Source organism: Pinus tabuliformis, chromosome 1_2 (assembly GCF_031772625.1).
Source record: "Pinus tabuliformis cultivar Carrire ecotype Pingquan chromosome 1_2, CPIR1, whole genome shotgun sequence".
NCBI classification, from domain to species: Eukaryota; Viridiplantae; Streptophyta; class Pinopsida; order Pinales; family Pinaceae; genus Pinus; species Pinus tabuliformis.
In genome coordinates, this window is record NC_142298.1 from 1,187,302,223 (window position 1) to 1,187,590,580 (window position 288,358).

Here is a 288,358-nt window from a genome sequence, read left to right on the forward strand (position 1 = left end):
CCCCCTCAAAGAGGATAATGTTTAAATTATTGATCTATATTTTCTTCTATTTGTGAGCTGGTTACATATCTCAAAGCTTTGGATTCTAGGATTTCACTTTTTCAAACAAGTCATCATGGAATTTTCACCATAAATTTCCTTCTATGAGGCTTCAAAAGCTAAAATTACAGCCATGTAGATTGGAGATATTGAATAATTTCCTATACTAATTTCAGATATTGGTTTGCTATGTTTTTGGAGATATGATCTAAGGAAGTTAGGGTTTTTGCAGGCTCAATAATACCATCTCAAACAGGTGACCTAGGGAAAATTGTCATAACTTTCACTCTGAGCATTAGATTTGAATTTCATAAAATGTGACTGAGAGTGCATGGATTGTAGGGTTTCTGGTATAATTTTCAAGGTTGAAGCTTGAAACAATGACATGTGGCACTTTGTATAGGTTAGATCTACAAAACTAGTCTATATTCAAGCCATCATGGGATATTAGGCATAAATATTGCTTGAAGAATTTAATTTTGGTATGGCTTGTGGTGTTGGAAAGAAGAATTGGAGGGTTACCATAGGACATAATTATGGACCTTGGAGATATAAAATTACAAGGTTATAACCATTTCAAGGTCGAGCTCCTAAAATTAAGAAAAAGGTGTGTATTTTTTAAAAATTTGCATAACTTTTGTTTGAAAAATCAGTTTGAAGTGATTCCAAGGGGACATTGAAGCATAGATATCGGTATTGAGTTCTAAAATGCCTCCAAAACAAAATAAATATACACCCATTAAGCCCTCATAAATATCTACTATGATGCAAGAAGAGGAAGAAATGCAGCATGATATATCAAAATTAGGAGACCAAATGCAACAAATTTAGCTCTCACAAAAAGTAACAAAAAATGAATTGGAAGGCATGATGGATTTTAAGATAATGGTATAAAAGGGGACATGGGAGTTTTGAATGCTGGTTTAAAAGAAGACATGGAAGCAATGATGAAAGTCAACATAGAAGGGTTGAAGGAAGGTTTGACAAATTTGTTAGAAGAAAGGCTTCCTAGTGGTGACAAGGTAATTCATCAAAATATTGATGAAGACAAAATGAATATGAATTATGGTTATAGAGACTCCAATGTTGGGTTTAAGAACCACCACATTACAAATATCTATATAAGGAAGTTTGATGGCAAGGATCTAGTAACATGGATACTACATATGGAGCAATATTTTGATCTCCATGATGTGGAACATACACAAAAGGTATGCATTGTATCTTTATATTTAGAACCCGGTCAATTTGTATGGTATTGATGGCTTCTTTCTCGTAAACTAGTTGTCACTCGGTCAATTTTTACGGAGGAAATGATAGCACAATATGAAGATACAAAGAGCAACAGCTTCTTTAGCAAATTGATAAATATCAAACAAAAGGGTTCAATGGTGGAGCACATTGAGGACTTCCAAAAATTGAATATTAGGGTAATTTATATTCCAAAGGAGCATAGGATTGATGTCTTCATAGGGACTTTAAACGATAACATACAATATGGGGTTTGTCTTTGGGGACCTGATTCATTGGAGAAGGATTTCAGGGTGGAAAAAAAGTTGAAAGCAAAATTATGGCAACAAGGAAGTCTACCACTCACAACTATAAAAATGGAAGTGTTGTTACTTCTAGCCTTCTACAACCTACAAGGTTGAAACAACACAAATTGGAGGAAAAAGGAGAAAAATGGCTTTGTTACCGTTGTGATAGAAAATACACTAAAGGTTGTAAGTGTGCTGAGAAGAAATTATTCTACATAGATTGTGAAGAGGAGGAAGAAAAGGAACAAGAAACATAAAAAGAGGAGGATATACACAAGGAACCAACCCCTTGACATATTTTGTAAAAATGAGTGTCGAAATTGGATTCCCAAAAGATTTTGTGATATATATGAATAGTGGTAGGGTCCTGAATGGTCCATTTCCAACCCATAGTTGGGAAACTAGTGGTGAAACAGACTACATCCATGATGTAGGCACTCATAAAAAATGGTGGGACTGTCATAGAGGTAACATATCTATTTTGTCTTTATTCCCGGATTTTTAAGGCGAGGTTATTAGAAAAGATAGTGCCGCAATCCATTACAAAAGAATTCACAGCTCCATCTATTAAGGGAACCCATTCAACATAAAATTTGGTAGTGTCAACATACCCAAACAATCTACACATCATGGCAGCAATATAAGAATAGGGAGCAGTGAGAGGTGCTATAGGACACATACCTGATTTCTCTTTTTTGTGCTTGTTTGAATTAGACCTTGTAGGTTTTAATCCCATACAGAAATTACCTGTATACAAATTCTAAAACACAAAAAATAAACAATGCGAGAGCATAACACATAAAACACATATACACAGATTTTTCCGTGGATCCCAAAACCAGGACTACCAGCTTGATTTTTCATTATATTCCTTTCAATGTTACAATACATATTTATACATGCCGAAGCATACAATACCATGGAACGAAAAACCATCGCGTCCAAAACCATGGACCGAAAAACCATAGCGTCCAAAACCATGTGCGAAAATCATGCACAAAACCATAGGTGGGTCTGCCCAACCTAACATAGGGTCCAAAACCAACATAGAGTGGGGTTACGGGTACCCCTCAAACCCCCTGTGACCTCCCCCCCTCTAACCCCTGATTAACTACGTGGGCTAGTTGTGGAAAGAATATAACACAACCCAACATTCTCCCACTTGTTGTTTTCTTTCCATAGGGGGCCACAAGAGAGCTTAGTCATTTATCCAACCCTACAATGCCCATTGTTTCTCTACACCAAAAGAACTTCTCAGAGCTCACAGATTTTGTCAATGCATCTGTAGTATTCTTCAAAGTGTCCACCTTTATCAACAACATCTTTTTGTCTTCTATCATATCCCTCACAAAGTGATACTTAACATCAATGTGCTTTGTTTTTGAATGATATGCAGGGTTCTTTTCCAAGAAAATTGCACTTTGGCTATCACAATCTATCATTATAGCTTCCTGTACTAACCCAATACTTGAGCACAATCTTTGTAACCAAACTGCTTCCTTGCTTGCATGAGTGGCTGCCATGTATTCTGCCTATGTAGTTGATAGTGCCACTACAGATTGTTTCTTACTCATCCAACTTACTGCACCTCCAAATAGGTTAAACACATACCCACTTGTAGATCTTCTCTGATCCAGATCTCTAGCCCAGTCTGCATCAACAAAGCCACGAATATCTAACACTCTGTCCAATCCCAGTCTTCCTTAGTAGCACAAACCATAATCACTAGTGTACGCAAATACCTAAAAACCCGCTTCACTATTGTCCAATGCTCCTTCCCTGGTTTTGACATAAACCTGCTCAATACTCCCACTGCATGTGCAATGTCTGGTCTAGTACAGACCATTACATACATCAGGCTACCGACTGCACTTGCATATGGAACACGGGACATGTCCTCTTCCTCTTCTTGTGTCTTGGGACACTGTTCAGCAGATAACCTCACACCTACAGGAATAGGAACCTTCACCAGTTTACTATCCTGCATATTAAACCTCTACAATATTGTCTCGACATACTTCCTCTGGTTTAACCAGAGCTTCCTCTTTGTTCGATATTTTTTAATTTCCATGCCCAAAATATAGTTTGCAGCACCAAGATCTTTCATGTCAAATTTGGAGGACAAATGGGTCTTCAAATCCTGGATAATTTCTTTGTCATTTCCAACCAACAACATATCATCCACATACAAGACCAGATAAATAACACGGTCACCAATTAATTTAAAATATACATAGTGATCTTCTTTGCTTCTGGTGAAGCCAAGTCCTTGTATAAATGTATCAAATTTATGATACCACATCCTTGGTGATTGTTTTAACCCATACAGAGACTTCTTTAACTTGCATACTAGTTCTTTCTTACCCTTCACCACAAAGCCTTCATGTTGCTTCATGTAGATCTCTTCTTCCAGATCCCCATGAAGAAATGTTGTCTTCACGTCCATCTGTTCTACCTCAAAATCAAAAGCAACAACAACAAATAAAAGTAATCTAATAGAAGTTACCTTGGCAACAGGAGAAAAAATATCACCAAAATCAATTCCCGGCACCTGGGAATAACCTTTTGCTACCAACCAAGCTTTGTATTTCTCCACATTTGCTTCTGCATTTGTCTTCTTTTTGAACACCCATTTACTGCCAATGGGTTTCCTTCCAGTCAGCAACTCCACTAGATCCCAAGCCTCTTTTTTGTGCAAAGATTCCATTTCATCAACCATGGCCTCTTTCCAAAGTTTTCCATCCTTTGAATCCACTACTTCCTTCACAGTTCTGGGATCATCATCAGTAACAGACAAAGCAAAATTTGAACAGAAAGCAGATGGACTATACCTTTCTGGCTACCTTCTTTCTCGAACTGATCTTATCATAGCCGGAGTTTGTGGCTCTTCATCTTCTGATTCCTCCTCTGTTGTAGAATTTGATTCTTCCTCCTTTAGCTCAAACTCTATCTTCTCAGGTTCCTTTGGTTGGACTTCATGTTTAATAACATATTTCACCTCTCTGAACACCACATCTCAACTGTACACAACCTTCCTTGTTACTGAGTTCCAAAGCTTATAACCCTTTAAACCATCCTTATACCCAATAAAGATGCACTTTTCAGATTTACTATCCAACTTGGTTCTTTTCTCCTTTGGAACATGTACATATGCATCACATCCAAATACCCTCAAATGTGAAAGAGAGGGTTTCTTACCAGTCCATATCTCTTGTGGAGTCTTATCCTCCAATGTTGATGAAGGTGATCTATTGACCAGGTAACATGCTGTCTCCATGGCCTCTGCCCAGAATTCATGTCCTAACCCGACACCACTAAGCATGCATCTTTCCCTTTCTATCAACATCTTGTTCATTCTTTCTGCAACTCCATTTTGCTGAGGTGTATATGGAGTAGTCATCTGTCGTGCTATACCACACTTCTTACAGAATTCTTCAAATTCCTTATTGTAAAACTCTCCACCATTATCTTTCCTCAACACCTTTATCTTCTTCTCTGTCTGGTTTTCGACCAGAGTCTTAAATTCTTTAAACTTGTCAAAGACTTTAGATTTATTCTTAAGGAAATATATCCATGTATTCCTTGAGAAGTCATCTATAAATGATACATAGTACACAGACTTACCCAGCGATGGAACCTTCACAGGTCCAAACACATCACTGTGCACAAGCTCTAATATATGTTTCGCCCTATTTCCACCAGAGGGGAAACTCACCTGATTTTGCTTCTCGTATACACAAATTTTCACACAAATCAAAATCCAGAGAGCTATTACTCATACCTTCTACCATACCTTTACCATGAAGTATTCAAAGGCCCTTCTCTCCAATATGTCCAAGCCTTTGATGCCACAACATGGTCTTCTCTCCAGAGACCACTAGATTTTCTGCTCCACTTTCAGGAACCACGGAACTGTTGCACCCATCAACAACAGTGCTACCTTCCAGCTTTTATAGAGTTCCAATCCAAACTCCCCACATCAATACCAGTGCTCCCTAAACCATCTTGTAGGTATCCTTCTCGAACACTGTTTTCACACCTGCATCATCGAGCTTGCTAATAGTAATCAGATTTCTGGGTAATGCAGGAATATGTAGAACACTGGGAAGTGTTCTAGCCCTTCCACCTTGCAGCTTCAACTTTACTTTTCCGCAACCAATGATTCTTGCCTTCCTGTCATCCCCCAAGAAGACAACACCGCCACCATATTTCTCATACTCGCAGAACCACTCTCTATGGGGAGTGAAGTGAAAGGATGCACCTGAGTCAATCAACCATGCCTCGTGATCTACATTTGTACTTGAAGAAGCCAAGTACACATCCCCACCTTCATCTGAGGTGGTTTTCACCTCTGCAGAAGGAGCATCATCAGATCCCTTTCCTTTATCAAGAGCTTTAGATTTACAGTCCCTTTTGTAGTGCCCTTCCTTTCCGCATTTCTAGCACACCACCTGTACAGGTTTTCTTGGAGATTTGGATCTCCCACTCGATGACATATTTTTGTTTCTGTTCTGGGATCGTCCTTGTATAGAAAAGGCATCACCATTCTGGCTCTCCATATTTTTCCGTCTCATCTCCTCCGTCAGCAAGGCTCAGACTATTTCATCAAACTATAAGGCAGTTGCATTGCTACCTATTGCAATAACTAGACTATCCCATGAATCTGGTAGAGAACACAACAAATTGATGCACTTATCTTCATATGAAATTTTAATATCAACAGATGCTAACTGACTTACCACAGTATTAAATGCATTTAGATGCTCTATCATTGAGTCTCCATCTTTCATCCTCAGGTTATACAGCTTTTTCCGTAAGAACAACTTATTCACTAGAGACTTAGATTGGTACAAAATCCCTAACTTGTCCCGCAAAAACTTCGCGATAGCTTCCCCTGATACATTCAACAATACTGAATCTGAGACACACACTCGTATTGTGCTCTTTTCCTTCTGATCCAACTTCTTCCATTCTTCATCGGACACTCTTGTTGGTTTAGTACCCAGATCTACCGTGATCCACTGATCTTTATCCACCAACAGATCCTCCATCTTGAGTTTCCACAACTCAAAACTTTAACCATTAAATTTCTTGATCTCTATCTTTCCACTTCTCGCCATCTTCTTTCAATGCTAGAATCGATCTCGCAGATCTCCCACTGAACAGGGTCTACCACAGGTTTTAGTGAAACCCCTCAGCAACAAAGGCATCCCCTTGAAGCCAAAACAGCTCTGATACCAAATGTAGGTTTTAACCCCGTACAGAAATTACCTATATACGAATTCTAAAACACAGAAAATAAACAATGCGAGAGCATAACACATAAAACACATATACAAAGAGATTTTCCCCTAGATCCCAAAACTGGGACTACCAGCTTGATTTTTCATTATATTCCTTTCAATGTTAAATTACATATTTATACATGTCGAAGCATCCAATACCATGGACTGAAAAACTATCGCATCCAAAACCATGTGCGAAAATCATGCACAAAATCATAGGTGGGTCTGCCCAACCTAACATAGGGTCCAAAACCAAAATTTTCTAGGGTGCTTCCCCGGACCCCATAGAGTGGGGTTACGGGTACCCCTCAAACCCCCTGTGACCTCTCCCCCTCTAACCCCCAGTTAACTACGTGGGCTAGTCGTGGAAAGAATATAACACAACCCAACAGACCTCCATTTCCTAATTAGGTCTAATGGTTCCTCATTTCTGCTGCGAAATGCTCGAGGAAGGCTTTATCATATACCTTTTGTGGGTCTGGTATATGATACATTCTCTTAAGGTCTTCTGGTGTGAAGAACCAATCACTATTTGTCTTGAAGTCTTGAATGCCCTGTCTGCAATGTTAATATTGTCTATTATCCATTTTACCATATCGGTGTATGGAAAAATCTTAGGTCTAGCAACAATTCTGTGCAGGAACAAGCTTGCAGCCTCAAAGTGGGAAGCTTCAGAAGAAGTGGTAGCATCTATTGTGGCTTTTCTTTGAATTATGCTTGGACCCTCTATTTCGAGCAGATGGTACATAGTTTCCCATGAGGAAGTCCCGATTTCAATAGTGCATGTTGTATATGAGAATAATGGAGGCATTTCTGTTACATCAGACGTAGAAGATTGCATGGCTTCACTAGACTTCTTTCCTTTCTTAGGTTTAGTCATTTTGCTACACAATTCTTTCTAGGGAGAAGTCCTAGAATACATAGAAAATAGGAGTTAAACGAACAAGCATACAAACACATAAAGCTTTTGAAATGATGGAAAGGGAGGTTTTAATGCAATCAATCTGAACAGATCACCAAATCTCCTTGGGCCTTGAAACCATAAATATCATTAGAACCCATTAATTAACTGAAATCATGGCTTCGCGTGGTTTATTTATTATTCATTAATATATTGCATCGCAAATCTTCTTCGGATGGTAAACAAAATTCATTCTTTAAGTATCACGCTGATATGCAATGGTGATATCATTGTATCAGCGTGTTGAGCATGGGAGATGTGCAATTGCGATACTCGGATTATCGCAACGTCGCAATCGGTGATTTCAGGAGATAACAGAAAATCGATATGGTCGAAGCTTTAAGCGATTGTGGCTTTTAGGAAGTGACATGGCACTTGTAGCGGGCCCATAGGTTTATATTCAAGCGAAGCTTTTGTTTATGCTTTATGATTTCCTTGGGCGATTTTCTTTAATGAATAACTTTATCGCAATCAGAACTGTTTGGAATGTTACAAGTAGAGCTTATTGGCATATTCTTTTGATACAACCAGATGCAATGTGTTTTTAATGGTATAGTTTATTGTTTTGTCGAGTCCAATGACTTATCGCATTTCGCAAGGAGTCCTTTTCAATATATTTCTTGTTTGTCGTGGGATTGCGATGCGGGGAGCTTCCGCCGTAAGGAATTCTCATTAATACTTTATATTTTATAAAGAATGAATATGCTTGGGTTCTCTGGGGCCTATCCTTTATCGCAATTGCAAGTCTCGACTCGGTAGGTGAACTATTATACTCTCGAGATTTTGCGATATGCGATATTGTCAGATTTTCCTTTAAAGTGGCCTTGTTTCAGTCATTCAAGCTTTAATAAGCTTTTATTCAAAAGGAAAATCAAATTTATTCTCAAGAAAATCCTTGAATTAAACTATATCCTTTTTTTTTTTAATTTTTTAAGGGTCCCTATTTATTTGTACAATAATCACCGAATTTATTTATGTAAAATAAATGGGGGGTTGTTGCACATCACAACACTTACCGAGGAAGTCTAATGAATTACACATTGGGGATTTCCCTATGCATCTAGATTTTGTAATGGAAATTTAAATCTATCTACTTAGAAAAATAGAAGCAAGTATACAAGGACTCATTGAAGCTTGAAAGTGCCTTCAGTAGAAAAATTCAAAAATTGATCATGAATGCTCTCTGCCATAAATTGACTGTCATTGAAAATGAGTGACAGTTTATCACCTGCTAAAAACACTGATAAAAATGCTAGAATTTCCTCGTCAACCCACTGATCACTAGGGTAACCTACTAGACATGAAACCATATAGATGACTTGCCTAGACATTTCTAGAAATATTGAAGAAGAGTAAGCTGGATTGGTTCTTGGTAATTCAGAGTTCTCAGGTAAAAATGATTCAAATATCTTGGCTCTTTGAAGGAATGTGAATTTTTGATAGATCTCCTGTAGAATTTTCACCTATAGATCAACCTGATATATGCAATGTCCTAAAGCATAATACTTGATCTACTTCTACCATAAACTTTGTGGAAGCTTAATCGAACAGATATGAGCATCATCAAGCATGAACAAATATAACTAAGAATGAGAAGTAATCAACCATAACACAGAAGATATATCACTAGGGAAAGCACCAGCCTAAAACCCCAACTCTGTATTATCATACAAGTGGAAATCTTATTCAAGTTACAAAAAGAATTAGCTCTCAAGCTATCCCGATCTCTCTGCACTCAAACAATACAGCTCACAAACTCAATAGACATAGAATATATATCTTCCTCAAGCCCTCCAAGTCTCCTATTTCCTTGCACAACTTTGATTGGGGTCCAATGATATCACATGTGTGAATTGGCCTCATCACACTTACTGTAACCTTAGGTCCAAATGCGTAATCCATAAGGAATAGTATTCCTTCTGCATGCAAGGAATATTCACCAAGGAATATCCTAGCAACTGATAGTACATTGTCCCTCCATATGATCTTAATTGGGTCTTTGACTAAACTGGCATGCATGAGTTATCCATGAGTGAATACTCAGTTATATGAATTACAGTGGTTACATGCATGCAAGTATTAACTAACTGAACTCTCATTAATTTAACAAACTGTTAAATTAATCTAACTAGACTTGACTAAGTTAAACTAAGTCAACTAATTACAACTCATCCTTATCTCTTTAACTGAAGGTTAAATTCCTCAATTAATGGAGAAACTGTTGCATGTCCTCACATAGACTTCAAGTTTGATTTTCCTTAACTAATTAACTCAAGATGAATTAATTAATCAATTTCCAAACTGTTGTTGATATCAGATTCGAATTTCACTACCTATGTTTAGTCCAGGGACTGACTAAAATAAGAAGGGATCCCCAAATGCTATTTTTAGAAAAGCTATTTTTAGCACTTTCACTTTTCACCCATTGTAGCTAAGATCTCCAATGGCTGAACTGTTATTTATAGCCCAACTATTTATAGCAGTGCTATTTTTAGCATCTTCTATTTTTAGCATTTCTTGTTGCACACTTTTCAACATTTCCATCAGAGAATCTACAGAAAAAGGATGCAGAGGGGTTGTAGGCTTAACTTAGAGAATTTGACATATTGACTCAGGGGTGACAGTAAACAAGACTTCATTATTTTGGGCAATTACGACCCTCTGACTGTGTAGATACCATAAATGACACCAAGTGACAAATTCTAGGAAGATATGGGTCTAAGGAAAGACAAATCAGGTCAGGAAGGAGTCCCATATGTTGAATTAATTATTATCATCTAAAAAATTTTAATTTTCCCAGTTGTGGAGTTCATAAATATTGAACTCACACTAGGTATCAAAAATTTTGTATTGGTTGTCAACCAGGGGAAATTCATCTAAATTCATTATAGGGGGCAACATTGGGCTTTCTACCACTAATTTGGACTTTCCTTTACATGATGACATATTTAATTATGAATTTGTAAACAAGTGTATCAAATTACTGAGAACTGGTGATTGTTGGTGTAGAAAATGCTTGTTAGCTGATAGAATCCAGATCATACCAATGTTGCCGCAAGAAAATGGGAGAAAGGGATTTTGAAGGGCAGCAAAATGTTTTATATGGGATTTAAGGAATTAACCATTTTGGCGAGTCTAGTTAATGCACTTGAATGTTGGCGAGAAGCAATTATTCGTTATAACGGTTAATTTGTTGGTGGGGGAATTTATTAATGTAACAGTAATATGGTATGGGCGAATGAGACAATGGCAAGTGGCAAGGTGTGAGGAGGTATGAAAGCAGTGACGGGAGTGGAGCAGGTGAGAGAGAAGTTTTCAGTGGGGGGGGGGGGGGATGGTTGTGGAGGGGCCATGTAGCCACGAACAGGATTCACAAAACGACTTTTCGACCCCCCTGGTTAAATGTCGATAGCTCATCCCCCACCATTGAATCGGGCGAGGATGATCTCACAATTGAATTCTCGCTCAGGTTTTATCGCAAGCCGACAAAATGTTAAGTCAGTTCACTTTATTAACAATATATTGATTAATCAACATAATAAGATTTCAACAATAATACGAATATAATTGCGGTGACATTTAAACAAGTGTGCCTATACTTTGGGATTTTATTTTTTATTTTTCTCATTAATATATATATATATATATATATATATATATATATATATAATCCCTTTTTCTTTCTTTATTTTTCTTTCCTTTTATTTTTCTTTTTCTTATTTCAATTAATTTTTGTATTTTCTTTTCTATACTTCTTAATTTTTTCTATTTTTCAACATAAAGGAAATGGGAAACATAATATGGTGAAAATAAATTACAACATACCCATTGGGTGATGTTTGGGGGCCTTGTACCCTTTTTTCTTGCGGGTTTTCGATAGGTTTTTTTAAGACCACATTTGTAATGTTGTTTTCCCACATGTGAGCTCGTATGGCGCACCCTTTGGGGTTCTTTGGCAGGTTTGTGTGCCTTATTTCTTGATTTTTCTCAATTTTGTGGCTTAGGGTTTGTTTTCCCTATGATTTTTATTTACTTGCCTATATGTAAAACATTTTTCCATGCCTCAAATGGCGAATGCTTTCTGAAACGCACTTGTGCATATGCAAAATTTAATTTTCATCTTTAATGAATAAAATTATGTGTCGTTTTTCTAGGAATATATATACATATATATAATTTTATTATTTTTGAATGTAACATTACATGACAACATATCTCTCAATGTGAGCTATATCATGTCTCTCGGCGCACAAAAACATAATTTGAATTTTTCTTAACATTTCCCCTAAATTAAGTTTTCCTAATATTTTTGTTTCCCCCCACCCTCATATACCAATTTAGGTGTTTTCTAATATTTCCCACCAAACCCAACATCTTAAGCTTTTTCTAATATTTCCTCCCACCCTCATATAAAACTTAAAAGTATGTAAGGGTAGGGAAAAAATTAGAGAAATCTTAAGTTTTATATGAGAGAGGGAGTGGAGGGAAATATTAGATAAAACTTAGCCAATTCATGTTTTTTCTAATATTTCCACCTACCCCACCAACTTGAGTTTTTTCTAATATTTCTTTCCACCCTCACCCTCACCCTCACCCTCTTATATAACTTAAAAGTATACAAGGATTGGGTAACTATTAGAGAAAACTTAAGTGTTATATTAGGGTGGGAGTGGAGTGAAATATTAGAGAAAACTTGACTTTTGTTTTCTCTTTAAGGTTTTTTTAATATTTCCCCTATATGGGGCTTGGGGTGGATGAAAATATTAGAGAAAAGTTTAACTTTTTTCTCCTTAAGGTTTGTTTAATATTTCCCCAATATGGGGGTGGGGATGGATGAAAATATTAGAGAAAACTTAAGAGGAGGAATAGAAAAAACTTGGCTTTTCTTTTATTTTTAAAGTTTCTTTAATATTTCCCCCATATGAGGGTGGAGGTGGATGAAAATATTAGAGAAAACTTAAGGGGGATGTAGGGGAGAATTAAAGAAAACAGGGGGGTAAAAAGTTTTCTCTAATATTTCCCCTCAGCCCCAACCTTATAGGTGGGGGTAAGTGGAATAAGTTTTCTTCCCTTTTAGAGAAAACTTATTTTAGAGAATATTTGGTTTATATGAGGTGGGGGTGGCCAATATTATAGAAAACTTAATTTTGTGAGGGTGGGTAGAAATATGAAAGAAAACCTAATTTAAAATTAAGTTTTCCCTCATTAAAAAACTTTAATTAAGTTTCCAGTAATATCCCCCCAACCCATCCTCATATAAATTAAGTTTTCTCTAAAATTGGAGAAAACTTATTTGCCCCCATGTCCACTTACATAGATGGCATCCCCACTTATGAGGGTGGCAGTGAGAGTGGGGTAGGGGGGAATATGTTTTCTCTAATATTTCCCCACCCCAATTTATGTAAATAAGTTTTCTCTTATATTCCCCCATACCCATCCACCCACTTACACACCCATGAGAAACAAATTCTCTAATATTAGGGTGCCTATATATATGATGGAGAGGGTGAAAGTGGGGTGGAATGGCAAAAATTAAGTTTTATCTAATATTAGAGTATACATACATACATACATACATACATATATATATAATTTATTTTTCCAATGCTTTTTCCAACCTTGTGATTTTTTTGTCCACTATGAGACATACAAATTATCAACAAGTTGTGCAGCATTTATGTCAATGAGCACTCTTCCCATCATTGTTTTCATATGCTAATATAAATTGGTCATATGCATATAGAATGAGGAACAATCGTTGGTAGAGCTACCCATATAAGGGATTGATATTGAGCATAGAAGAAATTACACATCTCCCCCATATTAGACTATGGAATTAACCTTGTAATAGAGATTTTGTGTTAATACTATGACTCAATATGATGTCTTATCAATATCACATGTCAAAAAAACTATTAGCTCATTTTATATGACATTGGTTCATATAACCCCTTTTTAAATATATCAATTTAATTAAAAATGAAAAAAACGTAATTATTTTTAACATAATTTTCAAATAATATTAAAAGTATTTTAAAATATTTTATTGAAATTAAATCTCTATACTCAATAATTATTGAGAATTTGAATTAAATAAAAATACTGAGGATATATATATAATAAAATAAAAATACTGAGGATATCTATATATATATATATATATATAAAACACTTCTTTTTTCCACCCTTATCACAATTTACAATTTACCTGCGTATTTAGGATATTTTGCAGAGTGTGATTTTGGCTGGCGCACGGCATCGAAAAGACATAAATCCATTTGGTTACGCACATGGGTGTCCATTTTTTGCAACTCTTTTTCGAATTCTGCTAGCTCTTCCATGCCCGGAGTGCTTAAGAAAAACCTGCGTTAGGAAATATCATTTAAAAGCCTACATAAAAGGGCTCCAAGTCCACATAAATCCACGTTAAACAAGAAATCTGAATTTATTTGAACAGGATCTGTTTTAATTTATCCCACGATATAGACGACATAGGAATTCAGCATCTATTTACACACCCCCTTAATGATATTAGAGTGTGTTGAGTGAGTACCCACCCAGCAAATTTTGAAGCATCAATTTGAGTACAGCAAGCCAAGGAGGCTTCAACTATCAGCGTTGTTGCTTCCCTGATTGAAACCTTCATCGCTTCCCTCAATCCAGGCCGTTTTTGAAGTTGTTGAACATGCTCGGAAAATGTATTAATCTCGTTCAAAAGGGACCAACATGCCTCTTTATTAGTAGAGATTGATTCGTATCTTTCCAAAACATTTGCCTGTACAAGAAAACTGAGAGGATGCCCAATGGAAATCTTCCTCAAGCCTCGAATACCACCTTTCTATATACCAACAATAACAACAATAAATAAAAGTAAGAGCATTTCACGTTTAAATAAAAAAAAATAACAATTAGTGAATCAGGGAGTACATTAAACACTTACAACAGCATTAGTTCCTTCAGAGAGAAACTCCTTTAATTTGAAGAAGCGTTTTGAATCTGGTAGGAAATATTTAGGCCCCCTTGGCTTTAATGGCTCATTTCCCTAAAACAAAAAGAAAATAAAACTCATTTTTTTATTTTTGTAATATAAAAATGGGAAAAGCCAGAAATTATATCTACCGAAAGCTGGTTTATACTCATTGCATATAAACCTTTTCTTATTAAACAACGAAAAAATTTAAACCGGGCCCAATCTACATAATTGGTATTGTTACCATATAAGATTGACAAAAACAGGACAGGTTTCCTATTGGATTATTTGTAATTTAGCATCCTATTATTTAGCAATGGACATGCTTTAAGGAAAGGTTGTGTGGGAACTTTCGTTAACGTGCAATCTCAATATAAACATCAACCGTGGTTTTTTTGTTTTTTAATTAGAAAGACCCTTGGTTGTTCGATACATTTTTCGTTTTCACTTTATTTAGAAAAAGGAAACTAAAAGATATGGGAAATAGAGATGGACCTTTCTGAAATTTAAAAGCTGTGATACGTAGTTGCTAAGTTCACTGAGATTCACATCTACTGTTTCAATCTCAACTGCAGCAGCAGCTTCGCGTACGGACATGATAAGATAACTGAGATTCACATTTGCTCTTTCTGCCGCAGGAATTTCCTTGGTCTCGTTAGGATCACTGCGATCCACATCTGTTTCAATCTCAGTAGTAGTAGGAGCAGCAGCAGCAGGAGGAGCTTGTTCGCGTATGTTCTCGGCAGGTAAGGTCCCGGTCGAAGAGGCTCCTAATTCGGAATGCTTGGATTCTATTTCGACAATGCTGCCTTTGCCTCGTTCCGCTCTCTTAAGTTGAAGAGAACCCTGAACAATTTTTTGCGTGCCAACAAAGAGAATTTTATTGTTCACACACAACCAAAAGTTCACACACATATAATTAAAAAGATATTTAAGTAAATCATAAATAAAAGGAGTAGCAAGATTTAAATAGATTCGGCACGAAAAAATCTAACGCACTAGAATTATGTAGATTAAACAATTTAAATTCAAATTTTTAAAAATATTTGTGAATCTTAAAAATAGTGGTGAAAAAGACCAATTCGACTATAAATTAGACATTTCAACCTTAATTTAAAAAAACACAATTTTATATCAACTTTTGTAAAAATAAACTAAATAAAAATAAAAAATAAATATTGAGTAATATATTTCAATATCCACTTTATATCTATTAACTTCATATATATATATATATATGAGAACAATATTATTTGTAAATAAAATAATATTTTAATGTTTACTTTAAGTAAAATAATGTTATCTCAACTTTATATATATATATAGACAATTTAATTATTTTATCCTCTTTAATATAGAGGAAATATGACATTTATTTAATTTTTATTAATTAACCTTTAAAAAAAATTAAGTATTGAAATTACTAGTTATATTAAACTAAATATTTCAATATCATATATATATTGACATATTATTTTATTCATAAGTGCTTTGTAATTCACAATCACTGGAAAATATGTAATTATTTTAATATTTACTATGTAAATGTTCTGATATTTAATATTTAGAAAGAGAAATCTTAATTCATATATATATATATATATATAATTTATATGCTTTTATACAAATAAAAACATGTATTCAAAGATATGCTAATAACAAAAAAATCAATCATTTGAAAACGAATAATATATATAATAAAAGAATTTAATGATTAAAACACTTTTATTAGTGTTGCTTAAAATGAAAGAGAAATATTTTTTCCCATGTTTAAAATGGATTTGATATATGGCACACAATTAGATAATAAACTAGCGTAGATCTATTTTAATTCTAAATCTATCAATGATCCAAAAAAACCAAAAAACCAAATCTTTTAAAAGTACAATTTTTATTTTAAATTTTACATTTTGTAAAAACCTTATACCTCAAAAAATTTAATCCATCTCAATTAATAACTCCAAAATAAAAATAAATAACAATAATAATACATTAAAATATCACTCAAATTAAATATACCATATTATTATAAAAAACATTACTCGAAATGAAATGAAATTTTATTTAATTATATTGTAAACTGTTAAATTAAATAGGAAGTAAATTCAAATATATTTTTAAATTAATATTTCATTATTAATATCCAACAAAATATCTAGAAAGGGTGAGCCTCTATAGTAGTTTATTTGAAGTGATCAAATTTGATTTCTATATGATGATACAGTTTCACCTCTCAATTTTAAAATTGCATTCATAGAGATTTAACATGTAAACATTTTTTTTTTTAAATGTCATCATTATAAGTGATTAGGATATAGGTTTACGTGATTAGGATATAGGTTTATGTTTATGTTTGGTCGGAGAGTACATAGGAAGCTTTCAATTGGATTACTCTCAGTAATAGAGATGTTCTCCGAAAGGGTTATCTATCTAACAAGCTTTGTTGATACACAATTTCATTATAAATATTTACATCGATTTTTTTAAGCTTAATTTCATTTTTACTTTATTAAAAAATAAAAATAAAAATGATTATTTTTTTATTTTTAATCACAAGAATAATGATACAAATTGATCAATAATACACCAGTTTGATATGGTAAAATTGCGATAAAGATTGTATAGGGTAAAACGATGATAATTTGTCAAACTAAAAGGATTTGTATTATTAGGAGTATCTTTACATTTAGGCAGGCTTACACCACATCTTTATCATCTCTCAGGATTAATAGATTTAGAATAAATTATTACAATAATTTTGGTAAATAGTAGTTGGTTTGTAAACCAATATCTTTAACATAGATGTAGTAGGAGTTATTTAGGTAAAATAATTTTTGCATTTTATTTTAATTAATATTTTGTCACATTCTAATGATCCTATTATGACAAGAATTTTCCTGATACTTTTCGAAAGCTTTTTCATCACCTCTTTTGTAAAGAAAAAGGAATCAAACATCACCATGTCTTTTTTTAGCATTAGTTTTGTAAATATGTTCGTATAGTTTTTTGAGTGTACATCTTGTTAGGGTCCTATAATAATGGGATTCATAATTTTGAATTGGCTATGGTTAGTCTTGTAATATTGTACATACTTTTGCTTTCTACAAAATGTTTTCCCATATTAAAATAAAAAAATGTAAAGAGGGTATGTCTTAAAAGAATAATCAAAGGACAAAAGGACAAAAAAAAAAGTGAAAAATATGAACCCCAAAAAGAGATAAAAATAGATCATGAAAGTGTGCAAATTCAAATACTACTCTTTTTACTTTACTTTGCAAAATAACATTGTGTGCAGCTTGTCAAAAATGCCACAATCCATGATGGTCAAATAGTTTAATCTTGACTCATTCATGCTTTCAATTTCATGTTGATAGATAGAGACTAAAGATCTAGCCAAACTATTTAATCTTGACAGTAGTTAGGTATAGAATAATAATGAGCTCATCAGTTTAATCTGAGCCATTGAAAGTTATAAGGTTAGAATTAGATAGTTTGTTTATCAAAGAAAAATAAATAAAGGGTCAGCAAGCTCAAATGCATCCAATGAATGAAGAGAAAATGCTAGGGTAGGTAGAAGAAGTTTTCAAATGCACAAGGTTGCCAAGTCAAAAGCACATTCAGCATGCTTAATCCTATGTAAAAAGAGAAAGGACATTCACTAAAGCTTATTTACTAATTTCCCCTCATTTCACTAGACCCTCACATATTTATTTGCTAATTTCCCCTCATTATCCCTTCATTACTTGTAAAAAACCCTTTCCCTTCATTTTGACCTTTTATCCCTTTGTTTCACACATTTCCCTAGACCTTACCCTTCAAAAATCATTCTCCCTTCCCAAAATCCTTTTCTCTAGTGTGAAACACATTCCCATCACAAACAATACATTCCCCCCTTATTAATTTCCCCTTTTCCCCTTAAAACCCACTAAACCCTTTTATCCTAAGTTATTTCCTAAACTATACCCCCCCCCCTCCATTATGAAATTAAAGCCCCCCACATTATAAATTCCTCGACACCCTTTTAACTCACCAAACCTTAGTGTATAGTTAAAACCTCCACCATATAAACCCATGGTCCCCAACTTTATTAACCCACTGCTTATATTTAAAAATCCCATGATTACTTTTTGATTAATCACATTTCATTTGTAATTAAACGTCAAGCCCCGCCAATCACATCACAACTCCGTCTATGCAACTTCACAGCACGATATCCCTCCGATCTCCCACCTCCAGAACCAATGGCACACAGCCATATCGCAGATTCATCGTCTCTGATAGTTAACGGTTCGAGAGCACGCGAGATTCACGGTTTTGGTCGAGCACTGTTTGGCTACGTGGCGACACCAGGTTATATCGCGTGCTCGCGAAAAGTATGCCCTCCATCCAAAAGCGGTGCGATATGGCCTAAAACCACCTCCCTGCCTAAACCAAAACTACCCACTGTTCATTCACCAATTCTCGTGCCAAAATCTAACCGTTGTTGGTTAAAAGGCCGAAAAAGCCCCATTTTGCTCTTTTCGCTCATTTTCATTGCAAACCTTTGTTAACCAATTCTGACAGCCTAAACCTTTGCACGACCAATTTAACCACCTTTTTCCATCCGAAGACGTTGCAAACACCAAATTGAAGTAGCAAATTGACAATTGAAGCCTCAGAAGCCTCTGCTGCCACCACAGAACCCTGTATGCACACCAAGTCGTCAATTTCCAGGTATTCTTGAAAGAACCAGAATGGCCCTGTAATTTGAGTTATACACAGTAATTATCAAAGGCTAATTAATTGAATTAATTAAAAAACTTTCCTAAACTGAAGAAAAAACTTATTGTGCATCCAAACCCTTTTTCTATAGATTGAAATTACCCTCCTCATTTTTCAAACCTTCAAACCTTACTCCTAAAGCCACAAAAAGAGTAATTCCATTGAACAAACCAAATTATGGCTTCCCAAACCTCTATGGATGTAAGACCTCTGCAAACCCCTCACCTGGATATTGACCACCTCCCATTAGCCGACAAAGAATTTCAAATTAAAGATATTGCTTCCCCTAGACACCTACTGAAACTCTACTGCTGGAGTAAAGACAAGTTTTTGAACCAAAATGACAACATTCACCTATGGGAGTCAAATTTTCCCAAGTACATGTTCCCACAGGTACACCCATTCCCAAAAATCATTCACTTCTGCCAAGCTCTCTATGTCCCCAGTCAAAGAGCTACAGTCACCCTTGACCAACAAGTTTTATTCACTATTACTGCAGAATCAATAAATCAAATGCTGCAAATCCAGCCAGACCCAAATGAGACCCAACTTTCCTTTGAAGGTTTACATGAACTCTACACCAAGCGAGACCTTCCCAAGAAAGCTCAAATCTTTCAAACTTTCATCATTGAAGAGTCTCATACTCCAACAGGTAGTCCTTCATATGTTGCCACCATTTTCTCTGAGAGAGGCAGACAAATTGTAACCATGCTCTCTTGCATTCTAGGGTACACCATTGATGAACATGTGGATGAGGTTGTTCTTGCCTTACTATCTTTTGCCCAGGCAAGCCTCCAACTAGAGTTTACAACTTTACTCAGTTCTTGGTAGATAGAATCCATGAACAGTTTATTAGATTTCCAAATGAGAGAGTCTTCAAATATTCATCAGTATTATTTCATATGTTCTTATACTTCCAGTCAGATAAATTTCCAGTCAGCATCCAAAAGTTAGACACCAACGGCCATCCAAGATCTGCCATCTACTGGACACCATTGATCCAAAGATATTCCATTGTTTTTAGTTATAAAGACTTCATTGATTCATTTGTTCATCTAGTTATAAACATGCTAACCAATAGCTATCAGCCCAGAATCAATGAAGAGAGTTTTACATTTGGCTAAGAACAGTAGAGTGGGAGACTGGTATCTATACCAGGACCACACATAAATCAAGATATATGGATGTCAACTAACTCCCTACAAGCTACCCAAATACCTCCCCATGAAGATATTTGCATTAGAGCATTTCAAGAAAATTATAAACTATGATGAGGTTAATTTCCTGTCAGCTAGGAAGAAAACCTAGTTTAAAATAAAAAACCAATTGGGCCCTTTTATTTGTAATAATAGGGTAGCTGAACAAGAGGCAAACAAAATCTTACAACATATGAACTTCAAGAGAAGTTTCATGTGGGAGTATGACCCTAATGGAATCATAAATAAACTAAGGCTCAAATTCAAGCTAAGTCATTTCATACATGATCGCAGGTCAGACATTGAAAGATATGCCAATGAGTCAGAATGGCTGGAGAACACTTTAATAGATGTAGAGAATACTTTAATTGATGTGGAGAGGCAGATTGATACTAGTTCCTTTCTGTAGGATCCACCCCTACAAGAACAGATGACTATTACTCCCATCCTACAGACTCCAGCCAATGAGGACAGAAATGTGAAAAGAACCAAGGAAGAAGGTTCTAGATCTGGGATGGACACTACATATGATAGGTTTGAGATCAGTTACAGGAAGAGGCCCAAACTTAATCCTGTAACTGAGCAAGAAGACACCATTTAGACAGTGGAAATCATAGACATTGACACAATGGTTGGAAGGAGTAAAGGCCCAGCAGTTTCAGAGGAAACTCACCAGCCTTCTACTTCAAACACTCAACTTATTGAAAAAAAACTTAGCATTAAAGTCTCTTCACCCAGCAAGCCTGTGGATAATGAGAAATATATCAAAGATAAGTACAAGGAAATCAAGTTGAGGAATGAGGCATTTAAGGCTGAAACGTATGTCCACTACTTCAAACAAACATGTGCAAATCAAAATAGATTAATTTCAGCCTTTGACATTAAAATAGGTAAAATGAAAATGACATCCATGCAGTCTACAGTCCAGCAGCCCAGATCATCGGCAGACTATAGGAAAATAGATTTTGAAGTTTTGGCTAGGGATGTTCATCCGATTGGCCAAATTGAGTTCCATAAGCAGGTGGGTGAGATGATTTATTCCACTGTGACTAACAAAGCAATGACTATGCACAAACTTCAAAGATCACTAGATAACATCACATCACAGTATAAGCTAGAAAAGACATCCTCACAGGCCAAGGATAATAGAATCAAGACACTGGAAGGCTTGGTGATTGAGCTTGGGTATAATCCCAATGATGTCAAAGCTGCAGAAAAACTGATAAAAGAGAAAAATGAGGATATTGCTGCTTTGAAGAAGCAACTTAGGCTGCCTCGTTCAGAACATCCACAGACCAAGGAGGTCTTAGAAAGCCAAACCCAATAAGAGGAGATGATGGACCTCATTCTCCAACTAAATGATCAATTGAAAGAAATGGAGAAAGAATTGGACAGTTTAATACAGTTGAAGCAAAGCCAGCCTTGAGATAGCCACTGCCACATCCATTCCCATAGTGACTACAGTAGTTCCATCAACCTTGGCAGCTTCATTGGTGCCCATAGCTCCACTAGCCACATCACTCCCAACTGCAACAACATCTACATCAGCAACATGTTCAACAACAACAGAAGCTCAGCCAAGTAATGAGGCTAGTAAACTGGTCAAAGCCATGGAAGACATGTCCATTCAAACCAAATAAATAAATAGACTCAAAGAACAGATAAGGATTCTAGAGGATGAAAAGAGATTGACCCAAATTATGCACAAAAATGAAGTACAAAAATCAACCAGGTTGACTGCGAGGATAAAGAATTTGGAAAAAGAGTTAACATTGATGGAGCCACTTGCCCAAGCTAAAGAACAACTATGGGCCAATATCATTGACTCTATGAATGATATTTGGCCATCTATACAAGTCATCTTTGAACAAAATGATTTAGTCAAAGAGGCTACTGAAGCAATTCAGAGAGTTAAGGCCAAACTTGGAGACATGCCAGAAGAAGCCACCAGAATAATCCAATTCCTTAACTCTAAAAATCAATATGAATTGCAGGAGCTGGACATAGCTGACAGAACTGGCACTATATTAGAGGTGAAGAAAGTGCTCACCAAGAGGAACTTAATGATGAACCTTGAGGACAAATTCCAAACCATGGAGCTGGCTATAGGCAAGTTCATGGTTAAGTTTGATGCTTTAAGGAAGAAAGGTCTGCCAAATCCCTTGGTAATAAATGACATATTAATGCCAGAAGAAGACTATAACAGGAAAATCAAAGAGGTGGAAAGAGATCAAGCCAATAATTCTTCTATGAAAGGGATGCCTACAGGAAAGGTTCTGTATGAGACATTTGAGAGCCTATTTTACCTCCAGCATGAGGTAAAACACCTTTTTGTGAACAAGCCCACCTTTGAAAAATATACAGAAGCATATGAAGTCTACAAAAGAATGGTAAATATTAAATTACCAGGTGCATAGACCTGGGAAAAATTAAATGACTTACTGTGAAATTGCAAGGTAAAAGTGAATATAGAGCAGCAAAAGAAAAGCAACGGATCAGCCTAGTGAAAGAGTATTAGATGAAAGAGTATCAGTTAAAAGACAAAGTAAAAAGAACATTCAGCGTGGAAGACCAACAACAAAGGAGAAAAAACAACAAAAGATCAAGGCATAAGACAACATAGCTTAATAAACAGGGACAAATTGCAGAAGTTACATATTTGTCTCTATCTTCTTGCATGAAGATATTTCTTTTTCCTAGAATAATTCCCAAAATAGTTTGGGATATTTTGTAATAAGTTTTTGTATAAATACTTCATAATTCAAAGTATACGGGGTGTATTGCTTGACATTTCTATAGTTGTATTGATCTGTAACCTGAGGGTTCATTGTACCAATTTTTCAAGTCAGCAGATTGGACTGAGTAATAAAGAAATTGCATTACACGATTCATGTGTTGGGCCACTTTAGTGAAGTATTTTCTTTTGTCAAATTGTTATTTTCTTAAGTGTTTCACAAACTTGCATGTTACCTAAATTGAATGAATTAACTGGAATATTATTACAGAATTTGTTTAAGTACACCCTGTCTTGAACAGTTAATCATTTTAATGTTTTCTTCTGATATCCATAGTAGGGAATCCTTCATTTCTCCCTAGTTTCGATTGACCTCTGCCATTTCACTCATTATCCGGTTTAAGGAACCCTTGATTTCTCCTTGACCCCGATTGAAAACCATTTCAAAATCCAGCCTAAAAGATCTGAATTTACGCAGCCACCTTGCCCTATAAACACTATCTTTAGAACTTGATCCAGTCATGTTTTCTTGACACTTGACCCCATAACCCAATGGTAAAAGACATTCCTCTGTCCATCTAAGTCAGTGATTCCCCACCAAATCAAAACCAAAACTCAACCAAAGCTTAAATAACTAGCCTAAAATCAATTAACTAAACAAAGTTAAATCATAAAGATAGAGCCCTCTCTGAGCATTAGGAAGGCTAGATCCTGATCTCAAAAGTAGGTTTGTGGTTACCTCTATCATTTCTTTCATACCAACTCTAGGGAAATTTTAGAGTGATAACATAGTGGCGACCATACTGGGGAATCAAACCTCAGTTTAATAAAACTTTTAGGAAATCTTAAATCTCATCTTTTGCACCTTAAGATCATTTTAGAGTTGTTAAAAAGTTTCATTAAAAAGTAAAAAATTAAAATTCTGGCTCCCAAAAGAACACACTATACCAGGGAAATCCAGATGCAAACCCTACTACAATAGTTGACGTTTCTGACAGAATTTTAAGAAAACCAAAAAAGGTAGAAACTCAAGGAAGTAGTAGTCAGTTAATTAAGGCAAATTCACTCCCTAAGGAGTTATCAAGTTTAGAGGATATTCAGTTTGATTTATAATTTGAACTTTCATTGTTTAGAACCAAATCTGAAAATTCAATTCATGATACTATAATAGACCCCAATTTTATTCAATTTATGGAGTCAAAAAAGGTGCCTATACATCCTTATTTAGATCAACATGTTTTGGGTGCTTTTGATAAACTATAAGCTTTAACCTCAACCTTGATAAGGCATATGGACGAGGCCTATCTTCAATAATCAGTCGAATTAGCTACCTTAACTGCTGCTACCCCTGAAATTTCTACAGAGTCTTCAGAAATTGTAAATAAAGCGTCATTTACTACCACCTCACCTATAATATCCACCACACTTCATTTCCCTAAACCATTCATACCTCAGCTTCCTCTCCAACCAAACATCTCAAGTTCATCTAGTTCATCTATAGCCATCTCAAGTCCTTCTTCAAGCACCACTACTTTGACCCTAGTCAAACCAAAATCTCAGCCATGGCAGACAGATATGCACCTTTGGTCTTACCAGCTCAACTACATGCCATGCCCCAAGACTATCAAAGTAAAATATTTTGGTTTGATGCTTCTGGTCAATATACAACCCAACAACATGTGAATAAAATGACCGACTACTTTGAATTATACGAGATTGATGAGTTTGATGTGAAAATGAGGTTATTTGCCCAAACACTGACACAGGATGTTAAAAAATGGTTCAAAGGTTTACCTACTAATCATATTTTTGATTTAGCTGCTTTCCATAGATTGTTTATTGATAGATGGGAAAGAAAGAAAAACCCTTTACAAATATTGTCTAAATATGACAACATTAGAAGAGATCCTAATGAATCTGTTCAGGACTATTGTACTAGGTTCAAGTGTATCTATAATGCAATCCTTGTGAATATTAAACCTCCACTGGACTTAGCACTAATCAAATTTCCTGATGGTTTTGACACTGATATGTCTTACCAATTAAGAGAAAGAAACCCTCAAACATTGGAACAGATGCAAAGTAATGTTGTTAGTGTAGAAGCAAATTTATTAGCTAAGAAATCTACGATGAGAATTGAGAAAAGAGTTACCATTAAAGAGGAACCATCCACTTCAGATGGTAAAATAGATAGTTTAGCTAAGAGTGTAGAAAGGATAATGGATAGATTAGAAAATATGGAAAGGAAATCTCAGTGGGAAAATCAACAAGCACCCCCAGTTAGAAACTCCAACTTCAGGAAAAATCCTAATACTGGAAAAACAAGAGATGCTATACCAGATCAACAGATTAGACCACCTTTCCAGGAAAATTATGTTGAAGGTTCACAAAACCATGAAGAAGAAGAGGAAACCCAAATAAACCTATTAGGGATTAAAAATAAAGACGTTGTTTTTCTTACTCAGGAAGAACATGAATTGTACATGTTACAACAATTTCAATTAGAATCTGGAGAGTCCTTTGACTACAAACAAGGCTATGAATCTTCTATCTATGAAGTTCACAAGTAGTATAGCCTTAGAAGCAAAAAGAATACTGAAATTCCCACTAAGAAATCAATCCAAACCCAAACTAAAAAAATAACAGAAGCTACTGTGGCCAAAGTTCTACAAATTCTCCCAAGAGGAACTCAGGAGACTTCTAGCCCAAAAATTGTAGATATAACTTCAACTGAAACTCAAACTTCAACGATTACTCAAACTATTCCAAATAAGAGAATTCAAAACAAACCTGCTGGTACACAAACTGAATTTCCAAGTGCTGATAAAGAAGATAAAACTACTTAGACCACAATTTCTAAGGAAGATCTCATACAATCAAGAAAAACTCAATTGCCATTCAACATTAAGACTAAGATAACCAAGTTGAAAATATCAGTTCCTTTGACAAAACTAGTGAAAAATGAATCATCCAAGGCATAAATCACTGAAACACTAAACATAGGTGAAGGAGAAGATGATGTAAACCTTAATGATGATCAACCTGAGTTATTATTTGGTCCAAAAGTAAATGGCACCCATCAACAAGGGGGTATCCCTCCACTCTACATTTGCTTAAATGTTCATGATAAAATCTTACATAATGCTATGCTAGATTCAGGGGCATCCCATAACCTAATGCCTAAAGCAACCATGGAAAGCTTAAATTTAGATATCACCAAACCCTATAAGGACCTCTTTTCCTTTGATTCTAGCCAAGTCAAATGCCTTGTCCTAATTAAATATTTGTGTGTAACTCTAGTCCAATGCCCAACAAAGAGTATTGTTATGGACATAGTAGTTGCTGATATCCCACCCAAGTATGGAATGCTATTATCTCACTCATGGGGAGAAAAATTGCAGGGATCTCTACAGTTAGACATGTCATATGTCACCATCTCTGTGTTTGGTCAGCAAAGAAAGCATTACAAAGAAACATTGATGAAATACATGGTAAGTAGTTCAGGAAAACCACATAATTACCCAATTTACTCCATGCATCTGATATGGACTCTTTTATTTTGTATAATTCAGACAATGGAAAAAATGAGATCACAGCTATAGCACCTGATAGTGAAAACATATTTCATGGGTCTCTATGGAATTTAGATTTTGATGGCTCTCTAAATAGATTAGGAGAAGGTGCAGGAGTTTGATTCACAACATGGAAAATAATCATTCTGAAGGTCATACCTTTAGATTAAACTTTAAATGCACAAACAACATGACAGAATATAAACCTTTGATTTTAGGACTACAAATTGTAAGAAAACTTGGAGCCAAGAGAGTTTCTATCATGGGAGACTCAGAATTGATTATAAAACAAATTAAAGGAGAATACTCCGTGAATAATCCCAGACTTAGCCAATACAGGGAAACTGTGCTAGATCTGACTAAGGACCTTCTTGAAACTGATTTTGCTACTATTCCTAGGAAACAAAACATGCAAGCTCACAGTTTGGCTACTTTTGCTAGCACTTGCAAATTACCCTTTCAGCCCAACCACCAGTACACTGTAGAAGTAAGACACATACCCGTTATACCTGATAATCTGAAATATTGGTAGATTTTTTCACAAGATTCTCAAATATATGATTTCATGAATGCTAAAGGAGAATTTAAAAACTGTAACATAGATACTGATAGTACAGTAGATAACATCATAAATAGTTAGATAGATATAAATGCTTTAGATATAGATAAACCCACTAAATTCACTAAAGTAGAAATAGATAACTTAGAAAAAGTAGAAATAGAAGAAATAATAAATTAGGATTATGAGATTTTAAACCTTAAAAATAACTTTTTGCCTAAAGGATTAGTCCCGTTAGAAGATTTGTTTGATTCAAGTGATGTAGCCAGAAAACAAAAAATGGAGCCTTTAAGAGCAAACATAGAAGAATGTAACATAGGAATAGAAGAAAAACCTAAACTTATCAAAATATCCAAAGCATTACCTCCAGATGAAAAGTTGAAATACAGAAGCCTGTTCAAATATTTTCAAGACGTCTTTGCTTGGAGTTATGAAGACCTTAAGTCTTATGATACTAGCATTATTCAACATAAGATACCCATCAAAGAAGATCAAAAGCCCTTTAAACAAAAGCTTAGGAGAATTAATCCAATTCTTATTCCATTAATTGAAAAAGAAGTGAAAAGGATGTATGATGCACAAATCATAGCACCAATTAGATATTCAGATTGGGTCTCTAATTTGGTCACTACTAGAAAGAAAACAGGAGAAATCAGACTCTGGGTTGATTTCAGAAACTTGAACAAAGTATCACTGAAAGATAACTATCCCCTCCCTAAAATGGACCACTTTCTCCAGAGGGTAGTAGGCTCATCCGGAATTTCATTGTTTGATGGATTCTCTGGATACAACCAAATCTTGGTTCAACTAGGGGATCAAGAAAAGATTACATTTACCACTCCCTGGGGTATTTTCATGTATTTAAAGATTCCTTTTGGATTGGTGAATGCTGGAGAAACATTCCAAAGAGAAATTGACATAGCCTTTACAAAAGAAATCCATGACTTTCTAGTGGTTTACCAAGATGACATCACAATATTTTTTAAATCAGATAATGAACATCTAGATCACTTAAGAAGAGTTTTTACTAAATGGAGAAAATTTGGTATTTCCTTAAATCCCAAAAGGACACTCTTTGGTCTAAAAGAAGGTAAACTCTTGGGACACATAATATCAAAATGTGGAATGAGAATAGACCCAGCTAGAATAGAGGAAATCCTAAACATCACTCATCCTAGAAACATCAAAGAATTACAATCATTCTTAGGCAAAATAAATTTTCTTAGGAGATTCATTTCTAACTTGGCAGAATTAATTAGAGAATTAAATAACATGTTAAAGAAAGATTCAGCACTTAAGTGGACAGTAGATGCTAAACAATCTTTTGAGGCAATCAAAGAAGCCTTTACTAAAACACCAGTCCTCATAAGTCCTAATTTCAAAAAAGATTTTATAATATTTCTTTTGCTTCAGAACATACTATTGCAGCAGTCTTGTTGCAAAAGAATGATCAAGGTTATGAGTAGCCTATTGCATTTTTTAGCAAATCTTTGAGATATGCTACACTAAAGTACAACATAATGGAAAAACAAGCACTTGCTTTAGTGAAAGCTATTAAAGATTTCAGTGTGTACATCTTGTACTCACACATCATTGCTTATGTTCCAAATTCAGTAGTAAAGGACATTTTGACACAAAATGGGCCTGAAGGAAAGAGATGCAAATGGATTGCCACCATTTTGGAATATAACATAGAAATAAATCCTATAAAACTTATCAAAGGCCAAGGTTTAGCTAAAATAATAGCTGAATCGAACTTTCAGGCTTTAGATATAAATTTAATTGGTGCTCTAGATCATTAGGAAGAGATGGCAACTCCATAGATTAGTGAACCTTTCATAGATTCACCTTGGTATGCAGATATCATATTTGTTTTACTAAACCTACAAGCTCCTCCTGGTTTATCTAGAACTAAAGCTATATTTTTGAAAATGAAATCAATGAAATATTGTATCATAGACAATGCTTTATTTTAGAAAGATAATGGTGGCATTTTATTGAATTGTTTATTAAAAGATGAAGCTGACAAAGTTATGCAAGAATTTCATGCAAGATATTGTGGAGGACACCTATACTGGAAAACAACTGCTGATAAGATTTTAAGGGCGGGTTTTTACTGGCCCACCCTTTTTTCATATGTCAAGAAATATGTGACCTCCTGTCACAAGTGCCAAATATTTGAAGGCAAAAGGAAGCTCTTACCATTACCTCTCAAACCCATCTCCACAGAAATTCCTTTTCAACAATGGGGTTTGGACTTCATTGGGGAAATTCACCCATCCTCCTCAGCCCAGCATAAAGGGATTTTCACAACCACTGATTACTTTACTAAATGGATAAAAGCCATCCCTTCTAGACAAGTCATAGACTATGTCATCATTTCATTCCTTGAGAACAACATCCTTTCTAGGTTTGGATGCCCACAAAAACTCATTACTAATAATGCAGCTGCTTTCAAATCCAAGAAAATGGTAGACTTTTGTAACAGATATCACATTACCCTTGGCCATTCCACTACCTATTACCCTCAAGGTAATGGACTTGCAGAATCCTCAAACAAAAGCCTTGTTAATATCATCAAGAAACTGCTAGAAGACAACAAGAATACCTGGAACAAAAAGTTGGTTAATGCCTTATGGGCAGACAGATTAACTACCAAAAATCCATTGGTACATCTCCTTATCAGCTAGTATATGGAATGGATGATGTTTTTCCATCCTCTTTAGGAGTACCAGTGATGAAAATGTTTCAAGAGTTGCAAGTAGAACCAAATGATATCCAAAGGAGGATAAATTATACAATACATTTGCAGCAAACTAGAGAAGAAGTTTATGTCAAATCACAAGTGATCCAGGATAAAATCAAAAAGATTTTTGACAAGAAAACCAAAGCTGATGATTTTTACATAGGTGATAAAGTACTCAAATGGGATTCTAGAAGAGAAGAGAATGGTAAACATGGTAAATTTGATTTCATATGGCAAGGCCCTTATATCATTTATGGTTACAGAGGTAATAATGCATTTTTCTTGAGACAGTTAGATGGAACAGATCTACTAGGAGCACCAGTCAATGGTAGAATGTTGAAGCATTACTTATCCATAGATTAGCAATAGTTCATTTTACTTTTTTTCATTGTATATAACATTGCAAAGTTTAGATTGGATTGGATGGTAACCTTTTGAGGTTGAAGCCCGAAGAGAAGGCCCTGAGCTTTGAAAGGTGTACCATCATATGTATGAATAAAGAAGATCACATAGGAGCAGTTACAAGGCAACCACAGTCAGAGTTTCAAAGGCTACTGATCTTAAAGTTCTTGACATTTCACCAGGAAATGCCATCCCCATGTGGAGCCATTGTTAGGGTCCTATAATAATAGCATTCATAATTTTGAATTAGCTATGGTTAGTCTTGTAATATTGTACATATTTTTCTTTCTGCAAAATGTTTTCCCATATTAAAATTAAAAAATGTAAAGAGGGTATGTCCTAAAAGAATAATCAAAGGACAAAAAAGAAAGAAAAAGTGAAAAAAAGTGAAAAATATGAACCCCAAAAAGAGATAAGAATAGATCATGAAAGTGTGCAAATTCAAATACTACTCCTTTTACTTTACTTTGAAAAATAATATTGTGTGTAGCTTGTCAAAAATGCCACAATCCATGATGGTCAAATAGTTTAATCTTGACTCGTTCATGCTTTAAATTTCATGTTGATAGATAGAGAATAAAGATCTAGCCAAACTATTTAATCTTGGCAAATCAATAGTTAGGTAGAGAATAATAATGAGCTCATTAGCTTAATCTGAGCCATTGGAGGTTATAAGGTTAGAATTAGATAGTTTGCTTATCAAAGAAAAAGAAATAAAGGGTCCCAATGAATGAAGACAAAATTTTAGGGTAAATAAAGGGTAGGTAGAAGAAATTTTGCAAATGCACAAGGTTGCCAAGTCAAAAGCACATTCATCATGCTTAATCCTATGTTTCATGTGCAGGGGGAAATGTGAAAGAGAAAAGACATTCACTAAATCTTATTTACTAATTTCCCCTCACTTCACTAGACCTCCACATACTTATTTGCTAATTTCCCCTCATTATCCCTTCATTACTTGTAAAAAACCCTTTCCCTTAATTTTAACCTTTTATACCTTTGTTTCACACATTTCCCTAGACTTTACCCTTCAAAAATCATTCCCCATTCCCAAAACCCTTTTCCCTAGTGTGAAACACATTCCCATCACAAACAATACATTCCCTCCTTATTAATTTCCCCTTTTTCCCTTAAAACCCACAAAACCCTTGTTATCCTAAGTAATTACCTAAAATATACCACCCATTATGAAATTAAGGTCTCCCACATTATAAATTCCCCGACACCCTTTTAACTCACCAAACCTTGGTGTATAGTTAAAACCTCCGCCATATAAACCCATGGTCCCCACCTTTATTAACCCACTGCTTATATTTAAAAATCCCGTGATTACTTTTTGATTAATCGCATTTCATTTCTAATTAAACCCCGGGCCCCGCCAATCACATCCCAACTCTGCCCGTGCAACTTCACCGTGCGATATCCCTCCAATCTCCCACATCCAGATCCAACGACACACAGCCGTATCACGCAGATTCATCGTCCGACAATTAACGGTCTGAGAGCACGCGAGATTCGTGGTTTTGGCCGAGCAGTGTTGGCTACGTGGTGGTACCAGGTTATATTGCGTGCTCGCGAAAAATACCGCCCTCCATCCAAAAGCGGTGCAATATGGCCTAAAACCACCTCCCCACCTAAACCAAAACTTCGCACTGTTCATTCACCAATTCTCACGCCATAATCTAACCATTGTTGGTTAAAAGGCCGAAAAAGCCCCATTTTGCTCTTTTCTCTCATTTTCGTTGCAAACCTCTGTTAGCCAATTCTGACACCTTCAACCTCTGCATGACCAATTTAACCACCTTTTGCCACCCGAAGACGTTGCAGACACCAAAATGAAGCAATAAATTGACAATTGAAGCCTCAGAAGCCTCTGTTGCCACCATAGAACCCTGTCTGCGCACCAAGCCGTTAATTTCTAGATATTCTTGAAAGAACCAGAATGGCCCTGTAATTTGAGTTATACACATTAATTATCAAAGGTTAATTAATTGAATTAATTAAAAAGCCTTCCTAAATTGAAGAAAAAACTTATTGTGCATCCAAACCCTTTTTCTATAGATTGAAATTACCCTCCCCACTTTTCAAACCTTCTAACCTTACTCCTAAAGCCACATAAAGAGTAATTCCATTGAACAAACCAATTTATGGCTTCCCAAACTTCTCTGGATGTAAGACCTCTACAAATCCCTCACCTAGATATTGACCACCTCCCATTAGCCGACAGATAATTTCAAATTAAAGATATTGCTTCCCCTAGCCACCTACTGAAACTCCACTGCTGGAGTAAAGACATGTTTTTGAACCAGAATGACGACATTCACCTATGGGAGTCAAATTTGCCCAAGTTCTTGTTCCCATAGGTACACCTATTCCTAGAAATCATTCACTTCTTCCAAGCTTGCTATGTCCCTAGTCGAAAAGCCATAGTCACCCCTAACCAACAGGTTTTATTCACTATTACTACAGAATCAATAAATCAAATGCTGCAAATCCAGGCAGGCCCAAATGAGACCCCACTTTCCATTGAAGGCTTACTTTAACTCTACACCAAGCTAGACCTTCCCAAGAAAGCTGAGATCTTTCAAAATTTCATCATTGAAGAGTCTCATACTCCAACAGATAGTCCTCCATATGCTACCACCATTTTCTCTAAGAGAGGCAGACAAATTATAACCATGCTCTCTTGCATTCTAGGGTACACCACTGATGAATATGTGGATGAGGTTTTTCTTAATTTCCTTTATATCTTTTGCCCAATCAAGCCTCCAGCTATAGTTTACAACTTTTCTGAGTTCTTGGTAGACAAAATCCATGAACAATTTATCAGATTGCCAAAAGAGAGAGTCTTCAAATATTCATCAGTGTTCTTTCATATGTTATTATACTTTCAGTCAGATAAATTTCCAATCAGCATCCAAAAGTTAGACACCAAGGGCCATCCAAGATCTGTCATCTATTGGAAACCATTGATCCAAAGATATTCCACTGTTTTTAGTTATAAAGAGTTCATTGATTCATTTGTTCATCTAGTTATAAACATGCTAACCAGTAGCTATCAGCCCAGAATCAATGAGGACATTAATAGTTTTACATTTGGCTAAGAACAATAGAGTGGGAGACTAGTATCTATACCAGGACCACACAGAAATTAGGATGTATGGATGCCAACTAACTCCCTACAAGCTGCCAAAATACCTCCCCATGAGGATATTTGCATTAGAGTATTTCAGTAAAATTATAAACTCTGATGAGGTTAATTTCCTGTCAGCTAGGAAGAAGACCCAGTTTAAATAAAAAACCAATTGGCCCCTTTTATTTGTAATAATAGGGAAGCTAGACAAGAGGCAGAAAAAATATTACAACATATTAACTTCAAGAGTAATTTCATGTGGCAGTATGACCCTAATGGAGTCATAAATAAACTAAGGCTCAAATTCAAGCTAAGTCCTTTCATACATGATCCCAGGCCGACATTGAAAGATATGCCAATCAGTCAGAATGGTTGGAGAACACTTTAATAGATGTGGAGAATACTTTAATTGATGTGGAGAAGCAGATTGATACTATTTCCTTTCTGCAGGTTCCACCCCTACAGGAACAGATGACTATTACTCCCATCCTACAGACTCCAACCAATGAGGACAGAAATATGAAAAGAACCAGGGAAGAATGTTCTAGTGTTATATACCTAGGGGGGATAATATGGGGTACCAAGGGAGGTACCTAAGGTAATAATGTAATAATGGGATGGGCCATAGTAATAAATAAGGTGGTTAACCCATATCATGTAAGGGACCATAAGTAGTTAGTAATAATGTAATGGGCCCATGGTATTAGTTGATGGTATGAGGGAACCATGGTAATGACCCATGGTATTGTATGTATGAGGTCTATATAGAGGCTAGAGACTCCATGTGAAGAAATTGTCAAGGATTATTGTATGAACAGACATATGGCTTGTGAAGTGCTCTCCTTCCTTAAGGAGTGAATGTATGGTGTTGCCCTATCTTAAGGGTTTGATATTAATAAAGTGAATCCTTTCTATCTATACTCAGATCTTGTTATTCTTGGGTTTATTTCTATTCTCATAGTATTTCCAGGTTAGATCTATAACAAGTGGTATCAGAGCTATAACAAGTGGTATCATAGCACTTTCTTGGGCACAAAAGTGGAGAATTTTTTTTTTAATTTTTTGCAGGATTTTGGCGGCGGCGAGTTTGTAGATCAGATCTCTATGTTTTTGTGCAAGATCTGAAAAATATAATTACATATCTGGATTCTATGTGAAAAATACCCGATTTCAAAAAAAAATCGGCTGAATCAGAGTCCGGATGAAGGAGATATCGCTGATTTAAAAATCAGTGGGGTTGCAGACAATTTTTCGTGGCAGTGAATTTGCGGCACAGATCTGGACATCTTGGTGAAATATCTGAAAAATATAATTGTAGATCTGGATTCTGTGTGAAAAATAACTCAATTTCAAAAAAAAAATCAGTCGAATCGGAGTCCGGATGAGGGAGATATCGCTGATTTAAAATCAGCGCTTTTTTGCAGAAATTTTGGTGACGCTGGGAGAGTTGCAGCGCAGATCTGAAATTCTATTGCCTGTATCAAGATTTCTATCACATGGGCAGATGCAGAATGATTGTTCCATTTCCGAAAACAGGTCATAATACGAATTCTGAGCAATATTGACTAAACTGTGACAATTTCAAATTTTCGCCAAGTAAGTGAAATTTTTCCAAACCTTCATGGCTTCTAGCAAGGAATTTTTTACACGGAAAGATAATGGTCCTACTATTGAAGAATACATAAAAGAACAGAAATCATTATGGAAAAACAATTGGAAATGGTTTTTAGTGCAATTCTTTAGAGATGATGCAGCCACATGGTGGGGATTACTTAACCAAAAGAAGTGTTACAACTTGCCTGATGAAGAATTTGAAAAATTCCTTTTAGACCGATGGTCTCATACTAGAAAACAAGATAAGGAGAAACATATGGGGTTATTTCCTACTGGTATATCTTTATTGCAGGTTCATGGATTGATTCAGAAGGAGAAAATCGTTGTGTCTATAAATCCTAGTTGCAAGCAAAATCTTATAAGTGTTAATTTGGAAAAAAGATTGCAAGTTCCAGCAAAACACATTGAAACTGCACAGATTGATAATGAGGATGTTCAAGTTTATAAAGATTTGAAGATTTCTATGGACAAGTATGTATTGCATTCTAATTTTTATGCTTCAGATATGACTAATGTGCATGTTTTGGGATACCCTTGGATGGAAGAGGTGGGTACTATCAATATTAATGTGCAGAAGAAATTCCTGAAGCTCTGGTATAAAAAGAAGAAAATTACATTACAGGATATTTCCATTAATAAACAGGTTGAAGTAGAAGATGTTCCAGGGACTGACATATCAGATGATGAGCCATTGATGGTCAACAACCAAACACAAACATCAAACGAGGTACCAGAAAAACAGGTAGAGTCCAAAGAGGTTGAAGCAGAAAATGTTACATCAGATGAGGACTCAGTGGTTGAGGAAATATTGGAAGATAAGAAACAACAGCAAGCACCACAACATGTACCAAATACCAATCAGAATCCATTAGGTGGTGAATTAAAGAAAGATACACTGTCAGCATATCACCACCCACATCACCCAACAAGAAAACAACCAACAAGATGGCAACAAATTAGCTACAAGGACAACAACCCCTACATGGCATATAGAGAGGGGCGACGATCCACCTACTACACATCAACACAGAAGAGCTGCCATGGTTAACTTCCCTTTCAAGCGAGCGAGGCACCAGCGAGATCGAGGGTTCACCTTTCTCTTGGATTGCTAGATGCACGTGCATGGTACCAGTGGACTACTCTTTTGAGTAGATCTTATTATTTGTGTTCTTCCCATGTTTCGTGGACGAAACATGCTAAGGGGGGTGGAATGTTATATACCTAGGGGGGATAATATGGGGTACCAAGGGAGGTACCCAAGGTAATAATGTAATAATGGGATGGGCCATAGTAATAAATAAGGTGGTTAACCCATATCATGTAAGGGACCACAAGTAGTTAGTAATAATGTAATGGGCCCATGGTATTAGTTGATGGTATGAGGGAACCATGGTAATGGTCCATGGTATTGTATGTATGAGGCCTATATAGAGGCTAGAGACTCCATGTGAAGAAATTGTCAAGGATTATTGTATGAACAGGCATATGGCTTGTGGAGTGCTCTCCTTCCTTAAGGAGTGAATGTATGGTGTTGCCCTACCTTAAGGGTTTGATATTAATAAAGTGAATCCTTTCTATCTATGCTCAGATCTTGTTATTCTTGGGTTTATTTCTATTCTCATAATATTTCCGGGTTAGATCTATAACAAGTGGTATCAGAGCTATAACATCTAGCTTTGGGATGGACACTACAGATGACAGGTTTGAGATAAGTTACAGGAAGAGGCCCAAGCTTAATCCTGTAACTGAGCAAGAAGATACCATTGAGACAGTGGAAATCACTGACACTGACACAATGGTTGGGAGGAGTAAAGGCCCAACAGTTTCAGAGGAAACTCACCATCCTTCTACTTCAAACACTCAACTTATTGAAAAACAACTTAGCATTGAAGTCTCTTCATCCAGCAAGCCTTTGGATAAAGAGAAAGATATAAAAGAGAAGTACAAGGAAATCAAGTTGAGGAATGATGCATTAAAGGTTGAAACTTATGCCCAGTACTTCAAACAAATGATGCAAACTACATTCCAGTAGCCCAAATCATCAACAGACTATAGGAAAACAAATTTTGAAGTTTTGGCTAGGGATGTTCATCCTATTGACCAAATTGAGTTCCATAAGCAGGCAGGTGAGATGATTTATTCCACCATGACTAAAAAAGCAATGACTGTGCACAAACTTCAAAGCTCACTGGATAACATCACAACACAATATAAGCTACAAAAGACATCCTTACAGGCCAAGGATAATAGAATCAAGTCACCCGAAGACTTGTTGATTGAGCTTGTGTATAATCCCAATGATGTCAAAGCTACAGAAAAGCTGGTAAAAAAGAAAAATGGGATATTGCTGCTTTGAAGAAGCAACTGGAGTTGCCTCATTCAGAACATCCATAGACCAAGGAGGTCTTAGAAATCCAAACCCAGCAAGAGGAGATGATGGACCTCATTCTCCAACTAAATGATCAATTGAAAGAAATGGAGAAAGAATTGGAGAGTTTAATATAGTTGACACAAGCTAGCCTTGAGTCAGCCACTGCCACATCCATTCCCACAGTGACTACAGTAATTCCATCAACCTTGGCAGCTTCATTGGCACCCACATCTCCACTAGCTACAACAATCCTAGCTACAACAACATCTACATCAGCAACAGGTTCAACAACAGTAGCAGCTCAGCCAAGTGATGAGGCAAGTAAACTGCTCAAAGCCATGGAGGACATGTCCATTCTTACCACAGAAATAAATAGACTCAAAGAACAGATAAGGATTCTAGAGGATGAAAAGAAATTGGCCCAAATTATGCACAAAAATGAAGTAAAAAATCAACCAAGTTGACTAACAGGATAAAGAATTTGGAAAAAGAGTTAACATTGAAGGGGCCACTTGCCCAAGCCAAAGAACAACTATGGGCCAATATAATTGACTCTGTCAATGATATTTTTCCATCTATATAAGTCATCTTTGAACAAAATGATTTAATCAAAGAGGCTACTGAAGCAATTCAGAGAGTTAAGGCCGAACATGGAGACCTACCAGAAGAAGCCACCAGAATAATCCAATTCCTTAACTCTAAAAATAAATATGAATTGTAGGAGCTAGACATAGCAGACAGAACTGGCACCATATTAGAGGTGAAGAAAGTGCTCACCAAGAGGAACTTAATGATGAACCTTGAGGACAAATGCCAAACCATGGAGCTGGCTATAGGCAGGTTCATGGTTAAGTTTGATGCTTTAAGGCAGAAAGGTTTGCCAAATCCCTTGGTAATAAATGATAGATTAATGCCACAAGAAGAATATAACAGGAAAATCAGAGAGGTGGCAAGAGATCAAGCCAATAATTCTTCTATGAAAGGGATTCCTACAGGAAAGGTTCTGTACCAGACATTTGAGAACCTATTTTACCTCCAGGATGAGGTAAAATACCTTTTTGTGAACAAGCCCACCTTTGAAAAATACACAGAAGCAGATGAAGTCTACAAAAGAATGGTAAATATTAAATTACCAGATGCAGAGACTTGGGGAAAATTAAATGACTTAGTGTGAAATTGCAAGGTAAAAGTGAATACAGAGCAGCAAAAGAAAAGCAATGGATCAGCCTAGTGAAAGAGTATCAGATGAAAGAGTATCAGTTAAAAGACAAAGTAAAAAGAACAGTCAGCATGGAATACCAACAACAAAGGAGAAAAAACAGCAAAAGATCAAAGCATAAGACAACAGAGCCTAATAAATAGGGACATATTGCAGTAGTTACATATCTATCTCTATCTTCTTGCATGAAGATATTTCTTTTTCCTAGAATAATTCCCAAAATAGTTTGGGATATTTTGTAATAAGTTCTTGTATAAATATTTCATAATTCGAAGTATAGGGGGTGGATTACTTGAGGTTTCATTGTACCAACTTTTCAAGTCAGCAAACTAGACTGAGTAATCAAGAAATTGTATTACAGGATTCATGTGTTGGGCCACTTCAGTGAAGTATTTTATTTTGTCAAATTGTTATTTTCTTAAGTGTTTCACAAACTTGCATGTTATCTAAACTGAATGAATTAACTGGAATATTATTATAGAATTTGTTTAAGTACATCCTGTCTTGAACGGTTAATCATTTTAATGTTTTCTTCCGATATCCAGAGTAGGGAATCCTTCACTGCTCCCTATTTTCGATTGAACTATGCCATTTCCCTCATTATCCGGTGTAAGGAACCCTTGATTGCTCCTTGACCCCGATTGAAAACCATTTCAACATCCATCCTAAAAGATCTGAATTTACTCAGCTATCTTGGCCTGTAAACACTATCTTTAGAACTTGATCCAGTCCTGTTTTCTTGACACTTGACCCAATAGCCTAATGGTAAAATACACTCCTCTATCCATCTAAGTCAGTGATTCCACCACCAAATCAAAATAAAAACTCAACCAAAGCTTAAATAACTAGCCTAAAATCAATTAACTACACAAAGTTAAGTCATAAAGAGAGAGCCCTCTCTGAGCATTAGGAAGGATAGATCCTGATCTCAAAAGTAGGTTTGTGGTTACCTCTATCATTTCTTTCATAATAGCTCTAGGGAAATTTTAGAGTGATAACACACCTTTTATAGATCTATTCCACATCCATCAATAATTTTCCTTACAAAATGGTACTTTACATCAATATGTTTAGTCTTGCTATGATAAACAAGATTTGTAGCAAAATGTATAATACTTTGACTATTACAGAATATGTTATGTTGTTTTTCATTCTTACACATCACCTAGAAGACCCTTCAAACAAATTGCCTCTTTGTAGCCATGTGAGACAACAATGTACACTGCCTCTATGGTGGATAAAGAAATTTTTTATTGAAGCTTAGACATTCAACTAATGGATCCCCCAACAATAGTAAAGACATATCCTGAAGTAACTCTTGTCCAAATCACCTGCAGAATCTAAATCAACGTAGCCACACACAATCCTCACAGCCATTATAGGTGATGTAATAATCAATGGTGCCTCTAAGATACCGAAGCACCCATTTCACTACATTTCCAAAGCTCTTTTCTTGTATTTGTCATGTACCGACTAAACAACCCATTGCATGTGGAATATCTAGTCTTGTATATACCATCACATACATCATACTTCCTATTGCATTAGCATAAGGTACACAAGGCATATAATAAATTTATTCATTCATATTGGGATGTAAACCTAAAGGAAGCTTGAAATGGCAAGCCAAAGGGATATTGATAGGTTTCACATTATTCATATTTCATAAGTACTTCTTCAACATACTTCTATTGTGAAAACCTAAGCTTACATTTTTTTCTATTTCTGCATATTTCAATGCCTAAGATTTGCATTATTTCTCTTTAATATTTCATATCAAATGTATTTCTCATATAAACCTTCAACCTATTGATACCATCCATGATTTTCCCCGCAACAAACATATCATCAACACATAACATAAAATAATGAATATGTCATTCAAACTTTTTAAGTACACACAATGATCATACTCACTTCTAATATAGTTATGTCTCATCATGAAGGAATAAACTTTCTTGTACCATTGCTTGGGTGACTACTTTAGACCATACAATGATGTATTTTGCTTGAAAACTAATCTGTTATTGCAATGTTGCACAAACCTTCTAGCCGCTCCATATAAATTTCATCGTCCAAATCTACATGCAATAATATTGTTTTAACATATAATTGCTCTAACTCCAAATCAAGAAAAGAAACCAATGGAAACACAATATGTACAAATACAAGTTTAAAAAATCACAAAACAATTTCATGGAATATATGCCTTCCATCTAAGAATAACATTTCGTGATTATTTTGGCTTTATACCTTTCAATATTACCATCAACCCCTTTCTTAAATTTGTAGACCCATTTACATCCAACAACATTTCTATCTTTCAGAAATTTGACCAGGTCTCATGTTTTATTTGGTCTAAGGCATTTGTTTCTTCTTTCATCATTTCCTTCCATTTGGCATTATTGATATCATCTCTTACTTCCTGATAATAAGACACTACTACACAAAAGGGAAATTTAAGACGAAATCATTATTTCGTCTTAAACACTTAAATTGTCTTTAAAATTTGTCTTAAAAATGTTTCAAATTACCCTCTTTATGCCTACATTTTATTAAGGAGATGTTAATATGTGTTAAATATTTATGTTTGATTTATATTTCATCCAAATACATGGGGAAACATAGACCTCTGTGTGTTTTCATTTTCTCTCGACCATATCCTTGTAAGGAGCGAGGCATTCATCCTTGCCATTCACTAGATTTTCCTATGACTGGGCTCTGCAATAGGTAGCAAGGATTTTTAAATTTTGTGGGTTATTGGTTCCTATGGTGGTCATAATTACCATGCCATAACATGACGAGTTATAACTTGTTTTTCTTTGCCATTACCTGCTGACAACCTGGTCAGGAAAAATGTTGTTCTCGACTATTTTAGGACATAATTTCCTATATCATTTGCAAGAGGAATCTATAAGAAATGAAAAAAGGGCATATGGAATTCACCAAGGTTTTGTATGGAAGAAAGGAATTCGTCCATTCTCTCTTCAAGAGAAGAAATCAATTGAGGTTTTGAATGGAATCAGGGGTTTCTTTATAATAAATCAATTGAGGGTTTCATTCATTCTCCATGAGAAAGCATTCAAGGCTTTCAATCATTCTCTGTGATAAATCAATCAAGGGTTTGTATGGCAACAAGGATTCATCCATTCATTCCTTCTCCATGATAAATTGATAGAGGTTAGGTATGGCAACAGAAGAAGTAATCCTTATGCCATTTTCATGACCTAAAAGGCATTAAATATAAAAAGGATGTGAAAACTGTAAAGGAATTTGTAGATACAGAAGAAAAGGAAGAGACATATGGGTTCCATGTAGGGATACCCAAACAAATACTAGGGAGCTCCATATTCATGGGATCTGAAGGATTTAGATGATAGAATGAGGAGATTGATGATCTCCTCCAAGGAGTCCAAAAACTAGCGTGATGTGCACTCTGAGACATCCACAAGGTTGACTGCAGATGCTTCTTCTTCTACCGAGAATGAAGACCTTCTGGAAAAATAAAAAATATAGGTCGATTAGTTCCTTTGAGAGGCTATTCAACATCATGGGGAGTGCTTATCTAGTGAGTATTCCAATCAACGTCTCTAGGGTTTGGTATTTATTTCCTTATTTGGCATTTTTTGGGTGGGTATTTGAACCCGTTTTGCATCTTTTTCAACATGTTAAGAAAGTAAGATAGTGATCATATGAATCGTTATTAGGTCTGTTCCGATCAATGCTAAGCTAAAGAGGGTAAGGCTTTCCCACCTTGCTTAAATTGAGAACATATTGATGACCGAACTAGTTCCTTAATGCTTAACCCTTACTAGTTTATTCCCTTGATTATGGGGTAGGGTATTACGATTATTGGGATGAAGGTTTAGGTTTGTAATGTGTGTTCTTATTTGTTGTTAAGGTACACCCTGCAAATGCAAAAACTTATATTTCTTTGCCCAGTTATACACCCTTATAGCTTGTTTCTTCATAGCCCGTGGTAAATTCCTCTATGCCATGGTGAGGCATAGTTAGTGGGATGGGATCTAACTGTTGAATGTAGTTTCTTCTATTTGGGATATTTGGTTCACCTATTAATTTTTCTTAGGGCTACATTATTATTTTCTCTGATAATTACATTTCTTTGTTTCCACATTAAATTCACCCCATAACATCATAAAATTATTCAAATTTACATCATTATTAGGCAACATATGCAACTATGTGGAAAGAACAATATTATCATCAACAATGCAACGAAACATAAAGGAACAATAGAAGAAAAGCATTCACACAGAGACACCAGGATTGGTCAGAGACCAGGGCAAAACACAATATGGGTAAAACCCTTTCAAATTCTTCTTCTTATTAGATTATCATTAAATGATTCCGCAAAACAGAGTACAATGATCCATATCTTCATCCGTACAATTATCCAGCAAAAACCAACTCAACATTATCCATGAGATGAACTCAATGATGTTAATACTCAAGACATTGCATCAAAAGCCTTAAATCAACACCCATAGCCTATGGTCAACTGTCAAACTCTATGGTCAATGAGTGATAACTTCGGTCAGCAGAAAAATGAAAATTTAGGTCCCAATTATAGGGATGAAGTGGGTATGCGAGTGACTGGGAGCTTTTAGTCACTCCCTTGAGCTTGCAATCTAGCATCCAATCAAATTTGTCCTTTGGTAAGCCTGTGACTAAGAAACAAAATCCTAGAAAAACACGCATGAGCTTCAAACCTTGCAATTTCACCTTCGAGCGAACCCATTTCTCTGTAGACCTGCCTCAGACTTGCATGAGCCAAAAAAAAGAAAGAGAATAGAAGAATGATCCATGATGATGTCCAAATGAGGTGGAGGTCACTTGTATTTATAGCCTTCCAAGGGTGTCCAATTTTCTTTAGTTCCGACCTGATCAAATATACACATGTGGGCTTATAGAAAAAAAATACACTTTCCCTTGTCTAAATTTGATTATCTTAAGGTTGATTTTGGTCCTCTCGAGAAGAAGAATTAGATGCAATCATCATCTCAATAAAATGAGTTGTTCAAAGTGGAATTTGGCCCTAGTCTCCAATTTTAACACTCCCTCTCAACTAGGGATAATTCCACCTGGATCATGTCATGTGTATCTTGTAATAAAATCATATCCAATCTCAAGTATCTAATCATCATGTATCGTCATTTTAAATCTCGTTTAATCTCTTTCTTATTCCTGCATATCTCTTGATTGTCTCTACCCATATGCTGAACATTCTCAAATATAAAAGAATAAGAATTTGAAATTGGAGGGGAGTGTATGCTAACACCCTTTATTCATCGATGAGCCACTGCTACCCCCCGGAATCACTACCATTGGGGAGCCCAATGCTACCACCTAGGAAATATTAGCGGGGAGTTGAATCTATGACCGACATCAACATCAGACAGCCTAGCTTAATCTAGAATAACTTCAGGGAGCACATTTCAACCTAAAATCACATCAGGGAGCTCAATCTCAACCCAGAATCTCATGGGGGAGATAAAAATCTACAACCCAATATCGAGAAATAGGTGATATAGGGGAGCACATCTCAACCCATCCTATTTCCTACCGATATTCCTAATAATGACCCTCAAGAGTCATGTGGTAGAACGCCAGCATCATAATCTAAGCTTGGGCTAGATACCCAACTTACCAAAAGTTAAGGATCACATGCCCCAAGCTTCCTCAACCCATTGACAAGATGGGGAGGGAAAATCCCAACAAGCCCAGCTTGTGGGTATCATGCCAATTGGGGTATACTCTAAAAAGACCAAGATAGGGAAGCAACATCTCCAACACTATGGGTAAAAAATATCGGAGAAACATCTACGACCCTACTGTCCAAAGATCCCTCAACCCCAGGAGCCCTCCATCTCAATTCCACACATTGGGAGCTCAAACACGCAGGAAGAATTGGATCAATGTCATTGATTAGGGATGCTCTTTGTAGATATGCAACATATCATTGTGCTCATATCTGGTAATCATCATGTCTCAATGGAAGAAATCTCTTGTTCATACATCACATAAAATCAAATATTATATTAGAAAAAAATATACACATCACAAAAATAATACCATATTCATCCTCCCTCTCAAGGAAGAAGGAACCACATTGAGCCTAAGCTTGTCTCGTAAAGCAACATTATCTCATTATATGAAGGTATCTTAGTCCTAACTATATATGAGATTCTTTTACAATAAATTACCACTCTTTTCATGACAATGTATCCATGTCATATCCAAAACATACTCAAACATCTCTCCAAAGAGATTCTTCATCCTGCCTCACAACTAGCCATGCTAGCAACATTGTAGTCAACCTTGGTCATGCTTAAAGTTATGAGCTTCTTCTTCAAAATATCATGGAAGATATCATACTAAGGAAACACCCAAATATGCTTATCTCATTGACAATGATCCCAAATACTATTATTACATCCATGCAGTCACATATCAAAGGAAGAATTTCTCAAACCAAAAATATATCATGCCATGCAAATGTCTAGAAGTGAGCTCGATGACATCTCAATGCGTATGAATCAACTCAATTATGAATTCACTGAGCTTCTATGCACAACAGATATATATATATATATATATATATATATCTATATTCGAATGAGAGTTCAAACGGAATATCAATGCTTCAATCAACTGTCAATTGCCAAGTCAAGTTCAACAATATGTTTTCATAACTTCTTGAAATTTGATTGAAGTGTCCAAGGATTTGCATTTCCACTTTCTTTAATAGCTTCAGTATATAGATTTTCTTTTCCCAACTTTAGGATGTAATACATCATGCCATAATTCTTCCTTTGAACTTTAGAAGCCATCTCCCTCTGACTTTGATTATTAGAGGCTCATTTCCTGTCAAGAATCAACCATCAGTATATAAAACCAAAATCAAAGCCATACCTTGGACCACATTTTAAGTAGATTTTTGGATCAACACATCATCCTAGTTTCACGAGGAAACTGTCAATGAAGACATATAAGGATCGAGGATCTTGCTTCATACTATGATTTCTGCAAATATAACACTTGACCAAAGCAACATGCTTAGCCTTACACAAATCAATATTGTGCAATCAAGTCAACTATGTCAACTTATCAAAGTTTAGATGCCAGATCAAAACTAATATGAAACTCATCAATATCACTTTAACAAATTCTTTGGACCAGGTGCTGATATCCAAATATTATGTTACAACAATGTTTCATTTACCAAGCACTATCCAATGAAACTTTATCAAACCATACTCATTATAAAATCCCTAGTCAAAATTACATGTAATAAAGTTAATAAAGGAAAATTAATAACCAAGTTCATGGGACCCGTATTCCAATCTTAATGTTGGGAAAAAACATAGTGATGGGGATCACTTGTGATTAATTAATGGCTATGAAATTGGAAAAGGCAATGGAAAAGGCTTTGGAAAGGCATGAGGCATTTATTAGCATTGTATTTATGAAAATAATGGAAAATAGGAGAAACGGGAGGTGAAAGGTCAAGGGTTGCATGTGAGGAGGAAAATAAAGGAAAGTAATGGAATATGAAGAAAATAGATGCCTCATTAATAAAAATTCTTATGAGAATCAGTTCACAATCAGTTTTAGCTTGGAGATCTCATTTTATTCTCTCTCTCTCTCTCTCTCTCTCTCTCTCTCTCTCATACTCTTGGAGAACTCTTGCAGGAGTGTGGTATACTTTGGATTGGAGTAAGAAGAGAAAGAAGAGAAAGAGAGCGCAAGAGGACATCGGGATCAACAACTATAGTGTGTTTTCCTTGCAGGTACCGAGTTGCATATATTATTTCCTTGCCAGTTTTGGTATGCATGGAACATGCATGTGATTTCTTGGTTATGAGTTGTCATTAGCGTGGAGGATTGCCCAGATTGATAGTGGTTTTTCTAGCCTTAACATTTCCTAGATATCCATGGTGTCATGGGTTTCTTTCCTTTTATTTTCTGGTTGGTTTTCATGTTCCTTATGGTTGTGGTATTAGTTACTAGTTCTTGTAGCCTTAGTTGGACAAATGCTCTAGAAGCCTTGTAACAACTTGGGTTGAGTTACTAGTCCTGGAATCCTTGGTTGGAAAAAATATTTGGAGCCCTTGGGGCGTTGACTTACTAGTCCTAGAATCCTTGATTAGACAAATGATTTGGATCCCTGCAACAGCTCTAGGTTGAGTTACTAGTTCTGGAGGCCTTGGTTGGAACAAACACTCCAGAGCCCTGGACACCTTGGGTAGAGACCGATCTAGTGATGGTTAGTGAGGTCGAACCGTGAAGTAGAATCATTGATTGAGGGTTTAGGTGGTTTGACCTCAGGAAGCCCTGGTTTTGTTTTGTTTGATTTTTGTCATGAGATCCCACATTCATGCTTGGAATATGGCGCGGGGTGATTGGCTGAAAGTGAGATTTGGTTCAGCCAAATCTATGGTGAGGTGGTACGTAGAATTCCCTGACTTGGTTAGATTTGCATATGTTAATAAAAGCTTGTTTTCCTTTGGTATTTTATGATTAAATTTTCTTGTCATTATATGGCCTTAATGGTTATTTCATCCGTGATATATATTTGGTTATTTTCTAGTTATGAGCATGTTTTATGATAGTCATTATGTATGGCTCTGCTCATGTTTTGATTAGTATATGAGACAATAATGAATGAATGACCTAATATATAACAATGCAACCATTATGAAGATATATCAGTCCTCCTTGACGATTCTGAGATATGTATGAGATCCCTATGTTTATAGCTATTGTTATGACCTCTAGACTACATGTTTATGATATGTTTAACGGAATGCTTATCATGGATATTGGGGGTCAGGTCAATTCCTTGTTCACGTGTTTGCATTAGTAACCTTGTTTCAATGTTATTTATCATTTCCAAAAGTTTCATGAATGTTTGGGTAGTGGCCTGAGTCCTAGCCCTGAAAAAGAGGCTCAGAATCTAGGGTCGTTGGCACATAATTGCCTAAAAAAGGCTACAATCACATGGTTTTCTTATTTTCGGAGTGAATGTAGGGTCCCAATCGTATGCATGCCTCGTCATGGGAGCGACTAAGGCTCTAGGGCAGCGAAAAAACAAGTTCTCTCGGGGCTTGGACACTTAAAGGGGTTGGTTGGTTCCTAAAGGTTCTATAACTTCTAAGGAAGGTCAGGTTGGTCTTGTCATGATGGTTCCACTTCCTTAACTATATATGGGGAGTTGAATCATATCATATTAACTCTTTGTCACATGTTTACCCTGGTAGACCGATTAGCTTTGGTAAATGTGGGAGGAGGATGTTACAAAGTGGTATTAGAGCATGATTTTATTCTCTTTGGGTGATGTTTGGTTTCCATTCTCCTTGGATGAATGTGTTGTCATATATACATCTTGGTTGAGTATGTGTCCTTATGCATGTGGTCTATGTGCTTGTTGTGTATGCATGGTGGTTTTCATGGTTGTCGTTGTGATTTCGTGCAAAAGTTGATGGTGCTATTGTTGGGATGTGTTAATCATGAATGCATGTTGGTGTTTGTATGTATTGTGTATGCATGTGTGTCGTACATATGTTGTTATGCATGCATTGTGTCTAGTTAGTGTTGTAGTTGTGGCATCATACATGGTAACTAGATAATGATTGAGATGATGTCTATATATTGTGATGATTATGATTATACATATATTGTGCTAATCTGGTTGGTCTTGCAGACAATATATCCTCCCCTGAACTATATTGAGGCACATTTGTTTGTTTATGATTTGGTTAAGCTAACAGGATATACCTTGCAGGAAGAGAAGAACAAAGATGACTAGAAAGATGGTAGACTACAAATCATGAGATTCTCCCTATGGATCAGATGAGCAGCATGGTGATGAGTAATCCACTCACATAGTAGACACGCTGAGAAAATTGAAGGCAGAGATAAGAAGTTGCAAAGAAGATAATGACTGAATCATTCAATCACAAGAGAGACTTGTTAGGGCATAGGAGAAACAAGCAGAAGTTAATGTAGTTATCCTTCATAGCTTGTTAGACTTGCATGGATAGGGACCACCTAAAATTAGTCATAGATATGATGATAGGACTAATGGAGCATATGGTAGCAGGTCACATGGTGGGCACAGGTTGGATAGAGATGACACGGTTAGAGTTGGAAGATTCTTGGATATACCTGATAGATGAGGAATTGGACATGGGCTTCACTCTAGTTTTGGTTCATACTGGTATCATGGTCATCGTCGTTATCATCCTTACAGGAGGAGTAGCAGGGGATATTTTTCCAGTGATTTCAAGAAAGAAAGCCACCTACATTTGATGGGGAAACGAAGAATTCATAGGATGCAGAAGCATGGTTTCTTGGGATGAATAAGTTCTTCGGATTGCATGACTACTAAGTGAACATGAAGTTGAGAATAGATACGTTCAATATTAAAGGTAAAGAAGACATCTAGTGGGAATATGTAAAGACTGTCAGAGGTATTCACGAAGAGGAGTTGGCTTGGAGTGAGTTAGAGAGACTTTTTAGGAATAACTATATATCTGAGAGATACTATGATGACAAGTTAAAAGAATTCTATGAGTTGAAGATGGGATCTATGACTGATGAAGAGTACACTAGAATTTTTTTGGAGTTATTGAGATATGTGCCTTACCTCAAGGAGGAGAAGGCCAAGATTCAGAGATTCATCAGTGGGTTGCTGGTAACATTCAAGGATAGGATCGGGTTTGATGAGCCTAGATCATTAGAGGAAACCATCACAAAGTTGAAGCATTTCTATAATCAACAGAGCAGAGATCTAAGGCTAAGAAATATTGGAAAGGTAATGATATGAATAGAATAAAATGCGATAATAAGTGAAAAAAACCTTAGGACACATGTAACAAAGACAATGCAACAGTGCATGAGAATTTCAATGCATCTGATAGAGGACGGGGATTTTGGTCTGAAGATGAAACAAGGGTGATGGTAGGAAGCCATTGCAATGTTGGACTTGTGAAGGAGTGCATCGTAGGAGAGATTATCCACAGCAACAGGGTGGGAAACAATATATCTATAGTTTTAAGGAGGCACAAGCAGTGGGGGATGTTTTACAGAGTATTCCTCGGATTTATGCAGCATTGGATAACAGACATGCATATCACCAAGCATCTATCGTTGAGATGGATGGTAAGCTTTGTGATCAAGTTGTTTCTATTTTTATTAACCCTGGATCTAATTATAGTTATGTTAATCCTAACCTGGTGGATAAGTGTGGTTTTAATAAATTAGTGCATGCAAATTCTTGGTTAGTGTAGCTGGCTACATGTACTAAGAAAAGAGTTCTTCATTGGGTAAGAGCTTGTGCATTTTAGTTGAATGGTATGCCTACATCAGCACATTTGAATGTACTTCCATTGGGATCATACAATATGTTGTTGGGTATAGATTGACTATATATTCCTAGGACAAAAGTGGATTGTTATGAAACAGATATTGAGTGATTGGATGACAATGGAGAATAGAGAATTGTGCAGGGTAAGAAGGCAACATCAGTTAATATGGTGACAACTATGGAGGCAAAGCATAGTCGTCAAAAATGGTGTGTGTTATTTGCAGTACATATTTCCAATGAAAAAGGTGAGGAAGTTGAGGATGTGGATAACTTGTGAAGGTATCCAGTTCTACAACAGTTTCAGGATATATTTCCTGTAGAGATTTCATAGTTGCTGCTTCAAAGGGAAGTGGAATTTTCTATGGAGTTGGTACCAGGGAGCAGCACTAGCATCAAAGGAACCATACAGAATGAGCACACCGAAGTTAGTGGAATTGAAGTTCCAGTTGAAGGAAATACTTGACAAGGGATACATTAGGCCAAGTGTGACACCTTCGGGTGCACCTGTGTTGTTTATGAAGAAGACGGATGCTACTATCAAGTTATGCATTGATTACAGGTGGTTGAATAAGGTGATCATCAACAACAAGTATCTATTGCCGATTATTAATGAATTGTTTTATCAATTGATGGGAGCATAAGTGTTTTGGAAGATTGAATTGAGATCAAGATAACATCAGGTATGCATTAAGGAGGAGGACATCTACAAAACTACTTTCTAGACCAGGTATGGGCACTATGAGTTTTTCGTAGTTCCTTTTGGTTTGACTAATTTCCCAGCCACTTTTATGTGCTTGATGAATAATGTGTTGCGTCATTTTCTAAACAAGTTTGTTATTGTATTCATTGATGATATATTGGTATATTCCAGGAATGATGAAGAACATGTCAAACACTTAGCAACAGTATTGAGATTGTTAAGGGAGAATCTGTTGTATGTTAATCTTAGTAAATGTAGTTTCTTTCAAGGAGAGGTACATTACTTGGGACATGTGGTTTCCAAGGAAGGCATAGCAGTGGATCCAGAAAAGATAAGGGCTATCATGGAGTGGGAAACTCCTAGGAATGTGGATAAGGTAGGATCATTCATGGGCTTAGAAGGTTATTACAAGAGGTACATCAGGAACTTCTCACATATTTCTTATCCTATTACATCGTTACTAAGGAAAGGTAAGAAATTTGAATGGACAGACGAATGCCAAACTAGTTTTGAGTAGTTGAAGCAGTTGTTGACAAATACTCCAGTTCTAAAGATTGCAGATATGGACAAAGAGTTTGTGGTATGTACAGATGCTTGCAAGAGAGAAGTTGGTGGAGTCCTTATGCAAGAATGGCAGGTGGTATTTGATGAATCAAGGAAACTGAATGATCACAAGAAGAATTATTCGACGCATGAACTTGAGTTGGAAACTATAATCCATGCATTGAAGATGTGGAGGCACTATCTTCTTGGCAGAAGGTTCATCTTGATGAGTTATCACAGTGGATTGAGTTATCTATTTGACCAACCGAATTTGAATGTTGGACAAGCTAGATGGTTGGCCATTATCAATGAGCTCAACTTTGAGATTAGAGACATTAAAGGTAAAGAGAACAGGGTTGCAGATGCTCTTAGTAGGAGGATACAGGTGAATAATATAGCAATTATGAGCTCCTATGGGACAAATTTACATGATCAGATCTTGCAGGAAGGACAACAGGATGACAGATATAGGGAGATTATGCATAAGTTACAACAGGGTATAGGTGATCAGGATGTGGACTATCATCTCATAGCAAATGGCCTGGTCATATTTAGGGACAAGATGTATGTGCTAGATGATAGTGAGCTCAAGAATCTTATCTTGAGGGAATTTCATGGTAAGCCATAATCAAGTCACCTAGGGTATCAGAAGATGTTGACAACAATGAATAAGTTCTACTATTGGTTGAATTTGAAGAGGGAAGTGGCAGAGTTTGTGGCTAGATGTTTGGATTGTCAGCAGGTGAAAGTAGAGCGTAAGCATCCAGGTGGGTTACTTCAGACTATTCGAATTTAAAGAATGGAAATGGGAGGTCATTTCCATGGATTTCATTACAGGTCTTTTGATGACATCGAGGTAGAATGATTCCATCACGATCATGGTGAACATGTTGACAAAGCTAGTGCATTTTTTTCCAAGGAAGTCTAATTATTCATCTAATGATTTATCATAGGTCTTCATCAGATATGTAGTGGGGTTGCATGGTGTTCCGAGGAATATTGTGTCAGGCAGGCATGCCAAGCTCACTTCTAGGTTTGGAAAGCGTTATTTGCAGGTTTGGGTATAGAGTTGGCCTTCAGTACAAATTATCATCTGCAAATAGATGGACATACAGAGAGGGTCAACATGATTTTGGAGTACATGTTGAGAATGTATGTCATGCATTAGTAGGGAAAGTGGGAACAATATCTTCCATTGGTTTAGTTCTCTTACAACAATAGGTACCAAGAGTCTCTGAGGATGAGTCTGTCTAAGGCACTCTATGGGTGGAGTTGTAATACTCCCATCAGTTGGAGTGATACAGTGAATAGGGTATTGATTGGATCAAACATGTTGGCAGTGATGGAACAAGAAATATAGGAAATAAAGAAGAATCTAAAGGCAACATAGGATAGAAAAAAGAGTTATGCAGATTAGAACAAAATGTTTAAGGAGTTTCAGGTTGGGGAACCGGTATACTTGTGCATCAAGCCCAAGAAGATGTCCTTGAGGATTGGATCATGTGCCAAGTTGGCACCTCAATTGTGTGGGCCTTTCAAGATTCATGAGAGGATTGGACTAGTAGCCTATCAACTTGCACTGCCTCTGACCGTGAAAGTCCATGATGTTTTCCATGTGTCATTGCTTAAAAAGTATGTTAAATATGTTGATCATGTGATTGACATGTTTGTATTGCAGGTGGACCCAAAAGGAGAATTCTAGCTGGAAACTTAGTGAATTTTGTAGAAAAAGGTGTTCATGCTCCGAAACCGAGCAATTTAGCAGGTTAAAGTACAGTGGGAGTACTTTGCGCCCGATGAAGTTACATGGTAGATGGATGATCAAATGTGAGCTACGTATCGTTCTCTATTCACTGGTTGAACGAATACTTTGGCATATGTTTTGGTGTTATGCTTTGATATATATGTATATATGTATATGGATGTAAATACCGCCATGATCTGTGTTATAAATCTCCAATAAGCGGTATGGGTGATATGTGATTATGGTTGCCATGTTGTTATGTTCTCATGTTGGTTGCTTTTCAACAGTATGATCATTGTAAATACTACAATGATCTAAGTTATAAAGATCCATGGGAAATTTGTTTTGCTTTTCAACAGTCTCAGTTGGTTGTAGGTATCATTGAGCACCGAGGATGGTTCCCCCAAAGTGGAGGGTTCTATAACAACCCTGGTCAAAAATCCATGTAGTAAAGTTACTAAATGAAAAATAATAACCAAGATCATAGGACAAATATTACAAGCTGAATGTTGGGAAAACACATAGTGATAGGGATCACTTGTGATTAATTAATGGCTATGGAAAATGGTAAAGGCAATGTGAAAGGATTTGGAAAGGTATGATGCATTTATTTGCATTTTATTTTTGAAAATAATGGAAAATAGGATAAAAGGGAGGTGAAAAGTCACAAGTTGGATGTGAGGAGGAACAAATTAGTGGTCGAACAATGAGATCCATGTGTTCTTCTGGAGAAGATGTTATAGTTGGATTAGCTACCCAACTAATCACCATCATAGGGGGATACAAAACATGATGTTCTTGCAAGTCATGGACAAGTTATATGGGTGTCGATACATGGATATTTATCTTAGTGATGAAGGTTGCTGAGATGATGTTGTTGAGGGCGAAAAAAAATTTAGAGTGGAGGAGGATGTTAGGGCCTCAAGTTGGTGAGCACCTAAGAGATTCGAAAAATCGACAACCTAGATTAAAGGCATGTGGCCACGTCTTAGATGTGAGATGGTTGCCTATGTTCGATTAACGGTGACTCGGGTGGAGCATTCAGTTAAAGGCGACTTGGAGGTGGGTGTTTGGTTAAAGGTGACTCACCTTTGGTTGAAGGCGACTCACCGTCGGTTAAAAGTGACAAGCTGGAATGCACGTTATAGTGGAGATAGCGGGTGAGGAAAAGCAAGTCACCAAGGGAGGGCGTGTCAGGCGACCTGAGTTGGGTGCCCGAGTGGACGAGCACCCAGGTGGGCGAAGTGCCCAAGTTTGTGGATAAGTCAGGTGGGCGAGCTGGCTAGATGAGTTGAGCGTGAAACAGTCACAAATCGTGGGCGAGTTGGCAACTTGGAGGACAGTACATGGCCAGGTCGACCCATGGCCAACCCAAATGACACAACACTTGGAAAAGGAACGTGTATGGTGGATAGGTCGGCTGCAAATTACATAGCCAAGCTGACCCGTATAGAATTTCAAATGGTGCGATGGTTAGAATGTTTTCTAAATGGTGGAAAGCATATAAATACGATGGAGTGAGGAGCTCACAAGGCATCAACGAACAAGACATTTCATAACATAAGAAAAAAACTGAAAAGGGAGAACCGAACCATAAGTGGTAGGAAGGATGAGGCAAAGAACTGAGGCACTAAGGTGTTTGTTGGGGAAGGAAAGTCTAGGGTTTCTAGAGGTCGGGTTGTGCATTGTAGGTCGGATGAGGCTGCAGGCGGAGTGTGAGTTGAAGGGCAGGCACTGAGGGTAACAAGTGTCGAGTAGCTTGGGTTCAAGCCGCTACAGTAGAGCCACTAGAAGGAACCTGAGGCCGCTACAGTAGACCCGAGCCACTACAAGGAACCTGAGGCCGCTACAACAGACCCATAACTGAGTTAACGCGTGTGCAGGCTAGGCACGAGTGACCTGAGGGCTGCTACAGAAGACCTGAGGGTACGTCCTAGGCAAAGTGACATAACAGAGTTTGAGTTTAGGCAGAACATGCAGGGCGTGCATGGTTACTCGGGTAGAGCGTGCAGGTGGGCACGATAGTTCAGTGGAGTGTACGACGGTTGCATGGGTAATTGTGAAACTATGCAGTCCAAGTCTTGGAGATTGCACGAGTTTTTTAAAGTTGTATTTTTGTACAATTGAATTACAATAATAGTTATATTAGGAATATTTATATATTTATGAGTTTCCCCTCCCACATATGATACATGTGTACATTGTTGATGATGTTTTATTTCCTTTACATATGAAAGATTAACTCATGAAAAGATAAATGAATGATTTCTACTGCATGGTAAACACTTTGTTAAAATCTATGAAACCAGATTCGTTCCTCAGCCCTCTCGTGTCCCAAATCAGTAAAATCACACACGATGCGGTGGGACACGTGTCCTCTGGATCATTTATGATCGTGTCCAGATTCTGGGACACGTGTTCCGCTTTTTGGACCTCTCCACAGCCATAAAAGGTTGATTTGGGCCATTCTAACATAACGATTCTCATTTATCTTGTTTTGGGTTTGTTGTGGGTGTGTGAGAACGAAGAGAAAAGGATCTGTGGGTATTTTGGAGGTGATTCAAGAAACATGTATGTGCATTTTGTCTTTATTTTTTTTGCATTTTTACTACAACGGTTTGCATGTGCAATTTTTTTACAAATTTGTGCATTTTTTCTTTATTTGTTTACAACATCCATGGCTCAATTAATGGCAGTAGGGAAGGGGAAAGCAAGGGGAAGAATGTACAACAGTTTGCATGTGCATTTTTTTTGACAAATTTGTGCATTTTTTCTTTATTTGTTTTCATGGCTCAATCAAGGGCAATAGGGAATGGGCAAAGGAAGGGGAAGAATGTGCCCATTGGAGATGCCCCTCCTGTTCCAATTTCATCAAGATCTACAAGTGTTCCCTCTATTGGATGTGAGGTTGCAACAACAGCTTCAAATGTTGAGGGAAGACAACAGCCTCAAGATAACAAATATCCCTTGTGGAAATATGTCGCAAGAGAGCAAGGGCCACGCAACAAGATGAAGGGAGGAGGCAATGTTTCTTAGAAATGCAACTATTGCAACAATCATTTCTCGATCACATAATACCGTGTGAAAGCTCATTTGTTGGCTTTACCAAGTTGTGGAATTGCATCATGTACACAAGTGTCTTTAGCTAAAAAGAAAGAAATGGAAAAAGAGGCCAATGTTGGTATGGCAAAGGTGGCTGCAACATCTAAAAAAACAAGAATGATGATCCCCTTCCATTCTTGAGGAAAAGTAGCAACAAATTTCCATTTGAGAGTTCTGGTGGGGGACAAGAAGCAAAAAGAAAGGCAATGGCACTTGGTCCAATGGACAAGATTTTTCAGGAAAGAGAAACAAGAAAAGCTTGATCTCACCATTGCATTTTTTTCTATCAAAATTTCATATCCTTTAGTGTTGCACGCTCACCTTTATTTATTGAGATGTGTTGAGCTCTAACTTAGGGGGCTCCATCAGGGTATGTGCCTCCTGGGTCAGACAAGCTTAGAACCACATTGTTGACGAAGGGTTAGCATTGTTTCTGATGGATGGATAGATTTAGCATGGCACCCACTCATCAACTTCATGGTGTCTTGCTTGAATGGTCAAGTTTTCTTGAAATCAGTGGACGCACTTGGACAATACAAGGATGCACAATATATGGATGAGTTGTTTATTAAAGTTATTGAATATGTAGGTGTTGATTCTTGTGTGCAAATCATTAAGATAATGCACCTATTTGCAAGACTTCTAGCATGATTGTGGAAGCCAAATATCCACAAGTATTTTGGATACCTTGCATTGTCCAGTATTTGAATTTAGCACTTAAATATATTGCTTTTGATGTGCTTTGGATTGGAAGCATTATTGAGAATGCACGACATATCTGCAACATTGTACAAAATCATACAAATGCCCTCACTATCTACAAGGAGTACGATAATCTATCATTGTTGAAGATTGTGGGTACATGGTTTTCCTCTTAATTCATCATGTTGAAGAGGTTGAGGGGGGTCAAGTCCACTCTTGGGGCCATGTTTATTTCAGATTTTTGGTCTTTTTGGAGAAAGACACATCAAATAGCCTCAAAAAGAGTGAAGGATATAGTGTTAGATGATGCTTGGTGCGAGAGGGTAGATCTACTTATTCAAATTATGGACCTTATCATTTCTTTGCTTCAATTTGTAGAAACAGAGCTTGAACCCATCCTAGGAGAGGTTTATGAGGGATGGGATTCCATGATTGAGTATGTGAGGAGCATTATTTTACAGAGTGAGTGCTCCGAGTATGAGACGTCATCAGAGGCCTTCTTCACCACCATTCAGGATATTCTTGTTAGCAGATGGGACAAGAATTGCACGCCTTTACATTGTTTGGTTCACTCATTGAACCCAAAATACTATAGCCATGAGTGGTTGAATGGTGGAACTTCCCGCAGATTCCCTCCTCACATGGATGGTGAAATTTTAGAGGGGAGGAAAGATGCATTGAGGCAGATTTTTCAAGATATAGCGTCCCTTGATGAGGTGGAGGATGCCTTTGTATAGTTTTCCATTGGAATTGATCGATTTGTAGGATATGACATGATTAGAGACAAAGGGGGTTAAGAAGCCCTATTCTTGATGTGAAACTCATTGGACAACAAGCCCTCCTCTACAACAGCTAGACATGAGGCTCCTCTCTTGGGTGACTTCTTACTCTTGTTGCGAGAGGAATAGGAGCACATATGAGAATTTGTAAGATGTCAAGAAGAGCAGGTTTGAGCAGTCTAGGGCAGAGACAATGTTGTATGAGCACACCATCCTTCGACTTATTTACAGGCAGAGGGATGAGTGGTTGAAGGGAAAGACAAAGGTGTGGGATGTCTTTCCTGATGATATGGATTTAGACAACAGTGTTGAGTTGACATTGGCCAACTCGGATCTTAATGAGTGAGTGCTAGAGTCTGCCACTTTTGATGATGGTGATATTGTAGAGGGGTCATCCTCCACACCAGCAAATGCAGAGATGACATTAAATACAGAGGAGGAGGATGCAATAGAGGAAAGCAGTGGTGAACATGCTGATGAGTACAATGATGCTGATTTTGATGATGAGGATTGATGACTCATGAGCTACTTACTACCTTGAGGCTTGTAGTTGTTTTGTATTTGCTATTTCTATTTTCTATTGACATTGCTACTACCTATGTAACACATTTTGATTTTGATGACTTAATGAGAAAACTATAGTACCTTGTCTTTCTCCTATTAGATCATTGATGCATATGCATTATGTCACAACTGTATTTGTAATATGTATGCATAATGTTACTTTGTAAAACTTACATCTAGATAAAAATCTATGTTTGAATCAATGAATTTGTGTCATGAATGAGAATTTTTGTAAGAAATATCTAATTTTTAATATATATATAATGTGTCCTATTGTATCATGTTCCGCAATGAAATAATAAAACCAAAACAAAAGAAATGAAACTCGAGAAAACAACACATACAATAAGTAAAAATATATCAAACAAATGAAGTGAAACTCACAATAAAGCAACCCAATCTGGATACCTCGTAATCAAACGCAAATGTATACTCTGCCAAATTTGAAATCAATTTAAAACTAAATATGTGCACCCTGCCCATAAGGGTGTTCAGAGGAAGATCAAATATGTTGATCAGCTCTCTTCGTCCATTAGTGAGAATGCAATCAAATTTTGATTGCAAGTGTCTTTCATTATTCTCTTCATTTGATGAACCCGCAAGCGAGTTAAAGTGAATTGAAGGAAAACGTGAGGGTATGCTCTGCGATTTTCTCCAATATTATATATTTTAAGATCTAAACATGACCAGAGTTAACAATATTGTGGAAAAAGAGAACCTGTTTGAAAATGTGGATGCTATAATTACGTGCCCTGTATAGACTGAAAGTGTGGATTGATCGTTTTGTCTTTGAATTTCTCCCAACTCCCCTCCAACCACGTGCTTCCTGTGATGTTCACAATCTGTAGCGTTTTCATCTTTACCATGTTGTCTATCCATTTCCCTTCCATCTTATAGCAATCACGTAGACTCAGAACTTCCAATGAGGTGAGGTAATGGATATCCTCAGGGAGCTTCTTTATCATTTCGCAGAAATCCAGTGATAGAACTCGCAGTGATGAAAGACATTTGAAATCTATACATGATTCTTCGAGAGTCCTGCAACATGATAAATCCAAGAGCTCCAAGAACTTTAGTTGGCTGAAACTTTCTGGACGATTCTTTAGACTGTTACAATCAACCAGGCTTAACTTTCTTAAACTTGTGACTTCTCCAAATCAATCTGGAAGCCTCTTTGGATGTCGACAACCATTCATTTCAAGTTTTGTTATAAAGGACATATTGCAAAACCCATCGGGTAGTTCATTTACTTTAGTGTGAGATAAGTCGAGTGAGTCCAACAACTTGAATTGTCCGATGCTTTCAGGAATACTACTTGGTTCACAACAAAACCTTAAGGCCAGGAAGAGCTTGTAGACTTACACACCAGTTCAAATGGAGTTCTTGCAATGATGTAAGATTTCCACGAGTGCTGCGAAGCGCTTCTAGACTTCCACACTGGCGCAAATGAAGTTCTTGGAGAGAATTCAATGATCCAAAATCTTTTGGCAGCTGGGTCAAACAAGAACAGCTATCCATTCTCAACATTTTTAAAGATCCAAGAGTTGAAATTGATCATGACAATTCCTCTAGATATTCACAATTTGAAAGTAGTAGTTCTTGCAAACCATTTCTGAACTATCGCGGCTCTTTTGGTAATGTTTTCATCTATGCAATCCTTAGTCGTGGTACTACCAAATTGCTTAGTTCCTAGATATAACTAGAAGAGATTTGGAAGGCATGTAAAATATGAAATGGTTTCTTTAAGCCAGTTGATAAGCCAACATAATTATGAAGAAAAACACATAAAAAAATGAACAAATAAAACACATTCATGAACTACCAATCTTCTGAAAGCTAATTTTGAGCACTGACCACCCTAATAATTTTCTACCCTAATTTTACACAAAGAACACAAAATTTGTTGATTTATTTGTCAGCAATTACATGACATAATTAAGCATTATCCCCAACACTCCCCATTAATGCTTAATGAGGTTTTACTATCTTATCTCGTAGTGCCAAAAATTGAGCTTTTGCAATAGCTTTGGTGAAGATATCTACTCCTAAGTATTTATGTGCTTCAATTCAATATCTTTCTTCTGCACCAAATCTCGAATGAAGTGATATTTCATGTCAAAATGGTTTGTCCTGCTGTGATGAACTAGATTCTTTGCTAACTTGATGGCACTTACATTATCACAATAAATCATTGTGGGCTGAATTTGATTTTCTCCAATTTCTTCCAAAAAGTTTATGAGCCAAAGCACTTGTGTACCTACTGAGGTAATTGCAACATAATCCGCTTATGTGGATGAGAGGGCAACAATGGTTTGTTTTTTTAAGCTCCATGTAATCAAACCGAAACGAAAAGAGAAACAATTTCTAGGCATGGACTTACGATTATCAATACTACCTCCCTAATCTGAATCACTAAATCCAACAAGATTGAACTCTTCAAAAGAGTATTAATGAATACCAAAATTTATAGTGCATTTCACATACCTTAAAATCCTCTTGGATGCCTTCATATGTATTTCATATGGATTTGTCATATACCTTGAAACAAATGAAACTAAATATGTAATATCAGGCCTTGTGTGGGTTAGAAATATCAAGCTCCCCACAATACTTCTGTAAGTTTTCTCATCAACTAAATCAGCACCACCATATCTACATAACACATCTCCATGAGCACTTGGAGTAGGGGATTGATTACAATCAATCATATCAAATTTATTTAGCATATCTTCTGCATACCTTGTCTGACAAATGTAAATCTCATCCTTACTTTGATAAACCTCCATTCCTAGAAAATATTTCATGATGCCTAGATCTTTCATCTCAAATTCATTCATCATAGAAACTTTGAATTTATCATTCATCTTAGAACTACTACCCATATACAATAGATCATCAACATACAAACTTATGATTAGAATATCAATACCTTCTTGTTTGTAGTAAGGGGTAGGATCACTCTTACTTCTCTGAAAGCCATTTTCCTGAAAGTATTCATCAATCCTAGCATACCACGCTCTTGGCGCTTGCTTGAGACCATACAAATCCTTCTTCAACTTGTAGACATTATTCTCATTTCCTTCCACTTCAAAACCTTGTGGTTGCTCCACATATACTTCATCTTCTAAGTACCCATTCAAGAAGGCACTTTTCACATCCATATGATGCATGCTCCACTTTTTCTGAGCTGCTAACAAAATCAACATTCTAATGGTCTCTTGTCTTGCTACTGGTGCAAATGTCTCTTCATAATTAATTCCATACTTTTGTGTGAATCCTTTAGCAACTAATCTTGCTTTGTGTCTTTCAACACTCCCATCACTATTAAATTTAGTCTTATAAACCCATTTGGTGCCAATCTTTTTCTTGTCATGTGGAAGCTCTGTCAACATCCAAGTGTCATTCCTTTGAATGGAATCCATCTCCTCTTGCATGGCTTGCATCCAAACTTCATTAGTACATGCATCTTCAAAACAAGATGGTTCAAAATTAGCCTTGGCTAATAAAGCGAAATTGACTATCTCAACTATTGAGCTTTCTTCATGTGCTTGATTTGCACTCCTCTAATAAATATCACTCAATTCTTACCTTCCTTGTAGAACTTGGAGAAGAAGTTGGACTTGAACTTGATATTGAAGAAATTGATGAAGGGTTGCTTGGTGGAGTTAACCCACTAGTTACAAAAACATTAGTTGGCTACTCATGATCAATATCAACAATTATATCAACATTCAAAACAGATTTTGTCTTCTCAACATGGCTTTTTTGATGATCATAAACTCCCCCTTCATAAAAAATTACATCTCTTAAGACAATAAGCTTGTTAGTTAGAGGATTATACAATTTATAAGCCTTGTTTGTCTCACTATACCCAATAACAATACATAACTCACTCCTTGCATCTAACTTTTTTCTATTCTAACCAGGTACATGCACATAAACCAAAAAACCAAAAACTTTGAAATGATTAACATTAGGCCTTTTTCCATCCCAAGCTTCATAAGGAGTCATCTTTTCGAGTGCACTGGTGGGGCTACAGTTGAGGATGTACACTGTTGTAGCAACTGCATCTCCCTAATAATAATTGCTCAATCCCTTAGTTTGTAACATGCATCTTTCCATTTCAACCACAGTACGATTCTTCCTTTCAGCTATGTCATTTTGTTGGGGTGTGTATGTTGTAGTATGTTCCCTCCTAATGCCATTCATATCACAATAACTATGGAAATATTTTGAGCAGAATTCTCCTCAAGGGTCAGTTCGCAAACATTTGATCTTGCACCCTTTCTCATTTTCTATGAGGGCTTTGAACTTCTTGAATGTATCAACGGCCTCACTTTTGGCCTTCAAAAAATATACCCAACAATTTTGTGGGTAATCATCAATAAAAGTGATGAAATATGATGACTTACCCAAAATTTTAGTCTGCATAGGACCACATATGTCTGAATGAACAAGTTGAAGTGGGTGATGAGCCCTCCATGCAGTGCCCTTTGGAAACCTTTCCCTTTCATTCTTTCCTTTAGCACATCCTTCACAAACCTCCTTATGCTCCTCTACCTTGGGCAAACTAGAAACTAATGCATGTGAGGTTAGAAAATTCAAACTGTGAAAATTTAAATGCCCATACTTGAGATGCCATAACCAACTTGAATCCACATAAACCATATTTGCAAGATTGTTGTTATGTTCATCAAACCTCAAGGGAAACATCCTATTTCTTGTCATAGGCACAACAGTGATCACCCTATTTTTCTTATTCTTATCATAGATAGTACATCTTATTTTCAAAGACTACTTTATAATTGTTCTCACATAGTTGCCAAACGCTCAACAAATTATGCTTCAATTGTGGAGTGTAATAAATGTCCTGAATACTCCTTATACCTTCTTTTGTTTGGACCTTCATAGCTCCTTTGGCAGCAACCTCCAATGGTTTATCATCACCAATCTGGATCTTAGATTTGAAACTTCCATCCTTTGTTGAAAGAAACTTTTCATTCCCTGTAATATGGTTAGAGCATCCAAAATCTAGGTACCAAACATCTTTACTAGTATTTTCACCTTTGGCATAAGATAAAAATAAGTGATCTCGAGGATACTCACCACCTTCTTGAGCATAGTTAGTATTTTTACCTTCTTTCAATATGCATTCTCTTTCAAAGTGGCCATACCTGTTACAATAGTAACATTGAACATTTCTCTTATCAAATCTACCTCTACCTCTTCCTCTGAAACTACTTCTTCCTCTTGAGCCACTTCTTCCTCTACCTCTTGAAGAATTTTGGCATTGCCATTTACCTTGACCTTGATTTATTTTGGCACTATTGTTGCTTGCATCTTCATTCTTTGTAATTTGTAATTTAGAGAAAAAAATATTTCTCTACACCTTCAAAAGTGTCCTTCAATCTTTCTTCAGGAGGCATCAAGGATCCAACCAATTGATCAAACTGTAGTTTTGTCAAATCCTTACTTTCTTCCATGATTATGGCAACATGAATCCTTTTGTGTTAAAGATCTCAATACCTTTTTAATTAAAACTTCATTACTTACAGTTTCTGCAAGTGTAGTCATTTTATTGACCAGATCTTTGACTCTCACACTATAGTCACTAACACGCACCTTCAAATTCTCTCGCTTCAATGTCTGAAGCTTGACCACCTTAACTTGATCACTACCTTGGTAAGCTTCTTGTAGAGTCTCCTAGGCATCTTTGGCAGTTTTGCTCTTGATATTCTTGGAAATAAGCTCTTATCAAGAGCTATCTGATTATAAAACAAAGCTTGAGCATTCTTCTTCCTTGCTTCCTTTCTCGTTGTTCTTTCATTGGTTGTAAGGGAATTCCAATCAGGTGGCTCCTCATAACTTGATTCAACAATCTCCCACAAATATTTTCCAATAAAAAAGGTCAGCATCTTAATGCACCAATAATCATAATCATTCCCATCAAATTTTGGAATGGGCATCTGGTTAGAATTCGACATGATTAACTGATACCACTTGTAAAATAAAAAATGGCTTTTAAGTCAGTTGAAACACACTCATTGTGTGAGCTCAAACCTGGTGTAAATCTCATATTGAATTAAACCATTAACTACATTGTTATATAGTAAACTTATTATTAATATGATTATCAATCAACTATCTAATCTGAAACAAATCTACTGACACTACCAATCTTCTCAAAGCTAATACTGAACACTGACCACCCTAGTAATTTACTACCTTAATTAAAAAAAAAACAAAAAAAAAAAAAATCAATCAATCTGCTGACTTATTTTTCAGCAATTACATGACATGATTAGCGGATTTTAATTCAAAATAGATGTGCGTACCTTTCAAGGGCATCTGCAAATTATGCAATTACTGTTATATAAAAATAATATCTCAATTCATTAAAAACTAATAAAACTGCGCATGATATAGATTTATAGATATTCCAAGTAAATTGAGAAGAGAAATAACAGGGACCAGACATTTGAAGGGAACTTGCCTCGCTCAGATTTTCTAAATCTTCCGATTTGCAGATTAAATGGCTCAACTTTAACTTCTTGAACTTTTCTAACTTTGACTTATCAAAAGGAAGATCAGAATCTCTCGCCCTGAATATAACCAGCTCTTCAAATATTTTTTCACATTTTCCCGCCACCTTTGTTGACTTTGCGAGTATAACAACTCTTAAAGATCTGTGCATCAAATCTAGTTTTGATGCCTGTATATTAAGTAAATTGCTGTCATCGCTGGACCATATGCCTTTGATCTTTTCAAGCTGGTCCTACATTATTATTAAATATTATTGAGTCAACCATAAGAATCAAGATGGGCATTTTATATTTTGAAACAAAACTGTATATGATATATTTTTGAGATTAGAATAGAGCTTCCGTACATTATCTTTCTTCAAGAACTTTTCAAAATCACTTGCACGGGTGAATCTGAATCTTTCTCCCTTCTTGTCGAGACCAATTGCCAACATCACATCGTGTACCCTTACAGTCATGCTTTTCACATCTTTCGTGACCAGCGCTCTTTCTTCAAGCATTTTCAGTTCTGCTTCTCCCACAATATTTGAGAGTGTTTCCCAATCCCATCCTTGGAAAAATACACAAATGTCTAAAAATATTTCTTTCAGAGTCTCCTCAAGGTTTTCGTAGGCGAAGATGCAGCACTCCATATCGTTCCCTATTTTACCATTCCAGTTGTTTTGGCTCGCTTCCAACACTGCCCCATAAGCTTGTTGTACATCTTTTTCAGAACTGATGAATCCTGCTACCACCATCATAAGCTTCGGGACTCCTTCACATATATTGACTAAGTCATTCAACTGGTGAGTATGTAGTTGCTGCAGACTATCACCATGCGGTGCTTTCTTGAAAAGATCCAATGCCTTTTCATGGGGAAGGCCTTCAATACGGTAGAATACCGGTTTTACTCCTCTTATTCTCACTGCATCTTTATCCCTTGTAGTCAGAAGCAACCTCAATTTTCTTGCATTCCTCATATTTTTAGGAAGAAGGTGATGAAGTGCATCTCGGCCCTGTTCAACTTTATCTGGAAGCAAGACATTGTCGATATAAATAAAAGCTGCCTCTTTCTCTAACATCTCTTCAATTACCTGTTGTCCTTCCTCGTACCTTCGGATCTCCGGGATTTCCGACTCTTCTCCCATCATCAAGTCTGTCAATATACATCTTTGCAACTCTACTACATCTGGAACCGAAGCTATAGTATCAAACAATCTAACATAAGAATATTTATATCCTTCTGTTTTTTCCTCAAACAGCCGTGCAAACACAGCGTCGGCAAGGGTAGTCTTTCCCATGCCACCAAAGCCATGCACGATTACTGCTACAGCATTTTTGTCAGTTTCCATTTCTAGCCGTTCAATAACATCTTTCAATGGAACTTCGATTCCAACTGTTGTAACAATATTTAAAGGCAAAAAAAATCAAAAACTTTCATAAAGTCCAATACAATAAAATTATTTAAAATAACATTTTTGCACAAATTACCACAATTTACCTGCGTCTTTAGGATATTCTGGATATTGTAGCTCTTGGCCTTTTCGTAGACGCATATCGATCTGGTTAATGACATCGAATTGACATAAACGCATTTCAGCCTGCGTATCCGCTAACTTTTTCTGAAATTTAGCCAGCGCTTCTCCGTTAAACCTGCATTAAGAAATTTCTTTACAAAGCATATTTCATAAAAGGGCTCTATGTCCCACATAAATCACAGACTAAAGAAGTATGTAAATTTATTTGAATTGGACGAGGAGGTTCCCACGATCTAGACGACACTGGAATTCAGAATCCATTTACCCAATGTTAAGAATACTAAAGTGTGTTGAGTGAGTAGTCACCTGGATAATTCTGAAGCGCCAATTTGAGTGCAACAATCGATAGAGGCTTCAACTATCAACATTGTTGCTTCTCTGATTGGAGCCTCCATCCCCTTCTTCAACCAAGGCCGTTGTTGGAGTTGTTGAACATGGTTGGCCAATATATTCATCTGCTTCAATAGGTACAGACAGGCTTCTTTATTCGCAGAGACTGCTTCGTGTCGCTCCAAAATAGATGCCGCTACAAGAAAGCCTGTGGTAACCATGTGTGCCATTCCCATGCCCTTGAGAAAGCCCATAAGGAATGTCTTGCCGTCCACTGTTACAATATCTTTCTGAATACCAACAGAGAAAAGCAAGAGCACTTATGATGATTGAATATAAAGAAGGGTGAATATTGGCAAACATCAAATTCTTTATCTATCCCTTTTATTTCACCATTTCTCTATTTCATAGCAACAAAATTCAAATTCGAATTCGAATCTATCCCTTTTATCTCACAATTTCTCTATTACTTATCTATCTATCCCTTTCTCTATTTCTCCAATCTATCCCACTAGTTACTCTTCGCACAAGGATTGATCCGGAGCAATACTTCATTCATGGGCTATTAAGCCTTTCCACTTAAAAAAATCAATTAATCTTTAATACGTACATTGACTCCTTCAGAGACCACGTCTTTCAATCTCAAAAAGTTTTTGGAAGCGAGACAGGAACCCACAGCCGCCTTTGGCATTGATTGGTTCTTTCCCTTCTTTTTCTCCTGTACCAAAAAGAGAACAAGTGAAAACAAATCCTCTTACATGTTTAATGTAACAACATCATAAAAATATATTTTATAATAAAATAATAAATAGAAATATAATTTATAATAAAATTATTTTTAATTAAATAAAAGTTTATCCTCTCCGTATATTAAAAAGACATATAAGAAATCAAAATGGAAAACTTAAATCATTTTAAATGATTAAAATTTATTTAAAATATTGATATTACTTTACATTTAAATCTTGAGATTATAATAACATATGAAAATCAAAATAACAAAAGATTTTTAAGAAAAATAATATTTATTTTAAATTAATTAATGGTGATTTCAATTCAAATTTTATATATAATTGATAGAAGTTATATTTTTATTTTAGATTTAAAAAATAATTATAATAAATATAAATTTTCTAAGCTAAATTTAAATTCAAATAATAATAAATAGAAATTATCTAAGCCAAACTTAAATTCAAATATCCATCATTGCCATTATAATCCCAACATTAATATGGATGGATGTTATTATAATCTCAACATTAATACTAATAATTTACAAAGTCCGTTGTATTGTTTTTTTAAGTTTTCAAATAATTAGGCAGATAAACCTTTTTTTTGAATCAGTCGATCTCTGATTTTTGTCTACCTTTTTCATCTTTTGATGATGTATGTCCCGTAGTGTGAGAAATACATATGTCCTTATCTTCGGCTGTGAAGCATCCTCCATATTGCTCGATTGTTGTATCCACAGATTTCTACGCCAATAGAACACAAGATGTTCGAATTTTCACCGGATGTTCGACTTTTCGAGGACAAGCACTAAAGACCGCCAGCGGGGAACGCTAAAACCACTAGCTATGAACAGAAAATCGCGTAACAGAAGCTTATCTTCTTCTTTAACAGTGAGTATGGCCCGCCCCAAGTAAATCTCTCTCGAGATAGTTCCACATGGCATGATTTCTATGAACATATGCCGAGACGTCCTTATGGGTTGCCTGCTACAAAATGGCCAGCACGTTCACTAACAGGAGGGAAATTTCAGTTGTGCAAAAGGAAAGAAACAAAAAAATTGTGACAAAAATTCAAGATCTAGAACCCTTATTTTCTTTATGAGCACTCATGGTGTAAGAGCGCTTCATATCGAAATTATGAGATTTATCTTCATCTTCTACTTCTTTTTCTGTTTCTTCAGCCTATTCGACGACCTCCTCGGCTTCCTTGGACAACATGACAGACAATGTCAATTCTTCATGGGGTTTCTTGCCTCCACTGATACCCCATGGTGGCCCTCTCTTCCACATGAAATCTATCAAAGATAGCCTTCCCTCTCGCAAGTAAGTCGACAGGCGACAATTTATTGATTAAGAAAATGGCTTCGTTTGCATTTCGAACAAGGGATGTTGCAATATTTTGCTGATTTTAGTTGTTTGTTTGAGTAATTTGCAGGAGGGGTTTGTCCAAATGTTTCAGCAGCAAGTCGTAATCATTCATGTGTCTAGCAGATGTGAAATGCGTGGAAGACCTCGCCAAGCCGGTGAAAAAGCTCAAGGGCTCCCGTAGCTAGGAACTCATAGTAAAATCGTCATATAATAATCAAACAAGTCGAATGTCAATATTCTCAACAGGCTCAAACGAATCCATGAAAATACCTCGAAAGAATTCCCATAGATCGAAGATGGGGAAGAAAAATGGTCGTTTAATTCCCACAAAACTAGACAACCTATGGTTAGCGCCTCCCAAATAAATAATATACAGTAGACAATACGGAAATTTACAGATCCATACCCTAACATATAGTGTTGAACTTTGTACATAGGGCCCACCCCTCCACAACCACTTTTTGGTCAATTGTAAACTTCTAAAACTCTGACAGGTTTTAAATCGGGGGAAGATTTGAACGGAAAACCTTTTCATTTCCATGGAAGAGGCAAAGCAATGATAAGATAATCTCAGTTAGCTGATTACATAATAGTTTTTTAAGGTGATTCTATTTAACTCATTAAATATTTTTGGGGTCAGAAGGGCTTTCGAGTCTAGTATGGTAGAGATGTTTTAATGTAATGTAATATCCTACAAACATTTTAACTTGTCAAAATAAAATAAAATAAACTAAAATAATTAATAATTATAGTTATAATTATCAATAAAACATTTTGATTGGGTCAAATTACATAAAACTAATAATAATAATAATAATAATTAACTTAGATTTATTTAACTATGGATTTACCAAAAGTATAGAGAAATTAAATCTCTTAATATGAAAACCTTTTATTTTATGAAGAAATTGAAATTAGAAAATAAATTAGTATTATATCATAATATGAATTATTTTAAAAAATAAAATTATATATATATATATATATATATATATATATATATATATATATATCTATATATATATATAATTTTCAAATATATTTAGGCCTATAGGCTTTTCTTTTGAATCAATCGACCTCTGATTTTCGTCTACACTTCCTGTGTCTGTGTGACATCTGTGCATAGATTTTTATGCACACTTCTTCTCTCCACTTGTAGTGCGCACCATATTTACGTCAGAGTCTTTTATGCTAAAGTTCCAAGAGAGTCCGTTTGAATTCTTCATGGAGTTTATGGCACTGAACATGAGTTTTATGGTGCACGACTACATGAGGAAGACTATGTTGATGGCAACGATTGTCAATTCTGGTCTCCTCTGATTTTACTACATATACAAGACATCTCGGGTGCATCTTAAAGAAACTCGTGCGTAGGTTTTGTTGTTGAATTATGGTTGCTTTTCTCAACACCTATCTAAGAAATGATTCTGCAACTTTCAACGACCTTCTCATTCATCCCTCACATGCCCCAGTAAAGCTTGAGTGCACGCAGTCTTTTGTCTTGAAAGTTGAACATAAGTCAGACGAATCTATGTTGCGTCAGATAGTTTAGTTCATCTCTCCTATTCAAGCATGACCATGTTGCCTGCCCATATCCATCACCTGCAATTGTTGTGGGGCTTCTCTATCTCAAAAGACTTGGAATATCATAGTAGATAGCCCTACATTTTTATTTAAATTTGAAACTGGATTTGATTTATTTTCACACATGTCTATTCTTCTATACCTCTATGTTATTTTGTAAACAAGAAAAACATTACATATATTACGAGAGCAAGATTACAAATGGCATCCCTAGGTCTGTAGATTTTAACCCCGTACTTAAATTACCGGCATATGAATTCTAAAACACAGAACATAAACAATAGCGAGAGCATAACACATAAAACAAATATACACATAGATTTTCCTCTAGATCCTAAAACTAGGACTACCATATTGATTTTTCATTATGTTACTTTCAATGTTACAATACATATATATACATGCTAAAGCATCCAATACCATGTACCGAAAACCATCGTGCCCAAAACCATGTGCGAAAACCATGCACAAAAACATAGGTAGGTTTGTCCCACCTAATATAGGGTCCAAAAAAAATTTCCCCGGGGCGTTGCCCCGAACCCCGTAAAGGGGGGCTAACCTCCCCCATCAAACCCCCTGTGATCCCTCGCTACGCAATCGGCGCAACGAAGGGGGGGCTCCGCCCCCTTCTAACCCCCCGATTAACTAGGCTAGCCAGTCATGAAAATAATATAACACAACCCAACATTCTCCCTCTTGTTGTTTTCTTTCCATAGGGAGCCACAAGAGAGCTTAGTCATTTATCTAGCCCTGCAACACCCATTGTTTCTCTACACCAAGAGAACTTCTTAGAGCTCAGATTTTGTCAATGCATCTGCAGTATTCTTCAAAGTGTCCACCTTTACCAGCAACACCATTTTTTCTTCTATCATATCCCTCACAAAGTGATATTGAACATCAATGTGCTTTGTCTTTGAATGGTAAGCAGGAATCTTTGCAACGAAAATTTCACTTTGGCTATCACAATCTATTTTTATAGCTCCCTGTACTAACCCCATACTTGAACACAATCTCTGCACCCAAACTACTTTGTTTCTTGCATGAGTGGTTGCCATGTATTCTACTTCTGTAGTTGATATTGCCACTACAGATTGTTTCTTCCTCATCCAACTGACTGCACCTCCAAATAGGTTAAACACATACCCACTTGTAGATCTTCTCTAATCCAGATCTCCAGCCCTGTCTGAATAAACAAAGCCATGAATATCCAAAACTCTGTCCAATCTTGGTCTTCATTGGTAGCACAAACCATTATCACTAGTGCCACGCAAATACCTGAAGACCCGCTTCACTCCTGTCCAATGCTCCTTCCCTAGTTTTGACATAAACCTGCTCAATACTCCCACTGTTTGTGCAATGTCTGGTCTAGTATGGACCATCACATACATCAGGCTACCAACTACACTTGCATATGGAACACGGGACATGTCCTCTGCCTCTTCTTGTGCCTTGGGACATTGTTCAACAGATAACTTTACACCTACAGGAATAGGAGCCTTCACCGGTTTACTATCCTGCATATTAAACCTCTGCAGTATTTTCTCAACATACTTCCTATGGTTTAACCAGAGCTTCCTCTTTGCCCGATAACTTTTAGTTTCCATGCCCAAAATATAGTTTGTAGCACCAAGATCATTCATGTCAAATTTGGAAGACAATTGGGTCTTCAAATCCTGGATAATTTCTTTGTCATTTCCAACCAACAACATATCATCCACATACAAGACCAGATAAATAACACGGTCACCAATTAATTTAAAATACACACAATGATCTACTTTGCTTCTTGTGAAGCCAAATCCCCGTATAAATGTATCAAATTTCTGATACCACATCCTTGGTGACTATTTTAACCCCTACAGAGACTTATTTAACTTGCATACCATTTATTTCTTACCCTTCACCAAAAAGCCTTCAAGTTGCTTCATGTAGATCTCTTCTTCCAGATCCCCGTAAATAAATGTTTTCTTCACATCCATCTGTTCTACCTCAAAAACAAAAGCAACCACAACAGATAAAAGTAATCTAATAGTAGCTACCTTGGCAACAGGTAAAAAATATCACCAAAATCAATTCCTGTCTCTTGGGAATAACCTTTTTCTACCAACCGAGCTTTGTATTTCTCCACCTTTCCTTTTGCATTTGTCTTCTTCTTGAACACCCATTTGCTGCCAATGGGTTCCTTCCAACCGGCAACTCCCAAGCCTCATTTTTGTGCAAAGATGCCATTTCATCAACCATAGCCTCTTTCCAAAGTTTTCCATACTCTGAATCTAGTGCTTCCTTCATAGTTTTGGGATCATCATCAGTAAAAATAAAGAAAAATTTGAACAGAAAGCAGATGGACTATACCTTTCTAGTTGCCTTATTTCTTGAACTGATCTTCTCACAACTGGAGTTTGTGGCTCTTCATCTTCTGATTCCTCTTCTGCTGTAGAGTCTGATTCATCCTCCTTAAGCTCAAGCTCTATCTTTTCAGGTTCCTTTGGTTGGAATTCATGTTTAATAACACATTTCACCTCTTTGAACACCACATCTCGGCGATACACAACCTTCCTTGTTACTGGGTTCCAAAGCTTATAACCCTTTAAACCATACCTATACCCAATAAAGATGCACTTTTAAGATTTACTATCCAACTCTGTTCTTTTCTCCTTTGGAACATGTACATATGCATCACATCCAAATACCCTCAGATATGAAAGAGTGGGTTTCTTACCAGTCCATACCTCCTGTGGAGTCTTATCCTCCAATTCTAATGAAGGTGATCTGTTGACCAGGCAACATGATGTCTCCACTACCTCTGTCCAGAATTCCTATCCTAACTAGGCACCACTGAACATGCTTCTTGCCCTTTCCATCAACGTCTTATTCATTCTTTCTGCAACTCCATTTTTCCCACATGTGTATGGAGTAGTCTTCTGCCATGCTATACCACACTTCTTACATAATTCTTCAAATTCCTTCTTGCAAAACTCTCCACCATTATCTGTCCTCAGCACCTTTATCTTCTTGTCTATCTGGTTTTCCACCAGAGCCTTAAATTCTTTAACCCTGTCAAATACTTTAGATTTCTTCTTAAGGAAATATATCCATGTATTCCTTGAGAAGTCATCTATAAATGATACATAGTACATAGACTTTCCCAGTGATGGAACCTTCACAGGGCCAAACACATCACTGTGCACAAGCTCTAATATTTGTTTCGCCCACTTACCACCAGAGGGGAAACTCACCCGATTTTTCTTCCCATATACACAATTTTCACAGAAATCAAAACCCAAAGATCTATTAGTCATACATTCTACCATACCTTTACCATGAAGTATTCGAAGGCCCTTCTCTCCAATATGTCCAAGCCTTTGATGCCATAGCATGGTAGTTTCTCCAGAGACCACTAGATTTTTTTGCTCCACTTTCAAGAACCACGGAATTGTTGCACCCATCAACAACAGTTTTACCTTGCATCTTATACAGAGTTCCAATCCGAACTCCCCACATCAATACTAGTGCTCCTTGAACCATCTTGCAGGTATCCTTCTCAAACACTGTTTTTACACCTGCATCATCCAGCTTGCTTACAGAAATAATATTTATGGCCAATGCAGGAATATACAGAACACCAGGAAGTGTTCTAATCCTTCCACCTTGCAAATTAAACTCAAATTTTCCACGACCAATGATTTTAGCCTTCCTTTCATCCCCCAAGAAGACATCACCACCATCATATTTCTCATACTCGCAGAACCACTCTCTATGGGGAGTGAAGTGAAAGGATGCACCTGAGTCAATCAACCATGCCTCATGAACTACATGTGTACTTGAAGAAGCCAAGTACACATCTCCACCTTCATCTGAGATGGTTTTTGCCTCTGCAAAAGGAGCATAATCAGATCCCTTTCCTTTGTCGGGAGCTTTAAATTTACAATCCCTTTTGTAGTGCCCTTCCTTTCCGCATTTGCAGCACACCTTTACAAGTTTTCCTGGAGCTTTAGATCTCCCTCTAGATTTAGATCTCCCACTCAATGACTTATTTTTGTTTATGTTTTGGGACCTTCCTCGTACAAACAAGGCATCACCATTCTGGCTCTCCATATTTTTCCATCTCATATCCTCTATCAATGGGGATGAGCCTATTTCTTCAAACTGCAATGCAGTTGCATTGCTACCTATTGCAATAACCAGACTATCCCACGAATCCGGTAGAGAACACAACAAACTGATGCACTTATCTTCATCTAAAATTTTAATATCAACAGATAATAATTGACTTACCACAGTATTAAATGCGTTCAGATGCTTTGTCACCGAGTCTCCATCTTTCATCCTCAGGTTATATAGCTTTTTCCGTAGGAATAGTTTATTCACCAGAGACTTAGATTGGTACAAAGTCCCTAACTTGTCCCACAAAACCTTTGTCGTAGCATCCCCTGGTACATTCAGTAATATTGAATCTGAGACACACAATCGTATTGTGTTCTTTGCCTTCCGATCCAACTTCTTCCATTCTTCATTGGACACTCTTGTTGGTTTAGTACCCGGATCTACTGTGATCCATTGATCTTTGTCCACCAACAGATCCTCCATCTTGAGTTTCCGCAACTCAAAACTTTGACCATTAAATTTCTCGATCTCTATCTTTCCACTGCTTGCCATCTTCTTTTACCACCAAAATCAATCCCGCAGATCTCCCACTAAACAGGGTCTACCATAGGCCCAAGCAAAACCCCTCAGCAACAAAGGCATTCCCTTGCAGCCAAAATAGCTTTGATACCAAATGTAGGTTTTAACCCCGTACATAAATTACCTACATACGAATTCTAAAACACAGAAAATAAACAATAGCGAGAGCATAACACATAAAACAAATATACACAGAGATTTTCCCCTAGATCCCAAAACCAAGACTACCAAATTGATTTTTCATTATTTTACTTTCAATGTTACAATACATATATATACATGCTGAAGCATCCAATACCATGGACCGAGAAACATCACGCCCAAAACCATGTGCAAAAACCATGCACAAAACCATAGGAAGGGTCGCCCCACCTAATATAGGGTCCAAAAAAAAATCCTTGGCGCGTTGCCCCGAACCCTGTAGAGGGGGGTTAACCTCCCCCATCAAATCGCTTATGACCCACCCGCTGTGTAATCGACACAATGAAGGGGGCCCGCCCCCCCTTTAATCCCTCAGTTAACTAGGCCAAATAGTCATGGAAATAATATAACACAACCCAGCATTCTCCCACTTGTTATTTTCTTTCCATAGGGGGCCACAAGAGAGCTTAGCCATTTATCTAGCCCTACAACACCCATTGTTTCTCTACACCAAGAGAACTTCTCAGAGCTCATAGGTTTTGTCAATGCATATGCAATATTCTTCAAAGTGTCCACCTTTACCAGTAACACCTTTTGTCTTCTATCATATCCCTCACAAAGTGATATTGAACATTAATGTGCTTTATCTTTGAATGGTAAGCAGGATTCTTTGCCAAGAAAATTACACTTTGGATATCACAATCTATTCTTATAGCTCCATGTACTAACCCCATGCTTGAACACAATCTCTGCAACCACACTGTTTCCTTGCTTACATGAGTGGTTGCCATGTATTTTGCCTCTGTAGTTGATAGTGCCACTAGAAATTGTTTCTTACTCATCCAACTGACTGCACCTCCAAATAGGTTAAACACATACCCACTTATAGATATTCTCTGATCCAGATCTCTAGCCCAGGCTACATCAACAAAGCCACGAATATCCAAAACTCTGTCCAATCCTGGTCTTCCTTGGTAGCACAAACTATAATCACTAGTGCCACACAAATACCTGAAGACCCGCTTCACTGTTGTCCAATGCTCCTTCCCTGGTTTTGACATAAACCTGCTCAATACTCCCACTGCATGTGCAATATCTGATCTAGTACATACCATCACATACATCAAGTTACCGATTGCACTTTTATATGGAACACGGGACATGTCCTCTTCCTCTTCTTGTGCCTTGGGACACTGTTTAGCAGATAAATTTACACCCACAGGAATAGGAACCTTCACCGGTTTACTATCTTGCATATTAAACCTTTGTAGTATTGTCTCTACATACTTCCTTAGGTTTAACTAGAGCTTCCTCTTTGCCTGATCTCTTTTAATTTCCATGCCCAAAATATAGTTTGTAGCACCAAGATCTTTCATGTTGAATTTGGAGGACAATTGGGTCTTCTAATCCTGGATAATTTCTTTGTTATTTCCAACCAGCAACATGTCATCCACATACAAGACCAGGTAAATAACATGATCGCCAATTAATTTAAAATACACACAGTGATCTACTTTGCTTTTGGTGAATCCAAATCCCTATATTAATGTATTAAATTTCTGATACCACATCCTTGGTGAATGGTTTAACCCATACAGAGACTTCTTTAACTTGCATACCAGTTTTGTCTTACCCTTCACCGCAAAGCCTTCAGGTTGCTTCATGTAGATCTCTTCTTCTAGATCCATGTGAAGAAATGTTGTCTTCACATCCATCTGTTCTACCTCAAAATCAAAAGCAACAACAACAGATACAAGTAATCTAATAGAATCTACCTTGGCAACAAGAGAAAAAATATCACCAAAATCAATTCCCGACACCTGGGAATAACCTTTTGCTACCAAACAATCTTTGTATTTCTCCACCTTTCCTTCTGCATTTGTCTTCTTCTTGAACACCCATTCTCTGCTCAATAATAACAAAAAAAAGATACAAAACCTCTCTAGTCATAAATACAATCAACATGTCAAGACACTCTCTCCCTACTCAACAATGCATCTGACTATCAACCTGAGCAACAACAATAACTCTGCTCAATACCCAACAACACTCAATTACACTCTTTGCTCATCAATATCATCAAACCCTAGCAGCAGCTTACATCTCACTACATCAAAAATAGTAGTAATACATACACATGACAATAACAATATACTCTCAAGACAATATTGTCATTTGCAACACTTTGTCCTCATACTCACTCAGCCATACAAACACTTTCACCCTTGCACATAACAATTAGATCAGTGTTTCATTGGATCACACTACTTCAAGATGACAATGATCTTTGCTTAGACATATTCAATAGCTATAATCACACTTCCATTTGCACTAAGTGATACATATGCATCCGATCTCAATACACAAGCTATCAATCACACCAACAATCTTTCAAACACACAATTGAGTCAACATTGCCATCACTAATCCAAGGGATAAAACCAATGCTCAAAATTGAAGGTGTCTGACAAAGCTCGAAAACTTTACAACTTAATACAACTCGACAACCTGAATCCAACGCAACTCGTTTCACTCAAATCTGACATCAGATGCTCCCAATATCGTGTTCTAATCGATTTGGGAATCAACAAAAAATTTGAAAAATGGTTTGCAGGGATGCCTAGTCAGCAGTCTGTACATTAACTGGGCCAAGACTTGGCAGGATGAATGGGTCCTTCATCGTCTAATGGTTGGTTGACATTTGGCATCAACTAATTGGTTTAGGTGTGGTTAATTTTCATTGGTTGAATGTTTTTTTTGGTCGCCCAATAAGTGAGTACCACGTGGGCCAACCAGTAGCTGCCACATGGCCTCCTCATGGCTGACCAAAATTTTGTATATAGGCCGAACATCCCCTGGGGAATCGCACACCGAACCTCTCCTAAACCAAGTAAGGCCTACGCCAACTCTGCTACAATGGTACTTGACCTATATATTTGCAAGATTGTATTTAAACTTTAACCATTGGCATGTTTGGGGGTAGGGTCGGGGCTAAGCCCCAGCCCTAGTCATCACGCCCAAGAGAACCAAGGGGCGGGACCATGTGTCAGGGCTTAGCCCCAGCCCTGTGGTAACCTCCCTCCATAAAACGCACTCGACCCATGGTTGAAAATGGTTGGTGGATGAAAAGGGGGCCAACCTAAAAGAGCCAGCCCCAGGCCATATGCAAGTCTATACGACCACTGACAGAAACGCAGGAGGAGCTAGCAGCTAGATGCTTGCAGCGGGGGCCAGCCCCGAGCCATATAGCCACCACGTGACCTCAGTGCCAACATATGGATAGCGTAGTCCTCAGCACGAAGTTTAAGCCCTAAGCCCCAGATTTTATGGAGCATGATATGACTTCATGTCAAGTGATTGGGGGCCTAGTCGATAGGGAATTGGTCCTGGCCCATGGTCTCATGGCCCCGATGTGGCCGTAATTTTCGAAATTGGGGGCTTGATGGTAGATTTATCCATCCTACAATTTCTCCTGCTGAGCGGGAATGTAGGCCAAGTTTGTGCGTCGCTTCCACATTTGGGGCACTCAAGCCAGGTTTGGGGCGAATTGTAGGATCACTAGTCAGAAAATTGGAGAAAAGAGGAAACAAGCATAACTTTCTCAGTTTTTCGCCAAATGAGGTGCAAAAAGAACCAAAATGGGGGTTTTTGACTATTTTGGATCCATTTGAGACATATTTTTATCATTTTGAGCATTGTAACATGATGTAAACACATATTTTGGAACATAATGAAAGAGGCCAAACAATGGAAGTTGAACCAGGAGATGTAGCCCGGGATGGGTGAACTCCTTCATTGTTTGATGTCATGTGTATGCTATTATGGTACTTCTGTCTTATTTATTTTCTACAAAATTGAGATAAAAATCATCTTTTATGTGTTTAGTAAATTTATCCTCTACCTAAAACACATCATTTTCACTTGAAAAATTGTTAAAAATCTTCAAGTTTACATATAATTTTGGTATCAGAGCTCAAGGGTTTTGTGAAGATTTGATTTGTTTTCAAGTGTTTTCTTATGCTTACAATGTTGAAGCTCAAGATAGGAGAGGGAGAATTGGTGGATCCAAGCTCTCATATTGTGTCAACGAGAACATAGAAACCTCAAACTTCAATAGTCATGGCACATGACGAAGAACCTGAAAGGATGTCTGACAATGAGAGAAATTTCAGAAAGGATTTCTTTGAAATGTCTGAGATATGGAAGGTTTTGTATGAGGAGAGGAATTCCATGTTTCAAGGAAAAATCTCAAAACCTCATGAAGGAAAAGGAGACAAACCTCCAAAAGGGAATGGAGTAAATGGTGAGAAGCCACCACCTTCGCCTCCATCCTCACCTTTATCTTCATTCTCATCTTCTTCTACTACTACTACTCTTTCAAAAACACCCCCAAGTTCCCCAAGGGGTCATGGTAAAACTCCTCTGCTTAAGCTTGATATTAAGTTTGAATTTCCAATATACGATGGAGAGGTAAATGCAAAGAGATTGGATAATTGGATTCGTCAGATTGAAGTGTATTGTAGGATACAAAGAATCAAGGATGATGAAACCAAGACTCAACTTGCTTCTCTTAGATTCGAAGGTCGAACACTAATTTGGTGGGAATCCAAAACTCAAGAGGACATCAAGAAACATGGTAAGGTTTTATCCTCTTTAAATGATTTTGTTGTTGCAATAAGAAGGCAATTTCATCCATTAGCATACATGTAGAAAGCTATTATGGATTGGAAAAACTTTAGACAAGCTAAGGGGAAAAATGTGCAATCATATTCTCAAGAATTTAGAAAAAGGGCTTTGATTTTGGGTATATATTTGTCCTCACAAGATACTTTTCTCAAGTACATTGGATGATTGCATGGTTATTTGAGACACACAATTCTCATGTTTAACCCTACAAAACTAGATGAAGTTTGTGTACATGCAACTCATTTAGAAGAAAGAGGGGAGAATGTTCCTCAATAGGGCAGAAAAAATCCATTTAATAATGGTGACAAAGGAAAGGGGAAATTCAAAGGCAAAAGCAAGAAGAATGCTTCAATCAAAAAGGAGGGAGAAAAAATTACATGTAAACATAATTCCAAAGAAGATCATGATGAAGACCACTGTTGGAAACTTCATCCTAAAATGAGACCCAAAAAGTTTAACAACAAAGGCAAACAAAAGACTACTGCAACTACCCAACATGATTTCGGATCTGACTCTTGGGATGAAACAAAGATCACAACCATGGGATTCAAAGGTAAGGACTCTATTGCAAGTACTAGTTCTTCAAGTAATAGCCTTAATGAAACTCAACATGAAAAGGAAAGAATAGAGCTTTTCCACATTACATTCATTTCAAAACATACCAAGATAGATACAATGTTTGATTGTGGTTCACAAGTAAACCTCATTTCTCAAGACACTGTCAAGAAATTGAATTTGGGAACAACTCCTCATCCTAAACCATATCCTTTAGGTTGGATATGTGACAATGCAAAATTGCGTGTGACAAAAAGATGTAGATTAATATTTTCCATCACTGCAAACTTTATAGATGAGGTAGAACTTGATGTCATTCCACTTGATATTTGTGGTATTGTTTTGGGAAGCCCATATCTATATGATAGGAGAGTCATCTTTCATTGCCATGAGAAAAAATATCACTTGTTTAAAAATGGAGTTGAGTACATTGTTAGAGCACATAACAAGAAGTTCAATTTATCACTTGTAAATGCTAGACAAATGAAGAGGTTAGTCAATGCTAGTAAGAACTTTGCACTCTTGATTATCAAACCCAAAGAGAATGTTGAAAATGAAGCTTTCCAAGGATGTGATGCAAAGTTAAAATATGATTTGTATGAGGTTGTTAACACATATGATGAGATGTTTCAAGAGCCCAAAGGATTGCCTCCTAAAAGAAGTATCCTACATGAGATCCAATTGCAGCAAGATTGTCCTCTTCCAAATATTGGCATGTACAGGATGTCAGTTATGGAGAATGCAAAGATTAAAAGAAAAATACAAGATTGCTTGACAAAGGGGTCATCAAACCAAGCACATCGCCATGTGGGTCACCAATTGTGTTAGTACCAAAAAAATATGGCACATGGCGAATGTGTGTATATTTCAGAGCCTTAAACAAGATAACGTTAAAGAATCGTTACCCTTTTCCTCGAATTGATGATTTTCTTGATCAATTGAACGATGTTGTTTATTTCACTAAGTTGGACTTGAGGAGTGGTTATCATCATATTAGGATTGTTGAAGGAGACACATGGAAGACAACTTTCAAAACAAAACAAGGTTTGTTTGAATGGTTGGTTATGCCATTCGGGCTTTGTAATTCTCCTGCAACATTCATGCAGGTTATGAATGATGTTTTAAGACCTTTTCTTGATGATTTTGTGATTGTCTACTCAAATGATATCTTGATATTCAACAAGTCTTGTGAAGATCATGTCATGCATGTGAAACAAATTTTATATTTCTTGAAGAAAGATAAATTGTTTTTAAAGATGTCTAAATGTGAGTTTGGAAAGACCTCATTAGTTTATTTTGGACATATTGTTGGAGGGGGTGAATTGAATATAGATCTATCAAAGGTCAATGTCATTGTTGATTGGCCTAAGCCCACTAATGTAACTGAGGTTTTTCAATGGGGAGGAAAGCAACAAAAAGCTTTTGATGCATTGAAGGATAGAATCAATACAACTCAAGTTCTTTCACTTCCTGATTTAAGACAGGCATTTGAGATATAAACAGATGCAAGTGATTATGCCATGGGAGCGATCTTGAGGCAACATGGTAAGCCCATATGTTTTCATTCTGAAACTTTTAATGGTGCGGTAGTTAACTATCCTATTTGTGAGAAGGAACTGTATGCATTGGTGAAAAGTGTGAAAAAAAGGAGACATTATTTGATGGGAAAGGAAACTATCATTCACACTGATCATCAACCATTGCAATACTTGTAATCACAAACAAATCTATAGCAAGCGAGGCACTTCAGATGGATGGTTTTCTCGTAGTAATTTCACTTGGTGATAAGGCATAAGAAAGGTATTTATAGCAAGGTTTTTGACATGCTTTCTAGACCAATTGTTAGTGCTTCAGTTATTCTTAAGCATAATTCTATCATGCATGAGAGCTATGTTGAACAATATGCTTTATATGGAGACTTTAATGATGTATATGCAACTTTATGTCAAGGAAACAAAGTAGAGGAATTGGATTACCATGTGCATGATAAACTTTTGTATCATCTTGGCAAGCTATGCATTCCATGGGGTGAAAGAGTCAACATCATAAGGGAGACAAGTACTTATCTTATTGTTGGCCATTTCAGTGTAGGCAATACAGTGGCACAATTAAAAATGTATTGTTATTGGCCTAGAATGAATGAAAGTGTATCACAATATGTAAGAGGATGTTCTTGTGCTATAAGTAAGCCTAGCAATAGAAATTTAGGATTGTATACTCCACTTCCAGTTCCTTCCTATCCTTGGGAAGTGTCTCTATGGAATTTGTAGGAAGAGTTCCTATGTATAAAGGAAATCATGATTATCTTTATGTTGTGGTGGATCGTTTCAGCAAGATGTGTATTTTGATCCCTTGTAAGAAGCAGGTTACAACATAATAGATTGCTCAAATGTTCTTTCAAAATGTTTGGGTGCATTTTGGGTTGCCCAAATCCATTATTTCAGTTCGAGATTCTCGATTTGTTGGGAAGTTTTGGTCAAGCTTATGGAGACTCATGGTCACCAATTTGAAAAACATCACAACATTCCATCCACAAACAGATGGTCAAAGAGAAATGGTGAATAGAATAGTGGTACATCTTCTTCATGGTTATTGCAGCAAACATCCCAAGCTTTGGTATGAACACTTACACTACATTCATCATGTTTATAACTGGGTAAAGCATTCATCGAAACAAACATCTCCATTTGAGGCATGTTTCGGTTACTCACCAAAATCTCCTTTAGATTTTATCTTTGGGAAGGATGTTGCTATTGATGGTCATAGTGACATTGACAAGGCCAAGTTGTTCATTGAGAAAGTTCAATTGACGCATCAAATGGTTCAAGAACAGTTGGAAAGGAGCCAAGACAAGTACAAGACAAGACATGATAACCATCGTGTTGACCACAGTTTCCAAGTTGGAGATGAAGTATGGCTTTACATTAGCAAAGAGAGGCATAAAGGAGAAGGTAAAAAGTTGAAACCAATAAGGTATGGTCCTTTCAAGATTGTTGAAAAGATTGGTAACAATACCTTCCATTTGGATTATATGTAAATGTATGTAGTTGTTAATGTTGATAATTTGAGACTATATGAGCCTCCTTTGATTGATGATCAAAGAGAGCATGTTCAGATTCCTTCAAAAGAAGATTTCTCACCAGAATTTCTTGAATAATTGCGACATAATTCCATCATTGACAGAAGGACGAGAACTTCAAAACGAGGGAATGTGGAGTACCTTTGTGTTAATCTCAAAGGCACAAATCCAAGAAAAGCTAAGTGGATTGAGAAGGGAAGGGTGAGGGAATTGTACCCTCATCTATTTGTTGACTGAAAAATGTTCTTTTGGAGTTCCAAAAGCTTCCAATATGGAGTGATCCAAGGGATCAAAAAAATGATCAAAATTGAAAGTGTGTGACAGTTCTCGAAACCTATACAATTGGATAGATCTCAACGACTTGAATCTAACACAACTTGTTTCATTCAAATATGACATCGAATGCTCTTGATAGCTTGTTCTGATCAATTTGGGAAACAACTAAAAATTAAAAAATGATTTGCAGGGATGCCTAGTCAGCAATCCATATGATGACTCGGCCATGACTTGGCAGGATCACTCGGTCCTTCAACAACCAATGGTTGGTTGATATTTGGCATCAGTTGATTGGTTGAGGTGTGGTTAATTTTCATTGGTTGAATGTTTGTTGTGGTGGCCCAATGAGGGAGTGCCATGTGGGCCAACCAGTGGCTTCCACATGGCCTCCTCATGGTTGACCAAAATTTTGTATGGAGGCCGAATAACCCCCATGGAATCGAACACCGAACGTCGCATAGGCCAGGCAATACCTCTGCCAACTCTACTACAATGATACTTGACCTATATAGTAATGCGATTGTAATTAAACTTTAACCATTGGCATGTTTGGGGGTAGGGTTGGGGCTAAGCCCCAGCCTTGGTCACCACGCCAAGAGAACCAAGCAGCGGGACCGTGGGCTAGGGCTTAGCCCCAACCCCATGGTCACCACCCTCCATACAACGTGTTGGACCCATGGCTGAAAATCATCGACAGATGAAAAGAGGGCCAACCCTCGGCCATATGCAAGTCTATACGACCACCGACAAAAGAGCAGGAGGAGCTAGCGGCTAGGAACTTGCAGCAGGGGCTAGCCCCTGGCCATATGGCCACCACGTGACCTCATCGCCAGCAAATGGAGAGCATAGTCCTCAATGTGGAATTTAAGCGTTAAGCCTCGGGTTTTATGGAGCGCGACATGACCGCATGTCAAGTGGTTGGGAGCCCGACCGGTGGAGGCGAGTAGTTAGCCCCGACCCCTGGGCACGTGACCCCCATGTGGCCTAATTTTTCGGAATTGGGGGCTTAATGGCAGAGTTATCCATCCTACAATTTTGCCCATAGAGCGGGAATGTAGGCCAAGTTTTCACGTCGTTTCCACGTTTGGGGTGCTCAAGCTAGGTTTGGGGCGAATTGTAGGATCACTAGTCAGAAAATTGGAGAAAAGAGGAAACAAGCATAACTTTCTTAGGTTTTGGCCAAATGAGGTGCAGAAAGAACCAAAATAGAGGTTTTTTACTGTTCTGGAGCCATTGGAGACATTTTTTTAGCATTTTAAGCATTGTAACTTGATGTAAACACATACTTTTGAGAATAATGAAAGAGGCCCAACATTGAAAGCTGGACCAGGAGATGTAGCCCAAGAGGGGTGAACTCCTTCATCATTTGTTGTCTTGTGTATGTTGTTATGGTACTAATGTATTCTTTATTTTCTACAAAACTGAGATAAAAATCATCTTTTTTTTTTTAGTAAATTGATCCTCTACCCAAAACACATATAATTTTCACTTGCAAAATTGTTAAAAATCTTCATGTTTACACATACATACAATCACACTCTGTTATAGGTGTCTTCATTGACATGCTAATTGCTCAGCTTCCAAACTTAGAACTATTAGCTTGATTTTCTCTATTCCAAGGTTGCCGCACATTAACATACAACGAAGTATACATCCACCGTAACTGCATCAATGCAGAGGGTTACACTTTAGGCTCTAATATGCACTGTGACCAACAAAATTATGTTGACTAGAATTTTAAAAGAAATTCCATCACTGTGGCTTGTATTCAAAAGAAATTTTATATATGCAGCTAGTATTCTAATTATCTTTGCGGCTTGTATTCAAAAGAAGTTTCATCTGTGCGACTGTATTTTAATTATCTCCGTGGCTCGTTTTTAGTGATATAATCTGTGGCTCTAATATAATCTCTGCGGTCCTAGGTAAAGATTGAAATTTGCACTGAAAGCATCTCTGCGACATGAATGAATTTGATATCTCTGTAGCTTTTCGATGAATTTAATCCTTAGGCTTAGGGTAACTTTATTTTTACAAATATTGCATGTAAGTTTTTTTTGTTTTTGTTTGTTAGTTATTTAATTATAAGTACCACCCATATGTCTAAATATCTATATGGTAAAGGGAGGCTAAACAAAATCACCCTAAAAAGTCTTTCTGATCATATTAAATATTAGAAAAAAAAAATATAATAAAAACTAAAATTATCTAAATACTTACCAAGAATAAATTCAAATTATATATAATGTTTATAGAACATAAACTAGAAGTATTCAAAATATATATAGAATAAATTCAAATTATATATAATATTTATAGAACATAAACTAGAAGTATTCAAATATATATATATATATATATATATATATATATATATATATATATACTTTCAATTAACTATGTTCCCTACACATCACGCAAGCAGCCAATAAAAGGAAAGTGGTATAATCTTGTTTTTTAATTTAATAATACAAATTTCAGGTAAGATGGTCAATTTTAGACATTTAAAAGATAACTTTTAATATATAAAAAAAAATTGTAATTGTTTAAAATGTATTTTTAAATACATAAATATTCTTAAAATTCTTAGAACACTTATTTGTACATTATATTGTAAAAATTAAAAAATCTAAAAATAACTTAAAAAAACAAAAACATGTAAAACTTAGATTACACAAAAAGAAGATCCAATCTGGGTCTGTTAAAATAGTTGGTAATGGGAAACAAAAAAAAAAGGTAAAAAAGACTGGAGACAAGAGTATTTAATGAAGTACTTTGTGGTGGCACATTGTAGTAGCCACTTGATGAGAGAGGTGTAAAAATTATTATGCATGCAATGTTTATTGTTTTTGTCAAACACTCATAAATGATAGATAATATATGATAAGTCATAAGATGCTTTCTATTCACAAAGATTTACATAATAATACATTTTCTTATGACCCTTGGTTTTCATATTCTAAGTGGTTTTTTTTTACTTTTCCAACTTTTCACATTCCAAACAATAACTCTTAACCGATTACATGTCTAGCATTCTCCCTCTTATTTTGAAGGGGTATATATGAGTCCAAGAAGAGAGATAAAATATAAAAAATGCATAAAAATGCATAGCAACAATTGGCTAATTGTGCTCTTTGAAATCATGGTTTAAGGTGGGAGAATTTGAGGTCTCAATCAACGGTAGTTTAACGCTGACCACCAACTATGGAACACCTGGTGCAGTTCCTAGAACAATTCCAAATCTTGCTAGGCACTGAAGTCTTTTTCTAGTGGAAGTGCTAATGTTCTAAAAAGGGAGACCATTGTGGTCTCAACCTGGAACACTTATGTAGTTCCTAGAACAATTTCGAATCTGGCTAGAAGGTGAAGTCTTATGCTAGTGGAAGTGCTCCCTAATTCTTGGAAAATGGAGACTATTGGAGTATGCATATAGATATAAAAGGTTCTCACACAATCTTGTTAGTTCTACTTGTTAAAATTGTAAGTACTCCTCATATGTCTAAACATCCATATAGCAAAGGGAGACCAAACAAAATCACCATAGAGATTCTTTATGATCATATTAAATATTTCATAAGCAAAGCGAAGAAAGAGAAAGATAACATAAGCTAGAATTATCTAAATGCTTACCAAGCATAAACTCGAATTATATACAATGTTTATGGAACATAAGCTAGAAATATTCAATCAATATATATATTAACTATGTTCCCTACACATCACACAAGCAGCGCATACAAAAAAAAAACACAGAAAAAAATAGATAATTAATAAAACAATTTTCAAGTAAGATGGTCCATTTTAGTTATTTAAAAGATAATTTTTAATATATAAGAAAAATTGTGAATTTTAATTGTTTAAAATGTATAAATATTCTTAAAATTCTTAGAACACTTATTTGTACATTACATAGTAAAAATTTAAAATTTTAAAAAATCTAAAAATGAATTAAAAAACCAAAAACAAAAACATCTAAAAAGAAGATTCAATTTGAAAAGAAGATCCAATTTGCATCTATTAAAATAGTTGGTAATGGGAAACAAAAAAAGTAAAAAAGACCAAATATGGAGACACTAGTATTTAATGAATTACTTTGTGGTGGCACATTGTAGTGGGCACTTGATGAGAGAGGTGTGAAAACTATTTGTATGCATTGCTCATTGCTTTTGTCAAACACTTGCAAATGATAGACAATGTATGTTAAATCATAAGATGTTTCCTATTTACAAAGATTTACATAAAATACATTGTTTTATGACCCTTGGTTTTCATATTCTAAGTGGTTTCTTGGACTTTTCCAACTTTTCACATTCTACACAATAACCCTTAGCGGATTACATGTCCACCATTCTCCCCCTTAATCTGAAGGGATATATATGAGTCCAGGAAGAGAGATGAAATACAAAAAATGCATAAAAATGCATAGCAGCAATTGGCTAATTATGCTCTCGGAAATGATGGTTTAAGGTGGGAGAATTTGAGGTCTCAATCGGCAGTGGTTTAACACTGACCACCACCTATGGAACACCTGGTGCAGTTCCTAGAACAATTCCAAATCTTGGTAGAAACTGAAGTCTTTTTCTAGTGGAAGTGCTCCCTAATGTTCTAAAAAGGGAGACCATTATGGTCTCAACCTGGAACACTTGATGCAATTCCTAGAACAATTTCGAAGTTGGCTAAAAGGTGAAGTCTTATGCTAGTGGAAGTGATCCCTAATTCTTGGAAAATGGAGACTATTAGAGTATGTAGATAGATATAAAAGGTTCTCACACCATCACACTATTACATCAACTTCGAGGGAAATCATATCTAGAGCTCATCTTATATGCTAGAATTTTCTCATATGGGATTCAAAAGAGTGAAATGTCAATAAAACCTTGGAAGGAGACATTAATAGCACTAGGCTGAGGACACCACATTCTCGTTCTCTCAATTCTGGGTTGACTTCGCCAACAAAATTTATTTGTTCATGATATTTCTTACATAGGGGAATGACACTAGGATTTACACAAGCAATAGAAAAAGCTTTAATGAAGTAGAGGAGTGGCAACGATAACTCAAATCTGTTGGGTTGTGTTATATTCTTTCTATGACTAGTCCACATAGATAAGTGGGGGGTTAGAAGGGGGGCGAAGCCCCCCTTCGTTGCGCTGATTGCATAGCGGGGGGGCTCACAAGGGGTTTGAGGGGTGCAGGTAACCCCACTCTATGTGGTCCAGGGCAGGGCCCTGGAAAATTTTGTTTTTGGACCCTTTATTAGGTTGGGTGGACCTACCTATGGTTTTGTGCATGATTTTTCGCACATGGTTTTGGACGCGATGGTTTTCGGTCCATGGTATTGGATGCTTCGGCATGTATAAATATGTATTGTAACATTGAAAGGAACATAATGAAAAATCAAGCTAGTAGTCCCGGTTTTGGGATCCAGGAGAAAATCTCTGTGTATATGTGTTTTACGTGTTATGCTCTCGCATTGTTTATTTTCTATGTTTTAGAATTCGTATGCAGGTAATTTTAGTACGAGGTTAAAACCTACATTTGGTACTAGAGATGCTTTGGCTTCGAGGGGACACCTTTGTTGCCTAGGGGTTTTGCTCGGCCTGTGGTAGACCCTGTTCAATGGGAGATTTGCGAGATCAATTCTTGGCGGTGAAAGAAGATGGCAAGCGGTGAAAAGATAGAGATCGAGAAATTTAATGGTCAGAGTTTTGAGTTGTGGAAACTCAAGATGAAGGATCTGTTGGTGGATAAAGATCAGTGGATCGCGGTAGATCCGGGTACTAAACCAATGGGAGTGTCCGATGAAGAGCGGAAGAAGTTGGATCGGAAGGCAAAGAGCATAATACGATTGTGTGTCTCAGATTCAGTATTGCTGAATGTATCAGGGGAAGCTACGGCGAAGGATTTGTGGGACAAGTTACGGACTTTGTACCAATCTAAGTCTCTGGTGAATAAACTGTTCCTATGAAAAAAGCTGTATAACATGAGGATGAAAGATGGAGACTCGGTGACAAAGCATCTGAATGCATTTAATACTATCATTAGTCATTTATTGTCTGTTGATATTAAAATATCAGATGAAGATAAGTGCATCAGTTTGTTGTGTTCTCTACTAGATTCGTGGGATAGTCTGGTTATGGCAATAGGTAGCAATGCTACTGCTTTGCAGTTTGATGAAATAGTCTCATCATTGCCGACGGAGGAGATGAGACGGAAAAATATGGAGGGCCAGAATGGTGATGGCTTGTCTATACAAGGACGGTCCTAGAACAGAAACAAAAATAAGTCATCGAGTGGGAGATCTAAATCTCCAAGAAAACCTGTAAAGGTGGTGTGCTGGAAATGCGGAAAGGAAGGGCACTACAAAAGGGACTGTAAATCTAAAGCTCCTGATAAAGGAAAGGGATCTGATGATGCTCCTTCTAGAGAGGCGAAAACCACCTCAGATGAAGGTGGGGATGTGTACTTGGCTTCTTCAAGTACACATGTAGATCATGAGGCATGGTTGATTGACTCAGGTGCATCCTTTCACTTCACTCCCCATAGAGAGTGGTTCTGCAAGTATGAGAAATATGATGGTGGTGATGTCTTCTTGGGGGATGACAGGAAGGCTAGAATCATTGGTCGCGGAAAAGTAAAGTTGAAGTTACAAGATGGAAGGGTTAGAACACTTCTGGGTGTTCTGCACATTCCTGCATTAACCAGAAATCTGATTTCTGTAAGCAAGCTAGATGATGCAGGTGTAAAAGTAGTGATGGAGAAGGATACCTGCAAGATGGTTCAGGGAGCACTAGTATTGATGCAGGGAGTTCAGATTCGAACTCTGTACAAGCTGCAAGGTAGCATTGTTATTGATGGGTGCAATAGTTCCATGGTTCCTGAAAGTGGAGCAGAAAGTCTAGTGGTCTCTGGAGAGAAGACCATGTTGTGGCATCAAAGGCTTGGACATATTGGAGAGAAGGACCTTCGGATACTTCATGGTAAAAGTATGGTAGAAGGTATGAGTAATATCTCTCTGGATTTTGATTTCTGTGAAAATTGTGTATACGGGAAGGAGAATTGGGTGAGTTTCCCCTTTGGTGGTATGAGGGCGAAACAGATATTAGAGCTTGTGCATAGTGATGTGTTTGGACCTGTGAAGGTTCCATCACTTGGTAAGTATGTATACTATGTATCATTTAAAGATGACTTCTCAAGGAATACATGGATATACTTCCTTAAGAAGAAATCTGACGTCTTTGACAGGTTTAAAGAATTTAAGGCTTTGGTGGAAAACCAGACAGAGAAGAAGATAAAGGTACTGAGGACAGATAACGGTGGAGAGTTTTGTGGCAAGGAATTTGAAGAATTGTGTAAGAAGTGTGGTATAGCATGGCAGGAGACTACTCCATATACACCTCAGCAAAATGGAGTTGTAGAAAGAATGAACAAGACGTTGATGGAAAGGGCAAGAAGTATGCTCAGTGGTGTCGATTTAGGACAAGAATTCTAGGCAGGCATGTTACCTGGTTAACAGATCACCTTCATCATCATTGGAAGATAAGAGTCCACAAGAGGTATGGACTGGTAAGAAACTTTCTCTTTCACATCTGAGGGTATTTGGATGTGATGCATATGTACATGTTCCAAAGGAGAAAAGAACCAAGTTGGATAGTAAATCTGCAAAGTGCATCTTTATTGGGTATAAGGATGGTTTAAAGGGTTATAAGCTTTGGAATCTAGTAACAAGGAAGGTTGTGTACAGCTGAGATGTGGTGTTCAGAGAGGTGAAAGATGTTATTAAACATGAAGTCCAACCAAAGGAACCTGAGAAGATAGAGTTTGAGCTTAAGGAGGAAGAATCAGACTCTACAACAGAGGAGGAATTAGAAGATGAAGAGCCACAAACTCCGGGTGTGAGAAGATCAGTTCGAGAAAGAAGGTAGCCAGAAAGGTATAGTCCATCTGCTTCATTATGGATCACAGAAGTCTGAATTCAGAAATAAAAACAAATAAAAAAAAAAATTAAAATGAATTAGGCTAGCAACCAACTAGGAGGGGAGGTCGATTTCAAAATCGGCCTCCCTGCTGAGGTGGCCAGAAAGCATGGACCCTGGGCAGGTGGGGAACTAATCGCAACTCCCCCTAGGGGCCAGGCCCCACAACCACCTAGGTGGGGAGGCCGATTCTGGGAATCAGTCTCCATGCCCAGGACACAGTGCCCCGCCCGCCCAGGGGCCAGGCCCCTTAACCTCTTGGGAGGGGAGGCCGATTCTGGGAATCAACCTCCCTGCCCGCCTCAAGGCAAGGCCACACAACCACCTGGGTGCGGAGGTTGATTTCCAGGTATCGACCTTCCCGCCAAGGTGACTTCATTTTTTTCTTAATTTTAAATTTAATTTAATTTTTTTTTAAATGTATTTTTTGGTAAATGAATTTGTTTTTTAAATTTTAAACTTTATTTATTTTTTATTGTGTTTTTAAGGAGTTCGCAACCCATGGAACGAAGGCTTCTTGCCCTAGTTGGCATTAAGTCAGGTCATAGGTTTGAAACTCAACACGTCGTAACTCGTAGATATGCAAACAAAGACGAGTGGAAACTAAAAGTTGAATCATATAAATAACGGGAAATTGCACCAATTCACATGAAGGTTTCCACTTGAAAGGCATCACAACCACTTTAATAAGTTAGATTGCAGTCTTGGGAACTATTCCAGATAAGTTTGCTTGTTGGGTGGTCATGCAAACCCATGTGGAATGGTTTTTTTTCTTGATTCTAAGCATAGGATTAGTTGTTGGTGCAAAGTCTAGACCGTGAATTTTCTAGGCAAGTGAGGATAAAAATGTGGCTTAAATCATGAGATTATAGCCGTGTAAGATCTTAGGTTGTAAGGAATTATATATGTTTCTAATGAGATTTGTGTATAAGATAGTACCTAATTTTCTAATGAGATTTGTGTATAAGATAGTACCTAATTTTCTTGACCAGTGGTTACAGTATTGCAGTGACTGAAGTTAGTATTGGTCTTTTTTTAATGACAACCTTCAAATTATGTTTTTTCACTCTTTATTTTGATATGGCCTTCATAACTTACTACTTTCTTTTCCTTTCCTTTTATGGTCCTTGTGACTAATATATATCTCATTTTATTTTGGGTGATACAATATCAAAAATTTTGTTTTTGATTGCATTCATTGTGTCGAAGAGTTTTGTTGCATAAACTAAGCTCGGATCTCGACATCCATCAACCTTGTTTTGTGCTCCATGCAAAGAATACTTGTGTTAGAAAGTTGAGGCTAATTAAACCACAAAAAGCCTGAGCTAGCGAGAGAATAGGGGGTAAATGTTATAGACATTTTTGTGCCTCGCAGCATGGAGCATGAAATGTCCATAATCAAAGGGATCCAAAGTCCCTAAACATGTTGTTCTTACCCCTAGAGGAACAAGGTCAGCAAACCACAGCACTTCAAATCAGTTCTCCACCTGAAAACACTCAAAAACAAGCAAATTCTGGATCATGTCAACTGCTACACTGGCTACCTGCACTGAATGTCAACTGCTACACTGGCTACCTGCACTGAATGTCAACTGCTACACTGGCTACCTGCACTGAATGTCAACTCCAACACTAGCTACCTGCACTGAACGTGTTTGGACAAGTGGCAGGCTCATTTCTCAAGGTGTCAATGCCCAGGAAGCTTCCAAAATGACACTTGGATTAGGGAATTCGCCCAGTGATGAGTAAGAGGTTCTTAAACTCCAAGTGGAAGCAAGGATCTCCAAGTGGACTCAAGAACTGAAGTATAACTGAAGAGGGAGAGGACACTAGTCAGCTTGAAGCCAGCCTCAAGCTGACTCATCCTTTCTCCAAATCTCCTATATATAGAGCTCTCTCATGAGGTCTAAGGAGGCTGGAATTTTGTGCAAAGCAAGGAAGTGTTGTTGGTTTACAGATAGAGCTATTGGGTGATTGCTTTTATAGAGGTGAAGAGGAGATTTCTTGCTGCTGGGGAGGTGCTGCTGGATTGGAGCCATTGATGGTTGTAACCTTCTCAGAACCTTTTTACTTCTATCAATAAAGCTTTGAATGTTCTCCTATATACTTGTATTGCATTGGTGTATTGTATTTACTTGTATATCTGATTCACTCTAATCCATGCATCAGTTATGAGTACATGTTTCTTGTAGTTTCCCTCTCTTGTTTGTGCAGGATCTGTGTGTAGCTGGGCCGGCAAAGGGAGCAAGGAGCTGGGAACAAGAGACAAAGAGAGAGGACAGGATCGACAAAAGCGAAAGACACCGGTTGGTCAATCTTTTCTTCCTTCTCCGTACTTTCATAAAGGAAAATAATCAAAGCTTTACTTTCAGTTGTTGCTAAGGGCTGTCACCCTTAGAGTAGGGATAGGGTCATCCAAGTCGGATACTTTTCCCCACAACAAACTGGCGACTCCGCTGGGGAGCCTAGTATCTTGTTGGTATTTGTAGTATCTTTGCTATTCATTTCCTGAACCAAAGAGTACCAAATCGAAAAGCTTTTGACTATATCAAAAGCGAAGTAGAGGGGCTGCTACTCTTGCTCATTTACTGAGCAGATTCATGATTTGAAGAGCTGATCTACAAAAGACTCTTGTACTCTTTGTGATAGCTTTTCATCCTCTTGATCATCCCTTAGCTTGTACTTGACCTATAGCTTTTTATTTCAGCAAAAACAGTGAATTTTTGAGCTTTTTATGACCCGGAAACCCTTGTAAACGCAACTCTCGTGTCCCAGAGCAGGCTGCCCAAAGGCAGTCTGCATTTCAGCGCAGGTACTCCCTTCGGGAACTGCGCTGAAAGTCAGTTTGACAGACCAGAGCCTGCGCTGAACTAGTTAGGCTATGTCTTGCTGAGGTTTCCCACTGAGTCTTGGCCCTGTTTTCACTGTTATTTTGCTACTAATTGCTTGTCATTTGTACTTGCTGTAAACCAACTTTCCTTGACATTATTACGCCTCAGTTGTGTGATGAAACTGTGATTGTTCTTTCAGTATTTCTTGTTTCAATTACAGTTTCCAATTGTGAAAAGCAAACCAGTATAGCTGTGGCCTCTTAGATCCTGAACTGTAAAAGTGTCTTTGTGATCTTAAGAGCTAGTTTTATTACTGTTCATGGCTGTTTGAGTTTGTTTGTTTTTCATGTTATGGTTTGAATTCATACATTTTTAGTGTCGAAACAAGTACCTGTAAGGCGTCTTTTGGTTTTAGACAAAACTTGTTTGTTTACGCTTCAAATTGAATTCGAAAATTATGCGACAGTTTCCTTTTGTTTACATCAACATTAAAGGAAAAGAAAAGAAATACATGCATCTTGCATTTGCATTTTGATAAGTTTGCGTGATTGATCTAGGAGAAAGTGCATTAGTTTGTGCTTTGTGCTCTGTGTGGAAAGATAATGTTTTTCTCTCCCCTCAGTAGTTAGGATTTTCAAAGCTAAAAATATTGTAAAGCTTGCTTATCATTTTAGCTGCATTTAGGAATTTGTACCAATACATCTCGTGGTGATCCTGAAAGACAAACTGCTAAACAAGATCAACTTAAAATATATTGAATGAATCTAAAAACGCTTTGTAACATAACGCTCACAATAGAGGTCTAGGTAGAGACGTGTTCCGGCGTCGTTAAACGTAGTGATTGTCGATCTCTACGAAGGTGGGTGATTCCTCCTGAGGGACGATAACACTAATACGGACTTGTGCTCCCGCGTACCGTTGCGTATATTGGGAGACCCCTATAGGCATTTATCCTTTATCCTTAGGAAGCCGTGTCGGCCGCCCTACTAATCGCGATGCAGTGAACACAGCATTCACGAAGATCGACCACCCGTACCGTAAAATGTATTCTGTGGTTTCGCGAAAGGTTTGGCACACCCTCTGCCTAGATCTCCAGAGCAGTTTGTTTTGGCCTTTTTCAAACTCTATAACTGAAAAAGTCCAACCGAGCATTTGTCACTTCGGGCTCGTTAATACATCGAAGGCGACTAGAGTCATCTTTAGCTTTTTCTCGACTCTTAAAACATGAAAAAGCAAAGTTGTGTCTAAAGCGTCGTTATAAAATTTATTTTAAGCGGAATAATCATCACCCTTCCCTCGTTGATCTTCGAAGTTAGTCCACCACAAGTGGAAGTTCCTATAGAATCGCTAAGAAATCTTTTGGATAGACTAGATATGTCTGAACAACCGTCGACGTCTAGGACTGTGTCGTCCGACACAGCTGCAGCAGAGCCTCCTGCTGCTACTCCAACGATGTTCGCTGGTATACCATCTGTCCCGGCAAATTGTCAACAACAAGCCGGAGTCCAATCAGGGACAACGACATGGTTAGTTCCTATTTCTTCATCCGGATTATCATCTGGTATTTCTTATGTTGAAACTCGCCAAACTGATCCATTTGGAGGTCAATCTGGGCAATCGATCCCCTTGAGTTCCGGATTGATACCATATGGGGGGCAGTATGCCCTTTCATTACCTCCTCCGGGAGGATGCCCATCCGTGAGTTCACAACAAAGTTCAGGTCAAACTGGAATTACGTCCAGCGGTTGGGTACCAATACTGCCTCAACAACCAGGAGTTGTATATTCTATGCAACCAGTCCGCCCTGTGTCGAATGTTGCCACTATACCTGGTATGGTGATTGCGTCGCAAGTACAAGCGCTGCCTACTGTATGTCAACCCCAAGTTTCTCAGGTTGCCATACAACAGCCTCTTGCCTCGACATCTCAATCGCAACCTCAGGTCAGTGCCTCCTTATCTGGAGCGACTCAGGATCAAACAAGTACTGTGACTCCTCATCTTGGTCAATCATCTAGTATTGGGCATCAGCAAATGGTCCAACAACCAGAGCTGGTTAGAACTCGACAACTGCAATTCCAGCAATCATATCAAGGACCTGAGCAACAAGTCTTTGTAAGTAATGGGCAACCATACTATAATGGTTATACCCATCAACCTTGTCAAAGTTGCCAACATTATGCTGGTATGCAAAGACCCACTGCTCAGGCGATTCCGTCTTATCCTGGATATGCTTCGCCTAACCTGAATCAACAGTTGCCCTTTGTAGCAACTCTAGAATTACTAGATCTAAACCGGCTGACGAATGATCCAATTGCTTATGCCCCTTGGTGGCCAGCAATTCCACACAAACTTCCATCAGACATTCCTAAATTTAATGGAAATCCAGGTGAAGACCCATCGAATCACGTGATGACATTCCATCTATGGTGTTCATCAAACACCCTGAATGATGATTCGATAAGACTTCGCCTTTTTCAGAGGACGTTAACGGGTCCAGCGGCAAAATGGTATATTGAATTGCCTAGAGCTTCGTTTGACAACTTCAGTACCTTAGCTACAACCTTTTTAACCCATTTTCAATTACCGATAAGGTATGAAACGGGAACAGAACTCCTTACCAACTTCAAACAGACAACGGCCACTCATATATCTGATCATATACACGAATGGCGACGTCGTCGTAGGATGGTAAAAACATATGTTCCCGATCAGCTATTAGCTGAATGGTTTATAAAGTCATTACTTCCGGCCATAACGGAAGATGTGGCCAAGGGGGGAGTCGTAACAGAAGAGCAAGTTATAGCTCGTGCGCAATATCTAGACTTGGTTTATACTCAGTCTGGCACGCTCTACGACAAAATACCTGACGCCCCTAGACCGGAATTCTCAATTCCTCCTCCTCCTAAATCAAACAATGACTCTCACGCCGGCGATGACGTGATTGGCAAGCACAAAATTTACAGTCAAAATGCAAATGAAAAACTTCTTGCCTCAGAAGTAAATGCCATGTCGACCGACAATGGCAAACAACTGAAGCAACCAGGGGGCAAGAAGAAAAAGACAGGAAGAAAAAGGAAACCCCCGGCAGGGTGTCATATATGCGATGAGGATCATTGGACGAAATATTGTCCACATATAGCTGAAGTTAAGAAACTCTTCAAGAGTTCAAAAACCCCAGCAGTATTGACTGATCCGTTTCCTAATCCAAGTCAAAATCTGGTTGCTAATCAAAATGCTTCCAGATCCCAAGTGCTTATGTTGTCTACCTCGAAGCAACAGAATAATGCTTTGACAAGGAGTAAAGATTATGGGAATCCAAAGCTGTCGAACAACAAGGTTAATGAACGACCTAGTAGTTCAACAACAACTTTGACCGAAGTTGTGCCACCCATCGTTCCTGTGCCAATGATAAAGTCGCCAAAGGGAGTAGTACACAAATCGACATTTAATCCTCGTGCCAAAGGAGCACAGAATTATAATATAGTAAAGGACCTGGCCCAATCGCCGTCCACTATGTCGACACTTGAAGTACCACAAAATCGCCCCTCCCAAGAGCAAGCTTTATTATCAACAATAGGTGGGATTGGCCCAATGGATTCCAATCTTGTGGCCTTTGATCATAAAGGATATGACCCTCAGTTACCAGCTCAACTAGCTTTCCTTATTCAAGTGAAAGCCCTCAACAAAACTGTTCATCGAACAATTATTGATGAGGGGGCATCTACATGTCTTATGTCGATGAGTTGCTGGAAAGATTTAGGCTCACCACCCTTGTCGAAATCGTCAACGACGTTAAAAGCATTTGATGGACGATCATACGCTCCATACGGGATTTTAAGTAACTTGCAAGTTGAACTGGGGGGCAAAACAGTAGGAATTGATGTTGAAGTAATTGATGGAAACCTCGATTACAACATCCTACTAGGAAGGTCCTGGATCTATGCCATGGCCGCGGTTGTGTCGACCTACTTCAGGAAGATTGCATTTCCCTTCCAAGAAGGAATTACAATCGTCGACCAACAAACTTTTCTCCCCAACAGTTCACAAGTTACAGGAAGCATTCCAATGATCCATGGAAGGAATCATTTGCTTCAAAATATCAGAATAGGTCTCCTAAAAGACCCTGCCTTAATGGGTACTTTCGCCCTACCGCCTCCAAGTAATCTGGCGGGAGTGGCAACGGTGGAAACCTACAAAATGAAATCTAATCCAATCTTCTGGTTGGATTCGGAAGATTCCTAAATATTTTGTCGGCTCCGAGGACAGTTCTTATCTCGTGTCAACCTCGTTAAAAAATGAAACAAGGAGTTATGAGGATAGTTCTTTTACTATGTCAACCTCATTAAAAAATGAAACAAATCCCCTTTTCAAAATTCAAAGGTAAACCTTCATTCCAATCACCAAGTTGAATGCAATGAAGCTTGGGGGGCACCCTCCTTTGACATGCGTTATTATGATGCTGGGGGCATGCAAAATCGAGCAGTTTTAGCAATGTTCATTCTCGTTAAAAAATAAACGCAAGAATCGAGCAGTTTTTGTGCAGAAGTTCATGCTCGTTAAAAAATAAACGTAAATTATGAGCAATCTTTCCCTACAGTTCAAGCTCATCCAGAAAAAATGAACCAGTAAATAACCTTTTGAGATCGTAAATTCATCAGCCATAAAAGCCTTGGTTGTGTTTGTGCACCATCACCTCCACTTTTCATTTGGCCGATCATTCACCTCCATTTGTGTGTTTACCTCTTTTGAGAAACAGCTGCGAAGAGTGATTTCACCTAGCCATCCTTGTGACACTGCCATGATTGGAGAATTCCAACCTGTACCTGGAATCTGCTGCTTCCCCTGTTCATCACTCGTTCCTCAAAAGACGAGTCTTCTTTGAGCTCTTTTCACTGACTCGTAAAATATGAAAAGTTTGCCGAGTTTTGGCCTTCCAGCTCGTTAAAGCGACCAGAAAGCTATCCCTCCTCTAGATTTTAATCTTTTTGGACCTGAGGGATTATTGCACAAAAAGATCGAGCGCTTGTTTTGTTCGGCTCGTTAAAGCAACCGAAAATTCATCCCTTTTGTATTGTTTTATACTTTTTCGGACTTAAGGGATTAGATGACGAAAAAGGAATTATGGAGTTAACTTTCTGTACCTTTTCAGACTCCCTAAAAATGAAAAGGACCGAGTTTTCCTTGTCGTTAGACTCGTTAAAATGATTAAATAGCGACAAACTTGTCTTTAGACGAGAACGAGTTTCCCTATCGCTAAGCTCGTTAAATCATAGCGATGGGCTTGCCCGAAGGGCAGGTTATAGAACAAGCATATGTTATCCTCCTCAAGCTTGACAAAAATAAAGAGGTACTGGTCAGAAATGACTGGGGAAAAATTGGGAGAACATCAAAGCTTAATGGTAGCAAGTCGCTCTTGAACATGACACTTTTCTTCCGTACCACATCGGGTTGGGTTGTTTCATTCACCGGTCTCATCACCATGGTCTTCGCCAAACCATCCACATTTTGGGGTAATGCTACCGATCCATCGCATCAGTGTCATTATATGTTCAAGAGAGGTCATTCTGAAAGTGCCAACCGTGTCCCATCCACTGCCATACATTATCCTTCATCCATTCATGATCGCCACCCTGAATCATATGTCACAGTTTGTTTTCACCTCCACTAAAATCATTAGCTCCGTTCCGTGTCATTGATGTGGGATTCATTAAGGCCCTCCTTTGACGGATCGCTTCTTGTCGACTTCAGCTCATTATCCAAGAAGTTGATCTAGGAACAACCCCATCAGTACTTTGAAGCTTGCATGCCTCAATGGCAAGTTTCTCACTTCCGGCGACAGGTATACATCAATGACCTTCGACCAGAAGATTTTGCGTGGCGTTCGACGCCAAGTCCTTTATTCACGCCACGTGAATTGTACTGCAGTACCTTGAGGGTCATTATCATTATCGGTGATTCCTCTCGCGCTTGTTAACGGTTTTCATCATTGACCAGTAATCAAGCGATGTCTTTCCATGTTCGACTTCAGCGAAATTCTCACATGGATCGACTTGTACTTAGAGTGAAGATCGAACGAGTTTGAAGACCCCGAATCTAGTTTCATCCATCCGGGCTGCGATATGTATTCAGGAAATATAAAAGAATTTGTCATGTACATCATTGCAGCAGATGATCATCCTATTCAAAGGATGATAATTTCAGCAGAGAATTATCTGTCTATCATCAGACGATCGTCTGTTCTATGTACCAAAATGTATTTATAAAGCTGAGCATGGGAATGCCCGCCTCAGCTAGATCATGAAAACAGAATGAAAAATAATGTATTGTATTGTATTGTATTACAGGGCACCTCTCAGCACTTGAATGAACTTCGGATCCTCTGGATAAAGCATTTCACCCGATAAACAACCTCATACTTTAGGGGGCAACTGTTATAGACATTTTTGTGCCTCGCAGCATGGAGCATGAAATGTCCATAATCAAAGGGATCCAAAGTCCCTAAACATGTTGTTCTTACCCCTAGAGGAACAAGGTCAGCAAACCACAGCACTTCAAATCAGTTCTCCACCTGAAAACACTCAAAAACAAGCAAATTCTGGATCATGTCAACTGCTACACTGGCTACCTGCACTGAATGTCAACTGCTACACTGGCTACCTGCACTGAATGTCAACTGCTACACTGGCTACCTGCGCTGAATGTCAACTCCAACACTAGCTACCTGCGCTGAACGTGTTTGGACAAGTGGCAGGCTCATTTCTCAAGGTGTCAATGCCCAGGAAGCTTCCAAAATGACACTTGGATCAGGGAATTCGCCCAGTGATGAGTAAGAGGTTCTTAAACCCAAGTGGAAGCAAGGATCTCCAAGTGGACTCAAGAACTGAAGTATAACTGAAGAGGGAGAGGACACTAGTCAGCTTGAAGCCAGCCTCAAGCTGACTCATCCTTTCTCCAAATCTCCTATATATAGAGCTCTCTCATGAGGTCTAAGGAGGCTGGAATTTTGTGCAAAGCAGGGAAGTGCTGTTGGTTTACAGTTAGAGCTATTGGGTGATTGCTTTTATAGAGGTGAAGAGGAGATTTCTTGCTGCTGGGGAGGTGCTGCTGGATTGGAGCCATTGATGGTTGTAACCTTCTCAGAACCTTTTTACTTCTATCAATAAAGCTTTGAATGTTCTCCTATATACTTGTATTGCATTGGTGTATTGTATTTACTTGTATATCTGATTCACTCTAATCCATGCATCAGTTATGAGTACATGTTTCTTGTAGTTTCCCTCTCTTGTTTGTGCAGGATCTGTGTGTAGCTGGGCCGACAAAGGGAGCAAGGAGCTGGGAACAAGAGACAAAGAGAGAGGACAGGATCGACAAAAGCAAAAGACACCGGTTGGTCAATCTCTTCTTCCTTCTCCGTACTTTCATAAAGGAAAATAATCAAAGCTTTACTTTCAGTTGTTGCTAAGGACTGTCACCCTTAGAGTAGGGATAGGGTCATCCGAGTCGGATACTTTTCCCCACAACAGTAAAGAAATCAGATGAACTAACGGTAAGTACAGGGCTAACTGGATTGACCCAGAAATATAAAGAAGATACTAAATGGAGAAATCAAAGGTTATCAACCCAAGAGACTCGCCACAATGAAGAAACAATTGACCATTCAAGACATTGAAAATATAGTATAAGACCCAGAATTGAACAAGACCTTCCCAAAACCAACACCAAAAGCCGAATAGTAAGCTAATATAAAATTTGATAGAGATTCAAATGGAGTAAGGAGCTACCCAGGACCAGTAGGTCGAGAGGGACTCAGACTTAGAGGTTGGAGTGTTGCAAATGAACCTAGAGTGTTGAAAGATCGAAGTTCACCCGAGAAGTTGTGGCTGACTTTTATAACGTACCCTTCTCTCCCAGTTGCCTTTAGGTGACCATAACTCTTTTCTTCCAACTCAAAGAAATCAATAAAACAGACGACGAACAAAGCCAAGGTGGTAGCATTTCCTTTGGAATTGACTTCAGAAAACAATAGCATTTCCTTTGGAATTGACTTCAGAAAACAAAACATAGATTCTCAGAATTGATAGCATCAAGATGTTAACAAAATGCACTCTACTCCACCCTTCCTCTGACCATGCCTCCTGTAGCAAGGGCCTAGCTTCCCGCACCCGCTCTCTCAGTGTTGCAACCGGATACTCAAAATCCATAAAGCATCATATGCCATAACTCCAAGCTTAAAAATTAGTCACATGTGTGTATGGCCACAACACCTCTGACATTTATTGTGCTTTCCGTGGCAAGGTCGTGGGCTCATTCCCTAATCCCACCATTTATCTCCAAGGTCACTCTCATCTGGGAATAATATTATTTATATTTATACAAATTTCACATAGTTATTAATAAAAGTATTCCTATTTTTACTTATATTAAAATTCTCATAATGCATAATTTTATAAAAAAATTAATGTGATGTGCATAGTATTCAAGATATATATATATATATATATATATATATATATATATATATATATATATATAACTTAGTAAAAAAGAATTTTGTTTTTTCTTTGTTTGTTTTGGTAATTACTGAAATTTTATATATTTATTAAGTTTTTATATGTTTTAAAATAAGAATAGTTAAAAATAGATTAATGTGGTATGTATATTATGACTTTTTCAAAAAAAATGGCTTGTAAATTTATTAATAAAAACAAAATTACAATAGAACAAATTGAATTGAATAGATTTATTAATTTTATAATTGTGCATTATTATTATTATTATTATTATTTTCCTATAACATGTATTATATATTAAACCATTTAGATCTTTATACTCATTTACTAGTGCTACAATATATCTCTCATATTGAACCAACATTTAAATGTTTATAATCATTTATGGACACTAAAACATCCACCCCATACTAGGTTGTAGAGTGCTCCCCACAATTATATATAATTTTTATATAATAAATAAAATTGTTTTTAGTAATTAATTAACTAATTTAAATTATTAATACATTTTCCACCTAGATTAATTAATTAATTAATATTTAATTATGATTAAATAAAAATTGTTATCCCTCAAGGTACTCATCCTTACCCTTTGATGCAAAAGCATCCAACCACCCTTAATCAAAAGTCAAAGTCAAAGCTATGGAGGGGTAGACGTGGACAATCATGTAAACCAAGAGCAATTTTCTGTTAAAAACGAGCTAATTTGAAGGAATTGATAAGTCTCGAGAAGACTTAATTTAATGTAATTATTTGCCATGTATGTGTGTTGAGAGATTTAGGCAATTTGTGAGAGGAAATCGTGGATCTGAGATGATCCACGACTTTGTAATTTTCTCTATAAAGAGTCTGTATTGTGTGACAGAAAAATAGAAAGTGATAGAGGAGTAGAAAACATTTGCGTAAACAGAGTGTGGATTCAATGTAGTAGAGAGGCGAATTTGTGACTAAGGCTAAAATGCCTTAGACTGGAATTATATTGTGTATAATATAAATTGTGTGTTATGTGGAATTCATATGTGTGTGTGTTTATGTGTTATTGAGTTAATTCCCGTGTTATTGGTTCATTGATCGACCATCGATCACTGTAAGGATTGATGGCAATCCAATGTTAACAAGTTAACTATTATATGAATGTGAATAGAATATGGCAGAGTTCATGGGTGGAAATGCGAATTCCATCTTCAGTGAACAAACGCAGAGGGAGCAGTCGGATCGTTTAGACCGACGGATATTAATAAAGGAAGAAAAATGGTGGAGGGACAAACTGCGAGGAATAGGATTGTACAAATGTCCTGATTGTGGTTGAAGCCCTGTACTAAATCCTAGCCGTCGATCTCATTTTCAAACACTTATGTCACATTCAACTGCGGGGCTAAGCTGTTTGGTAATCCGTGTGTTAGTTGAACACCCGCAGGCCATAGATTTTATGAACTCGTATATCCAACGGATATCGGGTCATAAAGTGATCGAACGTTAATCTCAGAACGGACCCGAATATTTATAGATAAAGGATTTATAATATTTATTGGCTCCGTCAGGGCGGTTAAACGTCATGCAAGTGGTCCATGCGATATCGCTACTGACCGTTGCATCAAGCGTGACTTGGTCAAACGGTGGAGGATTAGCGATTAGTTTCATTGATCGGGTGAACCATCAATTGTCGGATTGGGTAGAAGATCAACGACGGAGAATTTATCTGATAAGATTTGTGGGAAAGGTGAAACCGAGAAGTTTATGGACGCCGGTTTAAATCTATTTGGGGTCTCGTCTTGTGCATTAAGGTGGGACCGGTGTTCATTGGTGGGGTTCACTGTATTCCGTTGTTTGGTGATTGGTTGGGTTTTTCTTTAAAACCCACCAACGTAAACTCTTCCAATTTGTATAGGTGGGCCATAACCCACAGGGTCACGTAAGGTTATTATGAAAATTAGGGAAATTGCCTTTAGGTGGTTTTTCCTGCATCAAAGTGGTATCAAAGGAGGGAAAGGTTTCCTACGAAAAAAAAAGATTTTGCGTGCAAAAGGAGGAGGTATAGTTATGTTGAAGACTGGAGAGTTTATGATCTTGGTACTGTTGATAGCGGCAGCAGAAGGTGAGAAAACTTGTAGCAACCTAGAGCATGAAATGCTCATATGGTTCCATACAAGAGAGAACCAGAGAGATGTCGAAAGACTAAGCTCGAGGAGAGAAGCTTGGTGAGGTATCATGTAGCAGAGAAGATTGTTACTGTAGAGGTTTTGTTGCAGCTCACAGAAAGATCATGAAGGCAGTTCCACTGAGGAAGTGGGTAGAATTGTTATGGGATTAGGGAGAAGCATATGACCAGGAGGTCATAAACTTTTGTGCCTTGGGAGTCTGAAGCAGGAGCATTCGAGCACCCTTAATCAAAAGCCAAAGTCAAAGCTATGCAGGGGAATATGTGGACAATCATGTAAAATGGGAGCAATTTTCTGTTAAAAACAAGCTAATTTGAAGGAATTGATAAGTCTCGAGAAGACTTAATTTAATGTAATTATTTGCCATGTATGTGTGTTGAGAAATTTAGGCGATTTGTGAGAGGAAATCGTGGATCTGAGATGATCCACGACTTTGTAATTTTTTCTATAAAGAGTCTCTGTTGTGTGACAGAAAAACGGAGAGTAATAGAGGGGCAGGAAACATTTGTGTAAACAGAGTTTGGATTCAATGTAGTCGAGAGGAGAATTTGTGACTAAGGTTGAAATGCCTTAGACTAGAATTATATTGTGTATAATATAAATTGTGTGTTATGTGGAGTTCGTATGTGTGTGTGTTTATGTGTTATTGAGTTAATTCCCGTGTTATTGGTTCATTGATCGACCATCGATCATTGTAAGGATCGATGGTGATCCAATGTTAACAGGTTAACTATTGTATGAATGTGAATAGAGTATGACAAAGTTAATGGGTGGAAATGTGAATTCCATCTTTAGTGAACAAGCGCAGAGGGAGCCGTCAGATCGTTTAGACCGACGGATATTAATGGCGGAGGGATAAACTGCGGGGAATAGGAGTGTACAGATGTCTTGATCGTGGTTGAAGCCTCGTACTAAAACCTGGTTGTCGATGTCATTTTCAAATGCTTACGTCAGAGTCAACTGTGGGGCTAAGCTGTTTGGTAATCGATGTGTTAGTTGAAGACCCACAAGTCATAGATCTGATGACCTCGTATATCCAACGGATATCGGGTCATAAAGTGATCAGACGTTAATCTCAGAACGGACCTGAACATTTATAGATTAAGGATTTATAATCCTTATCGGCTCCGTAAGGGCGGTTACACGTCGTGCAAGTGGTCCGTGCAATATCGTTGCTGACCGCTGGATCAAGCATGCCTTGGTCAAAAGGTGGAGGATTAGCGATTAGTTTCGTTGATCGGGTGAACCATCAACCGTCGAATTGGGTTGAAGATAAATGATGGAGATTTTATCCGATAGGATTTGTGGGAAAGGCGGAACCGAGAAGTTTATGGACGCAGGTTTAAATCTATTTGAGGTCTCGCCTTGTGCATTCAGGTGGGACCGATGTTCATTGGCGGGGTTCATTGTATTCCACAGTTTGGTGATTAGTTGGGTTTTTCTTTAAAAGCCACCAACGTAAACTCTTCCAATTTGTATAGGTGGGCCATAACCCACAGGGTCACGTAAGTTTATTATGAAAATTAGGGAAATTTCCTTTAGGCAGTTTTTCCTGCATCAAAGTGGTATCAAAGCAGGGCAATGTTCCTTGTGAAAATGAAGATTTTGTGTGAAAAAGGAGGAGGTATAGTTATGTTGAAGACTGGAGATTTTATGATCTTGGTACTATCGATAGCGGCAGTAGAAGGTGAGAAAACTTGTAGCAACCTAGAGCATGAAATGCTCATATGGTTCCACAGAAGAGAGAACTAGATAGATGCCGAAAGACTAAGCTTGAGGAGAGAAGCTTGGTGAGGTATCATGTAGCAGAGAAGACTGTTACTGTAGAGGTTTTGTTGCAGCTCACAGAAAGATCATGAAGGTAGTTCCACTGAGGAAGTCGGTAGAATTGCTATGGGATTGTGGAGAAGTATATGACCAGGAGGTCATCTAAGGAAGTCGGTAGAATTTCTATGGGATTGTGGAGAAGTATATGACCAGGAGGTCATAAAATTTTGTGCCTTGGGAGTCTGATGCAGGAGCATCCGAGCATCCTTAATAAAAATCCAAAGTCAAATCTATGTAGGGGAAGATGTGGACAATCATGTAAACTGGGAGCAATTTTCTGTTAAAAATGAGCTAATTTGAAGGAATTGATAAGTCTCGAGAAGAATTCATTTAATGTAATTATCTGCCACATATGGGTGTTGAGAAATTTAGGCGATTTGTGAGAGGAAATCGTGGATTTGAGATGATCCACGAGTTTGTAATTTGTTCTATAAAGAGTCTATGTTGTGTGACAGAAAAACTGAGAGTGATAGAGGGGCAGGAAACATTTGTGTAAACAGAGTGTGGATTCAATGTAGTCGAGAGGCGAATTTGTGACTAAGGGTGAAATGCCTTAGACTGGAATTATATTATGTATAATATAAATTGTGTGTTATGCGGAATTCATATGTGTGTGTGTTTATGTGTTATTGAGTTAATTCCCGTGTTATTGGTTCATTGATCGACCATCAGTCACTGTAAGAATCGATGGCGATCCAATGTTAACAAGTTAACTGTTGTATGAATGTGAATAGAGTATGATAGAGTTAATGGGTGGAAATGTGCATTCCATCTTTAGTGAACAAGTGCAGAGGGAGTTGTCGAATCATTTAGATCGATGGATATTAATGGCGGAGGGATAAACTGCGGGGAATAGGAATGTATGGATGTCTTGATCATGGTTGAAGCCCCATGCTAAATCCTCGTTGTCGATCTCATTTTCAAACGCTTACGTCAGAGTCAACTGCGGGGCTAAGATGTTTGCTAATCCGTGTGTTAGTTGAAGACCCGCACATTGTAGATCTGATGACCTCGTATATCCAACGGATATCGAGTCATAGAGTGATCAGACGCTAATCTCAGAACAAACCTGAACATTTATAGATTAAGGATTTATAATCCTTATTGGCTCCGTAAGGGCGGTTAAATGTCGTGCAAGTGGTCCATGCGATATCGCTGCTGACCGTTGGATCAAGTGTGCCTTGGTCAAACGGTGGAGGATTAGCGATTAGTTTCGTTGATCGGGTGAACCATCAACTGTCGGATTGGATAGAAGATCAACGACGAAGAATTTATCCGATAAGATTTGTGGGAAAGGCGGAACTGAGAAGTTTATGGACGCGGGTTTAAATCTATTTGAGGTCTTGTCTTGTGCATTCAGGTGGGACTGGTGTTCATTGGCGGGGTTCATTGTATTCCAATGTTTGGTGATTGGTTGGGTTTTTATTTAAAACCCACCAATGTAAACTGATCCAGATTTAAACAGGAACGCAATAGATTACAGAGATAACCATAAACACAGAGATGCGATAACCATAAATACAGAGATGCAGCGGAAATAATACTTCATTTCATTACTGTAAAATACTGAAATATGCTTACAAACAGAAATGGAAAGAAACCAGCTAGGGCGATGGTAGCTTATCTCTGAGAAGAGATGTGGCGGCTACATGCCTCTGAACTGTTCCGAACTGTGTTACAATGAGGCTCGAAGGCCTATTTATTGTTGAGAAACAATGAAAAACCCTTCACATCCCGAAACCTAACCCTAGAAGATGAAACACCAAATTGTGGGCCCCGTTTGGGTAAATTGGTACATCAATTTCCCAGGGTTGTAACTTTGGCATACGATCTCCGTTTGACGCGTACAATAGCTCGTTAGAAAGATCTATCCGAGCACTACCACTTTGGGAAGGGCAACATTAGTCCATGGACCCATGTTGCCCCCAGATTTCCCAAAAAACGTCGTTTAGGGCCTCAAAACGGCTCCAGAAGTTCAGGACCCGAAAAACTGCTAAAAATAGTAAGTTGCGCTACAATTTAGGAAACTGAAAAGACTGAAAGAGACAGTTGTGGGGGTCCAAATGGGTTGGTGGGTGACCACCAACATCCACCTGGATCATTCATCCCCCCTTAGGAAGCAATGGTCCCCATTGCGTTGAGTTCCTCCATCTGCTGAACTTGTCCTGCAATCTCTGATGTGTCCAGTGATGGTGGGAAGCATGGTCGACGATGATCCACATTGAACATTTGGTGCAAGTGAAGGAATGGAGGAATGATGTGCTCCAAAGCATTGTTCCCCATTGCCTTGGTACTGCTGTAAGGACCATGTTGGAGTGGTCTGAGCTTCTGATGGGTTCTGGTAAGGTGTTCTTTCTGTCGATGCAACCAGACTTTGTTGCCCACCTGAAACTTGTGTGGTACCCATGTGGGTGAGAAGAAGTTGTTCCTGTGTTTTGTCATGACTGTATCCCTTTGCTGTTGCTGCTACATGGAGGAACCCTTTGCAGGGGTCATGGATGTAGCAACGATCTTCCCCTTATTTTGGGAGTGAACCAGACAGATGAATTTCCTGGTCTGTGATATGAGCTTGCTACCTTTCTTGGTAGTGATCAAGGATGTGGCAGTAGGTGGGGCTACCTCCGGTATCCTGTATAATGAATTATTCAAAGAAATAATGACAGCACGAGGCCTGGACTCATACACAGCATGTCGCCTCCATAAGTATGGCTGGCCTAATAGTACATCACAAACATCCAGAGGTGTAACATCACACAATACCTCGTCTGTGAAGGGTTTGATGCTGTAGGGAAGGCGGCACTGCTGGCGAACTTTGAGATCTCGTCCTTCATGAAGCTACCCGATACTGTACGGTTGTGGGTGTGGTGTAGTTGGTAGGCCCAACCGCTTCACGACCTCTGCTGAAATGAGGTTCTTTTGGCTACCACTGTCGACAATGAATCGCAGCGGTGAACCCTTCACCCACATCTGTGAGTGGAAAAGACGCTCCTCTTCCTCTGGATTTTCGGGCTCATCATTCTGGATCTTGGCGGTGGCAACAGTGGCACTGGGATCCGCATCAATGATCTGCTTCCCTTTGCCATTCCCCTTGTCAGGTTCTGGCTCAGGATCGGAACATGCATCTGATTCAGAAGCCTTCAACTCAGCCACCAGCGACTGCTTGGTCCGACACTCACTTGTGTTATGAGTGGGACTCTTGTGGAACTCACACCACTTTCCTATGTCCTTCTTTGGCTTCATGGTGTTGTTCGTTTCTTGCGGCTTCGACAGGTTGTCTTGGGTCACCCCGCCTTGGCTTTGTCCTTTGGGCTTCGGATTTGCAGATCCAAAGTCTCGCTTCTTCTGTTTGAACTTTTGCTCGATTTTGACAGCGTATCGGTATGCTGTGCCAAGTGAGGAGATGTTCAAGAACACCATCTCTTCCTGGATGTACTTGTGCAGGCAGCCACGGTATTTGAGTACCAGATGCAGCTCAGAATCTTTGATACCCAACTGTGTGCGAAGGGTATGAAAAATGTTTGTGAACTCCAGCACATCTTGGTCTCGTCCCTGCCGCAGTGTGGTCCATTTGATGTATTTGTCCTCATAGCTTCCGACAGGGTAATACTGCTCCTTGACGGCATCCCGGAAGTCATTCCAAGTGGGTGTGGCTGAAAATAGTGAGCCTGTACTTTCATCCTTCTGCTCGCAGTAGGTTTCCCACCAGTCCTTGACGTGGGGGGCTGCTTTGAGAAGAGCGAAAACAATCTTTTCCCGACTTGAAAATTCGTGAACAGAAAAATACCCATCTAGCAGATTTAACCATTTATCTACGGCATCTGCGTCTATTTGACCCTCGAATATGGGGATTTCAAAATTAACTTGTACCTTGAACGGTGTGGCATTTCCAGAGTCGCTGTTGGAAGCCGATGCGTCGCCTCTGGGTAGCCGTTGAAGGATCTGCGCAAAGCTATCCATCATCGCGTTCCTTTGCCGCTCGAGCGCTTCTTCGAGCAAGATTTTGATAGGATCTCCTTCCCCCTCGTCTTTCTTCTGATCCGCCATGGGAGGCCGTCGGGATTTGCGAGGCTGGTCTTGCAAAGGTTCGACCAGTTCAAGCCCTAATTCCTTATATCCCGACCTCGTTGGGGACATGCAAAGAAAAACAGAGAAAAAGCAGACCGCTCTGATACCACTGATCCGGATTTAAACAGGAACGCAATAGATTACAGAGATAACCATAAATACAGAGATGCGATAACCATAAATACAGAGATGCAGCGGAAATAATACTTCATTTCATTACTGTAAAATACTGAAATATGCTTACAAACAGAAATGGAAAGAAACCAGCTAGGGCGATGGTAGCTTATCTCTGAGAAGAGATGTGGCGGCTACATGCCTCTGAACTGTTCTGAACTGTGTTACAATGAGGCTCGAAGGCCTATTTATTGTTGAGAAACAATGAAAAACCCTTCACATCCCGAAACCTAACCCCAGAAGATGAAACGCCAAATTGTGGGCCCCGTTTGGGTAAATTGGTACATCAATTTCCCGGGGTCGTAACTTTGGCATACGATCTCCGTTTGACTCGTACAATAGCTCGTTAGAAAGATCTATCCGAGCACTACCACTTTGGGAAGGGCAACATCGGTCCATGGACCCATGTTGCCCCCAGATTTCCCAAAAAACGTCGTCTAGGGCCTCAAAACGGCTCCAGAAGTTCAGGACCCGAAAAACTGCTAAAAATAGTAAGTTGTGCTACAATTTAGGAAACTGAAAAGACTGAAAGAGACAGTTGTGGGGGTCCAAATGGGTTGGTGGGTGGCCACCAACATCCACCTGGATCATAAACTCTTCCAATTTGTATAGGTGGGCCATAACCCACAGGGTGACGTAAGGTTATTATGAAAATTAGGGAAATTGCCTTTAGGCGGTTTTTCATGCATCAAAGTGGTATCAGAGTAGGGAAAGGTTTCCTGCAAAAAAGAAGATTTTGCGTGCAAAAGGAGGAGGTATAGCTATGTTGAAGACTGGAGAGTTTATGATCTTGGTACTGTCGATAGCGGCAACGAAAGGTGGGAAAACTTGCAGCAACCTAGAGCATGAAATGCTCATATGGTTCCATAGAAGAGAGAACTAGAGAGATACCGAAAGACTAAACTCAAGGAGAGAAGCTTGGTGAGGTATCATGTAGCACAGAAGACTGTTACTATAGAGGTTTTGTTGCAGCTCACAGAAAGATCATCAAAGTAGTTCCACTGAGGAAGTGGGTAGAATTGCTATTGGATTAGGGAGAAGCATATGACCAGGAGGTCATAAAATTTTGTGCCTTGGGAGTCTGATGCAGGAGCATCCGAGCACCCTTAATAAAAATCCAAAGTCAAAGCTATGCAGGGGAAGACGTGGAAAATCATGTAAACCAGGAGAAATTTTCTGTTAAAAACGAGCTAATTTGAAGAAATTGATAAGTCTCGAGAAGACTTAATTTAATGTAATTATCTGCCATGTATGTGTGTTGAGAAATTTAGGTGATTTGTGAAAGGAAATCATGGATCTGAGATGATCCACGACTTTGTAATTTTTTCTATAAAGAGTCTCTGTTGTGTGACAGAAAAATGGAGAGTGATAGAGGAGCAGGAAACATTTGTGTAAACAGAGTGTGGATTCAATGTAGTCGAGAGGCAAATTTGTGACTAAGGCTGAAATGCCTTAGACAGGAATTATATTGTGTATATGTGTGTTATGTGGAATTCGTATGTGTGTGTGTTTATGTGTTATTGAGTTAATTCCTGTGTTATTGGTTCATTGATCGACCATAGATCACTGTAAGGATCGATGGAAATCCAATGTTAACAAGTTAACTGTTGTATGAATGTGAATAGAGTATGACAGACTTAATGGGTGGAAATACGAATTCCATCTTCAGTGAACAAGCGCAGAGGGCGCTGTCGGATCGTTTAGACCAACGGATATTAATGGCAAAAGAAAAATGGCAGAGGGATAAACTACGGGGAATAGGAGTGTATGGATGTCTTGATCGAGGTTGAAGCCTCGTACTAAATCCTGGCTATTGATCTCATTTTAAATTGCTTACGTCAGAGTCAACTGCGGGGATAAGATGTTTGGTAATCCGTGTGTTAGTTGAATACCCACACGTCGTAGATCTGATGACCTCGTATATCCAACGGATATCGAGTCATAAAGTGATCGGACGTTAATCTCAGAATGGATCCGAACATTTATATATTAAGGATTTATAATCCTTATCGGCTCTGTAAGGGCGGTTAAATGTCGTGCAAGTGGTCTGTGCGATATCATTGCTAACCATTGGATCAAGCATGCCTTGATCAAACAGTGGAGGATTAGCGATTAGTTTCATTGATCGGGTGAACCACCAACCGTCGGGTTGGGTAGAAGATCAACGATGAAGAATTTATCCGATAAGATTTGTGGGAAAGGCGGAACCGAGAAGTTTATGGACACAGGTTTAAATCTATTTGAGGTCCGGTCTTGTGCATTCAGGTGGGACCGGTGTTCGTTGGTAGGGTTCATTGTATTTCATTGTTTGGTGATTGGTTGGGTTTTTGTTTCAAACCCACCAACGTAAATGCTTCCAATTTGTATAGGTGGGCCATAACCCACAGGGTCACGTAAGGTTATTATGAAAATCAGGGAAATTTCCTTTAGGCGGTTTTTCCTGCATCAAAGTGGTATCAGAGCAGGGAAACGTTTCCTGCGAAAAAGAAGATTTTGTGTGCAAAAGGAGGAGGTACAGTTATGTTGAAGACTGAAGAGTTTATGATCTTGGTACTGTCGATAGCAGCAACAAAAGGTGAGAAAACTTGCAGCAACCTAGAGCATGAAATGCTCATATGGTTCCACAAAAGAGAGAACCAGAGAGATGCCACAAAGACTAAGCTCAACAAGAGAAGCTTGCTGAGGTATCATGTAGCAGAGAAGAATGTTACTACAGAGGTTTTGTTGCAGCTCACAGAAAGATCATGAAGGCAATTCCACTGAGGAAGTGGGTTGACTTGCTATGGGATTAGGGAGAAGGATATGACCAGGAGGTCATAAACTTTTGTGCCTCGGGAGTCTGATCAAGAGCATCTGACCACCCTTAATCAAAAGTCAAATCCAAAGCTATGGAGGGGTAGACGTGGACAATCATCTAAACCAGGAGCAATTTTCTGTTAAAAAACAAGCTAATTTGAAGGAATTGATAAGTCTCGAGAAGACTTAATTTAATGTAATTATCTGCCATGTATGTGTGTTGAGAGATTTAGGCGATTTGTGAGAGGAAATCGTGGATCTGAGATGATCCACGACTTTGTAATTTTCTCTATAAAGAGTATGTGTTGTGTGACAGAAAAATAGAGAGTTATAGAGGGGTAGGAAATATTTGTGTAAACAAAGTGTGGATTCAATGTAGTCGAGAGGAGAATTTGTGACTAAGGCTGAAATCCCTTAGACTGGAATTATAATGTGTATAATATAAATTGTGTTATGTGGAATTCGTATGTCTATGTGTTTATGTGTTATTGAGTTAATTCTCGTGTTATTGTTTCATTGATCGACCATTGATCACAGTAAGGATCGATGGCAATCCAATGTTAACAAGTTAACTGTTGTATGAATGTGAATAGAGTATGGCAGAGTTAATGGGCGGAAATATGAATTCCATCTTCAGTGAAACAATGCAGAGGGAGTCGTCAGATTGTTTAGACCGACAGATATGAATGGCGAAAGAAAAATGGCAGAGGGATAAACTGTGGGGAATAGGAGTGTACGGATGTATTGATCGTGGTTGCAGCCTCATAATAAATCGTGGCCATCGATCTCATTTTCAAATGCTTACGTCACTTTCAACTACGGGGATAAGCTATTTGGTAATTCGTGTGTTAGTTGAAGACCCACATGCCATAGATTTGATGACCTCGTATATCCATCAGATATCAGGTCATAAAGTGATCGGACGTTAATCTCATAACGTACCCGAACATTTATAGATTAAGGATTTATAATCTGTATCGGCTTCGTAAGGGCAGTTAAACATTGTGCAAGTGGTTCATGCGATATCACTGCCGACCATTGGATCAAGCGTGCCTTGATCAAATTGTGGAGGATTAGCGATTAGTTTCGTTGAGCAGGTGAACCATCAATCGTCGAATTGGGGAGAAGATAAACAACAGAGAATTTATCTGATAAGATTTGTGGGAAAGGTGGAACCGAGAAGTTTATGGACACATGTTTAAATCTATTTGAGGTTCGATCTTGTGCATTCAGGTGGGAACGATGTTCATTGGTAGGGTTCATTGTATTCTATTATTTGGTGATTAGTTGGGTTTTTGTTTCAAACCCACCAATGTAAACGCTTCCAATTTGTATAGGTGGGCCATAACCCATAGGGTCACATAAGGTTATTATGAAAATCAGGGAAATTGCCTTTAGGCGGCTTTTCCTGCATCAAAGTGGTATCAGAGGAGGGAAAGGTTTCCTGTGAAAATGAAGATTTTGCATGCAAAAGGAGGAGGTATAGTTATGTTGAAGACTGGAGAGTTTATGATCTTGGTACTGTTGATAGTGGCAACAAAAGGTGAGAAAACTTGCAGCGACCTAGAAAATGAAATGCTCATATAGTTCCACAAAAGAGAGAACCGGGGAGACGCCAAAAGACTAAGCTCAAAGAGAGAAGCTTGGTGAGGTATCATGTAGCAGAGAAGACTGTTACTATAGAGGTTTTGTTGCAGCTCACAGAAATATCATGAAGGCAGTTCCACTGAGGAAGTGGGTTGAATTGCTATGGGATTAGGGAGAAGCATATGACCAGGAGGTCATAAACTTTTGTGCCTCGGGAGTCTGATCAGGAGAATCTGACCACCCTTAATCAAAAGTCAAATCCAAAGCTATGGAGGGGCAGACATGGACAATCATCTAAACCAGGAGCAATTTTCTATTAAAAAACAAGCTAATTTGAAGGAATTGATAAGTCTCGACAAGACTTAATTTAATGTAATTATCTGCCATGTATGTGTGTTGAGAGATTTAGGCGATTTGAGATGAAATCGTGGATCTGAGATGATCCACGACTTTGTAATTTTCTCTATAAAGAGTATGTGTTGTGTGACAGAAAAATAGAGAGTTATAGAGGGGTAGGAAATATTTGTGTAAAAAGAGTGTGGATTCAATGTAGTCGAGAGGAGAATTTGTGACTAAGGCTGCAATCCCTTAGACTAGAATTATAATGTGTATAATATAAATTGTGTTATGTGGAATTCGTATGTCTATGTGTTTCAGTGTTATTGAGTTAATTCTCGTGTTATTCTTTCATTGATCGACCATTGATCACAGTAAGGATCGATGGCAATCCAATGTTAACAAGTTAACTATTGTATGAATGTGAATAGAGTATGGCAGAGTTAATGGGTGGAAATATGAATTCCATCTTCAGTGAAACAATGCAGAGGGTGTCGTCAGATTGTTTAGACCGACAGATATGAATGGCAGAAGAAAAATAGCAGAGGGATAAACTGTGGGGAATAGGATTGTACGGATGTATTGATCGTGGTTGCAACCTCGTACTAAATCGTGGCCATCGATCTCATTTTCAAATGCTTACGTCACTTTCAACTACGGGGATAAGCTATTTGGTAATTCATGTGTTAGTTGAAGACCCACAGGCAAAAGATCTGATGACCTCGTATATCCATCGGATATCAGGTCATAAAGTGATCGGACGTTAATCTCATAACGTACCCGAACATTTGTAGATTAAGGATTTATAATCCGTATCGGCTTCGTAAGGGCAGTTAAACGTTGTGCAAGTGGTTCGTGCGATATCACTGCCGACCATTGGATCAAGCATGCCTTGATCAAATTGTGGAGGATTAGCGATTAGTTTCGTTGAGCAGGTGAACCATCAATCATCGGATTGGGTAGAAGATCAACAGCAGAGAATTTATCTGATAAGATTTGTGGGAAAGGTGGAACCGAGAAGTTTATGGACACAGGTTTAAATCTATTTGAGGTCCGGTCTTGTGCATTCAGGTGGGACTGGTGTTCATTGGTAGGGTTCATTGTATTCTATTGTTTGGTGATTAGTTGGGTTTTTGTTTCAAACCCACCAATGTAAATGCTTCCAATTTGTATAGGTGGGCCATAACCCATAGGGTCACGTAAGGTTATTATGAAAATCAGGGAAATTGCCTTTAGGCGGTTTTTCCTGCATCAAAGTGGTATCAGAGCAGGGAAAGGTTTCCTGCGAAAAAGAAGATTTTGCGTGCAAAAGGAGGAGGTATAGTTATGTTGAAGACTGGAGAGTTTATGATCTTGGTACTGTTGATAGTGGCAACAAAAGGTGAGAAAACTTGCAGCAACCTAGAAAATGAAATGCTCATATAGTTCCACAGAAGAGAGAACCAGGGAGATGCCAAAAGACTAAGCTCAAGGAGAGAAGCTTGGTGAGGTATCATGTAGCAGAGAAGACTGTTACTATAGAGGTTTTGTTGCAGCTCACAGAAATATCATGAAGGCAGTTCCACTGAGGAAGTGGGTTGAATTGCTATGGGATTAGGGAGAAGCATATGACCAGGAGGTCATAAACTTTTGTACCTTGGCAGTCTGATGCAGGAGCATCTGACCACCCTTAATCAAAAGTCAAATCCAAAGCTATGGAGGGGCAGATATGGACAATCATGTAAACCAGGAGAAATTTTATGTTAAAAGCGAGCTAATTTGAAGGAATTGATAAGTCTCGAGAAGACTTAATTTAATGTAATTATCTGCCATGTATGTGTGTTGAGAGATTTAGGTGATTCGTGAGAGGAAATCATGGATCTAAGATGATCCACAACTTTGTAATTTTCTCTATAAAGAGTCTGTGTTGTGTGACAGAAAAACAGAGAGTTATAGAGGGGCAGGAAACATTTGTGTAAACAGAGTGTGGATTCAATGTGGTCGAGGGGAGAATTTGTGACTAAGGCTGAAATGCCTTAGACTTGAATTATATTGTGTATAATATAAATTGTGTGTTATGTGGAATTCGTATGTCTATGTGTTTATGTGTTATTGAGTTAATTCTCATGTTATTGGTTCATTGATCGACCATCGATCACAGTAAGGATCGATGGCGATCCAATGTTAACAAGTTAACTGTTGTATAAATGTGAATAGAGTATGGCAGAGTTAATGGGTGGGAATGTGAATTTCGTCTTCAATGAAACAGCGCAAAGGGAGCTGTCGGATCATTTAGACTGACGAATATTAATGGCAGATGAAAAATGGCAGAGGGATAAACTATGGGGAATAGGAGTGTACGGATGTCTTGATCGTGGTTGAAGCCCCATACTAAATCCTGGCCATCAATCTCATTTTCAAATGCTTACGTCACAGTCAACTGTGGGGCTAAGTTGTTTGGTAATCCATGTGTTAGTTGAAGACCCACAGGTCATAGATCTGATGACCTCGTATATCCAATGGATATTGGGTCATAAAGCGATCAGACGTTAATCTCAAAATGGACCCGAACATTTATAGATTAAGGATTTATAATCCTTACCGGCTCCGTAAGGGCGGTTAAACATCGTGCAAGTGGTCTGTGCGATATCGCTGTTGACCGTTGGATCAACCGTGCCTTGATCAAATGGTGGAAGATTAGCGATTAGTTTCATTGTTTGGGTGAACCATAAACCATCAGATTGGGTAGAAGATCAATGACGAAGAATTTATCTGACAAGATTTGTGGGAAAGGCAGAACCGAGAAGTTTATGGACGCGGGATCTATTTGAGGTCCAGTCTTGTGCATTCAAGTGGGACTGGTATTTGTTGGCAGGGTTCATTGTATTTCGTTGTTTTGTGATTGGTTGGGTTTTTGTTTAATACCCACCAACATAAACGCTTCCAATTTGTATAGGTGGGCCATAACCCACAGGGTCACGTAAGGTTATTATGAAAATCAGGGAAATTGCCTTTAGGCAGTTTTTCCTGCATCAAAGTGGTATCAGAGCAGGGAAAGATTTCCTGTGAAGAAGAAGATTTTGTGTGCAAAAGGAGGAGGTACAGTTATTTTGAAGACTAGAGCGTTTATGATCTTGGTACTGTCGATAGCGGCAGCAGAAGGTGAGAAAACTTGCAGCAACCTAGAGCATGAAATGCTCATATGGTTCCACAGAAGAGAGAACCAGAGAGATGCCAAAAGACTAAGCTCGAGGAGAGAAGCTTGGTGAGGTATCATGTAGCAGAGAAGACTATTACTGCATAGGTTTTGTTGTAGCTCACAGAAAGATCATGAAGGCAGTTCCACTGAGGAAGTTGGGTAGAATTGCTATGGGATTAGGGAGAAGCATATGACCAAGAGGTCATAAACTTTTGTGCCTCGGGAGTCTGATGCAGGAGCATCCGACCACCCTTAATCAAAAGTCAAAGTCAAAGCTATGGAGGGGTAGATGTGGACAATCATGTAAACGGGGAGAAATTTTCTGTTAAAAACGGGCTAACTTGAAGGAATTGATAAGTCTCCAGAAGACTTAATTTAATGTAATTATCTGCCATGTATGTATGTTGAGAGATTTAGGCGATTTGTAAGAGAAAATCATGGATCTAAGATGATCCGCAACTTTGTAATTTTCTCTATAAAGAGTCTGTGTTGTGTGATAGAAAAACAGAGAGTGATAGAGAGGTAGGAAACATTTGTGTAAACATAGTGTGGATTCAATGTAGTCGAGAGGAGAATTTGTGACTAAGGCTGAAATGCCTTAGACTGGAATTATATTGTGTATAATATAAATTATGTTATGTGGAATTTGTATGTCTATGTGTTATTGAGTTAATTCTCGTGTTATTGGTTTATTGATCGACTATCGATCACTGTAAGGATCGATGGCGATCCAATGTTAGGAAGTTAATTGTTGTATGAATGTGAATAGAGTATGGCAGAGTTAATGGGTGGAAATGCGAATTCCATCTTTAGTGAACAAGCGCAGAGGGAGCCGTGGGATCGTTTAGACTGACAGATATTAATGGCGGAAGAAAAATCTTGGAGGAATAAACTGCGTGGAATAGGAGTGTACGGATGTCTTGATTGTGGTTGAAGCCTCCGACTAAATCCTGGCTGTCGATCTCATTGTCAAATACTTATGTCACAGTCAACTACGGGGCTAAGCTGTTTGGTAATCCGTGTGTTAGTTGAAGACCTGCAGGCCGTAGATTTGATGACCTCGTATATGCAATGGATATTGGGTCATAAAGTGATCAGACGGTAATCTCATAATGGACCTGAACATTTATAGATTAAGGATTTATAATCCTTATCAGCTCTGTAAGGGTGCAAATGGTGCGTGCGATATCGCTGCTAACCGTTGTATCAAAAGTGCCTTGATCAAATGGTGGAGGATCAACGATTAGTTTCATTGATCAGGTGAACCATCAACCGTTGGATTGGGTAGAAGATCAACGATGGAGAATTTATCTGATAAGATTTGTGGGAAAGGCAGAACCGAGAAGTTTATGGACGCGGGTTTAAATCTATTTGAGGTCCGGTCTTGTGCATTCAGGTGGGACCGGTGTTTGTTGGCGAGGTTCATTGTATTCCGATGTTTGGTGATTGGTTGGGTTTTTGTTTAAAACCCACCAACGTAAACGCTTCCAATTTGTATAGGTGGGCCATAACCCACAGGGTCACATAAGGTTATTATGACAATCAGGGAAATTGCCTTTGGGCAGTTTATCCTGCGTCACCCTCCACCAACCACCTGCAATGACACACATCTTCACGAACCTCGACTCACCACCTATATGCTCGAGTATGTTTGGAATTTCAAATTTATCTTTCTTGTAAAGAGGAAATTTGATGACTGTTATTTGTTTTTATTCACTTTCTATTCTATGTATATTTGTGAATGTCAAATTATTTAGTGTTGTATGTATATATTTTATAACATTTGGGGTTAGGTTTGAAGGTAGTTATCCTCGGGAGAAGAAACACAATATCTTGCCAGTGTAGTCCAGCTCTATGACACCCAAAAATTGTTTAAGATATTTATTTTGACAAACAATGTCTAACTCATGGTGATAAAGAGGAGGAGTTATAACTAATCAAATTGTCTAACTTAGCCTCTATCTAAATTACTCATTAAAATTTATGACTAATTAAAATTTAAAGTAAGATAACTTAATATTTAAATAGTCTTGAGAACTAGTTAGATTGGTTGGGTTCTTTAGCTTAATTGGTTAGGTTTTTGTTGCTAGCTATAATGATTAGTTCAATTGGTCGAAGTATTTTCACTAAAACACTTTCCCATTAAAAAATCACAAAACACTTTCCCATTAAAAAGTCACAAATTAGACTTGAAAGAAAACCAAAAACCTTCTTTACTAATAAGCCTCAAAATTTTGAATTTTCAAAGGCCCGTGGCTCAAGTCTCGACCCTCACCCTCATGCGTGTCATTTTCTACATTGTGTGCATTTGGATATGTTCATGGACATTTTACAACCCTCCTACGTCATATTTAAGCCGATATGCTTTCCTTTTGAATCAGTTAACCTCCAAATTTCGTCTACCTCTTTCACTATAATTTGACAGCTTTCTCTTGAATGGAAGTGCGATGGGACAAACCGACAGTGGCGCGGCGGTGCGATGAGACAAATCGACTATTCGTCATGGTCTTCAGTTATGGTCGGTGGAATGGTGGGCATTTTAGTTATGGGCGAAGAGGTTGAAAAAAAAATCTGCTAAGCTTTTCTCTGTGATTCTTTTTCTTCTACTCGGGGTTTCTCAGGTGAAATCGTCTGCGCAGGAGGAGGCAGGGCTCATTTTGGAAAGATTTATCTCAGGGTTTTTCTTTTGCTTTTCTGTGCCTTCAGACTTGGGCTTACAGTGGAAGCATCTGGAAAATGCGTCACAAGAGAGCTCAAAAATGCAAGAGGAAGGGAGTGGGAGACAAGTTTCGGAAGGGCCCATTCACTGGTTGAACAACGACGGCTTCTTCGAGAGTGCGACCACCATGAACTTGTGCTCCAAGTGCTACAGAGAGCTTAATGCCAAAAAACCTTTTTCTCTTCTCACTTGAAACCCTAGCAACCGATGCTTGGGCAGCTGAATGTGAAGCACCCATTGAATCTTCTTCCTGCATCGTCGGTGTGGTGAGCGCTAGTATTGTAACAAGAATGCTACAACTCCTGGGCTGCCATATTTACTCTTATCAACCCGGTAGTTCGTAACAAACTTGGAAGCATCAGTGCTATATGCACAAGTACTAGTTCTCACTGCAGGTTGTCACTTGGTCAGCCGGCGCGAGATCACTAGGAGCTCAAACCAACTCCTATATATTTCAGAAGAAGCTCTATGTGTGATGAAAGGAAAGAAAGATTACTCTACAAATGCTATTCTAACTGCTATTCTAATTGCAAAAAGGAGAAAGACTGGAATGTAAAGCAAAGCCTAGTAAACCCTAATTAACAAGCTAATTCTACTTTTGCCAAAAACACTATGAAAACCATGAAAGAAATGCCATTACCTACTAAAAGAAGTAAACAACATCTAACCATGCTATTTCTGGAAGTAAATAAGCAAAAAACATATTTTTGGATTTTTATGTGAATTTAACATGCATCTAATTTATTGTGTGTGAGTGTGGCAGCGAACAAGTGGCATTAGAAGGTGGTTTTGGAGCTTGGGAGGATGTAGGATGGTGTGGATGGGTCCTAGGAGGTCTTAGGTGGCCTTTTGGAGGCTTTTCCCACACTTGGCCTTCAAAAGAAAGCCTACAGGAAAAACTACAGGAGGACATAGGAAAACTACAGGAAGAAAATAGGGAAACTACAGGAGGCCTACAAGAGGAGACAAGAGCAGTTTTCGTTGTTTTGAGGGTGTGAGAGTGGGTGGAAAAGGTGGATGAAGGTTGGAATGAGGTGCTAGGGTGCCTAAGGTCTACCATGAATCACCAGGAGAGAGAAAGATGATTGGGTTTGCTCAAGAAGAGAGGAAGAAATTCTAGGGAAAATGAAGGAAAACTAGGGCAGAATTGAGGTGAGGTTTAGGAGACCTATAGGGCATGGATCAGATGGAGGGTGTGACTGCTGGTAAGCTAGCCTACTTCTAGAAGAGATCTTCTACATAGAAACTGACAGTCAACCAAGAAAATCAAGCAACCAATGAAATGAGTGCATCCTAGGAAAAACAGAGTTTTGCATTAAAATGGCCAAAATTATGATGTAGATAAGGAAATGCTACGAAATGATGTGAGAAAGAAAAGCATGAAAAAGGAATATTGCAAATCAGGAAGTGAACATGACAAAGAAGATCTAAATCTGAGCAAAACTGGACTATTAACCTACTAGAGGGCTGCAAACACTAGAAGTCCTAGGAATGAGAAAATCTGTGTTTTTGGGGCAACAAGAGAGTCTTTGCCTCAAATCATGGTCCCAGAGGGAGGAAGAGAGGCCAAGGTACTATTGCTAGCCTTTTGAATATTCTCTGATCACTTCTTAACCTGCTACAGAAAAGCACAAATGTAAGCAAACTACTAAATCATCAAAAGCAACCTATTCTTAATCATAAGTGTTATAGACATATTTGGGCACTGCAACCCCAAACTCATATGTCCATAAACTAAGGACTCCTTAAGTCCCTAAAAGTGTTGCTTCATACCCTAAAGGATCATGGTCAACTGATTACATCATTTCCCAGAAGCTCCACTTGAAAAACTACTCAGAACTGGCCAAAACTGGACCATACAGACTGCTCCATGGGCAAGGTACGATGCATACTGACTGCCTAACTAGCCAGGTGTGATGCATACTAAAATGGCCTTTTGTGGGGTGTGATGAGCGAGAATAGACAAATGGCAGAGACAGTTTGCAAGGTGGATGATCATGGAATCTTCCAGAAACTTCTCCTGTGACACTTGCCTCTCTGAATTCGCCTAGGGATGAGTAAGAGATCATTGAAATCTCCAAGTGGAACCAAGAACTATCAATGGAATGACACTAATAAAAAACCTAGAGCTGACTCACACCCTTGCAAGACATCTATAAATGGATCCCTCATCTAAGAGATCTAGAGGCTGGAACTTTGTATTTTGTAAGGAAGTGTTGTTGGTTTGTTGGTGAGAAGAGACATTGCATTGTTGGGTGATTTGCTTGTTCATGAGGTGAAGAGGGCTTCTACAACTGGGAGGATGATGTTGGATCAGACAGCTGGGTTGTAATCCTCTCTTAAATTACTATTAATAAAGTTCTTTGAGTTTTCCTCCATATAATCGTGTATTTGTGAATCTTATTTTTTATGAATGAAATTGCATGGTCAATGTGTTTCTGATTCTGCATTGTTTATGATGTTTTAGATAGAGATGCTTTGATAGTTTGCTGTTACTTTGACTCTACAGGTATTCTTTGAAGCGGGACAACTAGGAGAGGAGTGGCAAATTCTATCAAGGAAAGGAGAAATCAAGCTAGGATCAAAGCAGAAGATCTAGGTTGGTCCTCTTTTCTTCTCTTCCATCTATCACACTTAAAGGAACTCTTGAAAAGCTTTCATTGTTTGTTTCTAAGATAGCTACCCGTCTTAGTGGGACTAGAAGTTCGAATCGACACTAGTTTTCCCTGAAACAAAATGGCGACTCCACTGGGGAATGAATAGTTTGTTTTGTTTGTTTATTGTTTGCTTTATAAACTATAGACGGAGCTTGAAGTTAGCCAGCTAGCCTTCGAAACACCTTTGCTATGCAATTGTGAAGTAGATAAACGCTACTTCAGTCAATCTCCAGGTTAGTTTATGAACTGAACATCTGACTTACAAAGCATCCTATGTGCCCTTGTGGTAGCTCATAACCTCATCAGATCTCACCCTTATGCTTTCTGTTTACTGTCCATCATTACTCAGCCTAAATCACTGAACTTAGCTACAAATTTTGAGCAAACACCAAGCTCGGTTTTTCTCCCTAGCGCATCGCACTATCTGTAACTGTGCAACCTGGATGCATCGCACCTCCCATGTCTTGCAGGTGAGATGCATCCCTGTTTCCCTGTGTTGCAGGTGTGATGATTGAGTGATATTGTTTTCTTCTCTGAAATTTGGTTTTTTCTCCTTGCTTTCAGCTTTATTCAGTAGTTTTGCTATTCATGATCAGTACCTTCTTGCTGTAACCATCTTCCTTCACATTATTTCAGCCTCCATCAGTTAGGAATCGTAAATGTTTTTGTGTATTTGTCAATCATTTACAGTCTCCATTTGTCGAAAGTAGCCTAATCGAAATATCGTTTTTGATGCAAGTGTCGTAATTGTCATTTTGAATCAAAAGAAGAGTGTCGTAAAGTCTTCCTCTTCTAGATAGTTGATTGTACTTTTTTCATTGTACTTGATTTTGAAATTATTAGTATTTGAAGTGTCGAAAAAAGTTTTCAATTCGAAATCGAAAAGTGTCATCTTAGTCTTCCTTTCATTTTGAAAAGAAAATTGTTAGTACTGTTTCTTTGAAAGAAAATAGTTCAGATCTATACTTAGCTTTCTTTTTGGCATTCACACATTAAGAAAGCGGAAAACAAATACATGCATGTGCATCTACATTTTGACTGCATGCGAAATTTGATTTAGGAAAGCGCATTTAGTGTGTGCTCTATGTTCTCTGCTGAAAGAAAATCATCATCTTCTTTCCTTTGTAGCTAGGATTTTCATTGCTAAAAGAACATAAACGACTGTTTATCATTTTAGATTGCATATTTAGGAATTTCACATCTATAGCATGCGTGAACCTTGAAAAACAAACTTCTAAGCAAGATCAACTCTAAAACAAACCTCAATGAACATAAAAACGGTTTGGAACCTAACGCAACATATCTAGAATTCTAGGCTAGAGACGTGTTCCAGCGTCGTGAAACCTGGTAACTATCGTTTTCATTGAAGGTTGGGTGATTCCTCCTCTTTGATACGACAAGTGCCAGTACGGACTTGTGCTCCCCGTACCGTCGAGTATATATTGGGAGACCATAATAGGCTGATATCCAATATCCTTAGGAAGCTGTGTCTGCTGCCCTATTGATCATAATGCACTGAACACAGCATTCGGGAAGATTGACTGTTGTACATAAGTGCTTGGTAATTTCTCTATCATTTATCACCAAGGTGTATTTTGCAGTTTTATGATTGGTTTGGTAAACCCTCTGTCTAGACTTCCAGAGCAATCACTTTCGTTCCTTTTCGAATCCTTAAAAGAAAAGGTCCATCAGAGCACTTGTCACTTCAAGCTCATTAAAAGTCGAAGGCAATTAGAGTCACCTTTAGCTTTTTCTTGACTCTTAAAAATTGAAAAAGCAAGTTGCGTCAAAGTGTGTTAAAATTCATTTAAATCGGAATAACTTTTTTCCCCTTTAATTTTTGGGTGATCAAGTAATCCACAATCGTGGAAGAAATTCAATCAAAACCCCATCATTCGCGGAGACTAGCGAGTCAACCGTCTTTGACCTCGGAAACGAAATCATCCTGGGCAAAGCGTTCTCATTTAACTGAGTCCAATTCACTTGATTTATTTGAAACTTGTGTTTCAACATCGTCAGAGACTACAGTTACTCCAATTATCTCTGGTACATCTGCCTTTACAGAAGAAGTTCCGTAGTTACAAGAGGACATTAGAATTAATCCTAGTGTAACGGTAGACACCTCCATTCCTGAAGCAACTCCACCTAGGACTGATCCAGAAACTGAAGTTCACTTACCTGAACATCTGGAAGTTGAATTCCATAATTCAGAAGGTGTCACCCCTCCAGTATCTGTTACTGCAGAAGCTACACTTTCTTCGGCTCTAGAAATATTTTACGGACCTGACAGTCTACCTCTTCTACCTGGATTGATTGTCATAGAAGAGAAAGTAGAGGATCTTCCACCCAGTACTCTAGTGCATTTTGGAACTAGGATCCACTTACATCCTTCTGCTACAGAAGTTAGTTCTTTTTCATTGCAAGTTCCTGTCAAATCGCTAGGAAATCTTTTGGATAGACTAAATATGTCTGAACAACCATCAACATCTAGGACTATGTCAACTGACACAACTACGACAGAGCTTCCTACTATCGTTCCTACAATGATTGTTGGTAGTTATCAACAACAAACTGGAGTCCAATCAGGGACTGTTTCAACGACATGGTCTGTTCCTATTTCTTCATCCGGAATCTCATCTGGTATTTCTTATGTTGAAGCTCAACAAGTTGATCCAATGTGTCTTCAAAGGCCAATCTACCCTTTAAGTACTAGATTGCCACCATATGGCGGGTAGTATGCCTTTTCATTGTTCCCTCCTAGAGAACAACCATATGAGAGTTTACAACAAAATTCAGGTCAAACTAGAATTACATCCAGCGGTTGGGTACCAATACTGCCTCAACAACCAAGGGTTGTATATTCAATGCAACCAGTCCATCCTGTGTCGAATATTCCCACTACACCTGCTATTGTGACTGTATCACAAGTACAAGCACTACCTATTGTATGTCAACCTCAAGTCTCTCAAGTTGCAATACAACAGCCTCTCGCATCAGCGATTCAATCACAACCCTAGGTTAGTGCCTCCTTATCTGGAGAAACTCAGGCTCAAACAGGTACTATCACTCCACATCTTGGTCAATCATCCAGTATTGGACAACAGCAAATGGTCCAACAACCATGGCTAGTTCAATATCAACAACCACAATTCCAGCAATCATACCAAGGACCTGAGCAACAAGTCTTTGTAAGTAATGGGCAACCGCATTTCCAAAGCGATTATCAACAACCATACTATAATGGTTATGCCCACCAACCTTATCAAAGTTACCAGCATCAAATACATTATGCTGGTATGCAAAGACCTACCGCTTAGGCGATTCCATCTTATCCTGGGTATCCTTCGCCTAACCTGAATCAACAGTTGCCCTTTGTAGCAACTCTAGAATTACCAGATCTAAACCATTTGATGAATGATCCAATTGCTTACGCCCCTTGGTGGCCTGTGATTCCTCATAAACTTCCCTCTGATATTCCTAAATTCAATGGAAATCCGAGTGAACATCCATCGAATCATGTAATGACATTCCATTTGTGGTGTTCATCCAACACCCTGAATGATGATTCGATTAGGCTTCGCCTTTTTCAGCGAACGTTAACTGGTCTGGCGGCTAAATGGTATATAGAATTGCCTAGAGCTTCGTTTGATAACTTCAGCACCCTTGCCACTACCTTTTTATCCCAATTTTAGTTATCCATAAGGTACGAAACAGGGACAGAACTCCTTACCAACTTTAAACAGATGACAACCACTCACATATCTAATCATATTCATGAGTGGCGTTGTCGTCGAAAAATGGTGAATACATATGTTCCTGATCATCTTTTAGCTAAATGGTTTATAAAGTCACTATTACCCTCTATTATAGAGGATGTGGCCAAGGGAGGAGTTGTTACTAAAGAGCAAGTCATTTCTCGTGCGCAATATTTAGACTTGATCTATACTCAATCTGGCATGCTCTACGACAAAATTCTTGACGCTCCTAGATCAGAATTTTCCGTTCCTCCCCCCCCTCCCCCAAATCAAACAAAGACTCTCATGCCGGTGATGGCATGATAGGTACGACAAGCACGAAAACCGCAAAGGCTACATCTAAAAAAGCCCGTACGGTTTCTAGTCAAAAAGCAAATGAAGAACCTCTCGCCTCAGAGGTCAATGTCGTGTCAACTGACAAAGGAAAAAATCCTAAGCAACCAGGGGGAAAGAAGAAAGGGACAAACAAAAAGAAGAAACAGGAGGATTCAACTCTTGAGAAACCTTCTGGAAACCCTACTGGAAAGAACAAACCTAATCAACCATGTTTCATATGTGATGAGAACCATTACACAAAAGATTGTCCACATCAAGCTGAAGTCAAGAAGTTTTTCAAAAAGACTTCAAATACCTCAGCAGTATTAACTAATCCGTTTCCAAATCCAGAAACTAACTTGGTTGCTAGTGATCGCACTTCCCCATCCCAAGTGCTTATGCTATCCATCTCAAAACAGCAAAATGACGCTTTGATATCTACAAGGAATAAAGATTATGGAAATCCACAGTTGTCAAATGGAAAGGCTACAGATCAACCCAGCAGCTCGACAACAACTTCATCAGAAGTTGTTCCACCAATCATTCTTGAATTAACAATAAAACCGCCTAAGGGAGTAGTACATAAATCGACATTTAATCCTCGTGCTCGAGCAGCACAGAATTATAATATAGTGGAGAATCTAGCCCAATCGCCATCCACCATGTCGAAACTTGAAGTACTACAGAATTTCCCATCCCAAAAATATGCTTTGTTATCAGCGATAGGTGGGATTGATCCAACGGATTCCAATATAGTGGCCTTTAGTCATAAAGGATATGAACCTCAATTATCGGCACAGCTCGCTTTCCTCATATAGGTAAAATCCCTCAACAAAACTGTTCATCGAACAATCATTGTTGAAGGAGAATCTACCTGTATTATGTCAATGAGTTGCTGGAAAACCTTAGGCTCTCCACTGCTATCACGATCATCAACGACATTAAAAGTGTTCAATGGAAGAACATACATTCCATATGGGATATTAAGTAACTTACAAATCAAACTGGGGGGCAAGATAGTAGAAATTGAAGTCAAGGTCATTGATGGATTCCTTGACTACAACATCCTACTGGGCAGGCCCTAGATTTATGCTATGGTTGTTGTTGTGTCGACATATTTTAGAAAGATTGCATTCCCTTTTCAAGGCAGAATCACAATCATTGACCAACTAACCTTCCTCCCCAACAGTTCTCAAGTTACCGAAAGCATTCCTTTGATCCATGGAAGCTCTCAATCGCTTCAAAATATCGGAGTAGGTCTCCTAAAAGACCCTTCCTTAATGGGTACTTTTTCCCTTCTGCCTCCGAGTAATCTGGCAGAAGTGGCCACAGTGGAAACTTGTCACATGATATCTTCTACATCGTCAAAGATTAAGAAGAATTCCGAACATTTTGTTAGCATGGATCATCGCCAGGTGTTACCCCCAAGCCCCATAGAATTGTTGTAGCAATCAATATTCTAGGCATGGGCGGTAAACCCAAATCAACACTCAGCAAGTGTTTGGATAGATAGGTCTCTAGAGTATGGTACCTCTTCTGATCCTTGGTTGCATGTACATTCTACAGACGAAGGAATCATTCAGTCAATGATGATAGGAGAGACACCATGGGAAGATCACCACCATCGTTCCCGACCTCAAGATAACAACGAGGATTACTCTAACGACCATAATCATCCTTTAGTTTTTGATTTTATATCGAATACTGTAAATACGGTGGATTCAGAGTGAAATCTACCCAATATTGAAGAAACTATTGCCATTAATATCTTGACCAAACCAGATGTTGTAGAGAATATACATGTTGGCAAATCTTGTTCTCCTTCAGAACTGGAAATATACTGCGCTCTCTTTCACGAATTCAAAGATGTCTTTGCTTGGTCATACGAAGAAATGCTAGGCATTGACTCGAGCATCGTTGAACATGAAATCAAGATGTATCCAGATGTCAAACCAGTATGACAACGGCTTCGATCGGTTCACCCAAAGAAAGCCGCTGCCATTAAGGCAGAAGTTGAAAAAATTTTACATGTTGGTTTCATTTACCCCGTTCCACTCACTGATTAGGTATCGAATATTGTTCCTGTGATGAAAAAACAAGGAACGATTAGAGTGTGCGTCGATTACAGGGATGTAAATCAAGCTTGTCCTAAGGACAACTACCCTACACCCTTAATCGACCAGATAATTGATGAATGTGCCAAATGTGAAGTCTTTTCATTTATGGATGGATTTTCTGGATACAATCAAATCAATATTCGCCCACAGGACCAGTCGAAGACTACATTTATATGTCTGTGGGGCACATTCGCGTACCGCAAACTACCTTTCGGTTTGAAGAATGCAGAGGCAACATTTCAGAGGGCAATGAACTATGCCTTCCATGAAATCAAACACATCGTTCAACCATATCTCAACGATTTACCGGCTCATTCGCGAAAGTGGACTGATCATCCGCAGCATTTGAGAGCTATATTTCTACGTTGCCGACACTACAAGATATGACTCAATCCACACAAGTGTGTGTTTTGTGTTGGTTCTGGTCAATTACTTGGTTTCGTAGTTTCTAAGGACGGAATTCGACTCGACCCATGTAAGGTTCAGGCAATCATTGATATGCCTCCACCTTCAATTTTGCTTCAGATTTAGAAACTCCAAGGGAAAGAAAACTTTATAAGGAGTTTCATTCCAAAGTACGCCGAACTTGCTAAAGGTTATACACGTCTTTTGAAAAAAGAAGTACCCTTCAACTGGGATCAGCTTGCGCAAGCTTCCTTTGACGCTTTGAAAAGTTCCCTAGTAAAAGCATCATTAATGTATGCTCCTAATTATCAAAAATACTTTAACCTGTATCTCGCCGCCACAGATACAACCATCGCAATGGTTTTAGTACAAGAAGACAATGGAATAGAACATCCTGTGTATTATTTAAGCCGCAACTTAAATGATACGGAAAGCAGGTACTCCTATGTTGAAAAGCTGGCTTTGGCAGCTGTTCAAGCAGTACAGATATTTCGACACTATATACTCTTTCGCAAAACTACAATCTTGTCAGATTGCAACCCTATGACCTACATCCTGTCGCCTCAATTGCTAGGGGGTAAGTATTCAAAATGGATAGCCATTTTGCAAGAGTTTGATCTGGAATTCACCAAATCCAAATCAAAGAAATCTCTCGTCTTCACGGAGTTACTTTGGGACCTTCCATCGTCGTCCAACAATTTAACATCTAAAGCATCGATCATGGATGAAACATTGTTTCTGATATCATCAAGCGACCCGTGGTATGGAGATATACTAATCTATCTCCAAACCCAAACCTTTAGGCCCAACACCTCTCGCTCAGAACAAGGATGTAAGCGATACCAAGCAAAAGACTACATGATTGTCGGTGATACACTTTACCATCGTGGTATCGATACAATTCTGCGAAGGTGCCTCACGCATGAGGAGGCCGAAAAAGTCCTGAATGACTGTCATTCAGGCGCATGTGGGGGGCATCTATCTGGTTACGCTACTGCACAGAAACTCTTGTGAGCTGGCTACTTCTAGCCTACCATCTTCAAAGATTGCATAATAGCAGTAAGAAGTTGCCATGCCTGTCAAATTTTTGATTGCAAAACCAGATTACCACCTACACCACTGCATCCAGTAGTTGTTGTTGGGCCATTCGCCAAATGGGGCATAGATTTCATGACATGTAACCCCACCTCCTACGGGGGCATGGGTATATCATAGTCGTTGTCAACTATTTTACAAAATGGGCCAAGGCGATGCCTACATTAAACAACAACGATGAAACAACTGCTCTTTTCTTTTTCAATCATGTAGTCTCTAGGTTCGGTGTTCCATAAGCTATAGTCACAGATCATGGATTGCATTTTCGCAATCACATGATGGTTGAATTGACTGCCAAATTAGGACTATCCCACGATAGTTCTACTCCATATTATCCACAGGCCAATGGACAGGTTGAAGTGATCAACAAAATCCTTAAGCGCATGCTACAGAGAAAGATCGGAGCCCACAAATGGGATTGGCATTTAATCCTGTACTCAGCTCTATGGGCATATAGAACCTCGGTGAGAAATGCGACCGGATTTACGCCTTTTCAGTTGGTGTATGGCCTGGAAGCTATCTTACCGATTCAGTGTGAGATTTCATCTCTCAAGCTCGCAATCAATCTACTTTCCGAAACTTCAGAGGAAGAGGCTCATTTCTTGGAACTAATCCACTTGGATGAAACCCGTCATGACACTGCGCTGGCTAACGAAGCACATAAGAAACATGTCAAAGCACAATTTAACAAAAAATATCAAGCCTCGTGTCTTCTCAGAAGGTGACTTGGTCTTACTCTATGATCAGGACTCTGATAAATTGGGAGTAGGTAAGTTCCAATCATTATGGATGGGTCCCTACATTGTTAAATGGGTATTAGCAAAAGGAGCCTACGAGCTGGTAGATTATGATGGAATTCCACTGTTGCAACCCCGAAACAGGTTGTATCTTAAGTGATACTATGATTGATCAAGTGTAGTAATCTCTTTATAAATATGCTTTTGTTTCATTTTTGTTTTCGTCAAGAGTTGTCATTTTGGTTAAGTAATCCACTTTGCATTTATTGCAGATGTTGAAATTTTTGGAAACATTCATTGGGTACGCCGATGGAGTTAGTCGTAGAACGCGGAACCTATCTTCTATAGCCTGGGCCATCTTTGATCCAAGCGACGAGTTAGTGAGTTTCAGAGGGATATGTATTGGTCAATCAACGAACATCATCGTTGAGTACAAAGCGTTGATAGAGCTTCTCTCTGATGCCATTTCACATGGCATACGCCGACTTGTTGTCAGGCTAGATTTGCAACTCGTCATTCTACAGCTTACTGGCGTCTATTCAGTTCGGAACCCAGCTATCTATCGTATGTTTCTAAGAGTCAAGATTTTGGAAAGGCAGTTTGATTCCATTCAATATCAACACATTTCCAGAAACTTAAATACTTTGACTGATTCATTAGCGAATTATGTGTTAGACAGACATTTGCAACATTTGTAAAGAAAAGCATTTTACATCAACATTTGCATCTGGATCACATAACTTAACCAAAATAAACTCTGAAAATCAAAAATATATAACTGTTTATAGTTTCACATAATGTTTTGTGTACAAGGAAAAATCGGTCACGCGACCAAGAAACTCAAAATTAAATGCAGGAAAGCATCCTATGCTAATGATTCTGGTGATAACATGTCACCGCCTATGCGATCATACGCAAGAGCCTAGTCCATCGACTCAGAATGCCAGTAGTATGGCACTGTAGCCTCGGAGGTAACTCGTCGGTCCTCACATCCTGAATACCAAGGGTAAGACCCTCGGTATGATCCTGCAATACTGCCAGGGTCTCTGTTATGTCCAGATCATGAAGGAAAACCCTCCCTACAGCCTCTCCTGCTGGAACGCTAGTTGCCACCCTTGGGCATGCCGCTGGTCACACTGGCCCAACATCTACACAAGTACATGAGTTCAATTAGTCTTGATAAATCACAAAAATATTATAAAACTGATAAACAAAGATATGGTCAAGTCATCTTTACCTATCACACCCCACTGCTCACCAGCTAGCAACGCCAAATCCGGGTCACCTCGGAAGTCCATCCCGACATATGGATACTCTGAGAAGACCATCTCTTGATGGTCGAACCACTCAAAGAAGGCATCAGAGAATGTAATCTGTGGCTGACCAGCATGTTTGGCCATGAGATCAACCCATCTCTGCATCCTGGGTTCCCCCGGTGCTGGCAATCCTAGTGAAATATGCTACGGCTGCATCAGTGGGATTGTCTCTAAGGCAAAAGTAGTCAAAATGGAACCGTATCCAAAGTTCTTGGATCTTCCATTGTTTACCTTAGAGAGTTGTTCTTTTATCACTAGAAGCACTGCTGCACACCAGTTGAATACCTTTGGTTCCAGGCATTCTAAAGCATACCGCACATAAGATCTATTCACCAATTGAAGAGATGCGCTACTAGCCAATCTAGCAAAGGTGAATAAAATGGTCCTTAGAGGCCGATCACTGATGTCCCGGATATTGATCTTGCCATCTCTACTAGGCTGAGATCCATCTCTACAAAGCTGACAGATATAATCTCTCACCGATTCGCCCCCACGGGCAGATCTCGACAGTGAAAGAGGGGCACACGCCTCGATAACCCCGTCAAAAAGTAGATGTCCTCGACTATCAATGGGATAGATTTACCTCTAATCTAGAATACTTGGTTGATCGGGTCCCATGCATCGAGGAAATATTGCAACAAACTGATTTTTTGCCTCATGCTAGATATATGGAAGAATTTGAGAAAACCACAGTTTCGCAATGCAGTAATAGTACCCTGATCATGTAAGGCAATCATGTCTTCTTCTTCATGCTCACATTCACACCATGTGACGACCATCTTGATCCAACAAATATCTGAGTCACAGACAAAAGATGAATTAGGATCCAAATTTGAGCAAAAATAGGCAAAAATTTCATGAGAAATTGTTGTGCAAAGTTCCCCTTCTGTGCCCATCACACCCTGCCTTTGGACTAGGTGAGATGCATATTGACTAGCCAATGAACAGCTTAGTATGCATCGCACCTTTCGATATAGGGAAGGTGCGATGATGGGAGAATGATTTCTTCAAACCCCAGGGGCTCAGAAGGAAGGGAAAACTTGCTCAAAATCAGAAAAAGATGGAATGAAAATGAAGAGCTCAGGGTAAGTTCCTACCTAGTCCTGACGGCGCGGAGAATAGTCCACCGGATCTCCTGAAATTAGCTAATGAAGTTTGAGGGGGAAAACCACTCCAGAGCTCCAAATCCCAAATTTGAAATGAAATGGTAAAAATGAGAGGTAAAACTACTTTTTATGTTACTATTCACGTACTTCAAATAAAATGTTAGTTTTTAATTCATTTTTCAAACATATATATGTGTATTTCTAATCAATTTGATGGAGCAATTGAGTAGGTTGAATGACCGAAGAAAGAATCTAATGTGTTAAACGGTAAACTGAATATCATTGACCAATATCAAGAGCAATGTTCCCGCAAGGTTCAAGCTTGTTAAAAAATCAACCTGCACTGAGCACATGTTGGCACAAGGTTCAAGCTCATTAAAAAAATAAACCCGCCTTTGGTAAATAACCTTTGTGATCGCTTTGCTATCTACCCTTTTTGAACTTTGGTTGTGTTCCTTCCATCACCTCCATTTCATTCGGCCAACCATACGCTTCCACTTGATTGTTTACCCTTTTGAGGAACATCTGTGATGAGTGATCTGATTGCCACCCTCTTCATATTGCCATGTTTTGAGAAGTTCCAAACCTACCTAGAACCAGCTTCTACCCAGAAATACCACTCGTTCCTCAAAAACGGGTCTCTTTTAAACTCTTTTTAGACTCGTTAAAAATAAAAATATGGTTGAGCTATTAGCCTTTCCAGCTCGTTCAAGTAAAGGGAACACCATCCCTCTCTTATATTTTAATCTTTTTGGACTTGAGGGATTATTAAACAAAAAGATCGAGCGCTTGTCTTTGTCAACTCGTTAAAACTATCGAAAAGTCATCCCTTTCGTATTATTTTACACTTTTGCGGACTTAAGGGATTATGCCACAAAAAAGGACTATTGGAGTCTCCTTTTCGTCCATTTTCAAACTCTCTAAACATGAAAAGGACCAAGTTATCTTTGTCATTAAACTCATTAAAACATTAGCAACAAACTTGTCCACCCAGACAAGAACAAGTCTCACTGACGCTAGGCTCATTAAACACAAAGCGACAGGTTTGCCCAAAGGGAAAATTATAGACCAAGCATATGTTATCCTCCTCAATCTTGTAAAAAATAAAGAGGTACTGGTCAGCAATGACTGGGGAAAAATGGGAAGAAAACTTGAAGAATTCTATTGGTAGCAAGTCGCTCTTGAACATGACACTTTCACTCCATCACCGTGACTGAGTTGGGTTGGGTTTTTCCGTTCACCGTCACCATTGGTCCGCCGTGCCATCCACGGGGTTAACGCTACCAGTCCATATCAGTGTCACCAATATGTTCAAGAGAAGTCATTCAGAGAATTCACCATCCAGCAAACGCCTCATCCACTACATTACATCCACCCTTCATTTTTCATGACTGCCATTCCTGAACCTTATATCATCAGATTGTTTTCACCTCCACAAAAATCATTTGCTCCATTTCGCGTCGTAGATGTGGGATACATCAAGGCCCTCCTACGACAGGTCACTTCTTGTTGACATCAGCTCATTATCCAAGAAGTTGACTTAGAAACAACCCTTTCAGTACTTTGAAGCTTGCATGCCTCAATGGCAAGTTTCTCACTTCCGGCGATAGGTTTACATCAATGACCTTCGACCGAAAGACTTTGCGTGGTGTTCGACATCAGCTCATATATTCACACCACGTGAATTGTACTATAGTACCTTGAGGGTCATCATCATTATTTGTGATTCCTCTCACATCTATTAACAACTCACATTATTGGTTGGTAATCAGACGATGTCTTTCCATGTTCGACTTCAGAACATATTTTCACATGGATCGACTTGTACATTCGGTGAAGATTGGATGAGTTTTGAAGACCCTGGATCTAGTTTCATCCATCTGGGCTACGATATATTCAGGAAAATAAAGACATCAATTGTACACAGAAGCTGCACAAATAGTCATCTAAGCCAGGGAAGATGACTCTTCATGCAAAGAATCACCAGTTTGCAACAGCAGACGATTTTCTATCCTATGTACATGAAAATGAATTTATAAAGTTGAGCATGGGAATGCCCGCCTCAGCTAGATCATGAAAATAATATGATGATGATGTATTATATTGTATCTTATACAGATCACCTTCCAGTTCGAATATCTCGGATCCTCATGAATAAAGAATTTCACTCGACATCAGAAGATTTACGACCTCATGCTTTAGGGGGCATCTGTTATAGACATATTTGGGCACTGCAACCCCAAACTCATATGTCCATAAACTAAGGACTCCTTAAGTCCCTAAAAGTGTTGCTTCATACCCTAAAGGATCATGGTCAACTAATTACATCATTTCCCAAAAGTTCCACCTGAAAAACTACTCAGAACTAGCCAAAATTGGACCATACAGACTGCTCCATGGGCAAGGTGCGATGCATACTGACTGCCTAACTGGCCAGGTGTGATGCATACTGAAATGGCCTTCTGTGGGGTGTGATGAGCAAGAATAGACAAATGGCAGAGACAGTTTTCAAGGTGGATGATCATGGAATCTTCCAGAAACTTCTCCTGTGACACTTGCCTCTCTGAATTTTCCCAGGGATGAGTAAGAGATCATTGAAATCTCCAAGTGGAACCAAGAACTATCAGTGGAATGACACTAATCAAAAACCTAGCGCTGACTCACACCCTTGCAAGACATTTATAAATGGATCTTGTAGTACCCATAAACTTATATACGGTAATAACTAGAACAGAAATACAGTAAGCATGAAGAATTTTAAGTCTGTACTTACCTTAACTGTTGCTAATTCTGCTACTGAACTGCTGAACTGGTGTCATTGATGATGTCGTGGCTATTTTGATCCAATTTCTAGGAGACCAATTCCTCCCAGCCAAACTGAGCAGATGGCTGCTCAATCTAGTAAGCTTCTCGCAGAAGCTCACTGCCCCCGTGCCCAGAACCTCAGACCGATTAAAGCTCTTCCACTGGTAAATCTTATCCCTCTGGTTTGTACTCCTGATTCTCTGCTCCTGCCCTCCACTCTCGGTTTTTCCCCCCTGTTCTCAGCCTCATCTCTGCGGTTTTATAGCCTGGGCTAAGCGGTGGCCGCCCTGTACACCAGCGACTCCACCGCTTCCTCCCGTGGTGACAGCTTCCTCCAGCATGAGTCATCCTCCCGTACAGGTGTTTATGGGGAGTATTCAGGTTTATAAACTTTAGCCTTTCACCTTATAACTTTATAATATTGAGTATGTACCTTATCACTTTATGTATGTTTGTTTTCTTTTAATATAAACTTTAGAATTTTTAGGTTAATTAATTTTTGATATTAATACTTGATTTTTTTTTATTCTATTTTATAAATATCATTTTTATTTATTTATTAATATATATTTATACAGGGCATATAATATGAGTATTTAAGGATGGGTCGTTACATACACTCCCCCTTCAGAAAACTTCGTCCCGAAGTTAGAGTTTAAGTTTAAGGTTTTAATGGGCATGACTTTCCCTATCCAGGTTCCCAAGCTATTCTAAAATCACCCTATCCTTCCTAATCTCTTCTGCTCCCATCCTATCCGTCCTCTACTGGAGTATGCCATGGCGTCAGTTTTACTGACCTAACCATTCATAAACACTAAGGTGACAGCGTCGACTATACCGACCTGATTCCCAGTAGGCATCCGACAGTCATCATCACACGTCTAGGGGAGCGTGACTCGCACAGTCCTCCCATGACTCCAGGATTCGGAGGATAAACGGTGGGTAACACCTCCACCCCTCCCAGTAAAATTAGGGCTAATACCTTATCATAGAATCACTTTGAGCTTTAACTGTTCTGAGGTTCTGTCATCACGTGGTCATCTCAGAAATTGGATCATTTATCTGCAATCATACACTTACCCATGCATTTGTAAAATGTGCATCAGCATATTCAAATAACTCATGTATTATTCACATATGACACTACAGCATAACATATTTTGCCATATTCCATGCATGTATTTTGACTTTCATCTAGAATGTATTCACTTCCTGACTTCCATTCCATTGTTCATCTTGACATGCATAAATAAAACAGGTTTATAATGTCTTAATTTCTATCAGAAGTAAAATCATTTAATGGCCTTTAACTTTACCTTGACAACTATAATTTAGTAAAACGAACCACATATATCGTTTTGGTATCCATGTACCAGCAGAAATTAAACATATATTAAGTCACAAAATTTCACGTTTATCTATAATCATTCAAAATGTTCCTGAGTCTCTGATTGCAGTGAAGTAAATATATACTAGACATAGTTTAAAGTTCTTCAAAATGGACATAAAGTAGGGTATCTCTGACATATGTCCTCTGTATTCTCCCAAGTTGCTGATCCAGGACTATACTTGTCCCATTGGACCTTAACTTGGTCCACCAGGCGGTTCCTCAGCTGTCGAACTCTACGTTCCAGTATACGTAACGGTTCGACCGTTATGACTCCCTCGTCCGATACCTGCAATTCTTTCCACTGGAGGTTATGAGATAGATCAGCTATATAATGTCTTAATACAGAAACATGAAATACATTATGAATTCTATGCAGGTGAGGTGGCAGGGCAAGACGATAGGCAACAGGTCCCACTCTTTCCACGACTTTAAATGGCCCAATAAATCGGGGTGATAACTTTGTCCCTTTTCCAAATCGAATAGTACTTTTATTTGGCTTGATGCGGATGAAAACCTGATCCCCTACTTCATACCTCCTATCAGTTCTATGAGCATCAGCATAACTCTTCTGTCTATCCTGGGCTTCCTTTAATCGCTGTCTAATTTGTCTTACCTGCGCTTCCATTTCATGGATTAATTCTGGTCCTATTATCACTCGATCTTCTAACCTGTCCCAACTTAACGGTGTTCTGCAAGTTCTGCCATATAAAGCTTCAAATGGAGGCATCCCAATCGAGCTGTGGTAACTGTTGTTGTATGCGAATTCGACTAAGGGTAAATACTTTTCCCAGTGTGATTATTGATCCATCACATACATTCGCAACATGCCTTCAAGTACTTGATTTACTCTTTCAGTTTGCCCATCAGTCTCAGGATGGTAAGCAATGCTTAAATTTAGCTGAGTACCTAAGGCTGTTTGCATGCAAGTCCAGAATTTGGAAGTGAATCTCGAATCTCTATCGGATATAATCTTCTTAGGTACTCCATGAAATATGATAATTTCATTTATGAATACTCAAGCTACGTCAGCAACATCGTAAGTATCTCTTGCCGGAATGAAATGGGCACTTTTTGTTAATTTATCCACCACTACCAGAATGGCATTGTGTCTTTGAGAAGTAAGAGGTAGTCCAGTGATAAAATCCATAGAAATGGTCTCCCATTTAGACATAGGAATGTCGTGGGGTTGTAAGAGGCCCGCTGGGTGACAATGATCTGCCTTTACTTGCTGACATTCCAAACATTTTGCAACAAATTGAGTGATATCCCATTTCATACCTGACCAAAAGAAGAGTTTCTTGGTGTCCGCATACATTTTCCCTACTCCAGGGTGAGCACAATATACTGCTCTGTGGGCTTCCCCAAGGATGGTATCTCGAAGATTTTTATCATCAGGAATATACATCCTTCCATGGAATCGTAAGATTCCATCGTTTTCTAATTCATATCCCTCAAATTTAGATTCTTTTTCCCTTTTACCCTCAAGACTTACTCTCACTTTTAAATACCAGCTGTCTTTTATAAGATGATCCAGTACTCGTTGTCTTAAGTCCACTTTAATGGGTATGAGAGAAAATATCCGAGGTCTCCTGCTTAAGGCATCGGCTACTACATTTTCTTTTCCCTTAATGTATGATATTCCGAAGTCATATTCACTTAGGAATTCACTCCATCGCCTTTGCCTGGCATTTAAGTCTCTTTGGGTGAACAAATATTGTAGACTTTGATGGTCACTTTTAAGTGTAAAACTTCGTCCCACTAGATAGTGTCTCCAAATCTTTAAAGCTAGCACTACAGCGGCTAATTCTAAATCGTGAGTAGCATAGAGTTCTTCATGAGGTTTTAACTTTCTGGATGCATATGCTATCACTCCCCTATCCTGCATCAACACTGCACCCAGCTCTTGCTTGGATGCATCAGTACATACCGTAAAGTCTTTGCCCATATTAGGGACTCTTAGGATTGGTGCACTGGTGAGTAGTCTTTTGAGTTCAGAGAATGCTTTATTACATTCCTCGATCCATTCATACTTAACACCTTTACGCTGAAGGGTTGTGATTGGCTTTGCGATTTTGGAGAATCCCTCCACAAATATCCGGTAATAACCGGCTAAACCCATAAAGCTTCGAATCTCATGTGCATTTTTCGGTATTGGCCATTCCATGATCACTTTTACCTTCTCAGGATCTACTGAAATCCCTTCACCTGATATGATGTGACCCAAATAATGAATCTTTTCCTGAAAGAAGGAACACTTGGATAGTTTTCCATATAACTGACGTTCTCTAAGGCAGGACAATACTATCCGCAAATGATCTTCATGCTCTTTCTCATTTTTGGAATAGATGAGAATATCATCTAAAAAGACTTGCACAAATTGATCAAGATATTCACGGAAAACATTGTTCATAAGATTCATGAACACGGCTGGCACATTTGTTAATCCAAAAGGTACCACAGTAAATTCATAATGTCCAAAACGTGTCCGGAATGCAGTCTTAGAAATATCATTTTCAGAAATCCTTAGCTGATGATATCCAGATCGAAGATCAATTTTTGAAAAGGAAGCAGCTCCTTTCATTTGATCGAAAAGATGATCGATTCGAGGCATAGGGTATTGATTCTTTACTGTAGCTCGATTCAAGTCTCGATAATCTATGCATAATCTTAAGGATCCATCTTTCTTCTTCACAAAAATTACAGGAGCACCCCAAGGTGATGTACTGGGCCGAATATGCCCTATATCGAGTAGTTCCTTCAATTGGATTTGCAATTCCTAAAGTTCTAGAGCTGTCATTCTATAAGGCATTTTAGAGATCGGTTGGGTACCTCGTTTTAATTCAATAGTGAGATCCAATTCTCTTACCGGGGGTAATCCAGGTAGTTCCTTCGGAAATACATCCGGGAATTCGGCTAACACCGGATATTGTTCTAAGGATGGGCCTTTTTCTTGGCTTACTTCCTGAATTGCATAAGCCTGACAACCTTTTCTTAAACAACGCTTCACATGCATTGCTGAAATGTAGCGTAAAGAAACTTCCCTCTTGATTCCTTGAATTTGGATTGCTTCCCCCTCATCATTTATGCCTAGAATCCTTTTCCCATAACAGTCTACCCAAGCTTGGTGAGCTTCTAGCCAATCCATACCTATGATAAGATCATACGTTCCTAAGGCTGTGACATATCAGTTTAGTCGAACAGACCCCTAGGTCAATTTTGCATTGATCCACACTCAAGCCCACGGTTTGGAGTTCTCCTGAGGCCATTTCCACTTGATGGAAATCATTTTGTCTACGAGCTGCCAACCCACATTTGTTTAATGCATATGACGAAATGAAACTATCTGTGGCACGAGTATAAAATAAGATTTTGAGTTTTATACCATTGATAATACCTGAAGATTCCACTACATTGGATTGATGGGCTGCTTGGTCGTGGTTGACTACTGCATGAATTCTACGATTACCTCATTTGTTTGATATCGGTTCCTTTCCAGTCCTATGCAATATATTCGATGAAGCTTCTGGGCAGTCACGCTGAAAATGCGGTCCTCCACAGCCCCAACAATTAAGCTGCGCTGATCCTCTTGAATCAGGACGTGAATTTCTAGAGAACGAGCTTCGTCCTCTCAAGTTGATTCCTCTCAAATTCCTTCCTCTACTGGCAGTCCCTCGAGATGTCCATGGACTGGTGTTTGATGATTCCGCAGCTATAGAGTTTACTACCATGGGAGCTCTTGTCCCTATATTTCTTGGGGTAAACCTATTGCCATAAGGTGGCCTCGAGCTATCTCCTCTAAAGAAGTTTTGGGGAGTCTTTCCTGGAAATCCTGATTGTAAAGGCCCTACTGGCCCCATATCCTTTTTGATTCCAAGGTGCTCTTCTGCATAACGACCACATTCGACTGCCTCGGCTACTGATGATGGTTTCCACATGCTTACCAAGGCTCTAATGCGAGCATTTAACCCAAATATGAAGCATTCAGCTTGACGTTCATCAGAGTCTAAGTAGTGAATATATTTTACAAGCTCCATAAACCTTATCTCGTACTCTTCCACCGTTTTATTTCCCTAAATTAATGTATGAAAGGCTCTGGCTTACTGTTGTTGAAAGTATGGAGGTAAATATTTTGCGCGGAACCTTTCCTCAAATAGTTCCCAAGGTACATTATCCGATGTAAGGTGCAGCTGCTTCTCCAGATTTCCCCACCAAATCAAGGCACTCTCCTTTAATTGAAACATGGCAATTTTTGTTTTTGATGAAGAAGAATATTCTCTTAACCTAAAGCATCTGTTCATTCCTTCTAACCATGCTTCAACGCGTTCACCTGCTCGACCTCCTGAGAATCCTGGGAGTCTAATTTTCTGAAGCTCCCGAGAAATGTCTTCTCTCGACCCTCTGGACTCAAAATTCTTTAGTTCCGCTGAACTGGTGGTTACATGCTGAAATTCCTCTTTGGTTTTAGCCTTAGTTGACTCTTTTAATGTCTCCAATAAGGCTTCCAAGGAGTTCATTATCACAGTCAACTCTGGCGCTGGGGCGATTGATGTTGATAAGGGACTAGGTGGTGACGATGGTGATGGGGCTAATGATGGCTACAGTGGCAGCATTAATGGTGGTGATGCTGCCTGATCACGTCATCTTCGCTCATACGTCCTTACCATTGTAATGGTTCCTAAACACATCATAACATTTTATAAAAATTTTGAGGTGGACAACCGAATTTAACACACAATTTTCTTTTGCAACTTCACATTCATAAACGGGTATAGTTTTGATATTTTTACCCGCTAAGCGGATCTTACTGGTACCGAGGTCAAGGAGGGTGGTCTCGTGACCTCCTTTTCCTAATGCAGGGTATTCTATCCTAATATTAGTACCCATAAACTTATATACGGTAATAACCAGAACAGAAATACAGTAAGCATGAAGAATTTAAGTTTGTACTTACCTTAACTGCTGCTGATTCTGCTACTGAACTGTTGAACTGGTGTCGTTGATGATGTCGTGGCTATTTTGATCCAATTTCCGGGAGACCAATTCCTCCCAGCCAGACTGAGCAGATGGCTGCTCAATCCAGTAAGCTTCTCGCAGAAGCTCACTGCCCCCGTGCCCAGAACCTCAGACCGATTAAAGCTCTTCCACTGGTAAATCTTATCCCTCTGGTTTGTACTCCTGATTCTCTGCTCCTGCCCTCCACTCTCAGTTTTTCCCCCCTGTTCTCAGCCTCATCTCTGCGGTTTTATAGCCTGGGCTAAGCGGCGGCTACCCTGCACACCAGCGACTCCATCGCTTCCTCCCATGGTGACAGCTTCCTCTAGCATGAGTCATCCTCCCGTACATGTGTTTATGGGGAGTATTCAGGTTTATAAACTTTAGCCTTTCACCATATAACTTTATAATATTGAGTATGTACCTTATCACTTTATGTATGTTTGTTTTCTTTTAATACAAACTTTAGAATTTTTAGGTTAATTAATTTTTGATATTAATACTTGATTTTTTTTTATTCTATTTTATAAATATCAATTTTATTTATTTATTAATATATATTTATACAAGGCATATAATATGAGTATTTAAGGATGGGTCGTTACAGATCCCTCATCTAAGAGATCTAGAAGCTGGAACTTTGTATTGTGTAAGGAAGTGTTGTTGGTTTGTTGGTGAGAAGAGACATTGCATTGTTGGGTGATTTGCTTGTTCATGAGGTGAAGAGGGCTTCTACAACTGGGAGGATGATGCTGGATCAGACAGCTGGGTTGTAATCCTCTCTTACATTACTATTAATAAAGTTCTTTGAGTTTTCCTCCATATAATCGTGTATTTGTGAATCTTATTGTTTATGAATGCAATTGTATGATCAATGTGTTTCTGATTCTGTATTGTTTATGATGTTTTAGATAGAGATTCTTTGATAGTTTGATGTTACTTTGACTCTACAGGTACTCTTTGAAGCGGGACAAGTAGGAGAGGAGTGGAAAATTCTATCAAGGAAAGGAGAAATCAAGTTAGGATCAAAGCGGAAGATCCAGGTTGGTCCTATTTTCTTCTCTTCCATCTATCACACTTAAAAGAAATCTTGAAAAGCTTTCATTGTTTGTTTCTAAGATAACTACCCGTCTTAGTGGGACTAGCAGTTCGAATCGACACTAATTTTCCCTGAAACAATAAGAGAAATACATCTAACAGCAAACTAATCTACAAACTGAAGTAAAGCATGCAAACACAAGTAAAGAGGAGATTGGATTCTTGGATTGGGCCCTAACCCAAGAGCTTCGGCCCTCTGAGGTAACTCAGTGCTAGCTCAAAAAGGATTCCATCTTCATTATCAAAAAATGGCAAGATTACATAAAACTGTCACAAAATAGTAAGCTAGAAATTTGAGTAAAGTTTACACAAGAAAAAAATCTGACCCTAGTGAGGCCCTAGGCCTCTCTACTTATGCATTTGAAGCTACCAATAACTTCCTTAAAATCAAGGAGGCTTGGCTCCCAAAACTCGAGATAACTATCAATCATCTTCCACTTGCTCGATTGCCTTCTAGTGCATGATTCCACTGCTTGTACTCTGAGCTGAATGAAGGGGAATTCAAAGTGAGGAGCAATAAATGAGGGGGATTCCCTCTTATAAGTCCTCTCCTTTGTCTACTTCGAGTTATTGCTATAGTTTGACCACTAGATCCTTGACTTTGACCTCGAAATCCATCAATAATTTGCATTAAATACATGTTAGACCACAAGGCATAATAAGTAACTCAACTCACCCTATAAGCATAAATATAATCAGAAAATCATACAATAAGCTAAGAGAATGGTTGATTTGACTATGTTATGAGGTAAAATGAGCCCATATAATTACCCATTTACGAGGCTCATCATCACCCCCCCACTGAAGGTGTTGCTCATCCTCTGAGCAACCTAGTCAATCTCTTCGTCTTTCATGGCCCTGGTGGCCTCCCTAGCATTACAGGCTTCTAATATGGTCTACTCATGTTCTCCATAGAATCCTGCCTTTCTGCCTATGTCCTTCCACTGCTCCTCTTCTTCTTCTCTTCTGCCTTCCAGCATGCCTAATATGAGTGGAGGACTCAGTTTGAGGCCAATCCAGTTGACCTTCAGCCTTTGCATGGAGTGTTTGTACATTGGCACTCTTCTCAATGCCTCCTTTAGCCTCATGGGGGAATGGTATTCTCTGATCTGCAAGCTGTGGGGTAGGGTGTTCCATCTTCTCATGCATGCATGCATACAGTCATCCCCAAGTAGCCTATGCATATCTTCAAAGTGTGCAATGGCTTGTTCCTGATTGGCTAGATATTTAGGGGAAATCTGAGGGTCATTGGCAAGCAGGTTGTGTGTGCTGATGAGTGTCATAGGATTTGATGGCTCAACTCTTATCATCAATGGTTCATTCTGCTCTTTTATTAACAATCTTTTCATTTATGTTTCCCTAAATTCTTCATGGTTCATCCGTGACGCCATGGCCATTAATTGCAGATCCCCTAGCTTGGCATTGGGGTCCCATACATTCAGGTCTGTGAGGTCCATGTTGTGTAGACAAAACTCTGCCATCTTTGCTTTGTCCTCGGAGGTGCTTTGGTCACACAAATCCATGAACTGCCTGTAGTTTTGGAAAGGCATGCTACCTCTTTGTGCCAAAGTTTTTATTTGGAATTGAAGCCATTGATCCTTCAGATACAGGCCATAAGATTTCGCTGGTGTTCTGCATTGTAGTCTTCTATGGACAAGCTGGCCATGTATGCCAAATGAGTCTCTTTCTCCTGTCGCGGCCTCCTTAGTAATTCATTCTCATGCTCAAGGTGGCTTCTTGTAATGGCTTCTCTGTCTCTGATAGCACTCAATTCCCTGCCCATTTCCCTGATTTTGTCTTCCATGTGGCCAATATCCTCAACTCCTTTGGACTTGGCTATCTGCATCCACCTATGTGTTCTCCCTCTCTCTTTTTCCAATTCTAAAAACAGTGGAATTGAAAATTTCTGTGGGATTATCTTGCCTCCCTCAAGTAGTCTGTAATAGGAGTCAACATTAGGTTGGGGGTTAGGTTCTTATAGCTCTTTTGCTTCCTCTTTCACCTTTGGCTGTCCTCCTATCTTTTCCTCAAGTTTTTGTGTCTCCTGTAGGACTGTTTTAGCCTCCTATAGGTCTGGTTTTGGGTCCTGTCGAATTGTCTTTCCCTTCCATGTAGAAGATCTTGTAGTCCTCCTTTCATAGGTTATGGGTGTCTTGGAAGGAGATTCTTTCACCTTGGTAGATGGTGAATCTTCAATGTTAATGGGAGTCTTTGATGAGGGCTGAGGTTTGCCTGTTTTAATTCTGGTACTCTTCCTTGCCCTGAAATACATGGGGGTTGTTCCTTTCCTCTTCTGCTTCTGCTTGCCTGGTGTACTAAGGGCAGTGAGGGCAGCTGCTGCTTCTCTTTCCAAAGTTCCATGGGACTCTTCTCTTTTCTATGCCCTCTCTGCTTTCTTTTCTCCCTCTTCTGTCTCTTTTTCCTCCTCTTTATCTGTCTCTTTTTCAACTCTCCCCTCCTCTATTTCTTTTCCTTCCTCTCTTGCTCTGCTATGTCACCACTGGCTTCATCTTCTCCTCCTTGCTATTCTCCCTCCTCACTGACAGCAGGACTGACATCATAGGTTAATGCCTTGATGTCATCCTCAGTTGTCATATTTTTGAAAACTTCCCATGCTATAGGGAGTGTAAGGGTATGGAGGGCTTCTTCTACTAGGATCTTGATTAGGCCATGGTGAGCTAGCTGTTGTGAATTTCCTTCTTGTAATTTGTTGCTGGAGTTAATGAGGGACTGAAGGAGAAAGTAGGGGATACTGAGCTTTTGATGTGCTGGGGTATCCATGTCATATCTCAATTCTTGGAAGATTCTGAAATGATATCCATAAACAATGTTGTACCTCCCCTCACAAGAAATGTATTTGATCACTTGGTAGTTAACCTCATCCCAGGGATATGGTATACTAGCCCTCCTAATTCCATTTTTGTCTTCAACAAGGGTTTCATTATCTTGGAGAAATTTCTTCTTAGCAGCCTGGCCAATTGGTTTCTCCTCTTTACTCCACGGCAGCCCAAGAGGAAGGGTAGTGACCCCACTGATGAATTCAAGGGTTGTTTCTATGGAGAGGCCTCTAATGGTTACAGTAGCATGAGTTCTTGTGTGAGGGACCAGAGAGAAAGCAAATTCATGGGCAATTTCATCATCAAACCCTCTAAACTTCTCAACGAAATTCATCCAGTTTTCCCTTGTAAATATTTCCACCACTTGAGGATGTGCATGGAGTCTAGTGGAGTTAGTGCGCTCTTTTCTCATAAACCCCACTATCATACTGCCTGTACTTCTTTTGAAAAACCAGATATGGAGGTGGAGACAAAGAATTTTGAGTGAAAATGGAAAAACAAAGGGGACTGTTTTTTTTTCAAGAAAAAATATAACTTTTTTTTATGTATTTCCACCCTCTTAAAGACTCATTTTATCTTCAATTTGAGACCAACTCTTTCACAATTTGACATTCAACAAAGGGCATTCATGAACCCTACCTCTTTAGACTGAAATTCGTGCTAAAAATCACGTTTCCTCCCTTCAAAATGGCTCACTACCCCTCCTGTAGAAGTCTGTTGTCCCTCTTGTAGATTTCCTGTAGGTGCTCCTGTAGAAAATGCCGAGAGAAAAAATATGGAGGAAATCAATGGAGGATGGTGGATACGAGGCTATGGAGGCATAAGAAGATTGCTGTGTGACTGATTTACTAGGAGAAACTGAAGAAAAGGTGGTGAGAATGCGTGGGGAGGAGTGCTCATTACCTTTTATGGCTATTTTTGGTTATGAGTGTTGAGATGGCAAGGTGTACGTTGCCTGGATTAGGATCGTTGGTCCCCACCTGCTTGGTCATCATGACCCTACCTCGCAATCATCCCCTCATTAATGAATCATAGTTAACTCTTCCTCCCACTACCTGTCCTTAGCATCTTTTGCTTGAGTTGATTGTGCGCATGTGTGGGTGACATCTCAGTTAAGTGGAGTCAACTAAATGAAGGTGGCCAAGTTAACTGACCACCTTTCCTTCTTTCGATTTCAACCATCTCGTTTCCTTCATATGGTTCCTAATTACACAAATGCAGATAGAGGAGTGACTTAACTACTTACCTGTGATCCGAGTGTATTCGCTGCCATCCACTGTGAGGTGTTGTGGCTTTCTCTGTTGCATGCCTTCATTTTCCTTCATGCATGCTGTCTCTACTTGCTGATGTGTTGTTGTATGTTTTTGCAGGTTTTTCTTTTGTTGTATTTGAGCTGCATGTGTCTTTTCTTGCTTTAGATGTGGTCCCTTTCTGTTGGTGCTAGACTTCTATGGGATCAGCTGCTACAGGAATTCCTACAAGAGCTCCTGTAGTTGTTTCTCCCCTTGAAACTTTAGCTATTTCCATGTGCTTGGAGCTCGAGAATGATGCCAGAGGTGGAGATGAATGATGGAGGGATAGTAGGTAAACTTCAGGTACAGTTAATGGTGCCTTTTCCTCCTTTTATTTTAGTTTTTTTCAAAACTGAAAAACTGTTTTTCTGTGTTTTTTCCTTGGAAAGAAATAATAATGATGGTTGGAGTGTGATGCAGGCTTGGAAATGATGGCAAGGAGGTTTGAAGATGGTAAGAGGGATTATAAGTTCCTCATGAAGCTTTTCTTGTCCCTCAAACTGCCTTCTGTAGACACTTTTGGCTCTCTATAATTCCTACAGGAACCTCCTCTAGAAAAAATAGAGCCTCTTGTAGAAAACACAGTTTTGGAAGAAGAGGTACAGTGGGGTGAAAGAGATGCTAAAGATGATGGAGGAAGGTGTGGAGAAGATGAGATGGATGTTGGTATGAATGTCAGGGTCCCCTTGGCACCTTCTTCTGCTCCCTGTAGTCCTCCTACAAACCCGCAATGCAATATTTTTTTTTTTTTTTTGAAAACAACTAGGGCATCTCAGAGAGGTTTTCACCTTAATTTCCTACCCTGGGTGCCTCCAAGGGAGGTTTTCACCTAGGGATCTTATTCTTTTCCCTTTTTTTTGACATCACTAGGCCACCTCAGAAGAGGTTTTCAACCCAATGATGGGACTCAAGCACCTCATGGAGGTTTTCACTTGAGTTCTTATTTTTTCTCTTTTTTCTTTAGTGAGTGGGTGAAGTGGAAGGTAAGACATGCTCCACTACCATCACTATTTTATTTAAATCTTCAATAAACTCTCACTTGGAGAGGGGTTTCCTGTAGACTTTCAACTGATGTCCATTGACAAGCATGGGGATGGCTTCATCATCAATGGTTCTGATCAAAACTGAACCATTGTCATTGCATTTATCCATAGTGTAGGGGCCCAGCCATCTTGTCTTCAGCTTGCCTTTAAAATCATTGTATCTTGAATCATAGAGTAGTGCCCAATCTCCTTCTTGGAATTGCTTCTCCCTGATATTTCTGTCATGCCATATCTTTCTCTGAACTTGAACTACCTTTGTATGGAGAAGGGCTTGCAATCTGTATTCATCCAATCCATTGAGCTAAAGTAATCTCTCCTTCTGTGCATGGCTGAGGTCTAGGTCCAGCTGAGCTGCCATCCTTAGGGTATTGAATTCAAACTCTATTGACAGCAAAGTCTTCTTCCCATAGACCAGTTCATAGGGTGTGAGCCCGGTGGTGGTCTTCCATGTTGTGTTGTAGGCCCAAGTGGCCTCAACTAATCTGTCTGCCCAATCTTTTTTGTTGCTGCTCACTACCTTGGTTAGGATCCCTTCCAATGCTCTGTTAGTGACCTCCACTTGCCCATTGGCTTGTGGATGGTAAGGGGTGGAAGTCTTGTGCTTGATCTTATGATGTGTGAGTAGGTCTTCAATCAAGTTGGAAGTGAACTGACTGCCTTGGTCTGTGACCAACTCTCTCGGATACCCGAACTTGTAAAATATGTTTTCCCTCAAAAACTCAGCTACTTTTTCCTCTGTCACTGCTTTTATTGCTTTTTTCTCAGCCCACTTTGTCAGGTAGTCGGTGCACACAATGATGTACTGCTTCTGCTTTGAAGGGGGGTTGATAGGCCCCACAAAGTCCATGCCCCACTTCTCAAATGGCTCAAAGTTCACTTGAGGTTGCATGGGTATTTCATCCTTTGGAGTGGGTTTCCCCATCCTCTGCCACCGATCACACTGGCTCGTGTATCTCGTCACATCCTAATGAAGAGTGGGCCAGTAGTAGCCTGCTTGCAATATCTTGAAGGCGGTTCTCTTTGCTACAAAATGACCTCCACAAGGCCCATCATGACAGGGTCAGGAGGATGTCAAAGACTTCCTCCTCCCTGACACATCTTCTCGAGATCTAATCTGGGCCAAGTTTGAAGAGATTGCCTCCAATCCAGGTGAAAGGGGCACTTTTCCTTACTATCTTGCTCTTCTCTTTTGAGGATAGGTGTGGTGGGAACTGTGTTGAAACCAAGTAGTTTGCTATATCAGCAAACCATGGAGAGAGTACTAATATGGCAAATAGGTGTTCATCTGGCATTTAGTCATCCACCAATCCTTCTTCACCTGCAGGCAAATTTACTCTAGACAAAAAGTCAGCAACAACATTCTCTTTACCAGGCTTATCAAAAATGGTCAGATCAAACTGCTGCAGTAAAAGAAACCATCTAATAATAAAAGCATTTACATCTAGTTTTTTCTTTAAATATCTAATTGCAGCATGATCAGTGTGCACAAAAGTTTAATAGCCGATGATATAATGTCTGAATTTTTTTAAGGAATGCACGACAGCTAGGAGTTCCTTCTCGGTCACTATATAGTTTAACTCTGCCTTTGACAAGTTTTTGCTTATAAAGTATATGGCATAAGGTAACTTTTCATCAATTTGTCCTAAGGCTGCTCCTATTGCTTTGTTCGAAGCATCTGTGTGAATGTGAAAGGGTAGAGCCCAATTTGGGCCTCTAAGAATTGGGGGCAGTTACTAGCTTACTCTTCAAGGTATCTAAGGCTTCTTCACAATTTTCTGACCATATGAACTCAACATATTTGCCTAGGAGGCCAAACAAAGGAGAGGCTATCTTGCTAAAGTCTTTAATGAATCTCCTGTAATATCCAGCTAAGCCTAGGAAACTTCTGACATCTTTCACCTTTTGAGGAGGTGGGACCCTTTGGATGATGGCAATTTTGTTGGGGTCCACCTGCAGTCCTTGTTAAAATATTGCATGACCTAGCACGGTCCCTTCAGTCATCAAAAATTCACATTTTTCTGGACTGAGGACAGGTTCATCTCCATACACTTATCTAGAACTTTTCATAGGTTAGATAAAGCTTCCTAAAAGTCAGAACCATAAGGAGTAAAATCATCCATGTATATTTCTACTGCATCATGAACCAGTTCAGAAAATATACTCAATACCGCTCTTTGGAAAGTGGCTAGAGCGTTGCACAAACCAAAAGGAAGGACTCGGTATGCAAAGGTACCCCAAGGACAAGTGAAAGTGGTCTTATCTTGGTCTTTCGGACTAATTTGAATCTGATTGTACCCGCTAAACCCATCTAGGAAGGAGAAAAACTTTTTCCCTGCTAGACCGTCTAACACTTAATCTATGAAAGGTAAAGGAAAATGGTCCTTTTTAGTGGCTTTGTTCAATTCCCGATTGTCGACACAGATTCTCCACTTACCCTTTTTCTTTGGCACTAGCACCAAAGGTGAGACCCATTCACTGTCAGAGATGGGATAGATGAATCTTACATCAAGCAATTTCTGTAGTTCTTCCTTAACAATATCTTTAAGTGTTGGGTTCATCCTCTTTTGAAGTTGCCTGACTGGCTTGCAATATTCCTTGATGTATATATGATGAGTACATACTGAAGAGTGCACTCCCTTCATCTCCTTATAACTCCAGGTGAAGGAATCTAGATGTTTTCTCAGTATGTTTCATAGCTCCTTCTCCTGGGAAGTAGATAGGGATGGATTGATTTTCAATGTTATTTCTGGGCCGAACTCTATATCTTTAACACGGAGAGAAATGGGGTCGGCCACACAGAGATTAGTTGCGAGGTTGTTTTGGGTTTCTCTTACTATTTCTTCTAATGGTGATACACTGGGAGGCAGATTCTGAATCAAATTTTCAATCATATCATCCCCATCTTACGGTTTTCCCCCCATGGCGATTTCTAATGTACAAAGTGGTGCAGAATAAACTTCATTTTCATCCTCCTCCTCCAACCAGAGAGGAGGTAGATAATGTTCTAGTAAGGGTTGGGCAGGAGGATATAGGATTAACTGCTTGGACATGTGCCCATTCTTTATGGTCATGTTCCCAGCTCGGCAGCTGATGTAGGCATCGGCTATAGCCAACCAGGGTCTTCCCAGAATGAGAGGATACCAAGTGAGCTTTGCCTTTGGCTGGAGAACTAAGAAATCAGCAAGGAACTCCCAAGAATCGATGGAGACCATCACATCTTCCACAATCCTCTCAGGGGTCACAATGGAGCGGTCTGCTAGCTGCGGCACTGTCATGGTCTTCCTCAAGGAGCTTTGGAGGTTAAGTTTGAACATTGTGTCCTTTGTCATCACATTAATGGCAGCTCCTAGATCTCAAGGTATGTGGGACCATTGTGCCATTGATGTGGGCATCAACTACTGGGCTTCCAGGGTCCAGATATTTTGGACAGATTATCTGCCCCAACATCATGTCGGACAGTTGTCCTATGACATTTATGGTTGGGGCATCTCTCTTGCGCCTTCCTGGATGCCTAAAGCACTTCTTTTTGATCAACCTATTATAGATAGGCACATATTTTATGGCTTGGAGAAGTGGTATCTTCACACATAAATGTTTCAATTCTCGAAGGAGTTCAGTCTCTTTTGGGGTAGGCTAGATTGTAATGGATAGTCTCTCAGGAAAGGGTGGATTTGCTTTAGGTTCGCTTTCCTCTTTATCTTCCTCAACCTCCCTGGGTGGAGGTTGGCTATCTGGGAGAACTTTCCCGGATCTCAAGTTAATTTCTTGAATCTCCACAACATAAGTTAGACATGATGGTTCCCCACTATACACTTGTTGAGCCTATCTGTTGTTCGGGTTCAGATTTCGCTGGGCAGGCATTTGGGGTTGCCTTGGTGGAGTAGAAGGTAACGGTTGTGGTTGGGGAGGTTGTGGAGGCAGAAGAGTGGGAATAGAGTTGTATTGGGGCCTCCACCCCTGATGAGATGCATTCCACTGAGGTTGCGGCTGAGCATAGGATTGAAATGAATGGGTGGCTATTTGGGCATGATATTGAGATGTGAAGGACCAAGGAGGAGCGTGGACCAGGAAGGATGAGTAGGGGGGCCCCAAGAAGGTATGGAGGTGACTTGGTTGGGGTTGTAGTGCCTGAGATGTCCCTTGCATCCCCTGCTGGCATGGTCTAGGTCCATGCGGCCTCCTTTGGTTTATGTAATAGATGTGTTCAGTGACTCCTTCGGCCCCTTGGTATACAACTTTAAGTCTGGGCAAGGAAGGGCACTTATCTGTAGAATGATCTTCTTCACAGACTGAACAAACTTCTATAGAGTTCAATGGGCATTCATTCCTAGGATGCCTCTTGGTGCATCTAGGACAAAAAATGGCCAAAGCCCTCTCTGCTTCCTCTTATTTTCTTTTGATATGTAAGGTATCCATTTGCATGGAAAGAGTCTGCAACATCTCACTCTTGAAGTCTTCCAGCATGTTTCCAATTTCACCTTTGATGGATGAATTGGAAGAAGAGGTACTAGCTATGGGTTGACTCCCCCTACCTTTCTTTTTGGCTGCTCTAGAATGGCTTCTAAAAACAGTCTTTATGTCCTCATAGGATAATTGGTAGATGTCTCCCCCGACTAGTAGATGGAGGGTGTCTAAAAGGTCTTCCCGAATTCCCCTGAGAAGGACCAACTTCAGAGACTCAGGGTCAAGTGTACACCTGGCCCTTTTGTCACTGGGTTGGAACCTCTCTTCATAGTCTTCCAAGGACTCATCACTTCCTATGGTCATTTGGAAGTTTTCTTCTTTAGTTTCTTTTGACCTACAATAGTCTTGATACTTGTTGTTAAAGGCCTGCTGCATCTGAGCCCAAGTTGTAATGTTATTGCCAAGTAATCCCATGAACCAGCGCAATGCTACATCCTTGAGAGTAGAAGGGAACAATTTCAACTTTTGCTCATCTTCTGCATAGTCATAAGTTCGACAAATGACAGCAAACTCGAACAAGAAGGTGTCAGGATCTTCTGTAGTTAGACCATGGAAGCGAGGTAGGGTTGAAGGACTTATATTCTTCATTTTGGTGTCCCCATTGGTCTCCCGAATGGGGAAGGTGCCCTCTATTCTCTCTCCATTTCCCCTAGCATTTCTATTTTCAGCCATTGGCTCCAGAGGAATGTTTTCTTCTTCTTCTTCCCCTATAGGTTCTTCAAATATGTCTGGATGCCCACCTAAGGGTTCTTCTTGATTGTAGCCACCGAAGAAGAGAGAAGATTGACTGTGTGAAGCAGTGGGGGTGTTGGGCAAAAATTTTCCTAAGTTATCTCTACTCCTACGAGGCATGAAAGGAAATATTTTTGGTTGTTTTTTGTTTCTTTTTCCCACACTGAAAGTACCTACATAAACTGAAATTATGCTTGAACAAAACAAATTGCAACTAGCTGAAATGAACTTGCTGAATGGAAATTTGCAGAATTGAAAAGGAAAGCAAGGAAATGCAGAACTGAAAGAAAAGAAATGACTAGTCTACTTTTGCCGAAATAAACTATTAGCATAATGTTACAATAGGAAATAGAAGAAAGCAGTAATCACAGAATACTCTGACGCTTCCCCAGAAATGGCGCCAAAAAATGGTGAGCATCAATATTGCAGCAAGAATGCTGCAACTTCTGGGCTACCAACTTTACTTTTATCAACACGGTAGTTCGTAACAAACTTGGAAGCGTCGATGCTATATGCACAAGTACTAGTTCTCACTGTAGGTTGTCACTTGGTCAGCCGACACGAGATCACTAGGAGCTCAAGCCAACTTCTATAGATTTCAGAAGAAGCTCTATGTGTGATGAAAAGAAAGAAATATTACTCTACAGATGCTATTCTAACTGCAGAAAGGAGAAAGACTGGAATGTAAAGCAAAGCCTAGTAAACCCTAATTAACAAGCTAATTCTACTTTTGCCAAAAACAATACGAAAACCATGAAAGAAATGACATTACCTACTCAAGGAAGTAAACAACATCTAACCATGCTATTTCTGGAAGTAAATAAGCAAAGACATATTTTTAGATTTTTATGTGTTTTTATGTGAATTTAACATGCATCTAATTTATTGTGTGTGAGTGTGGCAGTGAACAGGTGGCATTAGAAGGCGGTTTTGGAGCTTGGGAGGATGTAGGATGGTGTGGATGGATATTAGGAGGTCTTAGGTGGCCTTCTGGAGGCTTTTCCAACACTCGGTCTTCAAAAGAAAGTCTACAGGAAAAACTACAGGAGGACACAGGGAAACCACAGGAGGAAAACAAGGAAACTACAGCAGGCCTACAAGAGGAGGCCGAGAGAAGTTTTCGTTGTTTTTAGGGTGTGAGAGTGGGTGGAAAAGGTGGATGAAGGTTGGAATGAGGTGTTAGGGTGCCTAAGGTCTACCATGAATCACCAGGAGAGAGAAATATGATTGGGTTTGCTCAAGGAGAGAGGAAGAAGTTCTATGGAAAATGAAGGAAAACTAGGGCAGAATTGAGGTGAGGTTTGGGAGATCTATAGGGCTTGGATCAGATGGAGTGTGACTACTGGTAAGATGGCCTACTGCTGGAAGAGATCTGCTGCATAGAAACTAACAGTCAACCAAAAAAATCAAGCAACCAATGAAATAAGTGCATCTTAGGAAAAACAGAGTTTTGCATTAAAATGGCCTAAACTATGATGTAGATAAGGAAATGCTGAAAAATGTTGTAAGAGCATGCCAAAGGAATATTGCAAATCAGGAAGTGAACATGATAAAGAAGATCTAAAGCTGAGAAAAACTGGACTATTAACCTACTAGAGGGCTGCAAACACTAGAAGTCCTAGAATGAGGAAAATCTGTGTTTTGGGGGCAACAAGAGATTCTTTGCCTCAAATCATGGTCCTAGAGGGACGAAGAGAGGCCAAGACACTGTTTCTAGCCTTTTGAATCTTCTCTGATCACTTCTTAACCTACTACAGAAAGCACAAATGGAAGCAAACTACTAAATCATCAAAAGCAACCTATTCTTAATCATAAGAGAAATACATCTAACAGCAAACTAATCTACAAACTAAAGTAAAGTATACAAACACAAGTAAAGAGGAGCTTGGCTACTTGGATTGGGCCCTAACCCAAGAGCTTCAGCCCATTGAGGTAACTCAGTGCTAGCTCAAAAAGGATTCCATCTTCATTATCAAAAAATAGCAAGATTACATAGAACTGTCACAAAATAGTAAGCTCGAAATTTGAGCAGAGTTTACACAAGAAAAAAATCCAACCCTAGTGAGGCCCTAGGCATCTCTACTTATACATCTGAAGCTACTAACAACTTCCTTAAAATCAGGGAGGCTTGGCTCCCAAAACTCGAGATAACTCTCAATCATCTTCCACTTGCTCAGTTGCCTTCTAGTGCATGATTCAGTTGCTTGTACTCTGAGCTGAATGAAGGGGAATTCAAAGTGAGGAGCAATAAATGAGGGGGATTCCCTCCTATAAGTCCTCTCCTCTGTCTACTTCGAGTTATTACTACAGTTTGACCACTAGATCCTTGACTTTGACCTCGAATTCCATCAATAATCTGCATTAAATACATGTTAGACCACATGGCATAATAAAGCATAAATATAATCAGAAAATCATACAATAAGCTAAGAGAATGGTTGATTTGACTAGGTTAGGAGGTAAAATGAGCCCATATAATTACCCATTTATGAGGCTCCTCATGGTGCCCTCAAGTAGCGACGCCCCAATGGTGGAAGTATTCGCAATGGTGGAGATGGCCATTGGCACATCCCCATCCAGCTTGATAGAACATAAGGTGGAGAAACATGAACAGGACGAGGAGGAACAACCGAGGAAGAGCAAGCAGAGGTGTTTTACGTGCAATAGGCAGGTGGGGCTGACAGGCTTTAAGTGTCGTTGTGGTGACCTTTTCTGCGCTCAACACAAGTACACTGATATGCATGACTGCTCTTTTGAATATAAGACGGTGGGCCCCCACGCCATTCTCAAGGCCACTCCTCTCGTGAAAGCTCCAAAAATCGATACAATATGAGTGTCCATTTAAAAAAATCCATTAAACATTGAGGATGCAGACTGCCTTTTCACTGTTCCTTCTTTCAAGCCCAGTATTATCTCTCTGTGCAAATTTCATCGTGTTTAAATATCTTCATTTCAGATTGGAACGTTGATAGCAGTATATGCACACTGGGGATTTGCTTCCATAAAAGGAATCGACTGGGGATGGGTTGGAGTGATCTGGCTTTACAGTGTGGTATTCTATGTTCATTTAGATATAATCAAGTTTGCAGTGCGTTACACTCTTAGTGGACAAGCTTGGGAATTGCTCTTTGAGAGGAAGGTCAGTTTCAGGCATTCTCCACTCTTCATAAGTTTTCTATTTTGTTGTGTCGGAAAATTTTCCCTGTAGCATATATTCTTCTCTTGCAAATACTCATTTTGGTAACAATGACATCATGCAAATGGCTTTCAAAACAAAGAAGGATTACAGGAGAGAGGACAAAGAAGCCAAATTGGCACTTGCTTAGAGAACTTTACATGGTCTGATTGCTCCTAATGCCTACACTTCTATTGGGCGTTCATCCATGATTGCAAAGCAAGCCAGAAGACGTGCAAAAATTGCAAGGTAACAAATCATGGAAATGCATAATGCTTTCAGACTTTTTGTTGTCGCCCTAATCCTATTTCATGAGAAAAACCAAATTGATTTGAGTCTTTGCATTTTGAAAATGATTTGAAGATTATAAATACCATGCCCTGAGCAAAAAGTGTGTTCTCTGTGTTTTTGCACAAGTTTTATTATTTAGGAAAATCTACATGGCTTGCATTCAATTCCATTTCACCAATGATCTGAAGCAAGAAAAACTTGTTTTTAATATTTACAACTATTTGATGATCAGTAAAACAAAAAATTCAATCCTCATGCCTATTCAATTATAGGAGAAAAAAATTTGTATTTTGGAAACAACCTTGGGAAAGAACCATTGTTTTAAAACACTGCACACGAGTGACCCCTTCCATTTGCTTCATGCAAGAAAGTATACTCAAGTTATTTATCTAGAATATCTGAATTCTGCTTCACTTAGCCATTTTGTCGGGAATGGAAAAACATGTTGATGCTAATAGTACTTGTGTAGGTTGAGAGAACTGCATACATTGAAGGGACACATGGAATTAGTTTGACCTTGTGCAGGTTGAGAGAACTGCATACATTGAAGGGACACATGGAATCAGTTGTTTGGTTAAAGGGATTAGACATCAATGCCATTCAGCAAACATATACTGTTTAAACCAGGCCAACTACATTCAGAGGATTATATACTCAAGCGGATTCACCTTGAAATCTGGGAAGACATCTGAGCAACACTGGCTTGTTTCATAAAAGCATATTGGCATGTCACTAGGAGAGAGAAATCATCAATCGCAGAAACAACGAGAGGCTGAATTTCCTTGTCATTACGACAATGTTTGTTTCTACTTGTATTGGCTTTCAAACAATTTCAGAGTTCAGATTTTTGAGGCCCGTTGTGAGATTGAAATGAATCAATTCTTAGGAGACAAGTTGTAGAGATTTTTATTGGTTCATAAGATTTTGTTTTTTTACTTCTTCATTGCATGTTTTTGTGCACATCTATTGAGTAAATTATGGAACTTCAATTTTTTTTTTATTGTAAAGTTAATTTTTTAAATTTCTTTTTTAAATTAAAAATTATTTTTTAAATTTTTATTTTTTAATTTGTTGATGTAATGAAATGACTAATTTTAAAAAATTTAATATATATATATATATATAAAATCTTCTCCACTTAATAATATTTATAAAAATGAAATCTCAAAAAATTTAATACATAATATATAAAAATAAAGTCTCATCACATTTAATACATAATACATAATATTTATAAAAATGAAGTCTCATCACATTTAATAGATAATACATAATATTTATAAAAATGAAATCTCATAACGTTTAATACATAGTACACTGAATATTTATGAAAATGAATAGTCTAAATAGGAAAGACTATTTGTAATGTATGAATGCAGCGGCTACATCATCAAGCACACAAAAATAAAGGTTCACCAATTTTCAACTAAAAACATTTGATTTTTTTTAAAGTAAAGGTAAATCGATTTTCAACTATTCCATTGGAAATAGGGTTGAGTGGTTAGATATCAAGAGAGTTTTTCAAACTACAAAAAGATATATGTTGGTGCATCCTTAAGTGCAGACAATGATACTATATTATTTATTTATTTTGTTAAGAATAAATTCAATTGTTGTATAATTCTATATGCAAAATATATAATATGTACCATATTTATTATTTTTATTTTTATTAAATATATAATATACATCATATTTATTATATTTAATTTTGTGTTTTATAAATTTATATTAAAAATATTTAATGTATATTTTAAAAGACAAAGTTATGTCATATTGCATATTATATAATTATAAATATGTTGTAATACATATTGGATGTAAAATTTTATAATTGATTTGAGATCTAGAAAAGTCAAAATTAAATAGTTGTTTTTTTAAGTAATTTTTCCAAGCTTTATCTTATAAATATGTTGTAATACATATTGGATGTAAAATTTTATAGTTGACTTGAGTTCTAGAAAAGTCAAAATTAAATAGTTGTTTTTTATAGTAATTTTTCAAGCTTTATCTTATAAATAGAAATAACGAATTTTTGGTCTCATTACTATTTGTAGAAAGTGTTTTTAGAATAAATTTTTTTTTTTTAGCTTTATTTATAAATTTATTAGGAATTTTTAATAGATTGTTATAAATTTTGATTATTGAAATTACTCTAAATGTTGTTTTATAAAGAAAATACTAGAATTCATTTAAAGTACTAGAGTTTGCAAAATGACAAAATCGTATCATCAAAATTATGATATTTGTGGATTCTATCAAAATTACTTACTTAAGAGAGAGGGACATTTGTTAACAAATAGCTAAATGTTAATTTAATGAATATTTAAATCACACATATTTATTTGTAAATCTATTTCAATTACTTAAAATACATTTATTATTTACTATTTAATAATAATGTTTTTTTGTTAATCAAATTGGAGTAAATTTTTACTCTTATCGAATGGTTTAAAAATCTTTAACAATTCAAATTCAAATTCAAATTGAATAAAACTATTATCAATTACATGCATAAATTAAATAGCATATATATATATATATATATATATATCTATATATATATATATATATATATATATATATATATATATATATATATATATATATATATATATATATACACGCCCTTCATACTTAATTAGAAATTATACCAATGAAATCTTTAGGAAGTGCATACTTGTCTCAACAATGTAAGTCTAACTCTAGCTTGGAAGTTGTATCAATGAAATGAAATCCTTGCAAAGTGCATACTTGACTCACCTTTATAGTATTTTAGCTAGTCCAAACCTCACATTATTTAACCTAAACATTTCATAATATATACAAGGGTAATGTGAATAGGCTTCCACTTGTACATGCTTTTGGAGGTATTTAACTCTATAACAATTTAAATTAGTCTAAGTCTTGGTCAGTGAATCAAAAACTTCACATTCTTATTTTATTCAATATTAATTAGGAAAGTTATAAATTCCAAGTTTACCTTAAACTAGGGTTTATGATTACTATGTAACATACTTTATATGTAGATACTTTAAACTAAGATTTAGGAGTACCCTCTAACATATTTTGTACAATTAATGTATAACAATTTAACTATAAGAAAAATTTTAAATCCAAGACTACCTTAAATTGGGATTTATGTTTGCTATGTACCATACTTATACTTATATGTAGATGGTTTTGGAGGTTTTTAATTCTATGACCATTTAAATTAATCTAACGTAGTTATCAATTACTTTTTACATAAAAGGTAAGTACTAAGCATAAATGCTACATATTACACTTGTTTTATCATTATATTGTCCCTCAATGATAAGGATTTTCATGGAAAAACTTCCACAAATTTTTAGTTGTCAACTTGGGATTAGCTTCAGCAAAAGGTTTTCTTTTTTAATATTTGAATATTGCTTATGTTCATTACTTTTCTTGAAGCCAACATTGTGGGTTTACAAAACTTTACTGAAATTTTCACTTGAGTACATTGCTAACTTACATTAGATTGTGCCTAAGAGAATTATATATTGAAAGTATCTATAGGGCTTAAAAGTATAACGAAAAATCTACAGAAATTTGGCACTGCATTTTGAAGTGATTCTCTGGCTTGACAATCTACCTATGATTTTAGATAACTAAATACTGTAAGGAGAGTCCACAATGAAAAATACATGACTTAGAGGGTAGGGAGAGAAATTAGTCCAATCTGAATTGTAAATGTTAAGTAAAAATCGCAAGTCGATTCACATGAAAGATATAGTTTAGAAAACACCTATAACACTTATATATTCAGACTTTGAACCTTCTTTGCTTTCCCTCCTATTTCTCCTTCCTCTCTAAGCATGTATCTCGAAATCACAGTATATTAGAAGACTTTGTTAGGGAAAACCCAGGAAATTCCAAATGATTTATGTTGTCAGTAGAGAGTTCTAATGGTCAGTGAAGAACCCAAAAGAAACGATGTGTATAAATGCAAACAAAGGAGACTATAAGCTCCTCTGTCTCAACAATGTCACGCAAATTGTGTTAAAATAAGCTAATTACTCCCGCATGAGGGGTTGGCTAAACTTAGAGAGACAGTTAACTAACTGTTGAGGGTTGAGTGTTGGATTGTTGAGTCAAGTTGAGTTAAGTGATAGATGAATTTTACTGTGTGGTTGCATGTCAAGATATTTTAGGCAAGTCGCTAGTTGGAAAAGGTTAAATACCCTTCACTGGGTTCACTGTAAGTATCAAGATTTGTGTGATCAATAGAAGAGCCGCACCTCGTGTATTTGTGTGTGAATTTTTGTTTTGTCTCGTCTGTCTTTCCAACAAATTGGCATCAGAGCGAGGTAACAAAAAGCTAAGGATAACATATTAGCAACCGTCCGTGTGAGAGGAGAGCAACTTATAATTTTTCTCGTAGTAAGTTTTATAACGCAATTTTTCTCATAGTAAGTTTTACAATGCACCTTGTAGGTTATATACAGGGCGTTATAACGCACCAGGGCTCAGTAGAGAGCCGCGTTAACAATCCTTAAATTAAGCGGTTTTAGAAGCACGAGGGTCAAGTTTATTTCCGTGGCTTTAGCAGACTAACGCTGGAGTTAGTCATCGTGAAACACGTTAGTCGCATGCCCTCATCACAAGAGGAGCATTAGCGCATAAGACTTAAAAGTCAACCACATAAACAATAGTGAAATACGTTGTGTTATATGTTAAGTGGGCCTTTTGATTTTATGGTGAAGTATAATTTTTTTTAATGTATTAAAGTTTTTTCAAAAGGGCTTTTGAAAAAGTTTTTTTTTTTTATATGTTTTTTTTTTATATATATAAAATAAAAGCTTAGGTTTTATTAAAAGGGGTTTTTAAAAGGGGTTTTGCAAAGCTTATAAAAGGAGAATTTTAGGGTTTTTAAAAAGAGAATTTTTTTGGAGAAATATGGCTTTCTCAAATTTCTAGCCTTAGTTCCTACTATTTACAGGGAATGATTATGATGTGTGGGCAATTAAGACGAGGACCACGTTGCATGCACATGATGTTTGTGATTATATCCAGTTTGGGTTTTCAGAACCTAAGGATGAAACATCAAAAACATATCTCAATAAAGCAGGGAGGGAACAATGGAAGAAAAACAAGAAGAATAATGCACAAGCGTTGCAACCTATCCAACAAAGAGTGGATTGAGCAGTGTTTCAGAAAATTATGATCATGTCTTCAGCAAAGGAAGCATGGGATACTTTGGCGACAAACTATAAAGGTATGACCAAAGTCAATATTGTTAAGTTGCAAAATACTAAGAGAAATTTTGAAAGTCTGCAGATGAAGGAGACAGAGGACATCGATTCTTTCATGAATCGGGTCATAATTGTCGTAAATCAATTAAAGATTTATGGTGAAGAAATTAAATATCAAACAGTGGTTGAGAAGGTCCTCATATCTTTGCCTACCAAATTTGATGTTGTGGTAGCAGCCATAGAAGAAGCCAAGGATTTGGCATCATTAACAATTGATGAGCTGATGGGATCACTTCTATCACATGAGGCAAGGAGAGAGAGAGAAATAAGGATTCCACTTTAGAGACTTCCTTCAAAAGTCAGGTTTCTATTTCAAGAGACAGAGGTCGAGGTAGAAGTAGATCGAGAGGCAGAGGATGAAGCAGAAGATATGGTGGTCAAAGACATGGCCCAAAAGAGCATGAACATGAAAGTGGAAGCAACTACAGAAGCTTCAAAAATAACCAAAGAGTTGACAAATCAAATGTGAGATGCTATTATTGCAATAAATTTGGTCACTATGCTCGTGATTGCAGGAAGAAGATAGTTGATCAAGGGAACCAGAGAGCTAATGTCACTATAGAGAGTACTAACTTCATGTTCCTAGCTTGCCATACCATGCATGAACCTTCTGCTAGTGTGTGGCTATTAGATAGTGGTTGCAGTGACCACATGACACGCAACAAGAATTTGGTTACAAATTTCGATCAATCTGTAAAAACAAAGGTAAAGTTGGGGACTGAAAATACTATGGAAGTAGATGGAAAAGGAGTGGTCAACATTCTGACCAAGCAGGGGGGTGAAGACAATCTCAGAGGTATAATATGTTCTTAGTCTCAAACATAATTTGACAAGTGTTGGTCAATTGACACAGAAATTATACATAGTTATCTTTCAAGGTCAAGAATGTGTTATATATGACAGGCCCCCAAGCAAGCAGCTGATAGCGAAGGTGCAGATGACGAGGAACAAACTCTTTCCTCTCATAATGAATTACAGTGATCATGCCAGTTCTTTTACATTTGCATGTTCTCATGATTATTAGTTATGGCACTTTCAGTTTGGACACTTGCACTTTTCTGGTTTAAGATTGTTGCAACAGAAATAGATGGTCAGAGGATTACCTCCCATCAAAGAACCTGCTAGTACTTGTGAGTGTTGCATCTTGGGAAAGCAACACCGTGAAATTTTTCCAAAGGGAGTTTCATACAGAGCAAAGAAACCTCTTGAGCTAGTGCATACAGACTTGTGTGGACCTATGAGGACACAATTGATTGGTGGAAGTTGTTACTTCCTCACTTTCATTGATGATTATAGCAGAAAGACTTGGGTTTACTTCTTGAAGCAGAAGTCTGAAACTTTTACAAAGTTCAAAGAATTCAAAGCCTTAGCAGAGAACCAAAGTGATCAACAGATCAAGGTAATGAGGTCAGATCGTGGTGGAGAATATGACTCAAAGGCATTCCATGATTACTACAAACAATATGGAACCAAAAGACAGTTTACAACCAAGGACACACCGCAACAGAATGGTGTAGCAGAGAGAAAGAACAGGACAATTATGAACATGGTAAGAAGCATGTTGAAAAGTAGAAACTTGTCTAATGAGTATTGGGAAGAAGTAGTTGCATGTGCTATTTATGTGATCAAGGGATCTCCTACAAAGAGTGTGATGAACAGAGTACTGGGACAAGCATGGTCAGGTATGTCTTGCAACGTATCTCATCTCAGAGTATTTGGATGTGTATCTTATGCACGTGTGCCTAAAGAGTGAAGAGGCAAATTTGTTGATAAAAGTGAAAAATGCATATTTACTGGTTATAGTGAGCAATCAAAAGATTACAAATTGTATAACCCTATCACAAAGAAGACCATAATTAGTAGAGATGTTGTGTTCAAAGAACAAGAGGCATGGAATGGAACTGTAGACAAGACAGTTGATGCACAAGTGCCATTGATGGAAGAAGATGATGTAGCAGAAAAGGAGTAGCAAGAATCACAAGTGAAGAAACCAAAGAGAAACACACCAACAAGGACTCCAAGATTTTCAAAGCAACATGGACCTTCATGCAGATCAACAGATCAAGATTCTCCCAGCAATCAATCAGGTGATGAATCAAGAAATTGTAAGAGAAAGATGAGAAGTCTGAAAGATATTTATGATGATTTGGATGTTAGTTCAAATTTTGCATTGTTGTCATTCCAGCCTTCTTCGTTTGAAGAAGCAATTAGAGATGAAAATTGGGTACAAACCATGGATGAATAAATTGAAGCTATTGAATATAATGATACACGGGATTTGATTAATTTACCAAAGGAAAAAAATCTCATTGGTGTAAAGTGGGTGTACAAGAAAAATTTGAATGAGAAAGGTGAAATTGACAGATTTAAAGCTAGATTTGTAGCAAAAGGATTCTCGCAGCAACCAGAAATAAACTTTGGAGAAACATTTGCTCCAGTAGCTAGATTGGATATTGTAAGAGCAGTTCTAGCCACAACAACGCAAAACAAGTGGAAAGTATATCATATGGATGTGAAATCAACCTTCTTTAATGGAATTCTAGAAGAAAGTTGAAGGTAACGAAGAGAAAGTTTACAGGTTGAAGAAAGCGCTCTATGGACTGAAGCAAGCGCCTAGAGCTTGGTATAACAGAATCGAAAATTACATGATTAAGAATGGATTTTACATAAGCAACATTGAGCCTACCTTATACACAAAGGTAAATGAGCATGGACAAATTTTGATTGTTTTCTTATATGTTGATGACATGACTTTTACAGGTGATTTTGAGATAGATGAATCTAAAACAGTCATGATGAAATAATTTTAGATGATATATCTTGGTCTCATGAAATATTTTCTTGGCATAGAAGTTGAGCAATCTGAAAAAGGAATTTTTATTTGTCAAAATAAATATGCCAAAGATTTGTTGAAAAGATTCAAGATGGACAATTGAAAACCTGTCCCTACACTAGTTACAACAGGTACAAAGTTAAGCAAGGATGATGAAGGATCATATGTCAATCCAATTCTATTCAAAAGATTGGTTGGTAGCCTCATGTATCTCACAGCTACAAAACCAGATATCATGCAAGGAGTGAGTTTGATTTCCAGATTTATGGAGACTCCAAAAGACACACATTGGAGTGCAAGAAAAAGAATTATGAGATGCATAACATGAACTAGATATTGTGGCATAATGTATGCAAGCACATAAAAGAAGGATTTGATTGGATACATAGTGATTTTGCAAGCAGTTTGGATGATAAGAAGAGCACTTTTGGTTATGTGTTCCATCTTGGTTCAGGTGTGATTTTGTGGGCATCTAAGAAACAACCCATTATGACACTTTCGTCAGCAGAAGCAGAATATGTAGCAGCAACATCAGCATCATGTCAAGCAGTGTGGTTAAGAAGAGTATTTGATGGACTCAAGAAAAAATAACAAGGATCAACAACAATATATTGTGACAACACCTCAATGATTTCACTATCCAAGAATAGTGTGTTTCATCAGAAGAGAAAGCATATTGATATTAGATATCACTTTATTAGAGAACTTGTGAGCAATGGAGAAGTTCACTTGAAGCCTTGTAAATCTAGTGATCAATTGGTTGATATATTTACTAAGTCATTAGAAAAATATGTGTTTGAGTTTCATAGAAGAAACTTGGGTGTTCTAAGCCTAGCTGAGACATAGACCAGCATGCATGTTTGAGTTTTCATGAGTCAAGTTTTAGTTTAGCAGTCGTAATTAAGGGGGAGTGTTAAAATAGCTAATTACTCTCGCATGAGGAGTTGGCTAAACTTAGAGTGTTAGTTAACTAACTGTTGAGGGTTGAGTGTTGAGTCAAGTTAAGTTAAGTGATAGACGAATTTTAGTATGTGGTTGCATGTCAAGATATTTTGGCAAGTCGCTAGTTGGAAAAGGTTAAATACCCTTCATCGGGTTCTTTGTAAGTATCAAGTGTTTATTGAAAATAGCAACAAAAAATGATAAAAATAGAAATGCTATAAATAACATTGCTATAGATAGCATTTCAGGTACCAATGTGGAAAATAGCAACAAGGAATGATAAAATAGAAATGCTAAAAATAACATTGCTATAAATAGCATTTCAGGATATATTCCAATTTTGATTTGTCCTTGAATCAAAATTAAGAATTAAAATCTGAATTTAGTCTTAGCAGTTGTTTGAAAAATAATTAATTAATTCATCTTCAGTTAATTAGTTGGAGAAAATCAAACATGAAGTCTTTGTGAAGACATGCAATAGTTATCCCTTTGATTGAGGAAGTTATCCCTTAATTAAGGAGATCAGGATGAGTTGTACTTTGAGTTGTAATTAGTCAGCTCAGTTAACTGAGTTAAGTCCAGTTAGATTAGTTCCAATAGTTTATGGAACTGATTGTGAGTTTAGTTAGTTAATGCATGCATGCATGTAACTAGTGTACTTTAGATAACTGAATATTCTCTCATAAATAACTCATGTATGTCAGTTCAGTCAGAGACCCAGTTGAGATCACAGGATGGGACAGTGTGCTATCAATTGTAGGAATATTCCCTTGAGGATATCTCTTGCATGCAGAAGGAATTCATATCCTTTAGGATTGCGTAGTTAGTTCAGAGGTTAGTGAGTAATGTGTGAGGTAATTACACACAAGTGACAGCTTGAGGACCCAGGAGAAACTGCGCAAGGAAATAGGAGGCTTGGAGGGCAGAGGAGAAGGTTTGTGAGAAGCCTTTGACTGTCTATGAGCAGCATTGAGGGATTGTACTGAGAGCTGGATAGCTTGTGAGCTAAAGCTTTGTGTAATCCAGAGATATTTCCACTTGTATGATAATACAGATAGCGGGGTTTTTAGTTGAGGCTTTCCCCAGAGTATTCTTTTGTGTTCATGTGTGATTGAATCTTCTTCTCTGTTATATGTGTTCTGTTTGATCTTGCTCAAAATTGATTAAGCTTCCGCAAGTTTGATTGTAGAAGTAGATTAAGTATTTTTCTTTAGTACATTGCATAATCAGTTTAATCTACAGTGGAAATTTCTATAGTTTTGTGTGATCAATAGAAGAGTCACAACTCATGTATTTGTGTGTGAATTTGTGTTTTGTCTCCTCCGCCTTTCCAACAAACTGGTCTAACTTATTCCGTACCATCTTCCATCATTGTAATTTTAGTTCTTATGTGTTCATTTTGTTGTTCGTTGATGTATGTAGTATGAAGGGCATTTCTTTCTAGACATATTTGGACATATTTATTAGATACATTGAGGTGACGATTTTGACCTGAGGGCCTCGTCATAATTTTGTCAATTTTTTCAAGAACTTTCATAGCGAATTATTTTTGTAGGTAGATATTGAATTATTTTTTTCGTTACTCTCGAGGCTACCATTGCATTGACAAATTTTATGTTAAATAAATCTTGATTCTAGATATTAAAAGTATTAATATTTAGCTCTATCTACTTTGCAGGCATTACCATTCTATTTAACCAGGGTCCACTGAGTTTATATCCCTGTAACAGTAATAGTCTAAGCCAGAACCAATCTTGCATGGATATGTCTCTAGGATCGGAGTTGAGCTGCACATATGCCAGAAACTCCTCCACTTCACAACCAAAGATTAGCCAGTATATCAATGAAAATGAGGATTATGTTAGGTTTACTGAGATATCATCTTGCGAATGATTTGATAAAAATGGAAGTCATGGAGGCATCGATCTCAACTTGGGTCTGGATTTAACATTGTGGATCAATCATGTTGAGAGAAAACATGCAATCCCCCAACATAATCCCCCAAACTTAAGAGTGCAATCAACTATTTTAGCAGGAGGAATGGAGCAGGCAAGAATGTTGACAAGAAGATATTTTCAAACCCCAACTCTAAGCAAAGAAGACCAAAACATGTACTCTGATTCTAGGAATATGGTGGCTGCAGTGGAACGGTTTGAAGAGATCTACCAAGAAGTAATTGTAGCCCAGCTAGGATCAATTCAGTGCAGTGCTTTGGGAACACTAAAAGAAAATTAGTAGGAAACTCCTGTGAGTAACTCGAATGAAGCTAAGCATTTAGCTTTTTCTTGGATTACATCCAAACAGTTTCAGTCATTCTCAACAAACCATTCTAGAATGGATGACCTTTGCAACTCGAGCTATGATGAAGCATGCCAACCATCTACCTTTGATCACAATTTGATAAATCACTCAACAACTCTTGATGACTCTTCTATCATAAAGTAAGGTCATACTCCTTTCTATTTTTTGGGAAACAATTTCGGTATTAATCTTGTAAATTTATCTAGTAATTTCTAGTGCTTGTCCAACTTTTATCTAGCAATAAACTTCTCAGGAATGGGTAGAGTCTGCCCTCAACTTGGGGCACACAGATGTGGACTAAGTGGATTAATGGCCACCCCTTTGGATAATAGCGATTGGAGACTGTGACTCTGAGCAAAGATGACTTGCAGAATGTTTCTTCATACAGTAAAATGACTTAGGATCATGAAAAAATTAGGCACAAATGACTTTGGTATGCTGAAGTCCAATTTCCAATTTTTTGATATGCATATTTTTCTATTATTATAAGGTATCTTAGAGGGTCACTTTGTTCTGTTTGGTGTTTCATATTTGACCACTTATACATCTTTTGGTAGCTGAAAATAACGGGAGATTTATTTGCGGCTCAAAAAAGAGAAATACTACTTGAATGGAAACACCCATCTCCAGGTCCAAGGAGATTACATATGTTGTTTCCTTGCATCATCATTGAAGAAAAAAGTTGGGGGATCACATACTACTCCTGGTGATCATGTTGCAGTGTGTTTATTATTAATTTCATTATTATTTTCCAACAATACCATCTGCCTGTAAACCATTGTTTCTGCCATTTTTGTTCCCTATTGATTGAACCAATGTTGCAGGTGTTCATTATTATTTTCCAACAATTCCATCTGCCTTTCAACCATTGTTTCTGCCATTTTTGTTCCATATTGATCCAACCAATTTCTATCTACAATTTGGACACTGTTCATATATAAGCTTCCAGATCGACAGATATATTTCCTATGTGCTTCATATTATCTTCCCCTCTTTTAGTTGCATTATTCACATTCATCTCACTAGCTTGCTAGAGTTTTACTTGTTGATTTTGTCTTCCGAAATGATTTGCAAGATTAATTTGTACCTGTGAGATTCATAGCATCACTGTTATCAGCACTGGCTTTTGTTGGACTGCATTTTCTTGGTTATTTTGGTGGGCTGTACAGATACTAAAGGCTTGGACCTTGCTAGTTATATGAAAAACAAGAATTTTCTACACACCCTTGCATTTGTACTTAAATCTTATTCTCGGCTCAGGTTCTATGGTTGTTCAATTTTGACGAGTTCATTTCGGTAATCAAAGAAACATAAGATTTCCTCCCTGAAGTTGTATTTTCTCGTCATATAGAATTATCTAACTGATGAAACACTGACTTCAGCATTTGAATATAATTAAAAATTTTGTCAAGGTGAACATGTAACACAAACCGCTATTTAATACCGTATCTTGGTGGATACATCAACAAATCATTACATTCCTTACATATTTTTAAGATTTATATTTTTTTGAATCCATGCTTAATTTGTCGTTTCTCTTTGTTGTTTCTCTGGAGTTTAGTCTCATCACCTCAGAGGTTGAAATTTCATTGGAGGGATTCAGAATGCGAGCTACTTTTCGAGAATTAAACCATTTTAAGGGATCCCGACTCCACCTAGCGTTGCATAACAGTTTGTTTTTTTACCCAACATTTGGCTAGCCCTCTACTTAGGCTCCCATTGTGCCCATTTTGGACGAGAATAGATATATATATATATATATATATATATATATATATATATATATATATATATATATATATATATATATATATATATATATATATATGATGATGATGATGATAATGATGGTGGTGGTGGTTAACGTCCACTGAGACCAAATAATGGTCTATTGGACCTAAAGAAACAAATTATCTATTTTGATTTAAGATTTTATTCCTATGCTCAAAAAGCTTGGAGAGAAGCCTCCCAAGCTCACTATAATTTTGACATTGTAAAAGGCTAGGAAGGTCAGTATTGTAGCAAAGATTGTGAAACTGAGATCTAATGTGGTTATACGCAGGGCACTCTATATATCAATTTATAGAATCATCTCACTAAGGAAACACTGACTTCAACATTTGAATATAATTAAAAACTTTTGTCAACGTGCACATGTAACACAAACTGTTATGTAATACAGTATCCTTGTAAATAAACTAACAAATCTTTATATTTTTATATTTTAAACTAATGATCAATGGGTGTCTGTGGGGATTAGTCTTATTAGGTTAGATGTTCAAATTTCAGAGGAGAGTTTGAATTTATGATTAATTGGTTTTTGTGGGGATCAGTTTTATTAAGTTAGATGTTCAAATTTCATGAGAAATGTTGAAAATGGGAATCACTTTTGGGGAATTAAATTATTTTTAAAATCTAAAAATTTCAAAAATCCAAGCTAAACCTAACTTTGCACAACAAATCATTCTTTTTTCTACATAACCATAAATAACCCTCTATCTAAACTTAACTATATATATATGGGCATAATGAGTCATTTCAGCTGTGACGGACCTCGTGATAAGACAAGAAACAAAATAACAAATTATTACTTAAGTTTAATTAATTAATTAATTTATTTTCATGTTTCCTAACATCTTGATAAAACTTGTCCAACAACTCTATTCCCATGGAGGTTTGAACTTCGGTCACTGAAATAATAGTCTAAGACCTAGTTCCCAGAAATTTGACTTCGGAGCACTGTTTTGAAGGAGAATGACTTGAAATATCTAAGTTTCCGTTGCCAAGCCTCTCTTGCACCAGGGTGTAATTGTTAGTCTTTACCATGTGTGAATTTATGCTCATCTTAAAAACATTTTAAGCAAACAAGAAAATAATACTAAAATACTAAATTTAATAAGATTATTATTATTATTCAAAATCAAAGTAATTTTTTTTCAATTTAATAACTTTATAAGCCTCTCTTGCACCAGAAGGTGCAATTGTTAGCCTTTACCATGTGTGAATTTATGCTCATCTTAAAAACATTTTAATCAAACAAGAAAATACGTTGGATCATCTTGAAAGTGGCACATGCATAACTTTAATATCCATGTGCCCTCTACCAAACAGTAGTTATATTTGTCTATTGCGCCTTCATTAAGTCTGTTCTTCAGTATTGTTATAAGGAGACGCTAATCATTATGCCCTCTGTGTTTTCTTCTTTGTTGCATCATATTTCAGCAACAAGTAAGAAATTAAAGACATCTGATCAAATCAATTAGAAAACAGAGAGTTTAACATTGGGTTGTTAACGAAGATAATGAAAGACATTTGATCAAATCAATTAGAAAACACAGAGTTTAACATTGGCTTGTTAACGAAGATAATGAAACTGACTGAATTTAGGATGAGTTAGATGACCATATATATTACAACACTGGGCTCCATGACAAGCCAAGTTAATCAAAATAAGAATAATAATCTTCTTTCAAGGTCTTCGAGACCCAACTCTCCATTTTCCGGAATGAAAACTATAAAAACAAACCAACAAACGTCTGAGGAGATGTAGAGCACTTAACGAGTTGAAGTAATACCGGCGAACTAGATTGGTCCAAAGAGAGTTTGATCAACCCCAAGGTAACCTTGAGTATAGGTCATTTCAGTAAGCAGCCCCCCTTGTGAAATGAAAGGAGAGTGATCAATGCTTAGAATGACCTCAACGCGTTACGGACTAGGTGATTCAGGGTTACCAGAGTTGTAGCATATTCAAGATTATGTGATTCAGGGTTACCAGAGTACTAGCATTCTTTTTTATTTTTTTCGTAGTAGTTGTATTAATTATATAATATTAAAATAATTATATTTAGTAATGTGGTTGATATAAATATATCTATATAATTTTTATAAATTTATTAGTTTATAAGAATAAGAAAATATTTTAATAATAATAAATATTACTGTGTTAATAATTAAATTAATTACTTATAATTAATTATATTTAATTAAAATTGACCCAAAACAAACTTGATCAACCCCAAAATAACTTAAATACATGCCTTTTCAGTAAGCAACCCTGGTTAAATTAAAAAATAGTGATCAATGCTTAGAATAACCTCAACCCGCGAAGGACTAGGTGATTCTTGGTTACCAGAGTTTTAGCATACCCAAGATTCTTTCTATTTTTTTCTACTGTAGCGCAGTTGTATCAATTACATAATATCATATCACAAGGGCCAAATTTACCCTCACCCTCTCCTCGCTAAAACAGAATTCAATGGTCTATCCTTCAACGAATATTATATTTGGGATTCACGCACGAGCGTTTGTGTGAACACATGGCAGATGTTTCAAATGGCCATCCACTCGCTGTTATTTATCACTAAAACTTGCACTTGCATGCAGTCAAACTGTTGAGATCATAGTTTGTTGAGAGGCAGATGTTAAAAAATGCAAAGTTGGAAAATTCCATGCAGTGTCAGAAAATGTTGCAAAGAAAATAATATAGTTATAGCATAATTGTTTTGAGAGGTTCTTTATCCTTTTGGGAAGAGTAATGGTGTACAATAAATAAATCTAAATAATAATAGTTAACTATTTATAACAAAATATAATTAATAAATATATAAAAAATAATAATAAATTTAATCAACAAATATGTAATTAAAATAAGAATATTTATATATATAATTGAAAATAAAAATATATTTATATATAAAATGTGAAATTTATATAAATATAAATAAATAATTAAAAGTTAATATAAATTTATCTTAATTTTTTATTTATTAATTATTTAAAGAAATAATATTTTTGAAATGTAAATTTTTGTTCAAATTTTACCCAAAAAAAAATTAAATCTTGAAAATCCAAACTTAAATAAATCTATATTGAATAATTAAATATCTACTGTAAAAAAATTCAAACCCACAATTCCAATAACAATATCACGAGAGTGACAAAGAATTTAGAAAATTAAAATTTCAGTTTCAGGACCCTCTACCTCCTAAACACGGTCATAAATCTATAAAATTCTATTTCCTCTCTCGTAAGATCGGACTCTCTACTTCCTAAATACTTTGTCAGTGGATCTATAAAATTCTATTTCCTCTCTTCTTAATCGAGTGTCTAAAGACTATTGTTTGTACTTGCCATGATTCATTATGCCTGTGATTCCCCTGTACCCACTTTCTTCCCGTATGGCTTTTAGGTTATAATTCTCTACCTACGGATATAGCAGCCCCCTATTTGGAGAGAGATTCCAAATGGTGGGAAGGCCCAAAGGCAAATCAGCTGGGTGTCCTCGAATGGTCACCCAACCATCAAAATAATATGACTTGCTTCTTCCGAACAAGAATCATGTCTAGGGGATTTCCAGATCACAGAGATCTATGAATCACAGAGGGTATATGGTTTCTTGGTATAAAAATTGAAATTTAAGGACCAGATTCAGAAAGAATTTCAAAAAGTTGAGGTCGAAGCCCCCTTGTTAGGCGAGTGTCGAAGGACTCTTCTTTTGGTCTTTGCTATGATTCCTTAAGCCTGTGCTTAATAGCTTTTGAAATTTAGTGGATAACCAAGAGGAGTGCGTAAACTGAGAATTTTCTTTATTTTTTTCATTAATATATACACAAAGATTTACCTTAATGAAAATCTTCTCAGTTTCATCTGTTTCAAATAGAAAACAAAGAGAATCAAGATAGAGATGAACCTCGATGAAATCGAGAAGCCGCGATATGTAGTTGATAAGGTCACTGAAATCGCCATCAACATTTTCTTTATCAAGTTTCTTGACGGCTTCCATTATAGTCTCAGCATAATCCGACTCCGTTGGAAGTCTGGAGGAGGAGGGGGTCTTAAGTTCATCGAGATCGGCTTCTTTATTTCCACGATCCACTGCATCAGCATCTCTGCGGATCTTTATTTCCTTAAGAACGATAGAAGAGGGGGTCGAAGAGGAGGGTACAGTTGATGTAGAAGAGGAGGGTGCATCTGAGGGTAGAGAAGCAGTGGTTTGAGAAGTCGTGGGGATCAAGGCAGATGGTGTTACAATACCTCGAGAGGAGGAGGGCACCACATCTGATGGAGAGTCATTCTGCATTACTGTAGAAGCATTGACTTGAGAGGGATCCGCCGCTGATGGAGGAGCAGAGGAAAGAGTAGCTGCAATCACAGTGAGAGGAGGTGCGGCAATTTCAGATGAATCAGGTTGTGCAGAAAGGGTGGATTTCTTATCAGAAAAGCATGGAAAGCATGAGAGTAAACCGCAGCGGCAACATTTCTTTGCAGACATGTTTGATAAAGATGCAACGATGCGCAGCTCTGAAAAAAAAAGGGATGAGAAATGACTCCAGTCACTGGCTCCAATTCGTCCCACAGCAAGTCAAGAATGTAAGATTTTGAACATAAGAATATTATATATCGCTGCAAGGGGCACCAGCTCAGATCACCTTCACAACACGCATAAGGATTTGATATTACATTATTCTTATTTGATGTTAATTATTGGTTTATAAGATATTACATTATTCTTATTTGATGTTAAAATGGAAAAATAATAAAATAATTATTATTAGTAATAATTATATATTTCAAGGTTCTAATACAGTTCAGAGGTAAATTGATTATTTACCCATTGTCTTTTCCTTCTATTCATTCAATATTATATTATTAAATAAATAATAAAAGAGGTAAATTCATTACTTACCCATTGTCTTTTCCTTCTATTCATTCAATATTATATTATTAAATAAATAATAAAAGAACCATTATTGATTTAATATATTTGTTTAATTAACTAACTCACTAGACTGCACGCAGATTTTCGCAAGTGAAAGATTCCATGGGTCATATCAACCAGAAGTTGTCATCCACTAAGTTTGTCGAGTAAACGCATATCGCGTTATCAGGTGTAGATAAGGTTGTTCAAACCAAAAATTATATTTATGTTATATCAGTGACTCGTATTCCATGAAGTTTGCCTAATAATAAAATACATCACATTACCAACCACACTTCTTGGTAACGAAGTATATTATTTAATTTAGGTGGTCGTAAATGTAAGGATTTTCCGTTTCATTTAGGTTATAGGCTTTACGAAAAATGGGCTATGTTTATAGTAGTCCACCATGGTTGTATGTTCAAATCAGATGTAATTTTTTAATTAAAAGGCCATTTTTATTTAATATTGGGTCCGTTACCAATTAAATCCAGTTTAATTAAATAATAATATTATATGTTTTACAAAGATAATGTTATGATGAGCAATAATATATAATCTTTATATACCATTTAAAATATAGACACCTTCTCTTATCTTACATAAAGATAATGTTATGATGAGCAATAATACATAATCTTTATATACTCATTTAAAATATAGACACCCTTCTTTATATTAATTGATGTATTAGTTTAATTTACATATTAGTTTAAACTCATATTAAATACAAGTAAATTTTTTAATAGAGTCGTCTAATGAGGTAGAGGAATTGCCCGGACGCTAAAAGTAGCTGGAATTCAGGCAAACAAATTTCAACAAATCTTGTAGAGGGAGTGTTTGAAGAGTGTTTTTGATGATGGAAATGAATTCACCACCATCAAAAATGTCTAGGACCCTAAAATTTTGAAGTTTAACAACTATAACTTGGATTTACAAAAATCTTTGCTGGGTTTTCTCTAAATATGACCGGAATTTCCATAACTTTCTGGGAAATTCCTCCGCCTCGTTAGACTACGCGTTTTTTAATTAAAAATAAAATAAAATTTAATATTAAAATTGATCTAACTTCATTTAATTTAATTAAAATTTTTAATTAAATATTTATTTTAATAATTTTTAAATATAAATAATGTTTTTTAATTAAAAATAAAATAAAATTTAATATCAAAATTCATCTAACTTCATTTAATTTAATTAAAATTTTTAATTAAATATTTATTTTAATAATTTTTAAATATAAATAGTATCATGACGCCTAAAAATTATAAAATATAACTTCCCTTCATTATATTATATCAATATAATTTACATGTTAGTTAAAATATGATATTAAATACTAATTAAGTTATAATTTTATTTAAAGATTTTTTTTAGGTTACATTGTTTTAACTACACTAAGAGCTTCTTTATGTTATGTCATCCATGTAAAATTGTTAATTTTATCGAACTAAAATTACAACTACAAATTGTTAAGTTAATCAAACTAAAATTATAACTACTCAAAGTTTTTTTATATTATATTATTAATGAGATTCTTTAAATTACATCACCATTTTCTTTCATAAAGCTATTGAAATCTTACTCTACATTAAATACTAAACTCAAAAGTTAAAAAAAAATTAATTCCACATCGAATACAATATATTAAACTCATTTGTCTTCCTTTATGTAAAAATATATCTTGCAACATGACTCCACTAGGGGAGAGACTTCTATTGTTCTACATGGACCAATATTTGTTATAGTACTGGTCCCACACAACCATTAAAACATGACAAAAAATCATTCATAATTAAAACATAAATAGATAATATTAAGTTATATAAGTTATTCAAATATGTCCAAAATGGGCCCATATATTGATTGGGCTTACAATTGTCCAACACTAGCCTTTACTATCACAATTTGACAAGACATCGTGTCCCAAGTGCCTCCAGATCTGATTTAGAAAATAAGACAAAATTAACAAGAAAAACTTCAATCTCATACTATCCAACATGACACATATCACATCAGACCAACCCCAATAAATATAAATTAGAGCAGCTATGACCAAAGTTCATTTCTACTTGCACAAGAATAGAGAATATATGTGTCAGCCATAATTGCATATATGTTCATCAATGCAATGTGCTCAAAGCAATAAATGACACCAACACACAAGATTCAGGAATTAAACACAAGAAAGCACAAGGATCAACCATAAGAGTTTCTCAACCATTGGATGACATCCAAATCAATCCACAACACACATTTGAATTTGGAAAAAACAAATCCATGTCAATCCTCCCTTCCAATCAAATTCCATAAACTTTCATTCTACTAATCTACAGTTGGATTCACTCTATCAGATATTGCGCAGATTGTAATCAGGTTTAAATAATTCAAGTATTTTGTTTATGTTTTTTTTAATATTCCATTAATTTACAGTATAAACTTAATTTTATTTCTTTATTTCTTTTTGTTATTTTTAATCTTCCAAACCCTCAATTAATTTACCATATGAAAAAATTGTTTGTGCAATTTAGATTATGTGTGTGAAATTGCAAACAAAAAATCATAGCATCTGAGTCAACAGAGAACAAATTAATCATGACCAACATGCAATTTAGCTTCTGTGTGTGAAATTGCATAGAAAAAATCATAGCTTCTGAGTCAACAGAGACAAAAAATTAATCATGCCAAATAAAGACAACATAGACAAAAATACCAGAGCATCTGAGTCAAAACACATAGGCCTGATCATTCCTTAATCACGCAACTGAGTTAAAACACATAGGCCTAATCATTCCTTAATCACCACAATTTGGCAGATTGTATGCAATAACTATCATGCCTCTAAGAAAAAATGAATAAATTTGTTTCAAAATTGCTTGGAAGTTTATGGTCTATTTTAAAAGGAAACTGTAGTATGTTAGTTTTCAGCTAGTTGAGACACAAATGTAAAATGAACACAAGGTAGTTACAATGGAGGACATCAAGACTAGGACATCCTTGGCATGCCTATAGGAGACAAGTCTATAATCTTGTGCATGTTAGCATAATTAAACGATGTTAATTAGGAAGGGGAACAAGAGATTTCAATGCAAAGCTAGGTCATCCAAGTGATAGTTTAAGAAATGATTTGAGTAGGATGATGAGATCATGTGCCATTATGGGAAATTCAGGGTTCATTCTCTTTAAAACCTACACTATCACTAAAGATGTAGGTTCATTCTCTTTATGCAAAAAATGTGGGTTGAACATAAGCACTTCATCCTCTATCAAATTATACCCTTCCCTACAAGCGCCACAACACATCACTAGACAAATGTCATGAGAATATTTGTCAATTTCCACTATAGATTCTATATGGCAAGAAAAGACGAGGTGGCTAGCATCGAGTAGGTTTTCAAGTGAAAAACACAGTAACTCTCCAAGGAATATCTAAAGGTAAAGTTTAATGAATGGGCCCTAGGCACTAGTTATTTAAGAACCAAGTACACCAAGAGTTTTAAACTTATTGAGTTATATCGGTTGAACAAGACCTTTATTGCTCAAGTGGTGGAGGAAAAAGGTAGTCAACATCAATCCATAATGTAAAAGCAGAATGTGATGGACTAGAAATTTGATGCGTTATGCAAAGAAGTTTTTAACATCGATATCACAATCAATAGTTATTCAAAACCTAAAACAACACAATGGAAGAAATATACCAAGTCTCAACTTCTATAAGTACTCTCTCACATCTCTCTCGATGATTATAATGATACTTAAATTGACAAACATTATTGGTAGACATAATGGAAATGGCCAAGTTAAATCTCCATGTTTAACTTTTAAGAAAGGAAATCACAACCTCCTCACACATGTTATCTATTCCCTTTTTTCTTATCAATAGGACAATGAAGTATAATATAGGCCTATAGATACTAAAAAAACCTAACAAGATTCTTGTGAAGCACAAATTTAAACAAATCCTTATCTCTAATTTTATAATGCCTTGTGTAAACCAACCTAATAAAAGAATAAAATAAAATGTTAGTAGAATACGATAATGTATCATAGTCACAAGTGTGTGGTCTCTCTTTTGCTGCAGATATTTTTCAAGTAGTTTTGACAAACATTAGGCTTTTGTGTGTGAAATTTGGCTTCTATGTGTGAAATTGTAGAGAAAAAACCATAGCATTTGAGTCAACAGAGACAAAAAAATAAAATTATGCCAAACAAAGACAAAAATCCCAGAGCATCTGAGTCAAAACACATAGGCCTGATCATTCCTTAATCACAACAACTGAGTCAAAACACAAAGGCCCAATCAGTCCTTCATTACAACAATTTGGCAACTTATATGGAATAATTGCCATGCCTCCAAGAATGGCATAATTGGAAGCAATTGTCGCTGCAATGTAGAGAATTGGAATGTTTTAAGATATAGTCAAACACTACAACTTTTAGTAACCTTTTTGAGTGACCTTAACATCAAATGAATTTAAAACTTATTTCAATTAACCAACACCTATTCCTAGCATTTGTAAGGAGACAATTTTTAGTGTTTTAAGATATAGCCGAACACTGCAACTTTTAGTAACCTTTTTGAGTGACCTTAACAGCAAATGAATTTATGGATCAAGATGTTATGGATTTGATGCCCTGCTCAGGGTACACGATTATGTTCAAGCTAAATTTAGTCCTCATATTTCTATCAGACACAGGTTAGTCCTCATATTTCTATTAGACACTTAGGCATGATATTTCTATGAAACACATAGGCCTGATATTTCTATAAAATTAAGTCCTGATATCTGTGGATGGAGATTCAAGTTGATGCAAACACATAAATTTCTTATTCAAATATATGTAGGTTGCAAGTATTGATTAACCTGTTCATATTTAAATTTTAGGAAATAAATAAGACTGAGTTTCTATTATGTAGGTTGCAATTATTGATTACCCTTTTCATATTTAAATTTCTTATTCAAATAAGACTGAGTTTCTATTGATGAAACAACTTCCACTAACAAAAATAAATTTTAACAATATGCATGTTGTTGCATCCATGCCACGAGTTTCAATTGCAGATTGTATAAGGAACATGAGGAGGCAAGGGACCAAGGGTGCCCAATTGTGATGCACTTCATCGGAAGAGGAAACAGTCGATGATGTCAATGCTGCCAATGCTCCATGCAATGATGTTGAGAATGCCCATGTGGTGGTAGATCCTATTGTCTAGCCATATACCACAGAGCCACCCTCAACCACAATACAAGGTGCAAGATCAACTAAGAAGATTAGTTCCATAAGAGGGTGGACAAAGGGAGACAAGCTAGGTGAAATTGATGACATAGAGTTCAAGGGATATTTAGTATGTGCATCTACAAAAAAATATGGAATTGCAACCTTAAGCATACATTATTGGATTAATGGGCTCACTAACACAAAGCGTAGAGGGTCTATTACTGTTATGACAGAAGAGGACGAGGCCAAGGTGGTTGTGTGGTGTAAGGAGATGGCCCAAATGGGACATGGGTTAGAGTTGATACAACTCAAATCCGCAGTGTTGGGTTGTGTTATATTCTTTCCACGACTAGCCCACGTAGTTAACCAGGGGGTTAGAAGGTGTAGAAATTCCCACTGTAGATCACCTGGTAATGCAAACAATGTACTAAAACAAAACACTTGATCTACTTCTACAAACAATTTAGCGGAAGCTTAATCGAACATGAGCAACATCAAGCATGAATAGATATAACTGAGAATGAGAAGTAATCAGCCATAACACAGAAGATATATCACTGGGGAAAGCACCAGCCTAAAACCCCAACTCTTTATTATCATACAAGTGGAAATCTTGTTCAAGTTACAAAAAGAATCAGCTCTCAAGCTATCCTGCTCTCTCTATAATCAAAAAATACCACTCACAGACTCAATAGACATAGAATATATCTTCCTCAAGCCCTCCAAACCTCCTATTTCCTTGTGCAGTTTTGATTGGGGTCCAAAGATATCACATGTGTGAATTGGCCTCATCACACTCACTGTAACCTCAAGTCCAACTGTGCAATTCATAAGGAATAATATTCCTTTTGCATGCAAGGAATATTCACTAAGGAATATCCTAGCAACTGATAGTACACTATCCCTCCATTTGATCTCAACTGGGTCTCTGACTGAAATGACATGCATGAGTTATCCATGGGTGAATCCTCAGTTATCTGAATTACAGTAGTTACATGCATGCAAGCAATAACTAACTAAACTCTCATTAATTTAACAAACTGTTAAATTAAGCTAACTAGACTTGACTAAGTTAAACTAAGTCAACTAATTACAACTCAATATTACAACTCATCCTTATCTCTTTAAGTGAAGGTTAAATTCCTCAATCAAAGGAGAAACTGTTGCATGTCCTCACATAGACTTCAAGTTTTATTTTCCTTAACTAATTAACTCAAGATGAATTAATTAATTAATTTCCAAACTGCTATTGATATCAAATTCGAATTTTACTTCCTATGTTTAGTCTAGGGACTGACTAAAATAAGAAGAGATCCCGAAATGCTATTTTTAGAAAAGATATTTTTAGCACTTTCACTTTTCACCCATTGTTGCTAAGATCTCCAATCGTTGAACTGCTATTTATAGCCCAAATATTTATAGCAGTGTTATTTTTAGCATTTCTTGTTGCAAATCTCAACACTCCCTCTCAACAAGAAAGGGATTATCAGTAACCCCGATCCTGTCTCTGTGGAACTCAAACTTGCATTTTGACAATGCCTTAGTCAAAATATCTGCATCTTGCTCCTCGGTCGAAACATACTGCAACATCATGATCCTCTTGACCACATAGTCCCGTAGATGATGGTAACGTATATCTATATGCTTGGACCTGTCATAAAACACTGGATTCTTAGAGAGTTTTATGCAACTCTGATTATCACAATATATCACGGTAGGATCCATCATATGACCAAACAATCCCACTAGAATCTTCCGCATCCAAATGGCCTCGCATGTTGCCTGACTGGCAGCCATGTATTCAGCCTCTGCTGAGCTAAGTGCAATTGATCTATGTTTCCTGTTGTACCAAGAAACTGCAGTTGAACCAAGGTTGAAGATTCCTCCATAAGTGCTTTGCTGGTTTGATGGACTACCTGCCCAATCCACATTAGTGAAGCCTTGCAGCTTCACTCCCTCTGTTTGTCTGTACCATAATCCGTATTGTGTAGTGCCTCTGAGATATCTCAGCACATGCTTCGCTGCCTTCAAAAACAACTTGGTAGGCTAAACCATAGCTTGACTCAGTTGGTTCACTACAAAGCATAAGTTGGGTCGTGTGTTCACCAGATACATGGGTGAACCCACCAACTACCAATAAATAGTAGTAGCTACTACCTCACCTGAAGTAACATCCTCCTTCCTCCAATTCCTAGCTAGAGGAGTCTGCATGGGTTTGCACTTCTCCATATGAAAGCGCCTGAGTATCTCATTGGCATACTTGCCTTGAGACACAAATACTTCCCCATCTTTCTGCCACACTTCCATGCCTAAAAAGTAGTGCATGAGGCCCATGTCCTTCATCTCAAACTCTCTTGCAAGATCCTCCTTGCAAGATTTGATCAGCTAATCTTCACCTGTCAAAATCAGATCATTGACATAAAGTACAATAATCAATGGCTTACCTTCTACCATGATGTGGTAAAGGTTCGCATCTGCTTCACTCTTGGTGAAGCCCAATCCAGTGAAATAGTTGTCGATCTTGGTATACCAGGCACGAGGTTCTTGCTTCAACCCATACAGTGCTCGCTTGAGTGGGTAAACATGTGACTCATGATCGAAGGTCTCAAATCCTTTGGGCTGCTCAATGTATACCTCTTCATCTTCCCATTGAGGAACACCATCTTCACATCCATCGGATGGATCTTCCAACCCATCTGTGCTGATAGAGCTAGCATCGATCTGATAGATGAGTACCTTGCTATGGGAGCAAAGGTCTCATCGTAGTCGATCCCCTGGACCTGTGAGAAACCTTGGGCCACAAACCTTGCCTTGTGTTTCTCAACACTGCCATCAGCTGCCTGCTTTACTTTGTAAAGCCATCATGAGCTAACCACTGACTTGTCTGCAGGTCTAGGGACAACATCCCACACATTGTTCTGCATGATAGAATCATACTCTTCTATCATTGCATCAACCCAGACTAGTTGTTGCACTGCCTCCTAAAAAGAAGAAGGTTTGGTCACTACACACTCCCCAACTAGGGCCATGTAGCCAGTGTATCTCTTGGGAGATCTCCTCTGTCCGCGCTAAGAGGATGGCTGCCCCACATTCTCTCTCGCATCCTACATCATTCTGTCAACTTCTCGCGAACGTTTCCGCCCATCTCTAGAAGACTCTCCAGGAGTGGTGGTCTCCACTACTAGATCCTCTTCATGTGGATGATCCAAATCATCAGGAGGCTCCTCCTCCTTTGGAACTAAAAGTTCCTCACCACCATGCAACTTGAGCTCCCTCTCAAGTGACACTTGCATGGCTCTTTGGTCGTCAAACTTCAGATCCCTATGCACTACGGTCGTCTGACTGGAAACAAGAAACACACGATAGTTTTGGGGTGTATCTATGTACCCCACAAGTATCCCCAACTCAGTTGTTGGGTCTAGCTTCTTCCGAGCATATTTGGTCACATGATCTAAAGATGCGGAAGCGACTCACATCTGGTCGCTTCCCCGAAAAAGCATCCATAGGTGTCTTCATCCCCAAAATACGATGACGACTTCTGTTCTGAAGGTACACTGCTGTATTGTATGCCTTAGACCACAGATGAAGTGGTATGCCTTGTTCATGCAACATCGCTCGAGCTGCTCCCATAATAGATCTGTTCTTCCTTTCGGCCACCCCATTCTGTTGTGGGTTATGGGGTGCCGTCAGTTCCCGTTTAATTCCTTCTGCTACACAAAAGTCTTTAAACTGCTGGGAAATATACTCTCCACCATTGTCGCTACGCAAGGCTTTTATTTTCTTCCCAGATTCTTTCTCTGTCGAGGCTTTAAACTCACAAAACCTCAAGAAGGTCTGATCCTTCTTTTGCATAAAGTAGATCCAGCATCTATGAGAAAAATCATCAATAAAAATAACAAAGTACCTTTGTTTAATGATGGAGGTTGTAGAGAATGGTCCACATACATCTGAGTGAACTCGCTCCAGGATTTCTTCAGCTCTACTATCCCAATCCTGAAAGGAAAATTTCGTATGCTTACCCAAGGTGCATCCTTTGCATGTGTTTGTTTGCTCCAGTTTTCCCTTGGGTAAGCCGGTAGAAATTTGATGCATGATCTTCAAGGCCCCGTGATGCAAGTGGCCCAATCTTCTATGCCATAGCTGCCAATGTCTTGGCTTTGCACCACCTCTACTTTGGAACTCAGTGCAACACATTCATATACCTCTAGCTTGTAGAGATTCTTTACTTGAATCCCTATTCTCTTGGTCTGTTCGGTGCCGATATGCCTCAGAAAAACTTTTCCTTTACTAAAGACTACATCATAGCCTTTATCTTCTTGCATAGCAACAGGCACAATATTATTTTTCAAAATTGGTGCATACTTAATAGCAGATAGGGTGAGAGGAGCACCATGCTCCCTCACACAATCGTACCTTCACCTGAGACACAATATTTTCCATCATCCCCCATCTCGATCTGCATTTGGAGATCCTTATCCTCTAAGGTAATGAAAATACTCTTGTCACCTAACATGTGGAAAGAGGCTCCACTGTCCAGGTACCAAACACATCCCACCATGGATGAAACCATGCATGCGATAAGCGAGAAATCCAGCTCAAATTGTGAAGCTAGTGCATCACCATCAGATCCCTTTGAGGAACCCTTCTTGGATTTCTTCTATGGAAAATTCATAGCATAATGGCACACTTCATGACAGTGAAAGCATCACACCTTCGACTTGTCAACCTTCTTCCCACCATGAGAATATTTGGATTAGGACACCTTCCCTTTCCCTTTCTTAGCTTTACTCGCTAAAGCTAGATTTTCTTCATCATCTTGTTTTGATGAATATCCATCCTTGGTGCTCTGCCTTATCTCCTCTTGCATTAGGTCCGACCAAAGTCGTTCCCAATCTGGCAGTTTCTCTCTTCCATTAACCGAGTCCTGGTAGCTATGCCAGCTCTTAGGAAGACCGAGGAGTGCTATACTCACCATGTCGTCATCAGCAGTCATGACCCCTACACTTGCAAGCTCATCCTTGCACGTGGTGAGCTTGTTCAGGAACGTAGAGATTGTTTCGCCCTTTTTGCACTTGATCTTTTGAAGTTTGTCTTTTAGCACCAGCTTCCTCTGATCGTTGCTATTTTGATAAAGATCTTTCAATGTTTTCCACATCGAATACGGAGTCTCCTTCCCATGGAGGCTCGAGACAATGTGATCCCAAGCTCCCTCCGTGAGGATTCTCCTTGCTCTAGCCACACACTTTTTCCATTCCGCTAGTTGAGTAGCATTGGTCGGCTTTTGGACTTCTTGATCAATGAAGTCCTTGAGACCGTTATCTTCCAATACTACCTCCATGTGATCCTTCTAGGCTATATAATTTGAACTGCCATCAAGGGAATATTCGAGTCTTAAACCACTGAACGCCATCAATGAAATAGATGTGATAAGAACTCAATTCAATATTCAGAAACAAAACTTCATACTGCTTCTGCTTGTGTATTGTTCTTCCTTGATCACCTTTTATATAATACCATATAGAAATTCCCACTGTAAATCACCTAGTAATGCAATTTACTAAAGCAAAACATTTGATCTACTTCTACAAACAATTTAGCGGAAGCTTAATCGAACGTGAGCAACATCAAGCATGAATAGATATAACTGAGAATGAGAAGTAATCAACCATAACACAGAAGATATATCACTAGGGAAAGCACCACCCTAAAACCCCAACTCGGTATTATCATACAAGTGGAAATCTTGTTCAAGTTACAAAAAGAATCAACTCTCAAGCTATCCTTCTTTCTCTGCAATCAAACAATACTGCTCACAGACTTAATAGACATAGAATATATCTTCCTCAAGCCCTCCAAGCCTCCTATTTCCTTGTGCAGTTTTGATTGAGGTCTAATGATATCACATGTGTGAATTTGCCTCATCACACTCACTGTAACCTCAGGTCCAACTGCGCAATCCATAAGGAATAATATTCCTTCTACATGCAAGGAATATTCACCAAGGAATATCCTAGCAACTGATAGTACACTATCCCTCCATCTGATCTCAACTGGGTCTTTGACTGAACTAACATGCATGAGTTATCCATCAGTGAATCTTTAGTTATCTGAATTACAATAGTTACATGCATGCAAGCATTAACTAACTGAACTCTCATTAATTTAACAAACTATTAAATTAATCTAACTGGACTTGACTATGTTAAACTAAGTCAACTAATTATAACTCAATATTAGAACTCATCCTTATCTCTTTAAATGAAGGTTAAATTCCTCAATCAAAGGAGAAACTGTTTCATGTCCTCAAATAGACTTCAAGTTTGCTTTTCCTTAACTAATTAACTCAAGATGAGTTAATTAACTAATTTCCAAACTGTTGTTGATATCAAATTCAAATTTTACTTCCTATGTTTAGTCCAGGGACTAACTAAAATAAGAAGGGATCCCGAAATGCTATTTTAGAAAAGCTATTTTTAGCACTTCCACTTTTCTCCCATTGTTGCTAAGATCTCCAATGGCTGAACTGTTATTTATAGGCCGACTATTTATAGCAGTGCTATTTTGGCATTTTATATTTTTAGCATTTCTTGTTGCAAATCTCAACAGAAGGGGGCCGAAACCTCCCCTTTGTTCCGCCGATTGCATAGCAGGGGGAGTCATAGGGGTTTTGAGGGGTGCAGGTAACTCCACTCTATGGGGTCTCGGGAAGCGCCTCGGAAAATTTTGTTTTTGGACCCTATATTAGGTTGGGTGGACCTACCTTTGGTTTTGTGCATGATGTTTCGCACATGGTTTTGGACGTGATGGTTTTCGGTCCATGGTATTGGATGCTTCAGTATGTATAAATATGTATTGTAACATTGGAAGGATCATAAGGAAAAATCAAGCTGGTAGTCCCAGTTTTGGGATCCAGGGGAAAATCTCTGTGTATATGTGTTTTATGTGTTATGCTCTCGCATTGTTTATTTTCTATGTTTTAAAATTCGTATACAAGTAATTTTTGTATGGGGTTAAAACCTACATTTGGTATCAGAGTTGTTTTGGCTTCAAGGGGATGCCTTTGTTGCTGACGGGTTTCGCTCAGGCCTGTGGTAGACTGTGTTCGGTGGGAGATCTGCAGGATCGATTCTATTGGTTAAAGAAGATGGTGAGTAGTGGAAAGATAGAGATCGATAAATTTAATGGTCAGTGTTTTGAGTTATGGAAACTCAAGATGGAGTATCTGTTGGTGGATAAAGATTAGTGGATCACGGTAGATCTAGGTACTAAACCAATGGGAGTGTTCGATCAAGAAAGGAAGAAGTTGGATCAGAAGGCTAAGAGCACAATACGATTGTGTGTCTCAAATTTAGTATTTCTGAATGTATCATAGGAAGCTACGACGAAGGCTTTGTGGGACAAGTTAAGGACTTTGTACCAATCTAAGTCTCTAGTGAATAAATTGTTCCTACGGAAAAAGCTGTATAACCTGAGGATGAAATATGGAGACTCGGTGACAGAACATTTGAACGCATTTAATACTGTGGTAAGTCAGTTATTATCTGTTGATATTAAAATTTCAGATGAAGATAAGTGCATCAGTTTGTTGTGTTCTCTACCAAATTCGTGGGATATTCTGGTTATTGCAATAGGTAGCAATACAACTTCCTTGCAGTTTGATGAAATAGTCCCAGCCTTGCTGACAGAGGAGATGAGACAGAAAAATATGGAGAGCGAGAATGGTGATGCCTTGTCTATACGAGGATGGTCCCAGAACAGAAACAAAAATAAGTCATCGAGTGGGAGATCTAAATCTAAATCTCTAGGAATAGTTGTAAAGGTGGTGTGCTAGAAATGCGGAAACGAAGGGAACTACAAAAGGGACTGTAAATCTAAAGCTCCTGATAGAGGAAACGGATATCATGATGCTCCTTCTATAGAGGTGAAAACCACCTCAGATGAAGGTGGGGATGTGTACTTGGCTTCTTCAAGTACACATGTAGATCATGAGGCATGGTTGATTGACTCAGGTGCATCCTTTCACTTCACTCCCCATAGAGAGTGGTTCTGCGAGTATGAGAAATATGATGGTGGTGATGTCTTCTTGGGGGATGACAGAAAGGCTAGAATCATTGGTCGTGGAAAATTAAAGTTGAAGTTGCAAGGTGGAAGGGTTAGAACACTTCCGGGGGTTTTGCATATTCCTACATTGGCTAGAAATCTGATTTCCATAAGCAAGCTAGATGATGTAGATGTAAAAACAGTGTTTGAGAAGGATACCTGCAAAATGGTTCGGGGAGCACTGGTATTGATGCGGGGAGTTCGAATTGGAACTCTGTACAAGCTGCAAGGTAGCACTGTTATTGATGGGTGTAACAGTTCTGTGGTTCCTGAAAGTGGAGTAGAAAATCTAGTGGTCTTTGGAGAGAAGACCATATTGTGGCATCAAAGGTTTGAACATACTGGAGAGAAGGGCCTTCCAATACTTTATGGTAAAGGTGTGGTAGAAGGCATGAGTAATAGCTCTCTAGATTTTGATTTCTATGAAAATTGTGTATGTGGGAAGCAGAATCAGGTGAGTTTCCCCTTTGGTGGCAAGAGGGCGAAACATATATTAGAGCTTGTGCACCGTGATGTGTTTGGAACTATGAAGGTTCCATCATTAGGTAAGTCTGTGTACTATGTATCATTTATAGATGACTTCTCAAGGAATACATGGATATATTTCCTTAGGAAGAAATCTAAAGTCTTTGACAAGTTTAAAGAATTTAAGGCTTTGGTGGAAAACCAGATAGAGAAGAAGATAAAGCTGTTGAGGACAGATAACAGTGGAGAGTTTTGCAGTAATGAATTTGAAGAATTATGTAAGAAGTGTGGTATAGCACGGCAAAAGACTACTCCATATACACCTGAACGAAATGGAGTTGTAGAAAGAATGAACAGGATGTTGATGGAAAGGGCAAGAAGCATGCTCAATGGTGCCGGGTTAGGACAAGAATTCTGGGCATAGGTGGTGGAGACTGCATGTTACCTGGTCAACAGATCAGCTTCATCAACATTGGAAGATAAGACTCCACAAGAGGTATGGACTGGTAAGAAACCTTCTCTTTCACATATGAGGGTATTTGGATGTGATGCATATGTACATGTTCCAAAGGAAAAAAGAACCAAGTTGGATAGTAAATATGAAAAGTGCATCTTTATTGGGTATAAGGATGGTTTAAAGGGTTATAAGCTTTGGAACCCAGTAACAAGGAAGGTTGTGTACAACCAAGATATGGTGTTTAGAGAGGTCAAAGATGTTATTAAACATGAAGTCCAACCAAAGGAACCTGAGAAGATAGTGTTTGAGATAAAGGAAGAAGAATCAAACTCTACAGCAGAGGAGGAATTAGAATATGAAGAGCCACAAACTCTGGGTGTGAGAAGATCAGTTCGAGAAAGAAGGAAGCCAAAAAGGTATAGGCCATCTACTTTTTGTTCAAATTTTTCTTTATCTATTATTGATGATGATACCAGAACTGTGAAGGAACCAGTAGATTCAGAGGATGGAAAACTCTGGAAAGAGGCCATGGTTGATGAAATGGCATATTTGCACAAAAAAGAGGCTTAGGATCTGGTGGAGTTGCTGGTTGGAAGGAAACCCATTGGCAGCAAATGGGTGTTCAAGAAGAAGACAAATGCATAAGGAAATGTGGAGAAATACAAAGCTCGGTTGGTAGCAAAAGGTTATTCCCAGGTATCGGGAATTGATTTTGGTGATATTTTTTCTCTTGTTTCCAAGGTAAATTCTATTAGAATACTTTTATCTGTTGTTGCTGCTTTTGATTTTGAGGTAGAATAGATGGATGTGAAGACAACATTTCTTCACAGGGATCTGGAAGAGGAGATCTACATGAAGCAACCTGAAGGTTTTGCGGTGAAGGGTAAGAAAGAACTAGTATGCAAGTTAAAGAAGTCTCTGTATGGGTTAAAATAGTCACCAAGGATGTGGTATCAGAAATTTGATACATTTATATAGGGACTTGACTTCACCAGAAGAAAAGAATATCACTATGTGTATTTTAAATTAATTGGTGACCATGTTATTTATCTGGTCTTGTATGTGGATGATATGTTGCTGGTTGGAAATGACAAAGAAATTATCCAGGATTTGAAGACCCATTTGTCCTCCAAATTCACCATGAAATATCTTGGTGTTGCAAACTATATTTTGGGCATGGAAATTAAAAGAGATTAGACAAAGAAGAAGCTCTGGTTAAACCAGAGGAAGTATGTTGAGACAATATTGCAGAGGTTTAATATGCAGGATAGTAAACCAGTGAAGGTTCCTATTCCTGTAGGTGTAAAGTTATCTGCTGAACAGTGTCCCAAGACATAAGAAGATGAAGAGGACATGTCCCATGTTCCATATGCAAGTGCAGTCAGTAGCCTGATGTATGCGATGGTCTGTACTAGACCAGGCATTGCATATGCAGTGGGAGTATTCAGCCTATTTGTGTCAAAACCAGGGAAGGAGCATTGGACAATAGTGAAGTGAGTTTTCAGGTATTTGCATGGCACTAGTGATTATGGTTTGTGCTACCAAGGAAGACCAGGATTGGATAGAGTGTTGGATATTCGTGGCTTTGTTGATGAAGACTAGGCTGGAGATCTGGATTAGAGAAGATCTACAAGTGGGTATGTGTTTAACTTATTTGGAGGTGCAGTCAGTTGGATGAGTAAGAAACACTGTAGTGGCACTATCAACTATAGAGAAAGAATACATGGCAGCCACTCACTCAAGCAAGGAAGCAGCTTGGTTGCAAAGATTGTGTTCAAGTATGGGGTTAGTACAAGGAGCTATAAGGATAGACCATGATAGCCAAAGTACAATTTTCTTTACAAAGAACCCTGCATATCATTCAAAGACAAAGCACATTGATGTTCAGTATCACTTTGTGAGGGATATGATAGAAGAAAAAAAGGTGTTTCTGGTAAAGGTGGACACTTTGAAGAATACTGCAGATGCATTGACAAAATCTGTGAGCTCTGAGAAGTTATCTTGGTGTAGAGAAAAAGTGGGCCTTGCAGGGCTGGATAAATTACTAAGCTCTCTTGTGGCCCCCTGTGGAAAGAAAACAACAAGTGGGAGAATGGTGGGTTGTGTTATATTCTTTCCACAACTAGCCCACGTAGTTAACCGGGGGGTTAGAAGGGGGATGGAGCCTCCCCTTCATTGCGCCGATTGCGTAGCGGGGAGAGTCACAATGGGTTTGAGGGGTGTAGGTAACCCCACTCTATGGGGTCCAGGGCTGCGCCCCAGAAAATTTTGTTTTTGGACCCTATATTAGGTTGGGTGGACCTACCTTTGGTTTTGTGCATGATTTTTTGCACATGGTTTTGGACGCGATAGTTTTCGGTCCATGGTTTTGTACGCAATGGTTTTCAGTCCATGGTATTGGATGCTTCGACATGTATAAATATGTATTGTAAATTGAAAGGAACATAATGAAAAATCAAGCTGGTAGTCCCGGTTTTGGGATCCAGGGGAAAATCTTTATGTATATGTGTTTTATGTGTTATGCTCTCGCATTGTTTATTTTCTGTGTTTTAGAATTCGTATGCAGGTGATTTCTGTACGGGGTTAAAACCTACATGCAGTAGCTCAAATATGTCAGGGGAGGCCAAACCCCTTCAAAGATGGGTTTCCTAGCAAATCTTGGAGGGGTGGGTTTAAAAAAAGGCATCCATACCTTGTCTTATGAACAACCGAGGTTATTGACAGAGACAGGGCTTTAAATTTATGCATTGCAATTGTGTCTAAGTTCTACAACACCCTTTCCTGTGCATATGAGAAACACTCTTATGCCCCAAACCATATATGTAACTGTGACAAAATAGGCTTACAGGCTAGAAGGAATTGTGGAATGCACGTAATTGTCAAGAGAGGGACCATAAATGTGCCAAAAATTATGCCTAGGAGCAGGGAGTCGATCACTATACTTTGTTGTGTCAATTCAAATGGTTCTTCAATCCCAAGTTTTTATTTATTCAAAGGAAAAAATAACTTAAAAACTATATACATAATTGTCAACCAAGTGCATGCATGGCTGCACATCCCCATGCATGGATGACAAATGAACTCTTCCTGAATTGTCTTTTTCACTTCGTTGCATCTATGACAGGTGGTGTCTTGCCTGAAAAGAGACACCTACTAATTTTAGATGGCCATGGAAGCCACATGGTTGTGCCGACAATCGAGGAGGCCAACCATTTGGGCATTGACCTATTAACACTGCCAGCTCATACCACTCCCAGATTGCAACCCCTTGATGTCAACGTGTTTGGGCTTTTCAAGAACTATTTCAGGGCATAGTGAGCTTCATGGATGGCAAAGAATCCAGGGGTCGAGGTAAAAATATTTGAGTTAGCTGAGCTTGCAAGTAAAACATTTAAAAGGGCTCTAACTCCTTATAATATCAAGGCTGGATTTAAGAGGACTGGAATTCAACACTGCATGTTGATTCTCTTATTAATGATACTAGTTGCAACCAGGCATTTTTTGTGGAAGGTCAAGAAGAAGAGGAACTACATGACCGGGTTGATGCTCAAGAAGATGTGGATTGGCAGGAAGATGCCACTGCTGAAGGTATGATATCCCTTTCTTAAGGGAACTTCTATGATGATGAACATGTATGTGATACACAATTCAATAATGAAACACTTGTCAATAACATGAAGGCTACCACACCGACAAAAGCACCTACTAATTTTGCATGTGATATTCCAAATGAGGCAGTTGGTCATGAAAATGACAATGAAAATGTGGTTTCAAATGAGAATGTAACAAGAATAAAAAATGATCAATTGAGCATGCCAACCCAAGTAACCCCACCATCATGGTTGGCAAAGGCCATGATGAATAACAACAAACATAATGTGTCATCCACCAATCATGAAAGCAGGGAAATGCCTTCTCAACCAACAGAGTTGAGCACTGAACTTGTTCATTATTTTGTTGACAATAGATCACAGAATGAAGTACCAAATGAGGACAACAATGGATTTCAATTAGGTTCCCCTGAGGTTGAAAGGCAAGTGTCAAGCCATCAGGAGAATGTGACAATGAACCAAACAACACTTGGTAGGTTCCTAAAGCTACCAGTAGAGAGAGTGAAGGCCTCATGAACGCATTCAACAATAGACTATATTTGGTTAGAGAGGAGTTCATAGTTACTCAGCTATGAAGAATATATGAACCTAATGTTCAAGTCTGAGCATAGAAAAATTGAAATTCAAGAATCTAAACATAGAAAGAAGGAGTTGGCCAAGGAAAAGAGAGATTCAAGGATTGCAGCAGCAACAACTCGGGAAAAGGAAAGGCTTGAAAGATAAAATAAAAGGGAAGAGAAGGAACATAAGAAATAGTTGGAACGACAACAGAGGGATGCAAGAAAGGCTCAAAAAATACTGGAAAAAGAAAGGGTGATAGACAGGGAAGAGTATGGTGCAAGTCACTTGGAGGCAAACATGATGATGTCCAACACGTTGGACCACATTGCAGAAAATACACCATCATACCAAGACCTGATAACATCCAACTCCCCCATTATCAGTTAGGGGTTATACCCACCCCCTATACACCTACTAGTGCAAGGGTAAATCCTATGTATTATAGGCCATCTCCAGTTAGCGTAAGGATTAGTAGCATAAGTGGACAATACGACTATTCAATCCCTCCATGGTTACAAGGAGTAAACTAGACTCTAACATATGGTAGAAACTTGGCTCAGGCGGGCACTTCAACAAGTTTGAGCAATTCAGAAAAATGGAGGCCATCGAGCATAGGGTGGCACAACTTTTTTGTTTGTAACCAAATTAAAATGTGGATGAAGTTACCACCCATTTTTTGTCTGCTACAATGTAAGTTCCAATGTGTATTTGGATAACTATGAAATTCACTGAAACCCAAAATAAGCAGAAATCAAAACTTTGTTCAAGAGATTAGAAATCACCATATCAGTTTTTTGGTATCTTTGAGAATGTATTAAGAGTGAATAAAGTGCACAAAGTCATTCTTCTTATGAATTAAGACTAATTAGAAGAAGCATATGAGTCCTAAGATACCATGATCTTTGTGCCAATATATAATATCAAACATTAAATGTGATATGATATCAAATTTTTGAAACATCAACTTAACATGAAAATGTAGAAAAATTGTAAATATTCAAAATGGCTTAACAAAAGACCTAAAATACAATCTTTTCTACTAACATTGAGATTGCCTAATGTACCCAAATCAGTTCAGAGATCTCTTTTATCGATCAAATTCTAATCTCCATGATCCCAAAGGAAACATGGAAAATAAACATTCAAGTATAAAACATTGATCTTATATGAAGCATAACCATTCACAAAAACCAAAAACATGAAAAAGCTAAAAAATTTGTTCAAGAGATTCAGATCACCATATGTTGTAGCTTTTGGTATAGTTATGAATGTCTTACAAGTGGACAAAGGTACACGAAATAATTCCTTTAGTCTTAGTCTCCAAAATAACTTCCATATAAAACTAAGAATAATCGAAGGCATCACATAATGCCCAAAATACTGTGATACTTATGTCAATGTATCATATCATAGATAAAATGTGATGTAAAACAAACCTCTGAAATATCCAACTTAACATGAATATATTGAATAAACTATAAAAATTAAATGTGATTTAAAAAAGGAGTTCATATCCAATCCTTTCCCAGAAATTGAGATGGCTTTAAGTACTCCAAATCAATTCCAAGATCTATTTTGTCACTTGAATTCTAATCTCAACGATCCTAGGGGAAATATCTAACTCAACATGAATATATTGAATAAACTGTAAAAATTCAATGTGGTTTAACAAAGGACATCATATCCAATCCTTTCTCAGAACTTGAGATGGCTTTAAGTACTCCAAGACAATTCTAATATCTCATTTATCACTATAATTATAATCTCAATGATCCTAGGGGCCAATGAAATGATCTTAGGGGCAATATCTAACTCAACATGAATATATTGAATAAACTGTAAAAATTCAATGTGGTTTAACAAAGGACTTCATATCCAATTCTTTCTGAGAACTTGAGATAGCTTTAAATACTCCAAGTCAATTCCGACATCTCTTTTGTCACTCGAATTTTAATCTCAATGATCCTAGGGGCAATATAGTGATAACAAACATTATCCACCACTCAGAAACATTGTGATTGGAATTATCCACCACACAGAAATACCATGGTTGATGGAGTCGTATAAACTAGAATGTGTTACAACCCCATTTGGAGAAGCCACAGTTGCTACAACTCCACCATGAGACAATGAAATTACAACTCTAGAAGCTACAATAACCCCAAAAGAAACTACAATTATGAGAGTTGTAGTTGTAGAATACAATGTTGCAACTCAAGTATCCACATAATACCCTCGTGTTCTGACTGAATAAGAAATACTCAAGGTCTAAAGAGAGATGAAGGTAGTCATGATAGCAATGTGAATTCATAGCAATTAAACCCCTAAGAAAGAGGCGGTCCATATGATGCATAAAAAAAAATCCATGCTAAGAGTGATAAGGCTTAGGTTTCTTTACACATCAACAGTAATAAACGAAATTGTCTCCAATAAGAAACAGTCAAGGTTTTCATTACAACTCTAAAGATAGATGAAGGTAGACATGAGAGAAATTTGAATTCGTAGAAATTAAACCCCTAAGAAAGAGATGATCCATATGATGCATACAAAAAATTACTGCTGAGAGTGCCAAGGCTCAGGATCCTGTACACAACAACATTAATCAGAAAGAAACTATCTCTAATAATAAATACTTGAGGTTTTCATTGCAACTCTAAAGAGAGATGAAGGTAGCCATTATAGCAATGTGAATTCATGCTGAAATGATTGGTAAACTTTCAAACTAAACAAGGTGATTTTTTATACTGATCATATATTATTATAAATATAATGTCATACATTGTCAAGGCATGGTGAATTTGTGACTACATTAATAGTTTTGAATGAATATGTATAAATTTAGCAGTTTTGAATGATACAACAACATTGAAGGAGGAAGGCTAGATTGGATTAATTAATGTGCAGTGTAATTTGAAGGTCATATTGCGTATATTTCAAAAGTGTGATATATAAGGAGAGTCGATATGCATTAAGGGAGTAGCAACAATGAAGTTGGACTGCCCATGTTAGAAACCCCAAACTTATTTCTTAACCCAAACCACAAAAGCCATGAATTGAAGCCACAAATACTCCATACATTCACAGAAGGAAAACAAGCCACTGAAAAACCCAACCAGTGCAAAAACCCCATTTTCTTTTTCAACCTAAGCCAAATAAGCCACCAATTAAGCCACAAATACTCCATACATTCATAAAAGGAAAACAAGCCACCGAAAAACCCAACCAGTGCATAAACCCCCAAAAAAAAATTAACCTAAGCCATAGAAGCCACCAATTAAACCACATAAGCCATAGATACTCCATACATTCATAGAAGGCAAACAAGCCACCAAAAAACCCAACCAGTGCAAAAACCCCAATTTGTTTTCCAACCTAAACCATAGAAGCCATGAATTGAAGCCACATATACTCCATACATTCACAGAAGGAAAACAAGCCACCGAAAAACCCAACCAGTGCAAAAACCCCAATTTGTTTTTCAACCTAAGCCACAAAAGCCATGAATTGAAGCCACAAATACTCCATACATTCACAGAAGGCAAACAAGCCACCAAAAAACCCAACCAGTGCGTAAACCCCATTTTTTTCAACCTAAGCCACAAAAGCCATGAATTGAAGCCAAAAATACTTCGTACATTCACAGAAGGCAAGCAAGCCATTGAAAAACCCAACCAATGCAAAAACCCTAATTGTTTTTCAACCTAAGCCACAAAAGTCACCAATTAAGCCACAAAAGCCATGAACTGAAGCCACATATACTCCATACATTCACAGAAGGCAACACAAGCCACCGAAAAACCTAACCAATGCATAAACCCCAATTTGTTTTTCAAACTAAGCCACATAAATTCCCAATTAAGCCACAAATACTCCATAGAAGGCACAAAAAGCCAAAGATTAACACAAAGAAGATGAATGGTGTGAATACTGAGAAAATAGACGTGTTGACAAACACGGTTGCAGGTATGGTTGGCAAGATGAAGAATCCTACCAGGGAATGATGACGCCAAGCTCCAAACGTTTGTTGCAGTGAGCCAACTATGTTGTCCAGTGCCAGGTCAAATAAGGTCAAGTGAACGAGAGACTGTGAACAAATGTCCATCTGAAACCCAACCACATTTGGCAACATACAACCTGCAACAACGCAATGCCACCCAAGTGCCAAAACCCTTTACTGCACCCACACCCTACCTTTACGCCCGAACAACACAACGCAACAACCGAACAAGACGCTATAACAACTGATAAACCCTCCCTCACCTCACCATTAACCAACATCTCACACACAACTACATGTGTCGCTCATAGACAAATACCAGTGGAGCAGAACGAGCAACTTTTAGGCCTGGACAAAAATGAATGAGAATGAAACACGATCACCCTAATCGCTAACAACAAAACCCTAATTCACGCCAAAACAGAAGTTCGGGTCCATGTCCGGGAAGGTAACATGTGGAGGCAGGTGGGTGACGCGTGTCGTACAACCAATTAGATCTGCAAGGTGTCTAAATTGGGCCATGTAGGGAGGCCACACAACTACTGGCCTCCCTCCCCTAATATTCAACCAAGCTCAAGAAATAATCTCACTATACCTTGGCTCTTGTTATTTTATTTTATTTTTCTATTTTTTTGTATGTTTACTTAGGTTATCATGGAGCTCTTTTTCTTGGGGTCTACTCATGCTACTTTTATAGAAGCTCTTATTTTGTGATTAGATTCTTGTTTTGATTTTGCTTTGTTTTCCCTAATGGTTTTAACTTTAGCTTTAGTTGTGTTCTTTAAAATTAGGCCTTATTTTTTGTCAACTTCATTATCAATAATATGTTGTGGCTTGTGCCTTAAGTCTATGAGCTTCAATGTATATAAAAAAAATAAAACACAAGAGTCTTTTTTATCTTTTTATTTCATGCTCTTAAAACCTTTGTTATTACAAGTTGTTAAATTTGTTTGGGCATTTAAGGAAATCATTCCAACTCTTTGTAAGCTTCATTATCAATAATACATTATTCCTTGAGTGTATGAACTTTAATGAGTCTATGAGCACGCTTGTTGGGAGCATTGTACATTTCTTGAATTTGATGTGCCACACAAAGTAAATTTAAGTTTAATTTAGGTGGTCGTAAATGTAAGACTAACAAAGTTACGTTTCGTTTCATTTAGGTTGCCGAAATGTAGTCCATGAAAAGTTAGGAAAATGTAGGTCATGTTTATAAACATAGATACGGGGTCAATTATGGTTGCATGTTCAAATTGCATTTTGAATAGATTGAATATAATTTTTTAATTGAAAATTATTTTTATTTAAAATTGGGTCGATTCTTAATTAGATTTAATTTTGTTTAAAAAATAATTAAATAATATTATATCAAGAGCCATATGGTAGTAATATCACTATTGTTACTTTTTTGCACATCACCATCATGTAGTTTTTTTTTTTGTTTATTATGCAAAAATATATATATAAAAGTAGATGAAGGTTTACTACTTAAATCTTTATTTATTAATATTATTTTTTAAGAAAATTATGGAATAATTATTATAACAATTAAAAAAATAAAAAATTGTAATATAAAAAAACTATTAATATATATATATATAAAACAAAAATGATGGAATAACATAAAAATGATGTTTAATATATTCCAACTTTACACACACATATATATATATTAGAATTTTAAATTTTTTATTATAACAATTTTGGTTTATTAATTTCTTATTATTCAATACAATATTTTATTTTATTGTATTTATTTTGATAACGAATATTCTATATTATTGATAAAATCAAAAGTTATATTTTTCTCTATATTATTTGATATAACTTTTTTTCACTATTGTTTTGAAAATTTAGTAAATTATACATAAGTTCTTTAAATCTTATTTTTTAAGTTTGTTTTATTTTTTAATTGATTTTAAGTATATTGGATTATATAAATGAATAATAAGTAGAAGAAATTTGTTTATGGATATGTAATTTTATTTTTTTTCTCCACGGAAAATTCGTCATATTTCATTAATTTAAAAAATTACGTATAGTAGATGCTCGTGGAATATGCACAAATGTTTGGCCCAAGGTCAGTCAAAATAACTGTCAAAAAATATAAGTTATGGTTGAAACCATTCCCAAAAAAGTTATACATATTCACCTCATAGGGTGTTCATCATGTCTGGTATGCAGGTAAAAATAACATAAATATATACATATATTGATATTGTGTATTAGTTGTGAAGATTAACCAAAAAAGAAAATAGGGTATGTCTGCCCTAGGATATGCTCTGTCTATGTAGGGTCGATGGTAGTACTGGTATTGTTCTGATCCTTGCTGCTCCTGGATCATCCACAAACCTCTGGGTTGTGTCGTGGCCTCCTTGGATAACTTGTCAGCACCCTCGTTATGTTCCCTATAGATGTGTAGGCAGGAGATAGAGTTAAATTGTGCTTTGAAGATCATAATTTCATCCAGAATATTTCTAAGAGAATGTGCATGACAGATATTGATGTTATTGAACCAATTTATGATGATTTTGGAATCCCTGAAGATCTGTAGATTTTTGCATGAGTGTGCTAATGCAAAATGCAGGAGGTGCCTGAGAGTAATCAGTTCAACAAAGTTATTAGTTCCTTCTCCCAATCCCAACTATAATTTGTAATAATGTTGGTATAATAGGAAAAGTATGATCCCTCCCCCACATCCCTGTGCTTGGGCAACGCCATCGAAATATGCCCACAGTATAGAGCGATCAATCATCTCAAGGGAGTGTGAGCGAGTAGAAGTAGGAAGGAGTTCCTTCGGGATTTCGTGTACGCTGCTATAATATTGGCTGTGATAAGCGGTGATCATGCTTTTGATCCTTTGAAAATGATGCCATTCCGTGATAGCTAGATTGACCAACAGAGGAGGAGAGGAAGACATAGGGATTTTGTGTCTTGAAACTCAGCAGACCAGTTGTTCCATGCATCAGGAATCGAAGGTCTGTGCCATCTACCATATTTGGAAAGGAGTTGTAATACATGATGCCATAGCTGTACAGACTTTGGGCAGTGAAGGAACAGGTGCTCATTTGTCTCCTCTGCCTGTTTGCAAAGAACACACCAGTGCAGCCCATAATGTGATATGTGCATGAGGTTTGCTTCGGTTGGTGTCTTGTTGTTAAGCACATTCCACATAAATAGTCTAGTGCACGAAGGCACTTTGAGCTTCCAGATATTTCGCCACCAGTCCCAGAGAGCAGGTGGTTTGCAATCAATGAGAAGTGTAGGGTAGTCAACTTTTGGGGCATACTTACCCTGATCAGCTGGGGTCCATATGAGTTCATCAGGGCCCTCCTTTATGTGAACATGTGCTTCGATCAGGGCATTTATGTACTCATCCCAGGACTGCTGCAAGTGATCAGGGATACCCAAGTTTCGAGTGGTTAATAATGAATGTTCAAAAATAGAGTTGTTTTCCATGTCAGTGATCTAGGCGATCACCATGATGTGCCTTTGATTCAAGAAGTGGATGAGATATGAAGGTATTTGATGCATGTTCCCCCCACCAATCGACAGATTCATGCCTATACGGTCCAGGTTTCCATTGTTTATTCACCAAGCAATGCCGGCTCTGATGAAGGGCATAGTATGTAGGATAGCTTTCCAAACCACTGAGATCCCTAACCATGGCCAGGTTGATATACGAATCCAATCCATGAGCTGGTGACGCCATATATACTTTTGGTATGTAACAGTGGTCTACAGGTTCTGTGAAGTGAGTAGGATCCATCCCATCTTGGCTGCTAGTGCTAGAGCAAAGATAGAGATAGATTTTAGTCCCTATCCACCCCATTTCTTTGGGAGAGCTATATACTTGTAACTTACCCAAGAAAAGGGTTTCCCCTCTTTTTGGCCATTCCAAATGAATTTGCAGCATATTTTTTGAATGTGGGCAAGAATTCCTTTGGGGATCCAGGCCAACGACATCCAGTAGACAGGGGTAGCCTCAAAAACAAATTTAATGAGGACAAGATGATCGGCTCTAGATAGGAATCTGTGGTTCCAATTTGTTAAGTTCTTCTCAATTTTGATCACTAGGAAAATCCAGTCCGCAATCCTGTAGTAGTGAGGCTTGATCCAGAACCCCAAGTATTTGAGGCCATTCGCCAGATGATGATGATGGAAGGGAAAAAATTGATGAGCAGTTTTGGCTTCTCAGGGGGATGTATGGGAGAGGGTGATGGTAGTTTTGGAATGATTTTCTTCCATGCCTGTGGCATGGGAAAGAGTGAGGATGTCATGGAAGGTAGATGAGTCCCATAGACTGTCATCAAGGAATATAAGGACATCGTCAACAAATAAAAGATGAGTGAGGTAGCATTGTTCACTCATTTTCAACCCTTGTAGGTGCCCTTCCCTCTTAGCTGATGTAATGAGCTTGCTGAGGCCTTCCATTATGATTAGGAAGAGAAGAGAAGAGAGAGGAAAGCCTTTCCGAAGGCCACGCTCAACATGGAAAAAGTGTGATGTTGAGCCATTAATGAGAACACTGAAAGATGCCGAGGTGATGCAGCACATGATCCAATCAGTGAAGGGAGGGGAAAGCCCAGATGGATGAGGATAATTTTGATGTAGAGCCAACTGACCCTATCAAAAGCTTTTGCTAGAGTAATTTTGAGGATTGCCCCTTTTTTCTTGTTGATTTTGATAGAATGGAGGGCTTCTTGGGCAATGGCAATGACTTCATGGATTTGTCGATTCTGTAGGAAGGAAAATTGCTTAGGGGAGATATGGTGAGATAGGATGGGACGGGCCCGATTAGCTAGGATCTTGGCGATGATTTTGTATAAGAAATTACAAAGGGAGATAGGATGAAAATTATTGAAGGATGTTGGGGAGTCGGATTTGGGGATCACAACAATGGAAGTGGAGTTGATGGCCTCATACATACGCCTGGTGGTCTTGCATTCTTCTACCACCTTGAGTAGATCATGTCCAATGAGTTCAAAAAATGCAAGGTAGAATTCGATTGTCTAGCCATCTGGCCCTGGGCTACGATCTTTTTTGAACCATTTTAGAGTCCCTTCTAGTTCCGCCTGTGTGATAGGGGATGTAAGCTCTTTTGTTGTGTCCATATCCACAAAGCTAAGGAAGTGTCTTGCAATTTTCACAATTCCAGCCAGGTTGGCACCAGGGGGTGCCTTGTAGAGGTTATGGAAATGTGAATTCCCTAGCTGGGAGAGATGGTTGAAATTTGATGCCATGATACCATCTTCCATGGGCATATTCCAGATAGTATTGGTGACTTTCCTTCCCTTCGCATAGTTTTGGAAGAACTTGGTGTTCTCATCTCTAGCTTGTAACCAGACTGCTCGGCTTCAAAGTCTCCAAGTCTCTTCCCTCTCATTCAGAAGTTTGGATCTCTGATTTTCCAGATCTATGAGGTGAGACTTTGCATCAACTGATATGAAACCCCCATTCTAGTCATCAAGGAGAGTGGCCAGGGATAACTCAACTTCGGCAAAGGTGTTGTCATCCTTCCTTGCTTTTTCCTTTGCCTAGTGGATGGAGAGTCGTTTGAGCATAGAGAGATTGTAGCAGAAACCTTCTGCCAAAGATCTACCCCTAGTTGGCGGATTTTCATGCTAGAAATTCGTGACCAGTTTGAGGTAGGCTGGATCCTTAAGCCAGGTTGAGTTGAACTTAAACGATGCCCTTGGTTTTTTTGGTGGTACAGAAATTTCCATATAAATGGGGGAGTGGTATGAAATACCACCCGATCCAACCCATGTTCTGTATAGGGAGATATTTTGTATCGGAGAGTCTTTGATCAAGAACCTATCCAGTCTCCTAGCTATAGAAGCCTCACCCACTCTCTGATTCCTCCAGGTAGGGAGAGGTTTAATCATAGGGATGTCTGTCAGATGATGTTGTTCCAATAACATCTCCGTAGTTTCGGTGAGAAAATCCACCTATGCATTTGTCCCCCAGGCTTCTTTGAAGCCTATGGATAATTTTAGATCACCATCAATGATGAGGTTTTCTGGGGAGGTGATAGATAGGTTAAGAAATCGATTCCAGAAGGCCTCTCTGTCGTGGCATGGCCCATATACATAGATTACTCAAAGATCCATCCCAGGTTCTGCTGAAAAATTATACATGCATATGAAGCCAACACCTCCCCGGGAGGTCTTTAGGTTAATGGTGCGAGGGTTATGTCCTAGGGCCAATCCACCAGACCACCCAATTACATCAAGGGATTGAAAGATCCAACCAAGCTTCAAAGAGCCAAGAGTGCATGAGGTTAAGTCGGCCACTCCCAAAGTTTCTTGAAGGAAGATGATGTCTACAGACTCGGATTCAAAGAGTCTTCTAAGGGCTAGCTTTTTGGGCGAGCTAACCATGCCCCTACAATTAAAGGAAAGCCACTTCATGGGGGTGGCAGAGAGTGGGTGTTCATAGCTCTAAGAACTCGGTTGAGGGATGATTGTCTACCAGAGGCCACTTCCACCCTAGCTATCAAGATAGATTTGGATAGGTTGGATTTTCTACCGCGGGAGGATTTGAGGGGATGATAAGGGGGAATCAGACCCAATCTAGTGGGGGAAGGGCATACCTCAAATGAGTGAGGGCGGGGTCTGAGATTGTAGGGATGGGACAGATCAGAGGGAACAAAGAGAGGGGAGGAGGGAGTGTGGGGGAAGTCAGGTGGGAAGGATGGGGGAGTAGTAGAGAAAACTGGAAAATGAGAGTTAAAGGGACAAGCGATGGTATAGTGGGTGCAGTCCAGGTCTAGAGTAGATGTAGGGTACATATTCAATGCAAAACATACAGTATATTAAGTAATAACAAAGCTCGAAAAAAATAGGAGTACCCGAGGTGCGAGAAGCCTCAGCAGCAACGCGTGACCTTGTCATCGGCAGGGAGCGAGGATGAGGGGCACTAGTAGGTACCTGGTGAGATGGTGGATTCTTCCCGTTCAAAGTCTCTGCAGCAGCAGGAGTCAGCCTAGAAATGGATTCTGGAGTATTTTACTCCATACCTTCAAGTCCCATAGGAGAGTTTGAAGCCTTGTGCACTGATGGGCATTCCTTGTATAGATGTCCGACTTTGTGGCACCTGCGGCATCTGAAGGGGATGTTAGCCTCCTATTGCTATAGGTGTTCATATTTCATGATTGACAGTTGAAAATGCAAAATATGTCATCTTTTTATCTTGCAAAGATTCCATATTTATGAGAAGTTCTATTTTTGAAGAATCATACCATTTTTGAAGAGTTTACAGTTAATGGAAGGCCAAACAGCTTAATCTTGGCTTCCCTAGGTTTCAATTGCTTGTTTTAGAATATAGAGATGAATATCCGTCCAAACTGTTTAATCTTGGCAGATTTGTAGATAGGTAGAGAATCTTGGGCGCTCAATAGCTTAATCTGAGCCCTGGATGGAATAAGGATCGATTTAGATAGGAGGCCAGCAAAAAGAAAAATGGAAAAGATGGGTTTGCTAGTTCAAGTGCACCCAAACCAAAAAGAAGAAAAAATGCTAGGTAAGTAGGCCAAATAGGTAGTTCTGTGGTGGCAGAATGAGGATTTGTGGTCCATTTCATATTTTCAAGTGTTATATATATTCAGATCACAAGTATAAGGCAAAAATCCATTTGAAGCAGCTCAAGAGAAGCATGTCTAACTTCCCCTTCCTCCTCTTCCCCAAATCATTCACTAACTTCCCCTAAAGAGGTCAAGATCTGCTTGATATCTCATAAATTCATCATATGGCATATCATTTGCCTTGGTAAAGATTTGCTTTACTTAAGGAGTGTTCATATTTCCTCTACAAAGTTCTATTTCCCCTTTATAGCCTAAGATTTCCATACTTAGCACTTTCTTCACAATTTCATGCGAATTCCTAACTCTACTACGTAAATACCTACCTATTTCCCCTTCCCCTTATTAAAAATATGTATAAAATCCCCCTATTTATGTATCCCCTCCCTTTGGTTGAAAAATAACCATAAATATACTTGGGAATCACTAAGTTTGCCTGAAACTTCGTGAGAACCCTCATTTCGCTCATAAATCCCCTTCCAAATGCATTAGGACTCCTTCCTATGCATTAAATCCCTCCTTTGATATATAAAAACCCTCCATTAACCATGTTTTAACCTTTTTCAAGGCTCAAAACCCTCATTCATACCTTTGGACCTCTTTCGAGGCCTCAAGAATCCCTTCCGAAGCATGAAAACATGCCTCCGATCTTCAAAATGCCCCTTCCGATGCATTGCAGGCCTTCTTTTTGTTATCGGAACCCTCCGATACACATAAGTCTTCCCCCGATCGCTTAAACCTTCCTTTGATTATATTGGCCCTTTACCCATTTATTAAACTTCCATCCGAATGCTTTCCCCTCCCCTCCGAAGCGATATCGCGGTCGGGGAAAGCAGTTATGCATTGGCCCTTTACATATTACATACCTCCGATGTATATGCCCCGATGCGATTTCGGCGATTGGCATATCGCTATATATATGTGTGCACATAATTCAATGGCCCGACCCCTTGCTCCGATGCGATATTTCTATCGCATCCGAAGCGATATCGCTATCGGGAGCCCTCTCCATTGCAACTATTCTTTTATCGCATACCCCCGCTCCATTTGTATTACTCTGTTTTGCCAAAGATTCCCGTTTAGCGCAAAACCCTTTGTTTTGCCGCAAATGCATGCCTTATCGCTTTTTCGCTTATCGGCATTCACAAAGGCCGCCACTCCCATGTCCCTGCCGATAAGCGACATGCCGATTTAATTACGGCCGTCGGATGAGGCCCTCAGATCCGACGGCCCAGATCTTATCTCTCGCATCCATTTCGCTCGCCCATTTCTATTTTCATTGAACTGTCCCCTCCCCGATCGCCGATGCGATATCGGCGATCGGCCCATCACAAGCATATACATATGATAGCTCTCCGCCTCCATGACCCCCCCGATAAGCGATGATGCGATCCAATCCTTGCCGTTGGATCTGCCTTAGCGCGATCCAACGACCCAGATCTGTTCGCGGCCCCGATGATCGCTCCCGCCCCATTTTTGATGGTTTTTCACGTTTAAGGCATTTTTGCCTTATAAAAAGGAAAAGGGCCATTTTCTCCTACATCTATTCGGCGCCCCCGCGCAGTCCATCAGCAAAGAAAGTCCATTCATTCTTCAGTCACATCTAATCGCTCCAGGCCCGAAATAGTTCCAAAATGCATGATTTGGCCTCGGCGTGCCTCCTGCATCCACTCCTCCGCCAGTTTGCGATTGTTCATCATTTTTAAAGCCATTTTTGATCGGCCAAGTGCCGATAGCATTCCAAAGGCAGCAGATAGCCCGACAGTGTTTCTTTTGGCCAAACAGTGGCAGAAGGGGGGTGATTTTGACAGATTAAAGTGTATCAGCGCTGAAAAAGGTCCCGATTCAATGACAAAGGGTATCAGTGAAGCAGCAGAGAGTATCAGTCGAAAGTATGAGTGGAAATCTTTATTTCCAACGCAGATGAATAATAAAGACCCCCCAACAAAGTCAAAGGAGCAGTAAAGAGCCATCCGAGGTTCACCAAAACAGATTTGCATGCATTTAAGCCATATGAGGGCGGCACTTCAAGTTCCAAAGCGCAGTTATAGCAAAATGGCCAGCACATTGCTCAAAGGACCATATTAACTCAGTTTTGATGCCTGCTACCCAAGCGCAGCTATTAGATAGATATTTTGTTGCATTTATTTCAATAGAAGGTAGCTAGATCACAGTTATTGCCAGAGATCTCCCCTGAGATCTATTTTGTAGATATTTTTGGGATATTTTCTCTATTTAAACCACCCTGTTCATTGTTTAAAGGGTTGGTTGGTTGATTTGCATCTCTCTAGACTTGCGCTATATATGTTGAGAGTTTTATAACTAAAGATTTCTTGAATGCATGATTCTGAACTGCTGGTTGTGGATTTGATGTCTTAAAGATTGTGCTACAGAATTCGGGTGTTTCCACACGTCCCAATAAGTGTTTCTCACCTTTGTTTTCAGTTTTATGTTTGCTATATCATCTATGTGCCATGATCCAAATAGCAAGAAAGAAGAATAGCTTAGGCTTTGCTTGACAGCACTCTATGCTCAGTTCTTGTTATTTCTATATGTTTTCCTCTGAATTGGCTATAAATATGAATTCCTCTTGGCTCATATTTACACTAGTTCCATTATATATGACTGTTATTTAGGAATTCTTTACTGCTCCTAGATAAAGGTTCATTCACCTTCCTTCTGTTAGTTGATCAAAGATTCTTAGTTGCCTTTCATCTTTGACCTTCATTCCATCTTTATTTCAGCTTGAGATTGTTCTATGTGTAGTTATCCTGCTATGTATTCCTCTTGTGACCAAGAAAACACACCAGCAGCCCTAATCCATGACTCCATGCCCAATGGTTTGAACTTCTCACACTATGCATCCCAAATCTGCTTGAAAGCATCATCCTTCCCACCAAAACTTAAACAAAACCCAGAAGCAACATAACTAGCCTAAAATCACCCTTAAATAAAGCTATATTATAAAGAGAGATCCCTCTCTGATTGCAGGTAGGTTAGGACCTGCAATCCAAAGATTGGTTTGTGGTTACCTCGGCCGTATCCCTTAAGGAGCCATGGGACAACCTGAGTGTTAACATACTGGCGACTCCACTGGGGAAAATTTTGAGAAAGTTCCAAAAAACAAGCTAGAAGCTGGCTCCAAAGAAGAAATCACGACATACAAGGTCAAATCCAGACCCAATTCCCCCAGCTACTTTTAAAAAGCCAAATTTAATCCCAAGGAACCTCAGGAAGCTAGAGCGAAAAGAGGATTTTGCTGATTCTAGTCCTGAAACAGTTCAGCCAAGTTGTGTTCCAACTCCTGTCAAAGTTTTATTTCGTGCAACCCCTACTTCTCCTACTTCTTCATCCACCTCTCAAAACACTTTTTCCACTCCTCCATTCACTGCAAATACTACTCCCATTACCACTGTTATTACTGCTGTTCCAGTAGTTCCATTTCCTCTTGTTGTTCCACTTTTACCTATTAATATGGCTAATAGATATGCACCTCTGCAATTACCAGCAAATCCAAGGGCTATGCCTCAGGATTATCAAACTAAAATCTCTTATTTTGATGGAACTGGTTCTCAAACATCCCTACAACACACAAAGAAGATGCAAGATTACTTTGAAAACTATGAAATAGATGATGATGTTGTAAGAATGAAGATTTTTGTCCAAAGTCTCACAGGTGATGTAAGGCCATGGTTTAGATCTCTCGAATTCCATAGCCAACCCAGATGCCCTATATCAGACATTTATCAATAGATGGGAGAAGAAGAAAGATCCACTTCACATACTATCTGAGTATGACACCATTAAAAGAGGCTGTCAAGAGGTTGTCTTAGACTATTGTGCAAGATTTAACAATGTTTACAATGCAATTCCACAGAACTTAAGGCCTCCACCTGATCTTGCTTTATGCAAATTCCCTGATGGTTTTGATACTAACATGGCATATCAACTGAGGGAAAGAGCCCCTCAAAGCCTAGCAGAAATGCAAAATGTGGCTGTTAGTGTGGAGGCAAACCTAATTTCCAAGAGAAATAGAGCAAGAGCCGAGAGAAGAACTACTTTTAAGGAAGAACCATCAGCTATTGAGCAAAAACTAGATGCTATCATAAATGGCATGCATAGCCTAGGAGATACGGTCGGATCTGTTGAAAGGAAAACTTCATGGGATGGACAGCAAAACAATGTTGTTAGAAACCCAAATTTTAGGAAAAATCAAAACCCAAACGTTGGAAGGGCAAGCCCCGACCATGATATAAGACCTCCTTTTCAAGATAACTATGCTAAGGCATCCACATCTAGTGAACCAATAGAAGACACTCACATAAACCTTATGGGTTTGAAGAATGAACAACATGTTTTCCTAACTAAGGAAGACCAAGACGACCACGATATAAATCAATTTTAGACTAAGTCTGGTGAATCATTTGACTTCAAGGAAGGCTATGATTCAGCTGTGTATGAGGTCCACAAACAATACAAATTGAGGACAAGAACCATTGATGTGCCCGAAAATGTCAAACCAAATGATACCAAGCAGCCTAAGAAGATTAAAGGCAAGGCTGCTCTCACAGAATCTACTATAAAACAGTTCCAAATATAAAGGAAGTAACCATAGAGAATGTAACTGAGGAACAACCTTCTAAAAATCATCCTTTTGTGTCCTTTCCTTCAAAGGAAAATTCGAACAGCACTCCTAAAAGCCTTTCCAAATCAGAAATAGTTCAAGAAATCAATGAAGAACAAGAGAAAATCGCTGAAACTCCAATTGAAAAAGAAAATCCTGCCTCTCACAATACTAAAACCCAATCAGAAAAAACATTTGATTTAGAGGCAGAAATAGGTAGACTTAAGATATCTATCCCTCTATCTAAAATCTAACATTACTTCCCTATACGGAGGGGAAACATGGAAGGAGATCTGTCTTCTCGAAACCCTGAGGACAAAAATTGAGAGGAGAACTTTCTTTCTATTTGTCCTGATGATGGACCCCCTTTGGGGTTTGAAACGTTGGCAAAATGAACTAAGAACTGTGGTTAATCCGGATCATGAATCAAAAAACGCCCACAGAAGTCTAAAATCTAACATTACTTCCCTATACGGAGGGGAAACATGGAAGGAGATTTGTCTTCTCGAAACCCTGAGGACAAAAATTGAGAGGAGAACTTTCTTTCTATTTGTCCTGATGATGGACCCCCTTTGGGGTTTGAAACGTTGGCAAAATGAACTAAGAACTGTGGTTAATCCGGATCATGAATCAAAAAACGCCCACAGAAGTCTAAAATCTAACATTACTTCCCTATACGGAGGGGAAACATGGAAGGAGATCTGTCTTCTCGAAACCCTGAGGACAAAAATTGAGAGGAGAACTTTCTTTCTATTTGTCCTGATGATGGACCCCCTTTGGGGTTTGAAACGTTGGCAAAATGAACTAAGAACTGTGGTTAATCCGGATCATGAATCAAAAAACGCCCACAGAAGTCTAAAATCTAACATGATGTATATAGGCAACAAATCAAGAAATCGTTGCAAATGCCTCAGAACAGGGATGATGTAAATGTCTTAGATGATCAACCTGAGCTCCTTTTTGGCCCTAAAGTTGATGGCAAATCTGCTAATGGGGTTGTCCTACCCTTTTATGTGAGTTTGCACATTCATGACAAAGTCCTGCATAATGCAATGTTTGACTCAGGTGCCTCACACAACCTGATGCCAAAAGCTGTAATGGAAAAGCTAAACTTTGATGTCACAAGACCCTATAAAGATCTATTCTCCTTTGATTCAAGTCAAGTCAAGTGTTTAGGCCTTATCAAAGACTTATGTGTGTCTTTAGTCCAATATCCCAACAAGACAATCCTCATGGATGTGGTGGTAGCTGACATTCCACCAAAGTATGGCATGTTGTTGTCAAGATCTTGGGGAGCAAAACTCCAAGGATCTCTCCAATTAGACCTCTCTTATGCCACTATTTCAGTCTTTGGGCAACCAAAGAGACTCTATAGAGAAACATTGATGAAGCATGTGGTAAGTAGTGAGGAAAAGCCCCAAAACTTTCCAATTTACTCAATCCATTCTGATATGGATTCTTTTATTTTGTTCAATGATGATAGCTGCCCTCCAACTGATGTCAAGCCTTTGGCTTTAGAACAAGAAACATGCGTAAGTGAAGAATCGGTTGCCCATACCCATGAAATTGTTAAAACAATTAGTGCAACCAACATACAAGAAGAACCTCCCGAAACACAAAACTTAGGTCCGCCCAATCCTAAAATGACTGAAACTCTTAATACTGGCCACAAGCAAGAAATCACATGGTATTTAGAGTTTGATGGTTCAGTTAGTAAGATAGGAGCAGGGGCAGGTGTATGGATTCACAACACACATAACAATCATGCAGAGGGTCATGACTATAGACTTAATTTCAGATGTACCAACAACATGGCAGAGTATGAGGCTCTCCTTTTAGGCCTTAAACTGATCAAAGCTCTAGGAGATGTCAAAATTTCCATTCTAGGTGACTCCGACCTAATAATCCAACAAATGAAAGGCAACTTTGTCACAAATGACAATAGGCTGAGAGCTTATAGGACTGCTGCCACAGAAATACTCAATTCCTTCACTGAATCCAAGCTTGCCAAGATTTCTAGAGGCCATAACATACATGCGCATAGTCTAGCTACTTTTGCTAGCACTTGCAAGCTGCCTTTTGAACCAAATCACCATTTCACTGCTGAAATAAAGCATAGGCCTCCTGTCCCAAATAATACTAAAGACTGGCAAGTTTTTGAAAACGATGCGCAAATCAACAATTTCTTGACTTTACATCATGAATTTTCAGGCCTAAATATTGATGATGATGCCATGGATGATTCCCAACAGCAAGCAAACCAAAATGAGAAAACTATAACAGTTGTTGCAGCAAATCAAATGCTGCACCCAACCATTTTGGATGCCAAAAACATTCAAGAGATAAAACAAATTCCCATTGATGAAATAGCTGAAACAAAGGCCGAAATCATTGATTTAAAAGACAACTTTCTACCTGCTGGCGTTACTCCATTAGAAGACATGTTTGATGCAAATGATGTTCCCAAAAATCCAAAAATGCAGCCCTTAAACGCTGCTATTGAAGACTGCAATATTGGGACTGCAGAGAAGCCCAAAATGATAAAGCTGTCCAGCTCTTTGCCTCCCGATAAAAAACCAAAGTATGTTGACCTGTTCAAAGAGTTTCAAGATGCATTTGCATGGATTTATAAGGACTTAAAGTCCTATGACACTTCAGTGATCCAACATACCATTCCTTTAAAACCAAACCAAAAGCCTTTCAAACAAAAACTTAGAAGAATCAATCCTATGTTTCTTCCCTTGGTTGAGAAAGAAGTAAAGAGAATGTTTGAGGCTGGCATTATAGCACCCATTAAATTTTCTGAATGGGTATCCAATCTTGTTCCCACAAGGAAGAAAACAAGTGAGATTAGGCTATGTGTGGACCTAAGAAATTTGAACCAAGTCTCCCTTAAAGATCACTACCCATTGCCAAAAATGGACCACATTCTACAAAGAGTAGTGGAGTCATTTAGAATCTCTTTGCTAGATGGATTTTTAGGTTTCAATCAGATTCTAGTTCACCCGGATGACCAAGACAAGACAGCTTTTACAACATCGTGGGGAACTTTTAAATATGTGAAAATGCCTTTCAGGCTAAAGAATGCAGGTGCTACCTTTCAAAGGGCCATGTACATTTCTTTTGCCAAAGAAATCCATGATTTCTTGGTTTTCTACCTTGATGACTTAACCCCTTTCTCAAAATCTGATCAAGAGCACCTCAAACGCCTGAGGCAAGTCTTCCTAACCTGTAGGAAGTATGGCATTTCCTTAAACCCCAAGAAGTCCCTCTTCGGCCTAGAAGAAGGAAAAATTCTTGGCCATATCATCTCAAAAGATGGTATTAGAATCGATCCGGAAAGGATCCAAGCCATTCTTCAAATCCTCTATCCAAGAAACATCAAAGAGTTGCAAGCATTCCTAGGAAAGATCAATTTCCTAAGGATATTTATCCCAAACTTGGTCGAGCTAATAAGAATGCTAAATAACATGTTAAAGAAGGATTCCAAGGTAAGATGGTGTTTAGAGGCCAAGCAAGCCTTTGAGGGCATAAAATCTACCTTGACCCAAGCTCCAATCCTTACTAGCCCTCAATTTGATCGAGATTTTATCATTTTTTCATTTGCATCTGAACATTCCATAGCTGCAGTCCTTTTGCAAAAGGATGACCAAGGAAATGAGAAGCCAATTTCTTTTTTCAGCCGAGCCCTTAGAGATGCCCCTTTGAAGTACCAAATCATGGAGAAGCAGGCCTATGCCCTTGTTAAAGCAATCAAAGGTTTCCGAATTTATATTTTATACTCCCATGTGATTGCCTATGTCCTAAACTCTGTTGTAAAAGACATATTAACTCAAGAGGGATTAGAAGGAAAAAGAGGCAAGTGGATTGCTAACATCCTTGAGTATGACATTGAGATAAAACCCACCAAGCTGATAAAGGGACAAGGTTTAGCCAAACTGATGTCCGAAACAATTTTTCAAGCCTTAGACATTAATCAACTGGACAATGAACAAGAGTTGGCGACTCCACAGATCAGTGAAACCTTTTTGCAATCCCCATGGTATCTTGATATTTGTTTTATATTGTTAAACCTGTTTGCTCCCCCAGGGTTGTCTAGAACCAAAAAGAGATTTTTAAAGATGAAAGCATCAAAGTTTTGTGTCTTAGATGGTGCCCTATTTTGGAAAAATCATGAAGGCATATTGCTTAATTGTTTAACTATGAATGAAACTGATAATGTTTTGAAAGAATTCCATGTAGGGGACTATGGAGGGCATTTATATTGGAAGTCCACTGCTGATAAGATATTAAAGGTTTGTTTCTATTGGCCCTCTTTGTTTGCAGATGTCAAAAAGTTTGTTGTCTCATGCCATAAATGCCAAATCTTTGAAGGCAAAAGAAAGCTGTTGCCCTTGCCCCTTAAGCCCATCTCAACCGAAAAGCCTTTTCAACAATGGGGTCTTGACTTCATTGGAGAAATCCACCCATCCTCTTCTGGCCAACACAAGTGGATTCTAACAGCCACAGATTACTTTACCAAGTGGATTGAAGCCATCCCATGTAGGCAGGCCAATGAATCCACCATTATCCAATTCCTTGAATCAAATATCCTTTCCAGATTTGGCTGCCCAGAAAATATCATTACAGACAACACTGCTGCCTTCAAATCCAAGAAAATGATCAGTTTTTGCCAGAAATTTCACATTACCTTGGGCCACTCCACAACCTATTACCCTAAAGGTAATGGCTTGTCTGAATCTTCCAATAAGAGCCTCATTAACATCATTAAGAAAGTGCTGGAAGAAAATAAGAAAAACTGGCACAAGAAGCTAGTAAATGCCCTATGGGTAGATAGACTGTCAACCAAGAGATCCATTGGAATGAGCCCATATGAGCTTGTTTATGGCATGGAGGCCAGGTTTCCTTCATTAGTGGGCATTCCTATTATTAAGCTGCTACAGGAGATGCAGGCTGAACCAAATGATATTCAACGAAGAATCAACCAGACCATTCATCTTCAGCAAACAAGGGAGCAAGTTTACAACAGAGCACAGATTTTGCAAGAGAAACTCAAGAAAATGTTTGACAGGAGGACCAAAGCTGAAGATTTCTGCGTTGGTGACAAAGTTTTAAGGTGGGACTCACGAAGAGAAGACAAGGGAAAACATGCAAAATTTGATTTTCTATGGAAAGGCCCCTTTGTTATCAACGTTGTGCAGGGCAACAACACATATTTCTTGAAGACTGTAGATGGCAGCACAGCTGAAGAAGGCCCTGTTAATGGCCGCATGTTGAAGCATTATCATGATCCCATTTAAATCAACGCACCTGTGTATTATGTTTGTACATTAATACTTCTATTATCAGCACTTTATTTTAATTTTTGCAGTAGGCCGATAAGAGGGAACATCGCAGCAAAGGTTTTTAAAGTCAGAGCCAAAGTAAATCCATCATTTCAGATCTTTGTCTTGGCATTGTTCTCAGAAAAAGTGCGCAACAGTTTTGAGGAAAAGAACCAAAGAAATGCATCATTTTTCAGGTCTCTATTCTGGAAATTATTCCAAAGAAGTGCTCAAGCTAGATTTGTATATATTTTAAGCACTCAGCGAAGAAAGGAGGCAGCGCTGTAATTTGCAGAAATTCAGTTAAAGAGTTCTGTGCAGTGACTTCAAAACACTCAATCATTTGGCATCCGAAAAAGGGAGTGCTTCAGTGTTATAGCAACAGTTTCTCAAGGCAAAATAAAGGAAATGCACCATTCTGTCCCTGTTTTGAATTTGTTTCAAAGGCAAGTGCTCAGGCAAGATCTGAAAGAGTTCATAAGCACGCAGAAGCCAGCCAAAAGACAGCGCTGTATTACAGCAAAATTTCAGTAAAAAATGTTGCATAAAAGATTTAAAAGCTTCATTCAATAGTATCAAAAGAACAGAGAAGGAAGTTTTCAGTTCTACAGCAACCATTGAAGATCAAGGCAGTCTGACCTGCTGTTCTTGGCTTTTCACAAGGAAAAGCCAATCCCAAGTGGAGCCACTGTTAGCCTCTTATTGCTATAGGTGTTCATATTTCATGATTGACAGTTGAAAATGCCAAATATGTCATCTTTTTATGCTGCAAAGGTTCCATATATCTGAGAAGTTCTATTTTTGAATAATCATACCATTTTTGAAGAGTTTTACAGTTAAGGGAAGGCCAAACAGCTTAATCTTGGCTTCCCTAGGTTTCAATTGCTTGTTTTAGAATATAGAGATGAATATCTGTCCAAACTGTTTAATCTTGGCAGATTTGTAGATAAGTAGAGAATCTTGGGCGCTCAACAACTTAATCTGAGCCCCGGATGGAATAAGGATCGATTTAGATAGGAGGACAACAAAAAGAAAAAAGGAAAAGCTAGGTTTGCTAGTTCAAGTGCACCCAAACCAAAAAGAAGAGAAAATTCTAGGTAAGTAGGCCGGGTAGGTAGTTCTGTGGTGGCAGAATGAGGATTTGTGGTCCATTTCATATTTTCAAGTGTTATATATATTCAGATCACAAGTATAAGGCAAAAATCCATTTGAAGCAGCTCAAGAGAGGCATGTCTAACTTCCCCTTCCTCCTCTTCCCCAAATCATTCACTAACTTCCCCTAAAGAGGTCAAGATCTGCTTGATATCTCTTAAATTCATCATATGTCATATCATTTGTCTTGGTAAAGATCTGCTTTACTTAAGGAGTGTTCATATTTCCTCTACAAAGTTCTATTTTCCCTTTATAGCCTAAGATTTCCATACGTAGCGCTTTCTTCACAATTTCATGCTAATTCCTAACTCTACTACGTAAATCCCTACCTATTTCCCCTTCCCCTTATTAAAAATATGTATAAAATCCCCCTATTTATGTATCCCCTCCCTTTGGTTGAAAAATAACCATAAATATGCTTGGGAATCACTAAGTTTGCCTGAAACTTAGTGAGAACCCTCATTTCGCTCATAAATCCCCTTCCAAATGCATTAGAACTCCTTCCTATGCATTAAATCCCTCCTTTGATCTATAAAAACCCTCCATTAACCATGTTTTAACCTTTTTCAAGGTTCAAAACCCTCATTCATACCTTTGGACCTCTTTCGAAGCCTCAAGAATCCCTTCCGAAGCATGAAAATATGCCTCCGATCTTCAATATGCCCCTTCCGATGCATTACAGGCCTTCTTTTTTGTTATCGGAACCCTCCGATACACATAAGTCTTCCCCCGATCGCTCAAAGCCTTCCTTTGGTTATATTGGCCCTTTTCCCATTTATTAAACTTCCATCCGAATGCTTTCCCCTCCCCTCCGAAGCGATATCGCGGTCGGGGAAAGCAGTTATGCATTGGCCCTTTACATATTACATACCTCCGATGTATATGCCCCGATGCGATTTCGACGATCGGCGTATCGCTATATATATGTGTGCACATAATTCAATGGCCCGACCCCTTGCTCCGATGCGATATCGCTATCGGGAGCCCTCTCCATCGCAACTATTCTTTTATCACATACCCCCGCTCCATTTGTATTACTCTGTTTTGCCAAAGATTCCCGTTTAGCGCAAAACCCTTTGTTTTGCCGCAAATGCATGCCTTATCGCTTTTTCGCTTATCGGCATTCGCAAAGGCCGCCACTCCCATGTCCCCACCGATAAGCGACATGCCGATTTAATTACGACCGTTGGATGAGGCCCTCAGATCCGACGGCCCAGCTCTTATCGCCCGCATCCATTTCGCTCGCCATTTCTATTTTCATTGAACTGTCCCCTCCCCGATCGCCGATGCGATATCGGCAACCGGCCCATCGCAAGCATATACATATGATACCTCTCTGCCTCCATGACCCCCCCCCGATAAGCAATGATGCGATTCAATCCTTGCCATTGGATCTGCCTTAGCATGATCCAACGGCCTAGATCTGTTTGCGGCCCCAATAATCGTTCCCGCCCCATTTTTGATGGATTTTGACGTTTAAGGCATTTTTGCCTTATGGAAAGGAAAAGGGCCATTTTCTCCCAGATCTGTTCGGTGCCCCCGCGCAGTCCATCAGCAAAGAAAGTCCATTCATTCTTCAGTCATATCTGATTGCTCCAAGCCCGAAATAGTTCCAAAATGCATGATTTGGCCTCGGCGTGCCTCCAGAACCCACTCTTCTGCCAGAACCAACAGATGGCCAGACAGTGTTTCTTTTGGCCAAACAGTGGCAGAAAAGGGGTGATTTTGACAGATTAAAGTGTATCAGCGCTGAAAAAGGTCCCGATTCAATGACAAAGGGTATCAGTGAAGCGGCAGAGAGTATCAGTCGAAAGTATGAGTGGAAATCTTTATTTCCAACGTAGATGAATAATAAAGGCCCCCCAACAAAGTCAAAGGAGCAGTAAAGAGCCATCTAAGGTTCACCAAAACAAATTTGCATGCATTTAAGCCATATGAGGGCGGCACTGCAAGTTCCAAAGCACAATTATAGCAAAATGGCCAGCGCATTGCTCAAAGGACCATATTAACTCAGTTTTGATGCCTGCTGCCCCAGCGCAACTGTTAGATAGATATTTTTTTGCATTTATTTCAATAGAAGGTAGCTAGATCACAGTTATTGCCAGAGATCTCCCCTGAGATCTATTTTGCAGATATTTTTGGGATATTTTCTCTATTTAAACCACCATGTTCATTGTTTAAAGGGTTGGTTGGTTGATTTGCATCACTCTAGACTTGTGCTGTATATGTTGAGAGTTTTATAACCAAAGATTGCTTGAATGCATGATTCTGAAATGCTGGTTGTGGATTTGATGTCTTAAAGATTGTGCTACAGAATTCGGGTGTTTCCACATGGCCCAATAAGTGTTTCTCACCTCTGTTTTCAGTTTTATGTTTGCTATATCATCTATGTGCCATGATCCAAATAGAAAGAAAGAAGAATAGCTTAGGCTTTGCTTGACAGCACTCTATGCTCAGTTCTTTTTATTTCTATATGTTTTCCTCTGAATTTGCTATAAATATGAATTCCTCTTGGCTCATATTTACACTAGTTCCATTATATATGACTGTTATTTAGGAATTCTTGACTGCTCCTAGATAAAGGTTCATTCACCTTCCTTCTATTAGCTGATCAAAGATTCTTAGTTGCCTTTCATCTCTGACCTTCATTCCATCTTTATTTCAGCTTGAGATTGTTCTATGTGTAGCTATCCTACTATGTATTCCTCTTGTGACCAAGAAAACGCACCAGCAGCCCTAATCCATGACTCCATGCCCAATGGTTTGAACTTCTCACACTATGCATCCCAAATCTGCTTGAAAGCATCATCCTTCCCACCAAAACTTAAACAAAACCCAAGAGCAACATAACTAGCCTAAAATCACCCTTAAACAAAGCTATATTATAAAGAGATAGCCCTCTCTGATTGCCGGTAGGCTAGGACCTGTAGTCCAAAGATTGGTTTGTGGTTACCTCGGCTGTATCCCTTAAGGAGCCAAGGGACAACCTAAGTGTTAATAGGGGACACCCTCATAATTGAGAATTTGTATCCTCGTAAAATTCCTCCATTGCAGAGTTATTTTTTCCTCCAGTCCTTCTCACGTATCAAGGTGCACCAAGATGCAGGCTAAGGATTTGTTCCTGGTTTGAATGTATGACTTATCATAATCCAAGTATGTGCCCAAATCATTCCCAATAAAAAAAAATACATCTTCAAACCAATAGTGCAGAGGGAGGCCAGGAAACCTAACCCATAATGGTTCAACCCCAATCTGCTCTCTTTCAGGGTCGAAGAGCGGGCTCCAATGCTTCAGCATGACCGGGGCCATTTCAATGTGCTAGTATCATACAAGGGGCATGTTGGTGTATGCCTCCTATGTGAAATGGAGCATAAACCATCCAAGGGGCAGGGTCTGTACCTCGGGGAGGTGTTTGAAGATATTTCCCCAGATTGCCTTAACCCAGAGGCTGAGACATTCCGTAGAGTAGGCTCGGCCTCTTACCCTTCCCACCAGAACCTTCCCAACCGTGTTTACTACCTCTCCCATATTTAATCCTTTACCAAATTTGAGGGTGAAGTCCCTCCCAGAGGCCTTCACACACTTGACCTTTCTTTTATCGGATTGGTGCAAGGTAGGATGGTCCTGTTGAGGGTCTATCGGACTCTGGTTTTCCTGTTGTAGACTTTGCGCAGAGTGTTGGACCCTGATGACCGGGGTTTCAAAACACCTGAATGTTGGAGTCGAGGAAGCAGCTGCCACAGAGGGCGGTGGGATGCCAGATTCAGGGGGATGCTACACGGGTACAACGGCCTGATTTGGCCCATGTGAGGAGGCGAAGTGAGACAAGCGAAAGAGGTTGCCAAAAGATGAGGGTTCAAAGTGCAGGGAGGAGGGTGAGCATGCTGCAAGAAGGTATAGGGTCACTGGAGAGAGTAGGGGGAAGTCTAGCTCCGAAGAATTGATGGATAGGGTTGAAAAGGGAAGGGTGGATGCAGATGACCCAAGTAAGGTAATCACAGGAGGCAAGGTGGTGCATAACAGTGCAGATGGGGAGCGATAAGCAGTTATGGGCAATGTAGGGTTAGGTTGCCCAAAAATAGGCTGGTCGGGATTAGGGTCAATAGAGTAATCAACCACCTCGTAATCCATATCCTCCATACTCCAGCAGGAATGGGGAACCGTAACCAACAGAAAACATCAGAGGGCACGAGGGGTAGTCAACAGGTAGCTAGGGGTGATAGGGAGCCCATGTTACAGTGCTTGGGATGGCCGTCATCCAGATATGTAATTATATAAATAAGGAGAAGATTTATTTATTTATTTATTTTTTATTGTTGAATAAAAATAAAATATCTATCAAAATCACCATAAAAATTTATATGGTAGGTGTTGTTGCTTTTTCTAGCATAGCACAAGTGCTCCAGGAGATATAGAAAGCTTCCTAGAGACAGTCTCTGGGTTGATTGTAGACCAGTGCCCAGGACATCTTAAATAAAGGAGTGCATGGAAGATTATCAATGGGGGCTTTCTGTTGCACTCCAATTGTCACGAAATTTGAAAAAGAGAATAAAAGGGGCTTGGTTCAATAGCCCTTCATTAAGGTAGACTCAAGCAAATACATGGATCTAAATACTAAGGGGGTAAATCAGGCTAATCTCAAAGAGAAATGTCTGGTTTTGGTGGCCGACACACAACAACATGCAATTTTAATATTGACGTTGTAGTAAAATGAAGAGGAGGAGAGAAAGGAGGGAAATAGATGCATAGGGTTGTAAACAAGACATAATCCTAAGAAACAATATTCTGGCAGAAGTATGGAAGAGGGAGGAGATGAAAGAGAGGAAAGAGTGGAGCGCAAATTAAGGTTTCATGCCATATACCTCATGGGTACATTTATCACCAAACAACATAAGTAAATATGTGCTCATACAGGTACTGCAGGTTATTCGAATAACACAAGTAAATCTTTTTTATACATAGGTACTGTAGGTTATAGACTAACACAAGTAAATTTGTCTTATACACAGGTATTGTTACTACTTAGCAGCATACATATAACCATGAGAGGATGAGACCGACGACTTCATTACACAATTTCGGGGAAAGAAAAACATATATGAAATGATATTTACAAAGGGGAAAACATACTGCACATTGCTCTGATTGGAATCACCAAAGAGTTTCATTCATCCTTCAAAATGAGTCCAATTACCAATCCATTACATTCATCAGTGTATCAAGTCCCTTATGAAAAAGCAATTAGAACCAAAATGGAACCATAGAATTTGAACCACTCTGGGTGCATAATTTGGGAACCTTTATTAAGTGTTTCTTCCCCTTATTTATAAGGAGAGGGAGAGCTTGGAATCAACATTTACAAAATATCTCAGTTAAGGGCCAGCTGTCTACTTGACTATCTGTCTTAGCCTGCGATAGTTCTGCTGCCCAAAATGATTGCAAAGGATTTGATTCCGTTCTTGAAAATAAACAGAAATTACAGAATAATAGAAAAAGGAAAATGGAAAGATGATGGAGGAAGTATCCCTCTGTTGTTCCTATGAAGGCCCTTGATCAGGCCACATCTCTGCCATGATGTGCCTCTCTACTACTTAGTCGATTCACCTGTTGCTTTCGCCTTAACTATTTGGCTTCACCACTCTCTGGAGTTGGTAGCGATCGACTGTGTTTGCTTGTCAAAGAGAAGAAGAAGAGTTTGTCCAGGCAATCCTTTACATTTATGACTGAGTGGAGCTCCACACTGAGGCATTAAGTCTTCCTAAGTCCCCATATTGATTTATCGCTGCACCATGCCTTCATTCAATGCCTCAACTGCCGACCCATTTGCCTTCAAATCCCTGTACCATACTATCGGGGCATCACGACATTGGGACTTTTACTCTAAAAGGCGTTACAAAATAGTGATTCTCGATCTCCTTCGGCCCCCTTTGGTTTAGTCCCTTTCAGTATTTCTTCATCATAGGACCGAGGGCTGTGACCTGGGGCTCAACCTTTATATCAGAGGTTTCCAATCCGGTATTTTATATTGGAGCTGCAACATGTTTACGAATCTCCAATTGCTAGAGCCAATTTGTGCTAGGCCTCTAGATCTACCTTTGGTTTTTTTATGTCATTGTGACCGCAGGCCATCCCCAACATCAGAGCCCTTTTATCACACTTTCCCATGTGTGAATTGCATTACAAAGTGTTGATAAGCCTCAACCTCTGATTTTCGATTGCCGATGTGATATCATCATTGCCATGTGGCCCTTCCTGAGTGGTAACACGTGTCACCCGATATGCCCCCATTGGACCCTGAAAATTCCATATCGGCATGCCACGTGTCCTCCGTACTGCCGCATCATGATGATGTCAACTGCCCCGTGTCTTTGTCGGATCCAATAGTGTGCCGCCATGTGTCCAGTTAGAGGAGAGAGAAAAGACCTACCCTCTTCTGGTTTTGCAACTCATTTCCTTTGTTAAATTGTTTTCATCCCTCCCAGTGCTTTAACACCACCGACATTCTTTTCCTGCAATTCCTTTATAATGGTTACTTTAAGATCGCTGATTTTTGATTTGCGACATGTCTTGCGTTGTTGCGATTGCCGATATACTATGCACCATGGACCTCCGATCGTCGATATGGCCTGGACTTGTCGACTGCTGATATGTCGATATCGGAGCTCTGCTACATGAAGTGTCTAATGCCATGTCTCCTGATGTTGCGATATGCGATTTGCGATTGCCATGGACCTCCGATCACCGATATACATTGTACCTTGGACCTCTGACATTTGTGATCACCGATATGCGGGATCGCTGGAACCTCTGATCTCCGATATCGATGATCGTTGATCACTAGTTTTCTCTGCCCTCCCCTACTGCTTCTTTTAGAAAACTCTGATTGTGATATGCTCCCGGACCTCTGATATGCTCTTCTCCTTCATTTCAAAGGCAACAAAACCCCTAAACTTCAACATGCCATATCGTCTGATCCAGAAGTCCATTTTTGGGCCTCCACATACTGTTGGAAAGCTTATTCTGAGCACTATCCAATGGAGAGGGTGTGATTTATCTTTGAGATATTTTGTGGCTTGGAATATGGCTTCATACTTCACTTCTCTTTTGCACTTCGAGCAACTGAAAACACATTTAGCAATGAGTGACAACAGTAGGTTTGAAGAATATATTGATAAAATTTATGTCAAGTGGACATGCTATGTAACAGTTCTTTTTCCTTTGAACTTTTCCTATAGATTTTGCAAGTGGACATGCTATGTAACAATTTTTTTTCCTTTGAACTTTTCCTATAGATTTTGCATATGTAGACATGTTTTTGGTGGATAGGTATTGCGCTAGTTCAATGAGACTAATTACTCTAGATTCCAAAAGGAAAACTTTTTTGAGATTAGTGTGGAGTATGGCATTGCCACCTGATTCACATTTTCGCGAAGTGGTAGCTGTGATCCCCTAACCGACTTCCACACTAAATGTCCTCAATCAACTATCATCAATAATAATTGGGTTAACATTGTACAATCCTAAGTTAACAATGGGAGATATTGAATGAGCTCTTAATAAATTCACATACAAAAACCTTATAAGTTTAAAAGTTTATTATTTTAATCATAATAATAAAAATTCACATACTTAAAAAAATTATAAAATTATTTTACTAAATCAAAAGTTTTTTAAACCTTCTCTAATGTATTTAAAATTTTACTAAATACTAGACTCATTACATACTTAATATTTTATCAAAAACCTATTCTATTTATAAAAATGCATTTAAAGAACTCTAATCTAACATTAATCACAAGTTTGAAATACTAAAAAAAACTTTTATTTAATGAAATGAAATATTAACCAATATTAAAATTTTGATTTTAAGAAGATTTTTGACTACTTCAATTCATTTGAAACTTAAAAACAATATTCTTTTACAGATCACAACTGACCCCCTTACAAAGACATTAAATTTTATTAAAAAACAAACACCAAAATCTTTATTTTAAAGACTTGTCAGAAAAACATGGCATACAACATAGAAATGGTATATAAACACTTCGTGGTGGCGTGTGTGTATATATACACACACATCACCATGATCTACAACATAGAAATGGTATATAAACACTTCATGGTGACTTGTGTGTATATATATACACACATCACCACGATCGTGGTGATGTGTGTATATATATACACACGTCACCACGAAGTGTTTATATACCATTTCTATGTTGTATGCCATGTTTTTGTTTCTTCTGACAAGTCTTTAAAATAAAGATTTTATTGAGTAGATAGGGTTTATAAACATCCACCAATATGGTGAATCAAATTGGAAAAAATTATGCAGCGACCATTACTACGAAAACTAACTAAAACCACGTGACGACATGTACAAGTGATGTGGAATTTCAAAATAGATCCATTTTGGTATTAGAGTACATCGATTTACCTTAAATATAATGTATGTTTTTGATGATTTATGGATTCAAACTCAAGTAAATTTTACAGAAATTACAGAAATATAATTGATGTATTGATTCAAACTGAAGTAAATTTTAAGTTGTTTTTGTTTTTTTTGTTTTTGTTTTTGTTTTTTTTTTTAACGTGACTCAATTTAGTTAATTGTTTTAATTAAATAACTATTATAATGAATTTTACCGAAATACTATTATGAACATTTTTATATATTGGATTTAAAATATAGATACTTTTCATCAATATAATAGTCTATATTTTAGTTAAAATTTGATATTTAATATAATTTAAATTATAATTTTATTTTGAGATTTTATGTGATGATGTTTTGTTAATCAAATCATAAATTTTTGTTGGTTTGTATGGGCCTAACCCAGGTTCAAAGATGATTTAGCCAAACAAATTCTGGTACTACTTGCTTTTTCAGCAATAGTCTACGGAGTGTGGACTGAGGTCTCGCTCGAAGTAGTATGGGAGGGTGCTAGAACCAGGTTTCCACATCCTGGGGATGTCTGATGGTTTAAAGTGGTCCGCAGTTTGACCTTGCACGCATGTCGCTACGCGCATCTATCAGTCCCTCGCAGCGTTCGATGCTGCCTTTGCGTAGCCCTGCTCGAGGCGCGATTCGTGTTATTACCCATGTTCCTTATTATTAACCCAATATTATCTGATTACTTAAGTTATCTATATGAGCCCAATTCTACTTAACAGTGTTTAGTATTCATATAAGTGCACGTGATAAATAAAACAGTATAAATGCATAGACAATAGTAGAAAATCAGATACACCGTATTTGAAATCAAACTTCTCTTTATTATTCTTCTTCCTTGATTACATACTCAACTTCGTCCGACACACTCAGCTGTAGGGGTCCGCACACTCAGCTGCAGACTCTACTAGGCCTCTGCGCACTCAACTCTGGAGCCTCTTCCTACTACTACGACCCAAGACACTTAGACTTCTTCTCTATTTGATACCAGATCATTGCATCCATTACATTAGTCAATCCATCGATTCCCTTCTTACAACTTAGAGCCTCACTCTTATTTATACAATCCCATGGTCCACGGACCATGGGTAGGCCGACATGACATTATATTACATTACAAAACTTAGGGCGGACAACCCTATGACTCAACATACATTTAGCGCTCTGCGCTCGCAAGTCGCAGAGTCTTACAACATTATTTGACCAAAAATTGGGCTTTGAGCCCCAAAACATGTTGTGCGGGGATTCTATGCCCAAAAAGTCTCCAACAAAAACATTGTGACTCATCCTCAAGTCACTCTGTCAGTGCAGCAATCTTGGCACGGATTCCTTACAACTCGACCCGAACGACCTAAATGTCGGTAGCATACTAAGCTTCTGTCTGCTGAACCTGCTGCATTCTTGCTTCCAAGCCCTCTATTTCGGTCATGTTGTGCTTCATCTGTGCATGCATTCCTTGAATCTACACTAGCTTTCCTTCAATATCTTCCATGATTGTGAAGGTTTCATCAATCCACGGCTGGATGCACGCCTTTAAAATTGCTTCTTTGTGGCAGGCCGTGTCCACCTGCTCTTTTAAAGCCTTGGCTTGCTGTATCCTGGCAAGCCGCTGAGTAAGGACTACTGTCTGTGTAGTCCCTCTAATGTTGTCATATTGTTGTTGGAGTTCGCATGCCTTGGTCTCCAACCGCTGAATATTGGGGTCCTCCTGCAACGTAGTGAGGACCTTCAACGCCTGCTCCAACATGTTGGTACAGTCGCGGACTGCACCTCCAATCTCTTCCATCCCTGCTGCAATAGTGTTGGCATGCTATTCTTTGACATCTTGGGGAGTGGAATGTTACGCCTTCAGCTGCAGCTCAGCAATCTGGAGATTCAGTTCTAGCTATAATCTTGTTATTTCCTTGTGCGCGTCACAGACTCCATTTGCCAAACAATGGATCCGCATTTCTGTTGGTATGTCTGTTGCGATGGACAATTCTGTGATGTGCCGGCAAGTGTTATCAACTATCTGTACCAACTGTTGGTTCTGCGACACTAACTCGTCGCGCTGCAAGTTAAGTTGTTCGATATTAATATTCTGTTTTCTCAAAACCTGGATCGTGCAGCTCTCTCTAGTGCAGAGTTCTGTTGTTATCCCATCCTGCAGTTGATAAAGTGTCTCACGAGGAAGGGAAACCAAGTTAATGCCAATTCCATTCTTTGTATTAAGCGTCATCTACTCCATTGTGTTTTATGAGACTAGTGCTCCATCCAGCAATGTTATCGTATTGGCCATTTTTGTGCGTAGCATCTGTTCTGCTGCCGACATGCCTGCTGCGACGTGGGTAGACAAGGTACCCTCCTGTGGGGGCTACACTTGCAACTCCTACAGCGACACCCTGTTGGGTTGTGTTATTCTTTCCATGACTAGCCCACGTAGTGAACTGGGGGGTTAGACGGGGGGCGGAGACCCCCCTTCATTGCACCGATTACGTTGTGGGGGCGTCATAGGGAGGGCAGCAGCCCTCGCTGTCCAGGGAGTTTGAGGGGGGTGAGTAGCCTCCCTCTATGGGGTTTGGGGCAGCGCCTCGGGAAATTTTCTTTTGGACCCTATATTAGGTTGGGTGGGCCTACCTATGGTTTTGTGCATGATTTTCACCCATGGTTTTGGACGCGATGGTTTTCGGTCCATGGTTTTGGACGTGATGGTTTTTAGTTCATGGTATTGGATGCTTCGACATGTATAAATATGTATTGTAACATTGAAAAGAGCATAATGAAAAATCAAGCTGGTAGTCTCGGTTTTGGGATCTAGGGGAAAATCTCTATTGCATGTGTTTTATGTGTTATGCTCTCGCATTGTTTATTTTCTATGTTTTAGAATTTGTATGTAGGTAATTTCTTCTGCTCGCTCAGAACCTAGATCACGCGGATCTCTCTGGCATGGAGTTTTGTTGTTATCCCATCCTGCAGTTGATAAAGTGTGTCATGAGGAAGGGCAACCAAGGTAATGCCAATGCCTTTCATTGTATTAACCGTTACCCACTCCATTATGTTTTCTGAGACTAGCGCTCCATTCGGCAATGTTATTGTATTAGCCATTTTTGCGCGTAGCAGCTGTTCTACTGCCGATGTGCCTACTGCGATGTGGGTAGACAAAGTACCCTCCTATGGGGGCCACACCTGAAACTCTTGCAGCTGCGCCCTTAGGACCCCCAACATAGTTTGTTTCTCCGTCATAACTTCTTGGAGTGCTTCCTTGTTGGCATCGCTAACTGTCTCGTCGATGTAATAGAGGTCTCTTTCAGTTAATCTGATCGGGTCGATGGATAGCTTCGAGGCCTTGACCTTTTTTCCGTGGACCCAATCTCTCTGTGACACACGACCATTTGAGTTGGGTCGAAGTGGTTCCTGGGTCCGTGCCCTCTTCTGCAAGGTCTGTCTCTTCTGCCTCCTATCCTGTAGACACTTCCTAGCCCTCCTCTACCTGCATTGTTGCGGCCTCTACTGTTTGTGCTGTTGTTGCTGCTTCAACGACCTTCTTTTGCTCCACGGTTGCTTGTGCCGCTTCACGGAATTCCCTTACCTCGGTTGCCCCTTTTTTATTGTGCCCTTTCTTGGCCAGCTGTGTGATGCACAGCTTGGCCTCATCCTTCCTTTTTTGTACTTCTGCCTTTTCCAACTCTACCAAATCTGGGGCACGCCACTTGGGAGGCCATGTCTCTAACACTGTAAAGATCACATCGTTAGTGGCTATGAATGGGAGCTTTGTCCACTACTGCACCGGATCCTTTCACGCCTTGATGTAAATATTTTGCATGTCTGCCTTGAAGTCTACAAAACTTTGCAGACTATTGTGCACTGTGGGGGACAGGCGCGACCTCCTATTAATCCACATTCGGATGCTCACCTCCATGAGCACCCAGAAGATCTTGTTATCATGAATCTGTTTCGCGTCCTTGGTGGCCCAGAGTGAAGCGTACTTTGCGGCTTCTGGTAAGTCTCGGTCGATGCTCGGGAACTGGTTGTCCTCCAACAGTTCTCCTGCGACTAGCAAGATGGATAAGAGAAACCACACGTAGTGGAAGGTCTTACCTTGTTCCTGGGCCTCTTGGCAGTTGATAAAAATTTCTTCACAGAGGAACTTGGCCCAGTTGATCTGGACCCCCTCTGCACATTGTTCGGCCAGTGCAACCATTGGCACTGTACTTCATCGGCGCGGCACTTTCTCATTACTTTATAGGCTAGGAGTTGGGTGGCTACGTGCACCCCTTTATCCTTGATACTAGTAATAGCGTAACCTCGATTTTTTTCTCGAGCTTGTATTTTGTCTTCATGGCTTCCGTGAGAGCCAAGTCGCTACATTTTCCTGCTATCGTTGCGGGGTCCTTTCCCTTATAGGGAAGCCGAGAAATTATGTGGATGAGATTCGCCATGATGGGAATAAGCTCCTCCAGCCATAAGTACCCACCATGCACCAGGCAAAGCAGTTGCCTGATGACGAAAATGGTGATGGGCACATGGTGAAAGTGTGGTATGCACAGTAGATGAAACAACCTAGCCATTTCCACACTGTGTAACCATTTTCATGGCTCTACTGTTATTACTTGCCCCTCCATATTTTGTTTCATTAGGCTCATCGTATCTAAGTGTGGGAACTTCTTGTTTTCCACGAGGTCCCAGTCTTCAAATTTCAGGGTGGGCACACGTCCTAGGATCGACCCCTCAAAGGTAATTCCATCGGGGAGGAGCGGGGTCTAGAGTGCACTCTTTGTTGCATCCAGATCCTTTGGTATCTTGGTTTTCCCTTTTCGCGGAGGGACATACTCGGGCAATTTTGCTACATAGCGCAATGGTTGGATATCTTCCTCTACATCCCCTTCTTCCTCTACCTCGGCAATCAAAGCCTGTAAGTCCTCCTCCTCTTCATCTGTCTCAATGGTGACAGCCTTTCCCTTTTCCTCCATTGATAGCTTACCGAACCATGGATTCCTCGGGGACATGCGGACTGGTCCCATTGCCTGCTTATATTTTTTCAGTCTCGGTGTTCGAGGTGATTTCAGGATTTCTGTCGCAACCCCAGTACCTTTGGGAACATTGTGTACCGTATGGGTTGGCGTGGCCTCACCGGCGGTTCCTTCTTCAAAGCCCAAACCTCCCCTGGTGGTCGTCATCTTATTTGTACTGTATGCAATCTTTCGCGAACTTAGGGGCTCGAATATCACTCGGCGCTCAACACTCTGTGCTCTGTTCAACTGCCCAAGTCTCAAGTGAACAAGTGTTGTCTCGTGGCTAGCCACTGGAGTTTTATAGCACCTTTTGAATTCAAATTCGACCATTCGCCCTAATTCCAGGCCATCAATGCTTTCTTGGTGGCAGATTTTTCGAAATATTTCCCATAACTGCTATCTTAAATGTCCGTCGCCCACTCCATTTGGCCTCAAATCGGACATCCCGTCATGAACAGTGACACCAATGGTCACTTCCCAGCCTACCCGCGTGGCAGAAAAGCCCTTCGTGTGCTGTCACGAACCCTGTGACATCTTGTTCTTGTGTGCACTTCCCATAGCGCACAGCCCCCCGACATAATACTTTACAGTCCCGTGCTTCGTTTCAACTGCTTGGAGTGCTAAGACTGTGCTTCCTACGACTAGTCAGGTGGTCGCACCACCTATGCGGGCCTTCATTTCTCCCTCCAATATGGTCTGTGAAAAATCCTCATCTATCATTGTGGTGATTGGCATCACGTGCTCTCTTATTTGTAATGCACTTCCCTGGTTACTGGGCTTGGTGATATGTGGTCCTAGCCATAGCAGCAGAATAACTAATTCTCAGCAATAGTCGTCTAAATCATTCAAATGATTGTCTGCACCTTGCCTTGCTATCCTTGGCCTGTTGACGAGAACTGCTTCCTTTATTTTGTTTTCCAGCCTCTTGACCTCTGCGTCCATAAAAATGCCTTTTTTCCTTAACCGTACTTGGTTCGTTTCAAGCTCGCGAAGTCTAAAGTTTCCCTGTCGAATTTCTTTCTAAATTCTTCTACGTTTTGCTTCGCATACCTGTGTGATTTCTTTGACCCAGTCTTCGCGTAATATTGGATCTATAGGTTCCGTTACGTGCGGAATCAGCTTTGTCGGCTTCTCACAGATTACAGTCTCTGCTTCATACCGTAGTTTTCTGATAACTTTCGTGGTCAGGGTTTTGTACATGGTTGTATAAGCCCATCGAACTACTAGTACGCGCAGGTCTGAGTCAGTGCATTCCACATGGTGGACCCTGTTCAACACTTCGCACACCGTGTCAAAGGATTCACCATGGATAATCTTTGGTGCGTTTTGTCTTTCCTGCTTCTGCTTTTTGTTCTGATTTGCGATCACAAGAGCCGTGCATGTTCATGTGGGCTACATACCATATGTCTATATCCATATGGAAAGGTGGGCACACAAGCTGTTTCTCCCCACAAGCCCAACTCTGATCAGTGGCTGCAGTTTTCCAAAACATATAAGCATCGTCCTTCTACATCCGCACCAATCCTTGAAATTTTGCTGGTGTGTACCCCACCATCTTACGAGCGTAGCACGTAGTGCCCATTTCAGAGCATCGAACCGCTGTTGTTCTGTTACTTTGTTTTCAAATTTGTTCAGGAATTCCTCTACTGGTGTTAATCCATCATACATGGGCATATCCCTCGCTTCTGTTGCTACGCAACATAATGATCTTATCATCATATTGCAATTTAGCGCGGTTACCTTGTGTAACTGGTTCTGCCATCGCTCCACTTCCTCATCTGAATCCGAAGTGCAAGAGTTGTCACGCTCCCACGAAATCCTCCCATCGGCTGCCAGATTCACCCAATCCTATTCTCGTGCCGTTATCTTGTAGATATAATCTAGATCGTCATCAATATTGTCGTCACGCACTAGTTCTCTATATCACGCTCCTTCAACAGGATCTAGCGATACTACTATGCGGAGCGACTTTTTCTCAAAAATAATTTTTCTCTTCTTTAGGTTTATGACTCCATTCATATCAATGGCCCAGTCTATGCCCAATAGCATGGGATAGGGATTGTTATCGTCGACAATTTCTATCACTTCGAAATCCGTCAAAGCACTTGTGCCTTCAATATCGACTATTACTCCTTGCAATCTCCCCATGGGTAAGATCTTCTGTTGGTTCACCATTTGTAATTGAATAGGAGACCACTGCAACGTGGGCCTGAATATGCGCTTCCATGTTTGTTTTAGCAGTACATTCGCATCCGAGCCTAGATCCAGAATTACTTGATCCATTTCATATTCTCCGATTTGTGCAGTTAACCTCATTTCCCTTCCTATGCGCAGTTCATGCTTTCCAAGTTTCCAGACCATGCGCGGTTCTCTTGACCCCGTGCACTTAGTGATAAGTTCCTACAGTCCTTTCATGGCCCTGTTGTCACGCATCAACTTCATACATGTCTCCAGAAAGGTAGTGAGCATTGAAGGATCCATCTCTGGGTCTAGTTGATCCTTACTACCTGAAGTGGAGGCCTCCGTGAAGCTCTTCTTAGCTTCCATAAATGTCTCCTTCGCGCGTTCCAAATCGAATTCAGGTTCCTTTGCAGGAGCCTTGCGAACCCACACACTTTCTTTAGGTTGCTTACCTTTGTCATCTCCTATTGTGATACCACTTCGAAGCACAATTTTCACATTCGAGTCCTCTTCGCGTGGCTCAAACCTCATCATTTGTAGATTCTGAGTTCGGGGAGGCTGGAGCACCCCCTTTTTGCGCAGCCTTACTATCAATGTAGGCTAGTATTCTGCCTCATGATGAAACTTAGTACAATACAAACATGATGTTCTCGTTGGATTTGTACAATCGCGGGCATAATGCCCTGGCCCTCCACAATTGTAAAAAATTATTTGTCCGCGACCCCTTCCTGGTCCCATTCCACCTCGACCTCGTCTGTGCCCTTGAAATCCAGTGTGCGTCATTCCTATATTTGGGTCGAGGGCTCATGTTTCAGTCTACATCCTGTAGGTAGGGGTTTGGTCCATCATTAGCTCATAGATTCTGCATGTGCGCTCATCATGACCTACCGACCTGTAGAAATTACAGAGCAATTGTTGGGATGTCTGCGTATACTCCTTACAGTAGATGGAAATTGTCCGTAGCATGTTTTCCTCCTATCTGACAGATCGTGCACCATAATGCAGGTGCCGTGCTCAGCCCTGCTTGTGTTTCCAGTCTCAATGGCATCGACCCTCATGCCGCCAAATAGTTCACGAAGATGGGACAGTGATCCTTATCATGCCCCTGTCCCTTGCATTTGATGCACCATACTTCTTCGCACACCTCTGGGCGAGTCGTCTTGTCCTGTTTTAAACTCTGCATTTCCAGGCATAAATTTTTCAGTTGCGCGTGGATTTGTTGAACTCCCAGACCAGGATCTTGTATAGGGGTCTCATGCAGTCTCATTGCAATCTCCAATGCTTCAGCCTGGGTGGATAACTTCTGCTGCGAGAGCGTCGTCCTTAGGTGCGGCGTTAGGGACACTACAAACCATGCGCGGTGTTGTGCATCTATCAAGGTCATGTTGGCTTCGCGAATCATTCCCTTCAGACTCTAAACTAGTTCCCAGGGGGTCTCGCCCGAGAGCATCGCAATCTCCTTAAACCCAATAATCGACTACGTCTCCAATTTTGGCCTGCTAAACTCCCTGTTCAGCGCGGCTTGGATTTCTGCGATCCCTGCATTTGGATTGTCATTAGAGTGTTTAATGTACCATGTCAGCGTGCAGTCCTGTAACGTGCTTACCAGCGTAGCCTTTTTGATATTGTCATCCATGACTCCTTGTGCTTCCCATATCGCCCCTATCACGAACCAGAATTGGTGCGGATCTTCGTTCCATACTCCTCTAAATACTGGTAGTTTGATCACACCTGCCAAACTGAACTGTGGTGATGGCAGAGGTGGGGCGGGTTGGGATGGAGGTGAGGAGGGTGAGACGGGTGGCGGTGTAGGTAGAGGTGGTAAGCACAGAATTTGTTGCCTTATCAGACTGACTATGCTCCTCGGAGAAACTCTCATGAGCTCCTCCTCGCTCTCTCGCGAGGGTGAAATCAAAGGACTAGTTTCTAATTCTTCACTACCTTCGTTTCTATAAATCTTCCCACTTTGCGTAGTCCCAAACATTAATTTATTCGTAAAACCCACTTTTCACACAATAGCATCTTAATCCAAATGTTCAATGATTTAATATACTTACCTTGCGGTCCTTTGAGGAAGTGTCATTCCACCTCGCTGTAACTGACCGATGTGTCTACCGTGAACTTGGTGATGAACCCTCCTATAATTCGATCAAGCTAATGGTCCACAGTGCGCGCGATATTATCTCCTAACACTTCCAATCTACACACTAATTCCGAAGTCCACACGATTGTTTTCTTGAACTTGCACCTTCCCTGACTATTTTCTCGCTTCGCGATCCACTTATACAGCGCAGAAAGAAAGGATGCAATGAAACTTTCATGGATTTCCGTATATAAGTAGCGCTCCAACCACTGTTTCTTAGATACTCGCGGATTCCTATTTTTCTGTGCCGCGAACTCATGAATCTTCTTGTCCAACCACCCTTCAATTTCTTTCTTTGTTGGATTCCCGTGACACAACATCAGGCATCCCTTATGCAGATCCCGGTCCTAGCAACGGAACCATTTGTTGGCTTGTATGAGCTTGACCCAGGTTCAGAGATGATTTAGCCAAACAAATCCCGTTACTACTGGCCCTTTTGGCAACAGTGCGCGGAGCTCGAACTGAGGTCTCACCCGAAGTAGTATGGGAGGGTGCTAGAACTAGGTTTCCACACCCTGGGGATGTTTGATGGTTTAAAGTGGTCCGCGGTTTGACCTTGTGTGCACGTTTCTACACGCATCTATCGGTCCCTCGCAACCTGCGATGCTACCTTCGCGCAACACTACTCAAGGAATGATCCGTGTTATTACCCAAGTTCCTTACTATTAACCCGATATTATCCGATTACTTAACTTATCTGTATGATCCCAATTCTACTTAACAGTGTTAAATATTCATATAAGTGTGCACGATAAAGAAAACGGTATAAATGCACAGACAGTAGTACAAAAACAGATACACAGTATTTGGAATCAAACTTCTCTTTATTATTCTTCTTCCTTGATTATAGACTCAACTTCGCCTTGCACACTCAGCTGCAGGGGTCCGCGCACTCAGCTGCGGACTCTACTAGGCCTCTGCGCACTCAGCTGTAGAGCCTCTTCCTACTACTACGACCCAAGACACTTAGAATCCTTCTCTATCTGCTACTAGATCATTACATCCATTACATTAATCAATCCATCAATTCCCTTCTTTCAACTTAGAGCTTCGCTCGTATTTATACAATCCCATGGTCTGCGAACCATGGGTAGGCCGACATGACATTATATTACATTACAAAACTTAGGACGAATAACCCTATGACTCAACATACATTTCGCTCTCCGCACCCACAAGTCACGGAGTCTTACAACATTATTTGACCAAAACTTGGGCTTTGAACCCCAAAACATGTTGTGGGGGATTCTATGCCCAACAATTTTATTACATTAAGAAATTCTTTATATTATATCATTCATGAGAATTTTTTATATTATTTAAACTAAAATTTCAACTACATTCAATTTTTTTTTATGTTACATCAATAAAATTCTTTTCATTACATCACCAATTTTTTTCATAAAAGATATCAAAATCTTTACCCACATTAAATACTAAATACTAAAATCAAAACTGTTCAAAGAAAATCTTAGAAACTTCAACCCCACATTGAATACAACCTATTAAACTCATTCATGTCAAGTAAAAGGTCATGTCAAGTAAAATGTATGCACGAACATTTTCCTTTATTAATATTCAACCAAACAAAATGACATTTTCTTTTGTGGCAGTTTAAATTAAAAATTTATTGCAAAGTTCTTTATGTCACATCGTCTATGTGATATTGTTTTGTTGATCAAATCATAAATTTAACTACACTAAAAAAATTTCTTTATATTATATCATTCCTGATAAATTGTTATATTAATTTTAACTCCACTAAATATTTCTTTATATTACATCATTAATAAGATTCTTACATTACATCACCAATTTTCTTTCATAAAAATATAAAATCTTAACCCACGTTAAATACTAAAGTCAAAAGTGTTAAAAGAAAATCCTAGAAACTTCAACCCTACATTGAATACAACATATTAAACTCACTCATGTCAAGAAAAAGTTAGGCAAGGACATCTTGTTTTTATATGACAATGTAAATTATAATTTTATTTCCAAATTCTTTATGTCACATCGTGTATGTGATGTTGTTTTGTTAATGAAACCATAAATTTGACTACACCAAGAAATTCTTTATTAAAGCAAGGCTCCCACCGACCTTCGTCGTCTGTGGAGAGCCTATGAACATGGCCCACCTGTTTATCTATATATTAGGTGATATCACACTTAAAGATACGCGTTTCCAACACTCTGTGCATTGCAAATCTATCTTTTGTTTCATTAAGAGTAACTTAGGTTTTTAATTTGATTTTTTTTGTTTCGTTTCGTTGAGAGGTTGTTGTTGCATGAGATGTTATAGTGTACAGTTATATTAAAAAAAAAATAGATTAAAAAATATTAATAATTAAATTTAATGTAAATTATAAATATTAAGAAAATAAAATATAAATTGCAAATATTAATAATATAGGAAAAAATTAATGTTAATTATAGATTAAATATTTTTGTAGATATGTAATGGAAGTGATATAGGATATATATGTCATAGTATTGATATTATACTCCACTAAAAAATGTGTAATTTTTCACGTATTTTATATGGAAAGATATGTATTATTTAACTATAAAATATTTCAATTTACATATTAATTAAGATAATTTCAATTACTTTATTTTATATATATATATATAATTGAAATTAAAAAATTTAATTAATATTTTTACTTTTCAATATGAAAGAGATATGTAATTTTTTTACTATTTCAAAATATTCCATAAATATATTCATTTCATATATATATAGTGAATTTATATTTATATATAAATATATATATATATATATATATATATATATATATATAGATAATGGATGTAAATGAGGTTTACGATTCAAGAGATTTGATCTCTCTGGACGGTTGATGAGGTTGAAATAGATTCTCAACATCAATATTCATGTTATGTATTGGGTTTTTGCTTGTTTTCACTTCACTCGATTAGGAAAAACAAGGTGAAAAACACGTTGTAAGAGGTGTATACTGGCATCTATGTTCTATTGGGCGCGTAACCCTATTTAGTTTCTTCTTACAAGGTAAGAAACAATCTATAATTCTTAGATTCTCATCCATCTGCAACTTTTTTAGATTGGATTTTGATTAAAAATTTAGTGCTAAGATAAGTTTGTACTAATATCAAAGGATATTAATTTGAGTGCTTCTAATAAGAATTTGTTTTGGGTTAAGTGAATTCAATTCTCCAAAAATTTGTTGTAATAAGCCAAGTTGTAACATTTGTGAAATAGTTTTATAAATATTGTTGTAATAATCCAATTTGTAACATTAATGAAATAATTTTATATGATGTAATAGTAGCAACCCATATTTAGAAGTTGCCAATAATGTTTTTCCCTATTTAAAAAATACATATTTTTTGAGATCATATTTTCTTCCCAGGCTAATCCTAATTTTGTCAGTGCAGGAGCTGGTGGAGGAGGGGGTCGAAGAAGATACTGGTTGGGTAGGTGGAGAAGCAGTGGTTTGAGAAGAAGTGGGGAAGGCAGATGATGTTATAGTACCTTGAGAGGAGGAGGGCACCGCATCTAATGGAGCAATAGGTTGAGAGTCATTCTGCATTATTGTAGAAGCATTGACTTGAGAGGAAGTTGTCGCTGATGGAGAAATGGGTTGGAAGTCACAAACTAAAATATCATTTGAAGCATTTGGAGGCGCAAAGGAAGATAATTGTTGAGAAGATTCTACTGATGGAGCAATAGGCTGAGAGTCATTCTACATTACTGTAGAAGCATTGACTTGAGAGGAAGCCACCGCTGATGGAGAATTGGGTTTTGTTTTTCAGTAATGAATGATATTCCTCTTCCATGACTGCCCTCCATTCACTATATTGACTTTCTTCTTTATAATTAGAGGGTTCAACAACATTTAACATACTAGTTATAAGAGCATGATCCTTATATCTTGTTGGAAACTGAATTTTCCTACCTGATCTCCTGAGTGGTGGACTGGTTTCAAATCTGTTTTGATCATCCCTTGGTGGAATTCGCCTGCTACCTACATCTATACCATCCACATCTTCCCTTTTATGTTGCTGCTGCTGCTGTTGCTACTTCTTCTCATGGTTGTCCCTATCATAACTTTCATCTTCCACTAGCAAAGGTATGTGCCAATCTTCATTGCTTCTTACATGGTTTCCATCATCAACCTTGATCCAGGTGGATCTTGGTGGCCACCTACCAAGTCCACCTGGACCCCCACCATTGTTTCTCTCAGCATTTTTAGTTTCCTTAATTGTAGCAAAACTTACTATTTTTAGCAGTTTTTCGGGTCCTGAACTTCTGGAGATGTTTTGAGGCCCTAGACAACGTTTTTTGGGAAATCTGGGGGCAACATGGGTCCATAGACTGATGTTTCCCTTACCAAAGTGGTAGTGCTCGGATAGATCTTTCTAATGAGCTATTTTACGCGTCAAATGGAGATCGTATGCCAAAGTTACGACCCCGGGATGTTGATGTACCAATTTACCCAAACGGGGCCCACAGTTTGGTGTTTCATCTTCTAGGGTTAGGTTTTGGAATATTAAGGGTTTTCCATTGTTTCTCAACAATAAATAGGCCTTCAAGCCTCATTATAACATAGTTGAGAGGCATGTAGCCACCACATCTCTTCTCAGAGATAAGCTACCATCGCCCTAGCTGGTTTATTTCCATTACTGTTTGTAAGCATATTTCAGTATTTTACATTAATGAAATGAAGTATTATTTCCGCTGCATATCTGTGTTTATGGTTATCTATGTAATTTGTTGCGTTCCTGTTTAAGTTCGGATCAATGGTATTAGAGCGGTCTGCTTTTTCTCTGTTTTTCTTTGCATGTTCCCAACGAGGTTGGGATATAAGGAGTTAGGGCTTGAACTAGTTGAACCTTTGCAAGACCAGCCTCGAAAATCCCGACGGCATCCCATGGCGGATGAGAAGAAAGACGAGGGGGCAGGAGATCCTATCAAAATCTTGCTCGAAGAAGCCCTCGAGCGACAATGGAACGCGATGATGGACAACGTTACCCAGATCCTTCAGCGGCTACCCAGAAGCGACGCATCGACTTCCAGCAACTACTCTGGAAATGCCACACACTTTAAGGTACAAGTTAATTTTGAAATCCCCATATTCGAGGGTCAGATAGACGCAGATGTCGTAGATAAATGGCTAAATCTGCTAGAGGGTTATTTTTCTGTTCATGAATTTTCGAGTCGAGAAAAGATTGTTTTCGCTCTTCTCAAAGTAGCCCCCCACGTCAAGGACTGGTGGGAAACCTATTGCGAGCAGAAGGATGAAAGTACCGGCTCACTATTTTCAGCCGCACCCACCTGGAATTCATTCCGGGATGCTATCAAGGAGTAGTATTACCCTGTCGGAAGCTATGAGGATGAATACATAAAGTGGACCACGCTGCGGCAGGGAAGGGACCAAGACGTGCCGGAGTTCACCAATATCTTCCATACCCTTCGCACAAAGTTGGGTATCAAGGATTCAGAGCAGCATTTGATACTCAAATACCGCAGTTGCCTGCACAAGTACATCCAGGAAGAAATAGAATTCCTGAACATCTCCTCGCTCGGCACAGCATACCGATATGCCGTCAAGGTCGAGTAGAAGTTTAAACAAAAGAAGCGAGACTTTGGGTCTGCGAATCCAAAGCAAGGGAAAGGTGACCCTAAACCACAGAACAAAAGGACAAAGCCAAGGCAGGGCAGCCCAAGACAACTCGCCAAAGCTGCAAGCAAAGAACAATGTTGCGAAGTTGAAAAAGGACATGAAAAAATGGTGTGAGTTCCATAAGAGTTCCACTCACAACACAAGTGAGTGTTGGGCCAAGCAGTCACTGGTGGCTGAGCTAAAGATTTTAGAATCAGATGCATGTTCCGACTCTAAGTCAGAACCTGACAAGGGGAATGACAAAGGGAAGTAGATCATTGATGCGTATCCCAACACCACTGTTGCTACCGCCAAGATCCAGAAAAATGAACCCGAAGATCCAAAGGAGGAGGAGCATCTCTTCCACTCCCAGATGTGGGTAAAGGGCTCCCCACTACAGTTCATTGTCAATAGCGGGAGCTAAAAGAACCTCATTTTGGCAGAGGTCGTGAAGCGGTTGGGCTTACCGACCACAACACATCCACAACCGTACACCATCAGGTGGCTTCACCAAGGACAGGATCTTCACGTGAGCCAACAATGTCGCCTTCCATACAACATCAAGCCCTTCACGGATGAGGTATTGTGTGACATTGCTCCCCTTGAAGTTTGTGATGTATTATTAGGAAAACCATACTTGTGGAAGCGACATGCTGTGTATGAATCAAGGCCCCGTGCTGTCATTATTACATTGGGAAATAAGTTGTACAGGATACCAGAGGTAGCACCGCCTACTGCCATCTCTTTGATTACTGTAAAACAATGCAGTAAGCTCATTTCCAAAATCGGGAAATTTGTTTTCCTGATGATACACCCTCAAGGAAAGAAGAAGATGGTGGCCACGGCCTCCAGACAACGCCCCTCCGCATGACAACTACAGATGGACAAGGTCGTGGAGGAGTATGAGGACATCTTCACCTCCCCCGGAGGGGTTCCTCTGCACTGTCAGGTCAAGCACTCCATCAATTTGACCCCAGGTGTGCCGCTACCCAATGGACCAATTTATCAGCACTCCATTCTGGAGAACGATGAAATCAAGAGGCAGATTCAGGAGCTCCTGCAGAAAGGTCACATCTGTCCGAGTTCATCGCCTTGTGGGAGCCTGATCGTGTTGGTATAGAAGAAGGATGGGACTTGGAGACTCTGTATTGACTATTGGGCACTGAACAAGATCATTATCCATAATAGGTTCCCGATCCCGCGGATTGATGACCTCCTGGACCAACTAAAGGGGGTGAAATATTTCAGCAAGATCGATCTGAAGTCAGGATATCACCAGGTACCAATCGAACCCTCTGATGTGTGGACGACTGCCTTCAAAGCCAAGGAGGGCCTTTTCGAATGGTTGGTTATGCCTTTCGAATTGACGAATGCTCTTGCAACCTTCATGAGGCTAATGGATGACATCTTGCGGCCATTCACCAACTCATTTGTAGTGGTATACTTAGATGACATTTGATCTTCAGCCAGAGTTGGGAAGAGCACCTCCACCACATCCGATAGGTTCTCCAAACACTGCGGCAACACAAGCTATGTGCCAATTTGGAGAAATGCACTTTTGGCATGACCCAGGTTCAGTATCTGGGTTATTGATGAACAAGGGGTGCATGTGGATCCAGCCAAGATCCAAGTCATTCGGGATTGGCCATCTCCAACCACTCTGACATAACTCCACAACTTTCTAGGTCTTGCCAACTTCTACCGCAGGTTCGTGTTGGGGTTTTCTCATATCACTTGGCCCTTGAGTCAAGTCACTAAGGGAGGAGTGAAAGAAAAATTCTTTTGGTCTGAATCTCAACAGAAGGCATTCATAGAATTGAAAGATCGCCTCTGCATGGCACCAGTGCTTGCATTACCAGATTTACAACAACCATTTGAGGTCGAGACAGATGCCTCTAACTATGCTATTGGGGCAGTCCTTACTCAACATGGGCATCCAGTGGCATATCACAGTGAAACACTTTCAGACACAATCCAAAAGTATCCCACTTATGATAAAGAGATGTATTCCATTGTGCAGGCCTATCGACAATGGAAGCATTACATTTTGGGGAAGGAAACGGTCATCCACACAGACCACCGACCCCTGCAGTTCATACAGACCCAAGAGAAATTGCAGAATGATCGCCATCAGAAGTGGTCTACATACCTGCAATAGCTCCACTTGAATATCAAGTAAAAGAAGGGAAACACCAATAATGTTGCAGATTGCCTCAGTCGACCACCGATCATGGCATTAACCACCGTGCTCAACTCTTGTGGGCACGAGACTTCTGATTGGCCACTTCTCTACAAAAGTGACCCAGAATTCGGCCACACATACTAGACACTCTTGGAGGGTCGACATGTTCCAGATTTTCACCTCTAGGATGCCCTGTTATGCCACCTAGGTCACCCTTGTGTTCCTTCAAGCGAGTGTGCCAAGATGATTTGGGAAACACACTACAGTCGGGCTGCTGGGCATTTCGGGGTCGAGAAAACAGTGGCAGTACTGCAAAAGTATTTCTATTGGCCGAATCTTTGATAGGATGTTGGGAAGTACATCAGATCATGTACTGCCTGTGCCATTGCTAAACTGACCATCAAGAAGCAAGGCCTCTATGCCCCGCTACCTACCCCTAGTTGACAGGTTCTCGAAGATGGCCATTATGGCGGCCTGTAAGAAGAATATCACAGCAGAAGCCACTGCTAAACTCTTCTTTGAACGACTATGGTTGCACTTTGGGATCCCACAGTCTATCATCTCAGATCAGGACAGTGGGTTCCTCAGTACATTTTGGTCCAGTCTTTGGTCAATGCTGGACACCAAACTCACTAAGTCCACAGGGTTCCATCATCAAACTGATGGTCAGACAGAGGTTGTCAATAGGATGATTGTGCACATTCTGCGCATGTACAACTCAAAGCATCCACGCACATGGGACGAGAGCCTCCCCTATGTTCAGCATAGCTACAACCAAGCTCTTCACAGCTCGACTGGCCATAGCCCTTTTCAGGTGGGCTTGGGATTCCAGCCACTATGCCCCATTGATGTGGCCATGCCACTTGCAGCTACTCACATAGATTCGGCTCATGTCCAGTTCGAAATAGACAAGACAACTAGCTTCATTGAGCACATCCAACATATTCACCAGCACGTCCATGAAATTCTAGAGAACTCAAATGCCAAGTACAAGCAGGGACATGATCAACATCGGGTTCCACACAAGTTTCAGGTGGGTGACAAAGCCTGGTTGCATTTGCAAAAGGAATGCCTTACTAGAGCCTATCGGAAACTGAGACCACTCCGATATGGTCCTTACACCATTACTAAGGCTGTGGGAGACAATGCATTTGAGCTCAACATTCCCCCATTCCTTGGCCTGCACCCAGTGTTCAATGTGGATTGCCTTCGGCCATACTTCCCACCATTGCTAGACACATCCGACATTGCAGAACAACTCACACCCATAGAATTAAATCTAGATTGCATGGAACAAGCTGCAACTGACCGGATCATGGACACACAGATCAAGAACACTCGCCAACAGAATATCCAACTGTATCGAGTTGTCAAAACAAGCCAACTCCTTCACGAGGGCAAGTGGCTCACCAGGGACCAAGTTCAGCAAACGTTTCCTCATCTCATGGAGGAACTCAAAGCAATGGGGACCATTGCTTCCTAAGGGGGGAGGAATGATCTAGGTGGATCTTGGTGGCCACCTACCAATTCCACTTGGACCCCCACCATTGTTTCTCTCAGCATTTTCAGTTTCCTTGATTGTAGCACAACTTACTATTTTTAGCAGTTTTTTGGGTCTTGAACTTCCGGAGCCGTTTTGAGGCCCTAAACAACGTTTTTTGGGAAATCTGGCGACAACATCGGTCCATGGCGAATGTTGCCCTTCCCAAAGTGGTAGTGCTTGGATAGATCTTTCTAACAAGCTATTGTACGCGTCAAACAGAGATCGTATGCCAAAGTTACGACCCCGGGAAGTTGATGTACCAATTTACCCAAACGGGGCCCACAGTTTGGCGTTTCATCTTCTAGGGTTAGGTTTTGGAATGTTAAGGGTTTTCCATTGTTTCTCAACAATAAATAGGCCTTCAAGCCTCATTGTAACATAGTTCAGAGGCATGTAGCCACCACATCTCTTCTCAGAGATAAGCTACCATCGCCCTAGTTGGTTTATCTCCATTACTGTTTGTAAGCATATTTCAGTATTTTACATTAATGAAATGAAGTATTATTTCCACTGCATATCTATGTTTTTGGTTATCTATGTAATTTGTTGCGTTCCTGTTTAAGTTCGGATCAAACTTTCTCATGGAATACTACATCTCTACTTGCAAATACTTTATGAGTATAGGGATTAAACAATTTATAAGCTTTAAACTCTATGTAGTACCTGACAAAAATGAATTTAATGGCCTTTGAATCCAATTTCTTCCTATCCTCTTTTGGAACATGAGCAAAGGTTTTGGAGCCAAAAACTCTTAAATGATTAATTGCAAGCTTAAAACCTAATAAATCTTCAAATGGAGTTTTAAAATCAAGTCTTTTTGTTGGACTCCTATTCTTCAAATATACTGCGGTATTTATTGCTTCTTCCCAAAAGCTTTATATAGGTTCTTACCTTTTAACATGCTTCGAGCACACTCCACAAGTGTTCTGTTCTTCCTCTCTGCAACCCTATTCTATTGAGGAGTGTGGGGTACTGTGAACTACTGAACTATCCCATGGTCCTTGCAATATTTGATGAAACCACCCTTCTTGTATTCTCCCCCTTGATCTGAGTGGAGAATTTTGATGAATTTTCTTGTTTGTTTTTCAATCATGCTTCTAAACTCTTTAAAATATTCAAAAGTATGACTCTTGTTTCTGAGGAAATATACCCAAATAAATCTCGTGCAATAAAAAATAAACAATAAGAAATAATAGGCACCTCTTAATGACCTTGTTTGCATCGACCCACACAAATCAGTGTGCATAAGCTCTAGTATATCTCTCTTCTTTCTATCTACATTTGCATGAAACTCATCTCTATGCATCTTCCCAAGAGCACATGCTTCACAATCAACATGAACATTCTTTAAAATAGGAAGACCATTGGCCATACCTCGTTTCTGAAGTAGTAGTAGGTCATTGAAGTTGATATGACCGAATCTTTGATGCCATAAGTCTTTTACATTCATCACTGATGAGGTCAAGGCTTGGTGTGGTGCGCTTCTTACATTCAGCTTATACAATCCTCCCACTCAAATACCGGATGTAATTGGCTTCATACAATCCAACAGATCTTTAATAACACAATAAGACTTAAAAAAATCTACCTTAAGGTTCTGATCTATTATCATAGAAACAAAGATCAATTTATTTTTTATTTCGGGTACATACATTACATTTTGAATATTTCTAATATTTCCATCAGGAAAAACGACACGAACATTACCACACCCTTTGATTTGGTACCCTCTATCATCACCAAGGTAGATATTTGCACCATTGTTGGTTTCTTTAAAATTTTCAAACCAATGTTTCTTACCTGTCATGTGAGTGGAAGCTCCTCAGTCCACAAACCAAGTTTCTACTTCATCATCCTCAACATAGAACACATAATCAAATACAAATAATATGAGATTTTGATTATGATCTTCATCAACAAAGTGTCCTGTATGCTTCTTATGTCTATGGTGACCTTCATCAAACTTATTTTTCTGGCAGTTTTTAGCTATGTAACCAACTCTACCACAATAAAAACATTTGAGTCCTGAGTCACTTCTCTTTAAGGATATACCTTGAGGTGATTTTCTCTGTGGTGTACTTCCACCTTTCTATATTTCACTTGCCTTCCATTTGAAGGACTACTTCTTCGCCATTAGAGCAAGATCTAGACTCCGGGGTTTCAGAGTCATCAGCCTCTCTTCCTCTTACATTAGGATTCCTGTCAATTCTTCGAAATTGGGGGCTTTCTCTCTCACATTCAAGCCTGTAATAAACATTTGATAGTCATAAGTCATACCATTCATGGTAATTGTGACCAGATCAGTGTTTGACATTGCCTTTCCTATGTTGCCCAACTTATCTTTGAGCTCCTTGATTCGAGAGATGAACGCAACCACTGATTCATTCTCCTCCATTTTAATGGAGAGAATATTACTTTTCAAAAACAACAGGTGATTTTTGTTTTTGATCTTGTATAGGTCCTTGAGGTTTTTCCAGATGTTGTTTGCTGATTTACATTCACGGATGTGAGGGATAATAATGTAACAACACTTTATTTCTTCTCCCTCTTTTCCCAGTCCTGGATTGTTGCTGTTGTTCCACCTGCAGCGAGGGCCGGCTTCAACTCATCACTGTGTTGGGTCCCTATAATACTAGTGATTACCCCATTACTATTGTAGTTATACCCCTTATTTATATTGTTGTACCCCTATTACCCCCATATTGTTATTTCTATGCCCCATAGAATCCCTCTATTGTTATTTTTGTGGCTTTATATTATTATTGTTAGGTCGGCTGGATTATATTGTGACTCCTTAGACTCCTATATATAGAAAGGAGGTTTTGTCATTTGTATCATCCAAGAATTGTTCATTTATGTAATGTAAAGGAGGTTGCCCCCTCGAAGAGGCTGAATTCTAAGGCGTTGATCTATCTTTTCTATCTTTTCTTGAGCTGGTTTCATAACATTTGGTATCAGAGCTTTGGATTCTAGGGTTTCGCTGCTCCAAACAGGTCATCGTGGCATTTTCGCTATAACGTTTTTTCTGTGACGTTTCAGAAGTCGCAAAAAAAACCCATTTGAGAAGAAATCACACTGAACCTTGGGTCCAAATGTCAGAGCGTTTCGCGCGATATTGGCGGAGATATGATCAGAGGAAGTTGGTATTTTTGCAGACTCCTCAATTACATTCAAAACAGGTGACCTGGGAAAATTTGTCATAACTTTCTCTCTGGGGATCGGATTGAAATTTCGTAAGAAGGTACAGAAAGAGGACGGACTGTAGTTTCTTGTGTGTATGTTTCAGATTCAAAGGTTGAAACAGTGACTCGTGGAACGTCATACAAGTTCGCTCTATGGAACCAGTCTAAAAGAAAATCACTGTGGGAGATTTCATGTAACTCTTCCTTGGAGAATCCAATTTGGCTCAGACTTGTGGCATTGGAAAGAGAACGCAGAAGGCTAATACAGGTAGCAATTGCAGAACTGGATGATCCGAAATTACAGAGATACATCAGATTCAATATCAGGCTTCTATAAAGTAGAAAAAAGGTGTGTAGTTTTTTTTTTTTTTTTAAATTTTTGTGTAAGCTTGGTTTAACGGAATTCAAAGGGCATAGTAAAGCATTATTATTGGTAACTGATGCCCCGAGGAAAGAAAATGCAAACACCTAGTAAGGAACCTGAAAGCTCTAGCATGACTCATGAAGAAGAGGAAGAAATGCTACATGATATATCAAAATTACAAGAACAAGTGCAACAAATGTCACGCTCACAAAAGCTAACAGAAGCTAAGATAAGTGGCGTGGAATCTAAGATAAATGGCTTGGAATCTAAGATAAATGGCGTGGAATCTAAGATAAAGGGCATGGAAGCTAAGATGGAGGATTCGATGGCAAATTTGAAGATAGATTTGAAGACAGACATGGAAGAATTGAAGAAGTTGCTACAAGAAAGGGTCACTAATGGTGAAAAGGTAGTAAAGGAAACTCATGATGAGAACAAAAGAAATGTTAATACTGATTCCATAGACACTAATGTTGGATCGAAGAATCACCATATTCCAAAAATCGATATGAGGAATTTTGATGGCAAGGATCCCGCCACATGGATATTACATATGGAGCAATTCTTCGATCTCAATAATGTGCAAAACGCACAAAAGGTACGTATGGAAACTGTATATTTGGAACCAAATCAGTTTGTATGGTATCAATGGCTTTGCTCTCGTAAACAATTTATCACTTGGGCAATTTTTACAGAAGAATTGATAGCACATTATGAAGATACAAAAAGCAACACTTTTTTTAGCCAATTGATAAGTCTCAAACAAAAGGGTTCAGTAATGGAGCACATTGAGGAGTTCCAAAAATTGAACATAAGGGTAAAAGATATTCCAGAGGAGCATAGGATTGATGTGTTCATAGGGTCTTTAAAGGATAATATCCAACATGATGCTCGCCTTTGGGAACCTGATTCATTAGAGAAGGCATTCATGTTAGCAAGAAAAATGGAAAGCAAAATTATGGCAATCAGGAAGCATACCACTCACAACTATAAAGACGGAGGTGTTGTTGCCCCTAGTCTTCCACAACCTATAAGGTTGACACCACAACAATTGGAAGGAAAAAGAGAAAAAGGGCTTTGTTATAGTTGTGATAGCAAATACACTAAAGGTCATAAGTGTGCTGAGAAGAAATTATTCTACATAGATTGTGAAGAGGAAGAAGAAAAGGAGCAAGAAAGGTCAAAAGAAGAAGATATACTCCAGGAACAAAACCTTTATTGTGGAATGTGATGCTTCAGGAAATGGAATTGGTGCTGTTCTAATGCAAGATGAAAGACCCATTGCTTTTGAAAGTCGTCCAATCAAGGGAAAGTTTTTAAGAAAAGCTATTTATGAGAGGGAAATGTTGGCAATACTCCATGCACTTAAGAAATGGCGACCCTACCTAATGGGGAGATACTTCAAGGTAAAAACAGATCATGATAGCCTTAAATACTTTTTAGAACAAAGATTATCCTCTGAAGAGCAACAAAAGTGGGTCACAAAGATGTTGGGTTATGACTTTGAAATCATCTACAAAAAAGGGAAGCAAAATGTGGTGGCAGATGCACTCTCTAGAAAGGAAGAGGATGTGGAAGCATTGTTGTGTGCCATTTCTATTATCCAACCAGATTGGATAAATGAAGCAAGGGAGGAATGGAAGAACGACGAAGAAGTGTGGGCACTTATTCAAAAGCTACAACAAGATTCCAGTACTTCTGATACATTTAGCTGGAAAAATGATTCATTATGGTACAAAGATCGCTTATACCTCTGTAAGAATTCTCAGCTAAAACAAAAGATTCTTATGGAATTGCACGCTTCTCCCTTAGGAGGGCACTCAGGATTTTTAAAAACTTACCATAGGGTTAAGAAGGAATTTTTTTGGGATGGCCTTAAATCAGATATTCAAAAGTTTGTGGCGGAATGTTTGGTTTGCCAGCAAAATAAAGTTGAAACAATTAAGACACCAGGTCTATTACAACCTTTATCCATTCCAAGCCAACGTTGGGAGGAGGTTTCAATGGATTTTATCACAGGTTTACCCAAGTCTGAGGGAAAGAGTGTCATCATGGTGGTAGTTGACAGACTTACCAAGTATGCACACTTTTGTGCATTATCACATCCATTTAAAGCTAGTACAGTCTCTACTGCATTTATGGAAACAGTTCAAAAGCTACATGGAAAACCAAAGATTATTGTAAGTGACAGAGATCCCATTTTCACTGGAAATTTTTGGACAGAATTATTTTCTTGTCTTGGTACTCAGTTAGCTCATAGCTCATCTTATCATCCTCAATCTGATGGGCAAACTGAGATAGTAAACAAATGTTTGGAAGGATATCTTCGTTTCTTTGTATCTGATAAACATACACAATGGGTCAAATGGTTTCCTCTGGCTGAATGGTGGTATAACACTTCCTTCCATACAGCAATAAAAATGACCCCATTTATGTCACTTTATGGGTATCAACCACCATCCATCACATCATATTTAAGAGAAAATTCTAAGGTTCAGGCAGTGGAACATCACATCGAACATCAACAACAAGTCCTCCAACTCTTAAAGGATAACCTCGTGTTGGCACAAAATAGAATGAAACAACAGGCAGATCAACATCGCAGTGAAATAAGTTTTGATGTAGGTGATTGGGTATTCCTACGGCTACAACCATATAAGCAAATGTCCCTAAAGCAAGCTAAGAAGGATAATAAATTATCACCAAAGTATTATGGTCCGTACAAGGTGTTGGAAAAGATTGGTACTATGGCATACAAATTGGAGCTTCCTGCAGCTTCTCGATTGCACCCAGTTTTCCATGTTTCATGTTTAAAGAAGGTTATAGGTGACAAGCTCCCAATCCAAACAATATTGCCAGAACTTGACGAGGAAGGAAAAATTATATTGGAACCGGAAGCAATCACAGAAACAAGAACTTGACAGCTACGAAATCGATCAATTTCAGAGTATCTTATCAAGTGGAAGAACTTATCCGCTGAAGATTCCACATGGGAGGATGAGAATTTTATGCAGAAGTATCCAAAACTACTCAAGCGTTGAGGACAACACTTTTTTGAAGGAGAGGGGCATGTTGGGTCCCTATAATACTAGTGATTACCCCATTACTATTGTAGTTATACCCATTATTTATATTGTTGTGCCCCTATTACCCCCATATTGTTATTTCTGTGCCCCATAGAATCCATCTATTGTTATTTTTGTGGCTTTATATTATTATTGTTAGGTCGGCTGGATTATATTGTGACTCCTTAGACTCCTATATATAAAAAGGAGGTTTTGTCATTTGTATCATCCAAGAATTGTTCATTTATGTAATGTAAACGAGGTTGCCCCCTCGAAGAGGCTGAATTCTAAGGCGTTGATCTATCTTTTCTATCTTTTCTTGAGCTAGTTTCATAACACACTGGTTGCAATCACCCATGCGGTTTGCCCCTCCAACAGGGTCTACAACTTAAATTTCCAATTGGAGTAATTGGAACCGTCAAGCTTATTTCTCTCATTCAGATATGCCTTTTCCATCTGGTTATTCATCTTGATAGGTCTCCCTCAAAAAATTTTGACCTCTAACACTTTAAAAGACAGATCTATCTCTAGATCCAAGGAGCAAGCTCAAAAAATAGGTGCTCTCTTAATTAAAAAAAACAATTCTTTTAATAAAAAACAAGATCCCCTTTGTTTTTTTTAAATTAAAAAACCCTTCTTTCTTTATAAAAATGAATCTTTTTTTTTTAACATGTATAAAGACTTTATCACATGCGCTCAATAATTTAAACAAAAAATTGTTATAACCCCAAAATTTAAAAAACACGACCTTTGAAATTCAGCATAGTCTACCTTTGACTTTCGGCCTTCCTTGGTTCAAAAAAAGATCAGAAAAAACAACGATCACATGCCAACAATACCTTTCAAAAAAACGGTCTCCAATTAATGCCAACGTATTAATTTTATCAATGTATTAAGATCTGTGGAGGTCAATTTTGGCATAAATTTGCATGGAGCAATGTTGTCAATAGAAATACCAACGCTTCTCAAATTCAACACCACAATGACAACATTGCTCTTATCATCCACTTCGGCCTTGAACATGGATAATTCAAGACCAATAAAAAAAGGCTACAATATTGATAATTTCATGCCATGAACATGCACTGAGGAGCCAGAGGAAAAACACCATAGTTCTTACCATTACGCCTAGAGACATTGCAAAAAACACTTAGCCATTGAAACCATCATGCATGGTCACCAGTCATTTTCAGAGGAGGAGATATTCGTAGGGACCCTTTCACTAGAACCTAGGGTTCCCATCAAGTCTCCATTGTCTGAGTCATAGATAATATGATTTTCTACGTGTTCTAGTCAAGAATCAAACCTATCCAGACAAAACCTTTGATTCCTGAGCATATTTTTGATGTCTTCCAGGGAGGAGAAGAAATTATATCTTTCAACACCAGACCTGAGAGGATCTTCATATAACAATGGAGAGCCACCACATTTAAGTATTGCTTCTAACCCATGTTGACATATCTTCCATAATCTCTAAATTTGAATGAGATTAACATTTGATCCCTGACTGTGTCTTCATCTTACAAATTTATTTCCTAGTCTCTAGTGAAATCACCTCGAAATAATACGCATTCAAGTCATGAACAAAAATTCTAGCTCCTCTCTAACCTTGAGTAGCACTACCACATCATCTACATCTCATCCTCTACCTCTGCAACATGACTGCTTCTTTAGGAGCACACGTTGGGAAGATACTATGAACCCCCCTTTCTGAAAAGAAATAAGAGAATGAACCATAGTCTCCAACAATAGAACCAAGACACCACCCAACACTGTCATCCAAATAGCTTAAGACACATATGTGTGACACAACATAATCCCCCTCAATTGAAGATGCAGGGACAACTACCTCAAGATGCAAAACAAACCCTAGAATGATTAAAGTCAAACAAAGACCCACATAAATCCACTATTATGTGGAATCTGACTGCGAACAAAAGTATCTTCCCTAGACCTAGTGGCCTGGTCTAGAATACAAAAAGACAAAGAAAACAACATTTCCATTAAAGTAATTGAATAATGAGATGAGGCCTACCTGGAATCTATCGCAAACTTCACTCCCTTCTTGTTTTGTACGCTCCAATCCTAGCTCTAATTGATATAATTAGAACCTGCACATACAAACACAACAAACCAAAGATCTACGATATCTATGTAGTATTATCCAATCACTTCATTCAATGGATAAACCAAGCATTGAAACATATGAACATCAACATCATATACAGAAAAAAAATGTACTCCTTGTATTAATAGAAATGGAGAGATTTGCAACCAAATATAGGAGTTGATCTTGCAGAGAGCTCCCCATGTTGACTTGTCCTTCCTTACCACAAAGTACACCTCTATGTCACCTCGATGCATGGAATGATGACTCCCTTGGAACCAAGGAAACAACATGAGGGTAATCAATCTCCAAAAGCCAACCCCTACCTTGTGGATGGTAGTAAACATATAGGAGAGGATGGTAGTTTAGGAATTATGATCCATTTACCAATATAGGCTTGAGATCCACTCTTGATGGGAGGATGAGCTCAAGAGATAAGGGGTGAAATCTCCAAGGTAGGATGAGATGGGATTCAAAGGTATTATCCAAGGTAAATGATTGGAACAACTCTTGGAAGCTTCTGGACAAGGAAGCTTCAAGATTATTTTTATTTTTCCCAAATTTCTAGAATAAGAGCACCCCAAGAAGGGACAACCTGCTAATGATCAATATAGGTGAAAAGTGGAGCAACATGCATTGAACGCAGTCTCCTAAGCAAGCAGGGTACGTTGGGCCCTAAAAGCATGGAAATGAAGAAGTTAAGCCCAAAAACTCAGGGATTATGGAGATTCATTCTAAGGGATTTGTGCAAGGGTGATGACAATGTGTGGATGGATGTTGATTGATATAGTTAACAAGCCTATTAATTAGATGTGAAAAAATGGCCTATAATAGATTGCCCCCTAAAGCACAAAGTTAGAGGCAACAAATGATGACCAAAGTGCTCTACTTTGTGACAAGTTTGGATCAAGAACAACTGGTCGAGTTCATCATCTGTTACAATACATTTACATATTGATATCTTTGCTAAGGGAGGCATACCCATGCTCAACACATAAGATAACATTACATGTACAATGATAAAAAAGACACGTCCACTGATGATAAAGATTATTCCCATGACTAGATGACTGTCTATATGATCATAGCCATCATATTTTGTAATCATGTATTAATCATGAAATCATAGCCTGGATGGTTGAGACTAGATCCAGGCTCTTCCATCTCGTCCACGTGATCGTCCAATGTACGAGTCTAACCATGTGAATCAATGAGCTGAGGTCGAACATGGTAGACACCATATTATTACCAACTAATGATGTAAGCCATTAAAAAACAAGAGAGAAACAACCAATAGTGTTAATGGATCTCAAGTTACTACAATACAATATGTATGGTGTGAATGAATGAGTTGAAGTCAAACACTACACATAATTTGTCGGTCGAAGGACATTGATGAAAACCTGTCACTGAGAGCGAGGAAACTTTCCATTGATGTATGCAAGCACCAAGGTACTGAAAGGTTTTTCTAGGTAAACTTCCTGGATAATGAGTTGATGTCGATAGGAAGCAACCCGTCGTAGGAGGGCCTTGATGTATCCCCCATCAATGACACAAAATGGGTATCACGATTTGAGACAAAATGATGTTGATGCAACACTGGATCAAGAAACTGTTAACAATGCTAGACCTGCCAATATTCAGTGGATCTCCCTAGTATGAAGTCCCAACTAGACCTCACACCATTTGGTGTAGGAGTCTTATCCAATACGATGACCCGATTTCCATTATCTTAGAGATTTTCCTTAGCTCTTGTTGTTTAGCACATGAGAGTGTTATGCTTGTATCTTCAAAAAGTAAGGTGGGTATGCCTGGTGAGTCTGTAATGTAACTTGTGTACGGGTTCTCTTACTGTAAAGGGAGAGAGTAAAGTAAGCCTCTAGATGAGAGGTAGTAATACCACCCATGGAGAGACACATGCGAACCAAAAAGGGTTTGTCCAACATCTAGCAGAGTAGTCCACAACAGATGTGGTAGTGGTTAAAACAAAAATGTAAGGGAAAACATGTACACCATCCAATAGAGTAGTCCACATAGAGGTGATGGTCATTATAAACAATAAACAAGAATGATATGTATAATGTTCATCGGATTAGTCGACACAAACAAGACAACAGTAATAAATAATACAACACATCTTCAACAATGTAAGTACTGAAATAACCAAAGTAGTTCAACTATCTTAGTACAGGTTAAGAAAACATGTATTACAAATGTTTAAAGAGTAGTCTAACAAACATGTACAAAACATGTGTGAAAATGTGCTAGCCTTAGCAGCCTTATGAATTAAGCAAAGGTCCCAAGACACGTATGTACACCATACATCACTAGTCCCAATAATGAGAGATTGGAGCCACTCCTCACTCCTCAAAGAACATACTACAGAATCTCGAGGCTATGTGGGAGGAGCCAAGGTGAAAAGTCCTTGCTAATACAATGGGAGGGGTATATATAGCCAAGGGTGATGTTTGACCCTTGTGACTCTTGGAATACCCTCGTGATTGTTCAACTTCCCATGAATTTTCAACTGACATGACTCTTCGACTTCTTGTGTGCATCGATTGGACTTCACTTTAAATTACATTCAGTTACAATGGATATGACCCATAATGGTGATGTGGCCGAGACAACTCATGACACAACTCGAGATGACACTGCAGACATGTACTGGATTACTGTGGTGTCCATGTAAAGTTGTTGGCTGCTGAGTGATGGATGTCCTCTTTGTGTGATTTGTCTTCTCCTCCACATGGCATAGTGTTGCAGGGTCTTCGATGGTATTGGTCTTACTTGATGGTTCAATGCATGTGTTCCTTTTTCTTGTTGCTTGATATTCTTGGTACGCTCGTCCAGCTGCAAGCAAGTCTTCTAGCATGTTTGCTCCTTATTCATCCCATTCATTTTCTTGCCATGATCTACCAGTGTACCTGTTCTTGCAATTCACTCATGACAGGATGCCATCAAATATAAAACCTCCTACTCTAGCATGATGAATTGTTCTCGTGTTCCGGGTGATAGGGAGGGAGGACAACTCACTAAGACGACGCAGAGCACAACTCAGGATGGAATGAGGAATTCTGGGAGGACAACCTGCACTATCGAGAAAATTTTCTAGTGATCAATGGGAGAGATAATTGTGCAGTGAAAGTCACCAGTGTCAACTGCAAGGTGGGACCCTGGGGGGGACACCTCTGTGCAGTTTTCAGAGGGAGGAAAAAGTGGGGCTACAGAGGGACTCCTGGGAAGTTCTACACAATTTCCAGAGGAAGATAGATCAGGGTTGCAGAGGGACCTGCTGAGCATGACTGCACAATTTCTGGGAACAATGTAGGAGAGGTAGTAGGGGAACTTCTAGACATGTCTGGACAATTTCTAGAGGTAGTGCAGAGCAAGGCAGCAAGGGTCAGCTGGGTAGTTCTGTGCAATTTCTGAGAACAGTGTAGAGAAAGGTAGCAGAGGACCAGCTGGGCATGTCTGCACAGTTTTGGGGAGCCATACAGACCCAGGTCTCAGAGAAGTGCATTCTTCCAACAGGCAAGAAGGAGGGTTAATGAATGTGCTTGAGAAATGCGCAGTTCAATTGTACATGGAGGTAGTCTTTGCACAATTCTGGGAGGCAGACATGATGCTCACCTCTGAGATTGTGCAGTGTAGCTGATCTGGTAGAAAGCCTCATGCACTGCATAGTTCCAGGTAGAAGAGAAGGGTCACTGAGGGCTGAGACTGCACAGTGCAACCCAATCGGGGTCCGGTGGAAGAGGGTTGTCCGATTGAGCAGATTTTCAGAAAAATGGCTAAGTGTTGAAAGCAAGTGAGCTTGTGTAGACTTACATTGTGATCATACACTTAGCATACTTGATGTCGAGACAACATAGACCACCATGACAATAAGGAAAAACATGGCCTTGGTGAGAATGTCTTGGAGTTGAGAGTGACAAGCGCGACACTTGTGATAGACCTTCAGATGACCGTGACGACACTTGCGCGACAGTGCTTACAACTTTGTGTGTGAGTGCAAAGGGTGTTCACATAGCGAAGAAAACCTAAACACACAAAGATAGACCTTCAAAATCACCAAAATTATATCACAAGCATGACAAAGAAATCAACATGCTCAAAGACGATCGATGGTCAAACTAGTAAAAAGGTGAAAAGACTTCACAAGAGCTCATGGGGTGAGCTCGAATGTTTGCAACCATCAAAGGAAAAACCAAGGAAGGCTCTAAAATTTGGATGCAAGCCAAAATTTTGGAGGGCGTTACAGTTGCTAGAACACTTGGCGACACACTGGTTGAATACTAGCTTCTCTATTTTGGTTCATTTTCAGCACAAGGCCTTGGCCTTTCGGGGAGTGTTTATTCATTGTGCAGATCACTTCGACTTCCCCAATTACCCCGTGGACAGACATGGTTCACCTTGTACCGAATTAGTTTAGCATAACATAAAATTCAACCAGATCACATTGTTTCAAAGAGGGAAGGGTAATTTTGGCTCGCAAGCTTAAGATTTTCAGAGTATAAGTTTTCATCTCTAGTGTTGCTCCACTACCAGTAGGCATGGACAGTACCCCGACAGAGTCATGCAGGAACACAAACATTTCTCTACTACCAACTAGCTTGGACAGTACCCCGGTGGGGTTGCTTGCTTCACCTCTCTATGCAGGAAGGCTTTCTCTTCCGTAGCCTTTGTTATCTTTTGATCCCAACTTATTGAGAGTAGAAGAGGTTGTTCCTTCAGAGAAGCATTTAAAGATCTTTGATTAAGGTTTTCTCATTTATATTTTCCCCTTCTCTGTTTCTACTAGTTGGATAAGCTTGAACACATGAGCATAAAGCTGAGTATAGGCATGAGGTTTCCCAGACTACACATGGGTTCATGGTTTGACAAAAAATTTCCTTACAGACGGATGGTATTTTCTGTCAAGACTTCATAGGCCAAAAGTTATAACCAAGCACAAAGAAGATAGAGACAGGACTGGCCAAGCACTGCAGTGTCACAAGACTCTTTGAAATTCAGCCACATGCACATTTAGAAGCTAGAACGCAGTGAGGGACATCACTTATTTACAAAACTAACAACATAACAACAAAGAAAGAAAATCAACAAAGAAAAAAACAATAAAGAAAAGTGAAATAACAAAGCAAAGAACAATACATCAATGAAAGGAGTATGTAGACAATGCGGGGCGCGACCCCAGATCATTGAAAATAATATTTTAACTCTTGGCCATTAACAGGGAGAGTGTCAATCTTCCCGTCAAGTGATTGTAAATGGCATGTGTGTTTGCCAAGATTCTCGTGAATGACGAATGGGCCAATCCATAGGGACTGAAACTTCATGTGTTTGCCTTTGTCTTCGTGGGGTTTATCCCATTGCAAGACTTAGTCACCCAGAGCAAAGTTGGTACTCCCTGCAGACTTCCTGTCGAACCATCTCTTGATAGGGTTCTGGTGAAGTGTAAACTTTTCTTTTTCTTTCACCCTTTCTTCATGTAGCTTGTGTAATGTTTCCATCCTACGCTGAACTAATAGACACAACTTGCCTTGGGATTCTTGGGACAAGTGGAGAGCAGGCAAGTAGATATTTAACAGGAGGATGGATTCTTTTCTGTATACTAGGAAGTAGGGGGAGATATTCAGAGAGGGTTTGGGTGTGACTCGGTCATCCCATAGAGAATTCACTAGAGCGGAGTGCCAGTTTCGTTGTTCAGAGTAAATGGCCTTTTTAATGATGCGGATATGATTTTTGTTTGTGGACTCGGCAAGACCATTTCCCTGTGGGTAGTAGTTAGCATAATGATTTAACACAATACCATTTTTCAATGCAAATTCATAAATATTTAACGAAGAAAAGTATGTTTCATTGTAAAAAACAAGTGATACAGGAATACCAAACGTCAATATGATGTTCTGTCATAGGAAGCTGATGACTTCCTGGTCATTCACTTGTTTCAGCGGAACTGCTTCTGTCCACCACGTGAAGTAATATGAAGCAATTAAGATGTAGTGGTGTTGTTTTGATGAATGTGGGAAAATATCCCCAATGATGTCCATGCCCCACTGTTGAAATGGTTCGTCCATTGCAACAGGCTATAACGGGGCTACTGACCTTCGTTTTCTGCTGGCACATATTTGATAGATCAGAAACTTGCAGGCATAGCTGTGTGCATATTTGAATAATGTAGGCGAGTAGAAACCAACCTGCATGACCTTGTGCGCTATTGTGTTTCCCGCGAAGTGACCCATGGCTGATCCGTCATGGAGATCATGTAAGACCCATTCCAAATCCTGTGCCTCTAGGCACCTGAGAAAAACATCATTGTGATGTTTTATGTAAACCACTCCATGCACCAATTGGTAAGATAAATATTTTAGTTGGAGTGCCCTCTTCTATTGCATAGAGAAGTGAGAGGGCATGGTGGCATGATCACTCAACATTATACATTTCAATTTCTTGCTCCCAGTCGACGAACTCTTCTTCTTCCTCTTGCGCATGTACTGCTTCCGCTACTAGTCTGCACACACCGTTAACCTATGCGCACTACTTCCGCTACTAGTCTGCACACACCGTGAACCTTTATGGTGTGAATTGGATTGATTTGAAGATCATATTCTTGCAGTCTTGTCATCCAGTTCACCCATCTCTCACCCAGCTCTTGTTGAACAAGCAGTGATCTGACTGCTAGGTGTGACACAAAGACAATGCAATGATTTTTCAAGAGGTAAGATCTGAAGTGTTTAGCCACCTTGTATACTACGTATGCTTGTTTATCCATGGCGAGATAGTTTAGTTCAGGTCCTTGCAAGATCGATCTCATGAAAGAGATGAGTCGTTCATTGTTCAACTTGTCTTTCTGAGTGAGCACAACAACGAGTGAAGTATTGGAAGCAAACATGTAGAGAAAGAAATATTTGTTGAATTTTGGGATGTATAGTGCAAACACCTCTGCTATAGTTTGCTTAATCCAGGAAAACACATCCTTTTTCTTTTTTACCCAACTGTATATTGTGTCCTTCTTGGTCATCTCTTGAATGGGTTTGACAATTTGCGCATAATCGTAGATGAAATTTCTGAGGAAGTTGATCTTCCCCAGGAAGGCCTGCATAAATTTCTTGCTCATGGGATAAGGAATCTGCGTGATGGTTTGAACTCTGTCTGGATCTACCTTGATCCCACTCTTGGAAATGATGTACCCAAGGAGGTTACCCTAAGGTACTGCGAAGACACTCTTTTTGGGATTCAAGGATATCTCGTACTTCCAACATCGCTCAAATATTTTCTTAAGATGGTGCAGGTGGTCTAACCGTTGTCTAGAGAAGACTATCACATCGTCGAGGTAGACGACCTCGCTTTCTCCGATGATCCCATGGAAATAGATGTCCATTGCGTGCTGAAAGGTAGCACCTACGTTTACCAACCCAAACTAAATTCTACAGTAAGCAAACGTACCCCACTTGGTATGGAATGTTGTCTTCAGTATGTCAAGATTTGCTACCAGAACCTGATTGTATCCTGAGAAACCATCTAGCAAAGAGAACATCTCTGCTCCAGATATTGTTTGTAATATGTGATCCATAGACGACACTGGGTGGTTATCTTTGTCCAAGGAACGATTAAGATTTTGGAAATCAACGCACAGGCAGATCTCCCCAGACTTCTTCCTAACAGGGACTGGATTTGAAACCCACGTGGAATGACGAACCTTGTAAATTATCTGATCAGGGGCTCATGTGATGGATTCACTTTCCTTATCTTCTATTGAAAAGGCTTGGCCCCTTCCTTGATTGGAATGATGTGCTGGATTATTCGCGTGTCGTATGTTTTCAATTCATCTCCTCTCTGCTTCTCTAGTTGTGGCTACTCCACAACCTCCTGAAGCTTCTTCACCAATCGTGGCTCCTCCACAACTATCTGAGACTTCTTCTGGCACTGCATGTTGAGAGGTAATTTACTCTCCCTCTCAACCACCAAGTCTCCATCAGTTTCCTTGCTATTCAAGGCTTTTCATGCACCTTGAACCTCAAGAGCATACAGGTTCTTGACCTGTGAACCAATATGCTTCACCTGTCTAGTGATGATGTCTCTAAGGAAAACCTTTCCCTTACTGAAGACTACATCATAGACTCTGTCTTCCAGCATCGCGATCAACACCAAGTTTCTCTTTATTCCTTGTACATACTTGACATCGGTCAAGGTAATTCAAGCTCCATGCTCCCTCTGAAAAAAACCATGTCTACACCTGAGACACTATACTTTTCACCATTAGCCATCGCTATGAGTATCCAGAGATCTTTCTCCTCCAAAGTACTGAACAAAATCTTGTCGCCGGTCATGTGGAAATAAGATCCACTGTCAAGAAACCAACCACTTCCCACCATGGATGAAACCATGCATGCGAAGAGTGTGAAATCTAACTCAAATTGTGATGCCAAAGCTTCACCTTCAGATCCTTCCCCAGATCCCTTCTTGGATTTCCTCATTTGACAATTTGTAGCAAAATTCCCCACCTCATGACAACGAAAGCATCGTACTTTCGATTTGTCAAACTTCTTCCCACCATGGAAAGAACTCGAATTGGAAAGAGAATCCTTCTCTTTCCCCTTCTTCGCCTTACTCGCTAAGGCATAGTTTTCTTCATCCACCATGGATGAAGAAACATCTCTGGTGCTTCTTCTTATCTCCTCCTGCATCAAATCCGACCGAAGTCATTCCCAATATTGCAGTTTCTCTCTTCCATTAACCGAGTCCTGGTAGCTATGCCAGCCCTTACGAAGACCAAGGAGTGCAAGACTCACCATGTCATCATCAGTTGTCGTGATCCCTACACTTCCAAGCTCATCCCTACATGAGGTGAGCTTGTTCAGATACATAGAGATTGTGTCACCCTTTTTACACTTGATCTTTCGAAGCTTGTACTTCAGTGCCAGATTCCTTTGATCACTGCTATTCTGATATAGATCTTTCAATGTTTTCCACATTGAAAACGGTGTCTCCTTCCCATGGGGACTCGAGACTATGTGATCTCGAACTCCCTCCATAAGGATTCTCCTTGCTATAGCCACACATTTCTTCCATTCATCCAATTCAGCAGCACCAGTAGGCTTGGGGACTTCTTGATCAATGAAGTCCTTTAGACTGTTATCTTCTAGTACTTCTTCCATGCAATCCTTCCAGGCTATATAATTTGAACTGCCATTAAGGGCATATTCGAATCTCAAACCATTGAACGCCATAGGTGAAATAGAGATGTGATAAGAACTTGATTTCTATATTCAGGAATCACAAACTTCAACTTCTCCCTTCTTGTATAATGTTCTTCCTTGATCACCTGTGCTCCGATACCATGTAGAAATTCCCACCTATAGATCACCTGATAATGCAATATACTAAAGAAAAATACTTGATCTACTTCTACAATCAATTCAGCGGAAGCTTAATCAATTTGAGCAACATCAATAAGAACACATATAATTGATATGGAGAAGTCAATCACACATAACATAGAAGATATAACGAGGGGAAAGCACTAGCGTAAAACCCAATCTCTGTATTGTTACACAAGTGGAAATATAACCAGTATTACAAAAAGAATCGGCTCAAAAGCTATCCTGCTCTCTCTGCAATACCTCTGCTACTCATAGACAGTCAAAGGCCTCTATCTAACCTCTAGTCTACCCTCCAAGCCTCATATTTCTTTGTGTAATTCTGATTGGGGTCCAATGCATCCACTTGTGTGAATTAGCCTCTTCACACACTCACTAACCTCTGATCCAACTGCACAATCCTGAAGGAGATAAATCCTTCTCATGGATGAGCTTCCTTTATAGGAAAAACATTAATCCAAATGATAGTACAATGTCCCTTCTCTGATCTCAACTGGGTATCTATCTGAACTGACATGCATGAGTTATTCATGAGAGAATATTTAGTTATCTGAAGTGCAGAAGTTATATGCAAGCATGCATTAACTAACTAAACTCACATTAATTTAAACAAACTGTTTAAATCAATATAATTGGACTTGACTCAGTTAACTGAGCCAACTAATTACTACTCAAATTAGAACTCATCCTTATCTCTTTAATTGATGGATAAATCCCTCAATCAATGGAGAAAATGTTACATGTCATCACATAGACTTCATGTTTGATTTTTCAAAACTAATTAACTCATGGAGAATTAATTAATTTATTTTCAACCAGCTGTTAAGTTCAAATTCGAATTTTACTTCCTATTTTTAGTCCACGGATTGACTAAAATAGGAATCCATCTTGAACTACTAAAAATAGAATGTTATTTTTAGCACTTCCATTTTTCATTTCCTATTGCTCAATCCAGCATTGGTACCCAAACTGCTATTTATAGCAGTTCTATTTTTAGCATTTCGTGTTGCTATTTTCAACACTCCCTCTCAACAAGAAAGGCATTCAACTTGAACCCGATCTTGTACCTTTGGAATGTTCTGCATGCAACACTTCTACCAATTGTGGTTGCTCCAACAACTCTAGGAACAAAAAAAACTCCCAATTGACCTCTCTATTGGGCTAGAAACATACTCTGATGTTGAAGCTCTACCTACTACTGAAAAGTGCTCCCTCTCTGACCTCTAAGCTGCTGTAACACTCCATGCATCTCGCACCATTGCACACCTCTCTGTTCCATCCTGCACTGGTGCAACACTCCTGTGCCTCTCGCATTGCTGCAACATGCTAGCTCTACATAGTCCTGGGACTCCTGCACTGTAGCTCTCTCTGTCACTCCATCCACATTTGTCTCTACCCAATCAGCCAATCCTGCTACACTCGTCAGGGCTCCTGTAGCAAAGTTGAATCAAAGAGGTTAGATACCTCAAGGATCCTATCCCCATATCAGCCTCCATGGGACGATCACTCCACATCTTCCCACCTCCTACTTGGAGGTATGATTGCATGTGATCCCTCTGCACACTTGGCTTGAAGTTTCCCCCTATTGGAAGTCTCTCCATGAGTAGATGTCTGTACTCGATCTCCTCTCAGCTTCTCTAGTTGTGGCTGCTCCACAACCTCCTGAAGCTGCTTCACCAATCGTGGCTCCTCCACAATCGTCTGAGACTTCTTCTGGTACTGCATGTTGAGAGGTAATTTACTCTCCCTCTCAAACACCAAGTCTCCATCAGTTACCTTGCTACTCAATGCTTTGCATGCACCTTGAACCTCAAGAGCATACAGGTTCTTGACCCATGAATCAATCTGCTTCACCTGTCTAGTGATGATGTGTATAAGGAAAATCTTTCCCTTACTGAAGACTACATCATAGCCTCTGTCTTCTAGCATCGTGATTGACACCAAGTTTCTCTTCAGTCCTGGTACATACTTGACATCGGTCAAGGTAATTCAAGCTCCATGCTCCCTCTGAAAAACAACCATGCCTACACCTGAGCCACCATACTTTTCATCATTACCCATCGCTATGAGTATGTGAATATCTTTCTCCTCCAAAGTACTCAACAAAATCTTATCACCGGTCATGTGGAAAGAAGCTCCACTGTCAAGAAACCAACCACTTCCCACCATGGATGAAACCATCCATGTGAAGAGTGTGAAATCCAACTCGAACTGTGAGGCCAAAGATTCACCTTCAGATCCTTCCCCGGATCCCTTCTTGGATTTCCTCAGTGGAAAATTTGTAGCAAAATGGCCCACCTCATGACAACGAAAGCATCGTACTTTTGATTTGTCAAACTTCTTCCCACCATGGGAAGAACTCGAATTGGAAAGAGAATCCTTCTCTTTCCCCTTCTTCGCCTTACTCACTAAGGCACAGTTTTCTTCATCCTCCATGGATGAAGAAACATCTCTGGTGCTTCTTCTTATCTCCTCCTGCATCAAATCCGACCAAAGTCGTTCCCAACCTGGTAGTTTCTGATCCGAATTGGATCTTTGAAAATTATCAGAGTTCTATGAATGTTTCAAATTATGTCGAACTTTAAAATCTTGTAAACAATGAGCTATCAGGAAGGACCTCTGGACAATGGTAGTTTGTAGCCAGCACGAAACAACGAGGACCCTCGGTCAAAGCGCACTGATCGTTGGCCCATGGAGACCGCGCAGTGGAACTAACTAGCAAATAGGGAGTCCAGATTAGAAAACAGAGGCTGCAAAGCGCTAATCGTGCATCGCAGGATAAAAACCTCAGAGAAGGAAAAGCCCCGGCACACAGTCGTGAAAAACAGGTAAAACTATGGGAAAAACGCTAAACAGACAGGCAGGTGCCGCACTCCAAAACCAGTGGAATATCGGAGGCATTTTGGGTGGTAAGCGGGTTTGGAAAAGGATTGAGTGATGCCATAAATTGAATGACATGTGTCTAGCAGATGAGAGAGAAAACTGCTCTCATCGCAGGGTAATGGTCGAGCAAGTCACCCGTGCTATAAAAGCAATGACCATAGGATCTGGAGGCCCTAGATCAACGATAGAGATTGCACTTTATGGGAGACCAAATTTGGCGGAGGAATGGGCTGAGGCATATGAAATTTGGGGTCCGACATGACCGCTGAGCTGGCGGATGAATCATTTCACAAAATAATGGAAAATAATGACCGTTCGAGGAAAAGCTGGCACCCATTTTGTAAGAAGACAAGTGGCCACCTCTCTGTGAAACGTTACACAGTGGTGATGACACAGAAGCAGGGAATTCTAACAAACAGAGGCAGGCAATCTGAAGAGATGGAAGAGGAAGCGAACAGTCAAGGGACAGATTGGCTTTAAGCCATGAACAGACAGAGAATCGAGAAGGCTTGACAGAAGAGACAGAATAGAGAGAAAGAGCGAGAAGCAGAGAACAAAGCAGTTGAGCTGACCTGTAGAGCTAAGGCAGCATCAAGTAGATATAATCAAGAAGGCTTAAGAGGTTCAAGCAATCCCTGTGAGGATATCGGTTGGGAACTAAGTACCAGATTGGACTCATCCCATTAAGACTAGTTGAGGTCGAGACTTGGTAAGGGGGAGTCTGTGCACTCTAGTGGCTTGGGGAATCCAAGTACTACCCTACTAAGCATCATCTGTTACAGGCGACTCAAATTGAGCTCCTCATTGTAAAAACTCTGCTTAAAGACGCAATAAAAGAAGGCCACCACTAAAAGCTGGACCAGAAGGCATAGCCCAGGAGGATTGGGTAAACTCCTTATTAAATTATTGTGTTTTTCATTTGCTTGCTATGTTTCTCTTACTGTTTTCCAGTGTTTGTTTATTTTGCAATCTTATCGATTTGTTGCCTAAGATAATATAGACACACACACCAGCACATGAGTCTGTAATACCTACATTAATTAACTGAGATCACTCACAACTGATTTTCAGATCAAGTGGTATCAAAGCTATAGGTTGTTAAGGTTAGACAAGCTTGTGCTGGATTTAGCTGTTGAATGCTAACTAGATCAAAGCTCAAATTAGGATAAGGAGAGTTGGTCGAAACTAATCCTGAAATTGGAAGAGTCTATCCTCAGAAGACAATGTCGGAGGAAGGTTGTGTGGGGCCAAACCCTCAATTTATAGATAGTTTCCCGGCCATAAGGTCCATGGTAGAGGAAATGTATAAGGAATTTAGAAAACATAAAGATGAAGACTCATCAGGCTCCAAGCAAGATAAAGGAGAAGAAGATTCTCTCCTCCACGACTGTTATAGACATATTTGGGCACTTCAACCCCAATCTTATATGTCAATAAACTAGGGCTCTTTAACCCCCTAAAAGTGTTGTTTCATACCCTAAAAGATCATGGTCAATTGATTACATCATTCCCCAAAAGTTCCACCTGAAAGACCATCTAGATCTGGCCTAAACTAGACCATACTAAAATCTCCACTATCAGGGTGCGATGCATACTGACTTCTACACTAGCCAGGTGTGATGCATACTAAAGAGGCCTTCTATGGGGTGCGATGAGCGAGAATGGACAAATGTCCGAGATATTTTTCTAAGTGGATGCTCATGGAATATTCTAGAAACTTCTCCTATGACACTTGCCTCTCTGAATTCACCCAGGGATGAGTAAGAGATCCAAGAAATCTCCAAGTGGAACCAAAAACAACAAGTGGAATGACACTAATAAAAAAACCAGAGATGACTCACACCCTTGCATACATCTATAAATGGATCCCTCATCTGAGAGATCTGGAGGCTGGAATTTTGTAATTTGTAAGGAAGTGCTGATAGTTTGTGTCTGAGAAAGAGCATTGTATTGTTGGGTGATCTTGCTTTTCATGAGGTGAAGAGGGCTTTGATGCTGGATCAGACAGCTGGGCTGTAATTCTCCCTTCTATTTAATAAAGTTCTTTGAGTTTTCCTCCATACAATTGTGTATTTGTGAATGTTATTATTTGTGAATGCCATTGTATGTTAATTGTATTTCTGATTTTGCAATGCTTATGATATAATAGATCAAGATGCTTTGATGGTTCCTTGTTACTGTGGTTCTACAGGTACTCTCCAAGCGGGATAAGTACGGAGAGGATTTGCAAGCTCTATCAAGGGGGAGAGAGGTCAAGCAAGGAGTTAAGCAGAAGATCTAGGTTGGTTCCTTTGCCTCTCTCTTATCTATCATACATAGAGGAAATAACAAATTGCTTTAAACTGTTTGTTTCTAGGGTAGCTGCTAATCCTAGAGGGCTAGTCGATCGAAAAGACACTAGTTTTCCCAGAAAAAAATGGCGACTCCACTGGGGATCGAATAGATGTTTGTTTTTTGTTGTTGTTTGTTTTATAAACTATAGACGGAGCCTAAAGTTAGCCAGATAGCCTTTGAACTGCTCTTGCTCTGCAATTGCATAGTAGATGAATGCTGCTTCAGTCAATCTCTGGTTTAGTTTATGAATTGAACATTTGACTTACAAGCATTCTAGATGCCCTTTTGGTAGCTCAGTAACCTCTCAAGATCATAACTTTGTACTTTTCTCTTTACTGTCCATCATAGCTCAACTTAACTCACTGAAATCAGCTGCAAATTTGAGCCAAAACCCATCTCAGTTGCGCTCCCTGGCCCATTGAACTGTCTCTCACTATCTACCAATATGCATTGCACCTCCTGAGTCTGAAAAGTGTGATGCATCCTTATTTCTGTGAAGTCGAGATGCGATGACTGACTGAGCCTATTTCCCTTCTTGAAATTTGGGGTTTTTGTCCTTGTTTTCAGTTCTGTTTAGTGGTTTTGCTACTTATGAATAGTACCTCATTACTGAAGCCTCCTTGCATCAAATAGATCAGCCTCCATTGATTAGGATTAGTAAATGTTTTTATGTATTTTTCCATCATTTACAATCCTTTGTCGAAAAGTTGCTTAAATCGATATGTTGTTTTGGTACAAAAAGTGTCGTAACTATCGTTTTGTGTCAAAAAGAGAAGTGTCGCTGAGTCTTCCTTCCTTGGATAGTCGATTGAACTTTTTGTCATGTTTTTGATTTGAATTGTTGATATTTGAAGTGTTGAAATCATTTTATATTCAAAATTGAAAAGTGTCGTTCAGTCTTCCTTTCTATTTTGAAAAAAAAATTTGTCGAAAATGTCGCTTTGAAGAAATATTTCAGATCTTTGATACATTTAGTTTTCTTTTTTGGCATTTTCACATTAAAGAGAATGAAAACAAATACATGCATTTGCATTTGCATTTAGACTAAGTGTGAAAAATGATTTAGGAAAAGTGCATTTAGTGTGTGTTGTTTGCTCTTTGTTTGAAGGAATCGTAATCTTCTTTCCTTAGTAGCTAGGATTTTCATTGCTCAAAATAAACAACGATTGTTTATCATTGTAGACTGCATATTTAGGAATTTTAAATCTACATCACGTGGTGAACCATTGAAAGGCAAACTTTTAAACAAGATCAAATCTAAAATAAATTTCAATGAACTTAACAACGCTTTGGAACTTAACGCAACACATCTAGAGGTGTAGGCTAGAGACGTGTTCCAACGTCATAAAATCTAGTAACTATCGTTTTCATTGAAGGTTGGGTGATTCCTCCTCCTTGATACGGCAAGTGCTAGCACGGACTTGTGCTTCCCGTACCGTCGCGTATATATTGGGAGACCACAATAGGCTTATATCCTTTATCCATAGGGAGCCGTGTTTGCCGCCCTATCAATCGCAATGCACTGAACATAGCATTCGGGAAGATTGACTATCGTACATAAGTCCTTGGTAATTTCTCTTTAATTTATCACCAAGGTGTGTTTTGCAGTTTTGCGATTGGTTTGGTAATCCCTCTGTCTAGATTTCCAGAGTAGTCACTTTCGTTCCTTTTCAACTCTTTAAAAGAAAAGGTCCATCTGAGCACTTGTCACTTCAGGCTCATTAAAAATCGAAGGGAACTAGAGTCATCTTTAGCTTTTTCTCGACTCTTAAAAATTGAAAAGGCAAAGTTGTGTCAAAGCGTCATTAAAATTTATTAAATTTGGAATAACATCCATGTTCCTTCGTTGGTCTTAGGTTGAGATAATGGAGTCCACCAATCAAGGAATCCCTCTCAAGGGGAATCCTAGTCCTTTTACTTCTTGGGGAAATATTGGTGCTCCTCATATGGCCACTTTGTCCCTTCCGGGACTTACTATTGGCCTGCCAGTATGGCTATTCTTGACCTCCGTGGTTCAAAATAACGTGATTCCTCAACAATCAAATTAGCATCCAGTTGATACTAAAGTTGACCCCTCACCTTCTTCTTCGTTTGTTTCTCCCTCCCCTTCTTCCTCTTCGCTTGGTGAAAGTAGTGATGCTAATAACCAGGTGGTTAAGAAGAAGAAGAAAGGTAAGGAGAAGGAGAAGAATCTAATTCAACAAGGGGTCAAACAAGTAATCATAGCTTTGGATGCATCAGCTGGTGAAAATTTGGACACCAAACTTTCCAAATCCAGATATCCATGCATAATTTGTAAAGGAGACCATTTTCATCGAGATTGTGTGTGCCTCCCTCGGATCTTGAGAGAATGGTCCCTTGGTTTGCACAACCAAGTGTCATCAACCTCTATTGATCATGTTGATAATACACCATCAACTAGTGATAATGAAGTTCATGGACAGAAAGGAAAGGTCAAAGTACCATGTGAGTTCTGTGAAGGGAACCATACCCTTCCCCGTTGTCCTTTTTTGGGTGAGGCCAAAAGAGTCTTGCATAACCATCTTGCTTCACCACAACGACTTCCATCTGGATACACGAAACTCTCCCCAAGTCCTTTACTAGTTGAAAATCCGACTGGCATAACTCAATCGTTGGTCGAAACACCTATCGCTGAAAGTGAATCTTCTGAGTCCAGACCAGACCAAAGTCAACAGGTTGAGATGGCAGTCGACCCAGTTTTACCTTCAGAAGATCATATCCTTCCTGAAGAGAGTGAGAACAATATTGTTCAAATTCTTTTTGTTACTTCAGAGTCTGATGAGCTTGGGGGCAATCCGCTTGTTCCTTCACCACAGGAGGAGAATGCCCCAATTCCCGCTCAAGGGGTTAATTCAACTGTTTATTCAGTACCCCCTCCAAGCATTCTAGTCACTTCCTTTGATTGGAATCGACTAGCAAAATCTCGCCTTCCTTCTTATGTACCTTTCTGGATCATAGTACAAGTTTACAAATGATCGTGTCAGGCACTATCATAGATGAGGGTGCATCAGTGAGTATCCTTTCCTCAATTGCTTGGAAAGTGCTTGGTTCGCCATCTTTTATGCCTGTTACACAAAATTTGTCAGGCTTTAACAAAGGAACCAGTCGACCGTTAGGGATCCTTCCTAAGTTACCGATAACTTTGGGACGAAAAACCGTTCACTTGAACATGATGATAGTCCTAGGACCGTTAGATTACAATCTACTCCTTGGACGTGACTATGTTTACAACATGGAGGCTATTGTTTCAATACTCTTTCGAGTGATGTGTTTCCTGCATGAAGGAAAAATTGTCACCATTGACCAGGTTTCATTTCCCAGTTCAAGCATAGCTCCAAGTCAATCATCATCCCTAAATGGTCCTTTTATATCCACAGTGTCTCTTCAACCTTCATTCCATTCACCTAATTACTGTGGGTATTTTGGTGAATGTAATGAAGCTTAGGGGGCATGCACCCTTGTCTATTTGGTGGACGAACCTAGCTGAAAAGATAACTTTTCCTGTAGAGATAAGTTTCCATGTAGGTTATGTGATTGGTCTGAGACACCTTTCACCTTTGTCTATTTGGCGGACGAAGTGCGGGAAGTGTTTTGTCTATTCCACAGACGAAGCCATACTGCATAACCATGGTAAGTTTCCATATGTTTACTGGAGACTCTCCTTTTCATCATGTTTGGGGCATGCAAACATTTTTATGCAAGCTAAAAACAACCAATTTCATTTCCTAGTTTTGTTAGCTTGTTAGCTTGTTAGCTTTTTAGTTTTTTACATTTTTAACTCCTTATGTTAGGTGTTTGGTCTAACACACCATTCACCTTTTTCTGCGCTGCAGACGAAGCAAAGGAAGTGTTTTGTCTAACCGCTGATGAAACCATCCTACCTAACCTCAGTAGTTCCTTAGATTTTTAGTTTTTCTAGCTTTTTAGTTTTGTTGTTTCTAGCTTGCGTAAAAAGAGAAACTAAAAACTGAGAATATGTTATCGCATGGTTCAAGCTCATTAAAAAATAAACCTACCACCTGAGCATATGTTATTACATGGTTCAAGCTCATTAAAAAATAAACCTACCCCTGAGCATATGTTGTCGCATGGTTCAAGCTCGTTAAAAAGTAAACCTACCCCTGAGCATAGTTTCTGCAAGGTTCAAGCTCGTTAAAAAATGAAAACCCGCACCCACACTGAGCATAGTTTCCGCAAGGTTCAAGATCGTTAAAAAATGAACCCTCCTCCAGTAATTAACCTCTGTGATTGCCATACTATCAACCTCTTGAGCCTTGGTTGTGTTCCTGCCATCACCTCCATCCTCTTGGCCGATCATACGCTTCCACTTGATTGTTTACCTTTTTGAGGAACAGCTGTGACGAGTGGTCCTATTAGCCACCCTCTTCACATCACCATGTTTTGAGAAGTTCAAAACCTACTCGGAACCAATTGCTACCCTATACACCACTCGTTGCTAAAAAATGAGTCCTCTTTAAACCCTTTTCAGACTTGTTAAATATGAAAAGATTGTCAAGCTATTAGCCTTTCCAGCTCGCTAGAGTAATTGAAAGTGCCATCCCTCCTGTAGATTTTAATATTTTTCGGACCTAAGGGATTATCTCACAAAACATTTCGAGCGCTTGTCTTTTTCGGCTCGCTAAAGTGTTCGAAAAGTCATCCTTTTTGTATTATTTTAATCTTTTTCGATCTAATGGATTATGCTACGAAAAAGAACCACTGGAGTTTCCTTTTCATCCCTTTTCAAACTCTCTAAACATGAAAAGGATCGAGTTATCCTTATCGTTAAACTCATTAAAACAATAGTGACAAACTTGTCCACCTAGACAAGAACGAGTTTCACTGTCATTAGACTCGCTAAAATATAGCGACAGGTTTGCCTGAAGGGAAAATTATAGAACAAGCATATGTTATCCTCCTCAAGCTTGACAAAAATAAAGAGGTACTAGTCAGCAATGACTAGGGGAAAAGGGAAGAAAACTTGAAGAATTTTATGGTAGCAGGTCGCTCTTGAACATGACACTTTCACTCCATCACCATGATTGAGTCGGGTTGGGTTATTCCATTCACCAGTCATTTCACCATTGGTCTTCCACACCATCCATCTGTTGGGGTTAACGCTACCAATCCATCTCAGTGTCGCCGATATGTTCAAGAGAAGTCATTCAGTTGAGAAACCACAATCCAGTTAATGCCTCATCCACTGCAATACCTTCACCCTCCATTTTTCATGACCACCATTCCTGAACCTTGTGTCGTCGATCGTTTTCACCTCCAGGAAATCATTTGCTTCGTTTCGTGTCATAGATGTGGGATACATTAAGGCCCTCCTACGATGGGTCACTTCTTGTTGACATCAGCTCATTATCCAAGAAGTTGACTTAGAAACAACCCTTTCAGTACTTTGAAGCTTGCATGCCTCAATGGCAAGTTTCTCACTTCTGGCGATAGGTTGACATCAATGGCCTTCGACCGAAATATTTTGTGTGGTGTTCGACATCGGATCATATATTCACACCACGTGAATTGTACTATAGTACCTTGAGGGTCATTATCATTATCGATGATTCCTCTCGCACCTGTTAACAACTTACATTATTGGCTGGTAATTAGGCGATGTCTTTCCATGTTTGACTTCAGAAAATCTTTTCACATGGATCGACTTGTACATTAAGCGAAGACCGAATGAGTTTGAAGACCCCGGATCTAGTTTCATCCATTTGGGCTGTGCTATCTTCAGGGATATAAAGACATCAAATGTACACAGAAGCTGCATAGATGGTCATCCAAGCTAGGGATGATGACCCTACATATGAAGAATCATTAGTCTGCAACTACAGACGATTATTTGTTCTATGTACATGAAATGAATTTATAAAGCTGAGCATGGGAATGCCCGCCTCAGCTAGATCATGAAAAATTATATTATGATGATGTATTGTATTGTATCTTATATAGGTCACCTTCCAGTTTCGAAAACCTCAGATCCTCATGTTAAAGCATTTCACCCGACATCAAGATTTACGACTTCATGCTTTAGGGGGCAACTGTTATAGACATATTTGGGCACTTCAACCCCAATCTTATATGTCGATAAAATAGGGCTCTTTAAACCCTAAAAGTGTTGTTTCATACCCTAAAAGATCATGGTCAACTGATTACATCATTCCCCAAAAGTTCCACCTGAAAAACCATCCAGAACTGGCCTAAACTGGACCATACTAAAAGCTCCACTGTCAGGGTGTGATGCATACTGACTTCTACACTAGCCAGGTGTGATGCATACTAAAGAGGCCTTCTGTGGGGTGCGATGAACGAGAATGGACAAATGTCCGAGACAGTTTGCTAAGTGGATGCTCATGGAATCTTCTAGAAACTTCTCCTATGACACTTGCCTCTCTAAATTCTCCGAGGGATGAGTAAGAGATCCAAGAAATCTCCAAGTGGAACCAAAAACAACAGGTGGAATGAAACTAATCAAAAACCTAGAGATGACTCACACCCTTGCATACATCTATAAATGGATCCCTCATCTGAGGGATCTGGAGGCTGGAATTTTGTAATTTGTAAGGAAGTGTTGATAGTTTGTGTCTGAGAAAGAGAATTTTATTTTTTATAGACATATTTGGGCATTGCAACCCCAATCTCATATGTCCATAAACCAAGGGCTTCTAAGCCCCTAAAAGTGTTGTTTCATACCCTAAAGGAACAAGGTCATATGATTACATCATCTCCCAGAAGTTCTCCCTGAAAAACTACTCAGAACTGGTCAAAACTGGACCATACAGACTGCTTAGTGCTAAGGGTGCGATGCATCTCACCTGCCACATGTAAAAAGTGTGATGCGTACTGAAAGCCCTTCTATAGGGTGCGATGAGCGAGAGCATACAAATGGTAGAGGCAGTTGGCTAGGTGGAAACCTAGAGAATCTTCTAGAAACTGCCCATTTGACACTTGCCTCTCTGAATTCGCCTAGGGATGAGTAAGAGATCATGAAATATCCAAGTGGAACCAAGAATTATCAGTGAAATGAAACTAATCAAAATCCCAGAAGCTGACTCACCCACCTGAAAATATCTATATATGGATCTCTCACCCAGAGATCCAGAGGCTGGAATTTTGTATTTTGTAAGGAAGTGTTGTTGGTTTCTCTGTGAAACATTGTATTGTTGGGTGATCTAAGCTTTTCATGAGGTGAAGAGGGCTTTCATGCTAGGAGGATGGTGCTAGATTAGATAGCTTAGTTGTAATCCTCTCTTCTACTACTTCTATCAATAAAGCTATTTGAGTTTTCCTCCATATACTTGTATATATCTGAATCTTGTATTTGTGTATGCATTTGTATGGTTAATATACATTTGATCCTATATTGTTTATGGTTATAGATCTCTATGCTTTGATGGTATTATGCTGCTTTGACTCTACAGGTGTTCTTTGAAGCGGGACAAGTGAGGAAGGAGTGGCAAAGCTCTATCAAAGGAGGGAGGAAATAAGTAAGGAACCCAGCAAAAGACTGAGGTTGGTACTCTCTGCTTCTCTCTCATCTATCACTCATAAAGGAAAAACACAAGTGACTTTAAATTGTTTGTTTCTAAGATAGCTACCCGTCTTAGTGGGACTAGCAGCTTTGAATGGACACTAGTTTTCCCGATAACAAAATGGCGACTCCACTGGGGACCGAATAGTTTGTTTGTTTGTTTCTATTTGTTTGCTTTATAAACTACAGACGGAGCCTAAAGTTAATCCAGCTAGCCTTCGAACTGCTTTTTCTATGCAACTGCAAAGTAGATCAACGCTGCTTCAGTCAATCTCTGGGTTTGTTTATGAACTGAACAATTAACTTACAAACATCCTAAGTGCCCTGGTGGTAGCTCAAGTAACCTCATTAGATCAACCCCTGTACTTTGTGTTTACTGTCTATCATTAGCTCAGCCTAAATCCCTGAACTTAGCTGCAAACTGTGAGTGAAAACCAAGCTCAATCTCGTCCCTGGACCATCACACTATCTCTCATTGGCAACCTGGATGCATCACACCTCCCGTGTGTTGCAGGTGAGATGCATCCATGTTTCCCTATGTTATAAGTGCGATGATTGAGTGAGACTGTTTCTGCCTCCAGATTTTGGTTTTTTCTTCATTGTCTTCAGCTTTATTCAGTAGTTTTGCTATCTATGATCAGTATATCACTGTTGAAACTCTCTTCCTTTGCATTATTCAGCCTCCATTGATAAAGAATTGTGAATGTTTTTTATGTATTTTTCATCATTTACAGTTCTCCTTTGCAAACAGTAGCTTAATTGAACTGTCGTCTTTTGATTTGAAAGTGTCGCAAGTGTCGTTTTCAGTCAAAGAAAAGAGTGTCATAAAGTCTTCCTCTTTTAGATAGTCGATTACACTTTTTCCATTGTATTTGATATGAATCATCAATTCTTTGAAGTGTCGAAAGAAGTTTTCAAGTCGTAATTGAAAGCGTCGTCTTAATATTCCTTTCGTTTTTGAAAAGAAATCACTGAAGTGTCGCTTTGAGAAAAGATAGTTCAGATTTGTACTTAGTTTTATTTTTGTCATTCTCACATTAAGGAAATTGAAAAAACAAATACATGCATGTACATTTGAATTTAGACTGCATGCGGAAATTGATTTAGGACAGTGCATCTTAGTGTGTGTTCTCTGCTCTATGTTGAAAGAATTTTACTTCTCTTTCCTTAGTAGCTAGGATTTTCATTGCAAAAAGAAAGTAAATGATTGTTTATCATCTTAAATTGCATATTTAGGAATTGTATATCTACATCACGTGGTGAACCTTAAAGGAAAAATTCTTAAGAAAGATCAACTATAAAATAAACCTCAATGAACATAAAAATGCTTTGGAACCTAACGCACAACATCTAGAAGTCTAGGCTAGAGACGTATTCCAGCGTCATAAAGCCTGGTAACTATCGTTTTCATAGTAGGTTGGGTGTTATATACCTAGGGGGGATAATAGGGGGTACCAAGGGAGGTACCCAAGGTAATAATGTAATAATGGGATGGGCCATAGTAATAAATAAGGTGGTTAACCCATGTCATGTAAGGGACCATCAGTAGTTAATAATAATGTAAAGGGCCCATGGTATTAGTTGATGGTATGAGGAAACCATGGTAATGATGCATGGTATTGTATGTATGAGGCCTATATAGAGGCTAGGGACTCCACATGGAGAGATATGAAGAAACATATTATTGTATGAACAGGCATATGGCTTTTGGAGTGCTCTCCTTCCTTAAGGAGTGAATGTATGGTGTTGCCCTACCATAAGGGTTTTGATAATAAAGAAGCATTTATATATATTTCTATCTTGTTATTCTGGGGTTATTTCCATTCTCATATATCTTTTGGATCATATCTACAACAATTGGTATCAGAGCACTTTCTTGGGCAAACCGTGGAATTATTATTTTTTTTTTTTTTTTTTTTTTTTTTGCAGGGATTTTTTGGGTGGCGAATTTGCAGATCAAATATGTATGTTTTGGTGCAATATTTGCAGAGTCTAATTGCAGATCTGTATTCCTTGTGAAAAAATACCCAAATTCAAAAAAAAAATCTGTTGAATCGGAGTCCGGATGAAGGAGAAATCACTGATCTAAAAATCAGTGGGGTTTGCAGACAATTTTCAGGGCAGCGATTTTGAGGCGCAGATCTAGACGTCCTGGTACAAGATATGAAAAATCTAATTGGTGATCGGGATTCTTTGGGAAAACATACCCAACTTAAAAAAAAAATCAGTCGAATCGGAGTCCGGATGAGGGAGATATCGCTAATTTAAAATCAGCTCTTTTTTCAGAAATTTTGGGTGACGGCGGGAGAGTAGCAGCGCAAATCTGAAATTCCAGTGTCTGAATCAGGATTTCTATCACATGGGTAGATGCAGAATGGTTGTTCCATTTCGAAAAATAGGTTATAATAGAGATTCTGAGCAATATTGACGAAACTGTGACATTTTCAAATTTTCGCCAAGTAAGTGAATTTTTTCCCAAACCATTCATGGCTTCTAGCAAGGTTCTATACTTTACAGGAAAAGATGATGGTCCTACTATTGAAGAATACATAAAACACCAGAAGTGGGCATGGAAAAACCTTTGGAGGAATTCATTGCGGTTGGGTTTCAAAGATGAGGCTTACAAATGGTATCGCTCACTTGATGACAAACAGTTGACCAAACTCTCAGATGCAGAATTTGAAAAAGTCTTTTTAGACAAATGGTCTCGTGCTAGAAAAAAGGAGAATGAGACACATAAGGGGTGAATTGATGCGGGTGTCTCCTTATTGCAGGTTCATGGATTGATTCAGAAGGAGAAAATTGTTGTGACTATAAATCCTAGTTGCAAGAAAAATCTTATAAGTGTTAATTTGGCAAAAAGATTGCAAGTCCCAGCAAAGCAAATTGAACATACACAGGTTGATGATAAGGATGTTCAAATCTATAAAGATTTGAAACTTTCTATGGATAAGTATGTGTTTCATGGTGATTTTTATGCTTCAGATATGGATAACATGGATGTTGTTTTGGGATACCCTTGGATGGAATTAGGGGGTACTATCAATATTAATGTACAGAAGAAATTCCTGAAGCTCTGGTATAAAAAGAAGAAAATTACATTACAGGATATTTCCATTAATAAACAGGTAGAGTCCAAGGGGGCTGAAGCAGAAGATGTTCCAGGGAATGACACTTACACATCTGATGATGAGCCAATGATGATCGACAATCAAACACAAACAGAGGCGGAAGCAGAAAAGGTAACAGGTGCTGACACATCTGATGAGGGTTCAGTGGTTGAAGTCATATTGGAAAAGAAGACACCACAACAGGCACCACAGCAGGGTGAATTAAAGAAAAAGACACCGTGGGTTAAAACTTCAACATATCATCACCCACATCACTCCGCAAGACAACAACCAACAAGATGGAAACCAATTAGCCACAAGGACAACAACCCCCGTATGACGGATAGTGAGGAGCGACGATCCACCTACTACACACAGAAGAGCTGCCACGGTCAACTTCCATCTCAAGCGAGTGAGGCACCAGCGAGATCGATGGTTCACCTTTCTCTTGGCTGGCTAGATGCACGTGCATGGTATTAGTGGACTACTCTTTCGAGTAGATCTTATTATTTGTGTTCTTCCCATGTTTCGGGGATGAAACATGCTTAGGGGGGTGGAATGTTATATACCTAGGGGGGATAATAGGGGGTACCAAGGGAGGTACCCAAGGTAATAATGTAATAATGGGATGAGCCATAGTAATAAATAAGGTGGTTAACCCATGTCATGTAAGGGACCACAAGTAGTTAATAATAATGTAAAGGACCCATGGTATTAGTTGATTGTATGAGGAAACCATGGTAATGATGCATGGTATTGTATGTATGAGGTCTATATAGAGGCTAGAGACTCCACATGGAGAGATATGAAGAGAAGTATTATTGTATGAACAGGCATATGGCTTGTGGAGTGCTCTCCTTCCTTAAGGAGTGAATGTATGGTGTTGCCCTACCTTAAGGGTTTTGATAATAAAGAAGCATTTCTATATATTTCTATCTTGTTATTCTGGGGTTATTTCTATTCTCATATATCTTTTGGATCAGATCTACAACAATGGGTGATTCCTCCTCTTTGATACGACAAGTGCCAGTATGGACTTGTGCTCCCACGTACCATCGAGTATATATTGGGAGACCACAATAGGCTATATCCTTTATCCTTAGGAAGCCGTGTCTGCCGCCCTATCGATTGCAATGCACTGAACACAACATTTGGGAAGATTGATTGCCATATCTTAAAAAGTATTTTGCAATTTTGCGATTGGTTTGGTAATCCCTCTGTCTAGATTTCCAGAGTAGTCGCTTTCATTCCTTTTCAGATTCCTTAAAAGAAAAGGTCCATCTGAGCACTTGTCACTTTGGGCTCATTAAAAATCGAACATGACTAGAGTCATCTTTAGCTTTTTCTTGACTCTTAAAAATTGAAAAAGCAAGTTGTGTCAAAGTGTCATAAAATTTATTTTAATCGGAATAACATCATTGTTCCCTCGTTGGTCTTAGGTTGAGAAAATGGAGTCCACCAATGAAGGATTTTCCATTGGGGGAAATCCTAGTCCCTTCTCCTCTTGGGGAGATGTTGGTGCACCTCATATGGCTACTTTGTCCCTTCCAGGACTTACAATCGGCCTGCCAGTATGGCTTTTCTCGACCTCTGTCATTCAAAACACCGTAATTCCTGAGCAATCAAATCAGCAACCAGATGATACTAGAGTTGCTCCCCCACCTTCTACTTCGTTTGTTTCTCCCTCTCCTTCTTCCTCTTCACTTGGTGAAGCTAGTAACACTAAAAACCAAGTAACTGAGAAGAAGAAGAAAGGGAAGGAGAAGAAGAAGAAGAAGCCAATGGCAAAAGGGGGCAACCATGCATCGTTTGGCGAAAATCCACACACTGCACCATCCAAACCTAAATCTCCATGTGTCATTTGCAAAGGAGACCACTATCATCGAGATTGTCCTTGTATCTCGCGGATCTTAAGGGACTAGTCTCCCCGTTTTCACAATCTGGTGTCTTCAACCTCTGATGATCATGTTGAAAGTACACCATCAACTAGTGAAAATGAAGTCAATGGACAGAAAGGAAGATCTAAATTTCCTTGTAGATTGTGTGAAGGCGATCATGCCCTCCATCGCTGTCCTTTCCTAGACGAAGCTAAAAGAGTCTTGGACAATCGTCCTGCTTCATCGCAGTGACTTCCTCATGGATACAAGAAACCCTTGTCGAGTTCATCTCTTGTTGAAAATCCGACTGACACACCTTTGTTGTCGGTCGAAGTACCTATCATTGAAGATAAACCCTCTGAGTCCACACCGGACCAAAGTCAACAAGTCAAGATGGTAGTTGACCCAGTCTTGTCTTCAGAAGGTCCATCTTCGGATGATACAGTCTCCAAAGAGAATGAGAATGACACCGTTCAAATTCTTTTTGTTAACACAGAGTCTGATGAACCTGGGGAAATCTACCCATTCTGTTACTGTAGGAAGGAAGTTCATCAGAGATTCATATGGCCGTTTATTTGGTCCCTCCTCCAAGCAATCTAGCTATTTCCTTAGATTGGAATCTACTAGGGAGACCCCTCCTACCATCTAATGTACCATTTCGAATCATAGTACAAGCTTACAGAACGATCATGGCTGGTACTATCATAGATGAAGGGGCTTCCGTGAGTATCCTTTCCTCAACTTCTTGGAAAGCGCTTGGTTCGCCATCGCTTCTGCCTGAGATTTGAAATCTGTCAGGCTTCAACAAAGGAACCAGTCGACTGTTAGGGATCCTTCCAAATTTGCCTATAACTTTGAGAAGGAAAACCATTTATCTGAACATGATGGTAGTTCAAGGTCCATTAGATTACAATCTACTACTTGGGCACGACTACATTTATAGCATGGGAGCTATTGTCTCCTCACTCTTTCGGGTGATGTGTTTCCCGCATGAAGGCAGAGTGGTCCAGCTCGTAGACCAGCTTTCATTCCCTTGTTCAAACACAACTACTAGTCAAATGCCATCCCTAACTAGTCTTTTTTCTCAAGGAATGTCTCATCAATCTCCAGTTCATCCACTTGATGAGCGCGAGTGATTCGGTGAATGTGACTAAACCCAGGGGGCATGCGCCCTGGTCTGCTTCGGCAGGAAAACCCCAGATATAAGGTAGGTTTCTGCGTAGGATATATGACTAGTCTGACACACCCGTCCGTTTAGGAAAATGGGATTAGACTGGAATAAGATTCCCTCGTCAAAGGTTATGTGATTGGAAGTGGATTCAGCCCTTTCACCTTTGTCTATTTCGATGGACAGAGCCAAGGAAGTGTTTTGTCTGCAAATGCGGATGGAACAATCTTGCTAATGCGAGAACTTCTATATGGTAACCTGGAAATTTTACTCTTCTTTATACTTGGGGGCATGCAAACCTTTTTGTATGCAAGTGAAAAATGACCAGCGTAACTCTAACCCCATAGTTCTTACTAACTTCAACTGCTTAAGTTAGGTGATTGGTCTGATCAACCATTCACCTTTGCAAGGGCCAAATGGCACCGGCAAAGTAAAGGAAAGGTTTCCCATCTAGAAGCTATCCTACCTAACCTCAGTAGTTCTTTAACCCCTAGGATAGTAGTTGGTCGTTCCTAGCTTGCATACAAAAGGTTCCGGAGCAAAGTTGAGCATGGGACAAGCTCCCTAAAAAATGAACCTACTGATGAGAGACATCCTTATTATATGACTGGCATGAGCAATGTTTCCGCAAAGTTCAAGCTCGTTAAAAAATAAACCTAGTTATGAGCATATGTTCCCCCAGAGTTTAAGATCATTAAAAAATGAACCCACTTTCGATAAATAACCATTGCGATCGCATAATTATCAGCTTTTAAACCTTGGTTGTGTTCTTCATATCACCTCCACTATTTTTTAGCCGATCATACGCCTCCATTTGATTATTTACCCTTTTGAGGAACAACTACGATGAGTGATTCTATTAGCCACCTTCTTTACACTGTTGTGATTGAAAAAGTTCCAAACCTTACCTGGAACCAGCTGCTATCCAAAAAACATCACTCGTTCCTCAAAAAACGAGTCTCCTTTAAGCTTTTTTCATCTGACTCATAAAATATGAGAAGATTGCCAAGCAATTGGCCTCTCCAGCTCGTTAAAGTCATTGGAAGTGCCATCCCTCCTCTATATTTTAATATTTTTGGACCCGAGGGATCTTTACACAAAAATATCGAGTGTTTGTCTTGTTTGGCTCGTTAAAACTATCGAAAAGTCATCCCTTTCGTATTATTTTATATTTTTTTAGACTTAAGGGATTATACTACGAAAAAGGATTACTGGAGTTTCCTTTCTGTCTCTTCTCAGACTCTCTAAAATTGAAAAGGACCGAGTTATATTTGTCGTTAAACTTGTTAAAAAAATAGCGACAAACTTGTCCATGCAGACAAGAGCAAGTTTCACTATCGCTAGGCTCGCTAAAACATAGTGACAGGTTTGCCCGAAGGGAAAATTATAGAACAAGCATATGTTATCCTCCTCAAGCTTGAAAAAAATAAATAGGTACTGGTCAGCAATGACTGGGGAAAAATTGGGAAGAAAACTTGAAGAACTTCATTGGTAGTAGGTCACTCTTGAACATGACACTTTCACTCCATCACCATGATTGAGTCGGGTTGGGTTATTCTGTTCACCGGTCATATCACCATTGGTCCTCCGTACCATTCATTTTTGGGGTTTATGCTACCAATCCATTTCAGTGTCGCCGATATGTTCAAGAGAAGTCACTCAGAGAATTCACCAACCCAGCTAACATCTCATCCACTGCAATACCTTCACGCTTCATTCTTTCATGACCACCACCCTAAACCTTGTATCATTAGATCATTTTCACCTCCACAAAATCATTTGATCTGTTTCGTGTCGTAGATGTGGGATTCATTAAGGCCCTCTTATGACGGGTCACTTCTTGTCGACATCATCTCATTATCCAAGAAGTTGGCTTAGGAACAACCCTTTCAGTACTTTGAAGCTTGCATGCCTCAATGGCAAGTTTCTCACTTCCAGCGATAGGTTTACATCAATGGCCTTCGACCGAAAGATTTTGTGTGGTGTTTGACATCGACTCATGTATTCACACCATGTGAATTGTACTGTAGTACCTTGAGGGTCATTATAATTATCGGTGATTCCTCTCATGCCTGTTAACAACTTACATCATTGGCTGGTAATCAGGCGATGTCTTTCCATGTTCGACATGAGAACATATTTTCACATGGATCGACTTGTACTTCAGGCAAAGATTGAACGAGTTTGAAGACCCTGGATCTAGTTCCATCCATCCGGGCTACAATATATTCAGGAAAATAAAGACATCAAATGTACATCATAGCTGCACAAATAATCATCCAACCTAAGGATGATGGCTCTACTAGAATCATCAATCTGCCACACAGATGGTTGTCTGTCCTATGTACTTTAAAATGAATTTATAAAGTGGAGCATGGGAATACCTGCCTCAGCTAGATCATGAAAATATTATGAAGATAATGTATTGTATTGTATCTTTTTACAGGTCACCTTCTAGATCGAAAAACCTCTAATCCTCATGATAAAGCATTTCACCCGACATTAGAAGATTTACGACCTCGTGCTTTAGGGGGCAACTGTTATAGACATATTTCCGCACTCAATCCCAATCTCATATGTCCATAAACGAAGGGCCTCTAAGCCCCTAAATGTGTTATTTCATACCCTAAAGGAACAAGGTCAGATGATTACATCATCTCCCAGAAGTTATCCCTGAAAAACTACTCAAAACTGGTCAAAACTAGACCATACAGACTGCTCAGTGCTAAGGGTGCGATGCATCTCACCTACCACATGCAAAAAGTGTGATGCATACTGAAAAGCCCTTCTATAGGGTGCGATGTGCAAGAGCAGACAAATGGCAGAGGCAGTTGGCTAGGTCGAAACCCAGAGAATCTTCTAGAAACTGCCAATTTGACACTTTCCTCTCTGAATTCGCTCAGGGATGAGTAAGAGATCATGAAATCTCCAAGTGGAACCAAGAACTATCAGTGAAATGACACTAATCAAAATCCCAGAAGCTGACTCACCCACCTGAAAATATCTATATATGGATCCCTCACCCAGAGATCCAAAGGCTGGAATTTGGTATTTTGTAAGGAAGTGCTGTTGGTTTCTCTGTGAAACATTGTATTGTTGGGTGATCTAAGCTTTTCATGAGGTGAAGAGGCCTTTCATGCTGGGAGGATGGCGCTGGATCAAATAACTTGGTTGTAATCCTCTCTTCTACTACTTCTATCAATAAAGCTATTTGAGTTTTCCTTCATATACTTGTATATCTCTGAATCTTGTATTTGTGTATGCATTTGTATGGTTAATATACATCTAATCCTATATTGTTTATGGTTATAGATCTCTGTTCTTTGATGGTATTATGCTGCTTTGACTCTATAGGTGTTCTTTGAAGCGGGACAAGTGAGGAAGGAGTGGCAAAGCTCTGTCAAAGGAGGGAGGAAACAAGCAAGGAACCCAGTGAAAGACTGAGGTTGGTACTCTCCGCTTCTCTCTCATCTATCTCTCATAAAGGAAAACACAAGTGACTTTAAATTGTTTGTTTCTAAGATAGCTACCCATCTTAGTGGGACTAGCAGCTCTGAATGGACACTAGTTTTCCCGATAATAGTATTGTTGGGTGATCTTGCTTTTCATGAGGTGAAGAGGGCTTTTATGCTGGGAGGATGATGTTGGATCAAACAATTGGGTTGTAATTCTCCCTTCTATTTAATAAAGTTCTTTGAGTTTTCCTCCAAACAATTTTGTATTTGTGAATGTTATTATTTGTGAATGCCATTGTATGTTCATTGTATTTCTTATTCTGCAATGCTTATGATATAATAGATCAAAATGCTTTCATGGTTCTTTGTTACTGTGGTTCTACAGGTACTCTCCAAGCTGGATAAGTACGGAGAGGAGTTGCAAGCTCTGTCAAGGGGGAGAGAGATCAAGCAAGGAGTTAAGCGGAAGATCCAGGTTGGTTCCTTTGCCTCTCTCTTATCTATCATACATAGAGGAAATCACAAATTGCTTTAAACTGTTTGTTTCTAGGGTAGCTGCCAATCCTAGAGTTCTAGTCGATTGGAAAGACACTAGTTTTCCTAGAAAAAAACTAGTGTCTTTTCGATCGACTAACCCTCTAGGATTGGCAGCTACCCTAGAAACAAACAGTTTAAAGCAATTTTCTATTTCCTCTATGTATGATAGATAAGAGAGAGGCAAAGGAACCAACTTGGATCTTCCTCTTAACTCCTTGCTTGATCTCTCTCCCCCTTGACAGAGCTTGCAACTCCTCTTCGTACTTATCCTGCTTGGAGAGTACCTATAGAACCACAGTAAAAAAGAACCATCAAAGCATCTTGATCTATTATATCATAAACATTGCAAAATTAGAAATACAATGAACATACAATGGCATTCACAAATAATAACATTCACAAATACACAATTGTATGGAGGAAAACTCAAAGAACTTTATTAAATAGAAGGGAGAATTACAACCCAGCTGTCTGATCCAGCATCATCCTCCCAGCATCAAAGCCCTCTTCACCTCATGAAAAGCAAGATCACCCAACAATACAATGCTCTTTCTCAGACACAAACTATCAACACTTCCTTACAAATTACAAAATTCCAGCCTCTAGATCTCTCAGATGAGGGATCCATTTATAGATGTATGCAAGGGTGTGAGTCATCTCTGGGTTTTTGATTAGTGTCATTCCACTTGTTTTTGGTTCCACTTGGAGATTTCTTGGATCTCTTACTCATCCCTGGGCAAATTCAGAGAGGCAAGTGTCATAGGAGAAGTTTCTAGAAGATTCCATGAGCATCCACTTAGTAAACTGTCTTAGACATTTGTCCATTCTCGCTCATTGCACCGCACATAAGGCCTCTTCAGTATGCATCACACCTGGCTAGTGTAGAAGTTAGTATGCATCACACCCTGATAGTGGAGCTTTTAGTATGGTCTAGTTTAGGCCAACTCTGGATGGTTTTTCAGGTGGAACTTTTGGGGAATGATGTAATCAGTTGACCATGATCTTTTAGGGTATGAAACAACACTTTTACGGGTTAAAGAGCCCTAGTTTATCGACATATAAGATTGGGGTTGAAGTGCCCAAATATGTCTATAAAAACGACCACTCAAAGGGCAAAGGGAAAGAAGAAAGCTTTCTCACACCTCCTAATAGCCCTGAACA

At 38.7% G+C, this 288,358-nt stretch overlaps 1 protein-coding gene and 2 pseudogenes across 1 annotated transcript; 2 read left to right on the forward strand and 1 right to left on the reverse strand.

Moving 5' to 3' along the window:
• Window positions 1-22,146: 22,146 nt before the first annotated feature.
• Window positions 22,147-177,594, reverse strand: LOC149210474 (uncharacterized). Its single transcript, XM_089398972.1, has 9 exons — window positions 176,934-177,594; window positions 67,623-67,730; window positions 66,989-67,302; window positions 66,646-66,797; window positions 65,513-66,540; window positions 65,117-65,398; window positions 64,959-64,971; window positions 32,514-32,711; window positions 22,147-22,289 (listed from the first exon to the last, which is right to left on the reverse strand). The coding sequence occupies exons 1-9, from the start codon at window positions 177,513-177,515 to the stop codon at window positions 22,147-22,149; spliced, it is 2,820 nt and encodes a 939-aa protein (XP_089255098.1). The 5' UTR covers window positions 177,516-177,594.
• Window positions 68,852-69,476, forward strand: LOC149210475 (uncharacterized; annotated as a pseudogene).
• LOC149210476 (uncharacterized) lies at window positions 79,639-171,388 on the forward strand (annotated as a pseudogene).
• Window positions 177,595-288,358: the final 110,764 nt, after the last annotated feature.

What these genes read in the sequence shown, in the direction of transcription:
- LOC149210474 (XM_089398972.1), bottom strand. Translation starts at nt 177,515, where the DNA reads ATGTCTGCAAAGAAATGTTGCCGCTGCGGTTTACTCTCATGCTTTCCA. An exon ending in GGCTTCTCGATTTCATCGAG is followed by an intron (nt 67,731 to 176,933) that starts GTTCATCTCTAT and finishes TTTTTGGTACAG; the next exon opens with GAGAAAAAGAAGGGAAAGAA. An exon ending in AGAATATCCTAAAGACGCAG is followed by an intron (nt 66,541 to 66,645) that starts GTAAATTGTGGT and finishes TTGTTACAACAG; the next exon opens with TTGGAATCGAAGTTCCATTG.